At 48.8% G+C, this 229,749-nt stretch overlaps 3 protein-coding genes and 5 pseudogenes across 5 annotated transcripts; 6 read left to right on the top strand and 2 right to left on the bottom strand.

The window, feature by feature from the left end:
* The first annotated feature begins 20,050 nt into the window (after positions 1-20,050).
* On the top strand, positions 20,051-21,954 carry LOC129651641 (2-hydroxyacyl-CoA lyase 2-like; annotated as a pseudogene).
* Positions 21,955-34,879: 12,925 nt separating this feature from the next.
* Positions 34,880-61,834, top strand: LOC129650977 (liprin-alpha-1-like; annotated as a pseudogene).
* Positions 61,835-77,095: 15,261 nt separating this feature from the next.
* LOC129650346 (rho-related BTB domain-containing protein 2-like) lies at positions 77,096-227,310 on the bottom strand (annotated as a pseudogene).
* Positions 101,981-120,414, top strand: LOC129650349 (tumor necrosis factor receptor superfamily member 10D-like). The gene is made up of 3 exons (XM_055578733.1): positions 101,981-102,221; positions 119,461-119,560; positions 120,185-120,414. The coding sequence occupies exons 1-3, from the start codon at positions 102,051-102,053 to the stop codon at positions 120,331-120,333; spliced, it is 420 nt and encodes a 139-aa protein (XP_055434708.1). The 5' UTR covers positions 101,981-102,050; the 3' UTR covers positions 120,334-120,414.
* On the top strand, positions 121,228-123,908 carry LOC129650976 (tumor necrosis factor receptor superfamily member 10B-like). Its single transcript, XM_055579729.1, has 4 exons — positions 121,228-121,252; positions 121,307-121,418; positions 122,232-122,470; positions 122,918-123,908. Exons 1-4 carry the CDS (start codon positions 121,228-121,230, stop codon positions 123,106-123,108), a joined length of 567 nt encoding a protein of 188 aa, XP_055435704.1. The 3' UTR covers positions 123,109-123,908.
* LOC129650348 (2-hydroxyacyl-CoA lyase 2-like) lies at positions 152,281-154,183 on the top strand (annotated as a pseudogene).
* Positions 167,109-194,063, top strand: LOC129650975 (liprin-alpha-1-like; annotated as a pseudogene).
* On the bottom strand, positions 209,324-227,313 carry RHOBTB2 (Rho related BTB domain containing 2). Of its 3 annotated transcripts, XM_055578731.1 has the most exons (10): positions 227,176-227,296; positions 222,995-223,229; positions 222,639-222,840; positions 221,907-222,010; positions 221,167-221,352; positions 219,488-220,515; positions 219,070-219,188; positions 217,395-217,545; positions 212,956-213,044; positions 211,592-211,952 (listed from the first exon to the last, which is right to left on the bottom strand). In XM_055578731.1, exons 3-10 carry the CDS (start codon positions 222,828-222,830, stop codon positions 211,629-211,631), a joined length of 2,193 nt encoding a protein of 730 aa, XP_055434706.1. In that variant the 5' UTR covers positions 222,831-222,840; positions 222,995-223,229; positions 227,176-227,296; the 3' UTR covers positions 211,592-211,628. The 3 variants fall into 3 exon arrangements, with proteins under 3 accessions (XP_055434707.1, XP_055434706.1, XP_055434705.1); XM_055578732.1 differs by lacking the exons at positions 222,995-223,229; positions 227,176-227,296 and adding an exon at positions 209,324-210,502 and having other exon boundaries at positions 211,847-211,952; positions 222,639-222,834; XM_055578730.1 differs by lacking the exon at positions 222,995-223,229 and having other exon boundaries at positions 211,594-211,952; positions 227,176-227,313.
* Positions 227,314-229,749: the final 2,436 nt, after the last annotated feature.

The following is a 229,749-nucleotide window of genomic DNA, read 5'->3' as shown; positions in this document are numbered from 1 at the left end:
TTCCCAACCCAGGGATCAAACCCAAGTCTCCTGCATTGGCAGGCGGATTCTTCATGGCTAAGCCACCAGGGAACCCAGTCCTCTCCATATGTGTGTGTGTACATGCTAAGTCGCTTCAGCTGTGTCAGACCCTTTGTGACCCTATACCAGGCTCCCTCTGTCCATGGGACTCTCCAGGCAAGAATACTGGAGTGGGTTGCCATGCCTTCCTCCAGGGGATCTTTCTGATTCAGGGATTGAACTGGCATCTCTTAGGTCTCTAGCAATTACAAGTGGGTTCGTTACCCCCAATGCCACCAGGGAAGCCCAGGCCTCTCCATAGGGCTAAACAAAACATGGGAGCTTGTTTCATCAGAGCAAGTGAGCAACTCGGCAAAGGAGGGTGGGGTGTGGGAGCTGCGGAGGAGTCACCATCCTTTTACCCTGATCTTGAGACATGCCACTGCTTCTGTTGATCCATTTCTCAGTATTTTGTCTGAAATTCTGACAGGTCTGAGATCCTACTTGTGAGTTATTGAGTTACCTTACCACATTATTTATGTGAGTCTTTATGAGTGTGCATGTACACCTGGGTAGCATGTATATACCAGTATACAAGTGCATATGGATGCATACAAACATACGTGCTAGCCAACTGTGCACACACCATCCCGTCGTGAGATCTCTGGATCGAGGATCAGACTGTTTCGTTGCCGAGTACACTTAGCCCTGGTTCCCCACAGCGGGAGAGGGGAGAGGCACGTGTACCTGTGTGTGCAGTGGGGTTTATGCATCAATTCCAGGTTATGAAACTCAGAGCTTAAATAGATGGCTGACACATCAACTCCTGCTCTTCTCCTCAGTAAGAAAGATCCTGTATTTTCTTCTGGAATAGAAACAAAGCCTCTTTTGGAGGAAAGAAGCCTAGAATGTGAGTACACGGCCCTGATCGGCAGGGGACAACCTCTAGTCCCTACAGGGCAGTAGCCAACTTCTCCCTTTAAGGCCTGTCAACCATTTGTGCTTGCTGCATGCTAAGTCGCTTCAGTCATGTGTAACTCTTTGCAACCTTATGGCCCTTAGCCCACCAGGCTTCTTTGTTCATGGGCTTCGCCAGGCAAGAATACTGGAGTGGGTTGCCATGCTCTTTTCCAGAGGATCTTCTTGGCCCAGAGATGGAACCAGCATCTCTTAGGTCTCCTGCATTGACAGGGAGGGTTCTTTACCACTAGCACCACCTGAAAAGTCCTGTTAACCATTCAAACAGCCTTTAAGCAAAGTTGCCCACAATCTTTGCTCAAAAAACTTAAACTTTAAGCAAATCTGAAAAATGTCATGTCCATTTTATAAACTGAAGATAATAGGATTAAAGGCCAGAAATTTGTCCCCAGTAGTAAAGATAAGCAGGGTGCACACAGTCTCTCTGCCTGGATGTTAAACATTCACTCTATGGAATTTCATTAAATACATATAAACTTTTAAAGATTTTTTGACATCCCCCAATAGTCTGAGTTGGACAAATAGAAAATACAAAACTCAGTTTTTGGAATAGATTTCCACAAGAACATGAAGTGACTTTTCACCCATCCCTTTCCTGGGTCCTGAGTCATCTTGGCCTGTTTTTTCTTGACTCCTCAGACTCAGGTTTTACCATGTCTCAGCACTTGACTGCTCTTCCTCTGGTTTCTTTTGTCTTTTCTGTCCCCTCGGGCACACCTCATGCTCTCCCTGCTGAATCACAGCAATAGGCCTCCGGCTTTGACAGCTGTCTCTGTCCTCCATTATGCTACGATCCCACAGGAGTCTGGAATCTTCCTGATGCAAACCACTTCCCAGGATTTCCACCCCTCCCTCCCTGGAGAGTGTCCAGACAATGTCTTATTAAGCGCTTGGCTTTTGCTCCATTCTCTGAGTTGCTGAAACCATTTCCACACTAATGACCATTTGTCTACCTATTAGCCTTGTTAAATAATCATGGATTATAGAGACATTTGGGCTTCCCCGCTGGCTCAGATGGTGAGGAATCTGCCTGCAATGCAGGAGACCTGGGTTCAATCCCTGGGTTGGGAAGATCCCCTGGAGAAGGGAATGGCAACCCATTCCAATGTTCTTGTCTGGAGAATCCCCTGGACAGAGGAGCCTGGCAAGCTACAGTTGGTGGGTTGCAAAGAGTTGGGCACAACTGAGTGACTAAGACACATATAGACATTTATGTGACAAAATGTTTTTGTAGTATTCTTCAAATGTCAAAAACTTCAAAATAATTAAAATGTTCCCAATGGGATTCTGGTTAAGTTACTGGTGTTAGACCCATACAGTATGTTAGGGAGTTATCAAAAGTAACGTAGCAAAATAATTAATGAAATGAAAAAACGTTTTTAAAAAAGTGTTTTAAAAGGTTAAGAAGGAAAAACAAGATTATTAATAGTATTTACCTGTGGTGGTTTTAAGGCAGGTGCACAAATTCTTTGATCTTTTTCTTTCAAGATATATAGCTGAACATGTGGTGCAATTAGTGACTCATCTGTAATCATCAGGACATGGCAGAGGTGGCTATACATGACCAGCTGCTAGAACTGGGCTCTCCCTTCCAGATCGAAGGGCCAGCAACAAGCCAGCACAACAAACAGGTCCTCAGGACAGCACAGTAACCGTCTTTTAGGGCCCGCTGCCATGTCAAAGGGGTCCATGTCCACGTAGGGCATTTGGCCCAGAGTCAAAAGCTAGCTCCCACAGCATCACTCTGAAGGCCCACAGGTCACTGGCCCTGGAGAACTCATTATTAACCAGACTTTCAAGGGCCGTCCACCAAACCCGCCTGTTTTCATTGTCCCCCAGGCAATGACATAGTCCACGGGGAACAAGTCTCTGCAGACGGCATTGTGTGTGATCTTAACTTGAAGTGTGTCCTCAGCGATACAGGTCCTAACAGCCACATCTTGGTGGATGACTTCCCTGCTGGACAGACAGCTCATTCCTCAGGCAATCTGAACAGTCATGTGAACCAAGTCTTGTTAAGAAATCGCCTGTGGATTATGGGCCTCTACTAATTGGCACTGCCGTAAAAACAATCTAAGATTCCCCCAATTCATGTAAGCCAATATCCCCATGGGCTTTTCTCCTTCTATACACACCCTGGTGATAGGAAGAAGATTTCTGTGATGAAGACCTCATAGCTTACAACTCTCAGTGAGCATCATTGTCACCTGAATTTCAGAAGCTTGATCTTTAACTGTTTTTACAAATACTTGCTTTTCTTTATTTGAATCTTTTTCTTTTTTTCCTTTAGCCACAGACTTTATTGTTTGAATATTTGCAACTATTATTCTGCTGCTAAGTGGCTTCAGTCGTGTCCGATTCTGTGCGACCCCATAGACAGTAGCCCACCAGGCTCCGCCGTCCCTGGGATTCTCCAGGCAAGAACACTGGAGTGGGTTGCCATTTCCTTCTCCAATGCATGAAAGTGAAAAGTCAAAGTGAATTCGCTCAGTCGTGTCCAACTCTTAGCGACCCCATGGACTGCAGCCTACCAGGCTCCTCCGTCCATGGGATTTTCCAGGCAAGAGTACTGGAGTGGGGTGCCATTGCCTTCTCCAACTATTATTCTACACACTTTTAATTTCTTCCAAAACTCTATGCTCCATATTGCTAGGTCACTTCGCTCTCCATTTTATTCTACATTTCCATCAAGCAGTGTTTCCCCAAATCACAATCTGCTGATTTTGTATTGTTGTTGTTCAGTTGCTAAGTTGTGTCTGTCCTTTTGTGATGCCATGGACTATAGGCCACCAGGCTCCTCTGTCCATGAGATTTCCCAGGCACGAACACTGGAGTGGGCTGCCATTCCTTCTCCATATTTGGATCTTTTTCATCTACTAAAACCCCATGGAAAATATGCTCAAAAGTACCTTATTGAAGTTCATCTTTTAGAATTTTCCTCTCCCTGGATATTGCAATACCCTTCACCTTAGCGTTGGCCTCCAAAAGAGTGACACTTCTCAGGTCATTCTTCTGTCTTTTGAAGACAGAACCCTTCTTGAGTGAAAATAAAAACAAAAAACCAAACTCTGTTGCTATGTCAGATAGGATATTATCAACATAGTTCAGAAGTGACAATGCAAAGCAATTTTTTCAACAAAAGCATGTTTATTATGCAATCTGAGACAAAGTGCAATCAGGAGGGAGCCTGATTATACTTTAAAAGAAAATGCACTCAGGAATGAGTCTGGAAACAGAAGCAGCTTTGGTATTTGTAGGACTGTGATCCTCAGCCACTTTTGCCAAAACACGCAGAATGAATGGGTCTGGTGCCCTGTGTGCTGGGCTGCAGGCCCAATTTCTTAACACAGGGCAGATTAACTGGGCCAACCACCCCTGTGCTCAGTGGGCAAAGCTGATCGCTCTCCTGTCCTCGTGGGGCCAGCGGGAGGGACTGACTGAAGACAAAGCGCCGTGGGTTACACTTCAGAGGGGTGTGCTGCAGGAGGAGGGTGCCGGTTTTACTGATTGCAGCCCCATCCACTTCTTCCATCTTCCTGGCTTCCTCCAGTTCTCCTGGATTTAACACCAATTAACCTCAACTTCGGCCCCTTACCTAGATTTCTCAAGAATTTGATCTAGCTATAAATAGGAGGAGGAAATAAATAAATAAATAAGAAAACCTTTTTGCTGTGCTCAAAGACTCTGCATAACCATCCTGCTTTTAAAAAACAGAGTATAGCACCAGAACACTACATCTTATTCCCTTTCATTTCCTTTTATAATAGTTGAAAATAACATGAGGTGCTTTGGCCGAAAGTCAAGCTTGTTCTAGACCCGTGACTACCCTATAAAGCCACAATTACACAAAGGCTCTGCAGAGCTCCACCTTCTCACCCCACAAAAGAAACCCCAGTTCCTAGCTAGAGACCTAGGCCAAGATGCATTTCTTGGTCAGCCTGCTCTCCTACCTTCTTCTAAGCAAAAGCAGGAAATCTGGAAATGAGTTTTCTAAAATAAAGCAAGGCACGTTCAGGAGATGGTTAAAATGGCAATAATTTCATCCTAATTATTTTTCTAGATCATTTGAGGTGCTGGAGAAGACTCATGCGAGTCCTTTGGACAACAAGCATTTTGGCCAACTGATGGGAAGAACTGACTCATTGGAAAAGACTCTGATACTGGGAAAGATTGAGGGCAGGAGGAGAAGGGAGTGACAGAGCATGAGATGCTTGGATGGCATCACTGACTCAGTGGACATGAGTTTGGGCAGACTCTGGGAGAGAGTGAAGGACAGGGAAGCCTGGCATGCTGCGGTGCATGGGGTAACAGAGTCGGACACAACTGAGTGATGGAACAACAGCAACAAATGAGGATTAAGGTCATGGACATTGGATGCTCAGTGTATGGGACCATTGAATAAATTCACTCTGTTACTGTTGAATCACTGTGATTACTGCAAATGTAGAAACTGGCTGGAATTCCCCTTTCAAAAAAAATTTTTTTTTCTTTAGGACTTCCATGTTGGGCCTGTGGTTAAGCATCCACCTGCCAATGCAGGGGAGACAGGTTCCGTCCTTGGTCCAGGGATATCCCACATGCCATGGGGCAACTAAGCCGGTGTGCCGTAACTACTGAAGCCCACACGCTCTGCAGCCCATGCTCCAAAACAAGAGAATCCACATCAATGAGAAGCCCATGCATTATATCTAGAGAAAGCCTGAGCATAGCAATAAGATCCAGTGCAGCCAAACATAAATCAATACGTGAAAAAATAAAAAAAGATTAGTTCATGTTTAAAAAAAAATGAGCATTGTTCAAGGAAATGCTTGCTTACAAGCATTTGGTTTGCTGGGAGAAATAATTACACTAAAGTAAATTTAATCATATTAAAAAGACCTCTCTTATAAACAGGGTCAAACATTGTATATTTTAAAATAATATTTATTATATGTTTTGTTAGACATATTTGCTGCAGAAGATTAAAATGATACATATATATAGAAACCTCACTGTTTTTCCATCATCTAGATATAGCACACTCAGCACATTCAGTTGAGTTCAGTTCAGTTCAGCCACTCAGTCATGTCCGACTCTTTGCGACCCCATGAATCGCAGCACGCCAGACCTCCCTGTCCATCACCAACTCCGCTAGTTCACCCAAACTCATGTCCATTGAGTCCGTGATGCCATCCAGCCATCTCATCCTCTGTCGTCCCCTTCTCCTCTTGCCCCAATCCCTCCCAGCCTCAGAGTCTTTTACAGTGGGTCAACTCTTCGCATGAGGTGGCCAAAATATTGGAGTTTCAGCTTCAGCATCAGTCCCTCCAATGAATACTCAGGACTGACCTCCTTTAGGATGGATCTCCTTGAAGCCCAAGGGACTCTGAGAGTCTTCTCCAACACCACAGTTTAAAAGCATCAATTCTTCAGCGCTCAGCTTTCTTCACAGTCCAATTCTCACATCCATACATGACCACTAAAAAAACCATAGCCTTGACTAGATGGACCTTTGTTGGCAAAGTAATGTCTCTGCTTTTCAATATGCTATCTAGGTTGGTCATAACTTTCCTTCCAAGGAGTAAGTGTCTTTTAATTTCATGGCTTCAATCACCATCTGCAGTGATTTTGGAGCCCCAAAAATAAAGTGTGACACTGTTTCCACTGTTTCCCCATCTATCTGCCATGAAGTGATGGGACCGGATGCCATGATCTTTGTTTTCTGAATGTTGAGCTTTAAGCCAACTTTTTCACTCTCCTGTTTCACTTTCATCAAGAGGCTTTTTAGTTCCTCTGCTCTTTCTGCCATAAGGGTGGTGTCATCTATATATCTGAGGTTATTCATATTTCTCGCGCCAATCTTGATTCCAGCTTGTGCTTCTTCCAGCCCAGCTTTTCTCATGATGTACTCTGCATAGAAGTTAAATAAGCAGGGTGACAATATACAGCCTTGACGTATTCCTTTTCCTATTTAGAACCAGTCTGTTGTTCCATGTCCAGCTGTAACTGTTGCTTCCTGACCTGCATATAGGTTTCTCAAGAGGCAGATCAGGTGGTCTGGTATTCCCATATCTTTCAGAATTTTCCACAGTTTATCATGGTCCACACAGCCAAAGGCTTTGGCATAGTCAATGAAGCAGAAATAGATGTTTTTCTGGAACTCTCTTGCTTTTTTGATGATCCAGCAGATGTTGACAATTTGATCTCTGGTTCCTCTGCTTTTTCTACAACCAGCTTGAACATCTGGAAATTCACGGTTCATGTACTGCTGAAGCCTGGCTTGGAGAATTTTGAGCATTACTTTACTAGCATGTGAGATGAATGCAATTGTGCGGTAGTTTGAGCATTCTTTGGCATTGCCTTTCTTTGGGATTGGAATGAAAACTGACCTTTTCCAGTCCTGTGGCCACTGCTGAGTTTTCCAAATTTGCTGGCATATTGAGTGCAGCACTTTCACAGCATCATCTTTCAGGATTTGAAATAGCTCAACTGGAATTCCATCACCTCCACTAGCTTTGTTTGTAGTGATGCTTTCTAAGGCCCACTTGACTTCACATTCCAGGATGTCTGGCTCTAGTGAATGATCACACCATTGTGATTATCTGAGTCATGAAGCTCTTTTTTGTACAGTTCTTCTGTGTGTTCTTGCCACCTCTTCTTAATATCTTCTGCTTCTGTTAGGTCCATGCCATTTCTGTCCTTTATCGAGCCCATTTTGCATGAAATATTCCCCTGGTATCTCTAATTTTCTTGAAGAGACCTCTAGTCTTTCCCATTCTATTGTTTTCCTCTATTTCTTTGCATTGATCGCTGAGGAAGGCTTTTTTATCTCTCCTTGCTATTCTTTGGAACTCTGCATTCAGATGCTTATATCTTTCCTTGCAGATGATGATTGCAGGAATGAAATTAAAAGACGCTTACTCCTTGGAAGGAAAGTTATGACCAACCTAGACAGCATATTAAAAAAGCAGAGACATTCCTTTGCCAACAAAGGTCTGTCTAGTCAAGGCTATGGTTTTTCTAGTAGTCATGTATGAATGTAAGAGTCGGACTATAAAAAGAAGCTGAGCACCGAATTGATGCTTTTGAACTGTGGTGTTGGAGAAGACTCTTGAGAGTCCCTTGAACTGCAAGAGATCCAACCAGTCCATCCTAAAGGAAATCAGTCCTGGGTGTGAAGGACTGATGTTGAAACTGAAACTCCAATATTTTGGCCATGTGATTCAAAGAGCTGACTCATTTGAAAAGACCCTGATGTTGGGAAAGATTAAAGGTAGGAGAAGGGGATGACAGGGGATGAGATGGTTAGATGGCATCACCAACTCAATGGACATGAGTTTGGGTAAACTCCCGGAGTTAGTGATGGACAGGGAGATCTGGCGTGCTGTGGTTCATGGGGTTGCATAGAGTCAGACACCACTGAGCCAGTGAAATGAACTGAACTGAACTGAATAGATACACAGATGTAGAGGAAGGACTCGTGAACTCAGCTGGAGAAGGAGAGGGTGGGACGAATTGAGAGAGTAGCATTGAAACATAGGCACTACCATATGCAAAATAGCTAGCTAGTGGGAAGTTGCTATATAATACAGGGAGCCCAGCATGGAGCTCTGTGACGATCTAGAGGGTGGGATAGCGGGAAGTGGGAGGCAGGCTCACCAAAGAGTGGATAATATCCTTATGGCTTATTTGTGTTGTTGTATGAGGAAAACCAACCAAACATTGTAAAGTAGTTATTCTTTGATTAAAAATAAATACAATCTGAAAACTATCATTCAACACATCTGTACTGTCATCTAAAGCTATATGGGATCATCTTCTATTCCTAGTTATTTTTCCACTATAAGTGCTTAGAAATGTCATTAAAGGTTTTGAAAATATGATTTTAATAGCCACAAAGCATTGTTTAAGATATCATACATAAATAATGAAATTTCAGTCTCCACATAGAAACGTAATACCAAAAAAGGTTTCCATTGTAAACTAAAGCTTGCATTTTAATTCAGCTTAATGAGAATTCCTCTGAAGATCTAAAATTCTTATGAAAAGTAAATTATGTGGAGTCCTTCTTGCTTTCATCTGTTATGCCTTATTGTCATTTATTTCTAAGGACTCTTGGACTTTTGACATTTTGCCTTTGACTGTAATTTTTGACTGAGATAAAATCTGAAATTTAGATATTAAGAATGTCAAGAAGCAGTCTTGTAAGTGTGAATCACTCAGTCATGTCCAGTTATTTGTGACCCATGGACTGTAGCCCACCAGGTCCATTGTCCAGAGAATTTTCCAGGCAAGAATATTGGAGTGGGTAGCCATTCCTTTCTTGAGGGGATCTTCCTGGCCTAGGGGTCAAATCCAGGTCTCCTGGATTGCAGGCAGATTCTTTACTATATGAACCACCAGAGAACCCTGACCCTGGTGGACATGGATGTAAAAATCCTCAAAAGAATATTAGCAAACCAAATTGATGAATATATTAAAAGAATCATACACTATGATCAAATGTAAGTCATTCCGTGCCTTCAAGCATGATTTATTATCTGTACATCAATCACTGTGATACACAATATGAGCAAAATTAAGAATAAAATCACATGATCTTCGCAATAATTGCAGAAAAAGCTTTCGACAAAGGGTAACATCAATTTTGATACAATCTCTCAATACAGTGGTTATACATAGAACATACTAAAGGGTATATAAGACAAGCCCACAGCTAACATCCAGCTCAGTGGCAAAGAGGTGAAAAGTGAAAATGAAGTCCGTCGGTTGTGCCCGACTCTTGGCGACCCCCCTACCAGGGATTTTCCAGGCAAGAGTACTGGAGTGGGTTGCCACTTCCTTCTCCAGGGGATCTTCCCAACCCAGGGATCGAACCTGGGTCTCCACATTGTAGGCAGACGCTTTACCATCTGAGCCAACAGGGATTTTCCTAAAAGATTAGGAAAGAACAAGGATGTCCACTCTCCCCAGTCTTGTTCAACATAGTAGTGGAAGTGTCCTACCCAGAGTAACTAGGCGAGAAAAGGAAATTAAAGGCATCCCCATTGGAGCAGATGAAGTTACACTGTCACTATTCGATTACGACAGGATTTATATGAAACCCTAAAAACTCCACCAGTAACAACTATTAAAACTAGTAAACTCAGCAATATAGCAAGATATGAACCATCAGAGAGAGAACAAAACAGTCCCATATACAAATGCATCCAAAAAAAAAAAAAATAACTGAAATAAATTTAATCGAGGGGCAGAAACACCTGTACAGTTATGGGCTCCAAGACATAGAGTCTGGGTTCAAATCCCAGCTCACCTACTGACCTGCAGAGTGACCCAGGGCAAACTGCACCATGATCTGAGGCTCAACATATTCAACTGTAAAATGGACACAAACCCAGTATCTCCTTCCAGGGCTGTGAAACTCCAAGGAGATGCTTATTTAGGCCTGGGGGTTAGAGTGTCTCCAGGAGCCTCTCCTTGTATGAAACTCCTCTAGAATGGGGCTCTCCTGATCCGGTGGGTGAGGTTTAAGGGTAGAGCCTGGGAACCAAACGGGACTGGACAAGGACGAGTACAAAAAGTACTAGTTCTGTGTCAATGAGGGAAGCCACCTCCTTTCCAGATCTCAGAGTGGGGCCTGCACCGAGGGCCCGGTGGATGCACAATCAGAAGTGATAACTCCGAACCCCCCACAGCAGGGATGGAGCCTTCCTGGCAAGAACCTTCTCTCTGGTCCAGGCTCCAGTGTGATGTGGTGCTGCTCCCTGAGTTCTCCATGTCTCCACCAGGCAAAAAGCTCTCAGGAGCTGGAGGTCTATTAAACTACAGGTGCCTGAGTGTCAGAATGACACAAGGACTAACAACATTGAAAATTAGCTATATAAAAAAAAAATGACAGAAGTACAGATGAGGCAGGGGATGAGAAGCAGAAGGATTGACTACCTCTCAGGCCTTTAGCAGAAATATCTCCACACCATCTCAGCAGAGCCCACAGGAGGAAAATATAATGGAAAAGCAGGCTATGCGTATATCTCTACACTGCTGGACCCAGAGACCCAAGTCCCAACCCACCAACATCGTTTCCCGTATCCAGACACCGAGAGGAAGAAACACAGACCTTGCCTTAGGAAGTCTCAGCCAGACTTAATATTGGGGTTGCTGAGCCTAGTTACATGGTCACTATGGACTCAGACCCTCCTCCATGCTCACATCCTCTGTTCTCACAGAAACATACACGGTTCACTACAGAGAACCCTCTGAGGGTACTTGTGTATACTAGAAACTGGCAATGGTGAAATGCAAAGAGAAGACACAGAAATGGAAACATGCCTCTGGGGTGCTCTACAAATTAAAAAAATTCTGAAGTTCTTGATACTTGGCATTTTAAAAAAAGCTTCTTAATATGTAAGCCCAGAAAGGACATTTCCAGGAGAAAGGACAAAGGAATCGTCCCATTGGGACAATTTGGTATCCATATGGAAAAGTAAGTTGGATCCCTACCTCACAAAACACCACCAAACCAATTAGACACATACTAAGAACCAACATGGCATCTGGTCCCATTACTTGATGGGAAATAGATGGGGAAACAGTGTCAGACTTTATTTTTGGGGGCTCCAAAATCACTGCAGATGGTGATTGCAGCCATGAAATTAAAAGACGCTTACTCCTTGGAAGAAAAGTTATGACCAACCTAGATAGTATATTGGAGAAGGCAATGGCACCCAACTCCAGTACTCTTGCCTGGAAAATCCCATGGATGGAGGAGCCTGGTAGGCTGCAGTCCTTGGGGTTGCTAAGAGTTGGACATGACTGAGCGAATTCACTTTCACTTTTCACGTTCATGCATTGGAGAAAGAAATGGCAACCCACTCCAGTGTTCTTGCCTGGAGAATCCCAGGAACTGGGGAGCCTGGTGGGCTGCCATCTATGGGGTCGCACAGAGTCGGACACGACTGAAGCGACTTAGCAGCAGCAGCAGCAGCAGATAGCATATTGAAAAGCAGAGACGTTACTTAGCCAACAAAGTTCGTCTAGTGAAGGCTATGGTTTTTCTAGTGGTCATGTATGGATGTGAGAGTTGGACTGGAAAGAAAGTTGAGTGCCGAAGAATTGATGCTTTTGAACTGTGGTGTTGGAGAAGACTCTTGAGAGTCCCTTGGACTGCAAGGAGATCCAACCAGTCCATTCTGAAGGAGATCAGCCCTGGGTGTTCTTTGGAAGGAATGATGCTAAAGCTGAAACTCCAGTACTTTGGCCACCTCATGCAAAGAGTTGACGCATTAGAAAAGACCCTGATGCTGGGAGGGATTGGGGGCAGGAAGAGAATGGGATGACAGAGGATGAGATGGCTGGATGGCATCATGGACTCGATGGATGTGAGTTTGAGTGAACTCCGGGAGATGGTGATGGACAGGGAGGCCTGGCGTGCTGTGATTCATGGGGTCGCAAAGAGTCGGACACGACTGGGTGACTGAACTGAACTGAAGAACCAACAATTGAAAGAAAAATTTTACAAAATTTCGAACAATTTTTGATGAAGGAATATCTTTTCTTTAAGTTGAGATATTGTTGATTTACAATAATTTGTTTGTTTAAGGTGTACAGCAAAGTGATTCACTGATTTAGCCTCTCAGGTGCTTCCTTGGACAAAATTCATTCCCTTTGGGAGGCCCGTGGGCCATGTCCTCCACTCACAACAGCTAAGAATCCTGAATACGCAAAGCAGCCTGTGGTGGTGCTTGTGGGGGTTTTTAGAATGAATAAATTATTCTACCATGACAGAAGAAACAAGGCCAGAGGTTAAGAGAGGATCTCCAAACCTATCTTCCAACAGGAGGACCTGCTCCCTTGAATGTGGGTGCGTGAAACAGCACTTGGGAAGGTTAGAGGTGTGTCATGAGTATTGTGCCTGCAGAGGACAAAGTGGTGTGTAGAGAGGATGAGCAGGCACGTCCCAGGACACTGAGCACATGGACACAGTGACTGGACTCTCAGCTCTGCTCTGGGGGTATCGCATTGTCTCCACCGCGGACACAGGGGGAGCAGCTCACACGTGTCCTGGAGAGTATGGGCCCATGACCTGGCCCTGGCCAATCGGTGTGTTCGCTCCCCCCTGGCCACCGTGATTGGCTCAGGACTGGTGCGATGACCAATCGGGGCCCAGGGCCGGGCCTCACGCTGGAATCAAGGGAAGAGGAGCTGGCCCTCTGCCAGAAGGGGTGGGGCTGGGTGAGGTCAGGCTACAGCAGTGGGAGGGGCGTGAGGTCAGCCTGGGGCGGTTGGTGGCCTTCCTGAGCCCATCAGGGCAGAGCTGCTGGCCTGAGAATGAGGCCGCTGCTGAGCCCAGCGGTTGAGAGCGCCGGTTCCTGCTGTGGTCCCGGAGCTCCACCTGAAACCGGAGGGAAGCCTTCTGCCTGTGAGTCCTCTCCTGCTTGTCTGTCAGCTTGTTTGAACCACGCTGGGTTTTCTGTCCAGCTGGCTAAGTAGAGACCCTGAAAATGCAACTGTGTGGGTTTTGGCTGGCTTCAGAGAAGAAATGCCAGATGACACTTGGAGACTCCAGTTTAATCTGGATTCAGGTCATATGTCTTGAAAGTGAAGTGCAAGTCCCTCATTCGTGGAAGATTCTTGTGACCCCATAGGCTATAGAGTTCATGGAATTCTCCAGGCCAGAATACTGGCGTGGGTAGCCTTTCCCTTCTCCAGGGGATCTTCCCAGTCCAGGGATTGAACCCAGGTCTCCCACATTGCAGGCAGATTCTTTACCAGCTGAGCCACAAGAAAAGCCAGAATACGGGAGTGGGTAGCCTGTCCCTTCTGCAGTGGATCAGGATTCCCAACCCAGGAATCAGACCGGGGACTCCTGCATGGCAGGAGGAGTCTTTACCAGCTGAGCTATCAGGGAAGCCCAGTATCTCTTAAGGCCAGCTATTCACTGATATCTCTTAAGGCGAGCTATTAATTGTAGGATTACCCTAATTAGTCTTCACAGGATTAAGGTAGCAACCTGCTAAGGTAGCAATCAATGTCTTTTTTCTAGAGGACAAAACTGGGGCTCCAAGAAGGGGGTAACAGGTAACACAGCTACAGCAAGGAAGTGTGTACCTAGACAAAATCCCCAGATCCTGCTGTTAGAACTCAGGGAAGCCATATGGTGTGGCTTGACAGGGGCTAAGGCACCCAGCCCACACTGGATACTGTGGGGACCTGATTTGCTGACTGCCTTCTAGCGGCTCTGAGACTCACAAAAGCAATTTGCACTGAAGAGAGGAAGGACACCTCCCTTCATCCACCCCACCACACCCTCCAGGTACTCCCACACCCTGCCTCCTTTCTCTTGCTTTGTGAGGGAATAAGAGTCACACTCATGTGACCACATTGGCTGTCCACTGTGCACGAACTACCAACTGGAGCTGCTACAGGAGAGGCCACGAGCCTTTGCCCCTGAGTACCTCTCTTTCCTTTGCAGTGTGGGGGCCCTCCTCCACACCTGCACACCAGAGGCCTCTTCTGAGACATGTAGGGACCCTCCCTCAGTTTGTAACAGGTTCCATCCATCGCTGTCCTTTCAATGCCTCCCTTGAAACTCAGCTCATGAGCTCCTTTGTTTATATCACGGCCCACCTGGCTGCCACGGGAGGGACAGAGCTGACAATGAATCCAAAGCTCAGATCTCACAGCCGGGAATCTGTGCATAAAGGACCTGATTATTCACACTGAAGAGGCTGTAGTAGGTTCCAGGGATCCGTAACCAGGGCTTGGGCCAAAGTGACTCCACAGCCGTTTTAATGCCTGGGGAGAGTTCTGGCTATACTTGGGGTGTGGTGAATCTCCTGAGGTTCTGAAGGCCCCCTGTGTGCAGGTTCATGGTGCAGAGAGAAGAGAAGGCAGAGTCCTTCCCTGGAGGTGGTCACAGCTCATGGACGAGCCAGACAGGCAGGCAGGGCACGATAGCGCCTGAGCTGCCTTCATGAGTGAATGGTGTGGGGGCAGAGGAAGAGCATCAGGTCTGCTGTCTTATGTGGTGCCCAGGGCAGGTTGTCACCAGAGTAAACACTATGGTGATGACCATCACTCCTGTCTGCAAAGGGTTTACATTGGTGTGTGTCTACATCTGAGCAGTCAGGCCATCTCTAAACTACACTGGCCATGGGCATTTCCTCTCCTTAGAACTTGATATGTTTCATCTCTTCCTTACTGAACATTCATTGCCAAGAGGGTTTTTGGGCCACAAGGATGTTGGGTTTTTCTCTAGCTTTGTCTCATGAGGAATGCTTTTCCAGTTGTTGGTGTGGTTTGTTTTTCCAGCTCTCTTTCCTGGCTTATTTTGTGAATTTGTTTCTGCCAGAGGAAGAGCTTAGGATCTGCCTTCTGGCTGAGATGTGACACAACAGCAACACGTACCTGGATATCATGAGCATATTTGCCAAAAGGGCTTTGTTTTGCAGAAGACATCTTGAAAGTACCTACACTGTCCTTTCAGATACCCAAAGGCTGTTTGAAATGAAATAAAAAACAAGAATTCTCAAGTTTAGTCTTACAATATGTGGTGAGTTGGAAAAATCCCCTGGAGAAGGGAAACACTACCCACTCCAGTATTCTGGCCTAGAGAATTCCGTGGAGTGTATAGTCCATGGGGTGGCAAAGAATCAGACAAAATCGGATGACTGAACACCAACAGCCATGAAGTTTCACCATTTGTGCAACAGAGATACCAACAGTATTTGCTCGACAGTGTGCATGTTCAGTTGCTCATTCGTGTCCAACTCTTTGCAGCCCTGTGGACTGTAGCACCAAGGTCCTCTATCCTCTATGGAATTTTTCAGGCAAGAATACTGAAATGGGTTGCCATTTCCTCCTCCAGGGGATCTTGCCCACCCAGGGATTGAACCCAGGTCTCCTGCACTTCCTACATTGGCTGGTGGGTTCTTTTCTGCTGAACCACCTGGGAAACAAGTCAGTACATCACGGGGTATCCTAAAGGACTTAACTTAGAGTCTGGCACTCGGGAAATTCTCACTGGTGATGTGAATATTCAGTCATATGTCATTATTGTTCATATGATAATGGAATGGCCATGCTCACAAAGGAGAAAGAATAGCCTTTCCAAGTCCAATTAAATCCTTCACCACACATATCTTCTTTAAAACTTCTGACTTTGAAATAAACATCAAGCTTAAAGACATTGGTTATGGCCACCAGCAAAGATCGAGTTGTACTCATCAGTGACGAGGCTTCTTCCAGTTCCAACATGCATGCGTTGTTTCCCAGCACCACCCAGCACTTCTGTGACAGCAGCTGGGGGGTCCTGCAACTTAACTCAGTGTGGACACTGCCTATCTGGGGGTAGTTCCAGACCCCACAGGTTAAAGGCCCAGCCCTACAAGACCCTCCCCCGACTCCAGCCATCATTTGCAAGCCCAGATTGTCACCTGCGCTCTGACCCAGTGGCTACCTGTTCAGAGATTCTAATGACTTTGGGTTCTATTAATTTGTCGAATGGTCATGGAACTCAGAGAAACATGTTGCCTGGAAGATCACAGCCTTATTGTAAAACATAATAAACTCAGGAACAGCAGATGGAGGGGGATACACAGGACAAGGTGTGTGGGGGGGAGGCACGGAACTTGACGCTCTCCGAGCCTCACTTTCCCCAAATTTGCATGTGTTCATCAACCCAGAAGCTATCCAGACTCTGGGGGTTTTTATGGAGGAGTCATCACACAAGCACAATTGATTAAATCACTGGCTGTTGATGATTGCTTCAAGCAGAAGCCCTTCTGGCTTTCCCAGATATAGTGGGCGGGGGCAGGGGAGGGACCGAAAGTTTCAGTCGTCTAACCATGTGCTTAGTTACCCTGGCAAGCAGTGCCCCTCTTTGGAAAGGAGACACTCTTCGAAGTCACCTCATTCACCTAACAAGAGACACCTTGACTGTTCTCCCCACTTAGATAATTCCCAGAGTTTTAGGAGCCCTGTGCCAGGACCAGGGCACAAAGGCCAAAAATGGATTTCTTATTATTAATACAAATCACAAGCTCCCAGTGACCCCAAATTTCAGTGATGATTTGGTTCTGTAGCCTTAAAAGTTTTTCAGCGGTTGATTGGACCTTTTTTAAAAAAAACTTTGGGGCCACATCTCAAGGCACACGGTGATCTTAGTTCCCCAACCAGGGATTGTACCCACACTCCCTGCATTGGAAGGCAGAGTGTTAACCGCTGGACCACCAGGGAAGTCCCTGATTGGGCCCTTTTTAGGTGAAACTGTGATCGTGGCATAAACTAAATTGTTCAAGATTTCGAAAAGCTGGAGCTGAGCATGAGCCATCTTCTTGTGGTGTCTTCAGATCATTACCGATTTTTCCATGGCCCCTGCAACCCCGAGCTTTCCCCTGAGATGAGTCAGGCCCCAGGAAGCCTGTTGCCTGCCCCTGCTCGAGACCAGAGTCTATTCAGGGGCCGCTGGGCACAGGCAGCGTGCGGGGTGTGTGCGGGTCCACACCAGCCCGATTAGCGGAGAGATGTCCGGGATGACTCGTTCCCAGGTGTGCTCTGATTCCAAGAAGTGAGAGGGTTTGGGGAACAAGATAGCCTCGGAGAGAGCCCAGCCACACGACCTTGCCCACTGTGAAACAAACTTGGGGCTTATGCGTGCTTCCCCAGGGAGAAAGAAATCCATGGGCTCCATTGGATCCTCAAACAATGACCCCCAAAAGATGAAGAGTCTTAAAGTGGGATTTCTCAGCCTTGGCGTTGTTGGCATTTAATATCTTGCAGCATTCATAAATGCAACTGAAAATGTCCCCAGATGTCACCAGTGTCCCCCGGACCCAAACATGAGGGCCAGCTCGACAGGCTGGACCAGGAGCAGGGATGAATGAAACGAAAGTTACTCAGTCGTGTCTAACTCTTGGCGACCCAAAGGGCTACACAGTCAATGAAATTCTCCAGGCCAGAATACTGGAGTAGATAGCCTTTCCCTTCACCAGGGGATCTTCGCAAGGCAGGGATCAAACCCAGGTCTCCTGCATTGCAGGCAGATTTTTTACCCGCTGAGCCCCAAGGGAGGCCCAAGGGAAGCCCAGGAGCAGGGGTAGGGGGATGCAAAAGGACAGTGAAGCAAGAGGAATGGGGGCAGATAAGCAAGTCTGCCCTCCTGAAATGTCTGCTGGCCCGGTCGTCTGCAGTTATGACTGGGCAGGGTGTGGAGGTCACAGGGGCTCAGAGGTGTGTGACCCCCTTTGCTCCCCCTGGGCCAGCAGGTATGTGAGGCTGAGCCGCTCCGAGGCAGCATGGGCTTCGAGCCCCACACAGATGGGGCCCCTGTGTGCAGCGTGAGCCTTTCTCCCGAGTCAGGAGATTTATTGTTGAGAAGACACCCCACGATGACCGGGGGAAGACTGGCCTGGATGAGGTAGCGATCGATTGGTGGATCTTAGGGACACAGAACATTGAGTGTCCCAGGTGGGGCTTCTGATACCAACGACCACAAACTGGGGTGGCAGGAAGGCTTAAAACAATACTAATTGATTCTCTCCCAGTTCTGGGGGCCAGAAGTCTAAAGTCAAGGGTCAGCAGGACCGGGCCCCCCGACCTGGGCTCTGGAGGAGCATCACTCCCACCTCTTCCAGTTTCTGGGGCTCCAGGTGTTCCTGGGTTTGTGGCCACATCCCCCAACCTCTGCTTCCTCCTCACACGGCCTCCTTGTCTCTGTGTGCCTCTCCTCTTCTTATAAAGACACCCATCATCCTGCATAAGGCCCACCTAATCCACTGTAACCTTATCTAACTTGATTTCATCTGCAAAGACCCCATTTCCAAAAAAAGGCCCCCTGGCAAATATGGGGAGTTGGGATGTGGGTCTCTTTTGGAGGGCACCATTCACCCTGCCACAAAGCTGAGCCCTTACACACGAGCGGTTATCCCAGGAGTAGGGGGAGCTCACACGGGACCCCTCGAGTACAGCCATGGGTGGGGGAGACATGGTGCGTGGTTGGAGGGCTGAGCAGGGTAGGTGGTCTGTCGGGGACCAAGCCTTGGCCTGGCTGCCTCAGTGCAGGGTCCCCAGCTGTGCATGGAAGCCCCTGAGGTCGTCAAGATGCAGGTTCTGACTTTTAGCAGGTCTAGGAGTGCCCCACAGTGCGCTTCTCACCTGCTCCCAGGGTGTATAAACTGATGACCCTGGTCCATGCTTAGAGGTGCAAGGAACGTGCAGGCCTGTTTCCCAGGAGCTGTCAGAAACTTCCCCAAGGAAGCCCCCCCCCCGACACTGTCCACGCAAGTCCCCGATCCCCTGTCCAGTGCCCCAGAGGTACCCCAGACAGAGACCTGTACACAACACTGGGTGCCCCGGCCAGGAACCCAGTGGAGGAGGAAGTGGTGGGTCTGGAAGAAATGTGCTCATAACTTTGCGTATAGGACAGATGGAGGCTGAGCCTGGCTGACTGGCTGTGACCACAGGTGATCCACTTGCCCCCCACCCTCTGCCAGGCACTGTGGGCCCAGAGGAACTCAGCTTAAAAATTGCTTCCCCACCCACCCACAAGAGGGGCCCTCATTGTCAAATTAGGATCTGACACCTTGATCCAGAAGATGGCCCCGAAGTCAGTTTCATGCATGAAGGTCCAGGAGGGGTGTCATGTCAGAGACCCCTGGGGGGCAGACAGGATGGAAATGGTGGGGAAAGGTCCTGGAGGCAGGCGGCCCAGGCCTGCCTTCTGCAGAAGCGCCTCTTCCGCCCATCCCCCACTGCTCTGTCCCTCCGATGGTGGTGGGGTTAGTGGCCAGGGTTCCCAGGAAACGGACAAGAGCAGCTTGTGGGGAATTCCTCTGGAGCCAGCGCCATTTCCTATGGATGAAGGGTAAAGTGCCACGGGGGTAGGAGGAGCATCCTGAAACGATCTGACCTTGACTCAGGGCCTGGGGTCCGGAGTCAGATTGAAGTCCAGGCACTCGCTGCAGCGGAGGGTTCGGCTTCAGGAGAAGGGGCACACTGACTTGGGGGTGTAGTCGTGGGGTGGTCTCACCACTAGGACGAAGATTCGGGTCCTTGATATCAAAGAGAGGCGGGGCTTCCCGCCGACCCATTGAGAAGCAGGTGTCAGCTCATGGAGACCACGGCAGCTGCCGCCCCAACTTGGGGCTGCTTCTCCTCTTTCCTGCTCCTGGCCTTCGGGACGCTAGTGGCCGCCTTGCTGGGCGCCGCTCACCGCCTGGGGCTCTTCTATCAGTTGATGCACAAGGTGGACACGGCAAGCATCCGGCATGGTGGGGAGAATGTGGCAGCCGTGCTGAAGGCCCACGGTGTGTGCTTCCTTTTCACGCTGGTCGGCGGGCACATTTCGCCACTGCTGGTGGCCTGTGAGAAGTTGGGCATCCGCGTGGCGGACACCCGCCACGAAATCACAGCTGTCTTTGCCGCTGATGCTGTAGCCCACCTGACCGGGACGGTGGGCGTGGCAGCAGTGACGGCCGGCCCCGGCCTCACCAACGCAGCGACTGCGGTGAAGAATGCTCAGGTAGCCCAGTCCCCAGTCCTGCTCCTGGGTGGTGGGGCCAGCACCCTGCTGCCGAATCAGGGTGCACTCCAGGCAGTTGATCAGATAGCCCTGTTCAGGCCGCTCTGCAAGTTTTGTGCTTCTGTGTGGAGAGTGCGGGATTTCATCCCCACCCTGAGCACCGCGATGGCCGCTGCACAGTCGGGCACCGCCGACCCGGTGTTTGTGGAACTGTCTCTGGACGTGCTGTACCCCTACTTCCTCCTTCAGAAGGAGATGGTGCCAGGTAAGCCGCCCAAGGGCCTCATGAGTCGAGTGGTCCACTGGTACTTAGCGAATTCCCTGGCCAACCTCTTTGCAGGAGCTTGGGAGCCTCAGCCTGAGGGGCCTCTGCCCCTGGACATTCCCCAGGCCTCCCCCCAGCAGGTTCAGCAATATGTGGAGATCTTGAGTCGGGCCAAAAGGCCCCTCATGCTAATTGGGAGCCAGGCCCTGCTGCCTTCGACATCCTCAGACAAACTTCGGGTTGCCGTGGAGACCCTGGGCATCCCTTGCTTCCTGGCGGGGATGGCACAGGGACTGCTGGGCCGCAGCCAGCCCCTCCACTTCCGGCAGAACCACAGGGCCGCCCTGAAGGCAGATGTGGTTGTCCTGGCAGGAGCAGTGTGTGACTTCTGCCTGTTGTGGGCGTGTCCTCAGCTGCAGCAGCAAACTCATTGTTGTCAACCGTGACCGGAAGGAGATGCTGATCAACTCAGACATTTTCTGGAAGCCCCAAGAGGCTGTGCAGGGAGATGTGGGCTCCTCGTGGTGAAGCTGGTGGAGGGCCTCCAGGGTCGGATGTGGGCCTCAGACTGGGCAGAGGAGCTTCGGCAAACTGACCAACAGAAGGAGCAGAACTTTCGGGAGAAGGCAGTGATGCCCGTAGCCCAGCATCTTAACCCGGTGCGGGTCCTGCAGCTGGTGGAGGACACTCTGCCTGACAACTCCATCCTGGTGGTCGATGGCGGGGACTTTGTGGGCACAGCTGCCTACCTGGTGCAGCCCCGTGGGCCCTTGTGTTGGCTTGATCCTGGGGCCTTCGGGACTCTGGGGGTTGGTGCCGGATTTGCGCTTGGGGCCAAACTGTGTCGGCCGGATGCTGAGGTCTGGTGCCTGTTTGGGGATGGAGCGTTTGGCTATAGCCTAATCGAATTTGACACCTTCGTTGGACACAAGATCCCAGTGATGGCCTTGATAGGAAATGATGCTGGCTGGACCCAGATTTCCAGGGAGCAGGTGCCCTCTCTGGGCAGCAATGTGGCCTGTAGCCTGGCTTACACTGATTATCACAAGGCAGCCCAGGGACTGGGGGCCCAGGGCTTGCTGCTCTCACGCAAGAGTGAGGATCAGGTGGTCAGGGTGCGTGACGCCCAGCAGCGGTGCCAAGAGAGCCCCCCGGCTGTGGTCAGCATCCTCGTCGGGAGCACGGACTCCAGGATGGCTCCATTGCCATGTAGGGCCTCGTGGGTCAGTGCTCTTGGCTCTCTTCCCACCCCTGGACTGTGCCTAGCTGGCTTGGAGTTTCATCCTTGCCTGCCCTGGGCCTAAGCCATGAGGCCCAGTGACCCTGCAGTCTTCCCTGAGGACAGGGAGGGGCTGGAAGGAGTCAGAGCTAAGAGAGGCTCTGACAGCCCTGGGGAGTCCTTGGGCCTATTTGTGAGCTCACCTGTGTCCTTTCTCCCCTCCTCACTTGTTCAGTCGCTACGTCGTGTCCATCTCTTCGTGACTTCATGGACTGCAGCACGCCAGGCTCCTCCATCCCTCCACTAACTCCCATAGTTTGCTCAAATTCATGTCCATTAAGTCGGTGATGCTATCTAACCACCTCATCCTCTGCTGCCTTCTTCTCCTTTTGCCTTCCATCTTTCCCAGCAACAGGGTCTTTTCCAATGAATTGGCTCTTTTGCATCAGGTGGCCAAAGTATTGCAGCTTCCTTTCTCACACACTGAATCAACCACGTCTGGTCCATGGGGGCCCAAGTACTCAAAAAAAAAAAAAAAAAAAAAAGGAGCAGCTTGTGGGCCAACATGTTTCCTTGTAACTGAAACCCATCAGCATTTTTCAAGCGCAAACTCAAAGCCAGGGCATTTTTATGTCCACTGGTAATTGCCGAAAAGGCCACACAGGAAACACCCAGCTGTGTACTGGGGCTGTGTACTGGGGTGACGGAGGTCCACACCTCCCTGATGTTGAACTTGACTCCAGATTTGGCAGAATTGTTAAGGCCGCAGACACGTGAACCCTACACGGTCAGTTTACTTTCAAGCTGCAGTTCAGGGCTTGCCACGGCACCCCAGGGCTGGCACGCTGTAGTTTCTCCTCATTCCTCCCCGGAGCTGGTGTGGGCCGTGGCGGTATCTGTTTCCCGTCTTCGTGGATATTGTTTTTTGAAAAGCAAGCGAGCAACTACCTGCTGGAGGATGGGAGCCGCCTCCACACCAGACTCCAGGATGGCTGATCAGGCGGTGAGGGTACCTGAGCTCCCAGGGAGGCTCAGACCCCGCACAGCCCCTCTGAGGCCACGTGTCTGGGTCCAGACCCAGCCTGGCCACTTCCTGGGGGCTGAGCAGCCTCAGGCAAGTGGCTTCCCCACTTGGGACCTTGGTTTTTCCATCTTAGAATGGAGGGGCTTTCATCTGCTGGGGGTGGGAAGGGTTGCCATGGACATGGAACAGGGGAGAGGGGGATGTTTCTTGCAGTTTCCAGCTGAGGCCTAGTGGGCATGAGCTGGTGTCCGAGACAGTTCCCAGACTTGGCTAAGTGTGGTGATAAGCATGGAGTTGGGGGGCAGGGGTCCCTCCTCATAGCCTGGACATTGGGGTGGGGGTTCTCGACTTGGAGGCACCTCAAGTCTAATTTCAACAACTCCGTATGTAAGGATAATGCAGCAACAGATGTTCTCAGGGACTTGTCAGCCTGGATGCAAAGCCGCATCCCCACCCCACCCTCTGTGGGCATCCTGACCTGGCCTGTGGTACAGGGGTCAGATCCCTTTACCGAGGGAAGGCACTGAGGCTCTGAGAGGTGGGGCAAGGAGATCAAGGCCACTGGGCCCGACAGGGGCAGAGCCAGCACTTGAACCTGGGTGCTGGGTCCTCGTGTCAAGACTCTTTTCCCTGAACCGTGAGAACTGGACTACAGAGAGGGCTGAGCACCAAATAATTGATGCTTTTGAGCTCTGTTGTTGGAGAAGACTCTTGAGAGTCCCTTGGACTGCAAGGACATCAAACCAGTAAATCCTAAAGGAAATCAACCCTGAATATTCATTGGAAGGACTGATGCTGAACCTGAAGCTCCAATACTTTGGCCAACTGGTGTGAAGAGCTGACTCATTGGAAGACCCTGATGCTGGGAAAGATCGAGGGCAGGAGGAAAAGGGGGTTTCAGAGGATGAGATGGTTGGATGGCATCACTGAGTCCATGGACATGAGTTTGAGTGAGCTCTGGGAGGTGGTGAAGGACAGGGAAGCCTGGTGTGTTGCAGTCCAGGGGGTCTCAAAAGTTGGATGTGACTTAGTGACTGAACAACAACAAAATGTGGTCTTCAGCCCCCATCTCACTCCTACCCCCAGGCTTAGTGCCTATGCCATGAGCCTCTCCTACAGTGAGGTTTCAGGGGCCATTGTCTAGTCCCGAAGCTATTCATATCTGTATTCATAATTCCACCATTACACATTCATTTCTTTGGCCATAACGTTTTTATGTCTCTTGAGTCTTAAGTGCTGAGGCTTTTATACACCCCACCTGGCTTCCTTTGGGCCTCTCTTGGTTTTGTGGAAGCGTACTTGTTATAAACTGGAGAAGGAAATGGCAAAGTTATAAAGTGAATTCTGGACATGTTTTAAGAGTCTTGTCTTTAGAGTTCCTAAGGACGGCTCTTCCCGGTCCCAGGTAGTCAGGCTGAAATCTGTGACCCTCTGGTTGTGGTTCTGACGTCCTCCCATGTCTCTAGGTCATTGTGTGCCAGAGTCAGCTCTTTCTGGCTCATGGGGAATTCTGCCAGCTGGGTGTTAACCCTTTGGTACATGAAACAGGCCACGGCAGGAGTATTTACACCACGGAAATTGGCAAATGATGTAGCTACAGATCAGAGTTGGTTTTCCTTCCTGGAGAGCAAGGGGTTGGGCAGGGGGCTGCATACGTTATCAGCATGCCCCTGCTGTGTGGCCACGTGTCTCCTTTTCCTGAAGAGGTCAAGTGTCTTCAAACGTGTCTGTTGTATTTTCGCTTCTCGTTGTGACGCTTCTTTATTTCTGCGCGTTCTGTTTGGTTCTCTTCCAAGTTGGCTGTGTGATTTTCTTTAATGGTTTCCTGTCCTGTACAGGACCTTTCTATCTTGAGGTTTATTTCTCTAAATGAGGTGAGCTTAGCTGATTGATTAGATTTATTATCCATCAAATCCTCTCAGAATCCCGAAGCTGAGGGGTCACTTCTGCTGGTTCTCCTCCAGCTGTCTTTCATCCTGGTGTGCCTGATGCTCTTCCACAATGGCCACCACCCTTCCATAACCCGTGGGGCAGTTCCCAAGCCTGGGAAGAAGGTGTCTTTATCCAGAAAGACTTGGCACTTGCATTCTCCACTCATCTGAGGGTGTTATGGATAGGATCACCTTGAACCAAGGTGACATGCCTGGACCCCCTGGGGTCCTCACCCGCTCCTTCTCCTGCTCAGCACCAGAACCACCTTCCTTGTAATTCCCGTGGCTGGAGGAGGGAGGTGGTTTCTGGGTCACCTGAAAGTGTCGTCTCCTGGGAGTCCAGCTCCATGGGGAGGGAGGGGTCTTCTCTTAGACTCTTCCTCTTGGCAGTTGCCCCTCTGGGTCTTCTCAGGTCTTCAGCAACTTAAAGGCGTGACACTTTTTGTTGTTGTTGTTTTCCATGAGAGGGTGGATCTGAGTAACCTACCCACCAATCATCAAAGCAGAAGTGTGAATGAATACATGTCTTTTATTCCTTCAACAAGCCAGGCCTTGAGAGCCAGACCCTATGCCGAAGCTGAGGGGTAAGTCCGCCCTAGCCAGTCCTGCAGCCCGAGCTCCCTCAGAGACCGCGTTCTGGGTCCTGGTTTACTGGAGACAGTCGAGGGTACCATGTCCAGGATGTGTAGAAGGCATGCTTATGCCAGCACCCCATGTGACCGCTCCTCCCGGGGGGTGCAGACATGGTCAGCAGGAACCACAGTGCAGAAATGCCTCCCTGCAGACCCTTGCCCAGGGACTGAGCACTTTGCTGTCGCCTTCGGGAGCTGTCCAGGTGGAGGGCAGGCGTGAGCAAGTCAGGGTCAGCCGCCAGTGGCAGTTCCAGCCTGCCCCCTCGTCCATGAGTATTAAAATGAACTCGAGGATGCTGCCAGAGGTTGGGGAAGGACCGCAGGAACATCCTTGGCCAGCACACAGTAGGAGCTCAGCAGGACTGTCCCCCCGGCCCCCTGGATCACTCAGCAAATATCATCAATCAAGGCTCCCGTGAGATGACACGTTCAGGTGACCCAGAAAGGGCCCCTGTCTTCCAACTCTGGGAACTGGAAGGAGGGTTGTCCTGGCGCCGATCAGGAGAAGGAGGGGGTGAGGCCCACCCCGTGCCAGACACTCCCTCTTGGGGGGCCCGTCGGTCACCTAAGCAGACAGACCCAGCCTGGAACCATCATTCCAGCTCACACCCATGTGGGACCCCAGTGCCAACAGGAAGAGCAGACAGGAACCCAGGGCTGCCAAGAATGCACCCGGTCATTAGGGACTGACCAGGCATCACGTGCCTTGAACACGTCTGGGGAGAACAGAGGAGCCCTGGCATCAGAGGCCCTCTGAGTGGTGGTATTATCATTGGAGCTGAGGAAGCCGAGGGCACAGGGGGGAAGTTGACCAGGCCCCTGTGGTAGTCAGAAGTCCGGCCCAGGCCTCCCACTGGGGCTCCGTGGCTTCCTGGCCCGGCGGTGCTCGGGAGCCATCCTGTGTGTACCTGCCGTGCACACATGCTCCCCGCAGCTCCTGCTGGACCATGAGCCGGGGACGGGTGTACACACAGGATGCCATGGAGGCTCCCACACCACCCTCGGGCCTGAGACTTGGCACCCATAGTTCCCTGATGGCAGTGACAGGGCCCTCTGTGGTGGGCGGCAGCTGTGGGGTCAGGGTGGGCTGGAGAGGTGTGCTGCCCAGGAGCCCTCTGGGGGCAGCTAGGGACCCCAGGCTCGGCCTCACTGAGGCCAACCTTCCAACAACCTAGGTGGCTGCCCTTCAGCAGAAACGGGTGACCGTGACACACAACACGCCGGCTCAGGCAGCCGTGGGGACGAAGAGGGAGCCTTGGCATCCTCGACCACCAGGAATCCCCCTCGGGCAAGTTTTTGCTTGTCCTGTGATTCCCTTCTTCCTTCTAAAAGGAAAGTGCTGGGAATGACTGTGGTGAGGTCGCTGTTCCAATGAGTTGAGCTGGGAGCAGAGGTTGAACCCCATCCAGTCTGCCATGGGCAAGCCTCCCCCCTCCCCTCCCCCACCTCGGACGGCACAGTCCTGGTCACTCTTCTGGGCCTTCTTGGCTCTTTAGGAACTTTAAGGTGTGGGGTTTGTTATTTCTTGTCTTTGTCCAGCATTTGGTGGCGGTCCATTGCAAGGGCCCTGACCCTGTCCCCTCCCCGAGCCTCTTGGCCCTCCCCATGCCCACGCCAAGGCTCGAGGCCCCTGCGGTTCTGTGGCCTCCAGACTCCCCACCCACACTCCCCACCAGGAGTGTGCATCTCAGTAGGGGCGAGGCTGGCACTGAGTGAATCTTCAGTGAGGTTTTGTCCTTAAAAACCATCCTAAGTGACTTTGGCTCCATTGCTTTTTGCCAGAAACCTACAATGATCCCAAGAACTTTGTACACTCCAAGGGTAGTGGTGACTGGATGTGGAGCCCAGCACAGACCCAAGTCAGTCCTGCCCTGAGTGCCACGGCCCGGCCACACCATCCCCCTTCCATGGCCTGGCTTTCTTCTGCCAGGACCTTCAGAATGGTGGAAAGGCAAGTGTGGCCTCAAGCTGGGGGGCCCAGCGTGGGCTCCTAGCCCCTGGGGGTCCCCTTGGGACATCTGGTGGACCATAGTCCCCACTGCCGTTGGGCAGCTCTGTCTCGGGAAATGTTGTGTTTCTTTGCTTTTTTGTGTGTGATGCAGCACCCCAGTTACTCTCTGGGCGATTGGGAAGTCTGCTGGTGTTACAGGCTCCTGCCTTAGATGGGGAACATTATTGCTGCATTGACGCTGCTCACTCCATACTGGGAATCTGTTAAACACAAATGGCAAGGGGAACAAAGAAAAACAGAAAAAGAAAAATGGAGAGTGGCTTGGTTGCTTCAGGTCTCACCTGTGATTAAGAGTGTGTACAGCCTGCACATGAACCCGAGTTCCCACACCTGCCAGCTATAAGGTGCCAGGCCCTGATTTTAGAACCCTAGCTTCACTAAGGAGTCACTGACAGATACAGTTTTTGTGTATTTCAGGTCTACATTGTGATGACTTGATGCCCATAGACATCATGGAATGATTGCCCAACATATGCATCGCCTCACACAGTTAACTCTGTGTGTTTGTGTATGTTTAAAGTTCTTATAATCCATGGAGAAGGCAATGGCACCCCACTCCAGTACTCTTGCCTGGAAAATCTCATGGACGGAGGAGCCTGGTAGGCTGCAGTCCTAAGACTCCGCTAAGAGTCCGACAGGACTGATCGACTTCACTTTCACTTTTCACTTTCCTGCATTGGAGATGGAAATGGCAACCCACTCCAGTGTTCTTGCCTGGAGAATCCCAGGGACGGGGGAGCCTGGTGGGCTGCCGTCTATGTGGTCACACAGAGTCGGACACGACTGAAGTGACTTAGCAGCAGTAGCAGTATGCTAGTCTTATAAGACAAGGTGGAGAGTGTTCCTTGTTTACCCTGAGAGTTCCTGTGAGCTTGCTGTTTTTGTCCCTAGATTTTTGGAAGAATTGATTGGCAAAACCAGTTGGTTTCATTGTGGGGAGGCTTTTAATTTCAGATTTTTTTTTTTCATGCAAATAAAATGTTCTGATTTTGTATGTCTTCTTGGGTATATTTAGGTAAAGCATTTCCCCTTTGCTAGGCAGCAGACTCTCCTATTAGTAAGTGAACTGTGGTTCATGATATCTTTCTTATCTGCAAGATGTGTTGTCTCCCCTTTTAAAAATCCTTGATACTGGTGATTTGTGCTTTGTCACTTTTTCTTAATCAGTCTGTCTAGGGGTTTATCAGTTTTATCCGTCCTTTCAAAGAGCCAACTTTTGGCTTTGTTTTAAAAAAATTTCATATTTGCTTTATGTTTCCTTATTTTCTACTCCTTTTTCTTCCATCTGCCTTGTGTTTCGTTGGCTATGCTTTTTTTTCTGGTTTCTTGAGGGAGAGGCTCAATTGATTTTAGCCTTCCTTCTTTTCCAGTATATGTGTTTAAGGCTTTAAGTTACCATCTAAACACAGTTCACTGGGTCCCACAAGCTTGAATAAGCCAAATTTTCATTATCTTTTATGTAAAAGTATTTTCTAATTTACATTGTGTTTTTAAAGATTATTCATGAAATTCTACAAGAAGTATGTCATTTATGTTCCCAATGTTTGGGGAGGTTTTTCTAGTGACCCTTTTTTGATCTCTATGAATTCCATGAAGAGCCCCGTCTTAGTCTTTTGGGGCTACGGTTATAAATACCATAGACTAGCTGATAAACAGAAAGTTGTTTCTTATAGTCCTGGAGGCTGCAGAGTCCCAAGATCACCAGCAGGTGCCACGTCTGGTGAGGCCTGTTTCCTGGTTCCTAGACTGCCTGCTGCTTCTCCCTGTCCTCGCAGCACGGGAGCCCATTCCCTCCTGACCTGACCCCTCCCAGAGTCCCTGCCTCCTAGGATCATCACCACGTGCAGGGCGAAATTTGAGGGCACATAAACCATCAGCCCATTGCAATCCGTAAGTATACCCTGCATTAGTTCAGTGCTTTGAAATAATTCGAGCTTTCCTAAGGACCCAATACATATTCATTTTGTTATATGTCCTTGGGCTCTTGAAATAATATGTATCAGTAGGAATGCAGTGTTACGTGCCTATCAGTTAGATCAGGTTTCTCAATCGTAATTCAGATTTCAGTAGCCATGTTGAATAAAGCAGAAGTAGGCGAAATTACCTGTAATATATTTTATTTTTACACTCTCAACATATGATTATTTCACTGTGTAATCAACACAATAAAACCTAATGAAATATTTTACATTCATTTTTTCATGCTAAGCCTTTCAAATCCAGTGTGTGTTTCATGCTTGCAGCACATCTCATTGTCGAGCCAGTCGCATTTCAGGTACTTCGTGGCTGCAGGTGACTACGTACCAGGGAGCCCAGCTGCATGGGATATGTGTCTTTAATGTCTCCCACTGCAATTATGAACTTGGCTGTTACTCCTTTTCTATTTCTGTCAGTTTTTATGTATTGATATTTTGAGGTTATGTTATTAGGTACATTCAAATTTAGAATCCTCATCTTCTTGGTAGACTGAACTTGTATTAGTGTGAGATGCTCCTCTCTATCACTAGTAATGCCTCTTACTTTAGACACTATTTGACGGTGATATTGCCACGTCAGTTTTCTGTCCTTGTTGGCCTGGGTATCTTTTACTTTCACCTGTCTGTGGTCTTCCATCTTAACATGTACCTCTGTGAATAGTGTATAGTTTTCATTTTACTCAGTTTGACACTTTTTATCCTTTAATGAGAATATTTGCTCTATTTATAGTGTTGATATTTCAGTCTGTAGATGCCATGTGACTGTGTGTCTTCTGTTCGCCCCACCTAGTCTGTGCTCCTTTCTCTTGCCGTCCTTTAGAAGTGTGAGGTGTTTCTCTGGTTCTGTGCTCCTCTGTCAGGTTGTTGGGGGCACATTCGCACACACAGCGTGTGTTTTACATTTAAGTCTAACTTAGCACTTTTACTGCCTCCCTGACACGACTGTTTCCTCCTTGTCACTGTTATCCTTTAAAATTTTAGATATATTTTTGGCGTTATCATCATTGTAGAGTTAATATTTACCCTCACAGTTACCTCATTGTTGGTCTTTCCTTGTTTTTTATATTTCAGTCAGAGACTACTTTTCTTTCTCCCAAAGCACTGCCTTGATATTTTTTTAGTTCATGCCTGTGGGTGATGAGTTGTCTCATTTCCATTTGCCCTAAAAGTCTTCATTTTGCTTTCACTTTCGAAGAGTGTTTTTGTTGAGTATAGAATTCCAGGTTGGTGGTTATTTCTTATTCAGCATTTTACAGATGCCAGTCCATTATCTTCTGACTTCCTTTGACTTGAAAAGTCAGCTTTCAGTGTTGCTGTGCCATTAAAAGCCACTCCTTTTTTCCTCTGAGCGCTTGAACATTTTCTTCTTCCCTTAGACACCCACAGAGCTGCTGAAACCAATGTGTAGTTTTCATTTTTGAGCCAATGCTCTGATTCTTGAACCAACTCTTGCCACTGTCCCTGTCAGTCAGTTCAGTTGCGCGGTGTCTGACCCACTGCAACCCCCCAGACTGCAGCACACCAGGCTTCTCTGTCCATCACCAATACCTGGAGCTTGCTCAAACTCATATCCATCGAGTTGGTGATGCCATCCAACCATCTCATCCTCTGTCGTCCCCTTCTCCTCCTGCCTTCAGTCTTCCCCAACATCAGGATCTTTTCCAATGAGTCGGTTCTTCGCGTCAGGTGGCCAAAGTATTGGAGCTTCATCATCAGTCTTTCCAATGAATATTCAGGACTGATTTGTTTTAGAATTGGCTGGTTGGATCTCCTTGAAGTCCACGGGGCTCTCAAGAGTTTTCTCTAATACCACAGTTCAGAAGCATCGATTCTTTGGCCTTCAGCCTTCTTCATGGGCCAACTCGTACATCCATACATGACTACTGGAAAAACCATAGGTTTGACTAAATGAACCTTTGTCAGCAAAGTAATGTCTCTGCTTTCTAATATGCTGTCTAGGTTTGTGATAGCTTTCCTTCCAAGGAGCAAGCGTCTTTTAATTTCACCATCTGCAGTAATTTTGGAGCCCAAGCAAATAAAGACTGTCACTGTTTCCATTGTTTCCCCATTTATTTGCCATGAAGTGATGGATCTAGGAGAAAACAATGGCACCCCACTCCAGTACTCTTGCCTGGAAAATCCCATGGATGGAGGAGCCTGGTGGGCTACAGTCCATGGGGTCGCTAAGAGTCGGACACGACTGAACGACTTCACTTTCACTTTTCACTTTCATGCACTGGAGAAGGAAATGGCAACCCACTCCAGTGTTCTTGCCTGGAGAATCCCAGAGATGGGGGAGCCTGGTGGACTGCCATCTATGGGTCGCACAGAGTAGGACACGACTGAAGCGACTTGCAGCAGCAGCAGCAGATGGGGCTGGATGCCTGATCTTCATTTTTTGAGTGTTGAGTTTTATGCCAGCCTTTTCACTCTCCTCTTTCACTTTCATTAAGAGGCTCTTTAGTTTCAGCCCCTGGAGGCATTTCTTATTCCCCTTTCTGTCTTTTCTCTACCATGAGGGGCCACATTTTAACAATGTGGTTTAACAACAGGCTCCTTCGCTATATTCTATACTTTTTTCCCTCTTATATATATATATATATATATTTTTTTTTAACCTATCTGTTCTTCAGTTCACTGATCCTCTCTTCAGCTACGTCCAATTTGATGTTAAGCCCAGAGACTGGGTTCTTAAATTCAGTCACTGTTATTTGAAAGTTCTAGAATCGGGTTTGATTCTCAGAAATTTTTCCTTTTGTCAAGTATATTTTTGAACTGGTGAAGTTTGCATCTGATACCTCTAGCATACCTCTGATATGCTGATACACATCTGATATCTCTGGATCGGTTTCAGTTCTTTTTCTCTTGGTCCTGTTTGTTGTTACACCCTTTTTGCTTGTTTTGGTTGCATGTTGGACATTATCTATGGAAAACCCTAGAGTTTCTGGTGATGCTGTCTTCTCCAGAGGTTCCTCTGAGGCAGACCTCTAGTGGGGACAGAGATGTCTGTTCACTCAGGGCCTGAGTGACTTGAGGCTGGGGCGTCCTTGTAAGCTGAGTCTCAGCAGCCTTCACCCACCTTCCCCCCGACCGCAGGGAGGAGCCCTCCAGCATGTCCATCTGGAAGCCTGGGATGCCTCCCATGGCCTCTTCTCGGCCAGTCCTGAGGCCCACCATCTGTCTCCCGAGCACCACGAGGTGATTGATACTCAGCGCTCAGCCGGTTTGGGCAGAGTGTTGGGTACGTTTTCTGTGCCTCCCTTTTCTTGGGGAGCTTAGTCTCTAACATCCGGACTGACTTGTCAGGCCTGAGCTCGAATTTTTGTCTTCCCAGCCCAAGGAACCATCCAGAGCTGTGTTAGCCAGTACCCTCTGCTTGACTTTTCCCCTGCCTTTTCTTCCAAGAGTCAGCTTTGTTCAGATGCCACGAGGGAAGGAGTGGCCCTCTCAGTGTCCAGCTCCCTTACTGGGCTTTTGTTTGAAATCTTGGATTGTGGCTGCCTAAGGACCTCTTTTTAAAGTGTATTTAGCTTCTCTAGCTCTTGGTAGGCTGACCCACAAGCTGCCTGTGTCTGTAACTGGAAGTGGGGAAGCCCTGGGTGTCTTCTCTCATCTGAAGCCACATGTAAAATTCACAGTAATTATATTGATCATCTTTGATACCGGGGAAAACAAGAACCAGAGGTCCATGCTTAGTACCCACGGTTGTGTTTTTGATCAGAATCCCCAGCTTCCCTGGGCTGTGTCAGTGCCACTTCAACTTGGGAGGAAGGTGGAGCAAGCGGCCCACGTGGCCTGGGGACAGAGGAGCCGGTCTGCCCTCTTCCCCTGCCCCTGACGGCCCAGGGCAGGCCTTGTGATGACGGGCTGCTGGTGGTCCAGGAGAAGGCTGAGGAGACAAGGGTTGCGTGAACTGTATTCTGTGACGTGGTCACATGCGTGTTTCCTTTTTCAGTTTGAAAAAATGACTGCTTTTAGTCTTCCCTCCAGTTTGACTTTAAGGTTGAAAATGAAGATTTTATTCTTAAAGTTGAGCACAGTGATTTTACAGTCTTTTTGAAAGCAACAGTTGAGGTTTTAAAAAGACATCTCCGAGAACTCCAGCAGATAAAGCGAAAAAAAAGAGAATGTGTTCAGGGTGAACTGCGGGCGGGACCCCAAACTGTACTCTGTCCCTCCCAGAGTCTGTAATTGCTGAGATGGGTGGATAGAGGGTCCCAAGCACCCTGGAGACCGAGGTCCTCAACTGAGAGCTGAGGTCCTGGCTGAGCCAGGAGCAGTGTGGCCTGTGCCCTGGTGAGTGGAGAGCCGCGAGGCTGGGAGTGGGGCCAGGAGAGGGGGTGGGAGACTCGGCCGCGGAGGTAGGGGCAGCACCTGGCTGGGTCTGGGAGGCGCTGGCTGTCACGGCTCGAGGCAGGGACACCCCTGAACCTCCACCGTGCAGCCGCCACGGGGCAGAGTTGTCTGGCATCCCAGGGTCGAAGTTAAGAGGGCGAGTTCACAGCAGATTGACGGAACTCCTGTATCCACTGTGGGTTCATTTTAAGTGCCTGGAGCGAGGTTGGTCAAGCCCTTGCTGAGCTCGAGTGAGGGAGTCAGTCAGGGAGGACCGAGCTCAGGGTGAGAGTGAGGGGCAGCTAGCGCGGTGAGTCCTCCTCACCTGAGTGGGTTCTGGGGGCACCTTTGAGTTCAGGGGTGCCCTTTCAGTAGCCTCACTGGAGACTTGTTTGGGGGGTGAAGGAGGCAGAAGCCCACTTAGAAGACATGCTCATTCCTAGTGCTGGTGGTTTCTGAAGCAGTTTATACTATTTGGTTCGACTGTGAACCAGTATCCTTGCAGGGTTATGTTTGACGGTGGGCCTGAGCTGTGGGCATGGCTTTCCTTCTCCCACACACCACACTCCCCTGACGTCTTTTTGGCAGCCCCTCCCCCCTCTGTGCACCCCTGATGATGGGCCTGAGCCCAGCCCCCCTGTTACCATGGAGCCCCTTGTGACTGAGTGGGTTTCAGGCTCTGGCCCCTGGGAGACATGCTGGAGGCAGAGCCTTCGTGCCATTTCTTCTAGAGACAGCAGTGCTGATGGTCATAGTGTGAGAGCAGTGTGTGTGAGAGTGGTGTGTGAGAGTGGTGCGTGAGAGCGGTGTGTGAGAGCGGTGTGTGAGAGCGGTGTGTGTGAGAGTGGTGTGTGAGAGTGGTGTCTGAGAGTGGTGAGTGTGAGAGCAGTGGTTGTAGTGTGAATAGCGGTGGCCGTAGTGTGAGATCGGTGGTGATAGCTCCGGTGCTGAGCTATCTAACCGTGAAACAGCAGTTGCCCCCGAGTGGGGGACTGCCCCCATACGCGAGGATGGGTCGCAGAAGGGCCCGCCTATGGGCACTTTTCCAGCGCTGCAACCCCAAGGCAAAAGCCAAGACAAGGAAGACCTCGGCCTCGGCCCAAGTTCTGGAAGCGGAGCGGACTGACGTGAGAACAGCTGGGGGCTGGGCCCGTGGGATTGTCCCTTACCCAGTGAAGCACTGGGGCTGTGTTTCATTTTGTTAGCATGGTTGTGGGCCCTGCCGGGGGTCCCTGCCAGCCAGGGCGTTTTGGTCTTCTGGGCAAGATCGACCCCAGCAGGTTGACCTTGTAAGTGGTTGTGCAGGTGCTGCGTGGAGGATGGCCGGGGGCCCCACCAGAAGGGAAACGCTGGCTGGAGGAGTCACTGGGGCACGTGGATTGAGCTATAGAGTCAGTCCTTGAAGCAGAAAGGCTAAGCCCCTTATCGTCTCCCATCTTACAAAGCACAGAACAGTGTGTCCAGTATTTTAATGATGGCTACCTACTGCTTACATGTATAACATACACCCTCATAGTTCACATGTCTACTACATGCCTCTTACAAGTGTTGGGCAGTGTTCTAGGTGCTGAATGCTCAGTGTGTAGTAGGGGATATGCGGCCCAGCATTTTTTTATGTGTGTGAAGAAAAATAGAAGAATGAAAGATGCCGTGTGGTTCAGTTTGAGCAAGTTCACCATGTAGATGGCACCGTGTGCACGAAAATTGTGATAAAATACATAAAACATGAATTTAACCCTTTAACCAGTTTATTGAATGACTGTGTGACTTCAGTGGGGTCAGGCTAACAGATGGCTGTGGGGTGCCATCAGCCTTTTTCCCAGAGGAACACTCCAAAGCCTGGTGGCCTTGTAGAACTTCCCTTTCTTCTGCCCTGTCCCCAGTGGTTCTAGGTCACTGGTCTGTGTGTCATTTAAGAACCTCTTTGTCCAGTTTGTTGTTAGGTTTATGTTTAGGAAAGTTTCTCAGACTTCCCTGGGTCTTGAGAAGGCAGGCTTGGATTCCGGGTTCTCCCCTGCCGCGTGCCTGCCAGGTCGAGGTGGAGGCTAAAGGCTGGTCTGAGTTGTGGTGGTCTGTGTGGTCTTGGGGTCAGCGGACCCCTCTTCTCCGGAGGGGCAGGGAGACCCTCTGTGTGGAGGCTGGAGAGACTTGACAGGGTCAGTCCTCAGTCTCGCTCTCTTTTTAATTTGTGTTTGCATTTAGTTACTTACTCATTTAACTGTTTTCTAGGAGTTGGCATCACCTACGGAAGAAGTCAGTGCATGCCGAGAGCAGCTTCTAGCAAGAGGAAAAGAGATTGCCGAGATGAGAGCTGAAAGGAACAACACCAGGGTCAGTAGGGGGATTCTCACGTGTGGACAGTTGCCCCACGGGGGTCACCACTGGGTTCCGTGTTGCTGTCTTTAAACTCTGTCTGGTTTTCAAGTCATTTTTCACATCTTCCCACTGAGCAGACCGGGGTGGATCAGATCGGGGTTCTCATACTTTGCTTCAAATTGATGATGAGAGCTAATATAATTTTAGTACATTTGAGGGGGGAGTTCTCTTAACTTACATTTTTGTCCATGCTACAGTGTGTGTGAGGTCTTAGTTCCCCGACCAGGGATTAAAACTCAGGACCCCTGCAGAAGTGAGGAGTCTTAACTACTAGGCCACTGGGGAAGTCCACTCTAACTTTCGACTGAACTGGCGGGATTGCGACTTGCCTTAGCATGGTTTCGGTGTTAGCATGAGGCTGAGAGGAGTTATCGGCCCTGAATTCAAGTATGAGGTTGAAGGTGCTCCTTTGGCCCCGCCCTGCAGCTGCTGCTGGAGCACCTGGAATGCCTGGTTTCACGCTATGTGCCGTCCCTCCGGATGACGATGGGAAAGCAGCAGGCGCAGTCCCCGGCCAGCATGAGCAGCGAGGTGGAGGTGCTCACGGCCCTGAAATCACTGTTTGAGTACCACAAGGCCCTGGACGAGAAGGTACCCGCCACCCGGCCGTCCTGGATTTGGACACTTGCTGCCTTGTTAGGTGGATGATGCATGTATTTATGTAACTGGTTGACTTTTGAGCTTCTTGAATTCTTGTAAATACATTTTTTCTGTAAGAAGTCAGAATGTTATATGGTTAAAAAGTGTTGCCTGTGTACATGCTCAGTCATGTCCAAGTCTTTGCGACCCTGTGGACTGTAGCCCACCAGGCTCCTCTCTCCCTGGGACTTCCCAGGCAAGAATACTGGAGTGGGTGGCCATCTTCTACTCCAGGGGATCTTCCCGACCCAAGGATAGAACCTGCCCTCTTGCATTGGCAGGCGGATTCTTTACCACTGATCCACCTGGGAAGCCCCAGGTAAAAAGTATTAGTTGGCATAAATGTCTCAAGATTTATTATATTCTGTATATCAATTTGCAATTAAAAACTAGGTAATAGGATTATTTTAGGAACTTTTTTTTTCCTCTCTAACTTAGAATTTAAAGCTGTTAATAAGCAGATTTTCTTGACGTTAAGATCAATGAGATGTATTAAATGTCTTCTGTTACAGTAGCCGTGTTAAATTAGGGTGAGTGTACACTAAGACGTGCACTAACATATATACACACTTCAACACACAGTGACTCGGCCCCTTTTATTTCAGTTGAGAGCGATTACGAGGAGCACTTGAAAGGTGTAGTTTGTTAGAAGAAGAATTAGGTGCCACACATAAAGAGATAAGTTTGATCAGTCATCGTGTAGTTTCCGTGAAGGGTTTGTCATTTGTATCCTTTCATTTAAAAGAAGTATGAAGGCTGTAGTGGACATCAGATGTTATTTATCTTTCTGATTGAGGACCCTCCCACTTGGGTTATTTTAATGACTAGTAACCTAGACTTGTGGCTCAGAGCTGCAGGATCTCTTAAGTACCCCTTTGTCCAGTAGAAGACAAATTCTGACTCTAATCACCTGGTTCTCTTTGGGATGGATAGCATCACCATGTATTTTCTTTTTATGCTGTATTTCAGTTTTGAGTTGAGTTTTTCCAAATGGAGTTTTGCTGTCTTGACTTATTTCTTTATTGTGATTCAAACTTTTGGTTTTAGCTGATGATTCTTAAAGAGAAGAAAAACCCGGAAAAGATACTGATGGACGGGGTGCTTGATGTAAATCCCAAGCAAGAAAACATGCCAAGCGCCGATGGAAAGGCAAGTCCCCGGTCCCACTCGATCTGGTTCTCGTCTTCCCATCCAGTCTGTGCAGGGCTGTTGGGACCTCTCACCAAAGCACCATGTAGTTCTGTGAGACTGTGACAGTCGTGTGAGCTCCAGAGCACAGAAGGCAGTTTTGACCTCACCGGTTGCCCGGAAGTGCTGTGTTCCCTGCCTCCCAAAACAAGGCTGTCTAAGGCTTCCTTTCCCCCTTAGAGAACCCGCGACGGCTCTCTGGCTCGGGTGATCCAGCTCCAGGAAATCATAAACAACCAATTGCGGGAGAGCCAGATGAAGGAGCTCCTGAGCCAGATGGAGGAGCTTCTGGCAGCCCTCTCTGCCCAGGTGACAGAGATGGAGGAGGACCTGGACACGGCCAGGAAGGACCTCCTCAAGTCCGAGGAAGTAAACGTGAAACTAGAGCGGGACCTGCGCGAAGTGAGTGACAGTGGACGTGTCTGTTGTCCTGAGGTGGAATGTGGGTCCCTTGTTCTCCCGGTGGTCTCAGCCTGGGGATGGCTGCGTGAGCAAGAGCAGAGCTCTGGCGAGACCGCAACTGGCTGCCTCCCTGCCTCTGCGTCGAGGTCTCGGGGTAGAAGAGGCCTGGTCCAGGCGGTCCGTTGGCAGTGGACCAACATAAGGGCAGCCCTAGCGCTGTGCTGCACCCTGGGTGTGGGCTGCTCATTTCTACAAGTTCTAGGGGGCCTAGTGTGTTCCTTTTTAAAAAGTTCATTCATCCATTCATTCATTGATGTGAGTATAGTTGCTTTACACTGCTGTGTCAATTTCTGCTGTACAGCAAAGTGAATCAATCATATATATATATATATATATATATACACACACACACACATCTCCTTTTTTAGATTTCCTACCCATTAACTTCACCACAGAGCACTGAGTAGAGTTCCCTGTGCTGTACAGTAGGTCCTTACTCATTGTTGACTTTATGCATAGTATCAGTAGTGTATATGTGCCAACCCCAGTCTCCCAGTTCATCCCCCTACCTGCCTGTTGAATGTATTCCCGATGATGCTGAAATTTCCTTCTGATTCACTCAGGCGAGTCTGGTGACGTCTGTGGAGCCCGTTCTCTCGGAGAGATGGGAGCATGCTGTGTGGGCTCTGCTGAGGCAGCTTGCCTGGCCATCTTCTCTAGTTTCTGAGGTTCCGCTCCTTGAAGGGATGTGTGACAGTGACACGGCGGTCAGACAAGACGAGTGGCATTTGCTCACCCTCAGATCCTCAGGCCCGTGCTGTGTAACCATGTAGAATCATGATGCTTCTGGTGGTCATGTCTGCGGGTATCATGATTTATGAGAAACTACCTAACAGTCATTGTGAAAACAGAAGAGTGCTGGGGGCTCAGGCCTCCTCCTCAGCTTTCCTTTGTACACAGGCAGACAGCCCACCCTGCCCCACCCCTCCACCGTGAGACCGTCTCAGAGAGAACCCCTCCAACATGTTTTCCAGCAGGTGGACTTGTTTAATAGCCTGGTGTGAGTAATTCTGTGTGAGAACTCAAAACAGAAATATTTGCACATCTTTGTATAACCTGTTCACATTACTCTTTGGCAATAGGAGGAGATTAGGTGGCAGAGTTGAATATGTAGAGAATTCTGGAAAAAGCGTTTGTAGAACCTTTCACTTTTAATGTCAGGACAACATTGGTTACTTAGTGACTACGGAGGGACCTGAAATGGAGTTTGAGCTGGCGGACAGGAGCTGCACCGGCAGCAAGTTCTGGTCCTGGTGTGAGCGTTTCACACATGTGGTGTAACTCTGCTTTAGAAGAACTAGGCTTGAGAAGGCTGCTTCCAGTTGTGTTACACTTTGACTTGTGTTTCCACTCATTGATATTCTTACTTTAATTTTGAGGAAATTGCATGAGATTTTTCCCACTTTACCTGAGGAAATGAACCTCAGAGCTCCCTGTTGGATCTGTTGAAGGTCCCTCCCTGTTCTGGGTCAAGCACGCCTGTATGGTGTAGGAGACAGAGGTCCTCGTTTCATGCCAGATCCCTTCCCTCCTGGAATTCTTGCAATGACAGGGTAGTTTAGTGTACTTTTTGTTTGCTGTTTGGGTTTATTATGTAGAAAAGAAGCTTGGTAAATCGAGTGGCCAGACAGACATTAAGACAGATGGGTGCCATCGTGGCAAATGTGACATTTGAGGTACGCGCGATTTTGCTCACGTCTAAGAAAACTGCCATGTCTAGGAGTTTACTTTTGAGGATGCTAATTTTGTGTTTGATTTGAAACTTAGGATTTAGTCCAGCTTTTTTACTCTTAAGTGTGCTGGAGTATTCCATGATAATGACTTACTTTTCTCCTCTGTAATGCCCGGTGTAGGCCATGGCCCAGAAGGAGGACATGGAGAAGAGAATCACTACACTTGAGAAACGCTACCTCGCCGCACAGCGCAAAGCCTCCTCTGTGCATGACCTTGATGATAAACCTGAAAATGAAATCGCAAATAAGGATTCTCTGCATCGACAGGTAATGGCCTTTACTGACCTGTGTCTGACTTTTATAGTAGTGAATACTGAGGAAGGAAGGTAAAGACCTTTTCATGTGACTCCCATGTTGGAAATCAAGTCCCAGTGTAAAGTTCTTATGACCCGAAAATACTGTGCTCAAAAGTGTGGATGTACATCATGATAAATCAACTGTACTGAAAAGAAATACAATGTTTAAAAACTGAGGGTGACTGCAACTTACAGGTTTGAATGATTTGGGATTTGGTTTAACCATTTTGTGGAATTCCACTCCTGACTCTTTTGTTTTACTTGACTTGAATCTGTTGGCTTGTTAGCATTTTTCCTGAAAGAGCAGAGAGCAGCAGGGAACTTCAGGGCAGCTGGCTGCCTGTTGGGAACTGGGGTCTCTGTGACAAAAGGCAGGGTTAGAGCTCCAGTCTGATTAGGGTGTGTACTTCCTATGGTTTGGTGAGCTTTACTCGCTCCTGTTCCCGTGTGGTCTCAGATAATCAGGACTTACCCAGGAAAACCAAATCTGGCTTTTCCAAAACAAAGTGAGTCCGTCTGGTGTGTGACAAAGTGTATCATTGGCCCCACCACAAAAATAAAATCCTAGAAAGCCATTGAAATTTATGATGTGGAATGCTAATTAAGAGCATTATGATATACAAAATAATGGCTGTAAAAGGCAGATCAGGAAATACTACGTACCATATGCTGTTGTTTTCTGAGGGTTTTGAAGCATATCATATTGTTTATGTATGTACATAGAGGAATACGCACACAGAAAACATAAGAAAGCTGCTTAGAAACAAATGCTAACCTCTCAGGAACCCGAGCGTATAGATAACTTAATTTTTTTTCTTTTTCAAACAAGAATGTAAATGTTCTACATTGAAAGTTTTTCAGAGTAAGAAGATCTGTTAAAAGAATAATCGTGCATTTACAAATATTAGTTGACTGGCATTTCACCAGGCACACTCTGATCAGGTCTGTTTCAGAGGAGATGAAAGACATGTTTTGGCTTACAAGCCTGTGGCAATCTGTAGTTGGTAGGGTTCCCTTCAAATGATGATTCTGGTGATGTTTTAAGAAGGGTCAGTACTGAACCCTTATTCCCTTGTCAAGAAGAATGAATACACTTCTACAGAAAACTGATCTTCTTTAATATATAAGAACTTTTTTTTTTTTAAAGACTTCTTTGGGGACGTTTAGGAAAAGCAAATACTCTTGCACGAGGTGTTCTGCCCACTGAGACCAAGCCCAGGAACAGAGAGAAAAATTACCGTGACGCTGCTTCCGAAACAGAATTAATCCAGTAGACACGTGCATTTAGGTTTTGTCTCAGCTTACTAAAAACGGCAGCGGCTACACCACTTGGCCTGTTTGGATGCTCTGCTCTCCCTTTGTAGGAGGAGGATAAAAAGCGACCGTTGCAGGAGCACCTGGAGCTGGAGGAGCAGAAGCTGCAGCAGACGCTGCCCAGGGCGGAGACGCTGCCAGAAGGGGAGGCTGAGCTGGCTCAGCGGGTGGCCGCGCTCTCCAAGGTGCTGCTCCGGCTCCCTGGGGGGCGGGCGGGGAAGGGCCTGTTCCATGCTGTCCCACCGTGCCCCTCCCCGTGCTGCTCAGTCCACAAAGGAGCGCAGACGCGGGGAGCGTGCTGCCCGGCTGAGATAGGAGCACGCCCTGAGTGTCAGACAGTCCCCGCTCCCTTGTCATCCCTCCGTTAATTTCCCTCCAGCTTTGTCCTGTGTTCTGAGTGTCCCCAGGACGCTTCAGCTCCAAGTCACTGCTGCTCAGAGTTCAGTCAGCACCTCAAAGCCTAGCAGGATAGAGAGCTAGAAAAATCCCATTCTCGTTTAAGAGATGGCCAAAATAGCTCTGTAATGAACACAGTTTTAAGTCTTGATTCATACATTGTTGAGTAAGTCACAGCGGGGCACGGTGCAGACCCGGGGCCCCACTCCCAGCTTGCAGTCCCCGGGAGCCCGCGGGTGAGAGGCCGCGTCCCGGAGACGTGGCGCTGCTGGGGGCATGGTCCCCACAGCCCGCCAGCCACCCCGTCCTTCTGGTGGGCAAGGTGTGGCCCCGCACTGCTGGTGGGTACTGGCTGGGCATGGAGAGGTGGGCCTGTGCTGGTGCGGCTGTCCGGAGCGTTGCCCGGAGCTCAGTGAGTGGCTGAGGGGCCTGCCATTCGCGGGAGGCCGGTGGTGCCGGGTGCTCGCAAACCCTCCCAGAGCAGGGTCACTAATAGCCGCCAGGGGGCACCCTTCTGCCTGTGATCTTCCTCTCAAGGGGTGGTTTCTTCTCTCCCCTGACATCTTTGCTGTCTGTCCCCGGTCGGCCTTGTAGTCTGAACTTTGGTCTTCTGGAAGCTCTGTCACTAAGGAGGCTAAACTGTTGGAACTGACCTCCCAGCTTAGGAAGGTAGAACGTGTGCTCTTGTGCGTCCCGTGCTTGCCACTGCCCTGCCCGCGCTGGCTCCCCACAGGCAGTCTGAGGAGGCTGTGCAGCGGCCGCGGGTGCGGGGCCCGGGGCGGGGGCGAGCCCGTCTCCTCTCACGAGCCGGTCACCAGCACCCTCCGTCAGCCACGTGTCACACGCGAAGCCGCGCTGGCTGCGTGAGCAGGCGAGCGGGCGTGCCCCCCACCCCACCCCCCCACCCCCGCGAACCCAGGGCCAGTGGTCTGCACAGAGCATAGCCCGCTTGCCACCCCTGCGGTCACAGCCCGCGTGTCGTCAGGACAGGGTCGTTGCGAGCGGAGCTGACGCTTTTCTTGGCCGACAGGTGGAAGAGAGACACCGTACCATCAAGGAGAGGCTGCGCCAGATGGAGGCCCAACTGGAGGAGAACAAGAAGGAGCTGCTGTGGGTGCGTGTGCTGATGGGGAGGCCGCGTCTGGGCCAGAGACGTGGCTTGGGCGGGGGCCAGTTCTGCTGTCTCTGCCGCTCAGGTCTCTGCCGTCGAGAGTGTGTGTGTAGCCCTGTCTGCTGATCCAGGCACCCAACCTCGGGAGCAGGGCCAGATGTGGTCACCCGTAGGTAGTGGGCAGGGGCCAGGGGGTCCCCACGTTCAAAGAGGCTGCTTGTTGCTCTGACCAGCCAGGCCGGGGAGCTGCTCGGGATACAGTTGGACCTTATGAATGCCCCTCAGACAGACCTGAGGGTGCCAGCCCGAGGCCCATGGTGCCCAGGTGTGGAGGTGCTTGCCTCGGACGTGGCGCTAGAGTCCCACATGCCCAACTACTGGTCCAGACATGGTGTGTGTGTATAGGATGGCTGCTCCTAGGCAGGAGGAGAACCGTAGCTCCACTGGAACAGAAGGCCCGTCAGGAAGGGTGATGGTGGGGGCTCGCATCAGAGAGTCCTGAGAAAGGTTTCCCAGAAGGGTTGGCCACACAGTGATGCAGACCATTCAGGAAATGGAGTGGGGATCCCAGGTCCAGCCTCAAGTGTCAGTACTGTCCCCACCATACCTGTGTTCTTGGGCCTGACTGCAGAGCCTCACACGCGGGCTCCCGGGGGGCTGTGGTTCTGACTCCCATCATGAGACCTGCAGTGAGGCTCCCTCCCTGCTTAGGCAGAGAGGACAAGGTCTCCTGATTGGGGGTGCACTTCCTTACTTTCAGAACTGCTATTCAGAGGCTGTTGAGATTGGGATGCTGTTTATGACTAAGCCAATTCAAAGTCAATTTTTGTTTTGCTTTAAAAATATTTGAATGCCGATGCCTTATTGGGGAAGCTGTGACAGGTTTTATTTCCGTGGGCTCAAAAAGGGGTGGCCCAGCCCTGGGGAGGGGTCGTGACACAGACAGAGGGCGAGGGTACTGCCCATGGGGGACAGGGAGCCGGCAAGCCAGCACCTCGAGGCTGCCCCTTGGTTGCTTTGAGGTCATATCTGGGAAATCAAGGCAGGACCTGGGAGAGAGTGGGGCAGGGGGGAGAGACTTGTGGAGAGAAGGGTGTGAGGTGTGAGAGCGGGAGGGTGGCATGGGGCCCAGCAGGCACTCTCCCGTGCGTCTCAGATGACAGAGCCGACCTCGCGGTGTGAGGGGCCATCCCCAGAACAGCCCGAGGGCCTGTGCCCCGAGAGGAGAGCCACGGGGGTGCTGGCCCTCCCGTCCCCTGGCTGCCCCTGCTCGCTCCTGTCTGTGTGTGTTCAGACCAGCGTGGGAAACGGAGGGCTGGGAACCCGCGAGGACGGCACTCCCCGGTGAACTAGGACCAGTGATAACCTCTGAGGGGGGACCCAGCGGCTGCGGAGCTGAAGGATTTTTTTCTAATTTTCCTTCAGCGTGGCTGATGGAAGCATGGATGTATTTTTTTACTTTTCGGTTTTTGTCTCTGACTCCATCAGCCCACCCTTGTGAATAACCTCATAGGATTGCCTTCCGTCCACACTAAGACCGGAGTGTCACCAGGCCATCTAGGAACTGGAGTCTCCTCCTGCCCGTTTCTTCAGTACTGCTCGCTTAAGAGATGGCAGTGTCTCATAAGCATGGCCCATGTGTCCAAAGTCAGGGCTTCCATGTAAAATTGTGTTCAGTTCCTGATAGACTTGAGCTGCCCAGAATGTCGCTGACGAGACGTGGTCCTGTCGTGCCCAGGTGCAGCCCCTGAAGGATCAGGACCGGGAGCACGGGCAGCAAGCCAGCGTGCTAGCCAACGTGGCCCAGGCGTTCGAGAGTGACGAAGGCGCGTCTGACGGCGAGGGCGATGGGGTCACCCTCTTCAGCTCGGCCTCTCTGCTGTCGCCCAGCGGGCAGGCCGATGCTGAGACTCTGGCCATGATGATTCAGGAGCAGCTGGCCAAGATCAACGAAGAGATCCGGTGGGTGCGCCTGAGCCCAACTCCCCGGAAACTCGGTTCCTCTGAGGAGCTGTCTTCTGCTTAGAGAAGTCTGAGTGTTCCTTAGTAAGAAAACGGACTTCAGGTCTGCTTCAAGAAGTTTCAGTTCTGAGCTTGCCCTTGATTATAGAGCTCAGTCAGCCAGGGCATTCTGTCCACAGTGTGGTGTCGGCACTCTGCGGGGGCGGGTGTTGTGGGGTGTCCCCCTCTCAGCTCTGGGCCCCAAGGTGGGTGAGGTGCCGAGGAGGTGTCTCCTGCGGCCCGTGCATCCTCCGGCACTGAGGGTTCGCCCTCGTGTGTCCCTCGGAGCCTCCCACGTTCTGGTGAAAAGCCACCTGGAACAGAAAAGCTGGGGTTCTGGGATTGGCAAATTCCCACTCAGATCTGCATTTCCTTTTTAACTTAATCTTTAACTTTAACTTAAAAAGTGTGAAGATTGGCTTGTTGTAAGATAGTGATATGTTACTGTATGTTACTCTCAGGACATGTGTTTGAGTTTTTCTCATCTCATCAATATATTTAAAATGTTTTCTTTAGACACAGTCTTGGCAGTTCTAACAGTTTACAAAACAGGATAGAACCCGAAGGCCTGCCTCGTGGTGAGCAGGGGGCCTTGGGTCTGGGTGCAGCCGTGTGGCTGGGGGCCCCGAGGCCTGCCTGGTGCCACACCCGCGCACCTGTGCCTCCCGTCCCGAGTCCACGTTCAGAGTGGCCACAGGCCGGTGACCCTGCACAGGACCTGGCAGAGCTGCTGCTCAGATTGTTCTTGTCCCGTCAGCCCTGGCCGAGGTGCCCGTTCCTGCCGGTCGAGTGCGGGGGCTCGGGCAAAAGGCAGGGGTGAACGGCACAGCCAGCAAACGCAGATGGTGCCGCCTGCACTTTTGATGCCGAGACAGACTGCCTTATGGGCCGTGTTTGAGCCACAGACAAGCTCAGAAAGACTGTCTTTCCCCATCCCCGTAGGAAATTTGGAACGGTTATATATTAATATTTTTGTTTTTACAGCAAGTGGTCAGGTAAAAGTGATTTTTTCCTTATGCAACAAGTTGACATGATGTAAATGGTAAACTCTGTCCATCAACTTGTCAACAGTGAAAAACGTTCAAGATGTATAAGTAGAAGTGAAACTTGAGAGTTTACTACCTGTAAGGATCTTGTATTTTAATTTGGAAACCATTTGCATAATCATGCATTTAACCTGTATATAAAATCATCCACGACACATTAGGGGAGAAGAGCAGTAACTGTGAATTCTAGGTTAATGCAGCACATTGACATGAATCCAGAAACTCACGCAAAGCTGGTGGAGAACTTCAAGTGATGCGTTTGTACATATACAACCTTTAAAAAAAAATTAAAAGATCAACTCAGCACTTCATCTGGTCTGGAGACTCGTGTTTAGAAACTCCAGCTTGCTCATGAACAGCTGTTTTGGTTATACAGAGTTCCGGATTCCCAATGGAAAAGACTTGAGGCACTGACGTGCATCTCTGCCCTGAGGGCAGGGAAGGTAAAGGTTGTCAACTTCAGGTATCTCCTCACATGGAGAGAGTCGCCACCCAGACCCCATCAGAATGGTAGAGTAAATAAGTCAAATCAAACGTGAATGATCAGGGACCACTTTGTAAGACTCAATGATAAGTTATTTTAAGTTTGAGAATATTCCAAAGAGGGAAAGTTGAACCTTTTTGCTGAGATGTTAATTGAGCAACTGTTGGTGGAATTCGCTAATCGTGACACAGAATGCAAGCCCAAATTTGTTGTCCAGACACATGCCTCTGGTGACAAATGCAGGTGGTGATTTTATTCTATTTTAGGTTGATCCAAGAAAAGGCCGAGGGGATTGAGAGCAGGGTGGGCAAGAGGAGCCCAAGTAACCTTCGTCGTTTTAAAACCTTGAATTCCCTCAACCTGAATCCCGCCTCCTCGCATGCCAGCTCCTTCCCGCCCAGCAGAGGGCGCTCCAGGCCCCGAAGGAGGCGGCACAGCCCGGCAAGGAAAGTAGACAAGCTGGACATCATGACTCTGGTATGTGTCTGTGCTCCTCTCCGAGCACACTGTTTTTCTTTTGTTTGTTTGTTTTTTCTCTTTTCACCCAGAAGAAAATCAGGTACATTTGCTACACTCAGAGGTCTAAGATTTTTAAAACTGCCTAGTCTTTCATCGGGCTTCCCTAGTGGCTCAGACGGTAAAGCATCTGTCTGCAATGCAGGAGACCTGGGTATGATCCCTGGGTTGGGAAGATCCCCTGGAGAAGGAAATGGCAGCCCACTCCAGTATCCTTGCCTGGAAAATCCCATGGACCGCGGAGCCTGGTAGGCCACTGTCCATGGGGTCGCCAAGAGTCGGACACAACTGAGCGAGATCATTCCATAATCGCACAGCGACAAATTAGTCTTGATATTTGGACCACCGGCTTAGCACGTCATCATGAACTCAGCCAGAGCCTGCCTCTGTAACGTTGGGCCTGGCCTGTGCTGGGCACAGCAGCTGCAGGAAGTTGCTGTTCTCAGGGAGCAGACCGCTTCGTGAGAGTAACCGTAGGCAGCTCTCACGGCGTGTGGAAACCGGGCAGCACATTTCCCACTGGGGATGCCCGGCTGCAGGGTGCAGGGCGTGCGACGGGAACCAAACCAGGAATCTAAACTGGTCTGCTTGCTGATGGGCCTGGCCGTGCGCTCAGGCCAGCTGTGCGTGTGAAACCAGGTTAAAAGCCCGGTGCCCCAGGGCCCCAGGGAAGAGGTCGGGCTTCTTCACTCTTCCGAGTCTGAAAACGGGATGACGACCTAGGGCTTTTGGTGACAGAGTGTGCGGCTCTGAAGCACGTGTCCCAGCTTTCTTTCCTGCTTGCTTAGGTTTTGTGAGTGCATTGCTGTTCACCCATGAAATCAGGTTCACAACACTCGGCTTTGTCACTGCACTTGTATTGTCCCTTTTTTGGTGTTCCACCCACTTCATGTTAGCTGCATTGTTAGTCAGCATATCATTAAATTAAGTGTGAATCATTGTAGCGGCATGTGAAGTGGTAACTAGTCCATTGTGTGGTCTTTGGAGACACTGTTTTTCTAATTTGCATCACTGGCTAATTAGTTGATATTTAAAATTCTTTGACGATTTCTCTGTGGTTTCATGCTTGATTTCCTTCCGAGTATTTGTAAAAGAACAGTTGTGTATATTTTGTCCTGTTGTTGGAGTTCTCTGACGGTGCGTCTGCTTTCATCATTGGTTTTGATTTCCTGGCTCATCCTGTTGTCTGCTTAGTGGTTGTCAATTCAGAGCCCAGCTTCCCACCACTGCCCCCCCTCGCCCCCGAGGCTGTAGTTCACCCATCCATCTCCCCTTCCCCGTCCTCCCACCTGCTCTGGTCATAGCAGTGCTGTGGGTGCACTTAGTCGGGTTTGTGCTTTGTCTTCATGTCTCATTAAATGGTGTTTTTCCCCCAGAGCAGTAAGTTTGAATTAGCCTATCACTATGCAGTTACAAGCATAATGTAGATGGATCCTCAACTACATATCATGTGTAATTCATAAATGAGATTATCCTTACCTATAGAAATGATCTTCTTAAGTGTAGAATTAATGGACTTTTGACACAATATCCTTTCTATGTTGGTGCTTGTATTTAAGACTATAAATCTCATCAGCTTTTGCACAGTTAATGTCTCTACTAGACTCTCTAAAAAACTATCTTCTCTGGTGAATAAAATGTAAAGACTGCACCTGCTATTATGCTAGCTTCCATTCTTACATATTTTCACAGGGAACCTGCTTTAATACATTTATTTTGAGAAATTTTAAATCAAATTCTAGGTAAGCATTTTACATTAATATCCAATAGGTGGTTAGATTTGTTCAGTGTTAAAATAGGTATTATGGTAACTTCCTCATCAGTTAAATCACTATTTTAAAGTATAACATCTTTTTTATTAAGAGAAACTAACGTATAGAGAAGTTTGGCTGAGAAGAGACAACTGTTAAGGCCCTTTATTGTAGAGAATGCTGTGCTTTAATAAATCATGATGTTGTAATAGAATTGTATCTTCCTGAGTAATAATTTATAGTGTTTAGTAAATCTTGAATAGCTTATTTAATTTCTGTGGTCAAAAAAAATGTTCTGTTTCCAGTTACACGTTTTCTAAATCGTCATCTCACTTCTATGTTTGCCATCATTTTTGCTATACTGTGTTTGTCTATGCTGATTCTTGAAGTTTTAGCTTCAAAGTCACAATAAATCTGGTTTCTCTTCCTTTCTTTGCATGCATCTATCAGCCTAGTGATTTAAGGAAGCATTGTTGAAAGGTAAACTATTTAGCATGCCTTTGTTTCTCTGTGAAGTATTAGAGAGTCCTTATCATTTTATGTGAATGAACACTGTGTGGTTATGTACTGGTGAAGAATTGACATTTTAATGGAAGTAATGAAACCCACCCACCACTTAAAATATGTTGATGGTTCTGTTGGAAATAGGTCATTCGTTGGGACGATTGTAACAGTTTGCCTATATCCCACTTGTTTGCCTTCTAATCATCTCATGCTTATTTATAGTAGATATAGTATTATTTATTATTTTTAAATTTTTCTTTACTTATTTTTTTGGCTATGCTGCACAGCTTATGGGATCTTAGTTCCCCAACCAGGGATCAGACCAGTGTCCCGGCACTGAAAATGCCAAGTCCTAATGTCTGGACTACCATGGAATCTCCGCTTAGAGTTTTTTTTAAAACAAATGACTGACTCAGAGCCATAGATGTTAGATTTGGAGGAAGCCAATTTAATGATGGTGGGTAGCAGTGTGCAGGAGACTCTGTGCGCCAGGCACCGTGTCAAATGCTTTCCGAGTCTGTCATGTAATCCCGCAGACACCCAGGTGAGGTCCAGGCTGCTGTTATCCCCATTCAGCAGACATGGACACTGAGGCTTAGAGAGGCCGGGCACCGTGCCCAGGCTCGCACACCCAGTAGCAACTGTATAAGTGAGACCTGTCTGGACCCCGAAGGGGTTAATCTGTTCCCCACACTGTTTCCACCACTGTCTTTCCTGTCTTCAGACCCAGGACCAGCGGAAAAGCTGGGAGTCCAGGCGAGATCATTTTTTTTAATTAGTTTATTTTTTAATTGAAGGGTAATTGCTTTACAGAACTTTGTTCTTTTCTGTCAAACCTCAACATGAACCATCCATAGGTACAGATACATCCCTTCCCTTTTGAACCTCCCTCCCATCTCCCTCCCCATCCCACCCCTCTAGGTTGAAACAATCAGTTCTTAGTGAAGACCTAGGACGGAGGAGCCTGGTAGGCTGCAGTCCATGGGGTCGCTACGAGCCGCACACGACTGAGCGACTTCACTTTCACTTTTCACTTTCATGCACTGGAGAAGGAAATGGCAACCCACTCCAGTGTTCTTGCCTGGAGAATCCCAGGGACGGGGGAGCCTGGTGGGCTGCCGTCTGTGGGGTCACACAGAGTCGGACACGACTGAAGTGACTTAGCAGCAGCAGTTTACTTTATGTAAACCACAGTGAGCAAATTACACTCAAACTGCGTGTAAGCACTTCAGTGTGTAGCCCCCAGTCTGTATGTTACTGAGAAATACAAGCCAAACACATGGTGTTCGCATGGAGGGGTTAGGTACCTTTTCTGTACTTCACTTGCTGTCATGGGTTCAGTAACCTGCATCATCACTAAACATGATCTTGGGTGGTGGTACAAGCTGTTTCCTTTTCTCCTTCAAACAGAAAGGTCTGGACGGCTTTGCTGAGAGGTTTCTCACTCTTGCTAGTAGTGCTCCTGAGCAGCATCTGGCGATGAACACAGTCCTTTCATCAGGGCAGTTCATGCCATGCAGGGTTCACAGTGCTGGCGTGGCTCCGCTGTCCTGCCTGTCGGGGCCATCTGGTCGCTGGATGCAAAGGAGGGCGGAGCCTGGCTGCAGGGAGGCTCCTGGCCAGGATCTCTGCACTCAGTAGGGTGCTCTCGCTGCCCCATGGCCCTGCTTCTCTTGAACAAGACAGTCCTTTAAGATGGCATTAAGCTAGAACAACACATTTTTTTGTACTTGGCGGATAGCATCGCTAATATGTTTTCAAATAAGTTTCTGGTTATAATGTAAAGCCTGTGTGATTGCCTTTTTTGACACAGTCTATCGTTAGCCAGTTTTACACTTACCTCACTCCCTCAGCTGCCACCTATACCAGAAGAGGTACAAGATGACAAGACCGCCATCAAATGTGAAGCCTCGACCCCCGCCTTGCTGCGGTTCCTTCGGCTAGACCGGCTGGACAGGGGGTCACCGCACAGAGCCAGCTACGAGGACATCAGGGACGCCCGCAAGTAAGGGGCCTGTGCGCCTCGTCGTCAGTCTCAGGAGCCCTGCGCCTCTTGTCTTCAAAGAGTTGCAAGGATGATTGTAAAGGAATCCCACTGGATTCGGTGCCTGTGTTTAGTGGTGAACTTCAGGTGCCGGGGTAGAAGAGTTCAGTGACCTCAGTGATTTTAAAAAACATCCGTCTCTATGTGTTGACTCCTGTGGGAGATTTCTTCCTGCTCTTGCTAGAGGTCTGCCCAGTCTGGGACGCGTTCCTGATGGTTATGGCTCCGTGCCTCTCGGATTTGTTCTTGAGGGTCCCTCCCTTTTTCTCAGGGGTCTCCTCTCAGGAGACTGTCTGTCACCTCCTGTGACTGACCCTGTCCTCATTCAGACCCCCACCTGCTGAGCTCCCGTCGTGAGCCAGGCAGCACTCGATGGAGGGCACATGTGGTCACCTGACCTGCAGCCCTGCGCACGGTGACCGTCACTCTCCTGCCACGGCCGGGGATGGTCACCCTGTGAGAGGCGGGGGGAACTGCCCAGAGCAGGGGAGCTCGCCTTCTCTGGGAGGGTCGTCACCTGCCAAGCAGCGACCCTGAGGGAGGGTTGGAGGGCCCTCTGCACCAGCTCATCTGGAATGAAGCCCTCCTCAGGGGAGAGCTCCAGGCAGAGAATCTCAGCTTCCCAGGGCCGTTGTTTGTGGCCGGAAGCCTGCATTGCTCGTGTGGAGTGTGGTTGGTGAAGCAGACTCCACTGTCGGCTGTGAGGTTGAGGCACGGGTGTTGCTGGGTGGCCAGTTCTATCAGTAGGTCTTGTGGAGGGGTGTGTGTTTGCACAAGGGCACCGGTTAAAGGTTGTTTTCTCTCCCCAAAGCTCGACAGGCTCTCAAGACAGCCCCGGGGGCAACCCCAGCAGCAGCCAGGACTCGCTGCAGAAAGCCCCAAAGAAGAAGGGCATCAAGTCCTCCATCGGTCGTTTGTTTGGCAAGAAGGAGAAGGGCCGGCCTGGACACCCCGGCAAGGAGGCGCTAGGACCAGGTGGGTGCCTCACCGTTCAGAGGGAGGAGGGTCTGCATGCATGTCCCTTCTGTGTCTCCCCCGCTGTCCCCATGAGGCTCCTGTCACTCACGCTGGGTATCCTCCTGGGAGGAGCAGAGGAGGCGTCTGTCTTCTTTAGGGTCCGAGATGATTGGATCAGTTGATGAATGGATGTGTGGATGGATGGATGGATTAGTGAGTGGATGGATGGATGAACAGATGGCTAGCCAGATGGGTGGATGAACAGAGCACGGAATGAATATTGCAGATGTTTATACTGCAGTGCTAGAAACATACTCTACGAAATGGATTGAGTAGGAGCTGGGCAATGAGTGTTTCCTGCAGAACAGTGACAAGTGTTTGGAAACGGCCTAAGGGCTCATCAGTGAGGGGTGAGGTAAAATCTGTGGACACCCCACAAGGAACAGCACCCTCTTCTTCCTGCCACTTTCCCCATCCCCAGGAGCTCATCATGGGTTCTGCCCATGCCCCCTACTCCATCCCAGAGCCACACAGGTCCTCCTGGCGTCTCCTCATCACACAGTGTTATCAGGCCCCCATCTCACTCGGCTTCATCTCCTGAAGGACAGGGTATGTTCCTGCCTCTTCAGCCAGAGATTTGTTGAGTGTCTTGTTTGTGCTGGGTGTGGGATGTATAGGGGTAAGTAAAACAGATATGGTCTGGAGCACAGTTAAGTGAGAAGAGAGAAAAAGCAGATTATTAAATGCTCTCCTTATTATTAATAAATATGACGCTGAGATGGATGGTGCATTGATTATATACCAGATGCTGTGTGTGCCCCTTACCAAACAGGTGCTGCCACCTCCCTATTTACAGAGGAGGAGACAGTGATGGTCATGCGGTTAGGGAGTGGTGAGGGCAGGTTCACACCCATGCAGTGTGACCATGCACTTTGCCGAGCCCCAGCCACCTCTCTGGTGGATGCAACAGGAATGAGATGGTTCTATGGCATCACTGATTCGATGGACATGAGTTTGAGCAAACTCCAGGAGATGGTAAATTACAGGAAAGCCTGGAGTGCTGCAGTCCGCGGAGTGGCAAAGAGTCGGACACAACTGAGCGACTGAACTAAAACCTGAGTGTGTGCTGAACTGCTTCAGTCGTGTCTGACTCTCTGTGAGCCCAGGGACTGTAGCCCACTAGCTCCTCTGTCTATGGGATTCTCCAGGCAAGAAGACGAGTGGGTTGCCATGCCCTCCTCCAGGGGAATCAAACCCCATCTCTTGTTATCTCTTGCAGTGGCAGGCAGGATCTTTACCGCTAGAACCACCTGGAAAGCCCCAGTGAACGCTGACAACTAGGAAATGCAGAAAATAAGGGCTGCTCCTAAGTTAAACTGGAAGAGCAGCAAGCACAGATCGTAAAGAGGAAAACACACGATGACCGACAACAGTGCTGACAGAAACAAGCAGGGATGCGTTCACCCACAGCAAGAAAATGTGCCCTTCGGAAGAGGAGCCCTTGGAGGGACAGTTGGAACCGGAATGAAAACCGAGGCCATGGTCAGCAGTGCCCACTCACACGGCCCGAGTGAGCTTTCTGCGTCCCCAGAGCTGCTGGTGGTACCATCTGGGCGCTGAGGCCGGGCAACGTCCCCGAGTGAGCTAAGGCATCCCTGCTCTCCTTCCAGTGCTGCTGCGGGGCCCTCTGTGGGCGGCCACCCTCATCCCCTGCTCTGCCACCCGCTGGGGCCCGACTGTTCCCCTGGGATCCTTTCAGCCCTTGAGCTTGTGTGTTCCCAGCCCTCTGCCACACCAGACCGGGACTCAACTCAGGACTTGGGCTTGAGATATCGAGGAGACCGTGAATCTGGAAGGACACAGCCCTGGGGCCCTCGAGTGACCACGTGAGAGAGCTGGAGAGCAAAGCCCCCTCGGGGAGGAAGCAGAGCTTTGAAACGTGCCCACACCCACCGCTGCTTCCGGCACAAGTGCCTCTTCTTTGCCTCTCCTTGGCCTGAAACAGACCCCAGCTGCTACTGTTGTTCCGCAGGTGATTCCTAAAGATGCACCTCCTGCAAGAGCTATCGTCCTGCTGCTCTGGGGCTGCCTAAGTGTGCTCAGGAGTGTCCAACAAGTGGGGCTGCCACGCCTGATGCTGGGGAAGGGCCTGATGCTGGGGGAGGACCTGATGCTGGAGGAGGGCCCTGATGCTGGGGCAGGAACGTCTGATGCTGGACTATGGGCCTGGTCCTGGGGGAGGACCTGATGCTGTAGGAGGGCCCTGATGATGGGGCAGGAACATCTGATGCTGGACTAGGGTCTGATTCTGGGGGAGGCCCTGATGCTGGACTAAGGCCTGATGCTGGGGGAGGTCCTGATCCTGGACTAGGGCCTGATGCTGGGGGCAAACGTCTAATGCTGGTGGGAGGTGTGATGATGGTGGGCAGCCTGCTCCCAGATGTACGCAGAGTTGATTATAAATATGAGAAATCTTTTTTTCATACTTTCCTGACCACCTTGCTATGTTCTTTTTTCTGAAGCATAATTGCTGTGCAATATCGATTTGATTTCTGCCATACATCAACATGAATTAGCCATAGGTGTACATATATCCCCTCCCTCTTGAATCTCCCTCCCACCTCCCTTTGCTACATTCTTGTTTCTATGGATATATGAATAATAAAGACTGTTGACTAAAATAACATAAAAAGCTCCCACACACAAGCATGCACACGCACACTCCCTAGTGCATCATTCGGGTCCGCATCAGGGTTGCCCTCGGCCACCCCGCCCTGGGATCCACGGTGAGCCTTGACACCTGCACTTTGTTCCCACCCTCGGCCCGCTGCCCACGCCTCAGCAGCAGAGGGGCCCTGTCCCCACAGATGCTGAAGTGATGAAGCCTCTTGTCTCCGGAGCCAAGGGTACGAACACCTAGTCGGTCGTCCTTTGGGGACACCTATACTTCCACCTTCTAGCCTTTCCATTGTATCCATCCGTTTCTCTTAACAGAATGTCCGTGTGATGACATGGGCTCCCATTACCAGCTCTGGTCTGTTCTCATTGAGAGTACAGCTTACCCTCGGCACTCTCTATTGGCAGCGGGAAATTTTGCTCCAGTACTTTATTGAAGCAGTGAGTGCAGTGAAGTCGCTCAGTCGTGTCCGACTCTTTGCCACCCCGTGGACTGTAGCCCGCCAGGCTCCTCTGTCCATGGGATTCTCCAGACAAGAATGCTGGAGTGGGTTGCCATTTCCTTCTTTAGGGGATCTTCCCAACCCAGGGATCGAACACGGGTCTCCGGCATTGCAGGCAGACGCTTCATCCTCTGAGCCACCAGGGAAGCTCTGACTTTATTGAAAGAAAACAATAAATAATACTGTGATAAAAATAGTTCAAAAGTAGACTGGACATACTTTGTCACATATTCAGGAAGATCACAAAAGATTAATAGAAAAACAGAATGGTAACAATGAATTGTACAAGGAAATTAAAGGCAGAACCCACATGTAGAGAGACATGCTGTCTCTGTCTACCGAGATAGCAGCTGCATAAGGCAGCATCATCTGAACGCATCTCTTACTAGCTTTTTTAATGTGCTGCCGAAAAAGTAAAAGTTACCTTTGCTACTTAAACTATCCAAAATGGCTATGTCATCAAAATCTAAAAATGTACCCCTAGGTCCATTCTTTAAACATGTTTACAAACAGATGTAAAGAGATGATTTACACAAGAAAAATAAGGCCTTTGTCAGAGCTGCACTCTGCTGTCTGTCTGTCTGGGATGTGGCGCCCTCAGTGTTCAGCTCGATGGCTCCGCAGCGGGTGCAGGGCACCGCGGTTGGTCCTCGAAGAGTCTCACTGGAGGCGAGGGATCCAGGTCCACAGAGACTAGGTTACAGGAGAGATTTTCATAGTCGTCTTCTAGTCATCCTTTCAGCCCAAATTTCATTAGAAGCTCACATTTAACACCCAGTACTTTTAAATCGCTTCACACTGCAGACAAAAAGCATGTCTTCCTAGAAAAAAAAGTACAGTTTAAGTCAGTCGTTAAAATACAACAATTGGTTGAAATTAAGTTCGCTCATTTCAGAGTGATTGTTGGACAGCTTGGTTACATTCTGGAAGGATAATGCACACCGTGTCATGATGATTTTACAATCGCAGTAAAACCCCTTCTCTCATGGTTTAACATTTAAAAATTAAACAAGAATAATTACAAGAAATGCATCATTTACAAAAGCCCTATATTTGTTCATAGGATTTATACAGACAAGCATTACAGTACATTCATTTGAAAGACTAAAATCAGGTATCAGAACATGAACTGATCTGAAAGGAGATTCATAGCCCGGATATACAAGAAAAAGTAAGTATATAAATGAAGTCATAAGTTTACATAAATATAAGAAACATTAAATTTTAAAATATTTTCTCTGTGGTATTCATGAATTTTTCACTAATTAAAAACTCTGTAATAAAATATCTTAGGGTCCATATAACAAGTATTAACAGATTAAAGATTGCATTGAGTTCAAAATGTAGTCTTTGTCGTATTCTGGACGCTGTATAATCGCCTGCAGAATTAGTGCAGGTAAACTGGAAACAAACAGACGAGTCAGTCCAGGGACGGCGGCTGGTGCCGGAGCCCCTGCCCCTTCAGACACCCCACCCCCACCCCCATCTGGGCTTCAGCTGCTTTGAGAATCCAGAGAAACACGAAGGACCAAGCAGATCAAGGAGAGAACTCTGTGGCTGACTTTATTCTGACATATAGCTAAACGCTGCTGGTAAAAAAACTTAAAACTCAATCCAGCTTTCCAGCTGAGCCCTGAACAGGACAGAGCAGACAGCCTCGTGCTCTCAGAGCGGCTGGAGCAGGGCTGGGCTCCCGGGCTGGACCCACCAGAGGACCACCCAGAGCAGCACCTGCAAGGGACGGTGGCCCCTCAGCGGCAGCTGACCCCCAAATGCTGGTGCACTTCAGTGTTAAACACTGGCCTCCGGACGGAGAGGCCCAGGGCAGGGCAGCCTCATGAACCCTGATGCTCTGGGCCCTGTGCCCTCTGAGAACGTGCACGCAGGGCGTGGCCAGCAGCACTGCTGCTGTGGGAGGGACACCCGTGTGCACGGACGCGAGGGAGACTCGGACCGTGCTCTGACTACTCCGGCGGCAGCCAGGTGCCAAGGTCATGTTCTCTGCTGCTGAGGGCTCTCCCGGGCTGACCTCCAGAGACCCGCTGACCCTCCAGTCCTAGGGTGTCGCCTCCATGCCCTTGCGGGACCAGGCCAGCCTGTACTCACCCCGAAACTCAGCAGGAGTAAGTCCTGACTGTAGCAGAATCCAGCCTCTGCGTTCCCGCCACGCTTCCTGGTCCCAAGAGTGCGGGAGGAAGCGTGCAAACACAGACTGCGGTTAGTCGTGGAACGTCACATGGGGCACAAGGACGCTCACACTCACACCCGCAGCAGCGCCCACTCCTACTGAGGGTCTGGGGAAACTTTTAGAGGGTGGATGAGGCGGAGAGAGCGAGCCTGGGGGCTGTCACGTGGGGGTCCCTGCCACCTGGGGGGGCGGGGTGGTCACACTAGAGCAGCACCGGCACATTCGATGACAGAAACGCCGTCATGGGGACAGCTACTCCACGTGACCAGCTAGCTGCCAGTCTCTCCTGAGACCTCCAGATTCACAGAGCTCCAGATTCACATATTCGACACAGTCTATTGTTACCCAGTTTTACACTTACCTCATTCCCTCAGCTGCCAGCTTTACGGGAAGAGGTACGAGATGACAAGACCACCATCAAATGTGAAACCTCGACCCCCACCTCTCTGCGGTCCCTTCGGCTGGACCGGCTGCAGACGGGGTGCTGTGCACGGCCAGCCACGGGGACCTGAGGGACGCCCGCAAGTAAGGAGCCTGTGCGCCTCGTCGTCAGTTTCAGGAGCCCTGTGCCTCTTGAAAGTGATGGTAGCATAATTTTAAAGGAATCCCAGTGGATTTGGTGCCTGTGTCTAGGGGTGTGTGTGTGCGTGTGTGTGTTTTCTGGTAGGCAGGTTTCTCTGGATCTGGTGTTAAGGTGGATGTCTAACTCTGTGTGTGTGTGCGCACATGCACAAGTGGGTTGTTCTTTGCTCTGTTGCTACACGTGGCAAACTCTAGGAGGTTCTGGTGGCTTCATAGGGAACAATTCAAAGTACGAAGATTTTCTGACCACAGAGGATAATCTTAGTTCTGTCAGTCAACCAGAGACAACATTGACTCAGGGAAAATGCCTTGTCTATAAAACGTGAAAAAATGTTTTAGTATTCCAGAAAAAAAATCACTTGAATATAGTTTAACATTTTTGGCATTATAGATGTGAGAATCAGTTTGTTTCTCAAAACTCTTTTCTTTCTATTAAGCCCAATTTGTCTCAAAGTTATTCTTTTAATTGCTAAATGTACACAGCCAACGCATCCACTTTCAGAGCATTTTTGAGGGTTGGTGAATCTCAGATTTTCACGTTGTGTGGAAACTCGCAGGGAGAGCACTGCAGGCTCACCAGGTGCTGGACACGCTCCGTGAGGAAGGGAGGCCGAGGCCGCGGGACCGTCCGCATCCCTGTTGGTCATCGCAGTGTCCCGGGCGTGCGGGGACTCCCCTCAGGCATCACGTACCTCCTGCTCTAAATGCTGTCTTTCCTCTTCCCCTTGGTGGACACTGTCACGCGCCAGCTCCAGGGGAAGCCGAGTCAGCAGGTGTGCTGAGCTGTGTGTGTCCTGAAGCCTCCCCGTGGGGCTCGTCCCCAGCTCCAGGCTCTGAGCTGAGCAGCGCTGCAGGAGTGGGGCATGGTGTTGGTGAAGGGGAGCCCAGCGAACCCTCGTAGGAGGTGCTGGGCTGTGTGGACGGTCAGTCTCTGAAAACAAGGCCACACCTGTTGTCTGGGTGGTGCCACGTGTGTAGCATTTGATGGGAAGAAGCTCACACAGCCATCTTGTTAGGAAAGACAGCTTGACCGTGGTGCTCATGTCCTGCTTTAAAGTGCCCGTTGTCATCCACAGATGGTGTGGCTTTCTCTCGGGCGTGTCTGTTCCCCATGGAATTCACGGTATTTCCGAATGTCTTTCTCCTGTGACTCTAACTTTAAGGCAAGGAAGCATGCCACGTCAGTTGACTGCTAAGCAAGTGTTTTAACGAATTGTACTTGGGGTCTCAAATTTGACCCTCGAGGGGGCAGAGGAGGTCTGAGCTAAGTAGCCCCGCAGGGTGGCCCGATCAGGGTCATCACAGCGTTCCGCAGAGCAGGTAGCCCTCCAGGCTCGTCTCTGAAGCTGTCTCTGTAAAGCTAGGTTTCAGCTGAGAGTGAGCCGGTGACAGCAGAGTGATGCAGTATCCTATAGCCGAGGAAGGAAATAAACCCCAGCAGAAGCCAAGCGAGTCTTCCATTTGCTTCTGGATGGTGGTTGTGGTTGGGACGCAAACTCCAGGCACGTGATACATGCCTTGTTCCCCTGGGATATGGGAATTTAAAAAGTTTGCCTTTTTTAAAAACTCTCCCTGAGCTATTAAGGGGCTTCCCTGGTAGCTCAGACGGTAAAGCATCTGCCTTCACCGATGTGGCAAACCTGGGTTTGATCCCTGGGAGATCCAAGATCCCCTGGAGAAGGAAATGGTAACTAACCCACTCTAGTACTCTTGCCTGGAAAATTCCATGGGTGGAGGAGCCTGCTAGGCTACAGTCCATGGGGTTGCAAAAAGTTGGGCAGGACTGAGTGAATTCACTTTCACTTTCACTTCTTGAGCTATTAAGATACCTGTTGTGTTTTCTGGTATAATTATTCCTAGAAAACAGAATATTTACTATTCTAGGAAACTTAAGGTTGACTTAAAGGAACAGTTACTTGAAATTTGATGTGAAGCATTTCGAGCTTTAACCACACATAGACTTCACAATCTTAAGTAAAGTCTAATGCCATTTGAGTGTATTGAAAAGCCACTGTGTACCTTTAGGGAATTCCCTAGCAGTCCAATAGCTAGGACTCTGCACTTCCACTGCATGGGGCCTGGGGTTTGATCCCTGGTTGGAGAACTAGGGTCGCACAAGCCACACAGGGGCCTAGTCAAAAAAGAATGACCAGTATCTTAATTTAGCACATAGCTAATTAGCTGAACAGCAGTGTAGGATAGAAACAGCCCCCATCCACCCCTCTCCTTGCTTGCTGTGTTAGAGTGCTCTGTGTTGAAAGTCTGCGCTGCTCTTTGTGTGTCTGGTGTGAAATGCTGTGCATCCCTGAAGCTCTCTCAGGGACAGGTTCCTCTGCTCAGACCCCGGTGTGGTTTCTTCTTCTATGTATCTGTCCTCACTGTTTAGAAAGGGAAGAGTGGATGTTTTTCCTTGACTACCCTCCTCCCTTGGATGTGCAGACTTCTGAATCCTTTAAGGTTGGCAATAACTCTTTCATCAGGAAGGATGTGATTCTATAAGGAATTGCGGGGACTCATTCAGCATTTCATGACTCAGGGTTCTTTGTAATATGTCTGAACTCTCATTAAGTAGATGGCTTAGAAGATTAAAGGAAAATAATGAGATGCATACTATTTCACTTTTGCAAATTTATAAAGAGAATAAATACTTAGGTTAACTTGTTTTATACCCGTGTGTAGTAGTGATTCTTGAATTTTGAATGTTTCGTTACTTGTAGGCATGAGTTTCTGGAGGAAGCCTGGAGACAAGGCGTGCCTTCCCACAGTGGGACGGGCCAACTGTTGTGGTCTGGCTGGAGGTATGTATGCGCCCCCCCACCCCCACCCGCACCCGCACCCCCGTCCTGGGCCCCGTGTGTCAATCCCTCCACGGCCATGCATAACCTCTTGCCTCCTGTCTCCAGTCCCAGTTCTGAGTCGGGATGCCAGCCTGGTACGTGGCTGCTTGCGAGCCAACGTGAAGAGCGGCGTCATCGTGCCTGCCCTGTTGGACACGGAGATCCAGCGTGAGATCGGCATCAGCAACCCGCTGCACCTGCTGAAGCTGCGCTGGCGATCCAGGAGATCATGTCCCTGACCGGCCCCTCCGCCCCTCCCACGTCCAGAACGGTGCACCTCCCTCCTTCCATAGGGAGAGTTCGCGCCCCGTTTGTGTCGCTTCCGGGGTTCTCTATACAGATGTCCACTGTTCCAGCTTAAATAAGGTTCTAGCATTCAAAACCATGACAGCTTTTCATTTGCGGCAGTTGTATTGTTAAAAGATAGATGATTGAATACTTCAGACAGATCACCTTTGTAACAGCTGGGCTGCAGTGGCAGTGTAATAGAGAAACGGGAGCTTTTGAAAGCATGAAAAAGGGACTTCTGCAAACGTGAAAATTGTAAAAAAAAAAAAAAAAAAAAAAAAGGAAGTTTTTGAAAATGTATTAAAAGAAATGTAAATATAAATGTCAAGAAAGTGAAAGAGAAAAGGCTTAGCCCCCAGGCTGCATTGTTTTTCCCTCATTTGACTTGTCAGGCCTGTCCTCTTCAGCAGATTCCTTTTCAGGAGCTGTAGACCCTGGGCTCTCAGGGTTTAAGAGTCCATACATCCGCCAGGTCGCACCAAGTCGTGTCATGCTCATCCAAGTTTCCTCCAAGTGGGAAGACCTTGAAAGTCCTGTAAGAGGGTCCTCCTAGTTGGAAAAATTAAAACGAATCTGGTGGAAACGTGGATTGTTGCCAGGAGATCAGGGCCGGCCAGCTCCTCATTTCTCGAGTGCAGACTCAGGACACAGCTCAGTCCCCACGCTTGGTGTGTCCACTCTGGAGAGGAACCCTGGTGAGGAGACGTGACCTCCCAGAGGTACCTGCCCTGAGGAGCAGGTGGAGCCTGACTCAGGCTCACGGTTATTTTACACAAAAAGCGTGAAGGCTTTCTCGTCCGTTTGTCTTCCTTGTTTCTAAGTGTGAGCGTGAGGGTGGTCAATCACCCCGCGCTGATGCGCTTGTTCCTAGTGTGTCTGCTCTGCTCTCTGTGCCCGAGGGTTCACCAGAGCCACCTTTTTAGAAATGAAGGTGCTGAGGGTTCCCCGGAGGTTTTATTAAAGTATCTCAGTAAAGGGAGCTTCTTATGAGTTGAGTTTAACAGGTGGTGAACTCAAGCAGCACCCCCGTGAGGATGGGGTTGGGGGTGGGGCATGCGAAGAATCCTGATGAGCTCCTGGGGATGGGGAAGGTGGCAGGAAGGAGGGGGAGGGCTGTTCCTTGTGGGGTATCCACAGATTGTACCTCCCCACTCACTGATGAGCACTTAGGCCGTTTCCAAACACTTGTCACTGTTCTGGGGAAAACAATTATTGCCCAGCTCCTACTCAATTTTGTAGAGTATGTTTCTAGAATTGGAGTGTAAACATCTGCTTTATTCATTCCATCCTCCGTTCATCCACCCTTCCAGCCAGCCAGCCATCTGTTCATCTATCCATCCGATACTCACTAATCCATCCATCCATCCACTCAGTAATTCATCCATCCATCCATCCATCCACCCATCCATGCATCCACCTGTCCATCCAGTCAGCCAGTCATCTGTCCAGCCATCTATCTACTCACTAATCTATTCATCCACTCATCCATCCATCTTCCATCTGTCTATCAATCCATCCATCTATCCAACCACCCATCCATCCATCCACCCATCAACTCATTAATCCATCCAATCATCTGTTCATTTATCCATTTATCTGTTCATTTATCCATCCATCCATCTATACAAACTTCCTCCCTCCCTCCCCCAATCCTTTCCTTCCATCCTTCGTTCCTCAGTAGAACTTTACGTTTTTGTGCATATTGGTATTTTATTCCTCTTAAGTTTAATCATAGGGTATTTCTATTTCTCCCAGCACCTTGCTTTTTTGGATTGCATCCTTTCTCCGCTGCAGTTTCCAGCAGGTACACTGATTCTTTTGCCAACAATAACTCTGGAGAGTTGTTAGCATCTGACTCCCTGACAGAGCTGTTCCATTATCACCATGTTTCAGCTGATACTTTCGGGTTTTTCAGGTAGGCCATCATATCATCTTCAATCAGTGGCTATTTTATTTCCCTCTTTCAGCAACTACAATTATTATTGACTTTTCTTGTCTGAGAGCACATTCTAGAACTTTCAGAGCATTGATAATTTGCAGAGGTGATCACAACATCCTTGACTTGTCCCTGACTTTAATGAGACCACTAGTAACACATCACTATTCAGTGCGATTTTGGCCCTTGGCTTGAAATAGATCTTTCTAACTCTGTTTCAAAGCTGTCTTTTTTGCTTTTAAAGAGTTTTTAGCAGGAAGATGTTCAGTTCTATCCAGTGAAGTGGGAGACAGAGGATGAGATGGCCAGGTTGCATCACAGACTCAATGGACATGAGTTTGAGCAAACTCCAGGAGATAGTGAAGGACAGGGAAGCCTGGGGTGCTGCAGTTCATGGGGTTGCAAAGAGTAAGACACGCCTTAGCAACAGAACAACAATAACAACAGCGGGAAGATGTTGCGTTCTATCCAATCTCTTCTTCAGCTTCAAGTCAAGAAGACCACACATGGAGGGGATTGTAGGAGGCCATGATTCTCCTGCCCTGGCCTGTAACTGCCCCCTTTGCCACATTACTTCGCAACATTTCCTGTAAAGAGGCATGGCATATTTCTACAGCTTCTGGGCTGGTCTTGTGACTTGGCTTGGCCAACAGAAAGAGGCAAAGTGACAAGCTTCCAGGGCCTTGAGAGCATTGCTCTCTGGCCACTTCCCTGTGAACTAGCCCAGGCCAGCCTGCTGGAGGACAAGACTCCCATCATTATCCCTGCCAACAGCCAGCTTGTCCATCATGAACCATGGCTACCCTGGAGCAGCCAACCTCAGCTAACCCACCAGCCGACTGTGGACGCAGGAGTGTCCCCACTGGAGATCGACCACACATCAGGCCCCCATCAGCCCCCCGACCCACAGCCTGATGAGAGAGAATGTGTGGCTGTTTGCAGCCACTAAGTTCTGGGTGGTTCACTGTGCAACAGTAGATAACCCACAATGGCTGTTCTCTTTGGGCCTGTTGAACATGAACTGTTATTTACTGTTGTGTCCTGGAAATCATAGAATGAGCCTGTACGTGTGATTGGGCCCAATTTTTTGACATCCTGCCGAGTTGCCCAAAACTCAGAAATGTGATCAGGCACTCTTTATCAGAATTGGCTGAGACTTTATCAAATCGAAGGCTCCATTTGTCTTATTGCTTCAAAAAATGATGCTACTGGGATTTCCCTGATGCTCCAGTGGCTAAGACCCCATGCTCCCAATGCCTGGGGCCTGGGATTGATCCCTGCTCAGGAAATTAGATCCCACGTGCCACGACTAAAGATCCCACGTGCTGCAACTAAAAGATCCAGCGCGATGCAGCTAAGACCCAGCGTGGCCAAATAAGTAACTCTTTAAAAACTGGTGCTAAGACCCAGCATGGCCAAATTAGTAAATATTTAAAAACTGGTGCTGGAGCCAACTTGTGGGAGAGGATGTGGTATGCTCCCTGGGTTGCCCAGGATGCTGGGTTCCAGGTGTGCGATGCTTAGAGGAGAATGAGTGTGATCTCCAGAGTGAGGACACGGTGGCCGACACCCAGAGGTCTTAGGCCCTGTAGACACAGCCAGCTGAGGCCACTTTCTGACTGGGGAGGAGGGAGGGGGGCTAGTGACAGTTGGTACCGTCCCGTAGTCCGTCACAAAGTCTAAGCCGAAAGAAGCTCCCAGAATACTGCTGTCCCTGGGGTTTTGCTGAGGTGGTTTTAAATTATGTCCTCAAGTTTTGGGGTGTTCCTCTGCTCAGAAGGGAACCCAATCTCCCTCCCCTTAAGTATGGACTGAGCTTAGTGACTCGCTTCTAATGAATAGAATAAGGTAGAAATGACAGCATGTAACTACTGAAAAGAGGGCCATCAGAGGCATTTCAGACTCTTCCTCACTCTCTCTCGGACTTCCTGCCTTGGGCGAAGCCAGCCGCCATGTTGTGAGGACGCTCAAGCAGCCTGAGGAGAGGTCCGTGTGGGGAGGAGCTGAGGCTCGGCCAACAGCCCTGTGAGTGTGCCATCTTGCAGGCTGATCTTCCAGCCCCAGAACGACCTTCAGAAACCTGCAGCCCTCCATGACATCTTGACGATAACCTCATGAGGGACTCCCAAGCCAGAATCGCACAGCTAAGCCATTTCTGAATTTCTGACCCCACCGAAAGAACCTGAGATAATCAATACACGTTATTTTAAGCCACTAGGATCTGAGGTTGTTTGTTACACAGTGCAAGCTAACTAATATACTTCTTATGGTGGCTCTGGGTGGTCAGTTCATCCATGTCAACTTGTTCTCTTTCATGGACTCAAGGTTCTGGCACAGTTTTCTCTGCTCTAAGATCCCACTAGCATAGACCTCTTAGTTTACTGGATACCCTACTTAAAACATATGCCAACTCTTTGCTTGATAAAGAGTGAGTTTTGGTGTCTGAGACTGGTGTTGTACCTGAGAAGCAGGTCTCTGACCAAGGCTCTTTTACGACCTCTGCAAGAGAAGACCCCGGAAGCTGCCTGACATCTGTCCTAACCGCCCTGCCGTTGGTCTCTCACCCTTGTGTAGGGTTTGGCAGCAAGCTCAACACAGGATACCCCGTGTAGACAGAAGTCATGTTATGGATAATTCCATGGTGGGATTACATGGTTGGTGAGAATGCGGAGGTAGGTTGAAGCAGGGGTGGGTACCAGCACTGCCCTCTCCTGATGTCTTCAAACCATCTTGTGGGAGCTTCACACATGTGCCAGAGACAGGCACACACGATACCTTTTTGGTAATGAAGCACTTGCACACAGCCAGCACCCAGGAGCCCCCTTCCTGATCCCCAAGGGTAAGCCACTACCCCGATTCTTGTCTGCTCACAACGCTTCACTCACCTATTTCACTCACCTGTCCATCTGGACACCAAATTTGCCTCCAAACCCCCAGACGGAGTCAACCTGAAAGCAGTGCTTGGAGAGCTTTGACTGGTGTTCATGGCCGACAGCTGACTGGAACAGGGGCAAAAGTGAAGCATCAGACGCCACCAGCATTGCCAAACTGGACCCGCCCCCCAACCCTGAGGCCGCCTGCACTTCTGCTCAGTGTGGGTGGTGCAAACAAAACCACTCAACGTGGAAGCCGGCCCAGAGGGAGGTAACTCCAGGAGGCATCGCAACACCAGGGCCCCCTAGTCAGGTGTTCCTGAACCCTCTCCACACCAGGCTCCCCAGAAGTCTCCCAAGAACCCCAGCCATAGAGAGCCTTCTGAGGTGCCTGAGCATGAAGAAACAGGAGGCCAGCCCCCAACCAGAACCACAGAGCCAGCAGCCTGCCAACGACTCCTAAGCCCACTTCCAGGAAGACTGCTGGCAGTGATCGCCCTCTTCAGGTGGGACACTGTCAAAGCACGTGACCCAGGAATCAGGGCACAAACTGGAACATGGATGACATGCTTCAGGCACACCCCACGTTCAGGGTCAACACCTGCCACACATCCAGCCCGCCCAGGTGTGCAGTGGGGCCTGCCACCGCCTCATCAGACCCCAGTCAGGGAAGTGGGTCTGGTGACTTCCGAAGCCCACATGCTGACTGAGCAGTCCACCCCGAGCTTTGCACTGTGTGGTCAGCAAGCCATGGCCCATGCCCACATCCAGCACCGAGATTCTTTGTAAATAAAGCTTTCTGGAACATACATATGTTTCTGAACAGTTGTTCATTTACAGAAAATCGATGCCTAACTTTGTGTCAAGACACTACAGCTAGTTCAGGAGCCACCCGAGACCCTGTGGTGGCCAGGAAGCTAAAAATATTTACACCCCGAGCCCTGAGTGGCCCCGTGCTGCTCTAGTTGCCCAGGCCCGACCCTTAGAGGAAGGCACCAGGCTCCCTCGGCAGAATGGAGAGTGGTCATGGACCTCTCTGTGCACACTGAGGACACAGGACAGATGACTGACGCATGACCCAATGCCAGGCGAGGAGGCGGCTCGTCCAAAGCCTAGTTCCTACTTAGGGGGTCACCCCCACCTTGGCTCCCTCCTACAATAAAGCAAGGGGCCTGCCGGCCCACTACCAACTCCTCTCCCACTTGTTTATCTGGAACTTCAGCAGCAGCTTAGGGTCCAACCCCCACAGGGTCATCACCACTTCTGACAACTCTGCAGGCAGCTCAGGGAGCGCGTTCTTCCACAGCCGGGGAGCAAAACAGGTTTCACTTTCCAGTCTGGAGCTGTTACTTTCTCTCCCTCCCAGGCTGCATCCAATGCCCACAGTTAGCAGCCAATCCAGAGCACCGCGACCTCCAAAAACCTGTGGCAGAGACCACCCATCTGCAGCTTCAGGGGTCTCACCCGGAAAACATCAACAAGGGAACATGGAGGCAGCAGCACCCAAAGGATCCCCCAGCATGACTCTTCATCACTAAGAAGTCAGAGCAAACTCTTCCAAAAATGTGGCCAGAGTGAAAGCTTAGCGATTTTCCCAACTTTCTGATCAAAACAGCTTTCTCCCCCAGATTGGCCTTGGTCTTACACTGACGAGACTCTATTTCTTATTAGACAGTCAGCACCAGGCAGAGCACTGCAGGAAGCAGGGATGACACTCTGGTCGTGGGGGGCGCCCCTCTCTCAAGCAGGTGCTGGGCTACGAGTGAAAAGCCCTGTCATTCTGGGCTGAGTCTGATCTGGGCACAAGGGGGACGGAGTGGAATTACAGAGGAACCCGACCCCAGCTGATACCTCAGCACAGAGTAAAGGCAGACATCTCAAGTTACCCAGCCTGGGAAACTCGCACCCACTTCACTGCAGACGCAGCACACCTGCTCCAGTCTACTGTCCTCTCTGCACGGCAGACACAGCCCCCAGCTGACTCAGCCTGGGAGGCCCAATAATAGCCATATGGGAAGCTTAAATAGACCCAGAAAATGAAACATGTCTCCATAAAATCAAGATCGATGACCACTGAACAAACTCTGTGTTAGACAACATATGTAAGACACAGTATGGAAAAGAAAAAGACTTCGGAAGTAAAAAATGGGAAGGGAGAATGAGAAAGCTATTATATTGACAGAATTGTCTGGTCAGAATACAAGCAGTCTACAAAACGAAAATAAAATAGAAGGTAATGCACAGTTGGATGACATCATCGACTCAATGGGCATGAGTCTGAGGAAACTCCAGGAGATACTGAAGGACAGAGAAGCCTGGTGTGCTGCAGTACACGGGGTCACAAAGAGTTGCCCACGGCTGAGCGACTGAACAACAGCAACAATACATGCTGTGTCAAGTGAGTAGGAGAGATAATAGCTGTTGTCTGTGTGTGTGTGTGTGTGTGTGTGTTAGTCGCTCAGTCGTGTCCAACTCTTTGTGACTCCATGGACTGTAGCCCACCAGGCTCCTCTGTCCATGAGATTTCCTAGGCAAGAGTACTGGAGTGGGTAGCATATACTTGTATGAGTCATACATGTATGTGTATTGTCTACTGGGTAAATGCTTCAAAGTGAAATTGTTGTGTCAGTGGGTTAGAGAATTTTATACTTTTGCTCAGATAATGATAAAGCCCTCAAAAAAAAGAAAAAAAGGCTGGACCATTTTAACTCACGCTAAGAGTAAACATTCAGAAAACTAAGATCATGGCATCTGGTCCCATCACTTCATGGCAAATAGATGGGGAAACAGTGGAAACAGTGAAAGACTTTATTTTTTTTTACTCCAAAATCACTGCAGATGGTGACTGCAGCCATGAAAATTAAAAGACGCTTACTTCTTGGAAGGAAAGTTATGACCAAACTAGACAGCATATTAAAAAGCAGAGACGTTACTTTGTCAACAAAGGTCCATCTAGTTAAGGCTATTGTATTTCCAGTAGTCGTGTACGGATGTGAGAGTTGGACTATAAAGAAAGCTGAGCACTGAAGAATTGATGCTTTTAAACTGTGGAGTTGGAGAAGACTCTTGAGAGTCCCTTGGACTGCAAGGAGATCCAACCACTCCATCCTAAAGGAGATCAGTCCTGAGTGTTCATTGGAAGGACTGATGCTGAAGCTGAAACTCCAATACTTCGGCCACCTGATGTGAAGAGCTGACTCATTTGCAAAGACCCTGATGCTGGGAAAGATTGAGGGCAGGAGGAGAAGGGGATGACAGAGAATGAGATGGTTGGATGGCATCACTGACTCAGTGGACATGAGTTTGAGTAAACTCTGGGAGTTGGTGATGGACAGAGAAGCCTGGCGTGCTGTGGTTCATGGGGTCGCAAAGAGTTGGACACGAGTGAGCAAGTGAACTGAACTGAAGAGTAAACAAGTTTCCCTGTCTCCCTACACCCTCGCCACATTGAACTTAAATCCTTTGCTAGTCTAAGAAATAGAAATGGGGCACCACAGTATTGTGGTTTAATTTCCATTCACATCACAGGAAAGGTTCTTGTGCCTTTCCTTTTCATGTATAATGTGGGCTCGTCAAGGTGTCAGGATAGGAAAAGGGAAGAGCTTGTTGTTTTAGTCGCTAATTCATGTCCAACTCTTTGTGACCCCATGGACTGTAGCCCACCAGGCTCCTCTGTCCATGGGATTTCCCAGTCATGAATACTGGAATGGGTTGCCATTTCCTCCTCCAGGGGATCTTCCCGACCCAGGAATCAAACCCGGGTCCCCTGCCCTGCAGGCAGATTCTTTACCGTCTGAGCCACCAGGGAAGCTCAATTCCATCCAGAACTCCCCCTTAGTTTGCCTTCAGTGGTGTTGTCCAAACCAAGGAAGACATTTGATAGCTTCCACATCTCTCATTCCTTCCTTTTTCACCACAGTCCGTATGGGACTCATAGCATGCTTAAGAAGAAATATAAATATTGCACATACAGGGGCAAAAAGTCAGAGGCTGTATCTATAAATCTGTCAAATTAAAGGATAGATCTTGGGTCTAAAAAAAATTAAGTGCTGTTGTGTCCACATAACTGGAGGGAGAAGATTAGACTTTCACATAACCTGTCAGAAGCCTGTGGGTCTCCAGTGGAAAACCCCAGGTATTATAAAAAGATTATTTTTTCTATGCTTCTACCACTTCTAAGTTGATCCAAAAAAGCAGGTATGATGGGTATTGTAATTTTTTTTCACTGATCTATATCCTTGCACAAACAATTATTTTCAATTCGTCCCTTGAACCAAAGCAAAAGTTCTTGGGCTTTTCCCTCCTTTTGTGCGTCTCCACTCTGCCACAAGGAATTCATATCAGCTGTCTTTTTAAATGGCACCCCACTCCAGTACTCTTGCCTGGAAAATCCCGTGGACGGAGGAGCCTGGTAGGCTGCAGTCCATGAGGTCACTAAGAGTCAGACACGACTGAGCAACTTCACTTTGACTTTTCACTTTCATGCATTGGAGAAGGAAATGGCAACCCACTCCAGTATTCTTGCCTAGAGAATCCCATGGACGGAGGAGCCTGGTGGGCTGCCATCTATGGGGTTGCACAGAGTCGGACACTACTGAAGCGACTTAGCAGCAGCAGTCTTTTTAAAACGTTGACCGATTTTTCCTTTGTGAACAAGTCTGTTCATATTATTACCTTTCCCAAGAAAGAAATAGATAATTGGTTGCTTTGTACGATACATATGCTTATATTGTCCCTGAAAGAATTTTCCAGTGACTAAACATACTTTTCCATTACTTTAGAATCTTGACCTGGCTATTGGTTTTCAAACCAGAATAAAAGGGAAGCTAGGAAATAAGTTTTGTAATATTGACAAGTCATTCCTACTTATTGTAAGACTTCTCGAAGCTGATCCCGAAGTTTTGGTAAGAGATTCCAAGAGTCCAGAAAACTTATCTGCTTTTAAAACTTCTGGGATTCTCCAATACAGCTCTGCTTGAAGTGGCAAACTAAGCTGTGGTCAAACTCCTTTGTTCTGTAAGTCCTCTGAGGGACCAACTATATATTCATACTTCTTAAAATACCGAGCCACGTTTCTCTGAGGCTTGGCCTCTTCATTTTGCTTAATATTGTTCCTGGGTTTTAGAAGGAAAAAGTAATCATCAAAAAAAAAAAAAAAAATCAAAGGGCTTTTTCAAAGAGTTTCTCCAGTAGTGAGACAAAAAGCTTTTCCTGTAAGATCGAGAATAAGACCAGGATGCGCTGTTTTACTACTTCTCTTCAATATCTTATTGGCAATTCTATGCACTTTATTTTGGCTATTATGACATCAGCTCCACCTCAGATCTTCAGGCATTCGATCCTGGAGGTTGGGGACCCCTGCTCTAGGGGTGTTCCCTCTGTTGTTGGGGGTGGGCTCTGTAGGCGGTGTCACAGGCCTGGTTGCTGGGGCCTACCTTGTGTGGAGGCTGCCAGCGGTTCATTAGTGGTGCCTGGTCCCATGAAGCTGGCTGCAGAGCCCCATGGGACCTGGAGCTAGTGCTGGCTCACTGGTGGGCATGGCCAGGGTCCAGAGAACGCCAAGGCTGTTGCCCACCCACTGGTGGGTGAAGCCAGGTCCTGGGGTTAGTGCCAGATGACTGGCAGGCAGAGCCATGCCCTGGAGTCTGGCTACAGGGCCCAGGTATCCCGAGTTGGGGTCAGATCACTGGGGCAGGGTGGGGGTTGGGGGTAGTTCCTGACACAGTTGGGGATCGAATCTGGCATGTCCTGAAGCTTGTATTGGCCTGCTAACAGGCAGGGTTGGGGCCCAGTTGGTCCTAGGACAGGGTGTCACCTGCTGTGTACAGGTTGCATCCACAGTCTGCAGGACTGTGGTTTTCTTGCATTCTGCCCCTTGGTGGCTGAGGCTGTCCGGAGGCTAGTGAAGGTTTCCTGGAGGGCAGGACCCTTACCTGCCCACTGGCGGGGGAAGCTGGGTCTTGGCCCACTGGTGGGCAGTGCCATGTCTACAGGCATGCCTAGAGGTGGTGGTGGGCTCAGGACGTCTTTACTCAGCTGTCTGATGATGGGTGGGACTGTTAGTTGTTTGGCCTGAAGCATCCCAGCACTGTGGACAGTGACTGCAATCATGAAATTAAAAGACACTTGCAGTTTGGAAGAAAAGCTGTGACAAACCTAGACAGTGTGTTAAAAAGCAGAGTCATTACTTTCCGACAAAGGTCTGTATCGTCAAAGCTATAATTTTTCCAGTAGTCATGAATAGATGTGAGTTCAACCAAAAAGAAGGCTGAGAATTGAGGCTTTTGAACTGTGGTGCTGGAGAAGACTCTTGAGAGTCTCTTGGGCAGCAAGGAGATCAAACCAGTCAATCCTAAAGTAAATCAACCCTGAATATTCATTGGAAGGACTGATGCTGAAGCTGAAGCTCCAATACTTTGGCCACCCGATGCAAGAGCTGACTTATTGGAAAAGACCGTAATGCTAGGCAAGATTGAGTGCAGGAGGAGAAGGGGGCAACAGAGAGTGAAATGGTTGGATGGCGTCATTGACTCAGTGGACATGAATTTGAACAAATTCTGGGAGATAGTGAAGGACAGGGAAGCCTGGCATGCTACAGTCCATTCGCATGCTGCAAAGTGTTAGACATGGCACCCCACTCCAGTACTCTTGCCTGGAAAATCCCATGGATGGAGGAGTCTTGTGCGCTGAAGTCCATGGGGTCGCGAAAAGTCAGACACGACTGAGCGACTTCACTTTCACTTTTCACTTTCGTGCATTGGAGAAAGAAATGGCAACCCACTCCAGTGTTCTTGCCTGGAGAATCCCAAGGACGGGGGAACCTGGTGGGCTGCCATCTATGGGGTCGCACATAGTCGGACACTACTGAAGCGACTTAGCAGTAGCAGCAAGCATTAGACATGACTTAGCAACTAAACAACAGTAACCACATCCCAGCAGTGGTGCCTACAGGCTGTTGGGTGGGGCTGATCAACCCCACCCAACTCATTAGCTACTGGGGCTAATGAGCTAGGGGGAAGATCCCACAATAGTGCCTATAAGCACCCGTGTCCACCAACAGAAGAAGTTTCCAAATATGGCTGTTACTGTTCAGTCGCTAAGTTGTGTCCAACTCTTTGTGATCCCATAGACTAGCCTGCCATGCTCCTCTGTCAATCCCCTTTATGGATCACAGTCTTGTCATGGCAAAGGGGCTTGCGTAATTCAATGAAGCTATGAGCTATGCTATGCAGTGCCACCCAAGATGGGTGGCTCACGGTGAAGAGTTCTGATAAAACATGGGTCACTGGAAAAGGAAATGGCAACCCACTCCAGTATTCTTGCCACGAGAATCCCATGGACAGTGTGAAAAGTACAGCTGTTACCAGTGTCTATACCCACAGCCTGAGCCACACCCACCCACTGCCCCTCTGGGACACTCTTTAAGACCAGCAGGCAGCTCTAACCCAGCTTTCCATCAAGTGACCACTTTTGCCCTAGGTCCCAGTGCATGTGTGTGCTCTTGAAGACTGAAGTGTCTGTTTCCTCCAGTCCTGTGGGACACGCAAAATTAGGACCCTGCTTGCCTTCAAAGCCAAAGGCTCTGGGGGTTCATCTTGCTGATGCAGGATCCCTGGGCTGGAGAGCCCACCTGGGGCTCAGAACTCTCTGGTGGAAAAACCCTGCAATATAATTCCCTACTTTGTGGGTTGTCCACCCAGGAGTATGGTACTTGATGATAGTGTGAGTCTGCCCACTCCAACCATCTCAGTGTGGTTCCTGCTTTATGTCTTTAGTTGTAGAAGATCTATGCTGGTGGGTTCCTGTCTTTTTTATCAGTGCTTGCTCTGCAAATAGTTGTAATTTGGGCTGCCCGTGAGAGGACCCAAGCTCAGGGTCTTTCTGCTCTGCCATCTTGCCCTGTCTGTATTGTGATCTGGTTTTCAGAATAAACACATGCAAGCGGGCCTCTCCTGGTGTCTCCTCCCCTTCTCTGGCTCCTCCTCCATTTGCCCTCCCAGTTCTTGGTGGGAGGTCTCCTTGCTTGAGTACTCAGTGTGGAAGATGCACTGCAGCACCCTCAGCTCAGGGAGGGCAGATCACTTCCTCTTACTGTAAAAAATACTTTGTAAGCACTTCAGCCCTCCTTCCAGCACACCTATCTCTATAGTATTCCAGTCATGGCAGGATGATGTTATGAAAGTAGTACTCCTCAGTTTATCTTTTCCATCTCAAAACTTTGTGTGCCCAAGACTGGCATGGCTGGACCCAAACTAGAATTGGCTGAGTATTTAGGGACATTCAGGGTATGGTGCTCCAGTGGAGTTTGGTAGGGGTCCTACCTCAGTGGCCTTGGTGCAATAGCCCTTTCCTCTTCCCTTTCAGAGGTCCTGCCCTACTGCCCCTCTGTTCCCCGGAAGTCACGTGTTTCTTGCTTTTGCTGTTCCTTTTGTGGAGGACACTCTGCCTTCATCTTCAGAGGGAGATAGAAATGAATTCTTGTCAATCAAGTGTCAGGTCACTTATCCCTTTCTCAGAGGACTTCCTTAGTGCCCACCTAAAGTATTAGCCTTGTCAGTGTTCATCATGTTTATTTAAGGTAAGCTTGGTGAGAGCATGAAGTTGCCTTGTTTTATATCCAATCCAAAGAGCACCTGACCCAAGATAGGCACTTAATTTTTTCACTAGTGGTGGTTTATCTTTTTACTCTTCTCTCCGTTGGAAGTTCTTATTTTAGAAGAGTTTGTTGGAAATATCAAACAGTACAAGAAAGGCCATTAGGTACAAAATACTCATGTGTTTATGAATTCATGACCAAATTAAATATGCAATTTTATATAAAAAGAGGCATGTGTGTGTTTTTCTCCCGCATCCTCCCATTCTCCTCTAGAGTTCTGAGTGATACGGGTGCAGGTGTGTGTGTTCTTCCTCCTTCCTTCTTGCTTTTATGCCTCAGGCTCAAGCTTGCCCTGTATGAATGTGTCTCCCGCTCTGACTCAAGATTTCTGGGCACCAGGTTCCTGGGGGACTGGAATTCAGCCCCTCCTCCATCCCTCTCCTCCCTGCCCTTCCCCTGACTGGGCTGGCCCAGGTCCCTCACAGCCTCCCCAGGTGGTATCTCTGAGTCCCACCTGGGCTTGCTGGGCTCCTGGAGGTATGGACTGGCTCTGACGGAGCTATTGGGAAGGGGTGCCGAGACCCTGCCTGCTGGGATCCTGCTGTGGCCTCTCACTTGTGAGCCTCCTGCCACTCCTGAGCCGCCTTTCCTTTCTGTCCCTGCTGGCCTTTCTGCATCCTCATCTTTGGGCCAGACGACTCAGGCCTGCAAGCTCATGGAGACCTAATTCCCCTGCCATTGGATTTCAGGTCCTGGCTCTCCCATCCCCCTAGAGTTCTTGAGAGGCCCCCAAGGCCCCTCCTACACCCTTCCCAGAGTGAAGGGGCTGGTGCAGAGCAGCACACCCCACCTCGGAGGCTCCCCTTCTGTCCCCTTCATCTCAGCTTCAGCCTGAGCTCAGCAGAAGTGAGCTGACCAGCCAGTAGAGGGCAGCACATGTCTGGTTTCCAAGCCTGCCACCTGGAGAACTTGGAGGGGAGGCAGCCATGGCCTTGAGGTCTAGGGCTCGGACACCAAGGGTCACAGTCATTCAAGACCCACTTGACCGGCCACCTCCTGCTCCTTCTCTTGACAAGGCCTTGACCTCAAATCTCTAGGTCTTGGCACCACAAAATTGATGCAGAGGTTCCATTTTGGGGGGGGTTTGCTCTATGCCAGATTATTGGAGGTGGAGCCCCCCACACCAGGCCCTGGGACCAAAACCCAGTTCCTCTCCCTAAAGCATCTTTCTTAGATGAGATGACTCCTGAGTGCTGAGGACAGGAGCTCAGTCTCTCTGGCTCCACCTTCATCAGAGGGACCCTGTGTTCTGAATCTAACAAGGGTGTGTGGAGTGAGATACAAATCAGAATCAGAAAAGGGGGACAGGGTCAGTTGTGGCCCAGCTTTCCCCCATGGGGCTGCAAGATACTGTCTTAATCCTCCACCATCCTCCAGTCTCCTCCCTCCTCTTCTCTGGACTGACCTTGGTTTTGCTCCTGTTCAATTCCCCCATTCTTCCCTGTTATCACCAACCAGCACTGGGTAAGGTCACGTACTTCATTATGATCCTTCTTTACAAAGACTCCTATTCTCCATGTCAGTGCCCTTTGCCCTGACCTTTGACCCCTACCGCATCCCACCCCTTCAACACGGTCATATCCTATGGAGTTACCTGCTGAAGTTGACAACAGACTGATTCTCACGATGGGTCCAACACCATGGTGATTCCCGAGCCCACCCTCCCCGCCCCTGCAACCTCATCCCCAGCATGCTGAAGGCCTGCACCGTGCCCTCCAGAGTCAGTCAGTGGGGCCAGGACGTCCTCGGTCACAGCCGGTGACACTGCTTTCCTGAAAAGCATCGGAGTCAATTCTCCCACCTCGACCATTGCCTCATCCACATGGGGTCCCCTGCTTGGCTTTATAAGAATGAGAGCCATCCAGGGTCTTTTTCTGCTTTTCTTCTTTTGAGGGGACAGAGGCCACAATGTTTTTGTCGGTAGTGATTTTGTTCATTGTCTGCGTATTTTTGCAAAATTTACCCTCTCCCCATTAGAAGCTGTGCTGGCCAGCAGCGGGGGGAGGAGCCCAAAGGAGCATGGGATTGCTGTACTCAGGTCCCATCACCCTCTACTTTCTCTCCCCCTGTTCCAGTGTTTCCTTTTGTTTCCATCTCCAAACCTGAGCGGTAAAGGATGGGGGGAAAGAGAAGTTTCTCATTGCACCAAGAAGCACTGCTTCCAGGGCTGAAGCTCTGAAAAACCTCTGCCACCTTCTCAGGCCTGGTTGCCCACAGCCCCGGAAGCAATGCTGGCAGAGGGCAAGCCTTCTGCTTGCGGCTTCTGGCAACTGCACCACAGAGGTGGAAGCCTGGAGTTGGGCTCTGAAGGCTTAATTTCTACCCTGACTTTTCCAGTGAGGGTTTGAGTAGGCTCCACGTGGAAAGGCCCACAAAGCCTCTATAACCCTTCAAGTCCATAAATGGAGACGTGGGGCCAACAGAGGTAGGACCCTGCCTGCCCACTGCTGCTCCCTGGGAGGGGGCCGCCTGCGCAGACCAGGACACACAGCTTCCCAGCAGGAGAGTTTCCCCTTTGATGCTAGGGTTCTGCGACCCACAGACAAGATGCCACAGTCCTCAGCTCTCTCCCCGATGCCCGCCTCCAAGAGTTGTCTCCCGGCCAGCCATGGAATCAGGACCTCTGCACAGGGCCACTGCTCTGGTCCACGAGGCCAGGCTCCCTCCTCTCTGTGCTGAGCTATGTTGGCTGGTGAGGGCAGCTCCACGCAAAGGGTCCTGGTTATGCGAGTCCTCTGTCCCTGGGAGGTGGAAGGGGCGATGCGGAGGAGCAGAGGGGCAAAGACAAGTGGGGACAACAGCAGCAGGGTCAGAAGAGGGTGGCAGCATCTCAGACCACAGCCGAGGAGGAGGATGGGGACGCCGAGGAGGCGGCCGAAGAGGACGCAGAGGACGGACTATTCCAGAACAGCCAGCGCCGCTTGGGCTGCCGCTTCAGGTGCAGATAGTCCTCCTTCTCACGCTCCTTCCGGGCCCGCTGGTAGTGGTCTTCCTCCTTCAGGTACCAGACGGGTGGCCACCGGTGTTTCTCGAAATACTGCTGGTTTTCTGGGGCAGAACGGCAGTAGAGCTGGGTGAGGAAGACGCAGGAGGAGGGGCAGAGGGACTCCCAACCCTGCCCCGCTGCCATGGAACATGCCTCTGGTCTTCCTAGGCCCACATGCCAACCCCTGGGGACCAGAAGCGGAAGCCCTGCCTTCACTGAGCCCCCAAAGAGAGTCAGTTGCCCAAGGAGTGGAGCCGACAGTCCACACTGGGGAAAGGCATTTCCACTTGCGTTTTTCTTCAAAGGCAGAGGGAAGATCCTATCAAGGCTTGGAGAATAAAGCAGGCTGCAACAACGGATGAGGGAGAAACGGTGAGAAGAGCTGTGGGCAAGAAGATGCTCAGCCTGGCTGGGCCGACAGCAGGTGCAGCTGGCAGAGATGAGGTTCTGAGAGGGGAGGTGTGGGGGGTGGGGGTATGCAGGAGGTCAGATGGGAGGGAAGGCTAGGCTGAGGGGTTTGGACTTCTTCTAGAAGGTGTGGGGGCTCCACGAAAGTTTGGGACCAGGGAAGTGAGGCAGTTGGAGCTGTGCTTTAGAAAGAAAATGCTAGAAGGGTGACGAGGAGAGAGCAGGAGTGGGAGACCTGGTAGAGCACTAGTGGGGAGGAGGGTCACAGCAGAGCAGACGGTGCCCAGTGAAGACCAACTGGGGGAGGCCAGCCACACCTCTCCCTGGATCCCATGAATCCTGGACCCCTGGCTTCCTGTCAGGCCCCAGGACCTGAGACATCAATTAAGCAGAGACCAAGCTGCAGGGACCCCAGAGGATGCCCAGATCTGTGTTGTCCAAGCTGTGACTTGTGCCCATTCCTAGGTTATGAAATTAATGTCATGAGTCGTGAACACTATTAAAAACAACTGATGAATTTTTCAATATGTGTACTAGGTCACAAGATACAATGTAATTCTTGATAACCTAGAGGGGTGGGATGTGGGGATGGGAGGGAGGCTCAAGAGGCAGGGGATATATGTATAATTATGGCTGATTTGCATTGTTGTTTGGCAGAAACCAACCAACATTGTAAAAATTAACAAACAAACAAAAATGTTTTTCTTAATGTGGAGTTTGGTCCACAAACATCTAAAAAATATCACCTCTAGTCTGACTGTACCTGTGAAAAGCAGGAGCTCAGAGGGGCAGAGTGAATTGCCCAAGGTCTCTGGTGGGCCGGGGCGGGGGGGCCGCCCTCCACACCAGTGCTTTTTCCAGGACCCCCTCCGCTGGTCTGGGTGCATGTTTGCAGGCTACTCCCCACCCACAGGGGTCTTTGGCAGCCTCTGGGTGCCCTGGGTCAGAGGCTTGGACCCAAGGAGAGGGAGGCGACAAATGCCGCTGGGGATGCTCACCTGGGGACATGGCCTTCATGTCTCGGGGGAACTTGCGACACACATTGTTGTAGTTGGTGCAGATGTGGTGAAGACACCAGTCAGCCAACTGGTACGCACAGTGGAACTGGGAACAGACAGCAGCATGTCTGTGCTGGGACCTCTGGGCCAAGGTCTGCACACAGATGTCTACTTTTGCCTTCAGAGCCAGAGCTTTGGCGCAGGTGGGCAAAGGCCCTGAGTCACAAAGAACCCACCTCGAGAGGCAAGGCCACACAAAACCATGACGGAATGACATGGATTTGCTCCTTGGCCCCACCACCACCACCACCTCACCCGTGACCTGCCCCCAGCAGCCCCAGAAACCCACAGTCCTATGAGGTAGCCTCTTACTGGGTCTGCCCTCCTCAGATCTGACCCCTCATCCTCCATGCTGGACCAGAGCAGCCTGCATTAAGGTGCTGACAACTGGGCTTAGAGAGCTGGCCTCCCAGGCATATCTGCCATATTTTAACTTCATAAACTAATCTTTAGAATGTTTGGCACCCTGAGGGCTCGTAGGGGAGATTTTGCTTGCCTGTTTTGGGTGGCTCAGACAGTAAAGAATCTGCCCACAATGCAGGACACCTGGGTTCAATCCCTGGGTCAGCAGGATCCCCTTGAGGAGGAAATGGCAACCCACTTCAGTATTCTTGCCTGGAGAATCCCATAGACAGAGGAGCCTGGCAGGCTAAAGTGCACGGGGTTGCAGAGAGCCAGACATGACTGAGCAACTGACACTATCACTTGGGAAAATGGAGGAAGGAAGTCCCTCTTAGATGGAGAGTCCCCAGTGTGCCTTAAATGACCCCAGCAGGCAGCAACCACGTCTATACAGGGCTCTGGTTTCCCTCTCCGGCCCAACGGTTGCCTGAAGTCTCCGTCCCTTCCTGCCACAGCCAGCCTCTTCTCTTGGCATGTTGGGGTGAATCCTCTGGCCTGCAAGATAAGATGGGTCTGCCCACTGGGGGAACCAAGTCTGTCAATGGGTTTCCTTCCTACCCATCACCTCCCGAACCCTCCCCATTTGCTGCCAACAGGCAGAGCCCAGAGCTGAGAATGTTGGAGAGATTCCTTCCCTGCCATCCTACCTGAGCCAGTTCCAGGAACACAAGGACGTCCCCGTCGATGTCCACCATCATCTGAGTTGCTTCCATCAGCCCAGTCACTGTGTACTGCTCTGTGACACACACACAGCCAGGAATGGGCTGAAGAACCACAGGAGTGGACAGGCACTTGTTTATCCCCGCCCCGACCCCAGCAGGGGCCCACAGCAGGGCAAAGAGAGGTCCAGGGCAAGTCTCAACAGGCCAGGTAAGGCCACAGGAGATTTAAGTCGGCTCCTACCAGTGAGAAAACCAGGATTGGAGCAAGACTTTCCCACTGGAGAGGAGGTGGGAAGTGAAGGCGGAGACTAGAATAACCTATGAAGTTTTTTAAGCTACATATGTTGCAGCAAGGAGTTATACAGGTGGGGTGAAAGCCCCCACCCCTGAGAATCAGCCATTGATACTGATGGGAGGGGGTATTAAATCTCAAATTTGCTGAGAACTGTCGATTAGAACTAAGGATTAAATCAAGTTGTTCATTTTAATTTAAATTTTGTAACAAATTGTGTACTAACCTTGCATTTCATGTTAAGACCTTTCTAGGGAAGAAGTAAACACTTTGAGTTCTGAATTTTAACTGTATCAGTATAAACTGATAAAGTATTTTATCTTTAAAAGTAATATGTCTCAGCTGAGTCCATGGAAAAAGACCTAGAAAGAACAGCCATCCCAATAGCAAAAGCATTGCTAATGCAAATACTGTAGCCTTGAAATCCCATTTCCAACTACAGGAAGCCAAGACTTCTTAGAGAAATGGCTGATACCGGGTATGGGGCAGGAAATGTACACAATGAACCTGGCACATCTTGTCATTCCAGAGCATCAAAAGCTCCTCTAGAGACTCTGCAGCCAACTTGAGAAGACTTCTACAGGTTAAAGGAACAGCAGAGTATCTGAGTTTCCATAAAGCTAATTGCAATGATTTAAAACCGATAGCTGGAATCAAGATTGCCGGGAGAAACATCAGTAACCTCAGATATGCAGAGGACACCATCTTTATGGCAGAAAGCAAAGAACTAAAGAACCTCTTGATGAAAGTGAAAGAGGAGAGTGAAAAAGTTGGCTTAAAACTCAACATTCAGAAAACTAAGATCATGGCATCCGGTCCCATGACTTCATGGCAAATAGATGGGGAAACAATGGAAATACTGAGAGACTTTATTTTGGGGGGCTCCAAAATCACTGCAGATGGTGACTGATGCCGTGAAATTAAAAGATGCTTGCTCCTTGAAAGAAAAGCTATGACCAACCTAGACAGCATATTAAAAAGCAGAGACATTACTCTACCAACAAAAGTCCATCTAGTCAAAGCTATGGTTTTTCCAGTAGTCATGTATGGATGTGAGAGTTGGACTATAAAGAAGGCTGAGTGCTAAAGAATTGATGCTTTTGAATTGTGGTGTTAGAGAAGACTCTTGAGAGTCCCCTGGACTGCAAGGAGATCCAACCAGTCAATCTTAAAGGAAATCAGTCCTGAATATTCATTGGAAGGACGGATGCTGAACCTGAGACTCCAATACTTTGGCCACTTGATGTGAAGAACCCACTCATTTGAAAAGATCCTGATGCTGGGAAAGATTGAAGGCAGGAGAAGGGAACGACAGAGGACGAGATGGGTGGATGGCATCACTAACGTGATGGACATGAGTTTGAGTAGGCTTCAGGAGTTGGTGATGGACAGGGATGCCTGGCATGTTGCAGTCCATGGGGTCACAAAGAGTCAAACACGACTGAGCAAGTGACCTGAACTAAAAGCCAATAGAGTATGTTCAAGTCCAAAAATTCATAATCACATGTAATATTAATAACAAAAAATCAACTGGTCACTCTCAAAGGATGATAGGAAACAAATGTGTGTCTTGAAAACTGGTAAACAGGGACTTCCCTGATGGTCCAGTGGCTAAAACTCTACACTTCCAATGCAGGGGACCCAGGTTCAACCCCTGGTAAGGGAGCTAGATCCCACATGCCACAACTAAAGATCCTTCATGCCACCACTAAGACTCCACTGCAGCCAAATAAGTACATGAATATGAGAGAAAAGAAAAACAACTGGTAAATTAAAATGCCACATATTCACCTGCCTTTCCTACATGAACTATTCTACTGGGAAATCAAACTATAGGTGAGGGAAAGTTTCCCTCCTTTGGAAAGTATTCTAACAGATTAAAAAAGAAAAAAAAAGACCTGGAATATTACCATTTCACAACAGTTAATAAATAAATGGATCCAGGCAATAAAACTCAAAGGCTGCTAACACCACAAAAAGAGAGAAAAGCAGATGATCTATGTTTCTTGATGAAAAGCAGAAACAGCCTACAAAATGTAGTCTCACCAAAAGAAGACTGGATCTAATCTAGCCTCTAGACCTGAAGGCCAGTTGAAAGGAAGGAAACATGGTGGATACAGAAAGGCGATCAGTAAATAAATCTAGGTTCCCTGGATCAGAGGGTTTTTCCAACATATCGCAAGGGAAATTTCTGTTTTTGTTTTTAACAGACAAGGTACTTACAGATTAAAAAAAACCTTAAAAGATATACAAAAAGTAAAATCATGCTATAGTGTTTCAGGATGCACACTTGGATGACATAACTATGAAGAAGAGTAAGGAAAAGCTCTCATCAAATCTTAGCGCAATAGGCAGAACGGTTACTCTGGGGTGGGGAGGGCCTATGGTTGAGAGGGACAGACTGGGGGCTCCGGTGTGGCGAGCAAGGGCCACTTTGGTTTGTAATAATTTATTAAGATGAACACATATTACATGTTTTGTGCAATATTTAACATTTTAAAATTAAGCTTAAACTAATAACTTCATAGTAAGCTTATATCACAAAACATGTCACTTATTATACAACATTTGGCATTTTCCACTGTTCCTTGACAAGGTACATAGAAACGTATTTTTTAAAGATGATTTTTAGCGATTATGAAGCATTTCAAAGGAAAGGCCATTCAATGTTATTTTCTATAAGCCTTTCCATGCAGCAGTGAGAGGTAACATTTTTAATGGCTACCTTGCAAAATCCATCCACGTGTGCTTAACCAGTGTGCCTGTTTGACTTGTTTCTGATTGCTTGCTATGATGAAACAAACTTAAAGAAACACCTGAATACATTTTTTTTTCATTTGGGCCATTTCTTTGCAGCAAGTCTTTCAAAAGTTATTTAGTCTAAGAGTTTAGACTGTTTTCTGTGTTCTGGGAATGCTGTACCACTTTTTCAAATTGTTGCAGCTGTGATCTTATTTATTTTATTTACTTATTGGTGGCATCACTCAGCATGCGGGATCTTAGTTCTCTTACCAGGGATCGAACCTGTGCCCCCTTCAGTGGAAGTGCAGCCTTAACCACCAGACCACCAGGGAATTCTGCAGTTGAAATCTCTAGAAGCCTCTTACTCCCTGCCCTAAAGCCCTCAGTGTCCCCTGGCCTGCCTCTGCAGGCTCAGCTCTTAATATTTGATTCTGGTCAATCATTTCCACCTCTTCCAGGGACCAGGCGCCACTTTTCAACTCATTTATCATCATAGGATCGCTGCTTCCCTCATAGCCAAGTCCCAATCTTGATCATCTGCCAAGGGCCACAGCAGGTCTAACACCAGGTCCTTCCCTGAACCTCAGCTCAGTATCTGAGGCTTTGCTATCTGCCGCCGACCCACCCAAGGACATTAACCTGGACATCAATGCCAGTACAGGTACCAACACCAACATCAATGGAACGCACATGCTGACTCCAGCTCAGGAGCTCCACCTGTCGGCGGGCACCAAGGGCTCCAGACGGCTTCTCATCTGCACTGCACCATCTCTCCTCCTGCCCTGGCACCCCAAGTGCTGCTCCTTGTCTCCCTCCTGCCCCAGTCCCTGCTCCACCCAAGCCTCTGGGGTTGGTCCATCCTGAAACCTGAGCTCTAGCTCACAGGATCTTCCAGGAATCAAAGAATTAGGAGTGACCAACAATTAGGTCAATGTTTACTGTGTTTCTAGAAGAAGAAAGAGAAAGGGAAGGTGGAAGAGAAGAAGGAAATGAGAAAGGGGAAGAAAAACGAAAGGCAGAAGGAGGAGATGCAAGGGTAGGAATGAGGAATGGTGTTCTGTTCTTTTTGGCTTCTTAAGCTTGCCTGAGTGTGGCCAAGCTGAGAACCTCGAGCCCTGGCATCTACTGGTGCCCACTTGCTGCACCGCAATAACCTCTAGAGAGACCTATAAGGTGACCCCACCAAGCATCCCTCTCACACATTTCTTTACATCCATGTCCTCACCGCAACCCCAATATGCACAGATGTATCTCACGCTATGTTAACATATCCCCTTGGTGCTGGTGGCCTGTCCCCTAGGAGGAGACAGGTGAGAGAAGAAATCATGACTCCCAGGGGATCCCCTGACTCCTCCTCCTCCTCCCTGGAGGCTCCTCCCCTGGGCTTAGCTACCTGTGAGGGTGACCAAGTGCGGCAGGCAGAGGCGGTTGGCCAGGATGATGAGTTTCATGTTGTCCAGGTCGGGGCTGGAGGTGAACATGCCAGTGTACAGGTACTCCAGCATGGCCCACATGCAGCTTTTGCTTGTTTAAGGAAATACCACCTGTGAATGGGAAGGAATGGAGCAGGCTGCAGCAAGGTCCAGCTTTAGGGAAAGAGCAGCAGTTCCGAAGAACTCAGAAGGCTCTGGCCTGGACAGTTGGTCTCCCATAGACAGGCTGCCACCCCTCTGCGGTCCCTGGACCTGCTCAGAACCCCTCCTTCCCTAAAGGCTAATCTCCCACACCAACAGCCTGCAATGAACCCATCTGCTAAGCACCTGTGAGCAGGGCTCCAACAGCTTTTAAAAGGACCTGGACTCGCGTTAGCATCTTTCTGGTGTGGAGGAACCATGAAGGAGTCCTGCCGGTCACCTGCACCCAGCCCCACTCTATCCTTCAGGGAGCAGTGCAAGTGGGATGTGGATGAACAAAGCGAACACCAGCTGGTCTCTCTGGGCTGCTCGAAGCTACAGCTCTGGGCCTCTGGGATCTCTCCAGAGCGGGACCAACACAAAAACTGCTTTCTCATCAGCCGCCAGCCTCTCCAGGCTGCACTGGGAATTGGCTGGAACTTTACAGCTGCTTCTGTGGCTCTGAAGAGTTCCCATCTCACACTTTGCACATCTCAACCCACTCATGCTTCAGGGAGCAGAGGCAACTCAAACCTCGAACTCTCCTCTTCACCTCCCAAAAGGACTCCCTTTCCAGTGTGTGCTAAGTCGCTTAAGTCATGTCCGACTCTGTGCGACCCTATGGACTGTAGCCCGCCAGGCTCCTCTGTCCACGGGAATCTCCAGGTAAGAATACTGGAAAGGGGTGCCCTTCCCTCCTCCAAAGGATCTTCCAGACCCAGAAATCTTAGGAAATCCCTTCTCAGGGTTATAGGATGCTATGCTCTAACATTCTTTGTTCAGCTTTTCATTCAAGTGTTTGCTGAGCACTGACTAAGGGACCAGAGCTGAGAAGGGTACTCAGCAGAAATAAAAGACCTCATCCGCATACTCAAGGGAAACCTCAGATCAGCTGGAGAAACTTGGTGTGGACCCTTGGAACTTTAAGTAGATTCACAAAGGAGGACACTGTTAACTACAAGGCTGAGGGATGGACAGTCAGTGTCACAGTTCAGAGAAGGGCAGAAAGGAGATCAGACTTGAACGCCAGTCTTGATTTGGCTAGAACTCCCACTGACTCCTGATGTTTCCTCTTAGTAATTTTCTACCCACTGACTCCCACCCTACACCTTGACTATAAACCCCACTTGATCATGCTCAATTAAGAATTAAAACCACTTCTATACTGAGGTCTCTCTTCCCCTATTGCAATAGTTTCTGAATAAAAATCTGTTCTTACTGCTTTAAGAAACAAGTTTTTTCTCAACTATAGAGCTAGGATGTGACCATAATGGTCCATCTTGGTATATTGCAAAGTCCATGACTATAGGAGCCATCTCATAAACTTCTCTTGGGCCCATCACTTGGTGGTTTGTACAGAGTCAAGGCTGAAGGAAGTACTGTGAAGTAACAGATGCCTCAGATGGAAAGGGAGTAAACCTCTCTCCCTCCCAGCCGTTTCCATCCTAGCCTTACCTCCCTGGTGGAACTCTCCACAAGTGGCCCCCCAAACATGGCAGCCATCTAGTCACAGCTAGAAATCAACAGGGGCTTGTGGGCACTGATGGTGCCATCATCCAGGATGAAGGTCACATCTGTTGGGTGAGAGAAGATGCATCACGTGAAGATGGGGTGAAAGAATAGGGGACAACCAGCCCCACGGGTCGACACTGCTCCCAGATGACTGCTTCCTCCTGAAGCCACACTCTGTGAGCACCACATGACCACAATCTCAAGCTGGGGACTCTAGGTTTCAGGAGCAGAGCCACAGTATCTCCAGGACATCAGTGGCTGAGATGACTCAGAATGCTACTCGGACCAACCCAGATTCTGCAGAAAGAGCCTGGAGGGAAGTCCCCTGCCTTTGGGACACCAGCTCCTAAGCCTGTTTCATACCTGAGAAGGTGCCTTTGGCCAAGCACTCCTTAACCCGGTTGGTCTGGCGGACATGGAAGGCCTTGGTGATCTCCTGGTTCATGAAGGCCTCGTTGAGGATGTTGGCCACCATCAAGTGCAGATCAAAGACCTCAAGCAGCTCTGCGATGTGAGCGATGTGCATGAGGTCTCGCTCATTCTCGTCCAGCTCCCCTGTGTACAGGTACTTGAGAACAGCCCGGAACGGCCCTGGCTGGATGGAGTTGTCCATTTTCACCACCACCATCAGCCGGGATTTATAAGTCAGTGGCTCTTCTGTCATCTCTTCCTGGATGCTCACAAAGGCTCGGCTCCAGGAAGACAGCACTCGACCCCGCCCAGGCAGGTACCCTGTCCCATTGCCCCGTAAGATCCCGTCGCTGGTGGATGCCCGGAGCCCAACAGGCCCAGAGCCCCCGCCCTCCTCCACGCTCTCACACACGTCAAAGCTGGCTGCCCGGAGCAGGAAGTCCCAGCCATGGTGGTGGTGGTGGTGGTGTTGATCAGGGTGACCCCGGTGGTCCTCTGAGCGGGGACCCCCTGACTCCGAGGGTCCCCCAGCTCCCCCTCACTCAGGTCCATGAGGAACAGGTCGTAGAACTTGGAGGAGGATGTGGAGAGGTAGATCTTGTGGGCGAAGATGCGCACCCGCTCCTGAGGCACAAGGATGACATCTGCACACATCGGGTCCTCCAGGAGGTGGGCGGGGCACTCCTCACTGCTGGAGGGGGGGTCGGGCACCACAATGAGCAGGGGCGGCGGCCTGGGGGGCAGGAAAGGTGCCTGCAGCAGGGGCCGCTGCACATGGAGGAGGTGGGACTTCCAGAACTGCAGGTGCCGGCGGGAGATAAGCGCTGCCTGGATGGCGTTGTCGAAGACATTCTTGATACCGAACTGCGCCCACACTCGTCTCGTAGTAGGGGATACCCAGCTCCTTGGTCACCTCTCGGCCCTTCTCTGGGGGAAGGATCTCATTGGGCTTCATGGGCCTGGCACGTTCAAGAAGGGAAGCCAAATTCATGTCGGTGGTGGAGGGCTGGGGGGCAGGGAGATGCATTCCCCCGATCCTGTGTGTTTTTCACCTGACTGGGGGCGTCCCTGCTGAGGATCTGGGTCTAAGCCCCGTTCCTGCCCTGCTCATTTCCACTCCCTTTCTCCTCTGTTTGGCCAGATCCTACCATTCTTTCAAGGCTGACTTCTAAGCCCTTCTTCTTCCAGGAAGCCCTCCATGGTAGGTAGGCCTCTATGGCAGGCCTGGGTGATCTCCCCAGCTCAGAGTAGTGGGAGGGCTGACTGCCTCTCTGGCAATTAGCATGCTGGTTTTTAACATATTCACCTATCCAGTTCGTCTCCCAGCAAGATTATAAGCTCCTTTCATACAAAGATTACCTCTCCTTCTCCTTCTCTCCTCATGATGCTTAGCCCAGTATTGCCCACTCAGTGTGTAATAGATGGATGGATGGATGAAAGAATGATCATTCTAACTGGCCCCCTATGTGAATCTGCTTCAAATGGAGGGAGAGAAGTGAGGCTCTGTGCATTCTCTCAGGGCTGAGCAGAGAGTTGAGAGACACACAACCTCCCTCCACCCCCTCTTCCCCTTCCCCATCTGCCACCTTTCCCTCCCTAGGCACCAGGACTCCCTACCTAGCCAGGGTCTCCTGGCCCTATTGACAGCGTCCAGGTCAGCGTAACGCAGGTCCACCTGGCAGCCCACCAAGATGACAGGTGCTCGGGGGCAGAAGTGCTTGATTTCTGGGTACCACGTGGTCTTGACATGGTGGAGGGAGTTGGGGTTGGCAACGGAGAAGCACAGAACCACCACATCAGATCTGGGGGTGGGAGAGAGTGAGGTTATAGGCAAAAAAAGCTAGTGATAGGTTCCCTGCTGCTGGAACAAGGGAGAACACATACCCAACGGCACCCCTACACTGCAATCCCACAAGTGTCATATGGATCGGCTCACATGATCTTCCCCAAAACATTTAATCATAGCACCTCCTATTTCTATACCCCCAAGTTAGCACTTGAGAGCTTTCAAAGACTCTTGGGTTGACCTCACAGCTCTCTTGAGATTTAGACATCACCACTTTTACCATCTCATCTGAGAAAACTCATCTCAGAACAGCCTTCCTAATTGCTCAAAGTCCCAGCGTTACTGGTTAACAGGGGAGAACTGAAACCTGGCCTCCCGCCTGCAAAGCCGGCTCCCTGCCCAGCCCGGGCTGCCTTCCTGTCAAGGGTCTCCCAAGGCTGTTTTCTCCACTCCTTCCTCCCAGTTTCACAGAGTGAAATTCCTTTAACTCAGTTTCACAGAGTGTCCTCATACCTCGGGGAAAAACCCCACCCACTTGGCTCCCTGCAGGCAGCGGGGGCCTTCCCTACCTCCCATAAGCAAAGTGCTGGTCTTTGTGGTGGTCTCCGAAGGTATCCCAGAGGTGGAGAGACACGCTCACATTGTCCACCACGTCTCGGGAACGTTCTAGCATCTGGTGGGGGTGGGAGGGGGCGAGGTGGGACAGGGAGGGGGGGGAAGCGAAGGCAATGGTTCCTGGGGGCCCTGCATGCCAACTTGGGGTGGGGTTAGCTCACTCCTGGGTCCCACAGCATGGGGGCTGGAGGGACAACTAGTGTCTCCCTCTGTGTGTCCTAGAACACCTGAGTCCCCTAACAAGAGCTGGCCAGGACAGAAGAGACTCCAGAGGGCAGACAGTCACGGGAGTGATGCGATCTCCCAAGGAGCCCATCCTTGTTCCCAGCTGTACCTGCCATCAGATGTTTCCCAGCCTTGGGTCTTTGGGTATCATTAGCCAGCAGTTTCTTTTCTCCTGGCAGCTCTCATCTCTCCAAAGCACCACCCCTTTCCCAGCTCCAGGGCTTCCCATTACTGGGGTCTATGTTACACAAGATGCCCCAGGCTTCTGCTCAGACAAACACAAAAGGCTGGGGACTCCTCCCCTGGAGTGGGCTCCCTTCAGGCCTCTCCCAAGGATCTGTGCTCTTCAGCTGCCTCTACTCAACCTTTAAAGGGCTTCCGTGAGCTCAGCATAAGGCCCCTCTGGAGAGATCCCTGGGGAAGAAGCCCAGATGAGTGAGGCCATAGACTTGCAACCTTACCTCTTGGCATACCCGATACTGGTCAATGGCCCAAACCATGGGCACGTGGGTAGCAAGCAACTGGTACTGGGTGAGGGTGGCATTGCAGGCCCAGGCACAGATAAGCCTGGTCTTGCCCACAGCATTGTCCCCCACCACCACACACTTGATGGTCTCTACGTTTGGCCTTTCATAATCCATGTCAGAATCCATTAATTGGGACCTGAGGGAGAGAAGAGAAGCAGTCAAGACAACTTCGCACACCAGCCCCTGAGGGCCAGGGCCAGCAGCTCTTCTCTGCCGGGGCTGCCCCCTCTCTGAGCATTTGAGCAGAGAGCAGGACAAGGGAGTGGGTAGCTTTCCGGGCACAGGCTCCACATGGGCCCGAGGAGACAGGAGTCCCTTCAGGCTGAGAGGCACAGCTCCACTGGGTGAATCTCTGGTCTTCCTCCTGGTGTCTCCATCCTCCAGCAGCAGGGCTTCTGGTTGGGGAATGCCAGAGAGAGATCCCAAGGCGGAGTCTGCTCGGGGGCTGGTCCCCACTCTCCTGGGAAGAGAGGTGTCTGCCTAGGCAGCTCATTTATCATCTGCTCTCCTCCTCCAGCTTTGTCTTAATTTTATTTCCTCTTCAGGTCCCATTCCAGCTCATGTCTACACCCCTTCTCCACAGTATATGGTGATGTATTTTATAACTTAGAAAAATTCTGTATCCCTAAAACACGTAGTGTTTCTTTTGTGGGAAAAATATTTATGAATGAGATTGTATGATATTGTGGCAGGAGGTTGGGTGGAGGACAGTAGAGAAGTATCAGTGAGTATAAATTTCATATTTTGTACCCAGCACATAGCTCAACACTTAGATATTATTCCATTAAAAAAGAAAGAAAGAAATCACCTAGACCTGCATTCTGGTTTCATGTCTATTGGTAAAGAGCTGCAGGCACTCAGAGAGGCAGGTTTCCTCTCAGATTCCTCCTCTGTGAAGTAAAGGTTTCTACATTATGATCTTGAGTTTTTTTCCTAGCTCCTGCTTTCTGATTTTAAATGTAGTATCTCCTGTAAATGTGTGATTGCAGAGATCCTTTGGTTCTGGGGAGTCTGAAGAACAGAGTATCACCTAAACATCAGTGTGTCATGGCTGTGCTATTTCTATACTGATGCCCCAATATGTTTTTGGCCAGATACTGAAGCAGCCTAACTTCAGCCATAAAGTACAAACATTGCAGATATTTCAAACACTGCAATGCCTCTATGATGCACAATGCCCCATGTCATTTCTCCTGCTTATTGGCAATGCCTCATCATTGTTGTATAAATATGCATACCCTGTTGCATTCCCCATTTATTTCTAGTTCTCATTCCTATGATTTACAGCCATTAGGACTTGGCAAAAAGAGTAATGAGAAGGAAAATACATTATTCTTAGCCTGTGAGATTTACTAAAAGATGCTTACTCCTTGGAAGGAAAGTTATGACCAACCTAGACAGTGTATTAAAAAGCAGAGACATTACTTTGCCAACAAAGGTCCGTCGAGTCAAGGCTATGGTTATTCCAGTGGTCATGTATGGATGTGCGAGTTGGACTATAAAGAAAGCTGAGCGCCGAAGAATTGATGCTTTGAACTGTGGTGTTGGAGAAGACTCTTGAGAGTCCCATGGACTGCAAGGGGATCCAACCAATCTATCCTAAAGGAGATCAATCCTGGGTGTTCATTGGAAGGACTGATATTGAAGCTGAAACTCCAATACTTTGGCCACCTGATGCGAAGAACTGACTCATCTGAAAAGACCCTGATGCTTGGAAAGATCGAGGGCAGGAGGAGAAGGGGACAACAGAGGATGAGATGGTTGGATGGCATCACCGACTCAATGGACATGGGTTTGGGTGGACTCCGGCAGTTGGTGATGGACAGGGAGGCCTGGTGTGCTGAAGTTCATGGGGTCACAAAGAGTCAGACACAACTGAGCAACTGAACCGAACTGAACTGAACTGTGAGGTTTACAGAGGGAGAAGGCAGGCTTGTTAATATTCTGTTCAGGCACTGCTGTGTTATGGGAGACTTTCCCAATCTCTTTCTTTCCTCTTCCTTCCTTCCTGCTCTAGGCTGGATTAGGTGTCGCTCCTTATCCTTCTGTAACCTTGTGTTCCTATCATTTATTGTGCCAGATTGTTTGCTTTCATTTACTTTATTATTATTGGCTGCACTAGATCTCTGTTGTTGGGCGGGTGGGAGGTTTTCTGTCCTTATAGCAAGTGGGGGCTACTCTGCGTTGCAATGCATGAGCGTCTCACTGCGGTTAGGTGGCATCTCTGTTGCAGGGCACAGGCTCTAGGGGCATGGGCTTCAGTAGTTGCGGCTCCTGGGCTCTAGAGTGTAGGCTAAGTAGTTGTGGCACACGGGTGTAGTTGCTTAGAGGCACTTAGGATCTTCCCAGACCAGGGATCAAACTCATGTCCCCTGCATTGGCAGGTGGATTCTTTTCCACTGTACCACCAGCGAAGTCCCCCATGTTGTTTTCTAAGTTTCTGTTTTTGTGCCTGTATCTCTGACTAGCTGAAGTGCCGTCCTGTTAGGGACTGTGTTGTTAATTATGTTTGTTTCTAGCACAGTGCCTGGCATATCCGGAGGACTTTGTTGAATGAATAAATGAATGAATTTAATTGACCAAACTCTGAATAAAGAAACAATTTAATCAAATTGTTATCCTTTATTGCATAACAATATTTACCTGAATACAATGTATTAATACAATAGTTGAATCTTTGATCTGTTCGAATGACTGTTTGTTTCTTAGCTGTTTGGGGCCGAAATACCTCTAAATTTAATTGCCTCCATGTTCAGACTGAGAAGCTTGAGCAAAGAACAGGTGTGGGAAATCCCTTTTCTTTCTTCAAAGCACCCAGACCACAGAGGCTGTTGCTATCTACCTATTAACAACCACGACTCTTTAGAATGACTCAGTGACCATTTGTGATTCTGTTCAATTTCACTCCAAAGAATTGATCCCCGTTTATTTTTTTAATATTTACTTATTTGGCAGTGTTGGGTCTGAGCTGTGGCATGCAGGATCTTTTGTTGTGGCACCTGGGCTCAGTAGCTGCGGTTTAGTCACATGTGGGATCTTAGTTCTTTGATCAAGGATGAAACCCATATCCCCTGCATTGGAAGGCAGATTCTTAACCACTGGATCACCAGGCAATCCAAATGTATCACTTTTTCATCTCACTGTCTTCTCTTCCACTCTTTCCTTCTAAATTGTTCTATATTTCCAGTCCAGCATAAAAGTAACTTGGAAGCCATCATTTTGTCCTAACAAAGATCTGAAAAAGCAATAAATGAACAACTCTTAGACCCATCAGAGAACTGAGGTCAAAGGGCAAACTTCTATCACCAAAACTGGGGAAACAGATAAGCTACAGAGAATCACACTTGCTAGAGCAGACACCTGCAAGAGAAATCCTCCTTTGAAACCAGTATCAAAGTATCAAAAAACTATATGTGGATAAGTCTGAAAATTAAAAATACCAAAAAGGCCAGTCTTAGAAGGAATCCCTCGAAGTGAGGAGTTTTACTTCCAGGAGCTCTGCCAGGTTCTCACAGTGAAGATTAAAAAAAAAATCCTGTTGCTTCCCGAAGGGAGGAGGGGGACACTAGCAATTTGAAACAGGGTTTAGGAGAAACTTTTTTTTGGTGTTCTTTGGAAGGAATGATGCTAAAGCTGAAACTCCAGTACTTTGGCCACTTCATGCAAAGAGTCGACTCATTGGAAAAGACTCTGATGCTGGGAGGGATTGGGGGCAGGAGGAGAAGGGGACGACAGAGGATGAGATGGCTGGATGGCATCACCAACTCGATGTACATGAGTTTAGGTGAACTCCAGGAGTTGTGATGGACAGGGAGGCCTGGCGTGCTGCGATTCATGGGTTGGCAGAGTCGGACATGGCTGAGTGACTGAACTGAACTGAACTGTGGTTTTATTAACCATTCAAGTACAATAGGATCTGGGAGTGTTAGTCTCAGTTGTATCCGACACTTTGTGACCCCCATGGTCTGTAGCCCACCAGGCTCCTCTGTCCATGGGATTTCCCAGCAAGAATACTGGATTAGTTTGCCACGCCCTCCTCCAGGGGTTCTTCCCGACCTGGGGATCGAAACTGGGTTTCCCGCATTGCTGGCAGATATTTTACCGTCAAAGCCACCAGGGAAGTAGCATCCAGAAAGATATGGGCAAAATCAGGATTTCAAAGTTTCAGCATCTTAACAGTATGAAGGAAGTCCCTACATACGCTCCTCAAAAATGCTTTTCTGCATCTTTTGATATGAACAAACCATTTTCTTCTTTTGCTTGTTGATGTGGTGGATTATGCTGAATGATTTTCCGATATTAAACCAGTCTTGCATACCTGGGGTACATCCCACTTGGTCATGGTATATAATTCTTCTTATGCTTGATTAGATGTGCTAATGTTTTGTTGAGGATTTTTGCATGGACATTTGAAAGATATTAGTCTGTAGTTGTCTTTTCTTGTCATGTCTTTCGTTTTGATATTAGGGTAATGCAGGCCTCATAGAATGAGTTAGGAAATATTCCCTCTGCTTCTATTTTCTGGAAGAGACTGGAAAATTGGTAGAATTTCTTCTTTAAATGTTTGGTAGAACTCACCAGTGAGCCCATCTGGGCCTGGTACTTTCTGTTTGGGTATTTTATTCATTACTGATTTGATTTCTTTAACAGATATAGGCCTATTCAGATTGTCTATTTTTCTTAAGTTCTACCAAACGGATTTGGCCCATTTTATCAGGGTTATCAAATTCATAGACATAGTAGTAGCTCATAATATTACTTGATTATTCTGTCAACATCCCTGGGATTAGTTGTTATGGTCTCTGCTTCTTCCTTGAAATTTGTCATTTCTCTCTCTCTCTCCACCACCTCCCCCCACTTCTCTCTATCCCATGAACCTCATGGGAGATTTCTCAATTTTACTGATCTTTTCAAACATCCAGCTTTGGTCTGGTTGATATTCTTTATTGATTTCCTGTTTTCAGTTGTGTTGATTTTTATTCTGGTTTTTATTTGTTCTTTTCTTTCTCTTATTTTGAATTTAACTTGCTCTTCTTTTTGCTAGTTTTCTAAGATGAAATCTTAGACTATTGATTTTAGATCTTCCTTCCTTTCTCACATGTGCATTCATTGCTACAAAGTTGCCTCCATGCACTGCTTGTGCTGCAGCCCACAAAGTTTAATACATTTTATTTTTACTTCCATTTAGTTCAAAATATTCCATTTCTCTAAATCCTTTTTCATGTGACCATGTGTGATTGAGAAATTATTATTTAATTTCCAATATTTTAGGATTTTCCAGTTGTTTCTGTTATCGATTTCTATAGTTTTATTCCATTGTGGTTTGAGAGCAGACATTGTAAGATTTTTATTCTTTAAAACTTGGTAAGGAGTGTTTTATGGCCCAGATGTGATCTATCTTGGTGAATACTCCATGTCAGCTTGAAAAGAACATGTATTCTGTTGGTTTTGGATGAAGTAGACTATAGATGTCACAGATGCAGTTGACTGATGGTGTTGTTGAGCTCAACTAGGATCTTACTGATTTTCTGCTTGATGGATCTATCTGTTACTGATGGAGGCTATCGAAGTCTTTAGCTATAATAGAGGATTCTTTTATTTCTCCTTGCCTTTCTATCAATTTTTGCTTCATGTATATTTTGACACTCTGTTGTTAGGTGCATTCACATTAAAGATTGTTATGTCTTTGGAAAAATTATGCAGAATTGACTTTTTTTCTTTTTCATTGCATGTTGCCCCTCTGTAATCCTGATAATTTTCCTTACTCTGAAGTCTGCTTTGTCTGAAATTAATATAAGCATCCCACCTTTCTAGTTTTAGTGTTAGCATATTTTTCTCTACACTTTTACTGCTTGTCTGTATCTCCATTGCCTTTTTTTCCCCCAAACATCATGCAGTTGAGTGTTGTTTGTTTTTATCCACTTTGACAGTCCCTGCCTTTCAGTTGGGGTATTTCGACCACTGATGTTTTAATTATTATGTATATAGTTGAGTTATAAATCTAAAATATTTGTTACTGTTCTGTATTCATTGCCTTGTTGTTTGTTTCTTGTATTGACTTCCACTTTTTCTGGCTTCTGTGGGTTTAATTGAACACTTTATATGATTTCATTTTTAACCTCTGTTGGCATATAAGTTTTACTTCTTCTTTTTCTTTTTGTACTTTCTAAGTAGCTGTCCTTTGGTTTACAAAGGGCAACCAAGCCTGTGCACCAAAACTACTGAGCCCACCTGCTGCAACTAAGACAGTGCAGCCACATAAACAAATAACAAGAACTTAAAAATAAAACGAATCCAAGTCCTTTTTCTAATAACACTATCACTTCACAGGCAGTACAGGTACTCAACAGCAATGCCATCCCAATCCCTCCCTCCCATCCTTCATAATACTGCTTTCATTCATTTCACTTATCAAGAAGTTATCATCACTACATACATTTTGGCTAGTATCATTTGGAACAAATTATTATCTGTGGCATCAAATGGGCTTCTCTGTGGCTCAGACGGTAAAGACACCTGCAATGTAGGAGACCCGGGTTTGATTCCTGGGTTGGGAAGATTCCCTGGATACGGGAACGGCTACCCACTCCAGTATTCTTGCCTGGAGAATTCCATGGACAGAGGAGCCTGGTGGGCTACAGTCCATGGGGTCACAGAGAGTCATACACGACTGAGTGACTTCACTCCACAGGTTTTGTTGGACCAAACGAGAATAAGTAATCTTAGAATGTCATTTGTCTCTAATCTGGATTAAATAGTCAAACTTCATAGCAATATAATTAATATAGTTTTCACTGAAGAATCAGAAAGTGGTTTGTGGATATATTTACTAGTGGATAAGCTCCAGGATGACATTCTGGCTGTCCAGAGTCTAAAGAGTTACTGGTCCATAGTCGGTGTTCAATAAAGAACTGTTGAATATATAGAACTTCTTTCAAAAAACTAAGTACAAGATTTTAATTTGCCTTTTTAAAAAATTTGTCTTATTTTATTCCTTCTCTAAAGCTATTTTCTTTATGCAAATCTTAGTGTTTGACCTCTATCATTTCCTTTCTTTCTGGAAAAAAAAAACAAAACACCTTCCTAAAAGCATATCTTGCAAGGCCCAAGTTTCCTCAATTTTTGTTTGTCTGAGAAAGTTGTTACTTCTCTTTTACTTCTGAAGAACAATTTTCTTCCACAAAGAACCCTGGGTTGGTGGGATTTTCTTTCCTTTCACACTTTAAGTATTTTACCTCACTTTCTTCTTGGTTTTTTTTTTTTTACAATTCTTATTCTTCATCCTCTGCAGGAAAAATGCTTTTTCCTTCAGGATTTTTCTTTTTTAGAATTGAAATTCAGTTTATTCACAATCACTCATGAAACCATATAATTAAAAAAATATTTTAATTGGAGTATAATTGCTTTACGATGTTGTTAGTTTCTGCTGTACAACATCTTGAATCAGCTATCTATATATATGCATATATCCCCTCCCTCTTGAGCCTCAGGCCTCTTTTAAGATTCTCTTTTTTTTCTTTGGTATTTTGTAGCTTGGGTATGAGATGCCTATGCATAAATTTTTTTTTAACATTTTTCCTGCTTGGTGTTCTGCTTGTTTCCTACATATGTGGTTTGATGTCTATCATTTATTTTTGAAAATGTGAAGTCATTATTTCCTCGAATACTTCTTTTTCTTCTCTTTTCCTTTTCTTTCTGGTATTCCCCTTATGTTTATGTTACTTCCTTTTTAAATTGTCCCACAGTTCTTGAATATTCTGTTCTGCCCTTTTAATTCTTTTGTTTTCCCCTTTGTACTTAGGTTTCTAAGTTTCTGTTGACATTGATTCAAGCTCACTGATGCTTCCCCTTCCGCTGATTCTATTCATGAGCGCATGAAAAGCATCCTTTTTTTCTGTTACATTGTGGGGGTTTTTGTTACTAGAATTTCTTTTTAATTTTTTTCCTGAAGTGTCCATCTCCCTGCTTACATTTCCTATCTGTTCTTGCATGCTGCCCACTTTTCTATTAGAATCATTAGCATATTATGCCTAGTTGTTTTAAATTCCCGATGTGATCATTCCAACATCTCCACCATATCTGTGTCTCATTCTGGTGCTGGCTCTATCTCTTAAACCTCAATGAGTGTTTTTGGCTTTGGTCTTTTAGGATGCCATATAATTTTCTGCTTAAAGTTAGACATAATGTAACTGGTAAGGGAACTGAGCTAAGTAGGTGTTTAGGGTGAGGTTTTATTTATTTTTGTGATAGCGGTTGCTGTCAGAGACTAAAATTCCCTTGTTGTGCTTGTTTATCTATTCTCTGTTGTCTTTGGGTTTCCCTTTAGACTTCTTTGTCAATAAAGTATAATACCTTCTCTGTCGACTTTCCTGGTGGTTCAGACAGTAAAGAATCTGCCTGCAATGCAGGAGACCCAGGTTCAGTCCCTGGGTTGGGAAGATCCCCTACAGAAGGAAATGGCAACCCACTCCAGTATGTTTGTTCGGAGAATCCCATGGACAGAGGGATTTTAACATTTTCTGCTACCGATACTTCCCATTACATATCTCTTCCTTCCGGGTAAAGTTTATATCTTTTTACTGGTTCTCACCTCTAATTCATAATAGAATCTCTTTTGGGGAGCTTTAAAATATATGTTTGGCCTGTAGAAAAGTATTAAAATGAACAAAGTTAGGATATCTCAGCACAGAAGTGATAACTATAAAACAAGAACCAAAAGGAAATTTTAGAACTGAAAATCCCATTATCTGAAATTAAAAATTCACTTGAATGTTATTAACAGAGTTTGAACACTGCAGAAGACATAATGAGTGAACTTGAAGAGAGATTTGATAGATCTAAAGAGCATTCAATCTGAAGAGCAGAGGTTAAAAAAAAACTGAAAGAAAACAAGGAACAGAGTCTTGGTGACCTTCGGCACAACACCATGGAATATGTTTGGGATCGAAGACTGAAAAGAAATAACTGAACAAATGAGAAAAAAATGGCCGTAATTTTCTCAACTGTAGTACAAAACACCAATTTACAAATTCAAAAAGCTTAGAAAGCCCCAAAGAAAGATAAATATAAAGAAAACACCACCTGGGCACATCATAGTAACAAAGAGAAAATTTTGTGCATAAAAAACATTTTTTTTGCATTCAAAAGACCAATGAATGACCTGACGTAAACAATGGAGCTAAGAATTAACGTGGTGAAAGAACCCTGTTGACTCATTACTCATTTATACCCAGTGAAAATATTGTTAAAAAAACAAAGGCAAAATGAAAAAATTGTGGCAAATCATATATTCTGAATAAAGCTACAACAATGAATGTAACTAGAATAAACATGTCATTTATAAGGCTAAGATTCTCCAACTGGAAAAAAGCAAGCTGAAATTATAAGCTGTCTAAAACATGCTCAGTCAGTCATGTCCCACTCTTTGGGACCCATGGACTGAAAAGAAAAACCAATAATCTCAACCATTCCACTGAAAGTAACATCAAAAACATTTGGGAATGCATTTACAAAAGATGTATACAATCTGTACACAGAAAGCTTACCAAATGTTGTCAAGATTAAGTAAGAAAGGTCTAATATAAAACCATCTCATTGATTGCAAGACTCAATATTGTTAAAATGTTAATTCTTGTCAATCATCACTTTCAATGCAATATGGATTAAAATCCCAGCAGGACTTTTAAAATTATTTTATATAAAACATATCGAAACGCAAACAATTTCAAAGGAAAAAGAGAACAATTGGAGGACTTAAACTACCTGATTTCAACACTCACTATAAAGCTATGGTCATCAAGGCAACAGGCTTCCCAGGAGGCTTACTGGTGAAGAATCCGCCTGCCAGTGCAGGAGCAGCAGGAGACGCGGTTCCATCCCTGTGTCAGAAAAGCTTTTAGAGAAGCAAATGGCAACCCACTCCCGTATTCTTGCCTGGGAAATTCCACAGCCAGAGGAGTCTGGCGGACTCCAGTCCATGGGGTCGCTAAGAGTGGACCACGACTGAGCACACACACACACACACAATCAAGTAACGTGGTATTGGCACAGGACAGAAAATGAATAGACCCATGGAACACAATATAGAGTCCAGAAATGGAACATACAGATGGTCAATTGAATTTCAACAAAGGCAGAAATATTATTCAATGGGAAAAGAAAGTGTTTTCAATAAATGGTATTGGAACCGCTGGATAAACATATGGAGGAAAAAGGAATTTTAATTCCTACCACACCGGCCTCACAAAACGGATACAAAAGGGTGGAGCTGGAGGCTCCCGGTTCGTGTCTCCCCTGCCCAGTCCCCAGCCCACAGTCGCCCGTAGCTTTGTAGGACCTAGACTTGAGCCGCTTGAGCGCCTATGTTTCCGGACAGCTGGACGCGCCTGACCCACGTGGGGACCTCCTCCTCCTGGCCCGTTTGGTTTCATATGCCAATTAGCGTCCAGCAGTTCTGTTTCCCAAAGGCTTTAAAGAATCTACGGGGAAGAAAAATTTCCAAGAAAGGCTGAATGGAGTGGATTCCTCTAGCTTGCCTGACTGCAAGAGCAGTAGGGTCGAGAGGAGATGGTATGAAGTCCTGCGTGTGAAAGGCAGACGTTGACCCTGGCATTACTGCAACGCACAGGTAGTGATGGAGGACATCCGAAGCCTATTTGTGACCTGAATTCAGACCCACCGATGGCCGTCTCTGTGACCTTCATTCTGTCCACCCACCTGTTCATTGAGTATCTATTCCAGTCAGGCACCTGGCTACTAAGATGCTAAGAGCAAACCTCTGATTGAACAACTTTCCCCTGGGACAGAGCTGCCATGTGACTCTGGAGACAGTGATATCCCTCCCTGGCACCCACACTGTCAATGAGCCTGGGAGGAGCAGAAGCTGAGAGCGGTAGTCAGAGGACCAGAGGTAGCTCAGGAGGGTCGTTGCCCCTGAGAAGGGATCCGGTTCAAGAAGAACCTTTAATGCCAACTCTGCGTGCTTCGGCCTTCCCAGGTGGCTCCCTGGTAAAGAATCCGTCTGCCAATGCAAGAGATGCAGGAGAGGAGAGTTCCATCCCTGGATCGGGAAGATCCCTGGAGGAGGAAATGGCAACCTACTCCAGTATTCTTGTCTAGGAAAGCCCATGGACAGAGAAGGCTGGTGGGCCGCAGTCCATGGGGTCAGCAAAGAGTGGAACACGACTGAGCGACTGAGCACGCACAGGCTGCGTTCAACTCGCCGTCTAGAGAGAGAGACGGAGATTCTTATTTTTCCGGCACTGATTGAGCAATATCCTGAGTAAGACAAGGAGGGGCCACCTCCGCCTGCTTTCTCTGAAAGCGTGAGTACAGTGCGCGGGAGCGGAGGTATACAGAGGAGCTCCGCGGCGGTATACCGAGGAGCCCCGCGGCGGTATAGCGAGGAGCCCCGCGGCGGTATAGCGAGGAGCCCCGCGGCGGTATAGCGAGGAGCCCCGCGGCGGTATAGCGAGGAGCCCCGCGGCGGTATAGCGAGGAGCCCCGCGGCGGTATAGCGAGGAGCTCCGACGTCTGGCCATCAGAGGCGGGTTTCCAAGTTCCACGGACGACCGTGAAGATTCCTCATGACTGTGCCTGCCATCAACCTGCGGGGACCTCGACAGCGAACGCTGCCCGACCGCAAGCGGCAGCGGGGACGGAAGGCACCGGCCTCCTCGAGCGCCGGTGCAGGGCGCTCCGGTGGCCCCAAACTTCGGTTCGGGTACCTCGTCTTCGTCATGGGTGTCGTGTTGTGGGTGAGTACCACCGCGGGTACCACTCCGGAACGCGCGCCGGGTGGCCGGTAAATGGCGGCGGGAAAAGACCCGGCGGTGTGCATGCCCGGGTCAGCTGCGGCCGGGGCATGTCCGAGCGAGATCTACCGTGGGCTGAATGCGAGGAAGGAGCAGGTTCAGGGCCTGGCGGGACCGACCCGGGCCCAGAGGGAGAAGAGCCTGTGTTCTCTGTCCCGGTCCTAGGCTTGTCTGGCTGTCCCAGAAGTAAATTCCAAAGGGAAAAGAATGGAAAACTCTTTTGCAAGCTTCTCCGCTCCCCTTCCTTCCCCTCTCCTCCCTCCCGTGTCCCTTCTTCTTTTTCCTCTCCCCTCCCCTTTTTTGTTGAGATTCTAGAATATGCTCATCGCATCTATTCTTCCCCTCGATTTGTACAGAAAAGTAGCTTTCCCACCCTCCCTTGCATTCAGCACCCCTTCTGGGCTGCTGTCAGTCATTTTGCAAATTCCTTCCACTTTCTTCCGCAGCAACCCACAGGGCTTACAGGGTAAATCCCCAGTAATCAGGCGGCTAGCCTCAGGGGCTCTGTCTAGTTTAGGAGGAAAGGGTCTGAAGATGTTCTTTTGATTTCTGTTTTGAGTCTGAAACAGGTGTGGCATGCATCCTGAAAAAACTATTTAATGGCTGCCCTGAACTCCAGGCGGAAGGGTCTACTGTTAACCTAGCTGTCTTTTTACTTGTAAAAACAACCCCACAGCCACACAAATCTTAGAAGAAACAGGTCTCAGAGCACAGGAAGACCTGGAGAACAAGTCTGACACGATGGCTTTGTCACAGCTGATGAGGTTTAGAGTAAAAGAGAAACCCTGTATGATGTTACTTACACGTTACTTACACTTGCACGTGCAATAGAAAAATTACAACAAACTAGTGAGTAACACACAAAAAAGAAGCAGACTCAGGGATACAGAGAAAACCTGGTGGTTACCAGTGAGGAGAGGGAAGCAGGGAGGGTCAAGATAGGGATGAGGGGAAAAGAAGAGTTACTGTGAGATTATATGAAATCCTGTGTGTGAATCGCTTGAAAATTGTAAAGCACTATAGAATTTAAAGAATCTTTTGTTCAAAAAAAACCAAAACAAAACAAACAAAAAAACGAAACGGTGCAGCTTTTAGGGCCCATTTGTCCCCAGGGAGGAAAGAGTAGTGTTGTTTTGGGTAACCTATCAAGGGATAGTGAAAATCAAGCTAGACCCTAAAACAGTTACATCAGCTCCGGGAAGTCACATGGGAACACAGCAAGGTCCAACTAGACTCTGCAAACCCAGCTAACAGTATTGCATCACTTGGGGGAAGTAAGTGGTAAGAAGCAGGAAAGGAAATCCCTACTCGGGACTCAGCTCTAACTTCACCAGCTTGGTAGCGGTGGACAAATTGCTGAGCCGAACTGAAGACACTTCCACGACCCATCCTCCGTTCTCAGTTCCTTCCTTTCTTTTAATTGGCCAAGGCTCAAAGGCTGCAGGAATCTTAGTTCCCAACCTAGGATCCAGCCTTGACCCCCGCAGTGAAAGTGCGGCACCCTAACCACTGGACCGCCAGGGAAGTTTCCTCCTTTCCCTCTCTTTTGTCCCACGCTGCTGCTCCACCGCAGCCCTCCTGTCTCCCTCCTCTCTCTCTCTCTCTCTCACACCCCCAACCCACTCTCCACACACACACACCACAAGTCTGTGAGTGGCAAAGTCTCACATCTCCACCGCACTGGTGCACCCCAGTGTTTGTCTCTCAAACAGCCCAAAATGGAGATTACACACCAGGAAGCCTGCTCCTCGTCCATCCCAGCCCCACCCCCCCCCACCCCCACTCCCGTTACTTTGACTTCGTTCTTGTCTGTGATCCTGGCACTGTGGGACTTTTCCCTCCATGTCCACACCTGTTCTCTGCCACTGGGAGTCTTGTCCCATCTGCCTTGCAGCCCTTCCAGGCTCTTTTCACCTTGGTGACTTTACGGGAATTGCTGTCTCTGCCTCAGGTTCCTGTGGCCAGAACTGCCCTGAGGAAAGCAAGGACCTCGCCTTGTCCCCGGTGCCCCACAGCCCCTGCACAGGGCTACTCAGCAGGCTGCAGACAGGACTCCCCCTGAATGCGTGGGTGGTGTGGGTTCTAAGATGCCTGCACTAATGTTAGTGTTGTGTCCTGCTCTGAGGGGCATGGAGGGTATTGATCTGGGTGGTGGGAAATGTGACCGGCAAGCTGGGGACAGAATAGAGATAACTGAATGTCAATGCTGAAGGATTGCCCAGGTCCATAGAAGACTATTTCAAGTTTTCATCTGATGTTACCAAAGATTTTTTAAACGTATATTTGTAGTGTTACAAGTGTCAATTCATCAGGAAGACATCTTAACCATAAATATATTGTGCCTAATAAAAGAGCTTTAAAAATACATAAAGCAAAAATGGATGAAATCAAAGGACTATCATATCACCCTTTAATGAAAATGAAAAAGGGTAGTAACATTATCGGGCTTCCCCAGTGGTTCAGCGGTAAAGAATCTGTCTGCCAATGCAGGAGACACAGGTTAGATCCCTAGGCTGGGGAAGATCCTCTGGAGGAGGAAATGGCAACCCACTCCAGCATGCTTGCTGGAATATCCCATAGAGGAGCCTGGCAGGCTACAGTCCATGGGGTCTCAGAGTCTCTCACAACTTAGCCACTAAACAACAGCAAAAGTAACGCTGTTAACCATAATGGGAATTCCCCTGACCGTTCAGTTGTTAGGACTCAGCTGTCTTATGGAGGGCACAACAGGTTCATTGGTTGAGGAACTAACATCCTCAAAGCTGCACAGAGAGACCAAATTAAAAAAAAAAGAAAAAGAAAAATCAACCATCTTGATTTAATTGACATTCAGAGAGCACGCTTGCAACATCTAATGAAGACTCATTCTTTTTTGATGAATGTGGTACTTCCACTAAGATAGACCACATTCTAGACAATTTAAAAAGTCTAAATAAGTTTAAAAGCAATGAAATCATATAAACTCTATTCTCTGACTTTAATGAAATTACATTGCTAGTCAAGAATGATCTCTAGAAAAGGACTCCAAAATTTGACTATTAAGCAACATCCTTCAAATCATTATGGTTCTTACATGAAATCAAAAGAATATTTTTTTTGAATTTAAAAACAAATAGTAATGAATACATACTAAGTGGAAACTTGTGAAAAGCTGCTAACACAGTGCTTAAACTGCAGTTTTCAATTAAAGTGTGCTGCTGCTGCTGCTGCTAAGTCACTTCAGTCGTGTCCGACTCTGTGCGACTCCATAGACGGCAGCCCACCAGGCTCCCCCGTCCCTGGGATTCTCCAGGCAAGAACCCTGGAGTGGGTTGCCATTTCCTTCTCCAATGCATGAAAGTGAAAAGTGAAAGTGAAGTCACTCAGTCGTGTCCGACTCTTTAGTGACCCCATGGACTGCAGCCTACCAGGCTCCTCCGTCCATGGGATTTTCCAGGCAAGAGTACTGGAGTGGGGTGCCATCACCTTCTCCGAATTAAAGTGTGAGTGCATGCTAAGTCACTTCAGTTGTGTCCTAGCCTTTGTAACCCTATGGACTGTAGCTCGCCATGCTCCTCTGTCCAAGGGATTCTCCAGGCAAGAATGGAGTGGGTTGTTGTGTCCTCCCCCTGGGAATCTTCCCGACCCAGGGACTGAACCCACATCTCTTTAAGTCTTTAAGTCTCTTGCATTGGCAGGTGGGTTCTTTACCACTGGTGCCACCTGGGAAGCTCTTCCAATTAAAGATGTTCTATTAAAAAGAATAGGGGGTTGGGAGAAGTGGGGAGTAAAATTTTTTTAAAGTAAAGAAAAAAAAGCGACCTGAAGATTCACATTTTTAAATCACCATAAAATAAGTGTAAATTAAACTCAGAAGAATAGGGAAAAAATAATACTATGAGTAGAAATCAATGAAATAGAATACAAATAATGAAAGGAATTGACAAACCAAGTGTTGATTCTCTGAAATGATGAACAAAATTAACAAACCAAATTTTAAAAGAAAAAAGGCCAAAAAAACAAAAAATACCAGTATCAACAATTAATGATAAGATATTATAACAAACTCTGCAGCCATAGAAAGGACAATAAGGGGAACTTAGGGATAATTTAATGTCAAATAAATTTGAACTTGAATAAAATGGACAAATTCCTTGAGAATATTACTTAGCAAAACAAATACAAGATGAAAAGAAAATCTGATTAATCCTTTATCTTTTTATGAATTAGAATTCATCACTTAAAATCTTACAGCAATGAAAACTGCAGGCCCATGTAGTTTCATTGAGGAATTCTATAAATATTCATAGAAAAAATAATATCAGTCTTATACAAATTCTTTCAGAAAATATGAACAGGCAACAGTTCTTCACTGTTTTATAAAGCCAGCACAACCCTGGTATCAAAAACTTACAATGACATTACCAAAAAAAAAAAATACTGACCAACATCTATTATACACGCAAAAATCCTTCATTAAGGAACTTCGCTGGTGGTCCAGTGGTTAAGACTCTCCCTTTCCAATACAGGGCTTCCCTGGTGACTCAGATGGTAAAGAATCTGCCTGCAGTGGGGGAGACCCAGAGTTAATCCCTGGGTTGGGAAGATCCCTTGGAGAAGGGAATGGGTACCCACTCCATTATTCTTGCCTGGAAAATTCCATGGACAGAGGAGCCTGGCTGTCTACAGTCCATGGGATCGCAAAGCTGGACACAACTGAGCGACTAACACTTTCACTTGCATAGTTTGAAATCAAGAAGCAAGATGCCACCAGCCTTCCTTATCTTTTCTAAAAAATTACTTTGGCTCTTCAGAGTCTTTTGTGGTTCTGTAAAAAGTTTAATTCTTTGTCCTATTTCTGTGAAAAGTGCCATTGAAATTTTGATAAAAATTGCATCGAATCTATAGATTTCTGTGGGTATATGGACATTTACAAATACTGATTATTCAAATCCATAAGCATGGACTATTTTTCCATTTATTTGTGCAGTTTTCAATGTACAGGTCTTTGACCTCCTTGGCTAAATTTATTCAACTTATTCATAGGAATTTTATTTTTTTGATGCCACTGTAAATTAGATTGTTTTCTTATTTCTCTTTCTGCTGGTTTGTTATTCATGTAAAGAAATGCACCATATGTTTTCATATTGATGTTTATATCCTGTAACTATACTGGCTTCATTTATTAGTCTTGAGGTTTTTTTTCAGTGGAGTGTTTAGCATTTTCTATACATAATATCATGTCACCTGCAAAATGTGACACTTTTAGTTCCTCCATTCCAAGTTGGATGCTTTTTATTTCTTTTTCTTACCTAATCGCTCTGGCTGGGACTTCTAATACTATGTTAAATAAAGATGACAAAAGTGAGTGTCTTTATCTTGTTCCTGATCTTAGAGGAGATAATTTCAGCTTTTCACTATAGAATGTGGTGTTTGCTGTGGCCTTGTCACATAGGGTTTTATTTGTTGAGGTGTATTTCCTCTATGTCTGCTTTGTTGAGAGTTTTATCATAAATCAATATTGAATTTGTCAAATGCTTTTTTTGTACCCATTGAGATGATCATATGACTTTTGTTCTTCATTTTACCAATGTGGTATATCACATTGACTGTGATTTTTTTTTTTATTTGTAAATTTTGAACCATAGTTTGCATCCTTAGAATAAATCCCACTGATTATGTTGTATGGTCCTTTTAATGTATTGTTGAATTCAGCTTTCTAAAATTTTGTTGATGACTTTTGCGTTTGTGTTCATCAAGAATATTGGCCTGTAAATTTCTTTGTGTGTGTATGTGGCTGACTTCCAGTCAACCTGAATCTAGGCACTGAGATCTTCCCCTTTGGGATAGTGTTACTGCAAGTGTGTGTGTGGGTCTGGCTGCTCTCTGCCCAAAAGCCAATAAACAGTCCAGGTTGGTGGTAAGGAAAGTTTGCTTTATTTCAGATGCTTACAACTGGGGGGCGAGAGTGGTGAACATCTCTCTGAAGGCCGACTCCCCGCCCCCACCGGCAACCTGTGGGCAAGAGCTTTTATAGACAGAAGTTAGGAGGGAGCCACATACAGAAACAGCAGAGTCAGCTCTGATAGTCATCTTCAAATTGATCATCGGTGGTCTGACCAACATCATCTTAATTGTTTTAGGTCCAGTTCCAGGGTCCATTTGTTTCCATTTCTCTGAGGCCAGTTCTTGGAATTGTGGCAGCTCATATCCTGGGTACAGTCTGGTCATCATGTAGTTAACTTCCCCACTTGGGGTTTCAGTATCTGTAAGACAGCTCACCATGAAGATGCTCAACATCACTCATTATCAGAGAAATGCAAATCAAAACCACAGTGAGATACCATCTCACACGGATCCACAAACAATAAATGCTGGAGAGGGTGTGGAGAAAAGGGAACCCTCTTACACTGTTGGTGGGAATGCAAACTAGTACAGCCACTATGGAGAACAGGGTGGAGATTCCTTTAAAAACTGGAAATCGAACTGCCATATGACCCAGCAATCCCACTGCTGGGCATACACACCAAGGAAACCAGAATTGAAATAAACATGTGTACTCGAATGTTCATCGCAGCACAGTTTACAATAGCTAGGTCATGGAAGCAACCTAGATGTCCATCAGCAGATGAATGGATAAGAAAGATGTGGTACACAATGGAATCTTACTCAGCTATTAAAAAGAGTGCATTTGAATCAGTTCTAATGAGGTGGATGAAACTGGAGCCTATTATACAGAGTGAAGTAAGTCAGAAAGAAAAACACCAGTACAGTATACTAATACATGTATACGGAATTTAGAAAGATGGTAACGATAACCTGTATGGGAGACAGCAAAAGAGACACAGATATAAAGAACAGACTTTTGGACTCTGTGGGAGAAGATGAGGGTGGGATGATTTGAGAGAATAGCATTGAAACATGTATATTATCATAGTTAACTAGATCTCCAGTCTCGGTTCGATGCATGAGACAGGGTGCTCAGGGCCGGTGCACTGGGATGACCCTGAGAGATGGGATGGGGAAGGAGGTGGGAGGGGGTTCAGGATGAGGAACACATGTTCACCCACGGCTGATTCATGTCAATGTATGGCAAAAACCACTACAATATTGTAATTAGCCTCCAATTAAATTAATTAAAAAAAAAAAAAGACAGCTCACAGGATATGGCTCAGAATATTATCTATAGCCCTTGAGAAAGAAAGAAAGATCCTTGACTAAGCTTAATCACTACATTATTATTATTTGGTCTCCTTTGACTATTTTCTTTAGTTTCTGCATTTCTCACTTCTTTGATGAAACTTATTCTTGGACTGAAGTTTTCCATAGACAAGAGGCAGGCAAAGGACGTAGTGGGGGGAGGGGCAAGGACCATAGTGTCCTGCTCCGTTGCAATAGGACAGGTCTTGGCACATGCTCAACTACTGGGAACTCTTAAAAAATATAGTAGGCTGCTTCAACAATCCCAAGAGTTTGAGAGATGACTAAGAGCAGGCTGAATGAAAAATTCATTTCTTACACAAGGCAACTCCTTCAAAACTGGGAGAGAGGGGGTTTCATCTACTGTATAGAAAGAAACACAGAGAGTCAAGCAAAATGAAGAAACAGAGAAACCTGTTCCAAGTCACTAAATGCGATAAAGCCTTAGGAAGAAGCCTTAATGAAATGGAGATAAATAATTTAGTTGATAAAGAGTTCAAAGTAATGGTCATAAAGAAGCTTGCTGAACTGGGGAGAAGAATGGATGAACACAGTGAGAACTTCAAGAAAGAGATGGGAAATATAAGAAACTGTCAAATAGAAGCCACAGAGCTGAAACATACAATAACTGAACTGAAAAACAATAGAAGGGTTCAGCAGCAGACTAGGTAAAGTAAAGAAAGGATCAGTCATCTCAAAGACAAAGCAGTGGTAACTTCCCTGGTGGCCCAGTGGTTAAGACTCCAGCTTACAGTGCAGGGGAAAGTGAAAGTGAAATTCACTCAGTCCTGTCTGACTATTTGCGACCCCTTGGACTGTGTGGATCACGATAAACTGTGGAAAATTCTGAAAGAGATGGGACTACCAGACCACCTGACCTGCCTCTTGAGAAACTGTATGCAGGTCAGGAAGGAACAGTTAGAACTGGCCATGGAACAACAGACTGGTTCCAAATAGGAAAAGGAGTACGTCACGGCTGTATATTGTCACCCTGCTTATTTAACTTCTAAGCAGAGTACATCATGAGAAACGCTGGGCTGGAAGAAGCACAAGCTGGAATCAAGATTGCCGGGAGAAACATCAATAACCTCAGATATGCAGATGACACCACCCTTATGGCAGAAAGTGAAGAGGAACTAAGAAGCCTCTTGATGAAAGTGAAAGAGGAGAGTGAAAAAGTTGGCTTAAAGCTCAACATTCAGAAAGCGAAGATTATGGCATCTGTTCCCATCACTTCATGGGAAATAGATGGGGAAACAGTGTCAGACTTTATTTTTCTGGGCTCCAAAATCACTGCAGATGGTGATTGCAGCCATGAAATTAAAAGACGCTTACTCCTTGGAAGGAAAGTTATGACCAACCTAGGTAGCATATTGAAAAGCGGAGACATTACTTAGCCAACAAAGTCCGTCTAGTCAAGGCTATGGTTTTTCCAGTGGTCATGTACGGATGTGAGAGTTGGACTGTGAAGAAAGTTGAGCGCCAAAGAATTGATGCCTTCGAACTGTGGTGTCGGAGAAGACTCTTAAGAGTCCCATGGACTGCAAGGAGATCCAACCAGTCCATTCTGAAGGAGATCAGTCCTGGGTGTTCTTTGGAAGGACTGATGCTAAAGCTGAATCTCCAGGTCTTTGGCCACCTCATGCGAAGATTTGACTCATTGGAAAAGACTCTGATGCTGGGAGGTATTGGGAGCAGGAGGAGAAGGGGATGAGATGGCTGGATGGCATCACTGACTCCATGGACATGAGTTTGAGTGAACTCTGGGAGTTGGTGATGGACAGGGAGGCCTGGCGTGTTGCAATACATGGGATCGCAAAGAGTTGGACACAACTGAGCGACTGAACTGAACTGGACTATACAGTCCATGAAATTCTCCAGGCCAGAATGCTGGAATGGATAGCCGTTCCCTTCTCCAGGGGTTTCTCTCAACCCAAGGATCAAACCCAGGTCTCCCGCATTGCAGGCAGATCCTTTACCAGATGAGCCATCAGGAAAGCCCAAGATTACTGGAGTGGGTAGCCTATCCCTTCTCTAGCAGATCTTCCCGACCCAGGAATTGAACTGAGGTCCCCTGCACTGCAAATGGATTCTTTACCAGCTGAGCTACCAGAAAGCAATGCAGAAGATGTAGGTTCAATCCCTGGTCAGGGAACTGAGGTCCCATATGCCACGGTGCAACTAAGCACACGCTGCGACTGCTGAGCTCACACACCACAACCTGAGAGTCCATGCACTGCAACAAAAGAGCCACGTGACAAAACTAAGACCTGATGCAACCAAATAGACAAATATATATTTTTCAAAATGTTTTAAAAAAGGACAAAGCAGTGGAACTTGCCCAATCAGAATATCAGAGAAGAAAAAGAATGAAATAAAGTGAAGATAGCTTCAGGAACTTATGGGACAACATTAAAGGACATTATAGGGCAATACTGCATTATAGGGCTCCAAAGGAGAACTAGAAAGGGGCAGAAAACTTATTTGATTAAATAATGGCTGAAAACTTACCTAACGTGGGGAAGGAATCAGACATCTAGATACAGGAAGCTCAGAAAGTTCCAAATAAGGACCTTAAAGAGATCCTTGCTGCTACTGCTGCTGCTGCCTTAAAGAGATCCTTACTAAGACACATTATAATTAAAATGTCAAAAGTTAAAGATAATGGAGAGAATATTAAAAACAGCAAGAGAAAAACAACTTGTTACATACAAGGGAACCCCCATAAGGCTATCAACAGACTTTTCAGCACAAAAATTGCAAGTCAGAAGGGAGTGGCACAATATATTCAAAATGCTAAAAGGAAAAAAACATCTAACCAGTAATACTCTACATGGCAAAGTGATTATTCATTAATCGAAGAGAGAGAAACAGTTTTCCAGACAGCTGGCCCTAAAGAATGGTCAAGAGTGGTAAAGAACTCGCCTGCCAATTCAGGAGACTCGGGAGATGCAGGTTCCATCCCTGGGTGGGGAAGATCCTCTGGAGGAGGACATGGCAACTCACTCCAGTGTTCTCTCCTGGAAAATTCCACGGGCAGAGGAGCCTGGTGGGCTCCAAAAAGTCGGACATGACTGAGCACATTATGGTTATGGTTACCAAACAAAAGCTAAAGGAGTTAATCACTAAACTGGCCTTAAAACAGATGTTAAAAAAATTTTTTTAAGCTGAAAATAAAAGCCATTAAATAATAACAAGAACAGATAAGAAAGAATAAATTTCACTGGAAGGTAAATATTTAGTAACAGTACTGGTTTGATTACTTATAAAGCTAATATGAAGCTTAAAGACAAAAGCAGTAAAAATAACTAGGATTACAGTAATTAACAAAGGAATATTCAAGATGAAAAGATGTGAAAAGTGACATCAAAAATGTACAATGTTGGGCGTAGGAGACTAAAAATGATGAGCTTTAGAATGGGGTCGCACTTGTTATCAACTTAAAATAGACTGTTATAGATATAAGTTGTCATATGTGGGGCTTCCTGGGTAGCTCAGCTGGTAAAGACTCCCCTGCAATGCAGAGGACTCCGATTCAATTCCTGGGTTGGGAGGTTCCCCTGGAGAAGGGACAGGCTACCCACTTCAGTATTCTTGGGCTTCACAAAACAAAACCTATAGTTAATACACAAAAGATCAATGTCTTTTAAAAACCTGAGGATAGTTCCTTAACATTTGATCCTGTAATCTGATTTTTTGTTTGTTTGCACTATGTATAATGCTTATTTGTAAAAGTGTGTGTGTGAGTGTGTGTATGTGTGTGTGAACTGCTTGAGGAGGGAGAGGGAGTCTCCTCATGGGCCAGGGTACCTGATTCTTGGTCCACACACTTGACATTGCTCCAGGGGGTATAGGCCATGGCCACGAGCTTCCTCAGGGCACCTGGGTACAGACACAGGGATGACGTAGAGGACCCATCAGGGACAGCTGGCTGGATGAGGAGAAGGAAGGGGCAACCTCCTGTCCCAGGTCTTCTGACAAGACAGTGGAGAGGGGACAGGCTCCTGCTGTCTGCAGGTCAGGATCCCTTCACTCCCCCTCATTGGGCGGGAAGAGGATCCAGGCTTGTGCCCTGCAGCCCCCGGGCTCCTGCTGAGTGTTCAGAGCTGTCCTTGCAGGGCCTCTGCAAGGCCCACCCTGGCCTCCCTGGGCTGCAGGAGGAGTCCTGTGAGGGGAGGCCTCATCTAGGTCAAGGGTCACAAGGGTGTGGGCACAAGCTGAGCTTCATGCTTCAGTCAAGCTTTAAATACGAGGCCCTCGCGTCCTCCACCTGTTGACTCTTCCTGCCAACCTCAGCCAACACTGGAGTGTCAGAGGACTGCGAATTACTATTGACCTTCAAGTCCCTAAATAGGAAAGATTCAGGTGCTACTGGAGAACAGGGCTGGGTGTGAGGCCAGTCAAGTTGGCTCAGGGTTGTATAGGAACCTTGAAGGAGCACACTCGTGGCCTCATTATGACTTCTGTCTGCTGTCAGCACCTTTGGGCTTTCTAGGCCCCTTCTTGCTTACAAAAATAATTAAAGATTATATTTAGGACTCAATAGGTATAAAGATGAATATACCTGAGACTGAACTCTATGCAAATAGTTTTGTATGATTTCAAGATTTTTTTTAAAAATTGGAGTATAATTGCTTTACAATATTGTATTATTTTCTGCTGTACAATGAAATGAATCAGCTATATGTATACACATAGCCCTCCCTCTTGGACCTCCCCAATCCTCTAGGTCATCACAGAGAATGAAGGTGAATTCCCTGTGCTATGCAGCAGGTTCCCACTAGTTATTTATTTTACACGTGGCGGTGTATATATGTCAATCCCAATCTCCCAGTTCATCCCATCCCTCCCTCCCCCACCTCCACCCCCATCCCATGTCCAGATGTGTGTCCTATACATTTGTGTCTCTCCTCCTGCCCTGCAATAGGTTCATCTGTACCATTTCTCTAGATTCTACATATATACTGAAAAATTTTTCATGGGCCACTGATGGGATCATGGGCTCTAACCTGCAGCCTGCTGTGCCCAGTGGAGAAGCTAGCTTGGCCTAAGGGGAAATGTGTTGAGGAGGTGTGGGGATGGACACTGCAAGGGGCAGTGTGGGGCCACACAGTCAGATGAGGAGGGGCCTCTGCAGCCTCAGAAGAGCCCACCAGCATGGGAAAGCCTGGGGGCGGTTGGGGCTCTATAGGAAGAGGGGAGAAAATGGGGTACAGGGAAGCTCAGGAGTTTCCCTGGTGGCTCAGATGGTAAAGAATCTGTCTGCCACACGGGAGACCCAGGTTTCACCCCTGGGTCGGGAAAATCCCATGAGAAGGGAATGATCCCCTGATCCCCTGGAGAAGGCAGTGGCTACCCACTCCAGTATTCTTGCCTGGAGAATCCCATGGATAGAGGATCCTGGCAGGCTACAGTCCATGGGGTCGCAAACAGTTGGACATGACTTAGTGACTAAACAACAACAATCAATATAAAACATTGCTGGACTTTTTTTCTTAAATACTGTCTTTGAAATTCAGAATGTATTTTTCACTTGCAACACATCTTGATTCAGAGAAGCTGTTTGAAGTGCTCCATTCCCATAAGGACCTGGTGATTACTCTATTGAACAGCACCACCTGGGCCTCTAGAACTTAGAGAAGGAAGTCCTAATTCTGGTTCTCAAGGAGCTCCTAGTCATTAAGAGACACAAAGAGGCACAGAAAAAATACAGTGATGAGGGAAGAGCCTTCAAACAAAGCTCATGCCATTGGGCCCTGGCGGGAAGACAAGAGGAAAAATGGGTCCGACCTGTAGCGAGTCAAACAGCGACCCACAGGAAGGGGCTCTGTGATCTGGAACGGAGCTGAAGACGTGGAAGAGCTGTCGCAACCCGGGACCCCATGTCCCTAGGCTTGACCTTCACCTCCTGGGCTCGCCTCCTTCAGATGACCTCAGTCTTCCTTGCAGGATCTGTCTCTCTCATCTAACTCATATTTATTAATAATGAAAGATGCTCTTTAAAACACCCAACCTTTAAAACCTTTCCTTAATAATGTGTTATGGTGATGACACTTCCTATTAATGATAAAAAATTCACTCTTCAATAATGATGATACAGCAACTAGGATGCCTTCTGAAAAAGAATGATGTTTCTTCCTTATGCTCTTCTTATTGGATAATTAAAAGTAGGTGGATCAATGAATGAATTGTAATATATGAAACCAGAAGAGTACTGCAAAAATATGAGAAAAAATGTCTTACCACTTTGGAGAGGGGAAGAACTTCTTCAGTATGAAAACAAATTATAAAACTTGCCCAAAGCTATATAAAAATTAAGAAGAAAGCCAAAGGGAAGAAATCATGACAAAGATAAAAACAAACTAGAAAAAAGTACTCAGAACACAAATCACACTTAGAAATGTAATTTCCTTAATCTGTAAGGATTCATAATAAACCGAAAGAAGATCAACGGGAAAATAGTAGACTTGAACAACATTATAAAACAATTAGACCAACGGACATCTATTGAATACTCCAGTCAATAACAAAATACATTCTTCTCAAGTGTGCATGGAACATTCTCCAGAATAAACCATATACTAGCTCATAAAACAAATATCAATATATTTAAAAGGAGAGGCATAATAGAACACATACCCTCCCACCACAATGGAATGAAATTAGAAATCACGAACAGGAAGGAATTGGGGAACTTCACAGCTATGATAAAATTTAAACAACACACTTTCAAATAACCGATTAGTCAAAGAAGATATCAAAAAAGAAATTGTAAAATCTTTTAAGATGAATGAAACTGAAGATACCATATACCAACACTTATGGGATATAGCTAAAGCAGCTGAAAACTTAGAAAGAAATTTATGCCTATAAATGACTGCATTCAGGAAGAAGAAAAATCTCAAATCAATAACCTAATACTATACAGTGAGACACTAGAAAATGAAGAACATACTAAAGGTAAACAGAGGAAGGAAGTAGTACAGATTAGAACAGAAAGTAATGCAACTAAAGCTAGAAAAACAACAGAGTCCATGCTGATGAGCGTGTGATGGACCTCGTGGGGCCCTGGCCCTTCTGCTTGCCCAGGACTGCAGTAGAAACTGGAAAAGGCTGTTCTGGTTCGATCTTCTGCCCCAAGAGGAAGTGGTGAAGGAGGGAGATCAGGTTCATGGAGGGGAGGGGAGCCAGCTGTGGTAGACTGGTTGCTCTAAGAGATGTTGTGTTACTTATTACCTGTCTTGTTTTCACTAGCTGTCAATATATTCCTGAAACCTCAAGCAGGCAGCACAGAGCGGGTGCTCCTATGGTTGTTGTATGATTGAATAAAGGCTGCATGTATTCCACTGTGTGGTGGTTATAATATTTAGTAATAATCCTCCTAAAACTAAACATTTCTGATTTTTTTCAAAATTATTACATTGAATATATTTGAAAATAAAACCATATATGTTTTCTGATGACGTTAGTAGGTGACTTTCTAGAAGAGTAGAATCTGGGTCAACCCACCAAGCATATTTTGTACTTGTAAATATACAAGTGTATTTTTACTGTAACCCAGCTATACACACACACTTGGGCACAGGTGCATCCAGCTTTGGTTCCTGGAATTCAGTAGTTTTGATCTGATGTTGTGGGTCGGTCTTTGTTTTATTTTTCCTAACTGAAAAAATATTTCATATGATCCATTTATTTATTTAGATTTTTGGCTGCAGTAGGTCTTCATTGCTGCACGTGGACTTGTTCTAGTTGCAGTGAGCAGGGGCTGCTCTTCAGTGCAGTGCCCAGGTTTCTCATTGCAGTGGCTTCACAAATAAATAGATCTTTAAAAACTATGCCAGAAACGTCACATAAAGTAACTCTCCTCTAATTAAAAATTTAAAACACACACACACACACACACACACACACACCCCAGTGTATAGGAGAAAAACTATACGAACAGCTTAACAGATGCAGAAAAAGAATTTGAACTGACACTTAACCCCCTGTAATGAAAAGGTGAAAGTGTTAGTTGCTCAATCGTGTCCCAACAATTTGCAACCCCATGGACTGTAGCCTGCCAGGCTCCTCTGTCCATGGAATTCTCTAGGCAAGAATACTGGAGTGGATTGCCATTCCCTTCTCCAGGGCATCTTCCTGACACAGGGATTGAACCTGGGTCTCCTGCGTTGCAGGCAGATTCTTTACTGTCAGAAAAGGGACCTTCCTCCATATGATGAAGGCCACTCCCTCTTGGGGTCACATTAGAGATTAGGATAACTGAGGAAGGGGCATGAGGGAATGTTTTGAAGCAAGCTAATTTCCATGATCTAGATAGAGGGTTTGGATTTCCCAACTGTATGCATTGAAAAAAAACCAAAAAACTCTTTGAATGGTTCCCGTAAGATTGTGCACGTCTTTCTTTGGAAATCTTAACATTGACGTAAACTGTAAAGAAATATTGAGCTTGAGTTACTGACATAATGCCGATGTATTAAAAGTTGCAGATATGAATTTCATCATAAAAATAAGACAGGAGAATGGACAGAGGGGGATGGATAGAGAAAGAAATATGTGATACACCTAAGTTACAGAACTTAGGTGGTGAGCATATAAGAGTTTAATGAATGAATCTTAGAACTTTGTTGGATGTTTGAAACTGTTCGTAACAAAACATTGAGGGAGAGAGTCTGTGAGAGGAGAACCAGGGAAGAAAGGAAGGCATAGGATTGTGAGGGCAGGGAAGGGAGAGTCCACCAATTTGGGGTGACTCGGAGGAGGCCCAGACTGGGGAAAGGATGATTAGGGGACACATATGAGCTTAGCTGTCCCCAAATATTTAACTGGTGGCATTTTATCTTGTTTAGATGCAGGCAGTTGAACTGGGCTCAACATAAGCTGTTTCCATTTTCACTTTGTTTTTCTTTCTTTTTTTTCCTCTTCATGTCATTTTCTACTTTAAATCACTCCCAGATTAAAGTTACAAAACTATACAAAACCCTTTGTTTCCTGTATCATCTGAAACATAGCTGCTGACATGACAGATCCCATGACTGGACAGTTGAATGTGTATTTCCCACAAATGAGGGCAGTCTCCCCCCAAATGACAAGACAATCCTGAACGTCAGAACACTATAATCAACACATTAATCCTGGTGGAATCCTCAGACTCCAGTGATTTCAGACTGGCCCCATTCTGTCATTTTTAGCACAGAGACTTGGCTCAAAACCCTATATTGCAATTTCTTCTTTCTCCATGTGGTTCTGGTATTTTGTGGAACACTGACAGCTGCCTTTTGGGGACCGCTTGTTGGATTAAAGCCATAAGTCCATTACTCAATATGTGATTCTATATCCTGATTATGAAAAATTGTATTCATGGCAGAACCCTCATTTGTGAAAATGTGTGTGTGTGTGTGTGTGCACGCACTGTGAGAAAGAAAGAGAGAGCCTGAGAGTATTCACACGTGGTCAAATAGAAGAAGTCAAGACACAAAATAATGGATGTTTTCTCTAATCAAGGGGATCTCTATGGTTTCTGTGTCCTTATAAAAAAAATTTTCCTTGTCCATACTTTCTGGGCTTCCCAGGTGGTGCTAGTGGTAAAGAACCAGCCTGCCAACACAGGAGATGCAAGAGACTGAAGTTTGATCCCTGGGTCGGGAAGATCCCTGGAGGAGGAAATGGCAACTCACTCCAAAATTCTTGCTGGGAGAATCCCATGGACAGAGGAGCCTGATGGGCTACAGTCCATGGGGTTGCAAAGAGTTGGACATATCTGAGCACATACTTTCTGGAATAAACATTTTAAGAGGAAAAAATACAGGGGAAAAAACTTAAGTGTAAGTTACTTGCTAGCACAAAAGGCCAAAGAACAAACATGAATGAGAGTTGAGAGCTGGGAAGAAAGGTCCCAGTTCTGTTTCATTTTGCAGGTAGTGGTCAAGGAAATGTGGGGTGGATCCTAGAAGGGGTGAGAGTGTGGAAGCCACTCATGCCTGTCCCTGCTTTGTCCCCATAGGTCAAAGCTGCTTCAGCCATATCTGTAAGGAAGGATGAAATTCACCAGCAGTCATCAGCCCCACTGGAACGGAGCCCCCAGCAGAACTTATGTCCACCAGGTAGATTATAAGACTGGTCTCCAACCCTTGTCTTCATGTCTGTGTATTTATTTTTGGCTGTGCTGAGGCTGTGTTGCTGCATGGGCTCTCTCTAGTTGTGGAGAGCGGGGCCTGCTCTCCAGTTGCGGTACTTGAGCTTCTCCCTGGGGGGCTTCTCCTGTTGCAGAGCACAGGCTCTCGGGTGCACGGGCTGCAGTAGTTTCAGCCTGTGTGCTCAGTGGTGGTGGCTCCCGAGCTGTAGAGTGCAGGCTCAGTGTTTGTGACACGTGGGCTTAGCTGCTCTGCAGCATGTGCGATCTTCTCAGACCAGGGATCGAACCCATGTATTCTGCATAGGCAGGGAGATTCTTTACCACTGAGCCACCAGGGAAGCTCCTGACCTTTCTTTTTACTGTTTAATGTGCCAGCTATGAGTGTGACTTGGATGTGTGGCTTGTAATATATTTCTGTCGGCAGTACTGGTCTAGGGTATGTGTTAGATGAAGAATCAAAAGATGAAAGCCCAGTTGAGGAGAGTTCCCCTTGTGGATTCCACAGATGGCCAAAAGAGGCCTCCGCAGCCACATTGCCAGCCTCAGGGAATGCTGTGGGGATTTTCTCACCAGCTTTTCCCTTCCTTCCCAGGATTCTATATGGAAGAAGCCATTGGAGGTTGTGCCCCATGCACCGATGGGATAGACTACACCAGTCATTCAAACACCCTCCCTTCTTGCTTACCTTGCACGACTTGCAAATCAGGTACAGAGCCTGTGGTCCCGCATGCCTGCAGTTAGGGTGCTGGGTGATGAGATGGGATTTAAATGGGACGAGGAGTCAGAGACCTGATTTCCAGCCCAGCTAGGTCTTCATCCTGTCTTAGGTCAGTAAAATAATGAAAACAGAAGTTACTTGCATAACGCATTTCAACTGGTAGGGAAGTCTTTCAGAACATCAGCTGGAAAGAGGAGAATAACGTGTCCCTTGATGGAGGGGGCTGGATGGTAAGAGTGCAGAAGGCCTGGGGGAGTGGGGCAGGGCTGGGTTTGAGCTGTGTGATGTGTCTGATCCTGGGCCAGGCTCCTGCGGGCGCCATGCCCTCTACTCTGGGGTCTCAGCCTCTTTCAGTCTTCATGACCTGAGGTCCCTCTGCCTCTCCAGCAGGGCATCACCCGTTGGGACATCAACCAAGGGTTCCTCTCCATCCACAGCATCTCAGATTACACCTCACCCCAGCCCACTTCTTGCTCCTTATTTGTGATCTAAAACATTTTGCTTCCTAACCCTGATGCAATCTGTAATGATGCACAGTGCCTTTTGTATGCCTCGGTTGGTGACACGTGAACAGTGGCTGTTCTATGGATGGTGTATGTGTGTTGCCACAGAAAATGCCCCCAAAATTACTTTAAAAAAAAGATTAACTCATTTATTTTTGGCTGTTCTGGGTCTTTGTTGCGGAACAAGGGCTTTCTCTAGCTGTGGTGAGGGGGGCTGCTCCTTGTTGCTTCTCATCGTGGTGCACAGGCCCTAGAGCACAGGATCAGTAGTTGTGGCACACGGGCTTAGCTGCCCCGCAACATGTGGGGTCTTCCCAGACCAGGGATGGAACCTGTGTCCCCTGCTTTGACAGGCGGATTCTTAACCACTGGACCACCCAGGAAGCCCTCCGAATTACTTCTTGAACTGAGTGGATGGAGATCTGGGTGGTGAAGAAGGGTTGAGAGACATATGAGGGAAACACACCCTCAAAACCTTATCTTTGGTCCCTAGGAGAAGAAGAAAAAAATGGCTGCACCCCGACCAAGGACACTGAGTGTCAGTGCAAACCTGGCACTTTCCGTGGAGAAGATGCCCCTGAATTCTGTCAAAAATGCAGCACCGGGTGAGACCCAGGAGCCTAGGGGGGCTTCCAACCCACAGGAGACCCGAGTTTCCTTGTACCCATTTCTCTCTCCTGCTTCCGTGAAGCCCCTCCCACCTCCCAGAGCTCCCTTGTGCCTGTGGGGTCTCCTGAGCCTGCAGCAGTGCTCCCTACCACCACTGTTTGTCCTGCACGGCTTTCCCAGTGGCCCCTTCCCACGTCTCCTCGGGAGGGGCCTAGAAAGACCGAAGTGCTGACAGCAGACAGAAGTCATGAGGAGGCCACGTGTGTGTTCCTTCAAGGTTCCTATAAAACCGGAGCCAACTCGACAGGCCTCACACCCAGCCCCTTTTTCCCCAGTAGCACCTGAATCTTTCCTATTTGGGGACTCGGTGGCCAATAGTAATTCACTATCCTCTGATGCTCCAGTATTGGCTGAGATTGGTAGGAAGAGTCAACAGGTGGATGAGAGGGCCTCATATTCCAATTTAACTGGAGGATGAGTCAAACTTGTGACCCTTGACCTGGATGAGGCCCCCCCCCACCCCCCACAGAGCTTCCCGTGCAGCCCAGGGAAGCCAGGCGGGCCTTGCAGAGGAAGCCCAGCTCCTGAAGGACAGCTCTGAACACTCAGTAGGAGCCCGGGAGCCGCAGTACACAATCCTGGATCGTTCTCCCGCCCAGGGATGGGGAGTGAGGGGACCCTCCCCTGCAGACAGCAAGAGCCTGTCTCCCCTCCACTGTCTTGTCAGGGGACCCAGGACGGGAGGCTGCCCCCTCTTTCTCCTCATCCAGCCAGCTGTCCCTGATGGGTCCCCCTGTGTCTGTACCCAGGTGCCCTGATGGGAAGGTCATGGTCATGAAATGTACCCCCTGGAGCAACATCAAGTGTGTGGACCAAGAATCAAGTACCCTGCCCCATGGGGAGGCCCCAGTTCCTGGAGAGCTAGCAACCATGAGCCAGAGACTACCCATCACTCTCTCTCCCTCATCAGGCCTTTCAAGGCTGGTGATTAAAATTGTATCTGTAATTGCTGCTGTCCTAATCGGATGTGTATGGTGCTACTTTACAGGTGAGATTCTAGAAGGGAAGGAGGAGGTGCTGGCTCCCTCCTCCATCTCCCCAATCCTCCTGTTCCTCCTGGCTTGTCTCTGCTCTTGTTCCCCAGGAAACCCCTCCTCCTCCCACCTCACCTGGTCCTACAAAACTGATCACATTGGGCCCCCAACTCAGCTGACGGTCCCCTCTTCCCCCTGGCCGAGTCTGGTGGGAGGAGGCAGGAGAAGAGGGTGGTTCAGTAGCACTGCACAGAGATTTTACATGGGTTTCATTTTACTTCATTTTCTCCCTTCTCTTCTCCTCCCTGAGGGCTCTCCAGATTCAGAATATCCCGCTTGCAGTCACAGGCCCGGGGTTGTTTGTTCAGTGTCTGAGCCCCCACCCTGCACCCTGTCCCTAGGAAGGGAGGTGCGGCAAGAGCGCCCTCCCCACCACTCAGTGGATGTCTCTTCTCTTCTAGGTCTCTTTAATGAGTGCTGGCACAAGGTGATCGGTTTCTCCAGCATCTGGTGGCCTCAGACCCTCAGTAACTGCATCACAACAAAGCCCAGGGTGGACACGGTCCCCGGTGTGTCCTATGCTGTTGTCCCTGAGTCTCTCAACTGGCCTGGGGGCTCTAGGCTGAATGTAGGAGGGAGACTGGCCTGCTGAGAGCTGTCCTAAGGCTGGTTGGCAGCGCTGGCCCTGTCCTTACTGTTTGAGACACCCTCACTCTGTAGCCCTGGGGTGTGGGGGGTGTCAGGCAGGGGTGCTCAGTTCCCCTTAGCATCACACCAGAGTCTGGGTGCCATCAGCAGAGCCCAGATGTGCTGAGTCTATGCCCACTTGGGGGGCACAGCACAGGTGTAGGTGGGAAGGCAGAACCTACTGCGTCCCCTCAGAAGCTGTAGGGGTTTGTGGGTTTGTGACTCCTGGGTCAGTGCCTTGCTTTTTCGAGGCCCTTTTCTGGCACTTATGTCCCCCAGGAAGGTCTGGGGCTCTGGACCATGCACACAACAACAGGCTGACCAATGGAGATTGACTTTCCATTTTGGTCCCTTGGCAGAAAAAGAAGCTGCAGAAAACAACGCCCAGTCCCGAGATGCAGCAAGCAGACTGCCTGTTGGTGAGTGTGGGGCTCTGGCCCTTCTGCTTGCTTGGGACTGTGGTAGAGACAGGGAGAGGCAGTGGGTCAGGTCTCCTCTTCTCTGGGCAGGTGGTGATGGAGGGAGACCGGGGCATGGAGGGAAGGGAGCCCACCCCCTGCTCTGGAGAGAGACCAGGGCATGGAGGGGAAGGGAGCCCCAACCCGTGTTCTGGTCCACTGGCAGCTCTGATGCTACTTCTCATCTGTCTTGTCACCACATCCCTCGTCTAGAACAGGGCAGGCGAAGGGTAATCACTCCTCCCATGACTGACCCAGTGATGGAGTCAGAGCTACATAATAATTTTCTATGTGACTGTTACATACTTTTAAGCCATTCCTCATCATAGTGGGAATTTCACATTTATTTCAAAAGTATTGTTAAGTTGAATCTACTTGAAGTAAAATTTCTTTGTCAACATATAGAAGTATTTTCACTATGTGTATGTGTGTGTACATATATATATATATATATATATATATATATATATGTATGAGGAAGGCATGGCAACCCACTCCAGTATTCTTGCCTGGAGAATCCCCATGGACAGAGGAGCCCAGCAGGCTACAGCCCATGGGGTCGCAAAGAGTCAGACATGACTGAGTGACTAAACATACGTATATTATATATGTATACATACACACACACACACACACATACAGAGACGTTTACAATTTGGGGTCATATCATTTTAATAGTTTTGAGGTTTTTGAGTTTTACCTTAATTTATAAATTAATCTAGGAGGAATTGAGATCTTTTAGCTATTCTATATTTTTCTTATGAAAAGAGTTAGCATTTTAAGTTAAGAGTTTTATAATACCTCAACTCCATGTGTGTTTTCCTTTGGTAAATTACTCATTTCTTGCTGAGGCTGTATCTTTGTATTACAATGTTCTATAACCTTATGAGTTTATCCAACTCATAATTCATTATAGAATTTATTGTCATAATTTTTAACATTCACCATCCACACACTCACATTTACGTATTATTGTTGAACCATTAGAGTTTTATAAGAATACAATCGTATATAAAATAATGACTCTTCTGTCCGCTCCCTTCAAAGATCCTGCATTGGTTTTGTTTTGCTTACGGCTGCATCTGCCAGAATTTCAGAACAAGGTTTACTAGGCTCAGTTCTGTAACCTAGGACCCCGGTTAAGACCAAGGCTGCTCTCCATTGTGTTTTACAGAAACCAGCAGCACCTGAAGGATCTCAGAGGAGAAGATGGCTGCTGGTTCCAACAGACGGCACTGAAAGTGTTTTTTTCCTGGGCAGGGGATCAGGAGTGGAGGGAGGAGGGACAGTGTCCTAATTTCTGTCTCCATAGCGGTTAGGGCAACTCAGAGAGGGGATGGCTTGTCCCTGAACCATCGGGACTCTAATTCCCTCCCTGCCCCCTCCTCTTTTTCCCACCCTGCACCCCTCTGTCCTCTAACAGTGGCCCCTAACACCTCCCTGTCCTTCCCTCCTCCACCATCCTCTCTCCTCCCTGGTTGCTCAGGGCCAGGTTGACCCACTCTGAGACATCCGAGAGGTTGTGCTGTCCAGCAGGGCACCTCCTGGCCCAGGGAGGCTGTGGAGCCCCTGTCCATGCGTGCTAAGTCTCTTTAATCATGTCTGGCTCTTTGCAACCCCATGGACTGTAGCCTGTCAGGCTCCTTAGTCCATGGGATTCTCCAGGCAAGAATACTAGAGTGGGTTACCATGCCCTCCTCCAGGGATCATTCCAACCCAGGGATCGAACCCATATCTTACATCTCCTGCATTAGCAAGCAGGTTCTTTACCACTGGTGCCACCTGGGAAGCCCTGAGGAGCGCCTGAACTGTGGCTAAATCTGATGAACTGTAGTATATAACTCGATACTGTAGTTCAAGGAGTTGGTAGAAAAAAGGACTGTAATTTGTCTCGTTAACAGTTTTTTTTTGTATATTGATTACATGTTGAGGGGCTTCCCTGGTGGCTCAGATGGTGAAGAATTCGCCTGTAATGCAAGAGAACAGGGTTCAGTCCCTGGGTCAGGAAGATCCCCTGGAGAAGGGAATGGCAACCCACTCCAGTATTCCTACCTGGAGAATCTCATGGACAGAGGAGCCTGACAGGCTACAGTCCATGAAGTCACAAAGAGTCAGACACACAACTGAGCAGCTAACACTACATATTGCAGTGAAAAAAATTCTTAACTTACTTTTAATTGGAGGATAATTGCTTCACAATGTTGTGCTTGTTTCTGCTGTACAGCAACCTGAACCAGCCATGGGTGCACATATATCCCCTCCCTCTTGAGCCTCCTTCCAACGCCCCCATCCCACCTCCCTTAGGTTATCACAGAGCACCGGATTGAGCTCTCTGTGTTATAAAGCCACTTCCCATTAGCTATCTATATTACATATTGAAATGAAATTTTTTAGAATACTTTGAGTTAGTACCATATTTCATGAAAAGTAGTATTGTTATGTTTCATGTTTTCAGTGTAACTGTTAGAGAATATAAACTTGTGTCGGGTGCCCTCCTTATGTACTGTGGATGGTGGTGTGCACAGCATTTCACACACACAGCATTGAATCTGCAGCACAGTCCATGAGGCAGGTGGTGTTTGCTCCATTTTAGGGTTAAATTCTTGCTCAGAGTCTGTCCCCATCCAGCTCTACCGCAGTGTCAGGCAGTGAGGCCGAGCGGGGTGTGAGGCCGGAGACCTTCCTCCCTCCAGGCCTTTGCTTTGTCCCCAGTGCAGAGGTGGCAGCCAGGGGGCCTCACCCTCCTGAGAAAGGCAGGTGCCCCACCCTCCTGAGAAAGACAGGTGCCCTCCTCTGAGGTCTGTTGCCCCTCACTGTCCCACCCTCTGTCTCCTCTCACAGATGCCTTCTCCCTCTGTGACAGCAGTCTCCTCTTCCAGATGCGCCCTCATCCCCTGCTTGGGGCAGGACTCTCTGCTGACCTGGACTGTCCCCAACTGCTCTGGGTGCTGGCAAAGTCCAATGCCCAGTGCCTGTGTGGCTTGTTTGCTGCTGGGAAGCAGGTCAGGGGCGCAGAGCAGCAGGCTTACCAGCAGGGGGAGCTCCTCAGGTTCCCATCCTGAAGTCTAGGCCTGAATTGAGGGTCCTTGGCCTTTGTGGAAGCCTGTTCCAACTCTGTCTCTGTGACTTTCCCCCAACCTAGGCCTGAAGCTATTCTTCAGTGACTTTGCAGCTATCTTTTCCTTGTGATTTCTGTGATTCGCTCTTGATGCAGTTGGGCCTCACATGAAATGAGATCCTTGTGACCAGAGAATAGGCCTGGGTCTCTCCAGATGCCTTGTGTGAAATGCTGCCGGTCACCAAGAAGGGACAGGGGACCTCAGTCAACACCCTTATGGATGCCTTGGAAATGCTGGGGCAAAGGTTGACAAAAGAGACAATTCAAGAGCGCCTGCTGAACTCAGGAAAGTATTAACATGTTTATGAAGAAAGGGAGACAGGCTCTGCTGTGCCCTGACTGTTTGAGGATGTCAATCTTTCATTTCAGGACACACTCCTAATAGACTTCTAGTTTTTATTTGTATTTGTTTGAAATTTGTCATTCATGTTAGTATGTATGCATTTAATGATGTAACTTATAATGAAGGTGTTAGTCACTGAGTCATGTCCAACTCTTTGTGACCCTATGGACTGTCGCCCACCAGGCTCTTCTGTCCATGGGGTTTCTCCAGGCAAGAGTACTGCAGTGGGTTGCCGTTTCCTTCTCCAGGGGATCTTTCCTACCCAGGGATGGAACCTAGGTCTCCAGTTTTGACCACACCAGTCACATCAACCTTAGGGAATTGGGCAGGCAGACTCCTTACCGACTGAGCCACCAGGGAGGCCCTGTAACTTGTAATATACATGATTAAAGTGCAAACATCTTGTATGTCTTGGTACTTTTATGTTGGTGCATATATTTATATGTGTAGAAAAACATTTTGCAAATATAATTTCTAGGTTTATGTGGGCTACCTGGTTGAGTACTGGCAATCCAAAGCAATTAGAAATACAAAAGGAGGGCATTCCCTAGCTGTTCAGTGGTTAGGACTCTGTGCTGAGAGCCCTGAGTTGAATCCCTGGTCAGAAAGTAAGATCCCACAAGCCATGAGGCAAAAAAAATAAGTAAGATCCCACGAGCCATGAGGCAAAAACAAACAAACAAAAACCTACAAAACAACAACAACAATAAAGGAGAGCAAGCCCACTGCTGGGGGAATTTGACCACTTTGGGATTGCCTGGCGACTTCTTTAGGGTCCAGGCTTTAAACATGTCAACTTTATAGTTGGGTGAATATTTGTATTTTTCCTAGGGAGATGTTAACAAGTGAGCAGAGAGGGAGGGGAAGTGGCACCCCCGTGCTGTGTCTGGTGACCGTGAACTGGGCTGTCATTCCCCGGGCTTCCTCCTGCTCATCTGGGAGGTTAGGGTGGGACGTGGGTTAGATATGAGTGTCAGATAGTTTCTGTGTCATGTCTGCTCTTATCAGTGACCTTCATTGCATCTGGGCTCAAGGAAGAGAGGACAGGGATCTGCCATAGTTTTTGGGAGGAAGAATGGACGGGCTCCTGGGTTATGTTCAGTGTTGGCTTGCTCCGCACTAGATGGGCCCCCCTTGATACTGGTGCTCTGAGCCCAGAATTGCCTTTTTGTGTTTGAATTGGCTGATTAAGGATCTCAGCCCCTCTGTAAGCTTTGATGTTCTGCAGAAAAGACACAGAAACGCTGATTCTTAAATACTGTGAGAACTGACCTAAAATGCCTGCTATATTAGGTTTTTTTTTTTTTTTAATTAAAAACTTTTTTTTTTTTTGCCTTCTGCTAAACCCTTCTCTGTAGTATTCCAATCACTGCAGGATAATTTAATGGCAGAAGCAATTCTCAGGGAGGTTTTTGGTCTAGTCCATCTCAAGGCTTATATGTTGTCTTCCCTAAGGTTGATGTGACTGGTGTGGTCAAAACTGGAATTGCCTAAAATTTAGGTACAAATGGATACAGTGGGTGGAGTTCACTTGTGTTTTGAGAAGGGCTGACCCCCGTGGTCTTGGTGCTACATCCCTCTGGCCCTGATGTCCCTCCCTTTCCTGGAAGTCAGGTGTTTCCTGTCTTTGCTGTCCCTTCTGTGCAGGACACTCTGCCTTCATCCCCAGAAGGAGATAGAAATGAATTCTTGGGACTTCCCTGGTGGTTCAGTGGTTAAGACTCTGCACTCCCAATGCAAGGAGCCCGGGTTCAGTCTCTGGTTGGGGAACTGAGATCCCACATACCACAACTAAGCATGTGCTCCGCAACTGAGCCCATGTGCTGTAGAGCCTGCACATCACAGCTAGAGGAGCCTGTGTGCTGCAGTGAAGAGTCTGCACAGCTAAAATAAATAAGATACAATAAAATTTGAAACTGTCACCTATATGTTACAAAAAGCATGTGCATTTGTAAAACAGTTTAAGAAAATAAATAGTCAAGTGTCAGGTCACTTGTCCCTTTCGCAGAAGACTTCCTTGAGTGCCCATCTAGAGTATCAGCCTTGTCAGTATTTGTCATGTGTATTCATTTGTACCCGTTTCTTGTGTGTTTTACTAATGAGAACCTTCAAGAAACGTGAAACTTGACTCCTTTGTTGCTTCCCGGTGGGTGCTTAGTCGCTCAGTCGTGTCTGACTCTTTGCGACCCCGTGAACTAAGCCTGCCAGACTCCTCTGTCCATGCGATTCTCCAGGCAAGAATACTGGAGTGAGTTGCCATTTCCTACTCCAGGGGATCTTCCCGATCCAGGGATCGAACCCGCGTGTCCTGTGTCTCCGGCACTGCAAGCGAGTTCTTTGTCTGCTGAGCCATCCGGGAAGCATTACTGCTTTATGCCAGTGCAAATGTGACAATTTAAAGTTTTACTTGAAGACTGGATGCCTGTTCAGGTTTCTCCTCAGTAATGAATTTGTGACCAATTTTAATATGTTATGTCCACGTGTACACCCGTGGTGGATTCATGCTGATGTATGGCAAAACCAATACAATATTGTAAAGTAATTAGCCTCTAATTAAAATAAATAAATTTAAATTAAAAAATAAAAAAGAACCATAATACTATATCTCATCTAAAAATTGGATAATTAAAATTCATTAAATATAAAAAAATCAATAAACATGCAATGTCATATACAAATAATTTTATGTAAATGTGCAATTTTATGATTTTGAACCAAATTGAATATTCAGTGTTATATACAAATTTTGCAATTTTCTATAAACATGCAATTTAAAGAATTTGTGGCCAAATTAAATATGCAATGTTATATACAAATTTTATAATTTTATATAAATAAGCAATTGGATGAATTTGTGACCAAATTACATGGCAGTTACATAAACATTTTGCAATTTTATATAAATATGCAATTTTATGACTGTGACTTAATTAAATATGTGATGTTATATACAAATATTATAATTTTATATATAGTTTTATACATTTTGACAAATGTGGAATGTTATAAAAAGTATAAAAACTATCAAACTGTTATGAAATATACAATTTTATGAATTTGTGACCAAATTAAATATGTAATTTTATATAAAAAGAGGCATGTGTGTGTTTTTTCCCCATCCTCTGGTTCTCTGGAGCAGTTCTGAGTGAAGGGTACAGGGGTGTGTTCTTGCTGTGTGACCCACTCCTTCCTTCTCCCTTTATGCCTCAGGCTCATCTTGCATGGGTGTGTCTCCTGCTCTGACTCAAGATTTCCAGATGCCAGATTCCTGGGGGACCTGAACACAGCCCCTCGTCTGTCACCTCCTCCCTGCTCTTCCCCTGGGAGAGAGGCCCCAGCCTGGCCAGGCTCCTGCACAGCCTCCCCGCTGTGGTGTCTCTGAGTCCTGTCTGGGCCTGCTGGGCTCCCTGGAGGTGCAGACTGGCTCTGACAGAGCTGTTGGGAAGGGCTGGTGGGGCCCTGCTTGCTGGGGTTCTTCAGTGGCCCCTCACTTGTGAACCTCCAGCCACTCTGGGGCCACCTTCCCCTTCTGTCCCTGCTGTCCTTTCTGCATCCTCGTCACAGTGGGTCTGGTGGCTCAGCCCTGCAACCTCATGGAGACACAACTCCCTTCCCCTGGACCTTAGGGTAGGATCCCCCACCCACCTAGATTTCCTGGGGGAGCCCCGTGGTCCCAGCCCTGTCCCCTTTCCCAGAGCAAAGGTGCTCGAGCAGAGCTGCACACCCCCTGACTGCCCCTACTCCTGCCTGTGAACATATTACATCAGGAGTGGGAAGAAAAATATTTTAGATCACAAATCAGGAGGAAGAGGTGAATTCATAATTACTTGAAAATAAATTCTTGAGAAGCAGTGGTGCCTGTGTGAGACCCCTATATCAGATCACCTATGTTGTCCTTGAATGGAGAAGAGTGACTGGGCCTCCATTTTTTTGTGTGTCTGTTAACACTTTATGAGAAGCTGAGGGGTGGGGGGCTGAGGGTGTTAGGGGCAATATTATATAATCAACAGGCTTGAGCTTCCCTGGTGGCTTACATGATAAAGAGTCTGCCTGCAATGCAGGACCCACGAGTCCAGTTCCGGGGTCTGGAAGATCTCCTGGAGAAGGAAATGGCAACCCACTCCAGTATTCTTGACTGGAGAATCCCATGGACAGAAGAGCCTGGCAAGTCCCAGTCCATGGGGTCACAAGGAGTCGGACATGACTGAGCGACTAACATTTCACATATGGGATGCATCTGAGCAGTTTTACAGGATAGGTAAGAGCACGTATTAGTGGACATTAACCTAAAACATAGAGTTTTAACACTACAGCCTTATTGTTGTTGTTCAGTCACTCAGTCATGTCCGACTCTGTGACCCCATGGACTGCAGCATGCCAGACTTCCCTGTCCTTCACCATCTCGCAGAGTTTGCTCTAACTCATGTCCACTGAGTCAGTGATGCCATCCAACCATCTCATCCTGTCGACCACTTCTTTTCATGCCTTCAGTCTTTCCCAGAATCAGAGTCTTTTCAAGTGAGTCAGCTTTTCCCATCAGGTGGCCAAGTATTGGAGCTTTAGCTTCAGCATCAGTCCTTCCAATGAATATTCAGGGTTGATTTCCTTCAAGATTGACTGGTTTGATCTCCTTGTTGTTCAAGGGACTCTCCTGAGTCTTCTTCAACACCACGGTTAAACAAGCATCAGTTCTTCGGTGCTCAGCCTACTTGATGGTCCTGCTTTCACATCCGTACACGACTACTGGGAATACTATAGCGCTGACCAGACGGATCTTTGTCGGCAAAGTGATGTCTCTGTTTTCTAAAACGGCGTCTAGGTTTGTCACAGCCTTTATTACATCACCATTTCTAATGGTTCAGTGTAGGTTGGTTCTCTGATACTGAGTCTCACCAGACTGGGGCTGTGGTCCCTTCAAGGCCTGAATGGAAAAGGACGTGCTTCCAAGCTTACACGTGAGGTGGGGGCTGGATTCAGTTCTTGGGGGCAGTTGGCAGGAGGCTGTCCTTTGTCCTTGTGATGTGGGCCTCTCCATTTATTGTTTAGTCGTTGCTCAGTCATGTCAGACTCTTTGAAACCCCATGGACTGTAGCCTACCAGGCTCTTATGTCCATGGAATTCTCCAGGCAAGAATACTGGAGTGGGTTGCTATTTCCTTCTCAAGATCTTCCCAACCCAGGGATCAAACCCAAGTCTCCTGCATTGGCAGGCGGATTCTTCACGGCTAAGCCACCAGGGAACCCAGTCCTCTCCATATGTGTGTGTGTACATGCTAAGTCGCTTCAGCTGTGTCAGACCCTTTGTGACCCTATACCAGGCTCCCTCTGTCCATGGGACTCTCCAGGCAAGAATACTGGAGTGGGTTGCCATGCCTTCCTCCAGGGGATCTTTCTGATTCAGGGATTGAACTGGCATCTCTTAGGTCTCTAGCAATTACAAGTGGGTTCGTTACCCCCAATGCCACCAGGGAAGCCCAGGCCTCTCCATAGGGCTAAACAAAACATGGGAGCTTGTTTCATCAGAGCAAGTGAGCAACTCGGCAAAGGAGGGTGGGGTGTGGGAGCTGCGGAGGAGTCACCATCCTTTTACCCTGATCTTGAGACATGCCACTGCTTCTGTTGATCCATTTCTCAGTATTTTGTCTGAAATTCTGACAGGTCTGAGATCCTACTTGTGAGTTATTGAGTTACCTTACCACATTATTTATGTGAGTCTTTATGAGTGTGCATGTACACCTGGGTAGCATGTATATACCAGTATACAAGTGCATATGGATGCATACAAACATACGTGCTAGCCAACTGTGCACACACCATCCCGTCGTGAGATCTCTGGATCGAGGATCAGACTGTTTCGTTGCCGAGTACACTTAGCCCTGGTTCCCCACAGCGGGAGAGGGGAGAGGCACGTGTACCTGTGTGTGCAGTGGGGTTTATGCATCAATTCCAGGTTATGAAACTCAGAGCTTAAATAGATGGCTGACACATCAACTCCTGCTCTTCTCCTCAGTAAGAAAGATCCTGTATTTTCTTCTGGAATAGAAACAAAGCCTCTTTTGGAGGAAAGAAGCCTAGAATGTGAGTACACGGCCCTGATCGGCAGGGGACAACCTCTAGTCCCTACAGGGCAGTAGCCAACTTCTCCCTTTAAGGCCTGTCAACCATTTGTGCTTGCTGCATGCTAAGTCGCTTCAGTCATGTGTAACTCTTTGCAACCTTATGGCCCTTAGCCCACCAGGCTTCTTTGTTCATGGGCTTCGCCAGGCAAGAATACTGGAGTGGGTTGCCATGCTCTTTTCCAGAGGATCTTCTTGGCCCAGAGATGGAACCAGCATCTCTTAGGTCTCCTGCATTGACAGGGAGGGTTCTTTACCACTAGCACCACCTGAAAAGTCCTGTTAACCATTCAAACAGCCTTTAAGCAAAGTTGCCCACAATCTTTGCTCAAAAAACTTAAACTTTAAGCAAATCTGAAAAATGTCATGTCCATTTTATAAACTGAAGATAATAGGATTAAAGGCCAGAAATTTGTCCCCAGTAGTAAAGATAAGCAGGGTGCACACAGTCTCTCTGCCTGGATGTTAAACATTCACTCTATGGAATTTCATTAAATACATATAAACTTTTAAAGATTTTTTGACATCCCCCAATAGTCTGAGTTGGACAAATAGAAAATACAAAACTCAGTTTTTGGAATAGATTTCCACAAGAACATGAAGTGACTTTTCACCCATCCCTTTCCTGGGTCCTGAGTCATCTTGGCCTGTTTTTTCTTGACTCCTCAGACTCAGGTTTTACCATGTCTCAGCACTTGACTGCTCTTCCTCTGGTTTCTTTTGTCTTTTCTGTCCCCTCGGGCACACCTCATGCTCTCCCTGCTGAATCACAGCAATAGGCCTCCGGCTTTGACAGCTGTCTCTGTCCTCCATTATGCTACGATCCCACAGGAGTCTGGAATCTTCCTGATGCAAACCACTTCCCAGGATTTCCACCCCTCCCTCCCTGGAGAGTGTCCAGACAATGTCTTATTAAGCGCTTGGCTTTTGCTCCATTCTCTGAGTTGCTGAAACCATTTCCACACTAATGACCATTTGTCTACCTATTAGCCTTGTTAAATAATCATGGATTATAGAGACATTTGGGCTTCCCCGCTGGCTCAGATGGTGAGGAATCTGCCTGCAATGCAGGAGACCTGGGTTCAATCCCTGGGTTGGGAAGATCCCCTGGAGAAGGGAATGGCAACCCATTCCAATGTTCTTGTCTGGAGAATCCCCTGGACAGAGGAGCCTGGCAAGCTACAGTTGGTGGGTTGCAAAGAGTTGGGCACAACTGAGTGACTAAGACACATATAGACATTTATGTGACAAAATGTTTTTGTAGTATTCTTCAAATGTCAAAAACTTCAAAATAATTAAAATGTTCCCAATGGGATTCTGGTTAAGTTACTGGTGTTAGACCCATACAGTATGTTAGGGAGTTATCAAAAGTAACGTAGCAAAATAATTAATGAAATGAAAAAACGTTTTTAAAAAAGTGTTTTAAAAGGTTAAGAAGGAAAAACAAGATTATTAATAGTATTTACCTGTGGTGGTTTTAAGGCAGGTGCACAAATTCTTTGATCTTTTTCTTTCAAGATATATAGCTGAACATGTGGTGCAATTAGTGACTCATCTGTAATCATCAGGACATGGCAGAGGTGGCTATACATGACCAGCTGCTAGAACTGGGCTCTCCCTTCCAGATCGAAGGGCCAGCAACAAGCCAGCACAACAAACAGGTCCTCAGGACAGCACAGTAACCGTCTTTTAGGGCCCGCTGCCATGTCAAAGGGGTCCATGTCCACGTAGGGCATTTGGCCCAGAGTCAAAAGCTAGCTCCCACAGCATCACTCTGAAGGCCCACAGGTCACTGGCCCTGGAGAACTCATTATTAACCAGACTTTCAAGGGCCGTCCACCAAACCCGCCTGTTTTCATTGTCCCCCAGGCAATGACATAGTCCACGGGGAACAAGTCTCTGCAGACGGCATTGTGTGTGATCTTAACTTGAAGTGTGTCCTCAGCGATACAGGTCCTAACAGCCACATCTTGGTGGATGACTTCCCTGCTGGACAGACAGCTCATTCCTCAGGCAATCTGAACAGTCATGTGAACCAAGTCTTGTTAAGAAATCGCCTGTGGATTATGGGCCTCTACTAATTGGCACTGCCGTAAAAACAATCTAAGATTCCCCCAATTCATGTAAGCCAATATCCCCATGGGCTTTTCTCCTTCTATACACACCCTGGTGATAGGAAGAAGATTTCTGTGATGAAGACCTCATAGCTTACAACTCTCAGTGAGCATCATTGTCACCTGAATTTCAGAAGCTTGATCTTTAACTGTTTTTACAAATACTTGCTTTTCTTTATTTGAATCTTTTTCTTTTTTTCCTTTAGCCACAGACTTTATTGTTTGAATATTTGCAACTATTATTCTGCTGCTAAGTGGCTTCAGTCGTGTCCGATTCTGTGCGACCCCATAGACAGTAGCCCACCAGGCTCCGCCGTCCCTGGGATTCTCCAGGCAAGAACACTGGAGTGGGTTGCCATTTCCTTCTCCAATGCATGAAAGTGAAAAGTCAAAGTGAATTCGCTCAGTCGTGTCCAACTCTTAGCGACCCCATGGACTGCAGCCTACCAGGCTCCTCCGTCCATGGGATTTTCCAGGCAAGAGTACTGGAGTGGGGTGCCATTGCCTTCTCCAACTATTATTCTACACACTTTTAATTTCTTCCAAAACTCTATGCTCCATATTGCTAGGTCACTTCGCTCTCCATTTTATTCTACATTTCCATCAAGCAGTGTTTCCCCAAATCACAATCTGCTGATTTTGTATTGTTGTTGTTCAGTTGCTAAGTTGTGTCTGTCCTTTTGTGATGCCATGGACTATAGGCCACCAGGCTCCTCTGTCCATGAGATTTCCCAGGCACGAACACTGGAGTGGGCTGCCATTCCTTCTCCATATTTGGATCTTTTTCATCTACTAAAACCCCATGGAAAATATGCTCAAAAGTACCTTATTGAAGTTCATCTTTTAGAATTTTCCTCTCCCTGGATATTGCAATACCCTTCACCTTAGCGTTGGCCTCCAAAAGAGTGACACTTCTCAGGTCATTCTTCTGTCTTTTGAAGACAGAACCCTTCTTGAGTGAAAATAAAAACAAAAAACCAAACTCTGTTGCTATGTCAGATAGGATATTATCAACATAGTTCAGAAGTGACAATGCAAAGCAATTTTTTCAACAAAAGCATGTTTATTATGCAATCTGAGACAAAGTGCAATCAGGAGGGAGCCTGATTATACTTTAAAAGAAAATGCACTCAGGAATGAGTCTGGAAACAGAAGCAGCTTTGGTATTTGTAGGACTGTGATCCTCAGCCACTTTTGCCAAAACACGCAGAATGAATGGGTCTGGTGCCCTGTGTGCTGGGCTGCAGGCCCAATTTCTTAACACAGGGCAGATTAACTGGGCCAACCACCCCTGTGCTCAGTGGGCAAAGCTGATCGCTCTCCTGTCCTCGTGGGGCCAGCGGGAGGGACTGACTGAAGACAAAGCGCCGTGGGTTACACTTCAGAGGGGTGTGCTGCAGGAGGAGGGTGCCGGTTTTACTGATTGCAGCCCCATCCACTTCTTCCATCTTCCTGGCTTCCTCCAGTTCTCCTGGATTTAACACCAATTAACCTCAACTTCGGCCCCTTACCTAGATTTCTCAAGAATTTGATCTAGCTATAAATAGGAGGAGGAAATAAATAAATAAATAAGAAAACCTTTTTGCTGTGCTCAAAGACTCTGCATAACCATCCTGCTTTTAAAAAACAGAGTATAGCACCAGAACACTACATCTTATTCCCTTTCATTTCCTTTTATAATAGTTGAAAATAACATGAGGTGCTTTGGCCGAAAGTCAAGCTTGTTCTAGACCCGTGACTACCCTATAAAGCCACAATTACACAAAGGCTCTGCAGAGCTCCACCTTCTCACCCCACAAAAGAAACCCCAGTTCCTAGCTAGAGACCTAGGCCAAGATGCATTTCTTGGTCAGCCTGCTCTCCTACCTTCTTCTAAGCAAAAGCAGGAAATCTGGAAATGAGTTTTCTAAAATAAAGCAAGGCACGTTCAGGAGATGGTTAAAATGGCAATAATTTCATCCTAATTATTTTTCTAGATCATTTGAGGTGCTGGAGAAGACTCATGCGAGTCCTTTGGACAACAAGCATTTTGGCCAACTGATGGGAAGAACTGACTCATTGGAAAAGACTCTGATACTGGGAAAGATTGAGGGCAGGAGGAGAAGGGAGTGACAGAGCATGAGATGCTTGGATGGCATCACTGACTCAGTGGACATGAGTTTGGGCAGACTCTGGGAGAGAGTGAAGGACAGGGAAGCCTGGCATGCTGCGGTGCATGGGGTAACAGAGTCGGACACAACTGAGTGATGGAACAACAGCAACAAATGAGGATTAAGGTCATGGACATTGGATGCTCAGTGTATGGGACCATTGAATAAATTCACTCTGTTACTGTTGAATCACTGTGATTACTGCAAATGTAGAAACTGGCTGGAATTCCCCTTTCAAAAAAAATTTTTTTTTCTTTAGGACTTCCATGTTGGGCCTGTGGTTAAGCATCCACCTGCCAATGCAGGGGAGACAGGTTCCGTCCTTGGTCCAGGGATATCCCACATGCCATGGGGCAACTAAGCCGGTGTGCCGTAACTACTGAAGCCCACACGCTCTGCAGCCCATGCTCCAAAACAAGAGAATCCACATCAATGAGAAGCCCATGCATTATATCTAGAGAAAGCCTGAGCATAGCAATAAGATCCAGTGCAGCCAAACATAAATCAATACGTGAAAAAATAAAAAAAGATTAGTTCATGTTTAAAAAAAAATGAGCATTGTTCAAGGAAATGCTTGCTTACAAGCATTTGGTTTGCTGGGAGAAATAATTACACTAAAGTAAATTTAATCATATTAAAAAGACCTCTCTTATAAACAGGGTCAAACATTGTATATTTTAAAATAATATTTATTATATGTTTTGTTAGACATATTTGCTGCAGAAGATTAAAATGATACATATATATAGAAACCTCACTGTTTTTCCATCATCTAGATATAGCACACTCAGCACATTCAGTTGAGTTCAGTTCAGTTCAGCCACTCAGTCATGTCCGACTCTTTGCGACCCCATGAATCGCAGCACGCCAGACCTCCCTGTCCATCACCAACTCCGCTAGTTCACCCAAACTCATGTCCATTGAGTCCGTGATGCCATCCAGCCATCTCATCCTCTGTCGTCCCCTTCTCCTCTTGCCCCAATCCCTCCCAGCCTCAGAGTCTTTTACAGTGGGTCAACTCTTCGCATGAGGTGGCCAAAATATTGGAGTTTCAGCTTCAGCATCAGTCCCTCCAATGAATACTCAGGACTGACCTCCTTTAGGATGGATCTCCTTGAAGCCCAAGGGACTCTGAGAGTCTTCTCCAACACCACAGTTTAAAAGCATCAATTCTTCAGCGCTCAGCTTTCTTCACAGTCCAATTCTCACATCCATACATGACCACTAAAAAAACCATAGCCTTGACTAGATGGACCTTTGTTGGCAAAGTAATGTCTCTGCTTTTCAATATGCTATCTAGGTTGGTCATAACTTTCCTTCCAAGGAGTAAGTGTCTTTTAATTTCATGGCTTCAATCACCATCTGCAGTGATTTTGGAGCCCCAAAAATAAAGTGTGACACTGTTTCCACTGTTTCCCCATCTATCTGCCATGAAGTGATGGGACCGGATGCCATGATCTTTGTTTTCTGAATGTTGAGCTTTAAGCCAACTTTTTCACTCTCCTGTTTCACTTTCATCAAGAGGCTTTTTAGTTCCTCTGCTCTTTCTGCCATAAGGGTGGTGTCATCTATATATCTGAGGTTATTCATATTTCTCGCGCCAATCTTGATTCCAGCTTGTGCTTCTTCCAGCCCAGCTTTTCTCATGATGTACTCTGCATAGAAGTTAAATAAGCAGGGTGACAATATACAGCCTTGACGTATTCCTTTTCCTATTTAGAACCAGTCTGTTGTTCCATGTCCAGCTGTAACTGTTGCTTCCTGACCTGCATATAGGTTTCTCAAGAGGCAGATCAGGTGGTCTGGTATTCCCATATCTTTCAGAATTTTCCACAGTTTATCATGGTCCACACAGCCAAAGGCTTTGGCATAGTCAATGAAGCAGAAATAGATGTTTTTCTGGAACTCTCTTGCTTTTTTGATGATCCAGCAGATGTTGACAATTTGATCTCTGGTTCCTCTGCTTTTTCTACAACCAGCTTGAACATCTGGAAATTCACGGTTCATGTACTGCTGAAGCCTGGCTTGGAGAATTTTGAGCATTACTTTACTAGCATGTGAGATGAATGCAATTGTGCGGTAGTTTGAGCATTCTTTGGCATTGCCTTTCTTTGGGATTGGAATGAAAACTGACCTTTTCCAGTCCTGTGGCCACTGCTGAGTTTTCCAAATTTGCTGGCATATTGAGTGCAGCACTTTCACAGCATCATCTTTCAGGATTTGAAATAGCTCAACTGGAATTCCATCACCTCCACTAGCTTTGTTTGTAGTGATGCTTTCTAAGGCCCACTTGACTTCACATTCCAGGATGTCTGGCTCTAGTGAATGATCACACCATTGTGATTATCTGAGTCATGAAGCTCTTTTTTGTACAGTTCTTCTGTGTGTTCTTGCCACCTCTTCTTAATATCTTCTGCTTCTGTTAGGTCCATGCCATTTCTGTCCTTTATCGAGCCCATTTTGCATGAAATATTCCCCTGGTATCTCTAATTTTCTTGAAGAGACCTCTAGTCTTTCCCATTCTATTGTTTTCCTCTATTTCTTTGCATTGATCGCTGAGGAAGGCTTTTTTATCTCTCCTTGCTATTCTTTGGAACTCTGCATTCAGATGCTTATATCTTTCCTTGCAGATGATGATTGCAGGAATGAAATTAAAAGACGCTTACTCCTTGGAAGGAAAGTTATGACCAACCTAGACAGCATATTAAAAAAGCAGAGACATTCCTTTGCCAACAAAGGTCTGTCTAGTCAAGGCTATGGTTTTTCTAGTAGTCATGTATGAATGTAAGAGTCGGACTATAAAAAGAAGCTGAGCACCGAATTGATGCTTTTGAACTGTGGTGTTGGAGAAGACTCTTGAGAGTCCCTTGAACTGCAAGAGATCCAACCAGTCCATCCTAAAGGAAATCAGTCCTGGGTGTGAAGGACTGATGTTGAAACTGAAACTCCAATATTTTGGCCATGTGATTCAAAGAGCTGACTCATTTGAAAAGACCCTGATGTTGGGAAAGATTAAAGGTAGGAGAAGGGGATGACAGGGGATGAGATGGTTAGATGGCATCACCAACTCAATGGACATGAGTTTGGGTAAACTCCCGGAGTTAGTGATGGACAGGGAGATCTGGCGTGCTGTGGTTCATGGGGTTGCATAGAGTCAGACACCACTGAGCCAGTGAAATGAACTGAACTGAACTGAATAGATACACAGATGTAGAGGAAGGACTCGTGAACTCAGCTGGAGAAGGAGAGGGTGGGACGAATTGAGAGAGTAGCATTGAAACATAGGCACTACCATATGCAAAATAGCTAGCTAGTGGGAAGTTGCTATATAATACAGGGAGCCCAGCATGGAGCTCTGTGACGATCTAGAGGGTGGGATAGCGGGAAGTGGGAGGCAGGCTCACCAAAGAGTGGATAATATCCTTATGGCTTATTTGTGTTGTTGTATGAGGAAAACCAACCAAACATTGTAAAGTAGTTATTCTTTGATTAAAAATAAATACAATCTGAAAACTATCATTCAACACATCTGTACTGTCATCTAAAGCTATATGGGATCATCTTCTATTCCTAGTTATTTTTCCACTATAAGTGCTTAGAAATGTCATTAAAGGTTTTGAAAATATGATTTTAATAGCCACAAAGCATTGTTTAAGATATCATACATAAATAATGAAATTTCAGTCTCCACATAGAAACGTAATACCAAAAAAGGTTTCCATTGTAAACTAAAGCTTGCATTTTAATTCAGCTTAATGAGAATTCCTCTGAAGATCTAAAATTCTTATGAAAAGTAAATTATGTGGAGTCCTTCTTGCTTTCATCTGTTATGCCTTATTGTCATTTATTTCTAAGGACTCTTGGACTTTTGACATTTTGCCTTTGACTGTAATTTTTGACTGAGATAAAATCTGAAATTTAGATATTAAGAATGTCAAGAAGCAGTCTTGTAAGTGTGAATCACTCAGTCATGTCCAGTTATTTGTGACCCATGGACTGTAGCCCACCAGGTCCATTGTCCAGAGAATTTTCCAGGCAAGAATATTGGAGTGGGTAGCCATTCCTTTCTTGAGGGGATCTTCCTGGCCTAGGGGTCAAATCCAGGTCTCCTGGATTGCAGGCAGATTCTTTACTATATGAACCACCAGAGAACCCTGACCCTGGTGGACATGGATGTAAAAATCCTCAAAAGAATATTAGCAAACCAAATTGATGAATATATTAAAAGAATCATACACTATGATCAAATGTAAGTCATTCCGTGCCTTCAAGCATGATTTATTATCTGTACATCAATCACTGTGATACACAATATGAGCAAAATTAAGAATAAAATCACATGATCTTCGCAATAATTGCAGAAAAAGCTTTCGACAAAGGGTAACATCAATTTTGATACAATCTCTCAATACAGTGGTTATACATAGAACATACTAAAGGGTATATAAGACAAGCCCACAGCTAACATCCAGCTCAGTGGCAAAGAGGTGAAAAGTGAAAATGAAGTCCGTCGGTTGTGCCCGACTCTTGGCGACCCCCCTACCAGGGATTTTCCAGGCAAGAGTACTGGAGTGGGTTGCCACTTCCTTCTCCAGGGGATCTTCCCAACCCAGGGATCGAACCTGGGTCTCCCACATTGTAGGCAGACGCTTTACCATCTGAGCCAACAGGGATTTTCCTAAAAGATTAGGAAAGAACAAGGATGTCCACTCTCCCCAGTCTTGTTCAACATAGTAGTGGAAGTGTCCTACCCAGAGTAACTAGGCGAGAAAAGGAAATTAAAGGCATCCCCATTGGAGCAGATGAAGTTACACTGTCACTATTCGATTACGACAGGATTTATATGAAACCCTAAAAACTCCACCAGTAACAACTATTAAAACTAGTAAACTCAGCAATATAGCAAGATATGAACCATCAGAGAGAGAACAAAACAGTCCCATATACAAATGCATCCAAAAAAAAAAAAAATAACTGAAATAAATTTAATCGAGGGGCAGAAACACCTGTACAGTTATGGGCTCCAAGACATAGAGTCTGGGTTCAAATCCCAGCTCACCTACTGACCTGCAGAGTGACCCAGGGCAAACTGCACCATGATCTGAGGCTCAACATATTCAACTGTAAAATGGACACAAACCCAGTATCTCCTTCCAGGGCTGTGAAACTCCAAGGAGATGCTTATTTAGGCCTGGGGGTTAGAGTGTCTCCAGGAGCCTCTCCTTGTATGAAACTCCTCTAGAATGGGGCTCTCCTGATCCGGTGGGTGAGGTTTAAGGGTAGAGCCTGGGAACCAAACGGGACTGGACAAGGACGAGTACAAAAAGTACTAGTTCTGTGTCAATGAGGGAAGCCACCTCCTTTCCAGATCTCAGAGTGGGGCCTGCACCGAGGGCCCGGTGGATGCACAATCAGAAGTGATAACTCCGAACCCCCCACAGCAGGGATGGAGCCTTCCTGGCAAGAACCTTCTCTCTGGTCCAGGCTCCAGTGTGATGTGGTGCTGCTCCCTGAGTTCTCCATGTCTCCACCAGGCAAAAAGCTCTCAGGAGCTGGAGGTCTATTAAACTACAGGTGCCTGAGTGTCAGAATGACACAAGGACTAACAACATTGAAAATTAGCTATATAAAAAAAAAATGACAGAAGTACAGATGAGGCAGGGGATGAGAAGCAGAAGGATTGACTACCTCTCAGGCCTTTAGCAGAAATATCTCCACACCATCTCAGCAGAGCCCACAGGAGGAAAATATAATGGAAAAGCAGGCTATGCGTATATCTCTACACTGCTGGACCCAGAGACCCAAGTCCCAACCCACCAACATCGTTTCCCGTATCCAGACACCGAGAGGAAGAAACACAGACCTTGCCTTAGGAAGTCTCAGCCAGACTTAATATTGGGGTTGCTGAGCCTAGTTACATGGTCACTATGGACTCAGACCCTCCTCCATGCTCACATCCTCTGTTCTCACAGAAACATACACGGTTCACTACAGAGAACCCTCTGAGGGTACTTGTGTATACTAGAAACTGGCAATGGTGAAATGCAAAGAGAAGACACAGAAATGGAAACATGCCTCTGGGGTGCTCTACAAATTAAAAAAATTCTGAAGTTCTTGATACTTGGCATTTTAAAAAAAGCTTCTTAATATGTAAGCCCAGAAAGGACATTTCCAGGAGAAAGGACAAAGGAATCGTCCCATTGGGACAATTTGGTATCCATATGGAAAAGTAAGTTGGATCCCTACCTCACAAAACACCACCAAACCAATTAGACACATACTAAGAACCAACATGGCATCTGGTCCCATTACTTGATGGGAAATAGATGGGGAAACAGTGTCAGACTTTATTTTTGGGGGCTCCAAAATCACTGCAGATGGTGATTGCAGCCATGAAATTAAAAGACGCTTACTCCTTGGAAGAAAAGTTATGACCAACCTAGATAGTATATTGGAGAAGGCAATGGCACCCAACTCCAGTACTCTTGCCTGGAAAATCCCATGGATGGAGGAGCCTGGTAGGCTGCAGTCCTTGGGGTTGCTAAGAGTTGGACATGACTGAGCGAATTCACTTTCACTTTTCACGTTCATGCATTGGAGAAAGAAATGGCAACCCACTCCAGTGTTCTTGCCTGGAGAATCCCAGGAACTGGGGAGCCTGGTGGGCTGCCATCTATGGGGTCGCACAGAGTCGGACACGACTGAAGCGACTTAGCAGCAGCAGCAGCAGCAGATAGCATATTGAAAAGCAGAGACGTTACTTAGCCAACAAAGTTCGTCTAGTGAAGGCTATGGTTTTTCTAGTGGTCATGTATGGATGTGAGAGTTGGACTGGAAAGAAAGTTGAGTGCCGAAGAATTGATGCTTTTGAACTGTGGTGTTGGAGAAGACTCTTGAGAGTCCCTTGGACTGCAAGGAGATCCAACCAGTCCATTCTGAAGGAGATCAGCCCTGGGTGTTCTTTGGAAGGAATGATGCTAAAGCTGAAACTCCAGTACTTTGGCCACCTCATGCAAAGAGTTGACGCATTAGAAAAGACCCTGATGCTGGGAGGGATTGGGGGCAGGAAGAGAATGGGATGACAGAGGATGAGATGGCTGGATGGCATCATGGACTCGATGGATGTGAGTTTGAGTGAACTCCGGGAGATGGTGATGGACAGGGAGGCCTGGCGTGCTGTGATTCATGGGGTCGCAAAGAGTCGGACACGACTGGGTGACTGAACTGAACTGAAGAACCAACAATTGAAAGAAAAATTTTACAAAATTTCGAACAATTTTTGATGAAGGAATATCTTTTCTTTAAGTTGAGATATTGTTGATTTACAATAATTTGTTTGTTTAAGGTGTACAGCAAAGTGATTCACTGATTTAGCCTCTCAGGTGCTTCCTTGGACAAAATTCATTCCCTTTGGGAGGCCCGTGGGCCATGTCCTCCACTCACAACAGCTAAGAATCCTGAATACGCAAAGCAGCCTGTGGTGGTGCTTGTGGGGGTTTTTAGAATGAATAAATTATTCTACCATGACAGAAGAAACAAGGCCAGAGGTTAAGAGAGGATCTCCAAACCTATCTTCCAACAGGAGGACCTGCTCCCTTGAATGTGGGTGCGTGAAACAGCACTTGGGAAGGTTAGAGGTGTGTCATGAGTATTGTGCCTGCAGAGGACAAAGTGGTGTGTAGAGAGGATGAGCAGGCACGTCCCAGGACACTGAGCACATGGACACAGTGACTGGACTCTCAGCTCTGCTCTGGGGGTATCGCATTGTCTCCACCGCGGACACAGGGGGAGCAGCTCACACGTGTCCTGGAGAGTATGGGCCCATGACCTGGCCCTGGCCAATCGGTGTGTTCGCTCCCCCCTGGCCACCGTGATTGGCTCAGGACTGGTGCGATGACCAATCGGGGCCCAGGGCCGGGCCTCACGCTGGAATCAAGGGAAGAGGAGCTGGCCCTCTGCCAGAAGGGGTGGGGCTGGGTGAGGTCAGGCTACAGCAGTGGGAGGGGCGTGAGGTCAGCCTGGGGCGGTTGGTGGCCTTCCTGAGCCCATCAGGGCAGAGCTGCTGGCCTGAGAATGAGGCCGCTGCTGAGCCCAGCGGTTGAGAGCGCCGGTTCCTGCTGTGGTCCCGGAGCTCCACCTGAAACCGGAGGGAAGCCTTCTGCCTGTGAGTCCTCTCCTGCTTGTCTGTCAGCTTGTTTGAACCACGCTGGGTTTTCTGTCCAGCTGGCTAAGTGGAGACCCTGAAAATGCAACTGTGTGGGTTTTGGCTGGCTTCAGAGAAGAAATGCCAGATGACACTTGGAGACTCCAGTTTAATCTGGATTCAGGTCATATGTCTTGAAAGTGAAGTGCAAGTCCCTCATTCGTGGAAGATTCTTGTGACCCCATAGGCTATAGAGTTCATGGAATTCTCCAGGCCAGAATACTGGCGTGGGTAGCCTTTCCCTTCTCCAGGGGATCTTCCCAGTCCAGGGATTGAACCCAGGTCTCCCACATTGCAGGCAGATTCTTTACCAGCTGAGCCACAAGAAAAGCCAGAATACGGGAGTGGGTAGCCTGTCCCTTCTGCAGTGGATCAGGATTCCCAACCCAGGAATCAGACCGGGGACTCCTGCATGGCAGGAGGAGTCTTTACCAGCTGAGCTATCAGGGAAGCCCAGTATCTCTTAAGGCCAGCTATTCACTGATATCTCTTAAGGCGAGCTATTAATTGTAGGATTACCCTAATTAGTCTTCACAGGATTAAGGTAGCAACCTGCTAAGGTAGCAATCAATGTCTTTTTTCTAGAGGACAAAACTGGGGCTCCAAGAAGGGGGTAACAGGTAACACAGCTACAGCAAGGAAGTGTGTACCTAGACAAAATCCCCAGATCCTGCTGTTAGAACTCAGGGAAGCCATATGGTGTGGCTTGACAGGGGCTAAGGCACCCAGCCCACACTGGATACTGTGGGGACCTGATTTGCTGACTGCCTTCTAGCGGCTCTGAGACTCACAAAAGCAATTTGCACTGAAGAGAGGAAGGACACCTCCCTTCATCCACCCCACCACACCCTCCAGGTACTCCCACACCCTGCCTCCTTTCTCTTGCTTTGTGAGGGAATAAGAGTCACACTCATGTGACCACATTGGCTGTCCACTGTGCACGAACTACCAACTGGAGCTGCTACAGGAGAGGCCACGAGCCTTTGCCCCTGAGTACCTCTCTTTCCTTTGCAGTGTGGGGGCCCTCCTCCACACCTGCACACCAGAGGCCTCTTCTGAGACATGTAGGGACCCTCCCTCAGTTTGTAACAGGTTCCATCCATCGCTGTCCTTTCAATGCCTCCCTTGAAACTCAGCTCATGAGCTCCTTTGTTTATATCACGGCCCACCTGGCTGCCACGGGAGGGACAGAGCTGACAATGAATCCAAAGCTCAGATCTCACAGCCGGGAATCTGTGCATAAAGGACCTGATTATTCACACTGAAGAGGCTGTAGTAGGTTCCAGGGATCCGTAACCAGGGCTTGGGCCAAAGTGACTCCACAGCCGTTTTAATGCCTGGGGAGAGTTCTGGCTATACTTGGGGTGTGGTGAATCTCCTGAGGTTCTGAAGGCCCCCTGTGTGCAGGTTCATGGTGCAGAGAGAAGAGAAGGCAGAGTCCTTCCCTGGAGGTGGTCACAGCTCATGGACGAGCCAGACAGGCAGGCAGGGCACGATAGCGCCTGAGCTGCCTTCATGAGTGAATGGTGTGGGGGCAGAGGAAGAGCATCAGGTCTGCTGTCTTATGTGGTGCCCAGGGCAGGTTGTCACCAGAGTAAACACTATGGTGATGACCATCACTCCTGTCTGCAAAGGGTTTACATTGGTGTGTGTCTACATCTGAGCAGTCAGGCCATCTCTAAACTACACTGGCCATGGGCATTTCCTCTCCTTAGAACTTGATATGTTTCATCTCTTCCTTACTGAACATTCATTGCCAAGAGGGTTTTTGGGCCACAAGGATGTTGGGTTTTTCTCTAGCTTTGTCTCATGAGGAATGCTTTTCCAGTTGTTGGTGTGGTTTGTTTTTCCAGCTCTCTTTCCTGGCTTATTTTGTGAATTTGTTTCTGCCAGAGGAAGAGCTTAGGATCTGCCTTCTGGCTGAGATGTGACACAACAGCAACACGTACCTGGATATCATGAGCATATTTGCCAAAAGGGCTTTGTTTTGCAGAAGACATCTTGAAAGTACCTACACTGTCCTTTCAGATACCCAAAGGCTGTTTGAAATGAAATAAAAAACAAGAATTCTCAAGTTTAGTCTTACAATATGTGGTGAGTTGGAAAAATCCCCTGGAGAAGGGAAACACTACCCACTCCAGTATTCTGGCCTAGAGAATTCCGTGGAGTGTATAGTCCATGGGGTGGCAAAGAATCAGACAAAATCGGATGACTGAACACCAACAGCCATGAAGTTTCACCATTTGTGCAACAGAGATACCAACAGTATTTGCTCGACAGTGTGCATGTTCAGTTGCTCATTCGTGTCCAACTCTTTGCAGCCCTGTGGACTGTAGCACCAAGGTCCTCTATCCTCTATGGAATTTTTCAGGCAAGAATACTGAAATGGGTTGCCATTTCCTCCTCCAGGGGATCTTGCCCACCCAGGGATTGAACCCAGGTCTCCTGCACTTCCTACATTGGCTGGTGGGTTCTTTTCTGCTGAACCACCTGGGAAACAAGTCAGTACATCACGGGGTATCCTAAAGGACTTAACTTAGAGTCTGGCACTCGGGAAATTCTCACTGGTGATGTGAATATTCAGTCATATGTCATTATTGTTCATATGATAATGGAATGGCCATGCTCACAAAGGAGAAAGAATAGCCTTTCCAAGTCCAATTAAATCCTTCACCACACATATCTTCTTTAAAACTTCTGACTTTGAAATAAACATCAAGCTTAAAGACATTGGTTATGGCCACCAGCAAAGATCGAGTTGTACTCATCAGTGACGAGGCTTCTTCCAGTTCCAACATGCATGCGTTGTTTCCCAGCACCACCCAGCACTTCTGTGACAGCAGCTGGGGGGTCCTGCAACTTAACTCAGTGTGGACACTGCCTATCTGGGGGTAGTTCCAGACCCCACAGGTTAAAGGCCCAGCCCTACAAGACCCTCCCCCGACTCCAGCCATCATTTGCAAGCCCAGATTGTCACCTGCGCTCTGACCCAGTGGCTACCTGTTCAGAGATTCTAATGACTTTGGGTTCTATTAATTTGTCGAATGGTCATGGAACTCAGAGAAACATGTTGCCTGGAAGATCACAGCCTTATTGTAAAACATAATAAACTCAGGAACAGCAGATGGAGGGGGATACACAGGACAAGGTGTGTGGGGGGGAGGCACGGAACTTGACGCTCTCCGAGCCTCACTTTCCCCAAATTTGCATGTGTTCATCAACCCAGAAGCTATCCAGACTCTGGGGGTTTTTATGGAGGAGTCATCACACAAGCACAATTGATTAAATCACTGGCTGTTGATGATTGCTTCAAGCAGAAGCCCTTCTGGCTTTCCCAGATATAGTGGGCGGGGGCAGGGGAGGGACCGAAAGTTTCAGTCGTCTAACCATGTGCTTAGTTACCCTGGCAAGCAGTGCCCCTCTTTGGAAAGGAGACACTCTTCGAAGTCACCTCATTCACCTAACAAGAGACACCTTGACTGTTCTCCCCACTTAGATAATTCCCAGAGTTTTAGGAGCCCTGTGCCAGGACCAGGGCACAAAGGCCAAAAATGGATTTCTTATTATTAATACAAATCACAAGCTCCCAGTGACCCCAAATTTCAGTGATGATTTGGTTCTGTAGCCTTAAAAGTTTTTCAGCGGTTGATTGGACCTTTTTTAAAAAAAACTTTGGGGCCACATCTCAAGGCACACGGTGATCTTAGTTCCCCAACCAGGGATTGTACCCACACTCCCTGCATTGGAAGGCAGAGTGTTAACCGCTGGACCACCAGGGAAGTCCCTGATTGGGCCCTTTTTAGGTGAAACTGTGATCGTGGCATAAACTAAATTGTTCAAGATTTCGAAAAGCTGGAGCTGAGCATGAGCCATCTTCTTGTGGTGTCTTCAGATCATTACCGATTTTTCCATGGCCCCTGCAACCCCGAGCTTTCCCCTGAGATGAGTCAGGCCCCAGGAAGCCTGTTGCCTGCCCCTGCTCGAGACCAGAGTCTATTCAGGGGCCGCTGGGCACAGGCAGCGTGCGGGGTGTGTGCGGGTCCACACCAGCCCGATTAGCGGAGAGATGTCCGGGATGACTCGTTCCCAGGTGTGCTCTGATTCCAAGAAGTGAGAGGGTTTGGGGAACAAGATAGCCTCGGAGAGAGCCCAGCCACACGACCTTGCCCACTGTGAAACAAACTTGGGGCTTATGCGTGCTTCCCCAGGGAGAAAGAAATCCATGGGCTCCATTGGATCCTCAAACAATGACCCCCAAAAGATGAAGAGTCTTAAAGTGGGATTTCTCAGCCTTGGCGTTGTTGGCATTTAATATCTTGCAGCATTCATAAATGCAACTGAAAATGTCCCCAGATGTCACCAGTGTCCCCCGGACCCAAACATGAGGGCCAGCTCGACAGGCTGGACCAGGAGCAGGGATGAATGAAACGAAAGTTACTCAGTCGTGTCTAACTCTTGGCGACCCAAAGGGCTACACAGTCAATGAAATTCTCCAGGCCAGAATACTGGAGTAGATAGCCTTTCCCTTCACCAGGGGATCTTCGCAAGGCAGGGATCAAACCCAGGTCTCCTGCATTGCAGGCAGATTTTTTACCCGCTGAGCCCCAAGGGAGGCCCAAGGGAAGCCCAGGAGCAGGGGTAGGGGGATGCAAAAGGACAGTGAAGCAAGAGGAATGGGGGCAGATAAGCAAGTCTGCCCTCCTGAAATGTCTGCTGGCCCGGTCGTCTGCAGTTATGACTGGGCAGGGTGTGGAGGTCACAGGGGCTCAGAGGTGTGTGACCCCCTTTGCTCCCCCTGGGCCAGCAGGTATGTGAGGCTGAGCCGCTCCGAGGCAGCATGGGCTTCGAGCCCCACACAGATGGGGCCCCTGTGTGCAGCGTGAGCCTTTCTCCCGAGTCAGGAGATTTATTGTTGAGAAGACACCCCACGATGACCGGGGGAAGACTGGCCTGGATGAGGTAGCGATCGATTGGTGGATCTTAGGGACACAGAACATTGAGTGTCCCAGGTGGGGCTTCTGATACCAACGACCACAAACTGGGGTGGCAGGAAGGCTTAAAACAATACTAATTGATTCTCTCCCAGTTCTGGGGGCCAGAAGTCTAAAGTCAAGGGTCAGCAGGACCGGGCCCCCCGACCTGGGCTCTGGAGGAGCATCACTCCCACCTCTTCCAGTTTCTGGGGCTCCAGGTGTTCCTGGGTTTGTGGCCACATCCCCCAACCTCTGCTTCCTCCTCACACGGCCTCCTTGTCTCTGTGTGCCTCTCCTCTTCTTATAAAGACACCCATCATCCTGCATAAGGCCCACCTAATCCACTGTAACCTTATCTAACTTGATTTCATCTGCAAAGACCCCATTTCCAAAAAAAGGCCCCCTGGCAAATATGGGGAGTTGGGATGTGGGTCTCTTTTGGAGGGCACCATTCACCCTGCCACAAAGCTGAGCCCTTACACACGAGCGGTTATCCCAGGAGTAGGGGGAGCTCACACGGGACCCCTCGAGTACAGCCATGGGTGGGGGAGACATGGTGCGTGGTTGGAGGGCTGAGCAGGGTAGGTGGTCTGTCGGGGACCAAGCCTTGGCCTGGCTGCCTCAGTGCAGGGTCCCCAGCTGTGCATGGAAGCCCCTGAGGTCGTCAAGATGCAGGTTCTGACTTTTAGCAGGTCTAGGAGTGCCCCACAGTGCGCTTCTCACCTGCTCCCAGGGTGTATAAACTGATGACCCTGGTCCATGCTTAGAGGTGCAAGGAACGTGCAGGCCTGTTTCCCAGGAGCTGTCAGAAACTTCCCCAAGGAAGCCCCCCCCCCGACACTGTCCACGCAAGTCCCCGATCCCCTGTCCAGTGCCCCAGAGGTACCCCAGACAGAGACCTGTACACAACACTGGGTGCCCCGGCCAGGAACCCAGTGGAGGAGGAAGTGGTGGGTCTGGAAGAAATGTGCTCATAACTTTGCGTATAGGACAGATGGAGGCTGAGCCTGGCTGACTGGCTGTGACCACAGGTGATCCACTTGCCCCCCACCCTCTGCCAGGCACTGTGGGCCCAGAGGAACTCAGCTTAAAAATTGCTTCCCCACCCACCCACAAGAGGGGCCCTCATTGTCAAATTAGGATCTGACACCTTGATCCAGAAGATGGCCCCGAAGTCAGTTTCATGCATGAAGGTCCAGGAGGGGTGTCATGTCAGAGACCCCTGGGGGGCAGACAGGATGGAAATGGTGGGGAAAGGTCCTGGAGGCAGGCGGCCCAGGCCTGCCTTCTGCAGAAGCGCCTCTTCCGCCCATCCCCCACTGCTCTGTCCCTCCGATGGTGGTGGGGTTAGTGGCCAGGGTTCCCAGGAAACGGACAAGAGCAGCTTGTGGGGAATTCCTCTGGAGCCAGCGCCATTTCCTATGGATGAAGGGTAAAGTGCCACGGGGGTAGGAGGAGCATCCTGAAACGATCTGACCTTGACTCAGGGCCTGGGGTCCGGAGTCAGATTGAAGTCCAGGCACTCGCTGCAGCGGAGGGTTCGGCTTCAGGAGAAGGGGCACACTGACTTGGGGGTGTAGTCGTGGGGTGGTCTCACCACTAGGACGAAGATTCGGGTCCTTGATATCAAAGAGAGGCGGGGCTTCCCGCCGACCCATTGAGAAGCAGGTGTCAGCTCATGGAGACCACGGCAGCTGCCGCCCCAACTTGGGGCTGCTTCTCCTCTTTCCTGCTCCTGGCCTTCGGGACGCTAGTGGCCGCCTTGCTGGGCGCCGCTCACCGCCTGGGGCTCTTCTATCAGTTGATGCACAAGGTGGACACGGCAAGCATCCGGCATGGTGGGGAGAATGTGGCAGCCGTGCTGAAGGCCCACGGTGTGTGCTTCCTTTTCACGCTGGTCGGCGGGCACATTTCGCCACTGCTGGTGGCCTGTGAGAAGTTGGGCATCCGCGTGGCGGACACCCGCCACGAAATCACAGCTGTCTTTGCCGCTGATGCTGTAGCCCACCTGACCGGGACGGTGGGCGTGGCAGCAGTGACGGCCGGCCCCGGCCTCACCAACGCAGCGACTGCGGTGAAGAATGCTCGGTAGCCCAGTCCCCAGTCCTGCTCCTGGGTGGTGGGGCCAGCACCCTGCTGCCGAATCAGGGTGCACTCCAGGCAGTTGATCAGATAGCCCTGTTCAGGCCGCTCTGCAAGTTTTGTGCTTCTGTGTGGAGAGTGCGGGATTTCATCCCCACCCTGAGCACCGCGATGGCCGCTGCACAGTCGGGCACCGCCGACCCGGTGTTTGTGGAACTGTCTCTGGACGTGCTGTACCCCTACTTCCTCCTTCAGAAGGAGATGGTGCCAGGTAAGCCGCCCAAGGGCCTCATGAGTCGAGTGGTCCACTGGTACTTAGCGAATTCCCTGGCCAACCTCTTTGCAGGAGCTTGGGAGCCTCAGCCTGAGGGGCCTCTGCCCCTGGACATTCCCCAGGCCTCCCCCCAGCAGGTTCAGCAATATGTGGAGATCTTGAGTCGGGCCAAAAGGCCCCTCATGCTAATTGGGAGCCAGGCCCTGCTGCCTTCGACATCCTCAGACAAACTTCGGGTTGCCGTGGAGACCCTGGGCATCCCTTGCTTCCTGGCGGGGATGGCACAGGGACTGCTGGGCCGCAGCCAGCCCCTCCACTTCCGGCAGAACCACAGGGCCGCCCTGAAGGCAGATGTGGTTGTCCTGGCAGGAGCAGTGTGTGACTTCTGCCTGTTGTGGGCGTGTCCTCAGCTGCAGCAGCAAACTCATTGTTGTCAACCGTGACCGGAAGGAGATGCTGATCAACTCAGACATTTTCTGGAAGCCCCAAGAGGCTGTGCAGGGAGATGTGGGCTCCTCGTGGTGAAGCTGGTGGAGGGCCTCCAGGGTCGGATGTGGGCCTCAGACTGGGCAGAGGAGCTTCGGCAAACTGACCAACAGAAGGAGCAGAACTTTCGGGAGAAGGCAGTGATGCCCGTAGCCCAGCATCTTAACCCGGTGCGGGTCCTGCAGCTGGTGGAGGACACTCTGCCTGACAACTCCATCCTGGTGGTCGATGGCGGGGACTTTGTGGGCACAGCTGCCTACCTGGTGCAGCCCCGTGGGCCCTTGTGTTGGCTTGATCCTGGGGCCTTCGGGACTCTGGGGGTTGGTGCCGGATTTGCGCTTGGGGCCAAACTGTGTCGGCCGGATGCTGAGGTCTGGTGCCTGTTTGGGGATGGAGCGTTTGGCTATAGCCTAATCGAATTTGACACCTTCGTTGGACACAAGATCCCAGTGATGGCCTTGATAGGAAATGATGCTGGCTGGACCCAGATTTCCAGGGAGCAGGTGCCCTCTCTGGGCAGCAATGTGGCCTGTAGCCTGGCTTACACTGATTATCACAAGGCAGCCCAGGGACTGGGGGCCCAGGGCTTGCTGCTCTCACGCAAGAGTGAGGATCAGGTGGTCAGGGTGCGTGACGCCCAGCAGCGGTGCCAAGAGAGCCCCCCGGCTGTGGTCAGCATCCTCGTCGGGAGCACGGACTCCAGGATGGCTCCATTGCCATGTAGGGCCTCGTGGGTCAGTGCTCTTGGCTCTCTTCCCACCCCTGGACTGTGCCTAGCTGGCTTGGAGTTTCATCCTTGCCTGCCCTGGGCCTAAGCCATGAGGCCCAGTGACCCTGCAGTCTTCCCTGAGGACAGGGAGGGGCTGGAAGGAGTCAGAGCTAAGAGAGGCTCTGACAGCCCTGGGGAGTCCTTGGGCCTATTTGTGAGCTCACCTGTGTCCTTTCTCCCCTCCTCACTTGTTCAGTCGCTACGTCGTGTCCATCTCTTCGTGACTTCATGGACTGCAGCACGCCAGGCTCCTCCATCCCTCCACTAACTCCCATAGTTTGCTCAAATTCATGTCCATTAAGTCGGTGATGCTATCTAACCACCTCATCCTCTGCTGCCTTCTTCTCCTTTTGCCTTCCATCTTTCCCAGCAACAGGGTCTTTTCCAATGAATTGGCTCTTTTGCATCAGGTGGCCAAAGTATTGCAGCTTCCTTTCTCACACACTGAATCAACCACGTCTGGTCCATGGGGGCCCAAGTACTCAAAAAAAAAAAAAAAAAAAAAAGGAGCAGCTTGTGGGCCAACATGTTTCCTTGTAACTGAAACCCATCAGCATTTTTCAAGCGCAAACTCAAAGCCAGGGCATTTTTATGTCCACTGGTAATTGCCGAAAAGGCCACACAGGAAACACCCAGCTGTGTACTGGGGCTGTGTACTGGGGTGACGGAGGTCCACACCTCCCTGATGTTGAACTTGACTCCAGATTTGGCAGAATTGTTAAGGCCGCAGACACGTGAACCCTACACGGTCAGTTTACTTTCAAGCTGCAGTTCAGGGCTTGCCACGGCACCCCAGGGCTGGCACGCTGTAGTTTCTCCTCATTCCTCCCCGGAGCTGGTGTGGGCCGTGGCGGTATCTGTTTCCCGTCTTCGTGGATATTGTTTTTTGAAAAGCAAGCGAGCAACTACCTGCTGGAGGATGGGAGCCGCCTCCACACCAGACTCCAGGATGGCTGATCAGGCGGTGAGGGTACCTGAGCTCCCAGGGAGGCTCAGACCCCGCACAGCCCCTCTGAGGCCACGTGTCTGGGTCCAGACCCAGCCTGGCCACTTCCTGGGGGCTGAGCAGCCTCAGGCAAGTGGCTTCCCCACTTGGGACCTTGGTTTTTCCATCTTAGAATGGAGGGGCTTTCATCTGCTGGGGGTGGGAAGGGTTGCCATGGACATGGAACAGGGGAGAGGGGGATGTTTCTTGCAGTTTCCAGCTGAGGCCTAGTGGGCATGAGCTGGTGTCCGAGACAGTTCCCAGACTTGGCTAAGTGTGGTGATAAGCATGGAGTTGGGGGGCAGGGGTCCCTCCTCATAGCCTGGACATTGGGGTGGGGGTTCTCGACTTGGAGGCACCTCAAGTCTAATTTCAACAACTCCGTATGTAAGGATAATGCAGCAACAGATGTTCTCAGGGACTTGTCAGCCTGGATGCAAAGCCGCATCCCCACCCCACCCTCTGTGGGCATCCTGACCTGGCCTGTGGTACAGGGGTCAGATCCCTTTACCGAGGGAAGGCACTGAGGCTCTGAGAGGTGGGGCAAGGAGATCAAGGCCACTGGGCCCGACAGGGGCAGAGCCAGCACTTGAACCTGGGTGCTGGGTCCTCGTGTCAAGACTCTTTTCCCTGAACCGTGAGAACTGGACTACAGAGAGGGCTGAGCACCAAATAATTGATGCTTTTGAGCTCTGTTGTTGGAGAAGACTCTTGAGAGTCCCTTGGACTGCAAGGACATCAAACCAGTAAATCCTAAAGGAAATCAACCCTGAATATTCATTGGAAGGACTGATGCTGAACCTGAAGCTCCAATACTTTGGCCAACTGGTGTGAAGAGCTGACTCATTGGAAGACCCTGATGCTGGGAAAGATCGAGGGCAGGAGGAAAAGGGGGTTTCAGAGGATGAGATGGTTGGATGGCATCACTGAGTCCATGGACATGAGTTTGAGTGAGCTCTGGGAGGTGGTGAAGGACAGGGAAGCCTGGTGTGTTGCAGTCCAGGGGGTCTCAAAAGTTGGATGTGACTTAGTGACTGAACAACAACAAAATGTGGTCTTCAGCCCCCATCTCACTCCTACCCCCAGGCTTAGTGCCTATGCCATGAGCCTCTCCTACAGTGAGGTTTCAGGGGCCATTGTCTAGTCCCGAAGCTATTCATATCTGTATTCATAATTCCACCATTACACATTCATTTCTTTGGCCATAACGTTTTTATGTCTCTTGAGTCTTAAGTGCTGAGGCTTTTATACACCCCACCTGGCTTCCTTTGGGCCTCTCTTGGTTTTGTGGAAGCGTACTTGTTATAAACTGGAGAAGGAAATGGCAAAGTTATAAAGTGAATTCTGGACATGTTTTAAGAGTCTTGTCTTTAGAGTTCCTAAGGACGGCTCTTCCCGGTCCCAGGTAGTCAGGCTGAAATCTGTGACCCTCTGGTTGTGGTTCTGACGTCCTCCCATGTCTCTAGGTCATTGTGTGCCAGAGTCAGCTCTTTCTGGCTCATGGGGAATTCTGCCAGCTGGGTGTTAACCCTTTGGTACATGAAACAGGCCACGGCAGGAGTATTTACACCACGGAAATTGGCAAATGATGTAGCTACAGATCAGAGTTGGTTTTCCTTCCTGGAGAGCAAGGGGTTGGGCAGGGGGCTGCATACGTTATCAGCATGCCCCTGCTGTGTGGCCACGTGTCTCCTTTTCCTGAAGAGGTCAAGTGTCTTCAAACGTGTCTGTTGTATTTTCGCTTCTCGTTGTGACGCTTCTTTATTTCTGCGCGTTCTGTTTGGTTCTCTTCCAAGTTGGCTGTGTGATTTTCTTTAATGGTTTCCTGTCCTGTACAGGACCTTTCTATCTTGAGGTTTATTTCTCTAAATGAGGTGAGCTTAGCTGATTGATTAGATTTATTATCCATCAAATCCTCTCAGAATCCCGAAGCTGAGGGGTCACTTCTGCTGGTTCTCCTCCAGCTGTCTTTCATCCTGGTGTGCCTGATGCTCTTCCACAATGGCCACCACCCTTCCATAACCCGTGGGGCAGTTCCCAAGCCTGGGAAGAAGGTGTCTTTATCCAGAAAGACTTGGCACTTGCATTCTCCACTCATCTGAGGGTGTTATGGATAGGATCACCTTGAACCAAGGTGACATGCCTGGACCCCCTGGGGTCCTCACCCGCTCCTTCTCCTGCTCAGCACCAGAACCACCTTCCTTGTAATTCCCGTGGCTGGAGGAGGGAGGTGGTTTCTGGGTCACCTGAAAGTGTCGTCTCCTGGGAGTCCAGCTCCATGGGGAGGGAGGGGTCTTCTCTTAGACTCTTCCTCTTGGCAGTTGCCCCTCTGGGTCTTCTCAGGTCTTCAGCAACTTAAAGGCGTGACACTTTTTGTTGTTGTTGTTTTCCATGAGAGGGTGGATCTGAGTAACCTACCCACCAATCATCAAAGCAGAAGTGTGAATGAATACATGTCTTTTATTCCTTCAACAAGCCAGGCCTTGAGAGCCAGACCCTATGCCGAAGCTGAGGGGTAAGTCCGCCCTAGCCAGTCCTGCAGCCCGAGCTCCCTCAGAGACCGCGTTCTGGGTCCTGGTTTACTGGAGACAGTCGAGGGTACCATGTCCAGGATGTGTAGAAGGCATGCTTATGCCAGCACCCCATGTGACCGCTCCTCCCGGGGGGTGCAGACATGGTCAGCAGGAACCACAGTGCAGAAATGCCTCCCTGCAGACCCTTGCCCAGGGACTGAGCACTTTGCTGTCGCCTTCGGGAGCTGTCCAGGTGGAGGGCAGGCGTGAGCAAGTCAGGGTCAGCCGCCAGTGGCAGTTCCAGCCTGCCCCCTCGTCCATGAGTATTAAAATGAACTCGAGGATGCTGCCAGAGGTTGGGGAAGGACCGCAGGAACATCCTTGGCCAGCACACAGTAGGAGCTCAGCAGGACTGTCCCCCCGGCCCCCTGGATCACTCAGCAAATATCATCAATCAAGGCTCCCGTGAGATGACACGTTCAGGTGACCCAGAAAGGGCCCCTGTCTTCCAACTCTGGGAACTGGAAGGAGGGTTGTCCTGGCGCCGATCAGGAGAAGGAGGGGGTGAGGCCCACCCCGTGCCAGACACTCCCTCTTGGGGGGCCCGTCGGTCACCTAAGCAGACAGACCCAGCCTGGAACCATCATTCCAGCTCACACCCATGTGGGACCCCAGTGCCAACAGGAAGAGCAGACAGGAACCCAGGGCTGCCAAGAATGCACCCGGTCATTAGGGACTGACCAGGCATCACGTGCCTTGAACACGTCTGGGGAGAACAGAGGAGCCCTGGCATCAGAGGCCCTCTGAGTGGTGGTATTATCATTGGAGCTGAGGAAGCCGAGGGCACAGGGGGGAAGTTGACCAGGCCCCTGTGGTAGTCAGAAGTCCGGCCCAGGCCTCCCACTGGGGCTCCGTGGCTTCCTGGCCCGGCGGTGCTCGGGAGCCATCCTGTGTGTACCTGCCGTGCACACATGCTCCCCGCAGCTCCTGCTGGACCATGAGCCGGGGACGGGTGTACACACAGGATGCCATGGAGGCTCCCACACCACCCTCGGGCCTGAGACTTGGCACCCATAGTTCCCTGATGGCAGTGACAGGGCCCTCTGTGGTGGGCGGCAGCTGTGGGGTCAGGGTGGGCTGGAGAGGTGTGCTGCCCAGGAGCCCTCTGGGGGCAGCTAGGGACCCCAGGCTCGGCCTCACTGAGGCCAACCTTCCAACAACCTAGGTGGCTGCCCTTTAGCAGAAACGGGTGACCGTGACACACAACACGCCGGCTCAGGCAGCCGTGGGGACGAAGAGGGAGCCTTGGCATCCTCGACCACCAGGAATCCCCCTCGGGCAAGTTTTTGCTTGTCCTGTGATTCCCTTCTTCCTTCTAAAAGGAAAGTGCTGGGAATGACTGTGGTGAGGTCGCTGTTCCAATGAGTTGAGCTGGGAGCAGAGGTTGAACCCCATCCAGTCTGCCATGGGCAAGCCTCCCCCCTCCCCTCCCCCACCTCGGACGGCACAGTCCTGGTCACTCTTCTGGGCCTTCTTGGCTCTTTAGGAACTTTAAGGTGTGGGGTTTGTTATTTCTTGTCTTTGTCCAGCATTTGGTGGCGGTCCATTGCAAGGGCCCTGACCCTGTCCCCTCCCCGAGCCTCTTGGCCCTCCCCATGCCCACGCCAAGGCTCGAGGCCCCTGCGGTTCTGTGGCCTCCAGACTCCCCACCCACACTCCCCACCAGGAGTGTGCATCTCAGTAGGGGCGAGGCTGGCACTGAGTGAATCTTCAGTGAGGTTTTGTCCTTAAAAACCATCCTAAGTGACTTTGGCTCCATTGCTTTTTGCCAGAAACCTACAATGATCCCAAGAACTTTGTACACTCCAAGGGTAGTGGTGACTGGATGTGGAGCCCAGCACAGACCCAAGTCAGTCCTGCCCTGAGTGCCACGGCCCGGCCACACCATCCCCCTTCCATGGCCTGGCTTTCTTCTGCCAGGACCTTCAGAATGGTGGAAAGGCAAGTGTGGCCTCAAGCTGGGGGGCCCAGCGTGGGCTCCTAGCCCCTGGGGGTCCCCTTGGGACATCTGGTGGACCATAGTCCCCACTGCCGTTGGGCAGCTCTGTCTCGGGAAATGTTGTGTTTCTTTGCTTTTTTGTGTGTGATGCAGCACCCCAGTTACTCTCTGGGCGATTGGGAAGTCTGCTGGTGTTACAGGCTCCTGCCTTAGATGGGGAACATTATTGCTGCATTGACGCTGCTCACTCCATACTGGGAATCTGTTAAACACAAATGGCAAGGGGAACAAAGAAAAACAGAAAAAGAAAAATGGAGAGTGGCTTGGTTGCTTCAGGTCTCACCTGTGATTAAGAGTGTGTACAGCCTGCACATGAACCCGAGTTCCCACACCTGCCAGCTATAAGGTGCCAGGCCCTGATTTTAGAACCCTAGCTTCACTAAGGAGTCACTGACAGATACAGTTTTTGTGTATTTCAGGTCTACATTGTGATGACTTGATGCCCATAGACATCATGGAATGATTGCCCAACATATGCATCGCCTCACACAGTTAACTCTGTGTGTTTGTGTATGTTTAAAGTTCTTATAATCCATGGAGAAGGCAATGGCACCCCACTCCAGTACTCTTGCCTGGAAAATCTCATGGACGGAGGAGCCTGGTAGGCTGCAGTCCTAAGACTCCGCTAAGAGTCCGACAGGACTGATCGACTTCACTTTCACTTTTCACTTTCCTGCATTGGAGATGGAAATGGCAACCCACTCCAGTGTTCTTGCCTGGAGAATCCCAGGGACGGGGGAGCCTGGTGGGCTGCCGTCTATGTGGTCACACAGAGTCGGACACGACTGAAGTGACTTAGCAGCAGTAGCAGTATGCTAGTCTTATAAGACAAGGTGGAGAGTGTTCCTTGTTTACCCTGAGAGTTCCTGTGAGCTTGCTGTTTTTGTCCCTAGATTTTTGGAAGAATTGATTGGCAAAACCAGTTGGTTTCATTGTGGGGAGGCTTTTAATTTCAGATTTTTTTTTTTCATGCAAATAAAATGTTCTGATTTTGTATGTCTTCTTGGGTATATTTAGGTAAAGCATTTCCCCTTTGCTAGGCAGCAGACTCTCCTATTAGTAAGTGAACTGTGGTTCATGATATCTTTCTTATCTGCAAGATGTGTTGTCTCCCCTTTTAAAAATCCTTGATACTGGTGATTTGTGCTTTGTCACTTTTTCTTAATCAGTCTGTCTAGGGGTTTATCAGTTTTATCCGTCCTTTCAAAGAGCCAACTTTTGGCTTTGTTTTAAAAAAATTTCATATTTGCTTTATGTTTCCTTATTTTCTACTCCTTTTTCTTCCATCTGCCTTGTGTTTCGTTGGCTATGCTTTTTTTTCTGGTTTCTTGAGGGAGAGGCTCAATTGATTTTAGCCTTCCTTCTTTTCCAGTATATGTGTTTAAGGCTTTAAGTTACCATCTAAACACAGTTCACTGGGTCCCACAAGCTTGAATAAGCCAAATTTTCATTATCTTTTATGTAAAAGTATTTTCTAATTTACATTGTGTTTTTAAAGATTATTCATGAAATTCTACAAGAAGTATGTCATTTATGTTCCCAATGTTTGGGGAGGTTTTTCTAGTGACCCTTTTTTGATCTCTATGAATTCCATGAAGAGCCCCGTCTTAGTCTTTTGGGGCTACGGTTATAAATACCATAGACTAGCTGATAAACAGAAAGTTGTTTCTTATAGTCCTGGAGGCTGCAGAGTCCCAAGATCACCAGCAGGTGCCACGTCTGGTGAGGCCTGTTTCCTGGTTCCTAGACTGCCTGCTGCTTCTCCCTGTCCTCGCAGCACGGGAGCCCATTCCCTCCTGACCTGACCCCTCCCAGAGTCCCTGCCTCCTAGGATCATCACCACGTGCAGGGCGAAATTTGAGGGCACATAAACCATCAGCCCATTGCAATCCGTAAGTATACCCTGCATTAGTTCAGTGCTTTGAAATAATTCGAGCTTTCCTAAGGACCCAATACATATTCATTTTGTTATATGTCCTTGGGCTCTTGAAATAATATGTATCAGTAGGAATGCAGTGTTACGTGCCTATCAGTTAGATCAGGTTTCTCAATCGTAATTCAGATTTCAGTAGCCATGTTGAATAAAGCAGAAGTAGGCGAAATTACCTGTAATATATTTTATTTTTACACTCTCAACATATGATTATTTCACTGTGTAATCAACACAATAAAACCTAATGAAATATTTTACATTCATTTTTTCATGCTAAGCCTTTCAAATCCAGTGTGTGTTTCATGCTTGCAGCACATCTCATTGTCGAGCCAGTCGCATTTCAGGTACTTCGTGGCTGCAGGTGACTACGTACCAGGGAGCCCAGCTGCATGGGATATGTGTCTTTAATGTCTCCCACTGCAATTATGAACTTGGCTGTTACTCCTTTTCTATTTCTGTCAGTTTTTATGTATTGATATTTTGAGGTTATGTTATTAGGTACATTCAAATTTAGAATCCTCATCTTCTTGGTAGACTGAACTTGTATTAGTGTGAGATGCTCCTCTCTATCACTAGTAATGCCTCTTACTTTAGACACTATTTGACGGTGATATTGCCACGTCAGTTTTCTGTCCTTGTTGGCCTGGGTATCTTTTACTTTCACCTGTCTGTGGTCTTCCATCTTAACATGTACCTCTGTGAATAGTGTATAGTTTTCATTTTACTCAGTTTGACACTTTTTATCCTTTAATGAGAATATTTGCTCTATTTATAGTGTTGATATTTCAGTCTGTAGATGCCATGTGACTGTGTGTCTTCTGTTCGCCCCACCTAGTCTGTGCTCCTTTCTCTTGCCGTCCTTTAGAAGTGTGAGGTGTTTCTCTGGTTCTGTGCTCCTCTGTCAGGTTGTTGGGGGCACATTCGCACACACAGCGTGTGTTTTACATTTAAGTCTAACTTAGCACTTTTACTGCCTCCCTGACACGACTGTTTCCTCCTTGTCACTGTTATCCTTTAAAATTTTAGATATATTTTTGGCGTTATCATCATTGTAGAGTTAATATTTACCCTCACAGTTACCTCATTGTTGGTCTTTCCTTGTTTTTTATATTTCAGTCAGAGACTACTTTTCTTTCTCCCAAAGCACTGCCTTGATATTTTTTTAGTTCATGCCTGTGGGTGATGAGTTGTCTCATTTCCATTTGCCCTAAAAGTCTTCATTTTGCTTTCACTTTCGAAGAGTGTTTTTGTTGAGTATAGAATTCCAGGTTGGTGGTTATTTCTTATTCAGCATTTTACAGATGCCAGTCCATTATCTTCTGACTTCCTTTGACTTGAAAAGTCAGCTTTCAGTGTTGCTGTGCCATTAAAAGCCACTCCTTTTTTCCTCTGAGCGCTTGAACATTTTCTTCTTCCCTTAGACACCCACAGAGCTGCTGAAACCAATGTGTAGTTTTCATTTTTGAGCCAATGCTCTGATTCTTGAACCAACTCTTGCCACTGTCCCTGTCAGTCAGTTCAGTTGCGCGGTGTCTGACCCACTGCAACCCCCCAGACTGCAGCACACCAGGCTTCTCTGTCCATCACCAATACCTGGAGCTTGCTCAAACTCATATCCATCGAGTTGGTGATGCCATCCAACCATCTCATCCTCTGTCGTCCCCTTCTCCTCCTGCCTTCAGTCTTCCCCAACATCAGGATCTTTTCCAATGAGTCGGTTCTTCGCGTCAGGTGGCCAAAGTATTGGAGCTTCATCATCAGTCTTTCCAATGAATATTCAGGACTGATTTGTTTTAGAATTGGCTGGTTGGATCTCCTTGAAGTCCACGGGGCTCTCAAGAGTTTTCTCTAATACCACAGTTCAGAAGCATCGATTCTTTGGCCTTCAGCCTTCTTCATGGGCCAACTCGTACATCCATACATGACTACTGGAAAAACCATAGGTTTGACTAAATGAACCTTTGTCAGCAAAGTAATGTCTCTGCTTTCTAATATGCTGTCTAGGTTTGTGATAGCTTTCCTTCCAAGGAGCAAGCGTCTTTTAATTTCACCATCTGCAGTAATTTTGGAGCCCAAGCAAATAAAGACTGTCACTGTTTCCATTGTTTCCCCATTTATTTGCCATGAAGTGATGGATCTAGGAGAAAACAATGGCACCCCACTCCAGTACTCTTGCCTGGAAAATCCCATGGATGGAGGAGCCTGGTGGGCTACAGTCCATGGGGTCGCTAAGAGTCGGACACGACTGAACGACTTCACTTTCACTTTTCACTTTCATGCACTGGAGAAGGAAATGGCAACCCACTCCAGTGTTCTTGCCTGGAGAATCCCAGAGATGGGGGAGCCTGGTGGACTGCCATCTATGGGTCGCACAGAGTAGGACACGACTGAAGCGACTTGCAGCAGCAGCAGCAGATGGGGCTGGATGCCTGATCTTCATTTTTTGAGTGTTGAGTTTTATGCCAGCCTTTTCACTCTCCTCTTTCACTTTCATTAAGAGGCTCTTTAGTTTCAGCCCCTGGAGGCATTTCTTATTCCCCTTTCTGTCTTTTCTCTACCATGAGGGGCCACATTTTAACAATGTGGTTTAACAACAGGCTCCTTCGCTATATTCTATACTTTTTTCCCTCTTATATATATATATATATATATTTTTTTTTAACCTATCTGTTCTTCAGTTCACTGATCCTCTCTTCAGCTACGTCCAATTTGATGTTAAGCCCAGAGACTGGGTTCTTAAATTCAGTCACTGTTATTTGAAAGTTCTAGAATCGGGTTTGATTCTCAGAAATTTTTCCTTTTGTCAAGTATATTTTTGAACTGGTGAAGTTTGCATCTGATACCTCTAGCATACCTCTGATATGCTGATACACATCTGATATCTCTGGATCGGTTTCAGTTCTTTTTCTCTTGGTCCTGTTTGTTGTTACACCCTTTTTGCTTGTTTTGGTTGCATGTTGGACATTATCTATGGAAAACCCTAGAGTTTCTGGTGATGCTGTCTTCTCCAGAGGTTCCTCTGAGGCAGACCTCTAGTGGGGACAGAGATGTCTGTTCACTCAGGGCCTGAGTGACTTGAGGCTGGGGCGTCCTTGTAAGCTGAGTCTCAGCAGCCTTCACCCACCTTCCCCCCGACCGCAGGGAGGAGCCCTCCAGCATGTCCATCTGGAAGCCTGGGATGCCTCCCATGGCCTCTTCTCGGCCAGTCCTGAGGCCCACCATCTGTCTCCCGAGCACCACGAGGTGATTGATACTCAGCGCTCAGCCGGTTTGGGCAGAGTGTTGGGTACGTTTTCTGTGCCTCCCTTTTCTTGGGGAGCTTAGTCTCTAACATCCGGACTGACTTGTCAGGCCTGAGCTCGAATTTTTGTCTTCCCAGCCCAAGGAACCATCCAGAGCTGTGTTAGCCAGTACCCTCTGCTTGACTTTTCCCCTGCCTTTTCTTCCAAGAGTCAGCTTTGTTCAGATGCCACGAGGGAAGGAGTGGCCCTCTCAGTGTCCAGCTCCCTTACTGGGCTTTTGTTTGAAATCTTGGATTGTGGCTGCCTAAGGACCTCTTTTTAAAGTGTATTTAGCTTCTCTAGCTCTTGGTAGGCTGACCCACAAGCTGCCTGTGTCTGTAACTGGAAGTGGGGAAGCCCTGGGTGTCTTCTCTCATCTGAAGCCACATGTAAAATTCACAGTAATTATATTGATCATCTTTGATACCGGGGAAAACAAGAACCAGAGGTCCATGCTTAGTACCCACGGTTGTGTTTTTGATCAGAATCCCCAGCTTCCCTGGGCTGTGTCAGTGCCACTTCAACTTGGGAGGAAGGTGGAGCAAGCGGCCCACGTGGCCTGGGGACAGAGGAGCCGGTCTGCCCTCTTCCCCTGCCCCTGACGGCCCAGGGCAGGCCTTGTGATGACGGGCTGCTGGTGGTCCAGGAGAAGGCTGAGGAGACAAGGGTTGCGTGAACTGTATTCTGTGACGTGGTCACATGCGTGTTTCCTTTTTCAGTTTGAAAAAATGACTGCTTTTAGTCTTCCCTCCAGTTTGACTTTAAGGTTGAAAATGAAGATTTTATTCTTAAAGTTGAGCACAGTGATTTTACAGTCTTTTTGAAAGCAACAGTTGAGGTTTTAAAAAGACATCTCCGAGAACTCCAGCAGATAAAGCGAAAAAAAAGAGAATGTGTTCAGGGTGAACTGCGGGCGGGACCCCAAACTGTACTCTGTCCCTCCCAGAGTCTGTAATTGCTGAGATGGGTGGATAGAGGGTCCCAAGCACCCTGGAGACCGAGGTCCTCAACTGAGAGCTGAGGTCCTGGCTGAGCCAGGAGCAGTGTGGCCTGTGCCCTGGTGAGTGGAGAGCCGCGAGGCTGGGAGTGGGGCCAGGAGAGGGGGTGGGAGACTCGGCCGCGGAGGTAGGGGCAGCACCTGGCTGGGTCTGGGAGGCGCTGGCTGTCACGGCTCGAGGCAGGGACACCCCTGAACCTCCACCGTGCAGCCGCCACGGGGCAGAGTTGTCTGGCATCCCAGGGTCGAAGTTAAGAGGGCGAGTTCACAGCAGATTGACGGAACTCCTGTATCCACTGTGGGTTCATTTTAAGTGCCTGGAGCGAGGTTGGTCAAGCCCTTGCTGAGCTCGAGTGAGGGAGTCAGTCAGGGAGGACCGAGCTCAGGGTGAGAGTGAGGGGCAGCTAGCGCGGTGAGTCCTCCTCACCTGAGTGGGTTCTGGGGGCACCTTTGAGTTCAGGGGTGCCCTTTCAGTAGCCTCACTGGAGACTTGTTTGGGGGGTGAAGGAGGCAGAAGCCCACTTAGAAGACATGCTCATTCCTAGTGCTGGTGGTTTCTGAAGCAGTTTATACTATTTGGTTCGACTGTGAACCAGTATCCTTGCAGGGTTATGTTTGACGGTGGGCCTGAGCTGTGGGCATGGCTTTCCTTCTCCCACACACCACACTCCCCTGACGTCTTTTTGGCAGCCCCTCCCCCCTCTGTGCACCCCTGATGATGGGCCTGAGCCCAGCCCCCCTGTTACCATGGAGCCCCTTGTGACTGAGTGGGTTTCAGGCTCTGGCCCCTGGGAGACATGCTGGAGGCAGAGCCTTCGTGCCATTTCTTCTAGAGACAGCAGTGCTGATGGTCATAGTGTGAGAGCAGTGTGTGTGAGAGTGGTGTGTGAGAGTGGTGCGTGAGAGCGGTGTGTGAGAGCGGTGTGTGAGAGCGGTGTGTGTGAGAGTGGTGTGTGAGAGTGGTGTCTGAGAGTGGTGAGTGTGAGAGCAGTGGTTGTAGTGTGAATAGCGGTGGCCGTAGTGTGAGATCGGTGGTGATAGCTCCGGTGCTGAGCTATCTAACCGTGAAACAGCAGTTGCCCCCGAGTGGGGGACTGCCCCCATACGCGAGGATGGGTCGCAGAAGGGCCCGCCTATGGGCACTTTTCCAGCGCTGCAACCCCAAGGCAAAAGCCAAGACAAGGAAGACCTCGGCCTCGGCCCAAGTTCTGGAAGCGGAGCGGACTGACGTGAGAACAGCTGGGGGCTGGGCCCGTGGGATTGTCCCTTACCCAGTGAAGCACTGGGGCTGTGTTTCATTTTGTTAGCATGGTTGTGGGCCCTGCCGGGGGTCCCTGCCAGCCAGGGCGTTTTGGTCTTCTGGGCAAGATCGACCCCAGCAGGTTGACCTTGTAAGTGGTTGTGCAGGTGCTGCGTGGAGGATGGCCGGGGGCCCCACCAGAAGGGAAACGCTGGCTGGAGGAGTCACTGGGGCACGTGGATTGAGCTATAGAGTCAGTCCTTGAAGCAGAAAGGCTAAGCCCCTTATCGTCTCCCATCTTACAAAGCACAGAACAGTGTGTCCAGTATTTTAATGATGGCTACCTACTGCTTACATGTATAACATACACCCTCATAGTTCACATGTCTACTACATGCCTCTTACAAGTGTTGGGCAGTGTTCTAGGTGCTGAATGCTCAGTGTGTAGTAGGGGATATGCGGCCCAGCATTTTTTTATGTGTGTGAAGAAAAATAGAAGAATGAAAGATGCCGTGTGGTTCAGTTTGAGCAAGTTCACCATGTAGATGGCACCGTGTGCACGAAAATTGTGATAAAATACATAAAACATGAATTTAACCCTTTAACCAGTTTATTGAATGACTGTGTGACTTCAGTGGGGTCAGGCTAACAGATGGCTGTGGGGTGCCATCAGCCTTTTTCCCAGAGGAACACTCCAAAGCCTGGTGGCCTTGTAGAACTTCCCTTTCTTCTGCCCTGTCCCCAGTGGTTCTAGGTCACTGGTCTGTGTGTCATTTAAGAACCTCTTTGTCCAGTTTGTTGTTAGGTTTATGTTTAGGAAAGTTTCTCAGACTTCCCTGGGTCTTGAGAAGGCAGGCTTGGATTCCGGGTTCTCCCCTGCCGCGTGCCTGCCAGGTCGAGGTGGAGGCTAAAGGCTGGTCTGAGTTGTGGTGGTCTGTGTGGTCTTGGGGTCAGCGGACCCCTCTTCTCCGGAGGGGCAGGGAGACCCTCTGTGTGGAGGCTGGAGAGACTTGACAGGGTCAGTCCTCAGTCTCGCTCTCTTTTTAATTTGTGTTTGCATTTAGTTACTTACTCATTTAACTGTTTTCTAGGAGTTGGCATCACCTACGGAAGAAGTCAGTGCATGCCGAGAGCAGCTTCTAGCAAGAGGAAAAGAGATTGCCGAGATGAGAGCTGAAAGGAACAACACCAGGGTCAGTAGGGGGATTCTCACGTGTGGACAGTTGCCCCACGGGGGTCACCACTGGGTTCCGTGTTGCTGTCTTTAAACTCTGTCTGGTTTTCAAGTCATTTTTCACATCTTCCCACTGAGCAGACCGGGGTGGATCAGATCGGGGTTCTCATACTTTGCTTCAAATTGATGATGAGAGCTAATATAATTTTAGTACATTTGAGGGGGGAGTTCTCTTAACTTACATTTTTGTCCATGCTACAGTGTGTGTGAGGTCTTAGTTCCCCGACCAGGGATTAAAACTCAGGACCCCTGCAGAAGTGAGGAGTCTTAACTACTAGGCCACTGGGGAAGTCCACTCTAACTTTCGACTGAACTGGCGGGATTGCGACTTGCCTTAGCATGGTTTCGGTGTTAGCATGAGGCTGAGAGGAGTTATCGGCCCTGAATTCAAGTATGAGGTTGAAGGTGCTCCTTTGGCCCCGCCCTGCAGCTGCTGCTGGAGCACCTGGAATGCCTGGTTTCACGCTATGTGCCGTCCCTCCGGATGACGATGGGAAAGCAGCAGGCGCAGTCCCCGGCCAGCATGAGCAGCGAGGTGGAGGTGCTCACGGCCCTGAAATCACTGTTTGAGTACCACAAGGCCCTGGACGAGAAGGTACCCGCCACCCGGCCGTCCTGGATTTGGACACTTGCTGCCTTGTTAGGTGGATGATGCATGTATTTATGTAACTGGTTGACTTTTGAGCTTCTTGAATTCTTGTAAATACATTTTTTCTGTAAGAAGTCAGAATGTTATATGGTTAAAAAGTGTTGCCTGTGTACATGCTCAGTCATGTCCAAGTCTTTGCGACCCTGTGGACTGTAGCCCACCAGGCTCCTCTCTCCCTGGGACTTCCCAGGCAAGAATACTGGAGTGGGTGGCCATCTTCTACTCCAGGGGATCTTCCCGACCCAAGGATAGAACCTGCCCTCTTGCATTGGCAGGCGGATTCTTTACCACTGATCCACCTGGGAAGCCCCAGGTAAAAAGTATTAGTTGGCATAAATGTCTCAAGATTTATTATATTCTGTATATCAATTTGCAATTAAAAACTAGGTAATAGGATTATTTTAGGAACTTTTTTTTTCCTCTCTAACTTAGAATTTAAAGCTGTTAATAAGCAGATTTTCTTGACGTTAAGATCAATGAGATGTATTAAATGTCTTCTGTTACAGTAGCCGTGTTAAATTAGGGTGAGTGTACACTAAGACGTGCACTAACATATATACACACTTCAACACACAGTGACTCGGCCCCTTTTATTTCAGTTGAGAGCGATTACGAGGAGCACTTGAAAGGTGTAGTTTGTTAGAAGAAGAATTAGGTGCCACACATAAAGAGATAAGTTTGATCAGTCATCGTGTAGTTTCCGTGAAGGGTTTGTCATTTGTATCCTTTCATTTAAAAGAAGTATGAAGGCTGTAGTGGACATCAGATGTTATTTATCTTTCTGATTGAGGACCCTCCCACTTGGGTTATTTTAATGACTAGTAACCTAGACTTGTGGCTCAGAGCTGCAGGATCTCTTAAGTACCCCTTTGTCCAGTAGAAGACAAATTCTGACTCTAATCACCTGGTTCTCTTTGGGATGGATAGCATCACCATGTATTTTCTTTTTATGCTGTATTTCAGTTTTGAGTTGAGTTTTTCCAAATGGAGTTTTGCTGTCTTGACTTATTTCTTTATTGTGATTCAAACTTTTGGTTTTAGCTGATGATTCTTAAAGAGAAGAAAAACCCGGAAAAGATACTGATGGACGGGGTGCTTGATGTAAATCCCAAGCAAGAAAACATGCCAAGCGCCGATGGAAAGGCAAGTCCCCGGTCCCACTCGATCTGGTTCTCGTCTTCCCATCCAGTCTGTGCAGGGCTGTTGGGACCTCTCACCAAAGCACCATGTAGTTCTGTGAGACTGTGACAGTCGTGTGAGCTCCAGAGCACAGAAGGCAGTTTTGACCTCACCGGTTGCCCGGAAGTGCTGTGTTCCCTGCCTCCCAAAACAAGGCTGTCTAAGGCTTCCTTTCCCCCTTAGAGAACCCGCGACGGCTCTCTGGCTCGGGTGATCCAGCTCCAGGAAATCATAAACAACCAATTGCGGGAGAGCCAGATGAAGGAGCTCCTGAGCCAGATGGAGGAGCTTCTGGCAGCCCTCTCTGCCCAGGTGACAGAGATGGAGGAGGACCTGGACACGGCCAGGAAGGACCTCCTCAAGTCCGAGGAAGTAAACGTGAAACTAGAGCGGGACCTGCGCGAAGTGAGTGACAGTGGACGTGTCTGTTGTCCTGAGGTGGAATGTGGGTCCCTTGTTCTCCCGGTGGTCTCAGCCTGGGGATGGCTGCGTGAGCAAGAGCAGAGCTCTGGCGAGACCGCAACTGGCTGCCTCCCCGCCTCTGCGTCGAGGTCTCGGGGTAGAAGAGGCCTGGTCCAGGCGGTCCGTTGGCAGTGGACCAACATAAGGGCAGCCCTAGCGCTGTGCTGCACCCTGGGTGTGGGCTGCTCATTTCTACAAGTTCTAGGGGGCCTAGTGTGTTCCTTTTTAAAAAGTTCATTCATCCATTCATTCATTGATGTGAGTATAGTTGCTTTACACTGCTGTGTCAATTTCTGCTGTACAGCAAAGTGAATCAATCATATATATATATATATATATATATATACACACACACACACATCTCCTTTTTTAGATTTCCTACCCATTAACTTCACCACAGAGCACTGAGTAGAGTTCCCTGTGCTGTACAGTAGGTCCTTACTCATTGTTGACTTTATGCATAGTATCAGTAGTGTATATGTGCCAACCCCAGTCTCCCAGTTCATCCCCCTACCTGCCTGTTGAATGTATTCCCGATGATGCTGAAATTTCCTTCTGATTCACTCAGGCGAGCCTGGTGACGTCTGTGGAGCCCGTTCTCTCGGAGAGATGGGAGCATGCTGTGTGGGCTCTGCTGAGGCAGCTTGCCTGGCCATCTTCTCTAGTTTCTGAGGTTCCGCTCCTTGAAGGGATGTGTGACAGTGACACGGCGGTCAGACAAGACGAGTGGCATTTGCTCACCCTCAGATCCTCAGGCCCGTGCTGTGTAACCATGTAGAATCATGATGCTTCTGGTGGTCATGTCTGCGGGTATCATGATTTATGAGAAACTACCTAACAGTCATTGTGAAAACAGAAGAGTGCTGGGGGCTCAGGCCTCCTCCTCAGCTTTCCTTTGTACACAGGCAGACAGCCCACCCTGCCCCACCCCTCCACCGTGAGACCGTCTCAGAGAGAACCCCTCCAACATGTTTTCCAGCAGGTGGACTTGTTTAATAGCCTGGTGTGAGTAATTCTGTGTGAGAACTCAAAACAGAAATATTTGCACATCTTTGTATAACCTGTTCACATTACTCTTTGGCAATAGGAGGAGATTAGGTGGCAGAGTTGAATATGTAGAGAATTCTGGAAAAAGCGTTTGTAGAACCTTTCACTTTTAATGTCAGGACAACATTGGTTACTTAGTGACTACGGAGGGACCTGAAATGGAGTTTGAGCTGGCGGACAGGAGCTGCACCGGCAGCAAGTTCTGGTCCTGGTGTGAGCGTTTCACACATGTGGTGTAACTCTGCTTTAGAAGAACTAGGCTTGAGAAGGCTGCTTCCAGTTGTGTTACACTTTGACTTGTGTTTCCACTCATTGATATTCTTACTTTAATTTTGAGGAAATTGCATGAGATTTTTCCCACTTTACCTGAGGAAATGAACCTCAGAGCTCCCTGTTGGATCTGTTGAAGGTCCCTCCCTGTTCTGGGTCAAGCACGCCTGTATGGTGTAGGAGACAGAGGTCCTCGTTTCATGCCAGATCCCTTCCCTCCTGGAATTCTTGCAATGACAGGGTAGTTTAGTGTACTTTTTGTTTGCTGTTTGGGTTTATTATGTAGAAAAGAAGCTTGGTAAATCGAGTGGCCAGACAGACATTAAGACAGATGGGTGCCATCGTGGCAAATGTGACATTTGAGGTACGCGCGATTTTGCTCACGTCTAAGAAAACTGCCATGTCTAGGAGTTTACTTTTGAGGATGCTAATTTTGTGTTTGATTTGAAACTTAGGATTTAGTCCAGCTTTTTTACTCTTAAGTGTGCTGGAGTATTCCATGATAATGACTTACTTTTCTCCTCTGTAATGCCCGGTGTAGGCCATGGCCCAGAAGGAGGACATGGAGAAGAGAATCACTACACTTGAGAAACGCTACCTCGCCGCACAGCGCAAAGCCTCCTCTGTGCATGACCTTGATGATAAACCTGAAAATGAAATCGCAAATAAGGATTCTCTGCATCGACAGGTAATGGCCTTTACTGACCTGTGTCTGACTTTTATAGTAGTGAATACTGAGGAAGGAAGGTAAAGACCTTTTCATGTGACTCCCATGTTGGAAATCAAGTCCCAGTGTAAAGTTCTTATGACCCGAAAATACTGTGCTCAAAAGTGTGGATGTACATCATGATAAATCAACTGTACTGAAAAGAAATACAATGTTTAAAAACTGAGGGTGACTGCAACTTACAGGTTTGAATGATTTGGGATTTGGTTTAACCATTTTGTGGAATTCCACTCCTGACTCTTTTGTTTTACTTGACTTGAATCTGTTGGCTTGTTAGCATTTTTCCTGAAAGAGCAGAGAGCAGCAGGGAACTTCAGGGCAGCTGGCTGCCTGTTGGGAACTGGGGTCTCTGTGACAAAAGGCAGGGTTAGAGCTCCAGTCTGATTAGGGTGTGTACTTCCTATGGTTTGGTGAGCTTTACTCGCTCCTGTTCCCGTGTGGTCTCAGATAATCAGGACTTACCCAGGAAAACCAAATCTGGCTTTTCCAAAACAAAGTGAGTCCGTCTGGTGTGTGACAAAGTGTATCATTGGCCCCACCACAAAAATAAAATCCTAGAAAGCCATTGAAATTTATGATGTGGAATGCTAATTAAGAGCATTATGATATACAAAATAATGGCTGTAAAAGGCAGATCAGGAAATACTACGTACCATATGCTGTTGTTTTCTGAGGGTTTTGAAGCATATCATATTGTTTATGTATGTACATAGAGGAATACGCACACAGAAAACATAAGAAAGCTGCTTAGAAACAAATGCTAACCTCTCAGGAACCCGAGCGTATAGATAACTTAATTTTTTTTCTTTTTCAAACAAGAATGTAAATGTTCTACATTGAAAGTTTTTCAGAGTAAGAAGATCTGTTAAAAGAATAATCGTGCATTTACAAATATTAGTTGACTGGCATTTCACCAGGCACACTCTGATCAGGTCTGTTTCAGAGGAGATGAAAGACATGTTTTGGCTTACAAGCCTGTGGCAATCTGTAGTTGGTAGGGTTCCCTTCAAATGATGATTCTGGTGATGTTTTAAGAAGGGTCAGTACTGAACCCTTATTCCCTTGTCAAGAAGAATGAATACACTTCTACAGAAAACTGATCTTCTTTAATATATAAGAACTTTTTTTTTTTTAAAGACTTCTTTGGGGACGTTTAGGAAAAGCAAATACTCTTGCACGAGGTGTTCTGCCCACTGAGACCAAGCCCAGGAACAGAGAGAAAAATTACCGTGACGCTGCTTCCGAAACAGAATTAATCCAGTAGACACGTGCATTTAGGTTTTGTCTCAGCTTACTAAAAACGGCAGCGGCTACACCACTTGGCCTGTTTGGATGCTCTGCTCTCCCTTTGTAGGAGGAGGATAAAAAGCGACCGTTGCAGGAGCACCTGGAGCTGGAGGAGCAGAAGCTGCAGCAGACGCTGCCCAGGGCGGAGACGCTGCCAGAAGGGGAGGCTGAGCTGGCTCAGCGGGTGGCCGCGCTCTCCAAGGTGCTGCTCCGGCTCCCTGGGGGGCGGGCGGGGAAGGGCCTGTTCCATGCTGTCCCACCGTGCCCCTCCCCGTGCTGCTCAGTCCACAAAGGAGCGCAGACGCGGGGAGCGTGCTGCCCGGCTGAGATAGGAGCACGCCCTGAGTGTCAGACAGTCCCCGCTCCCTTGTCATCCCTCCGTTAATTTCCCTCCAGCTTTGTCCTGTGTTCTGAGTGTCCCCAGGACGCTTCAGCTCCAAGTCACTGCTGCTCAGAGTTCAGTCAGCACCTCAAAGCCTAGCAGGATAGAGAGCTAGAAAAATCCCATTCTCGTTTAAGAGATGGCCAAAATAGCTCTGTAATGAACACAGTTTTAAGTCTTGATTCATACATTGTTGAGTAAGTCACAGCGGGGCACGGTGCAGACCCGGGGCCCCACTCCCAGCTTGCAGTCCCCGGGAGCCCGCGGGTGAGAGGCCGCGTCCCGGAGACGTGGCGCTGCTGGGGGCATGGTCCCCACAGCCCGCCAGCCACCCCGTCCTTCTGGTGGGCAAGGTGTGGCCCCGCACTGCTGGTGGGTACTGGCTGGGCATGGAGAGGTGGGCCTGTGCTGGTGCGGCTGTCCGGAGCGTTGCCCGGAGCTCAGTGAGTGGCTGAGGGGCCTGCCATTCGCGGGAGGCCGGTGGTGCCGGGTGCTCGCAAACCCTCCCAGAGCAGGGTCACTAATAGCCGCCAGGGGGCACCCTTCTGCCTGTGATCTTCCTCTCAAGGGGTGGTTTCTTCTCTCCCCTGACATCTTTGCTGTCTGTCCCCGGTCGGCCTTGTAGTCTGAACTTTGGTCTTCTGGAAGCTCTGTCACTAAGGAGGCTAAACTGTTGGAACTGACCTCCCAGCTTAGGAAGGTAGAACGTGTGCTCTTGTGCGTCCCGTGCTTGCCACTGCCCTGCCCGCGCTGGCTCCCCACAGGCAGTCTGAGGAGGCTGTGCAGCGGCCGCGGGTGCGGGGCCCGGGGCGGGGGCGAGCCCGTCTCCTCTCACGAGCCGGTCACCAGCACCCTCCGTCAGCCACGTGTCACACGCGAAGCCGCGCTGGCTGCGTGAGCAGGCGAGCGGGCGTGCCCCCCACCCCACCCCCCCACCCCCGCGAACCCAGGGCCAGTGGTCTGCACAGAGCATAGCCCGCTTGCCACCCCTGCGGTCACAGCCCGCGTGTCGTCAGGACAGGGTCGTTGCGAGCGGAGCTGACGCTTTTCTTGGCCGACAGGTGGAAGAGAGACACCGTACCATCAAGGAGAGGCTGCGCCAGATGGAGGCCCAACTGGAGGAGAACAAGAAGGAGCTGCTGTGGGTGCGTGTGCTGATGGGGAGGCCGCGTCTGGGCCAGAGACGTGGCTTGGGCGGGGGCCAGTTCTGCTGTCTCTGCCGCTCAGGTCTCTGCCGTCGAGAGTGTGTGTGTAGCCCTGTCTGCTGATCCAGGCACCCAACCTCGGGAGCAGGGCCAGATGTGGTCACCCGTAGGTAGTGGGCAGGGGCCAGGGGGTCCCCACGTTCAAAGAGGCTGCTTGTTGCTCTGACCAGCCAGGCCGGGGAGCTGCTCGGGATACAGTTGGACCTTATGAATGCCCCTCAGACAGACCTGAGGGTGCCAGCCCGAGGCCCATGGTGCCCAGGTGTGGAGGTGCTTGCCTCGGACGTGGCGCTAGAGTCCCACATGCCCAACTACTGGTCCAGACATGGTGTGTGTGTATAGGATGGCTGCTCCTAGGCAGGAGGAGAACCGTAGCTCCACTGGAACAGAAGGCCCGTCAGGAAGGGTGATGGTGGGGGCTCGCATCAGAGAGTCCTGAGAAAGGTTTCCCAGAAGGGTTGGCCACACAGTGATGCAGACCATTCAGGAAATGGAGTGGGGATCCCAGGTCCAGCCTCAAGTGTCAGTACTGTCCCCACCATACCTGTGTTCTTGGGCCTGACTGCAGAGCCTCACACGCGGGCTCCCGGGGGGCTGTGGTTCTGACTCCCATCATGAGACCTGCAGTGAGGCTCCCTCCCTGCTTAGGCAGAGAGGACAAGGTCTCCTGATTGGGGGTGCACTTCCTTACTTTCAGAACTGCTATTCAGAGGCTGTTGAGATTGGGATGCTGTTTATGACTAAGCCAATTCAAAGTCAATTTTTGTTTTGCTTTAAAAATATTTGAATGCCGATGCCTTATTGGGGAAGCTGTGACAGGTTTTATTTCCGTGGGCTCAAAAAGGGGTGGCCCAGCCCTGGGGAGGGGTCGTGACACAGACAGAGGGCGAGGGTACTGCCCATGGGGGACAGGGAGCCGGCAAGCCAGCACCTCGAGGCTGCCCCTTGGTTGCTTTGAGGTCATATCTGGGAAATCAAGGCAGGACCTGGGAGAGAGTGGGGCAGGGGGGAGAGACTTGTGGAGAGAAGGGTGTGAGGTGTGAGAGCGGGAGGGTGGCATGGGGCCCAGCAGGCACTCTCCCGTGCGTCTCAGATGACAGAGCCGACCTCGCGGTGTGAGGGGCCATCCCCAGAACAGCCCGAGGGCCTGTGCCCCGAGAGGAGAGCCACGGGGGTGCTGGCCCTCCCGTCCCCTGGCTGCCCCTGCTCGCTCCTGTCTGTGTGTGTTCAGACCAGCGTGGGAAACGGAGGGCTGGGAACCCGCGAGGACGGCACTCCCCGGTGAACTAGGACCAGTGATAACCTCTGAGGGGGGACCCAGCGGCTGCGGAGCTGAAGGATTTTTTTCTAATTTTCCTTCAGCGTGGCTGATGGAAGCATGGATGTATTTTTTTACTTTTCGGTTTTTGTCTCTGACTCCATCAGCCCACCCTTGTGAATAACCTCATAGGATTGCCTTCCGTCCACACTAAGACCGGAGTGTCACCAGGCCATCTAGGAACTGGAGTCTCCTCCTGCCCGTTTCTTCAGTACTGCTCGCTTAAGAGATGGCAGTGTCTCATAAGCATGGCCCATGTGTCCAAAGTCAGGGCTTCCATGTAAAATTGTGTTCAGTTCCTGATAGACTTGAGCTGCCCAGAATGTCGCTGACGAGACGTGGTCCTGTCGTGCCCAGGTGCAGCCCCTGAAGGATCAGGACCGGGAGCACGGGCAGCAAGCCAGCGTGCTAGCCAACGTGGCCCAGGCGTTCGAGAGTGACGAAGGCGCGTCTGACGGCGAGGGCGATGGGGTCACCCTCTTCAGCTCGGCCTCTCTGCTGTCGCCCAGCGGGCAGGCCGATGCTGAGACTCTGGCCATGATGATTCAGGAGCAGCTGGCCAAGATCAACGAAGAGATCCGGTGGGTGCGCCTGAGCCCAACTCCCCGGAAACTCGGTTCCTCTGAGGAGCTGTCTTCTGCTTAGAGAAGTCTGAGTGTTCCTTAGTAAGAAAACGGACTTCAGGTCTGCTTCAAGAAGTTTCAGTTCTGAGCTTGCCCTTGATTATAGAGCTCAGTCAGCCAGGGCATTCTGTCCACAGTGTGGTGTCGGCACTCTGCGGGGGCGGGTGTTGTGGGGTGTCCCCCTCTCAGCTCTGGGCCCCAAGGTGGGTGAGGTGCCGAGGAGGTGTCTCCTGCGGCCCGTGCATCCTCCGGCACTGAGGGTTCGCCCTCGTGTGTCCCTCGGAGCCTCCCACGTTCTGGTGAAAAGCCACCTGGAACAGAAAAGCTGGGGTTCTGGGATTGGCAAATTCCCACTCAGATCTGCATTTCCTTTTTAACTTAATCTTTAACTTTAACTTAAAAAGTGTGAAGATTGGCTTGTTGTAAGATAGTGATATGTTACTGTATGTTACTCTCAGGACATGTGTTTGAGTTTTTCTCATCTCATCAATATATTTAAAATGTTTTCTTTAGACACAGTCTTGGCAGTTCTAACAGTTTACAAAACAGGATAGAACCCGAAGGCCTGCCTCGTGGTGAGCAGGGGGCCTTGGGTCTGGGTGCAGCCGTGTGGCTGGGGGCCCCGAGGCCTGCCTGGTGCCACACCCGCGCACCTGTGCCTCCCGTCCCGAGTCCACGTTCAGAGTGGCCACAGGCCGGTGACCCTGCACAGGACCTGGCAGAGCTGCTGCTCAGATTGTTCTTGTCCCGTCAGCCCTGGCCGAGGTGCCCGTTCCTGCCGGTCGAGTGCGGGGGCTCGGGCAAAAGGCAGGGGTGAACGGCACAGCCAGCAAACGCAGATGGTGCCGCCTGCACTTTTGATGCCGAGACAGACTGCCTTATGGGCCGTGTTTGAGCCACAGACAAGCTCAGAAAGACTGTCTTTCCCCATCCCCGTAGGAAATTTGGAACGGTTATATATTAATATTTTTGTTTTTACAGCAAGTGGTCAGGTAAAAGTGATTTTTTCCTTATGCAACAAGTTGACATGATGTAAATGGTAAACTCTGTCCATCAACTTGTCAACAGTGAAAAACGTTCAAGATGTATAAGTAGAAGTGAAACTTGAGAGTTTACTACCTGTAAGGATCTTGTATTTTAATTTGGAAACCATTTGCATAATCATGCATTTAACCTGTATATAAAATCATCCACGACACATTAGGGGAGAAGAGCAGTAACTGTGAATTCTAGGTTAATGCAGCACATTGACATGAATCCAGAAACTCACGCAAAGCTGGTGGAGAACTTCAAGTGATGCGTTTGTACATATACAACCTTTAAAAAAAAATTAAAAGATCAACTCAGCACTTCATCTGGTCTGGAGACTCGTGTTTAGAAACTCCAGCTTGCTCATGAACAGCTGTTTTGGTTATACAGAGTTCCGGATTCCCAATGGAAAAGACTTGAGGCACTGACGTGCATCTCTGCCCTGAGGGCAGGGAAGGTAAAGGTTGTCAACTTCAGGTATCTCCTCACATGGAGAGAGTCGCCACCCAGACCCCATCAGAATGGTAGAGTAAATAAGTCAAATCAAACGTGAATGATCAGGGACCACTTTGTAAGACTCAATGATAAGTTATTTTAAGTTTGAGAATATTCCAAAGAGGGAAAGTTGAACCTTTTTGCTGAGATGTTAATTGAGCAACTGTTGGTGGAATTCGCTAATCGTGACACAGAATGCAAGCCCAAATTTGTTGTCCAGACACATGCCTCTGGTGACAAATGCAGGTGGTGATTTTATTCTATTTTAGGTTGATCCAAGAAAAGGCCGAGGGGATTGAGAGCAGGGTGGGCAAGAGGAGCCCAAGTAACCTTCGTCGTTTTAAAACCTTGAATTCCCTCAACCTGAATCCCGCCTCCTCGCATGCCAGCTCCTTCCCGCCCAGCAGAGGGCGCTCCAGGCCCCGAAGGAGGCGGCACAGCCCGGCAAGGAAAGTAGACAAGCTGGACATCATGACTCTGGTATGTGTCTGTGCTCCTCTCCGAGCACACTGTTTTTCTTTTGTTTGTTTGTTTTTTCTCTTTTCACCCAGAAGAAAATCAGGTACATTTGCTACACTCAGAGGTCTAAGATTTTTAAAACTGCCTAGTCTTTCATCGGGCTTCCCTAGTGGCTCAGACGGTAAAGCATCTGTCTGCAATGCAGGAGACCTGGGTATGATCCCTGGGTTGGGAAGATCCCCTGGAGAAGGAAATGGCAGCCCACTCCAGTATCCTTGCCTGGAAAATCCCATGGACCGCGGAGCCTGGTAGGCCACTGTCCATGGGGTCGCCAAGAGTCGGACACAACTGAGCGAGATCATTCCATAATCGCACAGCGACAAATTAGTCTTGATATTTGGACCACCGGCTTAGCACGTCATCATGAACTCAGCCAGAGCCTGCCTCTGTAACGTTGGGCCTGGCCTGTGCTGGGCACAGCAGCTGCAGGAAGTTGCTGTTCTCAGGGAGCAGACCGCTTCGTGAGAGTAACCGTAGGCAGCTCTCACGGCGTGTGGAAACCGGGCAGCACATTTCCCACTGGGGATGCCCGGCTGCAGGGTGCAGGGCGTGCGACGGGAACCAAACCAGGAATCTAAACTGGTCTGCTTGCTGATGGGCCTGGCCGTGCGCTCAGGCCAGCTGTGCGTGTGAAACCAGGTTAAAAGCCCGGTGCCCCAGGGCCCCAGGGAAGAGGTCGGGCTTCTTCACTCTTCCGAGTCTGAAAACGGGATGACGACCTAGGGCTTTTGGTGACAGAGTGTGCGGCTCTGAAGCACGTGTCCCAGCTTTCTTTCCTGCTTGCTTAGGTTTTGTGAGTGCATTGCTGTTCACCCATGAAATCAGGTTCACAACACTCGGCTTTGTCACTGCACTTGTATTGTCCCTTTTTTGGTGTTCCACCCACTTCATGTTAGCTGCATTGTTAGTCAGCATATCATTAAATTAAGTGTGAATCATTGTAGCGGCATGTGAAGTGGTAACTAGTCCATTGTGTGGTCTTTGGAGACACTGTTTTTCTAATTTGCATCACTGGCTAATTAGTTGATATTTAAAATTCTTTGACGATTTCTCTGTGGTTTCATGCTTGATTTCCTTCCGAGTATTTGTAAAAGAACAGTTGTGTATATTTTGTCCTGTTGTTGGAGTTCTCTGACGGTGCGTCTGCTTTCATCATTGGTTTTGATTTCCTGGCTCATCCTGTTGTCTGCTTAGTGGTTGTCAATTCAGAGCCCAGCTTCCCACCACTGCCCCCCCTCGCCCCCGAGGCTGTAGTTCACCCATCCATCTCCCCTTCCCCGTCCTCCCACCTGCTCTGGTCATAGCAGTGCTGTGGGTGCACTTAGTCGGGTTTGTGCTTTGTCTTCATGTCTCATTAAATGGTGTTTTTCCCCCAGAGCAGTAAGTTTGAATTAGCCTATCACTATGCAGTTACAAGCATAATGTAGATGGATCCTCAACTACATATCATGTGTAATTCATAAATGAGATTATCCTTACCTATAGAAATGATCTTCTTAAGTGTAGAATTAATGGACTTTTGACACAATATCCTTTCTATGTTGGTGCTTGTATTTAAGACTATAAATCTCATCAGCTTTTGCACAGTTAATGTCTCTACTAGACTCTCTAAAAAACTATCTTCTCTGGTGAATAAAATGTAAAGACTGCACCTGCTATTATGCTAGCTTCCATTCTTACATATTTTCACAGGGAACCTGCTTTAATACATTTATTTTGAGAAATTTTAAATCAAATTCTAGGTAAGCATTTTACATTAATATCCAATAGGTGGTTAGATTTGTTCAGTGTTAAAATAGGTATTATGGTAACTTCCTCATCAGTTAAATCACTATTTTAAAGTATAACATCTTTTTTATTAAGAGAAACTAACGTATAGAGAAGTTTGGCTGAGAAGAGACAACTGTTAAGGCCCTTTATTGTAGAGAATGCTGTGCTTTAATAAATCATGATGTTGTAATAGAATTGTATCTTCCTGAGTAATAATTTATAGTGTTTAGTAAATCTTGAATAGCTTATTTAATTTCTGTGGTCAAAAAAAATGTTCTGTTTCCAGTTACACGTTTTCTAAATCGTCATCTCACTTCTATGTTTGCCATCATTTTTGCTATACTGTGTTTGTCTATGCTGATTCTTGAAGTTTTAGCTTCAAAGTCACAATAAATCTGGTTTCTCTTCCTTTCTTTGCATGCATCTATCAGCCTAGTGATTTAAGGAAGCATTGTTGAAAGGTAAACTATTTAGCATGCCTTTGTTTCTCTGAAGTATTAGAGAGTCCTTATCATTTTATGTGAATGAACACTGTGTGGTTATGTACTGGTGAAGAATTGACATTTTAATGGAAGTAATGAAACCCACCCACCACTTAAAATATGTTGATGGTTCTGTTGGAAATAGGTCATTCGTTGGGACGATTGTAACAGTTTGCCTATATCCCACTTGTTTGCCTTCTAATCATCTCATGCTTATTTATAGTAGATATAGTATTATTTATTATTTTTAAATTTTTCTTTACTTATTTTTTTGGCTATGCTGCACAGCTTATGGGATCTTAGTTCCCCAACCAGGGATCAGACCAGTGTCCCGGCACTGAAAATGCCAAGTCCTAATGTCTGGACTACCATGGAATCTCCGCTTAGAGTTTTTTTTAAAACAAATGACTGACTCAGAGCCATAGATGTTAGATTTGGAGGAAGCCAATTTAATGATGGTGGGTAGCAGTGTGCAGGAGACTCTGTGCGCCAGGCACCGTGTCAAATGCTTTCCGAGTCTGTCATGTAATCCCGCAGACACCCAGGTGAGGTCCAGGCTGCTGTTATCCCCATTCAGCAGACATGGACACTGAGGCTTAGAGAGGCCGGGCACCGTGCCCAGGCTCGCACACCCAGTAGCAACTGTATAAGTGAGACCTGTCTGGACCCCGAAGGGGTTAATCTGTTCCCCACACTGTTTCCACCACTGTCTTTCCTGTCTTCAGACCCAGGACCAGCGGAAAAGCTGGGAGTCCAGGCGAGATCATTTTTTTTAATTAGTTTATTTTTTAATTGAAGGGTAATTGCTTTACAGAACTTTGTTCTTTTCTGTCAAACCTCAACATGAACCATCCATAGGTACAGATACATCCCTTCCCTTTTGAACCTCCCTCCCATCTCCCTCCCCATCCCACCCCTCTAGGTTGAAACAATCAGTTCTTAGTGAAGACCTAGGACGGAGGAGCCTGGTAGGCTGCAGTCCATGGGGTCGCTACGAGCCGCACACGACTGAGCGACTTCACTTTCACTTTTCACTTTCATGCACTGGAGAAGGAAATGGCAACCCACTCCAGTGTTCTTGCCTGGAGAATCCCAGGGACGGGGGAGCCTGGTGGGCTGCCGTCTGTGGGGTCACACAGAGTCGGACACGACTGAAGTGACTTAGCAGCAGCAGTTTACTTTATGTAAACCACAGTGAGCAAATTACACTCAAACTGCGTGTAAGCACTTCAGTGTGTAGCCCCCAGTCTGTATGTTACTGAGAAATACAAGCCAAACACATGGTGTTCGCATGGAGGGGTTAGGTACCTTTTCTGTACTTCACTTGCTGTCATGGGTTCAGTAACCTGCATCATCACTAAACATGATCTTGGGTGGTGGTACAAGCTGTTTCCTTTTCTCCTTCAAACAGAAAGGTCTGGACGGCTTTGCTGAGAGGTTTCTCACTCTTGCTAGTAGTGCTCCTGAGCAGCATCTGGCGATGAACACAGTCCTTTCATCAGGGCAGTTCATGCCATGCAGGGTTCACAGTGCTGGCGTGGCTCCGCTGTCCTGCCTGTCGGGGCCATCTGGTCGCTGGATGCAAAGGAGGGCGGAGCCTGGCTGCAGGGAGGCTCCTGGCCAGGATCTCTGCACTCAGTAGGGTGCTCTCGCTGCCCCATGGCCCTGCTTCTCTTGAACAAGACAGTCCTTTAAGATGGCATTAAGCTAGAACAACACATTTTTTTGTACTTGGCGGATAGCATCGCTAATATGTTTTCAAATAAGTTTCTGGTTATAATGTAAAGCCTGTGTGATTGCCTTTTTTGACACAGTCTATCGTTAGCCAGTTTTACACTTACCTCACTCCCTCAGCTGCCACCTATACCAGAAGAGGTACAAGATGACAAGACCGCCATCAAATGTGAAGCCTCGACCCCCGCCTTGCTGCGGTTCCTTCGGCTAGACCGGCTGGACAGGGGGTCACCGCACAGAGCCAGCTACGAGGACATCAGGGACGCCCGCAAGTAAGGGGCCTGTGCGCCTCGTCGTCAGTCTCAGGAGCCCTGCGCCTCTTGTCTTCAAAGAGTTGCAAGGATGATTGTAAAGGAATCCCACTGGATTCGGTGCCTGTGTTTAGTGGTGAACTTCAGGTGCCGGGGTAGAAGAGTTCAGTGACCTCAGTGATTTTAAAAAACATCCGTCTCTATGTGTTGACTCCTGTGGGAGATTTCTTCCTGCTCTTGCTAGAGGTCTGCCCAGTCTGGGACGCGTTCCTGATGGTTATGGCTCCGTGCCTCTCGGATTTGTTCTTGAGGGTCCCTCCCTTTTTCTCAGGGGTCTCCTCTCAGGAGACTGTCTGTCACCTCCTGTGACTGACCCTGTCCTCATTCAGACCCCCACCTGCTGAGCTCCCGTCGTGAGCCAGGCAGCACTCGATGGAGGGCACATGTGGTCACCTGACCTGCAGCCCTGCGCACGGTGACCGTCACTCTCCTGCCACGGCCGGGGATGGTCACCCTGTGAGAGGCGGGGGGAACTGCCCAGAGCAGGGGAGCTCGCCTTCTCTGGGAGGGTCGTCACCTGCCAAGCAGCGACCCTGAGGGAGGGTTGGAGGGCCCTCTGCACCAGCTCATCTGGAATGAAGCCCTCCTCAGGGGAGAGCTCCAGGCAGAGAATCTCAGCTTCCCAGGGCCGTTGTTTGTGGCCGGAAGCCTGCATTGCTCGTGTGGAGTGTGGTTGGTGAAGCAGACTCCACTGTCGGCTGTGAGGTTGAGGCACGGGTGTTGCTGGGTGGCCAGTTCTATCAGTAGGTCTTGTGGAGGGGTGTGTGTTTGCACAAGGGCACCGGTTAAAGGTTGTTTTCTCTCCCCAAAGCTCGACAGGCTCTCAAGACAGCCCCGGGGGCAACCCCAGCAGCAGCCAGGACTCGCTGCAGAAAGCCCCAAAGAAGAAGGGCATCAAGTCCTCCATCGGTCGTTTGTTTGGCAAGAAGGAGAAGGGCCGGCCTGGACACCCCGGCAAGGAGGCGCTAGGACCAGGTGGGTGCCTCACCGTTCAGAGGGAGGAGGGTCTGCATGCATGTCCCTTCTGTGTCTCCCCCGCTGTCCCCATGAGGCTCCTGTCACTCACGCTGGGTATCCTCCTGGGAGGAGCAGAGGAGGCGTCTGTCTTCTTTAGGGTCCGAGATGATTGGATCAGTTGATGAATGGATGTGTGGATGGATGGATGGATTAGTGAGTGGATGGATGGATGAACAGATGGCTAGCCAGATGGGTGGATGAACAGAGCACGGAATGAATATTGCAGATGTTTATACTGCAGTGCTAGAAACATACTCTACGAAATGGATTGAGTAGGAGCTGGGCAATGAGTGTTTCCTGCAGAACAGTGACAAGTGTTTGGAAACGGCCTAAGGGCTCATCAGTGAGGGGTGAGGTAAAATCTGTGGACACCCCACAAGGAACAGCACCCTCTTCTTCCTGCCACTTTCCCCATCCCCAGGAGCTCATCATGGGTTCTGCCCATGCCCCCTACTCCATCCCAGAGCCACACAGGTCCTCCTGGCGTCTCCTCATCACACAGTGTTATCAGGCCCCCATCTCACTCGGCTTCATCTCCTGAAGGACAGGGTATGTTCCTGCCTCTTCAGCCAGAGATTTGTTGAGTGTCTTGTTTGTGCTGGGTGTGGGATGTATAGGGGTAAGTAAAACAGATATGGTCTGGAGCACAGTTAAGTGAGAAGAGAGAAAAAGCAGATTATTAAATGCTCTCCTTATTATTAATAAATATGACGCTGAGATGGATGGTGCATTGATTATATACCAGATGCTGTGTGTGCCCCTTACCAAACAGGTGCTGCCACCTCCCTATTTACAGAGGAGGAGACAGTGATGGTCATGCGGTTAGGGAGTGGTGAGGGCAGGTTCACACCCATGCAGTGTGACCATGCACTTTGCCGAGCCCCAGCCACCTCTCTGGTGGATGCAACAGGAATGAGATGGTTCTATGGCATCACTGATTCGATGGACATGAGTTTGAGCAAACTCCAGGAGATGGTAAATTACAGGAAAGCCTGGAGTGCTGCAGTCCGCGGAGTGGCAAAGAGTCGGACACAACTGAGCGACTGAACTAAAACCTGAGTGTGTGCTGAACTGCTTCAGTCGTGTCTGACTCTCTGTGAGCCCAGGGACTGTAGCCCACTAGCTCCTCTGTCTATGGGATTCTCCAGGCAAGAAGACGAGTGGGTTGCCATGCCCTCCTCCAGGGGAATCAAACCCCATCTCTTGTTATCTCTTGCAGTGGCAGGCAGGATCTTTACCGCTAGAACCACCTGGAAAGCCCCAGTGAACGCTGACAACTAGGAAATGCAGAAAATAAGGGCTGCTCCTAAGTTAAACTGGAAGAGCAGCAAGCACAGATCGTAAAGAGGAAAACACACGATGACCGACAACAGTGCTGACAGAAACAAGCAGGGATGCGTTCACCCACAGCAAGAAAATGTGCCCTTCGGAAGAGGAGCCCTTGGAGGGACAGTTGGAACCGGAATGAAAACCGAGGCCATGGTCAGCAGTGCCCACTCACACGGCCCGAGTGAGCTTTCTGCGTCCCCAGAGCTGCTGGTGGTACCATCTGGGCGCTGAGGCCGGGCAACGTCCCCGAGTGAGCTAAGGCATCCCTGCTCTCCTTCCAGTGCTGCTGCGGGGCCCTCTGTGGGCGGCCACCCTCATCCCCTGCTCTGCCACCCGCTGGGGCCCGACTGTTCCCCTGGGATCCTTTCAGCCCTTGAGCTTGTGTGTTCCCAGCCCTCTGCCACACCAGACCGGGACTCAACTCAGGACTTGGGCTTGAGATATCGAGGAGACCGTGAATCTGGAAGGACACAGCCCTGGGGCCCTCGAGTGACCACGTGAGAGAGCTGGAGAGCAAAGCCCCCTCGGGGAGGAAGCAGAGCTTTGAAACGTGCCCACACCCACCGCTGCTTCCGGCACAAGTGCCTCTTCTTTGCCTCTCCTTGGCCTGAAACAGACCCCAGCTGCTACTGTTGTTCCGCAGGTGATTCCTAAAGATGCACCTCCTGCAAGAGCTATCGTCCTGCTGCTCTGGGGCTGCCTAAGTGTGCTCAGGAGTGTCCAACAAGTGGGGCTGCCACGCCTGATGCTGGGGAAGGGCCTGATGCTGGGGGAGGACCTGATGCTGGAGGAGGGCCCTGATGCTGGGGCAGGAACGTCTGATGCTGGACTATGGGCCTGGTCCTGGGGGAGGACCTGATGCTGTAGGAGGGCCCTGATGATGGGGCAGGAACATCTGATGCTGGACTAGGGTCTGATTCTGGGGGAGGCCCTGATGCTGGACTAAGGCCTGATGCTGGGGGAGGTCCTGATCCTGGACTAGGGCCTGATGCTGGGGGCAAACGTCTAATGCTGGTGGGAGGTGTGATGATGGTGGGCAGCCTGCTCCCAGATGTACGCAGAGTTGATTATAAATATGAGAAATCTTTTTTTCATACTTTCCTGACCACCTTGCTATGTTCTTTTTTCTGAAGCATAATTGCTGTGCAATATCGATTTGATTTCTGCCATACATCAACATGAATTAGCCATAGGTGTACATATATCCCCTCCCTCTTGAATCTCCCTCCCACCTCCCTTTGCTACATTCTTGTTTCTATGGATATATGAATAATAAAGACTGTTGACTAAAATAACATAAAAAGCTCCCACACACAAGCATGCACACGCACACTCCCTAGTGCATCATTCGGGTCCGCATCAGGGTTGCCCTCGGCCACCCCGCCCTGGGATCCACGGTGAGCCTTGACACCTGCACTTTGTTCCCACCCTCGGCCCGCTGCCCACGCCTCAGCAGCAGAGGGGCCCTGTCCCCACAGATGCTGAAGTGATGAAGCCTCTTGTCTCCGGAGCCAAGGGTACGAACACCTAGTCGGTCGTCCTTTGGGGACACCTATACTTCCACCTTCTAGCCTTTCCATTGTATCCATCCGTTTCTCTTAACAGAATGTCCGTGTGATGACATGGGCTCCCATTACCAGCTCTGGTCTGTTCTCATTGAGAGTACAGCTTACCCTCGGCACTCTCTATTGGCAGCGGGAAATTTTGCTCCAGTACTTTATTGAAGCAGTGAGTGCAGTGAAGTCGCTCAGTCGTGTCCGACTCTTTGCCACCCCGTGGACTGTAGCCCGCCAGGCTCCTCTGTCCATGGGATTCTCCAGACAAGAATGCTGGAGTGGGTTGCCATTTCCTTCTTTAGGGGATCTTCCCAACCCAGGGATCGAACACGGGTCTCCGGCATTGCAGGCAGACGCTTCATCCTCTGAGCCACCAGGGAAGCTCTGACTTTATTGAAAGAAAACAATAAATAATACTGTGATAAAAATAGTTCAAAAGTAGACTGGACATACTTTGTCACATATTCAGGAAGATCACAAAAGATTAATAGAAAAACAGAATGGTAACAATGAATTGTACAAGGAAATTAAAGGCAGAACCCACATGTAGAGAGACATGCTGTCTCTGTCTACCGAGATAGCAGCTGCATAAGGCAGCATCATCTGAACGCATCTCTTACTAGCTTTTTTAATGTGCTGCCGAAAAAGTAAAAGTTACCTTTGCTACTTAAACTATCCAAAATGGCTATGTCATCAAAATCTAAAAATGTACCCCTAGGTCCATTCTTTAAACATGTTTACAAACAGATGTAAAGAGATGATTTACACAAGAAAAATAAGGCCTTTGTCAGAGCTGCACTCTGCTGTCTGTCTGTCTGGGATGTGGCGCCCTCAGTGTTCAGCTCGATGGCTCCGCAGCGGGTGCAGGGCACCGCGGTTGGTCCTCGAAGAGTCTCACTGGAGGCGAGGGATCCAGGTCCACAGAGACTAGGTTACAGGAGAGATTTTCATAGTCGTCTTCTAGTCATCCTTTCAGCCCAAATTTCATTAGAAGCTCACATTTAACACCCAGTACTTTTAAATCGCTTCACACTGCAGACAAAAAGCATGTCTTCCTAGAAAAAAAAGTACAGTTTAAGTCAGTCGTTAAAATACAACAATTGGTTGAAATTAAGTTCGCTCATTTCAGAGTGATTGTTGGACAGCTTGGTTACATTCTGGAAGGATAATGCACACCGTGTCATGATGATTTTACAATCGCAGTAAAACCCCTTCTCTCATGGTTTAACATTTAAAAATTAAACAAGAATAATTACAAGAAATGCATCATTTACAAAAGCCCTATATTTGTTCATAGGATTTATACAGACAAGCATTACAGTACATTCATTTGAAAGACTAAAATCAGGTATCAGAACATGAACTGATCTGAAAGGAGATTCATAGCCCGGATATACAAGAAAAAGTAAGTATATAAATGAAGTCATAAGTTTACATAAATATAAGAAACATTAAATTTTAAAATATTTTCTCTGTGGTATTCATGAATTTTTCACTAATTAAAAACTCTGTAATAAAATATCTTAGGGTCCATATAACAAGTATTAACAGATTAAAGATTGCATTGAGTTCAAAATGTAGTCTTTGTCGTATTCTGGACGCTGTATAATCGCCTGCAGAATTAGTGCAGGTAAACTGGAAACAAACAGACGAGTCAGTCCAGGGACGGCGGCTGGTGCCGGAGCCCCTGCCCCTTCAGACACCCCACCCCCACCCCCATCTGGGCTTCAGCTGCTTTGAGAATCCAGAGAAACACGAAGGACCAAGCAGATCAAGGAGAGAACTCTGTGGCTGACTTTATTCTGACATATAGCTAAACGCTGCTGGTAAAAAAACTTAAAACTCAATCCAGCTTTCCAGCTGAGCCCTGAACAGGACAGAGCAGACAGCCTCGTGCTCTCAGAGCGGCTGGAGCAGGGCTGGGCTCCCGGGCTGGACCCACCAGAGGACCACCCAGAGCAGCACCTGCAAGGGACGGTGGCCCCTCAGCGGCAGCTGACCCCCAAATGCTGGTGCACTTCAGTGTTAAACACTGGCCTCCGGACGGAGAGGCCCAGGGCAGGGCAGCCTCATGAACCCTGATGCTCTGGGCCCTGTGCCCTCTGAGAACGTGCACGCAGGGCGTGGCCAGCAGCACTGCTGCTGTGGGAGGGACACCCGTGTGCACGGACGCGAGGGAGACTCGGGCCGTGCTCTGACTACTCCGGCGGCAGCCAGGTGCCAAGGTCATGTTCTCTGCTGCTGAGGGCTCTCCCGGGCTGACCTCCAGAGACCCGCTGACCCTCCAGTCCTAGGGTGTCGCCTCCATGCCCTTGCGGGACCAGGCCAGCCTGTACTCACCCCGAAACTCAGCAGGAGTAAGTCCTGACTGTAGCAGAATCCAGCCTCTGCGTTCCCGCCACGCTTCCTGGTCCCAAGAGTGCGGGAGGAAGCGTGCAAACACAGACTGCGGTTAGTCGTGGAACGTCACATGGGGCACAAGGACGCTCACACTCACACCCGCAGCAGCGCCCACTCCTACTGAGGGTCTGGGGAAACTTTTAGAGGGTGGATGAGGCGGAGAGAGCGAGCCTGGGGGCTGTCACGTGGGGGTCCCTGCCACCTGGGGGGGCGGGGTGGTCACACTAGAGCAGCACCGGCACATTCGATGACAGAAACGCCGTCATGGGGACAGCTACTCCACGTGACCAGCTAGCTGCCAGTCTCTCCTGAGACCTCCAGATTCACAGAGCTCCAGATTCACATATTCGACACAGTCTATTGTTACCCAGTTTTACACTTACCTCATTCCCTCAGCTGCCAGCTTTACGGGAAGAGGTACGAGATGACAAGACCACCATCAAATGTGAAACCTCGACCCCCACCTCTCTGCGGTCCCTTCGGCTGGACCGGCTGCAGACGGGGTGCTGTGCACGGCCAGCCACGGGGACCTGAGGGACGCCCGCAAGTAAGGAGCCTGTGCGCCTCGTCGTCAGTTTCAGGAGCCCTGTGCCTCTTGAAAGTGATGGTAGCATAATTTTAAAGGAATCCCAGTGGATTTGGTGCCTGTGTCTAGGGGTGTGTGTGTGCGTGTGTGTGTTTTCTGGTAGGCAGGTTTCTCTGGATCTGGTGTTAAGGTGGATGTCTAACTCTGTGTGTGTGTGCGCACATGCACAAGTGGGTTGTTCTTTGCTCTGTTGCTACACGTGGCAAACTCTAGGAGGTTCTGGTGGCTTCATAGGGAACAATTCAAAGTACGAAGATTTTCTGACCACAGAGGATAATCTTAGTTCTGTCAGTCAACCAGAGACAACATTGACTCAGGGAAAATGCCTTGTCTATAAAACGTGAAAAAATGTTTTAGTATTCCAGAAAAAAAATCACTTGAATATAGTTTAACATTTTTGGCATTATAGATGTGAGAATCAGTTTGTTTCTCAAAACTCTTTTCTTTCTATTAAGCCCAATTTGTCTCAAAGTTATTCTTTTAATTGCTAAATGTACACAGCCAACGCATCCACTTTCAGAGCATTTTTGAGGGTTGGTGAATCTCAGATTTTCACGTTGTGTGGAAACTCGCAGGGAGAGCACTGCAGGCTCACCAGGTGCTGGACACGCTCCGTGAGGAAGGGAGGCCGAGGCCGCGGGACCGTCCGCATCCCTGTTGGTCATCGCAGTGTCCCGGGCGTGCGGGGACTCCCCTCAGGCATCACGTACCTCCTGCTCTAAATGCTGTCTTTCCTCTTCCCCTTGGTGGACACTGTCACGCGCCAGCTCCAGGGGAAGCCGAGTCAGCAGGTGTGCTGAGCTGTGTGTGTCCTGAAGCCTCCCCGTGGGGCTCGTCCCCAGCTCCAGGCTCTGAGCTGAGCAGCGCTGCAGGAGTGGGGCATGGTGTTGGTGAAGGGGAGCCCAGCGAACCCTCGTAGGAGGTGCTGGGCTGTGTGGACGGTCAGTCTCTGAAAACAAGGCCACACCTGTTGTCTGGGTGGTGCCACGTGTGTAGCATTTGATGGGAAGAAGCTCACACAGCCATCTTGTTAGGAAAGACAGCTTGACCGTGGTGCTCATGTCCTGCTTTAAAGTGCCCGTTGTCATCCACAGATGGTGTGGCTTTCTCTCGGGCGTGTCTGTTCCCCATGGAATTCACGGTATTTCCGAATGTCTTTCTCCTGTGACTCTAACTTTAAGGCAAGGAAGCATGCCACGTCAGTTGACTGCTAAGCAAGTGTTTTAACGAATTGTACTTGGGGTCTCAAATTTGACCCTCGAGGGGGCAGAGGAGGTCTGAGCTAAGTAGCCCCGCAGGGTGGCCCGATCAGGGTCATCACAGCGTTCCGCAGAGCAGGTAGCCCTCCAGGCTCGTCTCTGAAGCTGTCTCTGTAAAGCTAGGTTTCAGCTGAGAGTGAGCCGGTGACAGCAGAGTGATGCAGTATCCTATAGCCGAGGAAGGAAATAAACCCCAGCAGAAGCCAAGCGAGTCTTCCATTTGCTTCTGGATGGTGGTTGTGGTTGGGACGCAAACTCCAGGCACGTGATACATGCCTTGTTCCCCTGGGATATGGGAATTTAAAAAGTTTGCCTTTTTTAAAAACTCTCCCTGAGCTATTAAGGGGCTTCCCTGGTAGCTCAGACGGTAAAGCATCTGCCTTCACCGATGTGGCAAACCTGGGTTTGATCCCTGGGAGATCCAAGATCCCCTGGAGAAGGAAATGGTAACTAACCCACTCTAGTACTCTTGCCTGGAAAATTCCATGGGTGGAGGAGCCTGCTAGGCTACAGTCCATGGGGTTGCAAAAAGTTGGGCAGGACTGAGTGAATTCACTTTCACTTTCACTTCTTGAGCTATTAAGATACCTGTTGTGTTTTCTGGTATAATTATTCCTAGAAAACAGAATATTTACTATTCTAGGAAACTTAAGGTTGACTTAAAGGAACAGTTACTTGAAATTTGATGTGAAGCATTTCGAGCTTTAACCACACATAGACTTCACAATCTTAAGTAAAGTCTAATGCCATTTGAGTGTATTGAAAAGCCACTGTGTACCTTTAGGGAATTCCCTAGCAGTCCAATAGCTAGGACTCTGCACTTCCACTGCATGGGGCCTGGGGTTTGATCCCTGGTTGGAGAACTAGGGTCGCACAAGCCACACAGGGGCCTAGTCAAAAAAGAATGACCAGTATCTTAATTTAGCACATAGCTAATTAGCTGAACAGCAGTGTAGGATAGAAACAGCCCCCATCCACCCCTCTCCTTGCTTGCTGTGTTAGAGTGCTCTGTGTTGAAAGTCTGCGCTGCTCTTTGTGTGTCTGGTGTGAAATGCTGTGCATCCCTGAAGCTCTCTCAGGGACAGGTTCCTCTGCTCAGACCCCGGTGTGGTTTCTTCTTCTATGTATCTGTCCTCACTGTTTAGAAAGGGAAGAGTGGATGTTTTTCCTTGACTACCCTCCTCCCTTGGATGTGCAGACTTCTGAATCCTTTAAGGTTGGCAATAACTCTTTCATCAGGAAGGATGTGATTCTATAAGGAATTGCGGGGACTCATTCAGCATTTCATGACTCAGGGTTCTTTGTAATATGTCTGAACTCTCATTAAGTAGATGGCTTAGAAGATTAAAGGAAAATAATGAGATGCATACTATTTCACTTTTGCAAATTTATAAAGAGAATAAATACTTAGGTTAACTTGTTTTATACCCGTGTGTAGTAGTGATTCTTGAATTTTGAATGTTTCGTTACTTGTAGGCATGAGTTTCTGGAGGAAGCCTGGAGACAAGGCGTGCCTTCCCACAGTGGGACGGGCCAACTGTTGTGGTCTGGCTGGAGGTATGTATGCGCCCCCCCACCCCCACCCGCACCCGCACCCCCGTCCTGGGCCCCGTGTGTCAATCCCTCCACGGCCATGCATAACCTCTTGCCTCCTGTCTCCAGTCCCAGTTCTGAGTCGGGATGCCAGCCTGGTACGTGGCTGCTTGCGAGCCAACGTGAAGAGCGGCGTCATCGTGCCTGCCCTGTTGGACACGGAGATCCAGCGTGAGATCGGCATCAGCAACCCGCTGCACCTGCTGAAGCTGCGCTGGCGATCCAGGAGATCATGTCCCTGACCGGCCCCTCCGCCCCTCCCACGTCCAGAACGGTGCACCTCCCTCCTTCCATAGGGAGAGTTCGCGCCCCGTTTGTGTCGCTTCCGGGGTTCTCTATACAGATGTCCACTGTTCCAGCTTAAATAAGGTTCTAGCATTCAAAACCATGACAGCTTTTCATTTGCGGCAGTTGTATTGTTAAAAGATAGATGATTGAATACTTCAGACAGATCACCTTTGTAACAGCTGGGCTGCAGTGGCAGTGTAATAGAGAAACGGGAGCTTTTGAAAGCATGAAAAAGGGACTTCTGCAAACGTGAAAATTGTAAAAAAAAAAAAAAAAAAAAAAAAGGAAGTTTTTGAAAATGTATTAAAAGAAATGTAAATATAAATGTCAAGAAAGTGAAAGAGAAAAGGCTTAGCCCCCAGGCTGCATTGTTTTTCCCTCATTTGACTTGTCAGGCCTGTCCTCTTCAGCAGATTCCTTTTCAGGAGCTGTAGACCCTGGGCTCTCAGGGTTTAAGAGTCCATACATCCGCCAGGTCGCACCAAGTCGTGTCATGCTCATCCAAGTTTCCTCCAAGTGGGAAGACCTTGAAAGTCCTGTAAGAGGGTCCTCCTAGTTGGAAAAATTAAAACGAATCTGGTGGAAACGTGGATTGTTGCCAGGAGATCAGGGCCGGCCAGCTCCTCATTTCTCGAGTGCAGACTCAGGACACAGCTCAGTCCCCACGCTTGGTGTGTCCACTCTGGAGAGGAACCCTGGTGAGGAGACGTGACCTCCCAGAGGTACCTGCCCTGAGGAGCAGGTGGAGCCTGACTCAGGCTCACGGTTATTTTACACAAAAAGCGTGAAGGCTTTCTCGTCCGTTTGTCTTCCTTGTTTCTAAGTGTGAGCGTGAGGGTGGTCAATCACCCCGCGCTGATGCGCTTGTTCCTAGTGTGTCTGCTCTGCTCTCTGTGCCCGAGGGTTCACCAGAGCCACCTTTTTAGAAATGAAGGTGCTGAGGGTTCCCCGGAGGTTTTATTAAAGTATCTCAGTAAAGGGAGCTTCTTATGAGTTGAGTTTAACAGGTGGTGAACTCAAGCAGCACCCCCGTGAGGATGGGGTTGGGGGTGGGGCATGCGAAGAATCCTGATGAGCTCCTGGGGATGGGGAAGGTGGCAGGAAGGAGGGGGAGGGCTGTTCCTTGTGGGGTATCCACAGATTGTACCTCCCCACTCACTGATGAGCACTTAGGCCGTTTCCAAACACTTGTCACTGTTCTGGGGAAAACAATTATTGCCCAGCTCCTACTCAATTTTGTAGAGTATGTTTCTAGAATTGGAGTGTAAACATCTGCTTTATTCATTCCATCCTCCGTTCATCCACCCTTCCAGCCAGCCAGCCATCTGTTCATCTATCCATCCGATACTCACTAATCCATCCATCCATCCACTCAGTAATTCATCCATCCATCCATCCATCCACCCATCCATGCATCCACCTGTCCATCCAGTCAGCCAGTCATCTGTCCAGCCATCTATCTACTCACTAATCTATTCATCCACTCATCCATCCATCTTCCATCTGTCTATCAATCCATCCATCTATCCAACCACCCATCCATCCATCCACCCATCAACTCATTAATCCATCCAATCATCTGTTCATTTATCCATTTATCTGTTCATTTATCCATCCATCCATCTATACAAACTTCCTCCCTCCCTCCCCCAATCCTTTCCTTCCATCCTTCGTTCCTCAGTAGAACTTTACGTTTTTGTGCATATTGGTATTTTATTCCTCTTAAGTTTAATCATAGGGTATTTCTATTTCTCCCAGCACCTTGCTTTTTTGGATTGCATCCTTTCTCCGCTGCAGTTTCCAGCAGGTACACTGATTCTTTTGCCAACAATAACTCTGGAGAGTTGTTAGCATCTGACTCCCTGACAGAGCTGTTCCATTATCACCATGTTTCAGCTGATACTTTCGGGTTTTTCAGGTAGGCCATCATATCATCTTCAATCAGTGGCTATTTTATTTCCCTCTTTCAGCAACTACAATTATTATTGACTTTTCTTGTCTGAGAGCACATTCTAGAACTTTCAGAGCATTGATAATTTGCAGAGGTGATCACAACATCCTTGACTTGTCCCTGACTTTAATGAGACCACTAGTAACACATCACTATTCAGTGCGATTTTGGCCCTTGGCTTGAAATAGATCTTTCTAACTCTGTTTCAAAGCTGTCTTTTTTGCTTTTAAAGAGTTTTTAGCAGGAAGATGTTCAGTTCTATCCAGTGAAGTGGGAGACAGAGGATGAGATGGCCAGGTTGCATCACAGACTCAATGGACATGAGTTTGAGCAAACTCCAGGAGATAGTGAAGGACAGGGAAGCCTGGGGTGCTGCAGTTCATGGGGTTGCAAAGAGTAAGACACGCCTTAGCAACAGAACAACAATAACAACAGCGGGAAGATGTTGCGTTCTATCCAATCTCTTCTTCAGCTTCAAGTCAAGAAGACCACACATGGAGGGGATTGTAGGAGGCCATGATTCTCCTGCCCTGGCCTGTAACTGCCCCCTTTGCCACATTACTTCGCAACATTTCCTGTAAAGAGGCATGGCATATTTCTACAGCTTCTGGGCTGGTCTTGTGACTTGGCTTGGCCAACAGAAAGAGGCAAAGTGACAAGCTTCCAGGGCCTTGAGAGCATTGCTCTCTGGCCACTTCCCTGTGAACTAGCCCAGGCCAGCCTGCTGGAGGACAAGACTCCCATCATTATCCCTGCCAACAGCCAGCTTGTCCATCATGAACCATGGCTACCCTGGAGCAGCCAACCTCAGCTAACCCACCAGCCGACTGTGGACGCAGGAGTGTCCCCACTGGAGATCGACCACACATCAGGCCCCCATCAGCCCCCCGACCCACAGCCTGATGAGAGAGAATGTGTGGCTGTTTGCAGCCACTAAGTTCTGGGTGGTTCACTGTGCAACAGTAGATAACCCACAATGGCTGTTCTCTTTGGGCCTGTTGAACATGAACTGTTATTTACTGTTGTGTCCTGGAAATCATAGAATGAGCCTGTACGTGTGATTGGGCCCAATTTTTTGACATCCTGCCGAGTTGCCCAAAACTCAGAAATGTGATCAGGCACTCTTTATCAGAATTGGCTGAGACTTTATCAAATCGAAGGCTCCATTTGTCTTATTGCTTCAAAAAATGATGCTACTGGGATTTCCCTGATGCTCCAGTGGCTAAGACCCCATGCTCCCAATGCCTGGGGCCTGGGATTGATCCCTGCTCAGGAAATTAGATCCCACGTGCCACGACTAAAGATCCCACGTGCTGCAACTAAAAGATCCAGCGCGATGCAGCTAAGACCCAGCGTGGCCAAATAAGTAACTCTTTAAAAACTGGTGCTAAGACCCAGCATGGCCAAATTAGTAAATATTTAAAAACTGGTGCTGGAGCCAACTTGTGGGAGAGGATGTGGTATGCTCCCTGGGTTGCCCAGGATGCTGGGTTCCAGGTGTGCGATGCTTAGAGGAGAATGAGTGTGATCTCCAGAGTGAGGACACGGTGGCCGACACCCAGAGGTCTTAGGCCCTGTAGACACAGCCAGCTGAGGCCACTTTCTGACTGGGGAGGAGGGAGGGGGGCTAGTGACAGTTGGTACCGTCCCGTAGTCCGTCACAAAGTCTAAGCCGAAAGAAGCTCCCAGAATACTGCTGTCCCTGGGGTTTTGCTGAGGTGGTTTTAAATTATGTCCTCAAGTTTTGGGGTGTTCCTCTGCTCAGAAGGGAACCCAATCTCCCTCCCCTTAAGTATGGACTGAGCTTAGTGACTCGCTTCTAATGAATAGAATAAGGTAGAAATGACAGCATGTAACTACTGAAAAGAGGGCCATCAGAGGCATTTCAGACTCTTCCTCACTCTCTCTCGGACTTCCTGCCTTGGGCGAAGCCAGCCGCCATGTTGTGAGGACGCTCAAGCAGCCTGAGGAGAGGTCCGTGTGGGGAGGAGCTGAGGCTCGGCCAACAGCCCTGTGAGTGTGCCATCTTGCAGGCTGATCTTCCAGCCCCAGAACGACCTTCAGAAACCTGCAGCCCTCCATGACATCTTGACGATAACCTCATGAGGGACTCCCAAGCCAGAATCGCACAGCTAAGCCATTTCTGAATTTCTGACCCCACCGAAAGAACCTGAGATAATCAATACACGTTATTTTAAGCCACTAGGATCTGAGGTTGTTTGTTACACAGTGCAAGCTAACTAATATACTTCTTATGGTGGCTCTGGGTGGTCAGTTCATCCATGTCAACTTGTTCTCTTTCATGGACTCAAGGTTCTGGCACAGTTTTCTCTGCTCTAAGATCCCACTAGCATAGACCTCTTAGTTTACTGGATACCCTACTTAAAACATATGCCAACTCTTTGCTTGATAAAGAGTGAGTTTTGGTGTCTGAGACTGGTGTTGTACCTGAGAAGCAGGTCTCTGACCAAGGCTCTTTTACGACCTCTGCAAGAGAAGACCCCGGAAGCTGCCTGACATCTGTCCTAACCGCCCTGCCGTTGGTCTCTCACCCTTGTGTAGGGTTTGGCAGCAAGCTCAACACAGGATACCCCGTGTAGACAGAAGTCATGTTATGGATAATTCCATGGTGGGATTACATGGTTGGTGAGAATGCGGAGGTAGGTTGAAGCAGGGGTGGGTACCAGCACTGCCCTCTCCTGATGTCTTCAAACCATCTTGTGGGAGCTTCACACATGTGCCAGAGACAGGCACACACGATACCTTTTTGGTAATGAAGCACTTGCACACAGCCAGCACCCAGGAGCCCCCTTCCTGATCCCCAAGGGTAAGCCACTACCCCGATTCTTGTCTGCTCACAACGCTTCACTCACCTATTTCACTCACCTGTCCATCTGGACACCAAATTTGCCTCCAAACCCCCAGACGGAGTCAACCTGAAAGCAGTGCTTGGAGAGCTTTGACTGGTGTTCATGGCCGACAGCTGACTGGAACAGGGGCAAAAGTGAAGCATCAGACGCCACCAGCATTGCCAAACTGGACCCGCCCCCCAACCCTGAGGCCGCCTGCACTTCTGCTCAGTGTGGGTGGTGCAAACAAAACCACTCAACGTGGAAGCCGGCCCAGAGGGAGGTAACTCCAGGAGGCATCGCAACACCAGGGCCCCCTAGTCAGGTGTTCCTGAACCCTCTCCACACCAGGCTCCCCAGAAGTCTCCCAAGAACCCCAGCCATAGAGAGCCTTCTGAGGTGCCTGAGCATGAAGAAACAGGAGGCCAGCCCCCAACCAGAACCACAGAGCCAGCAGCCTGCCAACGACTCCTAAGCCCACTTCCAGGAAGACTGCTGGCAGTGATCGCCCTCTTCAGGTGGGACACTGTCAAAGCACGTGACCCAGGAATCAGGGCACAAACTGGAACATGGATGACATGCTTCAGGCACACCCCACGTTCAGGGTCAACACCTGCCACACATCCAGCCCGCCCAGGTGTGCAGTGGGGCCTGCCACCGCCTCATCAGACCCCAGTCAGGGAAGTGGGTCTGGTGACTTCCGAAGCCCACATGCTGACTGAGCAGTCCACCCCGAGCTTTGCACTGTGTGGTCAGCAAGCCATGGCCCATGCCCACATCCAGCACCGAGATTCTTTGTAAATAAAGCTTTCTGGAACATACATATGTTTCTGAACAGTTGTTCATTTACAGAAAATCGATGCCTAACTTTGTGTCAAGACACTACAGCTAGTTCAGGAGCCACCCGAGACCCTGTGGTGGCCAGGAAGCTAAAAATATTTACACCCCGAGCCCTGAGTGGCCCCGTGCTGCTCTAGTTGCCCAGGCCCGACCCTTAGAGGAAGGCACCAGGCTCCCTCGGCAGAATGGAGAGTGGTCATGGACCTCTCTGTGCACACTGAGGACACAGGACAGATGACTGACGCATGACCCAATGCCAGGCGAGGAGGCGGCTCGTCCAAAGCCTAGTTCCTACTTAGGGGGTCACCCCCACCTTGGCTCCCTCCTACAATAAAGCAAGGGGCCTGCCGGCCCACTACCAACTCCTCTCCCACTTGTTTATCTGGAACTTCAGCAGCAGCTTAGGGTCCAACCCCCACAGGGTCATCACCACTTCTGACAACTCTGCAGGCAGCTCAGGGAGCGCGTTCTTCCACAGCCGGGGAGCAAAACAGGTTTCACTTTCCAGTCTGGAGCTGTTACTTTCTCTCCCTCCCAGGCTGCATCCAATGCCCACAGTTAGCAGCCAATCCAGAGCACCGCGACCTCCAAAAACCTGTGGCAGAGACCACCCATCTGCAGCTTCAGGGGTCTCACCCGGAAAACATCAACAAGGGAACATGGAGGCAGCAGCACCCAAAGGATCCCCCAGCATGACTCTTCATCACTAAGAAGTCAGAGCAAACTCTTCCAAAAATGTGGCCAGAGTGAAAGCTTAGCGATTTTCCCAACTTTCTGATCAAAACAGCTTTCTCCCCCAGATTGGCCTTGGTCTTACACTGACGAGACTCTATTTCTTATTAGACAGTCAGCACCAGGCAGAGCACTGCAGGAAGCAGGGATGACACTCTGGTCGTGGGGGGCGCCCCTCTCTCAAGCAGGTGCTGGGCTACGAGTGAAAAGCCCTGTCATTCTGGGCTGAGTCTGATCTGGGCACAAGGGGGACGGAGTGGAATTACAGAGGAACCCGACCCCAGCTGATACCTCAGCACAGAGTAAAGGCAGACATCTCAAGTTACCCAGCCTGGGAAACTCGCACCCACTTCACTGCAGACGCAGCACACCTGCTCCAGTCTACTGTCCTCTCTGCACGGCAGACACAGCCCCCAGCTGACTCAGCCTGGGAGGCCCAATAATAGCCATATGGGAAGCTTAAATAGACCCAGAAAATGAAACATGTCTCCATAAAATCAAGATCGATGACCACTGAACAAACTCTGTGTTAGACAACATATGTAAGACACAGTATGGAAAAGAAAAAGACTTCGGAAGTAAAAAATGGGAAGGGAGAATGAGAAAGCTATTATATTGACAGAATTGTCTGGTCAGAATACAAGCAGTCTACAAAACGAAAATAAAATAGAAGGTAATGCACAGTTGGATGACATCATCGACTCAATGGGCATGAGTCTGAGGAAACTCCAGGAGATACTGAAGGACAGAGAAGCCTGGTGTGCTGCAGTACACGGGGTCACAAAGAGTTGCCCACGGCTGAGCGACTGAACAACAGCAACAATACATGCTGTGTCAAGTGAGTAGGAGAGATAATAGCTGTTGTCTGTGTGTGTGTGTGTGTGTGTGTGTTAGTCGCTCAGTCGTGTCCAACTCTTTGTGACTCCATGGACTGTAGCCCACCAGGCTCCTCTGTCCATGAGATTTCCTAGGCAAGAGTACTGGAGTGGGTAGCATATACTTGTATGAGTCATACATGTATGTGTATTGTCTACTGGGTAAATGCTTCAAAGTGAAATTGTTGTGTCAGTGGGTTAGAGAATTTTATACTTTTGCTCAGATAATGATAAAGCCCTCAAAAAAAAGAAAAAAAGGCTGGACCATTTTAACTCACGCTAAGAGTAAACATTCAGAAAACTAAGATCATGGCATCTGGTCCCATCACTTCATGGCAAATAGATGGGGAAACAGTGGAAACAGTGAAAGACTTTATTTTTTTTTACTCCAAAATCACTGCAGATGGTGACTGCAGCCATGAAAATTAAAAGACGCTTACTTCTTGGAAGGAAAGTTATGACCAAACTAGACAGCATATTAAAAAGCAGAGACGTTACTTTGTCAACAAAGGTCCATCTAGTTAAGGCTATTGTATTTCCAGTAGTCGTGTACGGATGTGAGAGTTGGACTATAAAGAAAGCTGAGCACTGAAGAATTGATGCTTTTAAACTGTGGAGTTGGAGAAGACTCTTGAGAGTCCCTTGGACTGCAAGGAGATCCAACCACTCCATCCTAAAGGAGATCAGTCCTGAGTGTTCATTGGAAGGACTGATGCTGAAGCTGAAACTCCAATACTTCGGCCACCTGATGTGAAGAGCTGACTCATTTGCAAAGACCCTGATGCTGGGAAAGATTGAGGGCAGGAGGAGAAGGGGATGACAGAGAATGAGATGGTTGGATGGCATCACTGACTCAGTGGACATGAGTTTGAGTAAACTCTGGGAGTTGGTGATGGACAGAGAAGCCTGGCGTGCTGTGGTTCATGGGGTCGCAAAGAGTTGGACACGAGTGAGCAAGTGAACTGAACTGAAGAGTAAACAAGTTTCCCTGTCTCCCTACACCCTCGCCACATTGAACTTAAATCCTTTGCTAGTCTAAGAAATAGAAATGGGGCACCACAGTATTGTGGTTTAATTTCCATTCACATCACAGGAAAGGTTCTTGTGCCTTTCCTTTTCATGTATAATGTGGGCTCGTCAAGGTGTCAGGATAGGAAAAGGGAAGAGCTTGTTGTTTTAGTCGCTAATTCATGTCCAACTCTTTGTGACCCCATGGACTGTAGCCCACCAGGCTCCTCTGTCCATGGGATTTCCCAGTCATGAATACTGGAATGGGTTGCCATTTCCTCCTCCAGGGGATCTTCCCGACCCAGGAATCAAACCCGGGTCCCCTGCCCTGCAGGCAGATTCTTTACCGTCTGAGCCACCAGGGAAGCTCAATTCCATCCAGAACTCCCCCTTAGTTTGCCTTCAGTGGTGTTGTCCAAACCAAGGAAGACATTTGATAGCTTCCACATCTCTCATTCCTTCCTTTTTCACCACAGTCCGTATGGGACTCATAGCATGCTTAAGAAGAAATATAAATATTGCACATACAGGGGCAAAAAGTCAGAGGCTGTATCTATAAATCTGTCAAATTAAAGGATAGATCTTGGGTCTAAAAAAAATTAAGTGCTGTTGTGTCCACATAACTGGAGGGAGAAGATTAGACTTTCACATAACCTGTCAGAAGCCTGTGGGTCTCCAGTGGAAAACCCCAGGTATTATAAAAAGATTATTTTTTCTATGCTTCTACCACTTCTAAGTTGATCCAAAAAAGCAGGTATGATGGGTATTGTAATTTTTTTTCACTGATCTATATCCTTGCACAAACAATTATTTTCAATTCGTCCCTTGAACCAAAGCAAAAGTTCTTGGGCTTTTCCCTCCTTTTGTGCGTCTCCACTCTGCCACAAGGAATTCATATCAGCTGTCTTTTTAAATGGCACCCCACTCCAGTACTCTTGCCTGGAAAATCCCGTGGACGGAGGAGCCTGGTAGGCTGCAGTCCATGAGGTCACTAAGAGTCAGACACGACTGAGCAACTTCACTTTGACTTTTCACTTTCATGCATTGGAGAAGGAAATGGCAACCCACTCCAGTATTCTTGCCTAGAGAATCCCATGGACGGAGGAGCCTGGTGGGCTGCCATCTATGGGGTTGCACAGAGTCGGACACTACTGAAGCGACTTAGCAGCAGCAGTCTTTTTAAAACGTTGACCGATTTTTCCTTTGTGAACAAGTCTGTTCATATTATTACCTTTCCCAAGAAAGAAATAGATAATTGGTTGCTTTGTACGATACATATGCTTATATTGTCCCTGAAAGAATTTTCCAGTGACTAAACATACTTTTCCATTACTTTAGAATCTTGACCTGGCTATTGGTTTTCAAACCAGAATAAAAGGGAAGCTAGGAAATAAGTTTTGTAATATTGACAAGTCATTCCTACTTATTGTAAGACTTCTCGAAGCTGATCCCGAAGTTTTGGTAAGAGATTCCAAGAGTCCAGAAAACTTATCTGCTTTTAAAACTTCTGGGATTCTCCAATACAGCTCTGCTTGAAGTGGCAAACTAAGCTGTGGTCAAACTCCTTTGTTCTGTAAGTCCTCTGAGGGACCAACTATATATTCATACTTCTTAAAATACCGAGCCACGTTTCTCTGAGGCTTGGCCTCTTCATTTTGCTTAATATTGTTCCTGGGTTTTAGAAGGAAAAAGTAATCATCAAAAAAAAAAAAAAAATCAAAGGGCTTTTTCAAAGAGTTTCTCCAGTAGTGAGACAAAAAGCTTTTCCTGTAAGATCGAGAATAAGACCAGGATGCGCTGTTTTACTACTTCTCTTCAATATCTTATTGGCAATTCTATGCACTTTATTTTGGCTATTATGACATCAGCTCCACCTCAGATCTTCAGGCATTCGATCCTGGAGGTTGGGGACCCCTGCTCTAGGGGTGTTCCCTCTGTTGTTGGGGGTGGGCTCTGTAGGCGGTGTCACAGGCCTGGTTGCTGGGGCCTACCTTGTGTGGAGGCTGCCAGCGGTTCATTAGTGGTGCCTGGTCCCATGAAGCTGGCTGCAGAGCCCCATGGGACCTGGAGCTAGTGCTGGCTCACTGGTGGGCATGGCCAGGGTCCAGAGAACGCCAAGGCTGTTGCCCACCCACTGGTGGGTGAAGCCAGGTCCTGGGGTTAGTGCCAGATGACTGGCAGGCAGAGCCATGCCCTGGAGTCTGGCTACAGGGCCCAGGTATCCCGAGTTGGGGTCAGATCACTGGGGCAGGGTGGGGGTTGGGGGTAGTTCCTGACACAGTTGGGGATCGAATCTGGCATGTCCTGAAGCTTGTATTGGCCTGCTAACAGGCAGGGTTGGGGCCCAGTTGGTCCTAGGACAGGGTGTCACCTGCTGTGTACAGGTTGCATCCACAGTCTGCAGGACTGTGGTTTTCTTGCATTCTGCCCCTTGGTGGCTGAGGCTGTCCGGAGGCTAGTGAAGGTTTCCTGGAGGGCAGGACCCTTACCTGCCCACTGGCGGGGGAAGCTGGGTCTTGGCCCACTGGTGGGCAGTGCCATGTCTACAGGCATGCCTAGAGGTGGTGGTGGGCTCAGGACGTCTTTACTCAGCTGTCTGATGATGGGTGGGACTGTTAGTTGTTTGGCCTGAAGCATCCCAGCACTGTGGCCAGTGACTGCAATCATGAAATTAAAAGACACTTGCAGTTTGGAAGAAAAGCTGTGACAAACCTAGACAGTGTGTTAAAAAGCAGAGTCATTACTTTCCGACAAAGGTCTGTATCGTCAAAGCTATAATTTTTCCAGTAGTCATGAATAGATGTGAGTTCAACCAAAAAGAAGGCTGAGAATTGAGGCTTTTGAACTGTGGTGCTGGAGAAGACTCTTGAGAGTCTCTTGGGCAGCAAGGAGATCAAACCAGTCAATCCTAAAGTAAATCAACCCTGAATATTCATTGGAAGGACTGATGCTGAAGCTGAAGCTCCAATACTTTGGCCACCCGATGCAAGAGCTGACTTATTGGAAAAGACCGTAATGCTAGGCAAGATTGAGTGCAGGAGGAGAAGGGGGCAACAGAGAGTGAAATGGTTGGATGGCGTCATTGACTCAGTGGACATGAATTTGAACAAATTCTGGGAGATAGTGAAGGACAGGGAAGCCTGGCATGCTACAGTCCATTCGCATGCTGCAAAGTGTTAGACATGGCACCCCACTCCAGTACTCTTGCCTGGAAAATCCCATGGATGGAGGAGTCTTGTGCGCTGAAGTCCATGGGGTCGCGAAAAGTCAGACACGACTGAGCGACTTCACTTTCACTTTTCACTTTCGTGCATTGGAGAAAGAAATGGCAACCCACTCCAGTGTTCTTGCCTGGAGAATCCCAAGGACGGGGGAACCTGGTGGGCTGCCATCTATGGGGTCGCACATAGTCGGACACTACTGAAGCGACTTAGCAGTAGCAGCAAGCATTAGACATGACTTAGCAACTAAACAACAGTAACCACATCCCAGCAGTGGTGCCTACAGGCTGTTGGGTGGGGCTGATCAACCCCACCCAACTCATTAGCTACTGGGGCTAATGAGCTAGGGGGAAGATCCCACAATAGTGCCTATAAGCACCCGTGTCCACCAACAGAAGAAGTTTCCAAATATGGCTGTTACTGTTCAGTCGCTAAGTTGTGTCCAACTCTTTGTGATCCCATAGACTAGCCTGCCATGCTCCTCTGTCAATCCCCTTTATGGATCACAGTCTTGTCATGGCAAAGGGGCTTGCGTAATTCAATGAAGCTATGAGCTATGCTATGCAGTGCCACCCAAGATGGGTGGGTCACGGTGAAGAGTTCTGATAAAACATGGGTCACTGGAAAAGGAAATGGCAACCCACTCCAGTATTCTTGCCACGAGAATCCCATGGACAGTGTGAAAAGTACAGCTGTTACCAGTGTCTATACCCACAGCCTGAGCCACACCCACCCACTGCCCCTCTGGGACACTCTTTAAGACCAGCAGGCAGCTCTAACCCAGCTTTCCATCAAGTGACCACTTTTGCCCTAGGTCCCAGTGCATGTGTGTGCTCTTGAAGACTGAAGTGTCTGTTTCCTCCAGTCCTGTGGGACACGCAAAATTAGGACCCTGCTTGCCTTCAAAGCCAAAGGCTCTGGGGGTTCATCTTGCTGATGCAGGATCCCTGGGCTGGAGAGCCCACCTGGGGCTCAGAACTCTCTGGTGGAAAAACCCTGCAATATAATTCCCTACTTTGTGGGTTGTCCACCCAGGAGTATGGTACTTGATGATAGTGTGAGTCTGCCCACTCCAACCATCTCAGTGTGGTTCCTGCTTTATGTCTTTAGTTGTAGAAGATCTATGCTGGTGGGTTCCTGTCTTTTTTATCAGTGCTTGCTCTGCAAATAGTTGTAATTTGGGCTGCCCGTGAGAGGACCCAAGCTCAGGGTCTTTCTGCTCTGCCATCTTGCCCTGTCTGTATTGTGATCTGGTTTTCAGAATAAACACATGCAAGCGGGCCTCTCCTGGTGTCTCCTCCCCTTCTCTGGCTCCTCCTCCATTTGCCCTCCCAGTTCTTGGTGGGAGGTCTCCTTGCTTGAGTACTCAGTGTGGAAGATGCACTGCAGCACCCTCAGCTCAGGGAGGGCAGATCACTTCCTCTTACTGTAAAAAATACTTTGTAAGCACTTCAGCCCTCCTTCCAGCACACCTATCTCTATAGTATTCCAGTCATGGCAGGATGATGTTATGAAAGTAGTACTCCTCAGTTTATCTTTTCCATCTCAAAACTTTGTGTGCCCAAGACTGGCATGGCTGGACCCAAACTAGAATTGGCTGAGTATTTAGGGACATTCAGGGTATGGTGCTCCAGTGGAGTTTGGTAGGGGTCCTACCTCAGTGGCCTTGGTGCAATAGCCCTTTCCTCTTCCCTTTCAGAGGTCCTGCCCTACTGCCCCTCTGTTCCCCGGAAGTCACGTGTTTCTTGCTTTTGCTGTTCCTTTTGTGGAGGACACTCTGCCTTCATCTTCAGAGGGAGATAGAAATGAATTCTTGTCAATCAAGTGTCAGGTCACTTATCCCTTTCTCAGAGGACTTCCTTAGTGCCCACCTAAAGTATTAGCCTTGTCAGTGTTCATCATGTTTATTTAAGGTAAGCTTGGTGAGAGCATGAAGTTGCCTTGTTTTATATCCAATCCAAAGAGCACCTGACCCAAGATAGGCACTTAATTTTTTCACTAGTGGTGGTTTATCTTTTTACTCTTCTCTCCGTTGGAAGTTCTTATTTTAGAAGAGTTTGTTGGAAATATCAAACAGTACAAGAAAGGCCATTAGGTACAAAATACTCATGTGTTTATGAATTCATGACCAAATTAAATATGCAATTTTATATAAAAAGAGGCATGTGTGTGTTTTTCTCCCGCATCCTCCCATTCTCCTCTAGAGTTCTGAGTGATACGGGTGCAGGTGTGTGTGTTCTTCCTCCTTCCTTCTTGCTTTTATGCCTCAGGCTCAAGCTTGCCCTGTATGAATGTGTCTCCCGCTCTGACTCAAGATTTCTGGGCACCAGGTTCCTGGGGGACTGGAATTCAGCCCCTCCTCCATCCCTCTCCTCCCTGCCCTTCCCCTGACTGGGCTGGCCCAGGTCCCTCACAGCCTCCCCAGGTGGTATCTCTGAGTCCCACCTGGGCTTGCTGGGCTCCTGGAGGTATGGACTGGCTCTGACGGAGCTATTGGGAAGGGGTGCCGAGACCCTGCCTGCTGGGATCCTGCTGTGGCCTCTCACTTGTGAGCCTCCTGCCACTCCTGAGCCGCCTTTCCTTTCTGTCCCTGCTGGCCTTTCTGCATCCTCATCTTTGGGCCAGACGACTCAGGCCTGCAAGCTCATGGAGACCTAATTCCCCTGCCATTGGATTTCAGGTCCTGGCTCTCCCATCCCCCTAGAGTTCTTGAGAGGCCCCCAAGGCCCCTCCTACACCCTTCCCAGAGTGAAGGGGCTGGTGCAGAGCAGCACACCCCACCTCGGAGGCTCCCCTTCTGTCCCCTTCATCTCAGCTTCAGCCTGAGCTCAGCAGAAGTGAGCTGACCAGCCAGTAGAGGGCAGCACATGTCTGGTTTCCAAGCCTGCCACCTGGAGAACTTGGAGGGGAGGCAGCCATGGCCTTGAGGTCTAGGGCTCGGACACCAAGGGTCACAGTCATTCAAGACCCACTTGACCGGCCACCTCCTGCTCCTTCTCTTGACAAGGCCTTGACCTCAAATCTCTAGGTCTTGGCACCACAAAATTGATGCAGAGGTTCCATTTTGGGGGGGGTTTGCTCTATGCCAGATTATTGGAGGTGGAGCCCCCCACACCAGGCCCTGGGACCAAAACCCAGTTCCTCTCCCTAAAGCATCTTTCTTAGATGAGATGACTCCTGAGTGCTGAGGACAGGAGCTCAGTCTCTCTGGCTCCACCTTCATCAGAGGGACCCTGTGTTCTGAATCTAACAAGGGTGTGTGGAGTGAGATACAAATCAGAATCAGAAAAGGGGGACAGGGTCAGTTGTGGCCCAGCTTTCCCCCATGGGGCTGCAAGATACTGTCTTAATCCTCCACCATCCTCCAGTCTCCTCCCTCCTCTTCTCTGGACTGACCTTGGTTTTGCTCCTGTTCAATTCCCCCATTCTTCCCTGTTATCACCAACCAGCACTGGGTAAGGTCACGTACTTCATTATGATCCTTCTTTACAAAGACTCCTATTCTCCATGTCAGTGCCCTTTGCCCTGACCTTTGACCCCTACCGCATCCCACCCCTTCAACACGGTCATATCCTATGGAGTTACCTGCTGAAGTTGACAACAGACTGATTCTCACGATGGGTCCAACACCATGGTGATTCCCGAGCCCACCCTCCCCGCCCCTGCAACCTCATCCCCAGCATGCTGAAGGCCTGCACCGTGCCCTCCAGAGTCAGTCAGTGGGGCCAGGACGTCCTCGGTCACAGCCGGTGACACTGCTTTCCTGAAAAGCATCGGAGTCAATTCTCCCACCTCGACCATTGCCTCATCCACATGGGGTCCCCTGCTTGGCTTTATAAGAATGAGAGCCATCCAGGGTCTTTTTCTGCTTTTCTTCTTTTGAGGGGACAGAGGCCACAATGTTTTTGTCGGTAGTGATTTTGTTCATTGTCTGCGTATTTTTGCAAAATTTACCCTCTCCCCATTAGAAGCTGTGCTGGCCAGCAGCGGGGGGAGGAGCCCAAAGGAGCATGGGATTGCTGTACTCAGGTCCCATCACCCTCTACTTTCTCTCCCCCTGTTCCAGTGTTTCCTTTTGTTTCCATCTCCAAACCTGAGCGGTAAAGGATGGGGGGAAAGAGAAGTTTCTCATTGCACCAAGAAGCACTGCTTCCAGGGCTGAAGCTCTGAAAAACCTCTGCCACCTTCTCAGGCCTGGTTGCCCACAGCCCCGGAAGCAATGCTGGCAGAGGGCAAGCCTTCTGCTTGCGGCTTCTGGCAACTGCACCACAGAGGTGGAAGCCTGGAGTTGGGCTCTGAAGGCTTAATTTCTACCCTGACTTTTCCAGTGAGGGTTTGAGTAGGCTCCACGTGGAAAGGCCCACAAAGCCTCTATAACCCTTCAAGTCCATAAATGGAGACGTGGGGCCAACAGAGGTAGGACCCTGCCTGCCCACTGCTGCTCCCTGGGAGGGGGCCGCCTGCGCAGACCAGGACACACAGCTTCCCAGCAGGAGAGTTTCCCCTTTGATGCTAGGGTTCTGCGACCCACAGACAAGATGCCACAGTCCTCAGCTCTCTCCCCGATGCCCGCCTCCAAGAGTTGTCTCCCGGCCAGCCATGGAATCAGGACCTCTGCACAGGGCCACTGCTCTGGTCCACGAGGCCAGGCTCCCTCCTCTCTGTGCTGAGCTATGTTGGCTGGTGAGGGCAGCTCCACGCAAAGGGTCCTGGTTATGCGAGTCCTCTGTCCCTGGGAGGTGGAAGGGGCGATGCGGAGGAGCAGAGGGGCAAAGACAAGTGGGGACAACAGCAGCAGGGTCAGAAGAGGGTGGCAGCATCTCAGACCACAGCCGAGGAGGAGGATGGGGACGCCGAGGAGGCGGCCGAAGAGGACGCAGAGGACGGACTATTCCAGAACAGCCAGCGCCGCTTGGGCTGCCGCTTCAGGTGCAGATAGTCCTCCTTCTCACGCTCCTTCCGGGCCCGCTGGTAGTGGTCTTCCTCCTTCAGGTACCAGACGGGTGGCCACCGGTGTTTCTCGAAATACTGCTGGTTTTCTGGGGCAGAACGGCAGTAGAGCTGGGTGAGGAAGACGCAGGAGGAGGGGCAGAGGGACTCCCAACCCTGCCCCGCTGCCATGGAACATGCCTCTGGTCTTCCTAGGCCCACATGCCAACCCCTGGGGACCAGAAGCGGAAGCCCTGCCTTCACTGAGCCCCCAAAGAGAGTCAGTTGCCCAAGGAGTGGAGCCGACAGTCCACACTGGGGAAAGGCATTTCCACTTGCGTTTTTCTTCAAAGGCAGAGGGAAGATCCTATCAAGGCTTGGAGAATAAAGCAGGCTGCAACAACGGATGAGGGAGAAACGGTGAGAAGAGCTGTGGGCAAGAAGATGCTCAGCCTGGCTGGGCCGACAGCAGGTGCAGCTGGCAGAGATGAGGTTCTGAGAGGGGAGGTGTGGGGGGTGGGGGTATGCAGGAGGTCAGATGGGAGGGAAGGCTAGGCTGAGGGGTTTGGACTTCTTCTAGAAGGTGTGGGGGCTCCACGAAAGTTTGGGACCAGGGAAGTGAGGCAGTTGGAGCTGTGCTTTAGAAAGAAAATGCTAGAAGGGTGACGAGGAGAGAGCAGGAGTGGGAGACCTGGTAGAGCACTAGTGGGGAGGAGGGTCACAGCAGAGCAGACGGTGCCCAGTGAAGACCAACTGGGGGAGGCCAGCCACACCTCTCCCTGGATCCCATGAATCCTGGACCCCTGGCTTCCTGTCAGGCCCCAGGACCTGAGACATCAATTAAGCAGAGACCAAGCTGCAGGGACCCCAGAGGATGCCCAGATCTGTGTTGTCCAAGCTGTGACTTGTGCCCATTCCTAGGTTATGAAATTAATGTCATGAGTCGTGAACACTATTAAAAACAACTGATGAATTTTTCAATATGTGTACTAGGTCACAAGATACAATGTAATTCTTGATAACCTAGAGGGGTGGGATGTGGGGATGGGAGGGAGGCTCAAGAGGCAGGGGATATATGTATAATTATGGCTGATTTGCATTGTTGTTTGGCAGAAACCAACCAACACTGTAAAAATTAACAAACAAACAAAAATGTTTTTCTTAATGTGGAGTTTGGTCCACAAACATCTAAAAAATACCACCTCTAGTCTGACTGTACCTGTGAAAAGCAGAAGCTCAGAGGGGCAGAGTGAATTGCCCAAGGTCTCCGGCGGGCCGGGGCGGGGGGGCCGCCCTCCCCACCAGCGCTTTTTCCAGGACCCCCTCCGCTGGGCTGGGTGCATGTTTGCAGGCTACTCCCCACCCACAGGGGTCTTTGGCAGCCTCTGGGCACCCTGGGTCAGAGGCTTGGACCCAAGGAGAGGGAGGCGACAAATGCCGCTGGGGATGCTCACCTGGGGACATGGCCTTCATGTCTCGGGGGAACTTGCGACACACATTGTTGTAGTTGGTGCAGATGTGGTGAAGACACCAGTCAGCCAACTGGTACGCACAGTGGAACTGGGAACAGACAGGAGCATGTCTGTGCTGGGACCTCTGGGCCAAGGTCTGCACACAGATGTCTACTTTGGCCTTCAGAGCCAGAGCTTTGGCGCAGGTGGGCAAAGGCCCTGAGTCACAAAGAACCCACCTCGAGAGGCAAGGCCACACAAAACCATGACGGAATGACATGGATTTGCTCCTTGGCCCCACCACCACCACCACCTCACCCGTGACCTGCCCCCAGCAGCCCCAGAAACCCACAGTCCTATGAGGTAGCCTCTTACTGGGTCTGCCCTCCTCAGATCTGACCCCTCATCCTCCTTGCTGGACCAGAGCAGCCTGCATTAAGGTGCTGACAACCGGGCTTAGAGAGCTGGCCTCCCAGGCATATCTGCCATATTTTAACTTCATAAACTAATCTTTAGAATGTTTGACACCCTGAGGATTCGTAGGGGAGATTTTGCTTGCCTGTTTTGGGTGGCTCAGACAGTAAAGAATCTGCCCACAATGCAGGACACCTGGGTTCAATCCCTGGGTCAGCAGGATCCCCTTGAGGAGGAAATGGCAACCCACTTCAGTATTCTTGCCTGGAGAATCCCATAGACAGAGGAGCCTGGCAGGCTAAAGTGCACGGGGTCGCAGAGAGCCAGACATGACTGAGCAACTGACACTATCACTTGGGAAATTGGAGGAAGGAAGTCCATCTTAGATGGAGAGTCCCCAGTGTGCCTTAAATGACCCCAGCAGGCAGCAACCACGTCTATACAGGGCTCTGGTTTCCCTCCCAGGCCCAATGGTTGCCTGAAGTCTCCGTCCCTTCCTGCCACAGCCAGCCTCTTCTCTTGGCATGTTGGGGTGAATCCTCTGGCCTGCAGGATAAGATGGGTCTGCCCCCTGGGGGAACCAAGTCTGTCAATGGGTTCCCTTCCTACCCACCACCTCCGGAACCCTCCCCATTTGCTGCCAACAGGCAGAGCCCAGAGCTGAGAATGTTGGAGAGATTCCTTCTCTGCCATCCTACCTGAGCCAGTTCCAGGAACACAAGGACGTCCCCGTCGATGTCCACCATCATCTGAGTTGCTTCCATCAGCCCAGTCACTGTGTACTGCTCTGTGACACACACACAGCCAGGAATGGGCTGAAGAACCACAGGAGTGGACAGGCACTTGTTTATCCCCGCCCCGACCCCAGCAGGGGCCCACAGCAGGGCAAAGAGAGGTCCAGGGCAAGTCTCAACAGGCCAGGAAAGGCCACAGGAGATTTAAGTCCGCTCTTACCAGTGAGAAAACCAGGATTGGAGCAAGACTTTCCCACTGGAGAGGAGGTGGGAAGTGAAGGCAGAGACTAGAATAACCTATGAAGTTTTTTAAGCTACATATGTTGCAGCAAGGAGTTATACAGGTGGGGTGAAAGCCCCCACCCCTGAGAATCAGCCACTGATACTGATGGGAGAGGGTATTAAATCTCAAATTTGCGGAGAACTATAGATTAGAATTAAGGATTAAATCAAGTTGTTCATTTTAATTTAAATTTTGTAACAAATTGTGTACTAACCTTGCATTTTATGTTAAGACCTTTCTAGGGAAGAAGTAAACACTTTGAGTTCTGAATTTTAACTGTATCAGTACAAACTGATAAAGTATTTTATCTTTAAAAGTAATATGTCTCAGCTGAGTCCATGGAAAAAGACCTAGAAACAACAGCCATCCCAATAGCAAAAGCATTGCTAATGCAAATACTGTAGCCTTGAAATCCCATTTCCAACTACAGGAAGCCAAGACTTCCTAGAGAAATGGCTGATACCGGGTATGGGGCAGGAAATGTACACAATGAACCTGGCACATCTTGTCATTCCAGAGCATCGAAAGCTCCTCTAGAGACTCTGCAGCCAACTCGAGAAGACTTCTACAGGTTAAAGGAACAGCAGAGTATCTGAGTTTCCATAAAGCTAATTGCGATGATTTAAAACCGATAGCTGGAATCAAGATTGCCGGGAGAAACATCAGTAACCTCAGATATGCAGAGGACACCATCTTTATGGCAGAAAGCAAAGAACTAAAGAACCTCTTGATGAAAGTGAAAGAGGAGAGTGAAAAAGTTGGCTTAAAACTCAACATTCAGAAAACTAAGATCATGGCATCCAGTCCCATGACTTCATGGCAAATAGATGGGGAAACAATGGAAATACTGAGAGACTTTATTTTGGGGGGCTCCAAAATCACTGCAGATGGTGACTGATGCCGTGAAATTAAAAGATGCTTGCTCCTTGAAAGAAAAGCTATGACCAACCTAGACAGCATATTAAAAAGCAGAGACATTACTCTACCAACAAAAGTCCATCTAGTCAAAGCTATGGTTTTTCCAGTAGTCATGTATGGATGTGAGAGTTGGACTATAAAGAAGGCTGAGTGCTAAAGAATTGATGCTTTTGAATTGTGGTGTTAGAGAAGACTCTTGAGAGTCCCCTGGACTGCAAGGAGATCCAACCAGTCAATCTTAAAGGAAATCAGTCCTGAATATTCATTGGAAGGACGGATGCTGAACCTGAGACTCCAATACTTTGGCCACTTGATGTGAAGAACCCACTCATTTGAAAAGATCCTGATGCTGGGAAAGATTGAAGGCAGGAGAAGGCGACGACAGAGGACGAGATGGGTGGATGGCATCACTGACTCAGTGGACATGAGTTTGAGTAGGCTTCAGGAGTTGGTGATGGACAGGGATGCCTGGCATGCTGCAGTCCATGGGGTCACAAAGAGTCGAACACGACTGAGCAAGTGACCTGAACTAAAAGCCAATAGAGTATGTTCAAGTCCAAAAATTCATAATCACATGTAATATTAATAACAAATAATGGTCACTCTCAAAGGATGATAGGAAACAAATGTGTGTCTTGAAAACTGGTAAACAGGGACTTCCCTGATGGTCCAGTGGCTAAAACTCTACACTTCCAATGCAGGGGACCCAGGTTCAACCCCTGGTAAGGGAGCTAGATCCCACATGCCGCAACTGAAGATCCTTCATGCCACCACTAAGACTCCACTGCAGCCAAATAAGTACATAAATATAAGAGAAAAGAAAAACAACTGGTAAATTAAAATACCACATATTCACCTGCCTTTCCTACATGAACTATTCTACTGGGAAATCAAACCATAGGTGAGGGAAAGTTTCCCTCCTTTTGAAAGTATTCTAACAGATTAAAAAAGAAAAAAAAAGACCTGGAATATTACCATTTCACAACACTTAATAAATAAATGGATCCAGGCAATAAAACTCAAAGGCTGCTAACACCACAAAAAGAGAGAAAAGCAGATGATCTATGTTTCTTGATGAAAAGCAGAAACAGCCTACAAAATGTAGTCTCACCAAAAGAAGACTGGATCTAATCTAGCCTCTAGACCTGAAGGCCAGTTGATAGGAAGGAAACATGGTGGATACAGAAAGGCGATCAGGAAAAAACTCTAGGTTCCCTGGATCAGCGGGTTTTTCCAACGTATCGCAAGGGAAAGTTCTGTTTTTGTTTTTAACAGACAAGGTACTTACAGATTAAAAAAACCTTAAAAGATATATAAAAAATAAAATCATGCTACAGTGTTTCAGGATGTACACTTGGATGATATAACTATGAAGAAGAGTAAGGAAGAGCAGTTATAAAATCTTAGCGCAATAGGCAGAACGGTTACTTTGGGGTGGGGAGGGCCTATGGTTGAGAGGGACAGACTGGGGGCTCTGGTGTGGCGAGCAAGGGCCACTTCGGTTTGTAATAGTTTATTAAGATGAACACATATTACATGTTTTCGTGCAATATTTAACATTTTAAAAATTAAGCTTAAATTAATAACTTCATAGTAAGCTTATATCACAAAACACGTCACTTATTATACAACACTTGGCATTTTCCACTGTTCCTTTACAAGGTACATAGAAACATATTTTTTAAATATGTTTTTTAGCGATTATGAAGCATTTCCCAGGAAAGGTCATTCAATGTTATTTTCTATAAGCCTTTCCATGCAGCAGTGAGAGGTAACATTTTTAATGGCTACCTTGCAAAATCCATCCACCTGTGCTTAACCAGTGTGCCTGTTTGACTTGTTTCTGATTGCTTGCTATGATGAAACAAACTTAAAGAAACACCTGAATACATTTTTTTTTCATTTGGGCCATTTCTTTGTAGCAAGTCTTTCAAAAGTTATTTAGTCTAAGAGTTTTGGACTATTTTCTGTGTTCTGGGAATGCTGCACCACTTTTTCAAATTGTTGCAGCTATGATCTTATTTATTTTTTATTTATTTATTGGTCGCACCACTCAGCATGCAGGATCTTAGTTCCTTCACCAGGGATTGAACCCATGCCCCCTGCAGTGGAAGTGCAGCCTTAACCACCAGACCACCAGGGAATTCTGCAGCTGAAATCTCTAGAAGCCTCTTACTCCCTGCCCTAAAGCCCTCAGTGTCCCCTGGCCTGCCTCTGCAGGCTCAGCTCTTAACATTTGATTCTGGTCAATCATTTCCACCTCTTCCAGGGACCAAGCGCCACCTTTCAATTCATTTATCATCATAGGATCGCTGCTTCCCTCATAGCCAAGTCCCAGTCTTGATCATCTGCAGAGGGCCACAGCAGCTCTGACACCAGGTCCTTCCCTGAACCTCAACTCAGTATCTGAGGCCTTGCTATCTGCCGCCGACCCACCCAAGGACATTAACCTGGACATCAATGCCAGTACAGGTACCAACACCAACATCAAAGGAACGCACATGCTGACTCCAGCTCAGGAGCACCACCTGTCGGCGGGCACCACGGGCTCCAGACGGCTTCTCATCTGCACTGCACCATCCCTCCTCCTGCCCTGGCACCCCAAGCGCTGCTCCTTGGTCTCCCTCCTGCCGCAGTCCCTGCTCCACCAAAGCCTCTGGGGTTGGCCCATCCTGAAACCTGAGCTCTAGCTCACAGGATCTTCCAGGAATCAAAGAATTAAGAGTGACCAACAATTAGGTCAATGTTTACTGTGTTTCTAGAAGAAGAAAGAGAAAGTGAAGGTAGAAGAGAAGAAGGAAATGAGAAAGGGAAAGAAAAACGAAAGGCAAAAAGAGGAGATGCAAGGGTAGGAATGAGGAATGGTGTTCTGTTCTTTTTGGCTTCTTAAGCTTGCCTGAGTGTGGCCAAGCTGAGAACCTCGAGCCCTGGCATCTACTGGTGCCCACTTGCTGCACCGCAATAACCTCTAGAGAGACCTATAAGGTGACCCCACCAAGCATCCCTCTCACACATCTCTTTACATCCACGTCCTCACCGCAACCCCAATACGCACCGACGTATCTCACGCTATGTAAACGTATCCCCTTGGTGCTGGCGGCCTGTCCCCTAGGAGGAGACAGGTGAGAGAAGAAATCACGACTCCCAGGGGGTCCCCTGACTCCTCCTCCTCCCTGGAGGCCCCTCCCTTGGGCTTAGCTACCTGTGAGGGCGACCAAGTGCGGCAGGCAGAGGCGGTTGGCCAGGATGATGAGTTTCATGTCGTCCAGGTCGGGGCTGGAGGTGAACATGCCAGTGTACAGGTACTCCAGCACGGCCCGCATGCAGCTCTTGCTTGTGTAAGGAAATACCACCTGCGGGTGGGAAGGAATGGAGCAGGCTGCAGCAAGGTCCAGCTTTAGGGAAAGAGCAGCAGTTCTGAAGAACTCAGAAGGCCCTGGCCTGGACAGTTGGTCTCCCATAGACAGGCTGCCACCCCTCTGCGGTCCCTTGACCTGCTCAGAACCCCTCTTTCCCCAAAGGCTAATCTCCCACACCAACAGCCTGCAATGAACCCATCTGCTGAGCACCTGTGAGCAGGGCTCCAACAGCTTTTAAAAGGACCTGGACTCGCGTTAGCATCTTTCTGGTTTGGAGGAAGCATAAAGGAGTCCTGCCGGTCACCTGCACCTGGCCCCACTCTATCCTTCGGGAAGCAGTGCAAGTGGGATGTGGATGAACAAAGCGAACACCAGCTGGTCTCTCTGGGCTGCTCGAAGCTACAGCTCTGGGCCTCTGGGATCTCTCCAGAGCGGGACCAACACAAAAACTGCTTTCTCATCAGCTGCCAGCCTCTCCAGGCTGCACTGGGAATTGGCTGGAACTTTACAGCTGCTTCTGTGACCCTGGAGAGTTCCCATCTCACACTTTGCACATCTCAACCCACTCATGCTTCAAGGAGCAGAGACAACTCAAATCTCGAACTCTCCTCTTCACCTCCCAGAAGGACTCCCTTTCCAGTGTGTGCTAAGTCGCTTAAGTCATGTCCGACTCTGTGCGACCCTATGGACTGTAGCCCGCCAGGCTCCTCGGTCCATGGGATTCTCCAGGTAAGAATACTGGAAAGCGGTGCCCTTCCCTCCTCCAAAGGATCTTCCTGACCCAGAAATCTTAGGAAATCCCTTCTCTGGGTTATAGGATGCTATGCTCTAACATTCTTTGTTCAGCTTTTCATTCAAGTGCTTGCTGAGCACTGGCTAAGGGACCAGAGCTGAGAAGGGTACTCAGCAGAAATAAAAGACCTCATCCGCATACTCAAGGGAAACCTCAGATCAGCTGGAGAAACTTGGTGTGGACCCTTGGAACTTTAAGTAGATTCACAAAGGAGGACACTGTTAACTACAAGGCTGAGGGATGGACAGTCAGTGTCAGAGTTCAGAGAAGGGTAGAAAGGAGGTCAGACTTGAACCCCAGTCTTGATTTGGCTAGAACTCCCACTGACTCCTGATGTTTCCTCTTAGTAATTTTCTACCCTCTGACTCCCACCCTACACCTTGACTATAAACCCCACTTGATCATGCTCAATTAAGAATTAAAACCAGTTCTATACTGAGGTCTCTTTTCCCCTATTGCAATAGTTTCTGAATAAAAATCTGTTCTTACTGCTTTAAGAAAAAAGTTTTTTCTCAACTATAGAGCTAGGATGTGACCATAATTGCCCATCTTGGTATACTGCAAAGTCCTTGGCTATAGGAGCCATCTCATAAACTTCTCTTGGGCCCATCACTTGGTGGTTTGTACAGAGTCAAGGCTGAAGGAAGTACCATGAAGTGACAGATGCCTCAGATGGAAAGGGAGTAAGCCTCTCTCCCTCCCAGCCATTTCCATCCTAGCCTTACCTCCCTGGTGGAACTCTCCACAAATGGCCCCCCAAACATGGCAGCCATCCAGTCACAGCTAGAAATCAACAGGGGCTTGTGGGCGCTGATGGTGCCATCATCCAGGATGAAGGTCACATCTGTTGGGTGAGAGAAGATGCATCACGTGAGGATGGGGTGAAAGAATATGGGACAACCAACCCCACGGGTAGACACTGCTCCCAGATGACTGCTTCCTCCTGAAGCCACACTCTGTGAGCACCACATAACCACAATCTCAAGCTGGGGGCTCTAGGTTTCAGCAGAGCCGCGGTATCTCCAGGACATCAGTGGCTGAGATGACTCAGAATGCTACTCGGACCAACCCAGATTCTGCAGAAGGCTCCTGGAGGGAAGTCCCCTGCCTTTGGGACACCAGCTCCTAAAGCCTGTTTCATACCTGAGAAGGTACCTTTGGCCAAGCACTCCTTAACCCGGTTGGTCCGGCGGACATGGAAGGCCTTGGTGATCTCCTGGTTCATGAAGGCCTCGTTGTTGAGGATGTTGGCCACCATCATGCGCAGATCAAAGACCTCAAGCAGTTCAGCAATGTGGGCGATGTGCATGAGGTCTCGCTCATTCTCGTCCAGCTCCCCCGTGTACAGGTACTTGAGAACAGCCCGGAACGGCCCTGGCTGGATGGAGTTGTCCATTTTCACCACCACCATCAGCCGGGATTTATAAGTCAGTGGGTCTTCTGTCATCTCTTCCTGGATGCTCACAAAGGCTCGGCTCCAGGAGGACAGCACTCGACCCCGCCCAGGCAGGTACCCTGTCCCATTGCCCCGTAAGATCCCGTCGCTGGTGGATGCCCGGAGCCCAACAGGCCCAGAGCCCCCGCCCTCCTCCACGCTCTCACACACGTCAAAGCTGGCTGCCCGGAGCAGGAAGTCCCGGCCATGGTGGTGGTGGAGGTGGTGGTGATGGTGGTGGTGTTGATCAGGGTGACCCCGGTGGTCCTCTGAGTGGGGACCCCCTGACCCCGAGGGTCCCCCCAGCTCCCCCTCACTCAGGTCCATGAGGAACAGGTCGTAGAACTTGGAGGAGGATGTGGAGAGGTAGATCTTGTGGGCGAAGATGCGCACCCGCTCCTGAAGCACAAGGATGACGTCTGCACACAGCGGGTCCTCCAGGAGGTGGGCAGGGCACTCCTCACTGCTGGAGGGGGGGTCAGGCACCACAATGAGTGGGGGCGGCGGCTTGGGGGGCAGGAAAGGCGCCTGCAGCAGGGGCCGCTGCACATTGCGGAGGTGGGACTTCCAGAACTGCAGGTGCCGGCGGGAGATAAGCGCTGCCCGGATGGCGTTGTCGAAGACATCCTTGATACCGAACTGCGCCACCACGCTCGTCTCGTAGTAGGGGATACCCAGCTCCTTGGCCACCTCTCGGCCCTTCTCCGGGGGAAGGATCTCATTGGGCTTGATGGGCCTGGCACGTTCAAGAAGGGAAGCCAAATTCATGTCGGTGGTGGAGGGGTGGGGGGCAGGGAGATGCATTCCCCCGATCCTGTTTTTCACCTGACTGGGGGAGTCCCTGCTGAGGATCTGGGTCTAAGCCCCGTTCCTGCCCTGCTCATTTCCACTCCCTTTCTCCTCTGTTTGGCCAGATCCTACCATTCTTTCAAGGCTCACTTCTAATCCCTTCTTCTTCCAGGAAGCCCTCCATTATCTGTGGTAGGCCTGGGTGATCTCCCCGGCTCAGAGTAGTGGGAGGGCTGACTACCTCTCTGGCAATTAGCATGCTGGTTTTTAACATATTCACCTATCCAGTTCATCTCCCAGCAAGATTATAAGCTCCTTTCATACAAAGATTACCTCTCCTTCTCCTTCTCTCCTCATGATGCTTAGCCCAGTATTGCCCACTCAGTGTGTAATGGATGGATGGATGGATGGACGAAAGAGTGACCATTCTTACTGGCCCCCTATGTGAGTCTGCTTCAAATGGAGGGAGAGAAGTGAGGCTCTGTGCATTCTCTCAGGGCTGAGCAGGGAGTTGAGGGACACACAACTTCCCCCCACCCCCTCTTCCCCTTCCCCATCTGCCACCTTTCCCTCCCTAGGCACCAGGACTCCTCCCTACCTAGCCAAGGGTCTCCTGGCCCTATTGACAGCGTCCAGGTCAGCGTAACGCAGGTCCAGCTGGCAGCCCACCAAGATGACAGGTGCTCGGGGGCAGAAGTGCTTGATTTCTGGGTACCACATGGTCTTGACATGGTGGAGAGAGTTGGGGTTGGCAATGGAGAAGCACAGAACCACCACATCAGATCTGGGAGTGGGAGAAGAGTGAGGTTATAGGCAGAAAAAGCTAGTGATGGGTTCCCTGCTGCTGGAACAAGGGAGAGCACATACCCAACGGCACCCCTACACTGCAGTCCCACAACTGTCATATGGATCGGCTCACATGATCTTCCCCAAAACATGTAATCATAGCACCTCCTATTTCTGTACCCCCAAGTTAGCACTTGAGAGCTTTCAAAGACTCTTGGGTTGACCTCACAGCTCTCTTGAGATTTAGACATGACCACTTTTACCATCTCATCTGAGAAAACTCATCTCAGAACAGCCTTCCTAATTGCTCAAAGTCCCAGCGTTACTGGTTAACAGGGGAGAACTGAAACCAGGCCTCCCGCCTGCAAAGCCGGCTCCCTGCCCAGCCCGGGCTGCCTTCCCGTCAAGGGTCTCCCAGGGCTGTTTTCTCCACTCCTTCCTCCCAGTTTCACAGAGTGAAACTCCTTCCACTCAGTTTCACAGAGTGTCCTCATACCTCGGGGAAAAACCCCATCCACTTGGCTCCCTGCAGGCAGCGGGGGCCTTCCCTACCTCCCATAAGCAAAGCGCCGGTCTTTGTGGTGGTCTCCGAAGGTATCCCAGAGGCGGAGAGACACGCTCACATCGTCTACCACATCTCGGGAACGTTCCAGCACCTGGCAGGGGTGGGGGAAGGGGGTGGGACAGGGAGAGGGGAGGGAAGCGAAGGCAATGGTTCCTGGGGGCCCTGCATGCTGACTCGGGGTGGGGTCAGCTCACTCCTGGGTCCCACAGCATGGGGGCTGGAGGGACAACTAGTGTCTCCCTCTGTGTGTCCTAGAACACCTGAGTCCCCTAACAAGAGCTGGCCAGGACAGAAGAGACTCCAGAGGGCAGACAGTCACGGGAGTGATGCGAACTCCCAAGGAGCCCATCCTTGTTCCCAGCTGTACCTGCCATCAGATGTTTCCCAGCCTTGGGTCTTCTGGTATCATTAGCCAGCAGTTTCTTTTCTCCTGGCAGCTCTCATCTCTCCAAAGCACCACCCCTTTCCCAGCTCCAGGGCTTCCCATTACTGGGGTCTATGTTACACAAGATGCCCCAGGCTTCTGCTCAGACAAACACAAAGGGCTGGGGACCCCTCCCCTGGAGTGGGCTCCCCTCAGGCCTCTCCCAGGGATCTGTGCTGTTCAGCTGCCCCTACTCAACCTTTAAAGGGCTTCCGTGAGCTCAGCACAGGGCCCCTCTGGAGAAATCCCTGGGGAAGAAGCCCAGATGAGTGAGGCCATAGACTTGCAACCTTACCTCTTGGCATACCCGATACTGGTCAATGGCCCAAACCGTGGGCACGTGGGTGGCAAGCAGCTGGTACTGGGTGAGGGTGGCATTGCAGGCCCGGGCACAGATAAGCCTGGTCTTGCCCACAGCGTTGTCCCCCACCACCACGCACTTGATGGTCTCTACGTTTGGCCTTTCATAATCCATGTCAGAATCCATTAACTGGGACCTGAGGGAGAGAAGAGAAGCAGTCAAGACAACTTTGCACACCAGCCCCTGAGGGCCAGAGCCAGCAGCTCTTCTCTGCCGGGGCTGCCCCCTCTCTGAGCATTTGAGCAGAGAGGAGGACAAGGGAGTGGGTAGCTTTCCCAGCCCAGGCTCACAGGGGCCCGAGGAGACAGCAGTCCCTTCAGGCTGAGAGGCACAGCTCCACTGGGTGAATTTCTGGTCTTTGTCCTGGTGTCTCCATCCTCCAGCAGCAGGGCTTCTGGTTGGGGAATGCCAGAGAGAAATCCCAAGGCGAAGTCTGCTCGGGGGCTGGTCCCCACTCTCCTGGGAACAGAGGTGTCTGCCTAGGAAGCTCACTTATCATCTGCTCTCCTCCTCCAGCCCGCAGGGCTGTGACAGCAGAACAACAAAGAGTGAGAGGAGGGGAGTCAGGGCCAGGTCCCCACCCCTTCTTCCCAGCATGCCTGAGGGCAGGGCCGCTGAGAAAATTAAGATGAAATTAAATTAAAACTTAAAAATTTAAATGAAAAAATTAAATTAACTTTTAATGGACTTGTCGGACTGGGCAGTGGCCCTCCTGGCCACGACCTTTGCCTCTCTCCTTCTCTCGCTGTCAATTTCCAAACTGCAGCCTGCCTGTGGCTACCCTTCAACCCCAGCCCCATTACAGAGATGCTGAAGTGTTTTGTCCCAGATTGTCCAAGCTGAGACGGCTTCTGGGTGCTTGCACCTGAGCAGTCCACAGGCCTCTCCTCTCCTCTTGTGAGATTGTCCCATTACCTAAGGGGCTCACTCAGTATTGAGATGGTGGTAGTGGGGGTAAGCAGTGGCCTGGGACAATACATGTGTGTGCACACACTCAGTCACTCAGTCGTGTCCGATTCTTTGCGACCCCGTAGACTGTAGTCCATCTCCAGGCAAGAATACTGGAGTGGGTTGCAGGGGATCTTCCCGACCCAGGGATCTACCCCATGTCTCCTGCACTGACGAGTGGATTCTTTACCACTGAGCCACCTGGGAAATCTGGGACAATACACCCCATGGCTAATGGGCCAGTGAGCGTTCCCATCCCCTACCCAGGCCTGCCCTCCAAGTATCCTGCATCCAGTTTCAGGGAAAATGAGATACATTCCCTTCCACATTTCTCCTTCCTGGGGAGGAGGAGTCTCAGGCTGGAAGCCCCTGGACACCAGCACTCCTGGAAGGATGCTCATTAAATTGGCTGGACAGGTAATGGGAAAGCAGAGAGTCAGAAACTCAAGCCTGAATTTCTGAACAAATGTTTGCCTCAGTTTCCTTCTGTGTTAGGTAGAGAGGAAGCGGCTCATCCACCCACAGAGAGGGATGGCTCAAATGAACAAACAGAAGGTCCTTCTGTAGTCAAAATGTCATGTCAGTGTTTAAAAAGCTATCTCCAGGAGGGGGCCCTGGGCTTTTAGGGGTTTTTGCTGACAGCCTCCCAGTTGGCATCCACGCTCCCCTGGAAGGCTTGAAGAGAGAAGGTAGGGGTAGTGCAGGCATTATTAGCAAGCTTGGTTTCACCAGGGTCACTGACCTGCCCCTGCTCACATTTTCTGGGTACCTGAAGTCAGCTGGGGGTTGGAGCAATTTGAAGGACTCCTTCCTAGGCCAAGGAAGGCTGAGCCCAGAGGAGTCCTGGAGGCTTCCCAGGAGCTCTCACTGCTGAGCCATCCAGCCCAAGAGCCAAGCCACCAGCAGCAACAGAGAAGCTCGGCTCCTGCAGGACTGTAACTAGATGCCAGCATGCGGGAATGCAGACCTGAAATATCCAACGATGGCAACTGGGATTTTGCTCGAGTGGATGCATCTCAGCCACCTTAGCAAAAAGTACAGCAAGGACTTTCCAACGAGACACACGCCTCCTCTTTCTTGGAATTTTACAGGATCTAAACAACCAAGGGTCTCTGTGCAGGTCCCTCCCTAGTCTCCAGCGCAATTGTCTGCCTCATTCCTTCTCCTTCCTCCGCCCCTTCTCAACCTCTCCAGCAAGCAACCATTATTCTGCCCACCATCTTGCCTCCCCCCAAGTTCATTCTCCTGATGAAGAGTGGGAACCGCACTTTGATAGTTCCTCGTCTCAAGGCAGACAGCAGGAAGGATGTGCTGGCGCTGGGAGGCATCTGGGTTGTGATTTCTGTTTTATTAGTTGAAGAACAAAACAGATAGATTCCCCAATACAAATATACACAGATGTAGGAGAAAGAGAGAAACCTACTAGCCAACAGAGCTTCTTTCTTAAATTCAGGTTCTAGCAGCACGGAGGTGTGTAGACAGAAGAGGGAATGAGAAATCAAGGTGACCTATCAGCTCTCACACCCAGGAGCAGCTGGATGGTGAGGAGGATGTCAGAACACCAGCAGAGTGGTTCAGTGCTGGTCCAAGATTGGTGAGTCTACAGTTCAAACACTCAATGCACACCCTATGCTCCTCTAGAGTTAAGCAGGGGACAGCCAACCAGCAAGCAGAAGAGCGACACTGTGCTGGGAGTTTAGACAGCAGACCTGTTGGGTGTTCCTCTGGCTGAGCGGCCCCTCCCCATCCATTTCCCCAGCACCCCTGCAGCCTTCTCTTACTTGTCCTTTGACTTCCTCCCAATTTTGATCATTCTCACCCACTCCACCCCCATCCCATCTGCCTGACTGGCAAACTTCATTCATTGTCTGATCTGGGAAAGGGCAAATCACTTCACTTCTCTGTGCCATGGTCTACCCTTCTGGAAAATGGGTATGAGGGCATCAGAAGCCAGTCTTGAATTTTGATGAATCTGTGCCAAGACAGCCTGAGCCAAAAGGAGGTATGTGCCTTCTTATGTAATGTGGTATTATATAATGCCAGATTACATATCTCTATGTGTAATTATACCTCTCTTTTAAGATACACACTGGCCCAATTAAGCGAGCAGAACTCTTAGTCTATTCAGGCCTGTCTTTAGAAGGATCCTGTCCTGGAGATATGATGCCATTGTCAACAGTAATGTAATTTTTGCTCTAGAATATTGCTACTTTACAGTAACAGTGCTGGTATACAATGGCACAACCCCCTCAATAAGCCTCTCAACTTCCCCTTTCCTTCTGGCACTCTCACCTTCAATGACTCTAGACTTTTCCACACAATTGCCTCATCCCCATTCCTTCTGAGCCTCCTGATTAACTTCCATACACTATGGTTTCCTTGCTACCTTGCACTGGCCATCATGACCCCCAGGCCACTCCTCTTGCTCAATGATTCCAGAGTCACAGAGATGCTCCCTTCACACCCCATCCCACAATCCCTGTTCCCTTCTCCAAAGACAGCCTCCTGCCCACCAACGTCCCAGCTCTTTGTACTCAGGCCAGGTCAGAACAAAAGGTGTGTGCTCAAATTAGCTACAACCCTTACAGGCTCCTAGTCCCACCTCCACACCCGTACACACTCTTTGCAAAGCCCAGAAAAGCCCCCCATTTCCCTCCCACAGCCGATAGGAGGCTTGTTCATCTGTAGCTGCCCTAGTCTGGTTGTCAAGGAAACAACAGAATCTCCCTGGGAGCCTGCTTTGTCTCCTAGCAACCTATATCCCACATCCTGCATCTTACAAAATACAAAAGGGAAGAATATCTTGAAAATGAAGGTAAAGATCAAGGAGGATGGACAGGATGAGGAAGAGAAGACCAGCGAGGGTGGCCTTCCAATTAAAGGAAGCTCCCACCGGGTCACTGACACTGTAACACTGGGGTGGTGGGAGGGAGCGGAGAGATGAATCCCCCCACAGATCCGATGGGCAGCAAGGCCCAAACAGATGCTGAATAGTCATGTTAAACAAAAATGCAAGCCTAAACACAGAATAAGCCTCTTCAAACATCAACAAACAACCCTAAGGATTTCTCCCCTTAGTTTGCCAGAACTCAGATGCACAGACTGCAATGGAACGGGTTGAAAGTAACATATCCAGAATGGCAAAAACAAACAAACAAAAACCCCACATTACATTAAATATTTTTAACGGAAACATTTCCACTACTCTGGACCTTTTCTCTTGACATGCTGTTCTGCACACACATACAAAATATTTTTTTTTTACTTAAATAGGGGAAGGGGAAGGCCACTGCATGCCACGGCAATCAAGTTATTTTCCTTTCCCTAGATACACCCAGAAAAGGTTAGTCCCCCGCCCGCTAAGACCCCAGCAGCCGAAGCTCTAGTCCAGGGACGAGAGGACGCCCGAGGGAAATCAGGACGGGCGCAGACAGGGCCCCCGGGAGGACGCAGAACGGGGAAGCGGCGCGTTTCCAGAGGCTGCTCGCAACCCGGCCATAATAGAAATTAATCATTTACTTACACCGCTACATGTGACGGGGTGATTTCTAGTGTACGGAACACATCTCTTCCTGCTAAGCACGCTCATTTTAGTGAAATGGCTGGGGTCACTCCGCGGGTGCAAGTTAGGACGATACCGGTGCCGCCGCGCTGCTGCTGCTGCTGCCGCTGCTCAGGCTCCGGGCCCGGGTCGCGTTACATCAGAAACTCTGACAGAGCAGCCCAGGCCGGACGGCGGGCCGGGAGCGGCCGCGCGCGCGGCACTGCGGCCACTGTCTCTTCCGGATCAGCATCTCCCGGCGCCCAATGTCACGGAGGCGCGCCGGAGCCGGGCAGCGGGAGGCCACTCAGACCTCCGCGGCTGGGCCGCGCCGCCGCCAACGGCCTTCTCTGGCTGCCGAGGCCGGAGGCGGCAAGCAGGAGTGGGCGAGAAGGGCGAGGCCGCCGCTGCTACGCGCCTGGGCCCGCTCCGAAGGCGCGGCCACCAAGACGCCTAGCGCTGCAGTCCCAGGGACCGCTTGCGACCTCCTTTTTTCATTCACAAAAAAAGAGAAAGGGGATATAAAAAAAAAAAAAAGAAGGGAGGGAGGGAAAAAAGGTGGGGGCAAAATCTCACCCAGAACGCCAGCCGTGACAGGTACCGCCCTTCGCGGCGTTCCGTTGGTCGAAATCAGTTGAGGGGGCGGGGAAGGGGCGGGGAAAAAAGGGGATTGGGCGTCCCGGAGGCCCCACCTCCCGACGTAGCTTGCTTCCTCTGCACTTTTGCTTACCTCGCCGTCACCCGGAGGGACGCGGAGTAGAGGCTCTAGGCTCGCCTATGGGGGCCGGGGTTGCGTCCCTCTACCTGGCGAAGCTCCAAACCTTACTAAACTCACTCAGGGTTACCCCCCGCCCCTTTCTCCGGGAGGCTGAGAAAGAACTCCCACAGCATTTCTGGTGTTTGGGGGCCTTCCTCCCTCCATCACCGCCCCTGCAGCTACGGACAATGTCTCCAATTTCCGTGGCCCTTAATGAGTTTCAGGGTGGGTCCCTGTATCACCTGCACCTGTTTACCATGTAGGCCTTCTCCCCTCTCCCTTTTGTACAGCAGGCTCCTCTTCTATCCCATATTCAATCTATTGCCACCTGGCGTTCACCTGTATCTTCTGCCCTCTTAAAGAAATGCCACGAAGACACTAGCCGTGGTGACATTATCTATGGCACCTTTGGGCCCTCTTCTCAAAATTCTGGAAAATAACAGATTACAAGGGATGACATCTGTAATATGAGTGGTCCTCAAAGGAAGTTTGCCGTGTTCAAGGATCCTCATCCTTAATTATGAGACTCTTGACTGCGAGTAATTACAGTAGTCAACTCAATCTGGTTTTATCCAGCTTGTGGATTACCTCTGGACAATTTTTTAAAAGCCCAGACTGACGTGTCTCCCACTTAATCCCAGTCCATCACACCTCCAACTTATCCTCTGAAAATGCAAATATACTTTAATAATAATTTCTGCAACATATAATTGCCAAAAAATAAAGGCAAAGAAAAAATTAATTTTTTATTGCCTGATGCATGCTTCCCATCCATGAATGCTTATAATTAGAAGGTGCCCACCAAGATGTTCCTGCTTTCTGGCCTGGTCCATGTTCAGTAAGTGCGTTAATCTACCCCTCCTCTGAATCTACCTAGAGCTGGATTACCCTTGTGGCTCATCTGGTAAAGAATCCACCTGCAATGCGGGAGACCTGGGTTCAATCCCTGGGTTGGGAAGATCCCCTGGAGAGGGGAAAGGCTACCCACTCCAGTATTCTTGCCTGGAGAATTTCATGGACTGTATAGTCCATGGGGTCACAAAGAGTCGGACACGACTGAGCAACTTTCACTTAGAGCTGGATTAGAGATTAAGGATGATCGAGGATGCTGTGTCAGAGGTCACTACATCACAAAAGATCACAGCATGGGATCTCTGTATGGGTGCCATGTGGGGGTGGGAAGCAGGGTATCTGACACCCTAGTCCCTTTCAGAGCACCCATTTCAGAACACCAGCCTGTTGGCTTCACGTTTCACACATCCTGGCAGCAGGGACAGCCCCAATGCAGCACAGAGCAGGAAAACAGAACTGATCTCTACTCAAAGTCAAGGTGCTACAGGACCTGCAGCTATAGAACCAATGCCCTTTCCCTTTTTGGAGAAAGAGGCACCAGATCCCAGCTTCTCCTCATCAGGGCAGTTGAAGATTCTCAGCTTGAGAGGTAGGTCACTACCAAGTCCCAGCCTTCAGCCTCTGCCTTAACTGTGGTCAATGCCAGATCTTCCCACCCAACCCTGGCCCTCAGTTCACACCTCCCAGCTACTCAAGACAGCCTCGAGATGTTGGTTCCCAGGCCAAGGATCTGGCTACCACTTTAGCTTCATCTTTACCCAGCCTGCCAATGCCAGAATCCTGGAAAACAAAGCCATTCCCTGAGGCTGGGTCCCCTCGCCAGCAACCAAGGAGTTGTCAGCGGCCCACTTTGAACCCTGTCCCAGGCCCCAGCTCCTAGCCCTTGGCAGCATTTCATACACAGGCCCCCTCCCCCTCCCCTTGCATCCCATCCACCCTAGCCCTGG

Source organism: Bubalus kerabau, chromosome 4 (assembly GCF_029407905.1).
Source record: "Bubalus kerabau isolate K-KA32 ecotype Philippines breed swamp buffalo chromosome 4, PCC_UOA_SB_1v2, whole genome shotgun sequence".
Lineage (NCBI taxonomy): Eukaryota > Metazoa > Chordata > Mammalia > Artiodactyla > Bovidae > Bubalus > Bubalus kerabau.
The sequence above is the reverse complement of the archived record's forward strand: the minus strand, read 5'-3'. Positions and strand labels throughout refer to the sequence as shown.

What these genes read in the sequence shown, in the direction of transcription:
- LOC129650349 (XM_055578733.1), top strand. Translation starts at nt 102,051, where the DNA reads ATGACTGTGCCTGCCATCAACCTGCGGGGACCTCGACAGCGAACGCTG. An exon ending in TCATGGGTGTCGTGTTGTGG is followed by an intron (nt 102,222 to 119,460) that starts GTGAGTACCACC and finishes TTGTCCCCATAG; the next exon opens with GTCAAAGCTGCTTCAGCCAT. An exon ending in GCAGAACTTATGTCCACCAG is followed by an intron (nt 119,561 to 120,184) that starts GTAGATTATAAG and finishes CTTCCTTCCCAG; the next exon opens with GATTCTATATGGAAGAAGCC.
- LOC129650976 (XM_055579729.1), top strand. Translation starts at nt 121,228, where the DNA reads ATGGAGATCTGGGTGGTGAAGAAGG. An exon ending in GATCTGGGTGGTGAAGAAGG is followed by an intron (nt 121,253 to 121,306) that starts GTTGAGAGACAT and finishes TTTGGTCCCTAG; the next exon opens with GAGAAGAAGAAAAAAATGGC. An exon ending in TGTCAAAAATGCAGCACCGG is followed by an intron (nt 121,419 to 122,231) that starts GTGAGACCCAGG and finishes GTCTGTACCCAG; the next exon opens with GTGCCCTGATGGGAAGGTCA.
- RHOBTB2 (XM_055578730.1), bottom strand. Translation starts at nt 222,830, where the DNA reads ATGGATTCTGACATGGATTATGAAAGGCCAAACGTAGAGACCATCAAG. An exon ending in GGCCAAAGGTACCTTCTCAG is followed by an intron (nt 219,189 to 219,487) that starts GTATGAAACAGG and finishes CTCACCCAACAG; the next exon opens with ATGTGACCTTCATCCTGGAT. An exon ending in TGGAGAGTTCCACCAGGGAG is followed by an intron (nt 217,546 to 219,069) that starts GTAAGGCTAGGA and finishes TCCCACCCGCAG; the next exon opens with GTGGTATTTCCTTACACAAG.